This window comes from Heloderma suspectum, chromosome 4 (assembly GCF_057233095.1).
Source record: "Heloderma suspectum isolate Gila_16-S chromosome 4, 16-S_ref, whole genome shotgun sequence".
Classification (NCBI taxonomy): Eukaryota; Metazoa; Chordata; class Lepidosauria; order Squamata; family Helodermatidae; genus Heloderma; species Heloderma suspectum.
The window spans coordinates 181,526,439-181,814,796 of NC_139461.1; the positions used below are offsets into that span (position 1 = coordinate 181,526,439).

The 288,358-nt window shown below is 42.8% G+C and overlaps 4 protein-coding genes across 11 annotated transcripts; 2 read left to right on the forward strand and 2 right to left on the reverse strand.

Annotated features, from left to right (window-relative positions):
- The first annotated feature begins 1,530 nt into the window (after positions 1 to 1,530).
- Positions 1,531 to 22,322, forward strand: RO60 (Ro60, Y RNA binding protein). Of its 5 annotated transcripts, XM_084851424.1 has the most exons (12): positions 1,531 to 1,697; positions 4,850 to 4,979; positions 5,346 to 5,949; positions 11,812 to 12,032; positions 12,292 to 12,438; positions 13,393 to 13,530; positions 14,084 to 14,200; positions 15,158 to 15,271; positions 16,942 to 17,088; positions 18,076 to 18,232; positions 20,729 to 20,770; positions 21,660 to 21,748. In XM_084851424.1, exons 3-10 carry the CDS (start codon positions 5,370 to 5,372, stop codon positions 18,226 to 18,228), a joined length of 1,617 nt encoding a protein of 538 aa, XP_084707550.1. In that variant the 5' UTR covers positions 1,531 to 1,697; positions 4,850 to 4,979; positions 5,346 to 5,369; the 3' UTR covers positions 18,229 to 18,232; positions 20,729 to 20,770; positions 21,660 to 21,748. The 5 variants fall into 5 exon arrangements, with proteins under 5 accessions (XP_084707550.1, XP_084707548.1, XP_084707551.1 ...); XM_084851422.1 differs by having other exon boundaries at positions 18,076 to 22,322; XM_084851425.1 differs by lacking the exon at positions 14,084 to 14,200 and having other exon boundaries at positions 18,076 to 22,310.
- Positions 19,417 to 47,956, reverse strand: GLRX2 (glutaredoxin 2). 3 transcript variants are annotated; one of them, XM_084851432.1, is made up of 6 exons: positions 47,907 to 47,956; positions 41,724 to 41,787; positions 39,944 to 40,120; positions 39,195 to 39,327; positions 22,005 to 22,110; positions 19,417 to 20,123 (listed from the first exon to the last, which is right to left on the reverse strand). In XM_084851432.1, exons 1-5 carry the CDS (start codon positions 47,954 to 47,956, stop codon positions 22,034 to 22,036), a joined length of 501 nt encoding a protein of 166 aa, XP_084707558.1. In that variant the 3' UTR covers positions 19,417 to 20,123; positions 22,005 to 22,033. The 3 variants fall into 3 exon arrangements, with proteins under 3 accessions (XP_084707558.1, XP_084707559.1, XP_084707560.1); XM_084851433.1 differs by lacking the exons at positions 19,417 to 20,123; positions 22,005 to 22,110 and adding an exon at positions 32,618 to 33,384; XM_084851434.1 differs by lacking the exons at positions 19,417 to 20,123; positions 22,005 to 22,110 and adding an exon at positions 32,618 to 33,384 and having other exon boundaries at positions 47,857 to 47,956.
- Positions 47,957 to 48,312: 356 nt separating this feature from the next.
- Positions 48,313 to 235,375, forward strand: CDC73 (cell division cycle 73). Its single transcript, XM_084851436.1, has 17 exons — positions 48,313 to 48,673; positions 65,480 to 65,585; positions 69,052 to 69,121; positions 69,672 to 69,734; positions 69,825 to 69,877; positions 70,661 to 70,749; positions 75,114 to 75,330; positions 105,703 to 105,801; positions 106,425 to 106,503; positions 127,947 to 128,011; positions 207,329 to 207,386; positions 212,051 to 212,086; positions 212,276 to 212,363; positions 223,919 to 224,080; positions 225,163 to 225,263; positions 230,886 to 231,027; positions 233,904 to 235,375. The coding sequence occupies exons 1-17, from the start codon at positions 48,543 to 48,545 to the stop codon at positions 233,938 to 233,940; spliced, it is 1,596 nt and encodes a 531-aa protein (XP_084707562.1). The 5' UTR covers positions 48,313 to 48,542; the 3' UTR covers positions 233,941 to 235,375.
- B3GALT2 (beta-1,3-galactosyltransferase 2) lies at positions 158,881 to 167,151 on the reverse strand. Of its 2 annotated transcripts, XM_084851438.1 has the most exons (2): positions 166,258 to 167,151; positions 158,881 to 161,580 (listed from the first exon to the last, which is right to left on the reverse strand). In XM_084851438.1, exon 2 carries the CDS (start codon positions 161,457 to 161,459, stop codon positions 160,191 to 160,193), a length of 1,269 nt encoding a protein of 422 aa, XP_084707564.1. In that variant the 5' UTR covers positions 161,460 to 161,580; positions 166,258 to 167,151; the 3' UTR covers positions 158,881 to 160,190. The 2 variants fall into 2 exon arrangements, with proteins under 2 accessions (XP_084707564.1, XP_084707563.1); XM_084851437.1 differs by lacking the exon at positions 166,258 to 167,151 and having other exon boundaries at positions 158,881 to 163,831.
- Positions 235,376 to 288,358: the final 52,983 nt, after the last annotated feature.

Sequence of the window (288,358 nt, forward strand, 5' to 3'; positions counted from 1 at the left end):
TAGGATTGTGCTGTAAATTGTCCGCGCAAAGTACAGGTACACAACTGTCCGTGTAAAGTACAGGTCCATATATTATATACCGATATATAAAGCGATGTCTCCTCTTTTCACCCCTAGAGAATCATGGTCGATAGCAAATCCTCATAGACTACTAACCCTATGCCCTACTATTCTTGCTAGTCAAACCATCTCTTCAGGAATTTTTCAGCTGGGATTTGTTGTTCAGTTGTATCCGACTCTTCGTGACCCCATGGACCATAGCATGCCAGGCCTTCCTGTCCTCCACTCTCTCCCGGAGTGTGCTCAAGTTCTTATTCATTGCATCGGTGATGCTATCTAGCCATCTCACCCTCTGCCGTCCCCTTCTCCTTTTGCCTTCAATCTTTCCCAGCATCAGGGTCTTTTCCAGGGAGTTTTCTCTTTGCATTAGGTGGCCAAAATATTTGAGCTTCAGCTTCAGTATCTGTCCTTCCAATGAGCACTCAGGGTTGATTTCCTTTAGGATGGGCTGATTTGACCTCCTTGCAGTCCAGGGGACTCGTAAGAGTCTTCTCCAGCACCACAGTTCGAAAGCATCAGTTCTTCGGCGCTCAGCCTTCCTTATAGTCCAGCTCTCACAGCCATACGTTACTGCTGGGAAAACTGTACCTTTGATTATGCGGACCTTTGTTGGCAAGGTGATGTCTCTGCTTCTTACTATGCTGTCTCGGTTTGCCATAGCTTTCCGCCCAGGGAGCAAGCGTCTTTTAATTTCATGGCTACAGTCACCGTCTGCGGTGCTCTTGGAGCCCAAGAAAGTAAAATCTGTCACTGCTTCCATTTCTTCCCCTTCCATATGCCAGGAAGTGATGGGGCCAGATGCCATGATCTTAGTTTTGTTAATGTTGAATTTCAAACCAGCTTTTGCACTCTCCTCTTTCACCCTCAACAAGAGGCTCTTTCAATCCTCTTCACTTTCTGCCATTAGGGCGGTATCGTCTGCATATCTGAGGTTGTTGATAATTCTCCCGGCAATCTTAATTCCGACCCGTGATTCATAGCCATGTACTAACGCCGCTATTGTAACAAAAACAACAGTCTTGTGATACTTTAAAGACAAACACATTTAGGCAAACATTCAAGGACCGTTCCATCCGGGCACTTGCCTTCCTCAACCTGGGGTTCCCCAAAAGTTTTCGACTTCACCTCCCAACAGCTCTTGCCAGCATGGCCAATGGGCAGGCGTTCTGGGAGTTGTGGTACAAAAAACAAAACAAAAAAATCTGGAGGGCACCAGTTTGGGGAAGGCTGCTCTGTGTTATTGAGATACGTGTATTCGGTGTGTGTGTGTGTGTGTGTTTGGGGGGGGTTGTTGGTTTCATCCGGGTTCTTTACTGCCCGAATGTTGTGTGCGTGAGAGAGAGAGAGGGAGAGAGAGATGAATGAATATGAATGGGAAAAGGGCTACGTGCGGAGGTGGGCATTACATCCGGGTCTCCGGGTCCATCAGCCGGAGAGGAGGCGACAACGCCGAGCCGCTCCATCCGGGCCCCTCCCTCTGCGTGAGGGAAGTCGTCCGGCAATGTCGGCAAGGCGGGGAGGAGCGAGCCGTGAGGCATCTTGAGGAGAAACGAAACCCCCTGGCCAGCCGGTCGTTCGCTCGCCGGCCCCTCCGCTGCGCTCCGAAAGCCGCTCAGGCAACTGCTCTTGCCGCGCAGGTACGGCTTGTTTCTCAGGGGACGCCGCGGAACCCACTTGGGCCGCCTCCCGCCGTAAGGAACGAGAATGCCCGGCCCGGGTGTGTCGGGAGAGGGGATCTGCTGGCTCTCCTGCTCTTCATGAGGGGCTGAGTTTGGGCCTGCCAAGCGCTCTCTCCCTCTGTCTCTCTCTCTCTCACTCACTCACTCACACTCGCACGCACTCACTCTCTCGCACATGCACACGCGCACACTCCCTCGCGCGCACGCACACGTCCCCCACCCCAGGCCATTCTGCGAGCTGAGTGGAGAGGGCTACGCCAGCCGTGTGAACAAGAGCCGCAGAGCGGGGGGAAGCCGTTGCCCCTGCGTCCCCATGCACCCCTGCTGGGGGGCAATGTGGGTTGACTGGAGAACGCGCGCATTGGCAGCGGCCGCCGCGCATGCCGACGTCATGGGGAATATGCGCACTATTAGCGGTGTGAGCAGGGAATTGTGTACCTTGTCTGGTCGGTACGTAGAACCTCCACGAGATTCTGGAGGATGCGAGTGACTCCTAGGCTGACAGATGAATGTGCATAGCGTCCAGTGAGGAACATGCACAGCGACAGGGCAGCACATAAAATAGCCAGGTGATGCTTTCAAGTTGTGCATGCTTCCCAATACAATCTAGAGATGATGCACTTAATGAGCAATAGGTAAAATCCTCTGATGTGCTGCACGTTCTTCCTTCAGCTTGCATTAGCCACAATGTATCAACAAGCCAAAAGGGGCGGGGAGGGGATGTCTCCAGTGCGTTTATGGAAGCTTCCTTGCCTGGTTGCCTGGTTGTGATTCTTATTTGTCACAGGCTGCTGGGTGAGGAGCTATTTACAAGCTTTCTGTATCCTAATCAAACCAGTGGGTGAGTTGCACTTATCTGGTGTCACTGGTAAGGAAAGTGCTCTGCATATGCATAGAGGCATTGCACTGCTTCACAGATTCCAGTGCTGAGTCCTGCCACTAACAAAAAGGTTCTTGAACTCCTCCATAGCCAGCGGGGAGAGTATTAAGTGTGGACCAGAGCTTAGCTATGAAACTTATGACACTATTAGACTATCTCTGCCTAATCTATTGCTCAGGGTTATTGTGCAGATAAAACTGGATAAGCTCATGTACCCTACCCTGAGTAAACTGGAAGAATGTGATACAAATGAAATACACAGTAATAAATTGAGTTGTATACCCATTTCTATTTTTTCATTGTATAAATAGGTTGTTGGTGTATACTGAATTCGTATTTAATCTGTCAACTCACCTGCCATTAGTACCTTTTTGATGGGCAAAATAGGATCTCTCTGACTTGAAAATGGGTTTAGACAACTTTACTATTCAGAATATTATAGTGTTTTGGGAGTAAAGTGGTTTCAATTTCTGTTAAGAAAACATTGAAAATTTTATTGGGTAATTTCTTTGGAAACTGTCCACCTCTAAGAATTATACTTAAAATTCATGGGATAGAGACTTAAACTGTAATATTAAAATATGAAGAGGTAGTTTCTATCATAGTAATTTTCTGGCAGCACATAGTACTAGATCCCATGGAAGAGCTAGTACATTAAGGATGCAATGCTATTCATGTTTAGACAGAAAAATGCCCTACATGCTGCCTGGGGAATGCTGGAGTTGTAGGATGTTTTCCTACCTAAACATGCAAAGGATTGTCCCCTTGGCTTCTTTTACTATCACAGTATGAACCCTAACTTAATGTAAAAGAAATATGCCTGTATCGGAATACTGGAGCATATGACAAAGAAGGTAAAACTGGTGATGTGCTCTGTAACCATTGGACATATATCCACCAATAACTGGTAGAATCATAGAATAGTAGGGTTGGAAGGGGCCTACAAGACCATTGAGTCCAACCCCCTGCTCAGTGCAGGAATCCAAGTCAGAGCCTCGTCTTGAATGCCTCCAGTGTGGGAGAGCCCACTACCTCCCTAGGTCATTGGTTCCATTGTCATATTGCTCTAACAGTCAGGAGGTTTTTCCTGATGTTCAGCCAGAATCTGGCTTCCTGTAACTTGAGCCCATTATTCCGTGTCCTGCACTCTGGGATGATCGAGAAGAGATCCTGGCCTTCCTCTCTGTGACAACCTTTCACGTACTTGAAGAACGCTATCATATCTCCCCTCAGTCTTCTCTTCACAAGGCTAAACATGCCCAGTTCTTTCAGTCTCTCTTCATAGGGCTTTGTTTCCAGTCCCCTGATCATCTTTGTTGCCCTCCTCTGAACCGTCTCCAGTTTGTCTGCATCCTTCTTAAAGTGTGGTGCCCAGAACTAGACACAGTACTCCAGGTGAGGCCTAGCCAGTGCTGAGTAGAGGGGAACTAGTACTTCCCAGATTTGGGAGCTATGCTTCTATTAATGCAGTCCAAAATAGCATTTGCCTTTTTTGCAACCACATCACATTGTTGGCTCATATTCAGCTTGTGATAAATAGGTTCTGAAATTAAAAAGAACTGAAGGATTATTGCTGCAATAGAAAAGAGCAAGTCAAATGAGTTTCATGAATGTCACCTGGGGTTCCAAATCTCCAGTAGTCATACGCAGTGCATTGGAGAGGTAAAGTTCCATGCAATTGAAAAACATGGTTTGTGGGAACGTATACAATAATTATGCTTTTAATCAGCAAAACCCATCTTAATGCAGCCTTCTCCATCTCAGTGCCCTCCATATGTCTTGGGGTAACTCCCATCAACTCCAGCCAGCATGTCTGATAGTCAGGAATGTTCGGTGTTGTAATCAAAACATCTGGGGGCACCAGGATGGGGAAGGCTGTAATGCTTTAGTTTAATTTACTCTGTGCTATTCTATTTTCACAATCCCTTATGTATTAAATATTCAAAATGTGCCTTTTATATTTGTGCTTGCCCAATTCATTTGATTGGGTTACTGCAAAAAAAGATTCCATCAGGACTGAAGAAATATTTCAGGTATTCAGGTGCCAGCATCAAATTTTCCATGTCAAGATAATTATATTCCTTCTTAGTCAGGCTCCCTGGGGATTGTGCCATAGACAGTAATCCACGAACTGTTACAATTCTAATACTTAAACTGTTTTATGCATGCATTAATACATATATGCTGGTTTAAGTATGTTCTGGATTTCACTGCTGCTCATTTTCAATAGGTTGGATCCAGATTTAGGCGTGTGCAACTGAGCTGGCAGAAGCAGACTTCCCCACTCTGTCCTCCACATGGCAGTCTCTCCAACCCTCAGAAAATACTACACAGAGGATAGGGGGACCCTGCTGAATGGGGTGAGCTGTGATACTGGGGGAGAGGGAATTCCTGAAAATTGGGTGGAGACACTTTCCATTAGTAGAGCCCTTCCATCCATGGAAGGCAGATCCTAAACCCAATCCAGGGTTTCTTTTCTTTCTGTTTCACAGATATGAGGGTTGTATATTTTAGATTTAACTTCTGGATAGTAGCTAGCTGAATATCTCAGATTTATGACATAGCCATAAAAGTTATCAAAGTTTGAAGAACATTTTTGTGCTTCATAACTGTGTCCGTACAGATCTCACTGTAGAAAAGAGAAGGACAGAAAAAAGGCATTTTTAAAAAAAGGTTTTATCGTGCATGTTTTCTTTTATGTGCTTAATGAATGTGTTTTATTTCAGGAGGGCTCCTAAGTTTGTCAAGCAATGGAAGAAGCAGCAGGTCAAATGCAGCCCTGCAATGAGAAGCAGGTACCAAACTCTGAAGGTGGATATGTTTGGCAGGTTACGGACAAAAATCGATTGCGCCGTTTCTTATGTTTTGGTTCTGAAGGAGGTACTTACTACATCAAGGAACAAAAATTGGGCTTTGAAAATGCTGATGCTCTGCTGAGGCTTATTGAAGATGGCCAAGGTTGTGAAGTGGTACAGGAAATAAAGACGTTCAGCCAAGAAGGCAGGGCAGCAAAACAGAAGCCTGTATTGTTTGCACTTGCCATTTGCTCACAGTGTTCTGATGCAAAAACAAAACAAGCGGCTTATAAGGCTGTCCCTGAGGTTTGTCGCATACCAACCCATCTCTTCACTTTCATCCAGTTTAAAAAGGATCTGAAGGAGGGCATGAAATGTGGCATGTGGGGTCGTGCTCTCAGAAAAGCTGTTGCGGATTGGTACAATGGCAAGAATGGCATGGCTATTGCCTTAGCAGTGACAAAATATAAGAAAAGAAATGGATGGTGTCATAAAGATCTCCTCAGGTTGTCACATTTAAAGCCTGCAAATGAAGGTAACAACAACTGTGAATATTATGATATACCTATATTGTCTGCAATAAACACTTTTTTCCCTACAAGTGTGTTTAAACAAGAGAGGGATGGAGAGAGGAAGCCTGCATAAAGCTGGGGAGTTATTGTTGCCTGAGGTAATTTTGATATTATAGAAATGGACATCCTTTTGGATGGTACACTGGCATGTAAATATATGCATAAATGTAATGTTTAGACCACACACTATACATATTTCAAATTCAGATACAAAGAAGTGTGGCCCTGTGATTTTATTTATAACAAGGAAAGCATCCCTTGACATATTAGTATAATTAATTTTGAACTGAATGCAGAAAGTCTCACTTTTTTAAAAAAAAAAACACTGCTTGTTTACATTTGTGTTTTGTGTACGGTCTTTATTCCATTCTGTCAGATGAAGGAGAAATTTTCTCAAACAGCTCTGAATGATTTTTCCATTTCTAGTTCTTATTTCACTTGGTTCATTGATCATAGTCTTGACATTTTTCTGCAAGCAGTAAATGTGCAAGAATTAAACTGCACATTTAAACTGAAGAAATTTTGCATATTCTGATGTGGATAATAACTGGGCTACTGATTTATGTTTCCTAGTGAGATGGGTGTAAATCAGTTTAGTCAGATCGGTAGCAAACTGAAAGTATAAGTATAAGACTCAAAATGGATTAAGTAACTAGTGCCAGCTTGTATTTCTCTCTTTTTTTTCTTGTGGCTTCTTTTGTGTGTTATTTAAACGGCAGTCCTAAGCATTGTTACATAGAAGTAGGTTACACTCCATCAAGTGGGATTTACTCCCAAGTATGTATTCATAGGTTTGCAGCTTTATACATGTGTAATCCTTGAGTCAGCACCCAGGGCCAGGTTCAGTTATTCTCTTTTTATATTCTGGCTTGAGCCTCCATCCGGGTCCCCAGTTTGGATGTCTCACAGTCTCTCTCTCTCTCTCTCTCCCTCCCCCCCCCCCCCAAGATATGGGCAAGCAACTGTACATATTCAGGTTAACTAACAATAGTGCATCAACAAAAGACTAATAACATAGACAAAACTACAAAAATACTTCTAAGTCCAAAACTTCCAATCTCCTCCCGAGATACAGATGTACCAATGGAAGTCTATGTCCTTTGGCCTTACAGTTAATTCAAGGATACAGCCAATGGGTAGGGGTCATTTACTGGTAGGTGGCTTTTACTAACCATCTAAAAGTTTCAATGGAGTGGGCCTGGTGCATCTCTATTTAGTGGACCTCCTTGTCAGGCCTAGCTCAAGAACTGCTTTCGAGCCAGAGTCTGATTCAGAGTTAGAGCAGGATGATTTAGGCCCTGAGCATCCCATGATCCAGTCATAGGATGCTCAGGGCCTGGGAGCTTAGCTCTGCCTAGCTTCCCACCTGATTGCAGGTCAAAGGAGTATGATACTCCCTATCAGCCACAGCTGCAATATGTTGCCTTGAGGGAGGCCTCTGATTTACAGCCTTGGATTGTGAGACTAGCTGGAGGAAGATTCTGCAGGGGACGGGGACTTCGGGGATGTCACCCAAGTTTAGGTGCCAGTTCATGAGGGCAGAACAGAGATGCCCTCTTAGACATACTGGTCACTTATGAGCCATATTCCCTTGTCAAGATAGATGGTCAGAAGGGCAGCTTTAGCAGCCCCTCCCCTGTATTCAAGCTGGTGCAGAGGCAAATAGCCTTTGCTGGGAACAAATGTCTTAATGCTCGAAATACTTTCTTGCCTTGACTTGTCGTGAATCCTGCACTCTTGTCTGCCCTGAATCCTGTACCACTGAGATCCTGGCTTGAAATCTATTGTTGGACTTTAATTCTGACTGGGACTCTGTGGACTGTAGCCTTGGAACTTTCTTTTGAATAAAGCAATGTGCCGATAGCCTTTGCTTAGGCTATTTGATTTATTGGGGTCTATAAACTCTGTAAGCTGCTGTGGGTTCTGGAAAGCTGGTCCGAGTAACATGATCTGTTGCAATAAAGAATTTAACTGAATTTTGTGTTATGTGTTGGGTTGCCAACGTATGTCAGAAAGTCAGGCCTGGTATTCCTTAACAGTAGTGCCATGTTAGCATACTGGTAACAAATGAACAAACTCTGTAGCCAGCCCCAGAAAGGAATTGAGTTGTCAGATGCTAGAACACCTGAAATTTCCAGACTGTTTTCACATGTTCAGTAGTCAAGCTGAGAGGTTGCCAGAGTATGCAAGTCAGTTAATGGATCCCTTTTCACCAGAAAGGGTCACAGCTGGCGAACCATCCAAAGCTCAAAGAACATACTACTGGGCATGGCTGTTACCTGAATATCCAGAAGCAAAGCCGGGTCCAGGCCTACCCCTAAACTGCAAACTTGCTGTTTAACGGGCAATCTAGAACAGTCATATTTCCCACATCCAAGTCAACAGGCTCCCACCACCAGCATTTCCATTTTGTCCAGATTGAGCTTTGGTTTATTCCCTGCCATTCAATCTGTTACTGATTCTTGGGGGAGACTGTAATGCCTGACACAGAAGGAGAGAAGTGGAGCTGAGTGACATTAGCATACTGATACTACCAGTCTTCAGATACCCAGATGAGCCTACCCAGTGGCTTCATGTGGGTGTTGAAAAGTATGAGAGGCAAGATAGGACCATGTGGAACCTCCCAAAATAAATTCCTTTGGAGAGAAGCAATAATCTTCTGACAGCACCTTTTGGAATCTTTCTGCAAAGTAGGAGTGGAATCACTACCTGTGTCTTCTGCTCTCAAGCACATAGGTCAGGAATTTGATGGCAGTGAGGTGTCAGTGTAAAAGTCTTGGGAAGCTGCAAGTTGTGCGCCTCTGATACAGGTGATCTAGAAAGATGCTATTCAGAGATTTAGGAGAAATAGTTGAGTCTCCCCTCCCCACCATAGGTCATCTGTGGGTGACCAAGGCAGTATCTATCCCAAACTTTAATAAGAAGCTAGAAAGATTTAGATCTGCCTTCCCCATCCTGGTACCCTTCAGATGTGTAGACTACAACCCCTATCATTCCCAGCCAGCAAGGCATTTGCCTTCCCCAGATATATTAGGCACATGTGTACTCCAACACATCTGGAGGGTACCAGGATGGGCAAGGCAGGTCTAAATAATCTGTTTCATCTGCAAGTGCCTTGGGCTAATAAAGAGTATTAATAGTCTGCTTCAGCACCATGACCACAAATGACAGATTTGAAACTGGTCTGTAATTCCCTACATTAGGGTGAGAGAGAGCTTCTTTAGCACAGTTTATACCTACTTCCTTAAGAGCAGATGATATCACTCCTTGGAAAGATACAGTATGCCTTCCATTAAACTTTTAACCACAGGTGGACATCACTGTAGAATATTCTAAAGTTGTGTCTGCGTTAGACCGCTGAGTTCAATATTATAGACTTATTCTGGCTGATAAGTGGCAGACAACAAGATCTATGTACCTAAAGATGAGCTAGCAGAGTATACTGGTCACTGGATGTCTACCACTTCAGATGCTTTTAAAATGTTATACCAATGCATTGATAAATACAGTCAGGGCCAGAAATATTGGAACAAGGATAACTGTTTTGGCAGTTGGCCTCTGTATACCACCACATTGAAGTTGAAAAGAAACACACCCAGATGGGAGCGAAGTCAGGACTTTCAGCTGTAATTCAAGGGGTTTGACAAAAGTGGGGCGCTAACCATTCAGGAAGGACAGCCAGTGGCATACACACACCCCCATTGTTGGTGGCTCATAAATAATGGAACGAATGGCTGACAAGCAGCTGCATGGCCAGGTGTAGCCTGTTTCCTGGGTACCCCATGACCAATCAAGCAGGTAAAAGGCCTGGAGGTGGTTCTGAGTGTTACATTTGCATTTGGTAGCTGTTCACTGGAACTCCCAACATGAGGTCCAAACAGGTGTCCATGCGAGTGAAGGAGGCCATTAGGCTGAGGAAACAACATAAACCCATCAGAGAGATAGCAAAAACAGTGCGAGTGTCCAACACAACAGCATCCTGAAAAAGAAGGAATTAACTGGCAAGCTCAGCAACAGCAAAAGGCCTGGAAGACCACGGAAGACAACTACAGTGGATGACTGCAGAATTCTGCTCATGGTGAAGAGAAACCCTTTCACAACATCTAACCAGGTCAAGAACGCTCTTGTGGAGGTAGGCATGTCATTGTCAACATCTACGGTCAAGAGACAGCTTTATGAATGTAAATGCAGAGGCTTCACAACAAGGTGCAAACCACAGGTAACGCTCAAGAACCGAAAGGCCAGGTTAGCCTTTGCCAGCAAATACCTAAAAAAGCCTGCCCAGTTCTGGAATAAGATTCTTTGGACTGATGAAACCAAGATTAACTTGTACCAGAATGATGGGAAGAGAAAAGTATGGAGAAGGAAAGGAACAGCTCATGATCCAAAGCATACCACATCATCTGTCAAACATGGTGGAGGCAGTGTTATGGCATGGGCATGTATGGCTGCCAATGGAACCGGGTCACTGGTGTTTATTGATGACCTGACTGCTGAGAAAAGCAGCAGGATGAATTCTGAAGCATATAGAGCTATACTTTCTGCTCAGGTTCAGCCGAATTCTGCCAAACTGATAGGACGCTGCTTCATATTGCAGATGGATAATGACCCAAAACATACAGCAAAAGCTATCCAAGAGTTTCTGAAGGCAAAGAAGTGGGATGTTCTTCAATGGCCAAGTCAGTCACCTGATCTCGACCCAATACAGCATGCTTTTCACTTACTGAAGACAAGACTGAAGGCAGAAAGACCCACAAACAAGCAGCAGCTGAAGGCAGCTGCAGTAAAGGCCTGGCAAAGCATCTTGAGGGAGGAAACTTAGCATTTGGTCATGTCCATGGGTTCCAGACTTCAGGCAGTCATTGACTGCAAAGGATTTTCATCCAGGTATTAAAGGCGATCCTTAAGTTTGAAATGATGTTAATTTGTTCCATTACTTCTGAGCCACCAACGATGGGTGTCTGTGTATGCCACTGGCTGTCCTTCCTGAATAGTTAGTGCCCCACTTTTGTCAAACCCCTTGAATTACAGCTGAAAGCCCTGACTTTGCTCCCATCTGGGTATGTTTCCTTTCAACTTCAGTGTGGTGGTGTACAGAGGCCAACTGCCAAAACAGTTATCCTTGTTCCAATATTTCTGGCCCTGACTGTATATTTAACTTATTTAATACCTTTGATGTTTCTAGAATGGGATTTAGTTACTTTTTTTCTTTGTATCTTGAAAATGTGAACAATGTAAAAACCAAATTTGTTTCTTTTGTTTGAAAAGTAAATATAAACTGGATTCACATACCTTATTTCCTATGGTAAGGAGCAACTCTGGAGTTGTTGGATGGCCCCAAGGTCCTTTCCAACTTGTCACATGCCACTATTTTCAGTTAAGATATATTGTATACCTACGATATATCTTAAATGAACACAGCGCCATGTTTGTTTTATCCTGGCCTTTTTACTGTTGCAAAGAATAAAAACTATGGAGAGCTATACCAGGCCAGAAAGGATTCCCATGCTTTCTCTGCAATCCTAGAGATTTAGGGCAAAGGAATCTTTCATTTATGGGGGGGTGGGAACCCTTTGTGTATGTATGTATTTAATTGCATAGTAAAACTATTGCTCTTCTGAGTTTTCACTATGTCCCACTATGAAATCAAGGGAAAACGGACAGAGAAATTGCCAGTTTTTCTAAGCTTCCAAATAGAATTTATTTCAAAATAAATATATTTTGCAAGCTAATTGACAATTTTACGGAGCATGCCTCTCATTGAAAACATCCTGTTCAGAAGCTGTTATGCAGTATACTGAACATAACTTTTTCTCTTTCAACAGGCCTTGCTGTAGTCACTAAGTATGTAATGAAAGGGTGGAAGGAAGTCCAGGAGGCCTATAAAGAAAACAAGCTTTCTCCTGAGACTGAAAAACTGTTAAAATATTTGGAGGCAGTAGAAAGGGTGAAGCATACAGAGGATGAATTGGAAGTGATTCATTTGATAGAAGAGTTTAATTTAGTTAGAGAACATCTCCTGACAAGTCATTTGCAATCTAAAGAGGTGAGTAAATTATATAAGCATTAATACTCTGCAATATGCTTACACCATATCCATTTTGTGTATGTACTCTGCTAAAGTCCTTTGTTTCTATAACACTTTTAGAATGCATTATGTGTAGTTAACTTGACAAAGCATGATTGCTTTTAGTTGATTCTTAAATGATTACATGTAGTAGATCCTCATGTTTAAACACTATGACATCTCCCCCCCATCCCCTCCCCATCCCACCCCTGGCTGCTTTAATCCCATTCTTTATAAGGTGTGGAAAGCATTGCTTCAAGAAATGCCCTTAGCAGCAATGCTGAGGAATCTAGGAAAGATGACAGCAAATTCTGTACTTGAACCGCAAAGTCCAGAAGTAACAGTAGTTTGTGAAAGACTAAGAAATGAAAAATTTCTTAAAAAGGTAAGAATTTATTTGTATATTATTCTAAACCCAAATGGTAACTCTTTTTGTGTTCGTCTACTAACATAAAATCCATAGGTGTTTACACCTAACACTTGATTATTTCATATTTCTGAATAGAAAATTTTGATTAACGGGTAGTATGTTGGATTGCAAAGGGCATAGACATTGAAGAGAGAAGGTTGCTATTCTTACTTCAAGAACCCACCTTTGGGGTCTTTGGAATTATGGAACATTTAGAGAAGATTAGGAAAATGCATCCTGTGTAGTCTTGCCCGTTCATATTGCCACAATATTATAAAGAAATTGTTTGATTCAGTGAACCGTTGGGAGTCATCATCTTAGAAAGGGATGAAGTGTTGAGGTACTGACAAACTAAAAAAGCATTATTACTTTCTCCACTACTTGGGTAGCATTTTAAGGCAATGGAAACTTCTTTTTAGACAGATGGGGAAGCAATCTCCTTTTGTGGAAAGGGGTTTCATCCTTCTATGAAGCTTCTGAAGTCTGTGAGGTTTCTGGAAGGTTATGATAAGGGTAGGAGGCAAAGGGTATTGAGCCTGTAACATAGCTTGGATCATGCAGGCAAAATCTATGCAGGCATTTTAGAAGTTTAAAAAGCCCCAAACAAATGAACAAACATTCCATGTACACATTGAAAGAGGCTTTTAATCCTGTTTGGTGTGAAGTGAAGAAGATAATTGTCACAGCCCATCTTAGAATTATTATTTTCAGTTACGATGATTAGGAGCCAGCTTAGGAATGTTATGCTTCTTTTTTCTACCTAGAAATATCTAAAGGAATAGGAATTTCTATCACATAAATACAGGTCTTCTGTTCAGTCAATGGAAATTACAGGTGTAAAGAGAAATGAGTTTTATTTGCTTATTTTTGAACTTTTTTTGTCCATTAGGTATCTTTGCAAATGTACCTTTATTTATTTATTTTGTCTAGGCTCGAATACATCCATTCCATATTTTGGTTGCACTAGAAACCTACAAAGGAGAACGTGGCTATCGGGGAAAACTTCACTGGCAACCTGACAAGGATATTTTGGAAGCTCTTGATGCTTCATTTTACAAGGCCTTCAAGGTAAATGTTGTGAACTTGTAGGCGCAAGAACTTACACTAGTTTTAACAGCATGTTGATTTTAAACTTATGTCTTAAATATTTCTAGTGTAGGTCTCCAGATGGGCAATCTCCATTTAGGGAAATACTGAATTTTGGTAATAAATGTTTAAGGAAAGGATGGTAAAAGTTCCTAAGAATTTTGAAAACAAAAATCTCCTTATGATCCGGAGCCACAAGAGCATCACCACCTCCTTAATCCAGGCTGCTGCTGCTTCCTTTCTTGACCAGTTGAAGACCCATTGGAGAGTCACTCTTCAGATTATACTTGGCCACTTCCTCCTGCTGAATTTCCAGAGGTCTAATATTTGGTTGAGAGGGGTGGCTTGCAAAGAAGAATACCTAGTGCACCCTTGGCATGTCTGAACTGTATTGGGTACTTAGTTCTGTTAGCAGTTTCCTTGACTGATATTGCTGATTCGAAATACATCTGTATACTATAAAAGCAGCAATAAAAAACAAAACACAAACACTAGCTTTTCTTACTTTTTCCCCCCTCCCCCCTCATTCCTTTAGACAGTAGAGCCAACGGAAAAGCGTTTCTTACTTGCAGTTGATGTCAGCGACTCTATGTTCCAAAAGGTTTTGGGCAGTGTGTTGAATGCTAGCACAGTTGCTGCAGCAATGTGTATGGTAAGAGATGTCACAGTCTTGCCAGATTCTTTGGACCCAATTTGAATTTGGAGTGGCTTTGTGCTCTTTTAGGCCCAAACATGCACTGTGGACCTAATTAAGTCACACCTGGAAATTAGGATGATGGTGGAATAAGGGAGGAGCTTGCGTGACCTTAAGGACTCCTGCCTCATGGTTTCAAAGGTAAAAGGAGATACGCAAATACAAAGTTTAAAGGAAAAGCTACAATCAAATTCTTTAGTGAAACCCTCAAACACAACCCTACCCAACTTTATTTTATCATATCAAAATAGAACCTTCTGAAAGTGTGTAGGTAATCCTGCATGTTTTTGGGAGGTCTCTGCTATCGTTTTTCAAAACGTAGTGTGGATACAAGGGAGAGTTCCCTTGTAGCCCAAATGCCTGAGGTAACACATCTGTTCCAGGCTTGGGCTGTTGGGACTTGAGTGTCTTGATGTTTGGGAATATTTGGAGGGGTGCTGGTGGCTGTCATCCATCTTTGCTTCCTGACCTGCCGACAACTCTAGCCATGCCACCACTCATCCCCACCCCCAACACACACAGTGGCACCTTTTCTGTTGCCCAAGCTACAGCAAGGAACAAAGTTCCTTTACAATAGCTTCTCCTTCCCTAGCTAGAGCAGATGCTTTGAGCAAGGTGGTGCAAGCCTTGAGTACCTGTTCTAGCAAGGCAAGAAGGAGCTGTCTTGAAGGCACTTCCTCTCAGAGTTGCAGCAGCAGCACAAAAGAGGAAGAGAAAGGTAGAGGGATCTGTAAGAGAGGATGGGGCTGGAAGAATGAAGGGTGGGTTGGGGGAAGAGATTCTACAGCACTGGGGACTTACGGAAAGCCTGAGGCAGGGGATACCTTTTGGTCACCCACCAAACACAAAACAAAAAAGGGAAAATGGAAATAACATCATGATTTTACTTTCTGCGTTATTTGACTCTTTCACCAGGTTGTTGCACGCACCGAAAAAGATTCCCATATTGTTGCCTTTTCCCATGAAATGGTCCCTTGTCCAGTTACGGAGGACATGACTTTACCTCAAGTATTACAGAAAATGTCTGAGGTATCTAAAGTTTGTATTTTTGTGTGTGTCTGTATACGTGAAAACTGAACTAAATGTACTGAATTGTGAAAAGGAAGTAGTGTTTAATAACTTGCTCAGTTTGGAGAAATCTTTTCTAAACAAGCAATCCTTTCATGTATGCATTTCACTTTCAGATGCTTATTTTCATCTTTTTAAATTAATGCTGTTAAAATTACTAGCGTACATTCAAGTTATTTTTTAAAACAATTCCATACAAAATTTAATTGTAAATTCCTGTTACAGTTTACTTGGAAGTAAGTCTCACTGCATTCACTGGGGCTTTCTCTCTAATAAGTGTATTTAGAATTGCAGCCTTGTTTATATTTTTACATTTATAGAATGCTTCATTTGGTAGGATAGGATGTAGACTTATACCAAACACCCATAGAACAAAACTAAACCATGGAACTGAAATTCATTATTGTTACTGTTAAGCTCTGTCAGATGTACATGACACAGAGTTGCAAAACAAAATTGAAGGAAAAGACCCTGGCCTAAGGAGTCCAACAGTTTAAATTTCAACAGAAAGGGACACAAAGGGAGGAAGAGAGAGGCAAGGGAAAAAAGGGAAGAGCAACTACAACTACATGTACCTAAGCTTTGTTGCAGCTGAGAATGAGCATTAAGCGAAAGGCTTCACAAAAACGTGGGCTTGAGGTGTAATTTGGATGGGGAGAGAGAGGGGTGGCATTATGTAGCTGTTTTGGGAGGCAGTTCCAGGAATAAGGGACAGAAAGGGAAAGTGGATAGAAGTGTTTTAGAGATCAGGAGTAACTGATATGGAGGAAAGGGCTAACCCTTCCCTGTGTGCACCGACATCATGTCTCCCCCCCCCCACCCCCGCGCTGCCTCCTGCAGTTGGGCTTGGAAAAAGCCTTTCAAGCTTAATTGCTGTGGGAGTAAGGTGAGGAGGGTGATTGTGCTTGAGAGGGGGAGAGCTAAGTTCCCCAAATGGCCCTGCTGTGCTGCAATTAGGCTCGTGGGGGTGGGAGCCTTCCATTGGCTTCAGTGGAAGGTTTTTTCCAAGCCTAATTACAGTTTGGGGGGGGGGTGCGTGCCTATGCGTGTACGTGTATATATATTTTGAGTGGTGTGTGGGTGGGTGTATGCATGAATGATGTGTGCTTATGTGTGAGAGTGTGGAGCGGCCCCACTCACTGCTGGCATGTGGCCCCCAACAGGTTGCCAGTGAGTCAATGCAGCCCTTGGGCTGAAAGAAGTTTCTCACCCTTGTTCTAGGGGCAGGGTATTCTACATTTCTTTGGTTGCCTCTAAAACTACCTCACTATGCACTCTTTACTAGTTAATCTTTGGCATCTCCAGTTAAAAGGCTCAGGGAGAAGGCCTCCGCCTAAGACAGTGGAGAGATGCTGCCATTCAGAGTAGCCAATACTGGACTGGAGGTACAAATAGTTTGCTCTGGAATTAGGCACCTTCCCAGGGAAACAATTATTTACTAGGGATAATGTGATGCGACCAAGGAAGATTGTTGTCTTGTATGTAGACTTCCATTCACCTTCCCCATGGCAGCCTTTTGCATCAGAACTATGTTCATGTTGGGACCATGATGGCATTACTAATAGCTTTTTCAGCCATGGAACAGCTATTGACTTGCTCTGTTCTTGATTATAGTTCCTTATTTATCTTAGATTCCAATGGGTGCTACTGATTGTTCTCTTCCAATGCTTTGGGCTCAAAAGACAGGTGTAGCTGTCGATGTCTTTATTGTGTTCACGGATAATGAGACATTCTCTGGAGATATTCATCCTGCCACAGCCTTGAAGGAGTATAGGGAGGTAAATGCTCTTTGTATAATGATACAAAGTCATTACTGTATAAAATACTTGATTTTTAAATGCTGAATTGCAGAAAGGGGGGATCTTTAGAAACAATTATGTGTGGCAATAGAAAAAGTGTAAAGATTGGGGCTTATCACACTATTAAAAGGTTTAGGGCTCTATTAATAATGGTCTAAACACTGAGGGTTGGGTCCAGGGCCTGCTTTCTGCGAGAGGAAGGGATCTTCTGCAAGAGGTAGGGTTCTGCTTGCAGAAGGTCCCTCTGCCTGATTTGGGGGATCCCCTAGTTCCCCCCTCCATACCACAACTCACCTCATTTGGCAGGGTCTCCTGTCACTCAGTGTAGCATTTTCAGGGGGCTAGAGGGGCTGCCACAGGAAGGAGGGGGCAGGGAAATCCACTTCCATCAGTGCAGTTGATCCATTGGAAAGCTGGATCTAACCCAAAGTAATTTCTTAAAACATTTTGCTCAGTACGTAGTAGTCTTGTCTTTTGTCTGTATCAGTGTTGGGCGGTGTGGCTCTCTGGTGGCTCCATATGACAATCAAGCTTTCTAGAAGTATACCTGACCTGTGTAAGTAACCCATGAATGCTATGATGCATGTCATTGGGGACTATGAAAGCTCTGCCAGGGCCAAGCAGAAGGGAGGAGCAAGAAAAGGAAAAGGACCACCACAGGCTGGGACAGAGGCAATGATAATATGAAAGCCAGTCCTTTTCCTCCATGTACCAAGGGGACATAATCTCAGTTGGGATCAGAGACCCTGGGAAATTGCCAGAGGAGGCAAGTCATTACATTGCCCTGAAGCAAAGACAGTGAGCCAGTAGAGTTTACTCTGAGGTTTGGGATTGGGAGCCAGGCCAGGGTCCCTGTACCTGCTGTAATAATGTCTATGAGATTTGGCTTTTATACATTGTTCATAACTTGTTGTTCCAGTGCATACTGGGAGAGAAAAAATATTTGTTTTTCTTTTTTTCCTTTAGAGAATGGGTATTCCATCCAAACTGATAGTTTGTGGAATGACATCCAATGGCTTCACCATTGCAGACCCGGATGACAGAGGCATGTTGGATATATGTGGCTTTGACACAGGAGCACCAGATGTCATTCGAAACTTCACTCTGGATTTGATTTAAAACTGTGAGCACTTGCTTTACTGAAGCTGTTACTGGCTGAAGACATTGACCAGGGACCTAGCAGTACTATCTCATGGCTGAGTCTGATGCATCATTTGGAATGTTATAACATTTTTAAAGAGGATGTAAAGAGAGGCAGAGGCAATGCCCACTTTCTGGGGAGATTGTTTACATCTGTTTAACATAGATTAAAAATAGAAATGGGAAGCCTTCTAGAAATAGCTATGTAACACAGTGTATGCTTTTAATTTTTTTTTTATAATAGTTGACCTACTACAAGGTATTCCATCACTGTAAACTTTATTTTCCAACAATAGTTTTTCTTTATTACTACCAAGGTAAGGTGAGAAGTGATGTCAATGTTTTACCACTGTGTTGGGTTAATAACTGTTTGCTCGAGTAGTTTTCATTCATTGTATTAACAAGGAAAAGTGAGGCCAGGTCTGCACTACAAGTTAGCTCACTTCTATCAATGTGTATTGGTTTGCATTGCTCACAGGACATTTCTGACTGGCAACTTGCTGCTTTCAATGCACTTTGTATTAGTTGGTGATTCTGTATCTACAAGTGTTGAGGTATTTGGGACAACTGGATTGTCCCAAGGGATATGTGGCTTCAGCCTCCTCCTAAAATCTTCCTTGTTTCAAAACAAGTCTTGCAAGAATTGCTCAATTTTGTAGTTGTGCATTACGATCACACCAGTTTGTGAATAAGCATCTTTTACATTTTGTATGTTGTTTCCTGGCGTGGAGACTAGGAGGGCTCATCAAGCAGGTTTGTGTGTTTGCACATGTTAGAAAAGGAGAATAAGGCTGATGATTCACTTCTTTGAAGCCAGGGACAATGAAGGGTTGAGGAAAGAATTCACTAACAGACAAAAGTTGTGATGATTAATTTCCCAGGGTTTCTGTCCACATACATTTTATAGTGCAGCAAATAGAAGTAGGGAACTCATGTAAGGCAGTCTTGTGAAGCAGGAGTGGGGCCATGCTTCTGGCTCCACCCTAGTGTCATATGCCCGGGTTAGCCCTGCCCTCTATCTGCATGTTGAGCGTGGATAGTTGCAAAGGAGCCTGTTCCACATGATCGGGACACCTGGTTGAGCGCTATCCCGGTAGTGTGGAGTCCCTATGCCTGAACAGCTGCTCTCCCACAGAGGTTCCTTCGCAGTCCTTTTTGCTCAGTGCATGGATGTCAGGCAGTGGGACTACCCTGAGGATATGACGTTAGGAGCAGAAGGGTGGTCCTGCTTCTGTTTCACGACAGGACTGCCCTACACATAAATAACATGTGGATAGGGCTTATGATAGTGGCTTAAGTGTGATAACACTGAACCTATACAGATTCCAGGTGTATTGAATGCAGTTGACGCCAGTGAGAATCACATTATAGGTACCTCCTGTCAGCAGTGATTTTTGATAAAATAGTGGTGCAGACTGAGCCTAAGAACCACCCCTGGAGTTTTCAGCTGTGTGTTGTACTATAGAGAAATTCTTCCTGGAATGCACTAGACCATGTAACTGTGAGAGTGATACAAAAGCTACATACCCTATTTTAAACTGAAGGAAAAAAGTTACAGTAAAATTGTAATGGATGGGTTGTATCCAGTAGTAGCACATGTGGAAGACAGATTGTGCAACTGATCTTTCTCTTTCTCTCCTCCTCCCTGGACTCCCCAAAATGGCTCTTCAGAGGGGCTGTCGTACGGTGGTGCAGTGTGAGGGGGGAGAATTGACTGAAAGTAGGTGGAGGGATCTTGCTCCATTGGGAGTGCCACTGGTGCAAAATTCTTCTGCCTGATATAGAGTGGTTCCTCCCTCATACTGCATGTCTTGTCCAACGCAGACTCTGTTGTTCAGAAGGGCCCCTGACTCTCTGGAGACAGTTCTTGGAGTCTGCAGTGGGGAGGAAGTGAAGAGAAGAAGAGAAATACCAGTTGCGCAAGCTACCTTGTGCAACCAATAGATAAAAGCCAGCATAGTTTGGCTTTTCTGGAGTTTGATATGTGTACATATATCAAGATCCTCTCCTGCACAATCCCCTCTGAAGGGTATGAGAGGTACACAAGGGCTGCCGTGTTTTTGTGCAATTCCCATTTCCTTCAGTGAGATTGTGCAGAAGGTTGCCAACAGATTACCTTTGCCTTTATAGAACACCTGTGTTAATCAGTTCAACTGGTAGAGCAAAATCAATACTAGTGCATGTATATTGGACTCCCTAACTATGCCATATAATTCAAAGAAAGTTTCTAATGGATTAGCCATAATTTTGATTTAGCTTGACAAATTTCTTTCACATATATTTTGGAAAATGCTTCTCAGTGCAAGCAGTGATCCTTTTTTGAAAACCAAGGATAATTGTAACAAAGAAATTATACAGCACATTCTGCTAGTACCATACTTTCTGTAGCCAACTGCTTGTACGGGACTCATCCTGCTAACCATGGGCTTTAGACAGGAATAACCAAGACTGCAATATAACTGTTTGTTTCTTGTCCCAGTCAAAAGGTTTTGCACTGTATTCTGAATGAGAGGCATTTACGGTAGGTACTTGCATTTTTTCACAACTCCAGAACATTGCTTGCAGTGTGTGTGTGTGTGTGTGTGTGTTTAATGCTTAAAATTGCTAGAAAAATTTATCCAACCTCTTTTGATAATAGTAGCTAAAGAATAACACAAATCGTTCAGAATCTGCAGTTGTTCCAGGGTGTACATCTGAATCTGAGAGTATGTAAATAGTGAAATGTGCTTAGTATAGGGATGCAATGTTTGGTTAGAGGACTATTTAATTAAACTTTGATCAAAAAGATGTTTGATTAATTGAGCAACACCTTTAAAAATAATAACATTGGTGAAATCCAACAAGTATCCCACTGCCAATGGAAGGCTTCTAGCAATGGAACAAGGAGGAGGCAATTCTTGGAGGGCACGGGGGTGGACAAGGGTGCAGGGGGAATGAGAGGAAGGAAACGTTCTATTGCAAGAGCAGAAGTACAACGTTGGATGCATCCAAATATAAGCACTTAAACTGCAAAAGACAGTCACCATTGTAGAAAAGCCCTAACTTAATATCTTCAGAATAATGATTAGAATTTGGTACAGTTCAAATAGGTGTGGGTTGTTTCTGTTAGCGCTGCAATGTGTAGTTATTTTTCTGCCCTCTACAGAAGCAGCAAGTGATCAAAAGCAGCTATATTGAAATCATGCCATTTGAACAACTTGTGGCTGCATGAAACTCTGTCTGTAAATGATCTTTATTAAAGAATATTTAAGTGTCTGAAAAAGTTTCCACAGTGCCAGGCTGATTTTCCAGTATCTTGGATTATATTTGTTCTAAGTTAGCTTTCTTGTATATTTTCTGAGAGGACTCCTAAGGCATTTCTTAATTATAAAAAATAAATATTCTGGTTATTCTTATGCCTCTTCCTGTAGAGAAATGCTCAACATGGAGTATATGCATGGCAAATCTACAGATAATTGACATTTACTTACAAAATGAACAGAACTGCTCTCCTCTCCAGGTATGAGAATCTCAAAAGCACAGAAAATGGTAAAGGATAGAATAACAACTGCTGTTAAGCCTGAAAATAGTTGCTGTGCATAAACGTTCATATCTTTGATTTTAAATATGTGCTTTATATGGCATTTGTAAAGGTTTGGTTGAAGACCAGGTGGTTCAAAGAATAAGCTAATTGTAAGTAGAAACTAAATGAAGTGACCTTATATAGCTTTGGCACAGATTTAGTTTATTGAAAACTACAAGGAATACAGCAATACCTGTAGCACGTTTCTATTTTCTTTAGAAATTAAGAATCCCGACTGTTTTGCAAGTAGAGCTTTTGGGCCAATTTTGATGTCACATTTTTCCTGTATAGAGGAATGCCTGTGGGAAAATACAGACCAAAAATGTTAAGTCAGAATGAAATATCAGTATGCATTTTCAGGAAAGATCCAGACATGATCCTAATTTCTTGCTATTAGGCTTTACTTTAGGTCCGGGGTGGGCAACTATGGGAGGTCCTGGGGCCATTTTCACTGCCTAGACTCCCTGCCGTGGGCCACAACCTCCCCCCTTGCAGATACAATAAATACATTAAATAAAAATTTAAAATAGCACTCTAGCTGGTACAGACACCATTTTTTCTGAATTCTTCCTCCCTCCCCTGGTTTCGGAGGCGGTGGGGGCCATATGTAGGCCATGGATCACGTGTTGCCTTCCCCTGCTTTTGGTGCACCCAAAGATGTAGTTATCTTCTATGGAATTTTTGCCTCCTAACTCTTTCAATAAATAGCAGGGGCTTCCTGCCATATCTCAAACTACTTTTGAAATTTTCTTCAGCTTCAAAGAATGTTTGCTACATGACCTGGGAGAATGGTGTGGCTGTTCAGAAAACACAAGCCAAAATCCTCCTATGGCATATGGAACTAATCTTGCAGTTCTTTGAAGTAGTGTCCCTTTCAGCAAAAATATGTCCTGTGTTTGGTTTTTTTTATCTTGGCACAAGTTTCCCATGAAATGAAAAAAATATTACATGCGCATTAGCTGATAGACACTGTGATTCTGGTTCTAGGGCTGTTATTTTGGTTAGCCTAGCTCATTTTATTCTCCAAAACACCTAGGTTCACTTTACTGACAAATGCTGATTGTATGTCATACTCTAGCCATTCAAAATAACATTGAAAAAACCCAGATAACGTTTGTGACCTCACTGCCAAACTCCATTCAGAATTACATTTATTCAAAGAAATATTTTGAATTATGTTTTCACTAAATATCTGTGATGCTTTCAGATTACTTAGGAGGGTATTGGGTTCTGCCAATATTTTATTAAAAAATAAAAATTTTAAGTCAGTTTTGCAAAGATTTATATAAAAAGGTTATGCAAACTATTCCTCAGGGATATAGCTAGCTACTCTGCTTTTGTTATCAAAATGCTATGGAATGATTCAAGTTCTACATTTTTCTGCCTTTATTGCAGAAGCAGCAGTGTAGCAGGTAAGGAGGAAGGAAGGGAGCAAGAGAACAGAAGGTGATGTGTCACATATCCAAGATGGTCCTGTATCCAAGATGACTAGCACTGTTTCTCATTTTTCTGTTGTTATGGTTTGGGTCCAGAGATCTGCCTATGGACAGAGGTAGGTGGATGCTGCCTTTTCCACCCCTCCTTTCCCTACCTCCTGAAAATACTCTCCTGTGGGTTGGAAATTCCTACTGCATGAAGTGAGCTCAGTCCAAGGGGCTGAGGCTGAAGGTGGAGCTAACAGAAAGCAGGCAGAAGCTCCTGTGAGTTTTCCATGAACTCCCCCTTCCTACTCAGCAGGGTCCCCTGACTTTCAGCGGAGCATTTTGGGGGAGCTCTGGGGCTGGCGGAGAAAGGAGGGGTTGAGAAAGTCAGTTTCTACCTATTTCCATCCATGGGCAGATCTCTGGATCCAATCCACTCTTTAAAAACATATCTACTGTGTCCCCTACTCTGGGTATCCCTCTATTGCAGTCAAAAAGTATATATTAAAATGGTGCAGAATAAAATAAATGATATGCATGTGAGTGGAAGAGACAGTAGTATCAAGTGTAGAGGCTACTATGAATGCAGTCGGGTGCCTGAAGGATTTTAATGGCTGGTTCTACAAGGTAAAACAGATTCTCAAAAAAGCATCTTCTGAGAAAAGAGGGGGGGCTCTGCAGTGGGGAGGAAAGCAATGTCATGAGAGCCGCCTTCCACTTGCATCACTTTGCATACAAGCCATGGTAATGCCTGAACTGATTAGTGCTGATAAGTAGCCATTTCATAATGCTAAATAATGAGTGTGATCCTAGGCCGTACAAGCATTGGGGCTTTGTGTTTCCTTGAGCGGAAGTAGCCCATGTGCCAGCGAAGATTCCCTGCTGTGTGTATCCGGGTAGAGCGCTCCCCAGCTCAACTTAAGAAAGAGAACATGGAAACCCTTGGGTGTGTAGAGTGCTACGTGTATGTCCTGTCTTCTGGCTCATGATTAATCAGCAAGTTGTGGTCTTTTATGGTCTAGAATACAAAAAATACTTCCTTTGTTTTACCTGTGCTAATTTTGAAGATACTTTTCTTCAGTGTATACGGAATTGTCATGTTGAGGTTCTCTTACTCTAGAAATACTGCTATCTCACTTGTGACACTTGGGAAACACCACTGCTGTTTATCTTCTGTCAGTTTCCTTTGTGCAAGCTTTACAGAAGTACATGGAAGCGCTGAATGAATTGCGCCCTGAACTGGCAGCTTTCCCCTTAACAGTGGTTCAGAGGTCAAATTCATGCCTCTGTTCTTTCCTTTGTCCCCTTCTCTCTCAGGCTTTCCACTTCTGCATATAATTTTTGCTGCTAGTCTCTTCGTTTTCCGTTATAAATACTCCTTTCCTCTGGCTGTAGACCCTGTCTTTGCATTCCTTTCTGTCAAGTCATAGACCGACGCAGACATAAGTCTCGTTAAAATGGCTGAGGCAGTGGGCCATGGGATTTTCTCCCATCCCTCAGAATTGCCTCCGCCCTCCCCTGCATAGCTAAGGGTTCCACGGGCACCAACATTAACCGTGATGAATGTTGACCAGGAGTAATCAGGATTTTTAATCGGCATGTGACATCAAATTCTGGTTACAGGCAATCCCTTGTTAGTGGTAATCACAAACATGATTAGTGTTTGTGTCAGCACAATTCTTAAATATGGATGGGAGTAACAGGATGTCTTTGAGCTCACCAAAGTTCTCTGAACTTCACTTCGAAGCCCAGTTTAGCTCACTCCAGTTTTTGTTAGCAACATGTTTTTCGATTCATTTGAAAGGGAAAAGTGTGCATTTCTGTGCACATTTTCAAATGTGTCCACTTGTTCCTCAGTGACTAAACAGTGGAAATCCATATTGTTTGAAAAATGCACATCTCAAAGTGTGCATTTTTCAAAGAATACATATTTTCATTCAAACACAACTGCAAGTTCGGCAGTGTGCAAACACTTTTAAAAAATGCTTTTGGGGTTGTGGACTTGGCAAGCTTGGCTGATTTGCAAACTCAAACAAAACTCTCTTACATCCCTATCCTTAACAATTATTGAAACAAGTTTGCGGAATGTCTACCAGAGGGCTGAGAGTGTCCAAACGTATGGCTGGCTCCCAATTCCTTAGCCCTGGTTAGGGGAGCCAGAAGTATTACATCTGTGCAGACCCTTGGTCCAGTGACTTGTTTATGGGCATAGACATTCTGATGTTCATGCAGAGCTGCTTCGTGTATGCTACGTGATCACTGGAGTAGGATTAGGGAGTTTGTGTCTGGCTATGTTAAATACGGCACCGAAGACTTCTGGTCAAGATAGTTTCACTAGAGGATTGATAACAAGAATGAGAAACTGAGTATCCAGTTGAGCAGGAAGTTACAGAATATACAAGTTGAATAAATAATGATCGTAGTAGTTGGTGTGTACAGTACAAATAAGAATGTAAGCCTACATCAACGAAGGTTCTATTCTTAAAATTAAATTACAAGGTGGGGTCAATCGTGGTCTTTTTCTGGGGGTGAGAGTATTTTCAAAGTCTCTTTGTAGAACTTGAACAAAACCAAAAATATTTCTATGGCTGAGCTAAAATATAGCAAATATATATTTTACCTACAACAGGACTCATCAGTTTGAAGGGAAGGTTCCAGCTGTCACCAGTTACTTAGCGTAGAAGCAGAAATTGGAGATTTAATGCTTTACAAAGCATACATTCAGTTTCCAAGACAACTTGAGAATAAATTGTCCTAAAATCAGAACAACTTGGAATGGCCAGATTAATTTTTATGATGCCAGGCATTGTGCATTGGAAATGTGCTTCTTGTGACTCACATAGAGGTTGAGAGCTCAATGAATATTGTGAGATCTGAATGTCTTTGTATGTGGCTATGGTTTTAATGCTGCAGAGTGTTTTGTTCTTTTGTTTTGTTCAGATACTTATTTATTTAGTAGATTTATTAGCTGCCCATCTGGCTGGCTACCCAGCCACTCTAGGTTAGGGGTGTACGAAACCCCACTTACCTCTGTCCCCTGAGGTCCGCGGGAGGGGGGAGGCAATCAGGTCCGGTGCGCTGGGGTCCGCGGGGGGGGGAGGCGATCCATCCCTCCCCCCCGGAATCCTCCCCGGCTGGCTCCGCTCTGCGGCAAGGCCGCAGAGCTGCTGGCTGGGGCCAGCTGCAGCTGGGCTTCTGGCCGCAGCCAGGCTGCGGCAGCAAATTGTCACTGCTACGCCAGCCGCCATTTGCGTTCCTGCCAAGCCGTGATAGGCTACATAAGTATCTACGTAGCCTATCATGGCAAAAGACAGGGACGCAAATGACGTAGTGGGCGCCATTTGCGTCCCTGTTTTTTGCCGTGATAGGCTACGTAGATACTTATTTAGCCTATCACAGCTTGACAGGGACGCAAATGGCGGCTGCTACGACGGCCGCCATTTGCGGCCGCAGAAGCCCAGCAGCGGCAGGAAGACAACTCAGAGACTCCGACGCCGGAGTCGCCAGGTAATTCCGTTCTGGGGGGGATTTTGGGGGGTGGTAGGGGGGGTAGTCTGTTCTGCCACGGACTCCGGGGGGCCGGATTCTTTAGAATTCCGTGGCGGAATTTTCCAACATCCCTACTCTAGGTGGTGTACAATACTAATAACACGAAATACAACGAATTTACATATTCAACTGAACAAAACAAAACAACACTGCTCTAAAAAAACCCTAACCCACCCCAAATGCCCACCTGAACAGCCAGGTTTTTAAAGTCCAGCGGAAGCTCATCAAAGAGTGGGCATGGCCGAGGTCACTAGGGAGGGAATTCCACAGAGTGGGGGCCACCACAAAAAAGGCCCTCTCCCTAGTCCTCACCAGCCTAGTTGTCCTGGCTGATGGGACACACAGAAGGCCTTACCGAGGCTGATTGTAAATTGTTTGGCGTATAGAAATAGCATTTAAGATGAATGCACTATAGCACAATAGATAACAAAAACCCTTCTCTACGCCTTATTTTCACTGTGGTAACAAATTTGGGTTTGGGCTGTGCTACGTCAGACTGCATCAGGGCTCATATGACTGAATGCAAAATCAAGAAAACCACAAATTGCTTCACATGGAAATCTAGCCTAGGAAGAGAGCTAGACTAAATTCCTTCCTTTTAACATCTAGTTTTTCTTCATGGAAGAAATAGTTTGTATAAAGGAGCATTCAGCCATATCAGCCTTCAAGCTACAGTTTGAAGTGGTGCAGCCAAAGCACAGGTTTTATCACCCTGGAAGAATTGGCTTTGTATTCATATTTTAAGTTGAGCAGCAGTTCTAATAAATTGGTAACAAAACAAAATTTAAGGTCAACTGTATGAAAGAATAGTTAGCTAAAATGACACTTGTTTAGAACAGCATAGATTCTGCTATGAACAAATGTGGCTGCCTAATATGGGTCTTACACTGGGGTTTAGTAGGGCACCCATTTGCATTTGTAGTTTTACATTATGTGCAATCACAAATACAGTTCAGTGATTTAAAAAGAACATCTGCCAGTTTAAAACCAGAATTAAGGCTATTTCATGGCTCAAGCTCCACAGACATGCCCTGTGATGTTGTGCAATGTCACAATGTGCTTGCTTACAACTTACCCTCCATGCACCCACATTAGGTCTTTTAGGCTCAAATGGGGAGGATGGAGTGCCTGGGACCAGCAAAGATGTCCCACATTGTCCTTGTCTTCTATTGCTTTACGAAGCATCTGAATCTTACCATATTGCTAGAAGAATCCTTCTGTAAATTGACCCATGCCTGTTTGTTTCTTGTAAGCAAGCACAATTTGTGACATTGCACAACATCATCACTGATCATGGGACACATCAGTTAAGATATCAGCCTTAGCTTCCAATTTCTTGGCTTTGCAGAGCTTCAGCCAACATGATATAGCCTTAACTCTATATCATTAACTCTGGTTTTAAACTGTCAGTTTTTTTGATAATTGAATTGCCCTGGTTTTTAAAAAGGAAAGTTATTAGTGTTCTGAAAAAAGCAGAACATGAACAAGTCATTAACCGGGTAGATGTGTATAAATGAATAATGTCCTCGTATATTCAGTATAGCTTACTTCTGGGTAAGCTTATATATACTGAATATACCTCGTATATTCAGTATAGCTTACTTCTGGGTAAGCTTGCAAAGCTTACCCAGCATAGCTTTTTCTTTTTCCAGCCTCTCTCTGTCAGTGATCTGTCAATGTGTGAGAATAATTCCCTCAGCCTTCAAAATTACCTGACTTTTATCTCAGTTAACAGTGTTTCCTGATATCCCTCCCACACTGTCAGAAAGCTGACAGGAACACTGGAAGGCCTCTTAAAACACTGGAATACTGGCAGTGTTTTAGCTTCAAAGTATGTCCAACTGAACACATCCAACTGACATAACTTTGCCAGCAGTTGCTGCCATAGGATCTCATGGGACAGAAAAACCTTGTTAACTTTTAATCCACTGGTCAGAATTTCAGCAAACCAATGAAAGATACACTTCCTTGACAAGCCTGAATAAAGTACATCAGTAGTTTCCCCTAGAATTTGAAAAAAAAATGATATGCTGAGCCACAGGTTGGAGTAACAAGTACAAATGTGTCAATTTTCAGCACTTTTTAACTTGCTGTATGTATGGCAATTTGTATCATATTGGTTTGAAATTTTGCACAATGGTAGAACTCATCAGGTAGATTATGGATGCTAGGTTTCAAGTTATTAGCTCAACAGGTGTCAGTTTTATAAGCAGTAGAATTTTGAGGGCTATAATGGCGGAACCTTTTTTTGTGACTCACTAAAGGGGGGTATTCCTGTTCCCCTTTAATATGTACTACTATTAAGCAGCAATGCTACTTAGTTTTTAGATCCAACTGGTAATGTTAACATGGGATGTGGACGGTATTGTTTTACTAGATTGGTAAATGGGCTTTTAATGTTTCTTTTCTACAGAATGAAACTCATGGGGAAATCGTCTTAATTTTAGTAAATACTGTAATTTTTAATGTTTAGAATGCCTTAAGACACATGGTATAATAAACCATGAGCACTCATTTGAATCTGTAGATGGGTAACCTTTACATAACAGTTATTTTAAGAACATAGGAAACTGCCTCACACTGAGTAAGACCTTAAGTCCATCTAGCCGAGTATTGTACACCCTCACTCGTGGCGGCTCTCCAGGGTTTCAGGCAGATGTTCTTCCAGTCCTACCTGGAGATGCCAGGGATTGAACCTGAGGCCTTCTGCATGCAAAGCAGGTGCTCTGCCACTGACTTCTGCCTTAAGCCACACTATTCTGAGATTTGAGAGTGTAAAGTTTAACAGGTGTGTGTACGGTGTAGTTGTGGGAGCATCAAGGGTCAAGAATATGTCTTGGAAATAGTCATTTTACATGTTACTGTAGCTTTATCAAGGTAACTTAAACATGCCAACGTTTTTGCATCTTTTCTTTTTTGCATTTATATGAACTGTATTGTACTGTTGGAAAATACTGTATAAAAAAAACAAACTTTATCACCAAGTGGTAATCCATAGATTGGATTAATTTATTTTATTAATATTGTGAGAAGATAAACTTTCAGCTGAGGACTCAATGTCAGTTCTTTAAGAAAGCGTGAGGTAGAAATATTTACCAGCATTTGTGAAAAATGTGTATTTTTTAAATTTGGCATGTTTAGTGTGAAATGTGTATATTTTTACATCTAATTTGGTAGATAAGAATTACCTAACATGGTCACAAATAATTTTGAGAACGCTAAAAACTCTTGTAGCAGCAGGAAAAAATGATCCAGTCTCTGTATGTGACTTTTGCTTTATATACGTTAAAGGTACACTACACCTTTCAAAATAAGGAAGAAGACAGCCAACAAGCAAATAAACTTTAAACTTATACGATGGAAGTAAATTAATACATTTCAGTGATTGGCTAGTATTTTCAATTACAAGTTGCTGCTCATCTCTTTAAAAACTTGCCTTCTATTGGAGCAAAGTACATGCTACACGCAAATCATCTAATGAAGCCTTGATAATCACTTCCTTTAAAAATAAGTAGCTTAGGGCGTAATCGTATGACTGCTAGACAGCGGCTGGATGGCCATATGATTATTCAGTTTTCGGGAACCGACCTCGGAGCCCCTCTGAAGTGCTGTGGCTAGATAGCTGAAATCGACCTTCTAGCCACAAATGGAGGGTGGCTGGAGCATGGAGGCAAATATCCCCCCCATGTTCCACCCGCCCTGCATTAGATAGGTGGTCACCTCCAAGTTCGGAGGCGGCCACCTATCCCCATAGGATTGTGCCCTTAAGGAGAGGGCCGTTTTGAGTGGATGTATAGTATTTTGCTCTGCCAGTTGATATTTTTTCTGGTCCAAATAACAACCCCTACAGCTGCTTTTACCTGTGAGGTTACAGACCTTTTGTTTTATGAAGATAAACATGCATGTGACTTAGGGCACAATTCTGTGCATGTTTAGATAGAAAAAGGCCTACACCTCCTGGCATGCTGGAAATTGTAGGCTTTTCCCATCTAAACATTTATAGTATTGTGCCCAATGGGTAGTTAGACCATAAGATCTTGGTGCTGATGTTTGCTACTTTTAAAACCGCTAAAATAGTAAGCTTTAATATATATTTTTAAAATCCAGTAGTGCATCTTTAACAGGAACATGATCACCTTCTTGATAAGAAAAGTGATCACTGTTTTGTCAGAGGCAGGGTTTTTTGAACATTATCGCCTTCACCTTTGAATAACTAAGGACACAATCCTATGGCTGCTAGTCAGCGGCTAGATGGCTGTAGGATAGGTCAGTTTCTGGGAACTGACCTTGGAGCCCGCACTTTGAGGTTGGTTCCCTGAGAACCGACCTCCACCCCCTCCTGCGCCACCTTGAAGGTAATGTGGAACGGCCCTGCGCGTGGAAGAGGAGTGCAGAGCGGCAAAAACGGGGCATTCCTGGGGGTGTGCCAGGGCGGGGAAGTCAGAAATGCCGGTACGACACAGCCTACATGTCGTTCAGCTGCCGCTTCCTGTGCTCCGAGGTCCCACGGCTAGACAGCTTAAAGCCGGGCAGGGGGAGTGAGGAGATCTGCTCCTCACCACTCCTCCCGCCCTGCACCGTCAACCCAGATAGGATTGTTCCCTAAATGACATTTTTTAGACATTTACTAGAAATGAAATGTTCCTAATCTGCATTATGATTTGTAGAACATTGCAAGTATGAAATAAATTCTATGCATATCATTCTCTTAACTTCCCTTAATGATGGCACAATCATTAACTTAATAGCATAATGCACTCTAAATGGTGGAAATGTGTATGGAAATGCCATAACGATCAACTGGAAGTGTGACTGAGTGCAGGATGCTATTTACCTCTTATACTGACAATTCATGATTCATTATTTCTAGGCCTCTTAAGCATGGTGGGCTTTCTCTTGCTAACTAGGCAGGTAGAGATTTATCAGCTTAAGATGGGATTGGTGCAATAGCTGTTGGTCTCTCATAGCTCCCCCAAGCCACCAGATGTTTCCTTTTGAATTCCCACAATACACTATATTCTCCTCCTTGTGAGCTTTCTGATAGAACCTGTTCGATCTATACTGACAAAGTGGTTTAGGAGAACAAGGAAAAGCTCTTGCAGAGATGTGATATATTATAAAATCATCAAGTTCACCTTTTAGATTGAGAAAAAAATATCTGTTTCGTGGTTGGCTTTAGCTTTTTGAAAGGCTCTACAAAGTGGCTGTTTTTGGTGCAGAAATGAATTGAAGGTATGTTGCCTTGGCTTTTCCCAACCATTAATGGCTATACTACTCACAAATAAGAGAGGAAACAGAAAGCATGGAGAGTCTGATGCTACAGCAAGACCAAAGATCCCAGCCAAATTCACTTCATTGGTTCACCATTTCTGTGCAGGAAGAAGGTAACAAGGTTAGAACTGGGTTGAGGGGAGGCTATTTGGAGTTCAGTTTTCCTTGAGCATAAATGAGTAAATGGAGGTTCTGAATTGTAGCAAGTTCTTAAGGCAGCAATCCTATACTTATTTAACCTGGGAGTAAGTCCTATTGAACTTAGTTGGCTTACATCCTATACAGGATTGCACAATAAGTCTCCTTTCCTCTAGGAACTATTGCAGAGAATAAAAATTCCACTGGCAAGTAATCCATTCCTGACATATCACATTAACTTCATGTGTCACTAATTAGAAATGTTTTATTTTGGGCACTATAAGATGAAGATCAAATAGTTAATCATGTAGCTGAAAAAATTCAGCTGCGCTGCACTAAAGAAGCATGGTACTCCGATGCAATCATGTTAAAATATTTGCTTGATATACTACATTCCAGTTTTAAATATTGCCCATGGGTTAGACTCCTAAGATCATATTAGGAGAGTTCTACTGACTGAACACTTAGAGCATCCACCAACAAAAGGGAGGGGGGGGGAAGAAATCCAAGGAGTTGGGGGGCCCTCAGGAAAAGCATTGAGGACTACAGAAGAGGGGAATTGGTGAAAATTGCTTTTCCACCCCCTCAGTACGAGATGCTGCTAGATCAATGACCATTCCATTTGTAGATATTGCTATACATGCCAATTTTTTTATATGCACACTCAAATATTAATATATCACAGACTGTCCTGAGTGATTTGTTGATGTTCAGATGACACTCTCAAAGGTTCCCAGCTAAGGCTCTGTAGAATTTAAAATGCTTAATTTTGTAAATAATTGGAAGGAGGAATTTGCAAGTGAGTATAAAACTATAGGTGCATCATAACAGAATGAGGTATGTTGTGGGAAGGGCAAGTTATGGTAGTAGCAGAAATCCTATTTTACCCCCCTCAAAATCTTGAACTCTGTCCTTCTGGATTTTATTTACACGCATGAGGGCTAGAAATATTTAATATGAGAAAAATGAGAGTTGCCAGTTGGTGTTCATGTTAAGTTGTCCATTCTGCTGCTAGTATTTAGATTTCAATTACAGTTTAATTCAGCCCTGTGCAGTTTCTTCCTTTCAGAACACAGAAGTGATGTATGATATTCCCACATGGAGCAGATGGGATGGATCTTTCATTTGAATCTGGAGCAGTTTCTAAGCTTGGAAGGCTGAAGGTGTGCATTCATGCATCAGGTTGTCTAAAGACTGAAAACAGACCAATTCTAAATTACAAATATACATCTCAAAAAATGAATCATCAAAACACTAATTTTACCAACACATGAAAGCTGTGGCACATTTAAAGGGTTTTTTATAAAATGCAGTAACAGCATTCAAGACAGTACCCAAACTGTAAAGTCACTGACCAAGTTAGGTATCCCATGGTTTGGTGGAACTTCTATATATATCCAATATATTCATGACAAAGCTTCATGAAATATTCCCAAAACATCCTTTAACCTGTGGCTGTGAACAAAGGTGTTAACTAGAATGGCTTTTCTATAACATTTCCCCACCCTAGAAATACTTTTATGGACCCACCCATTAGAAAACTGCTACACAAAACTGTTGTCAGATGTAGCACTGTTTTGAGTTTTGTAGCTAAGATATACCGTATAATATTGGCTTGTTTACATGGAAACTCATGTAATGCTAATGCCAAATTGGTTTTTAGTCATCTAAACAAATTGGTTTTTCACATTTGAATATGTGATTGTAATCAGGCTTGGGTTTTTTTTTTTTTTTAAAAATACATCTTTTGCAACTTCATAAGAGATGTGCTATTAACTTTTTAATATAGCATCCTTGTATTTGATCATGTCCACCATAGTGTTTCCAGTAAGTTCTCACACCTTTCCTACTTTTAAAGTTTTTAAGATGGAGTTTATGAGAAGCACCCCCCCTTTGTGAAGTTTAAGGCTTTGAAAACCTGCTTTACAAACTTTCAGTGACTAGAACTACTTCCCTATATTTAGTTCCATGAGACCATATAAGCTGACGCTCTTAAAAAAGTAACTTATTGTAAATCAGGGGGAGCAGAAGGTACAGTGGGATCTACTGGTAGATCTGAGTGATTTGCAGTAGATCAGCAAGGGATTCCATTTCCCAGTGAATAAACAGAGATAATAGCCACTTTCCCGCCTAGTTCAGGCTGCTGAAATCAAGGAAGCTCAGAGCAAAACACGTGTGTGTACGTGTGTGTGTGTGTGTGTGTGTGTAAGTTCCAGTACTGAAATACCTGGGCTGAGCATGTGCTCAGAGGCACATTGTTCCACGATTTTATGTCCCTCTTTCTGACTCTATTTTGAACTTGTCTCCGGCTGGTGGACCTCATGGTTCTAATGAAAACCGAAGTAGATCCCGCAAGCATAAAGTCTGCTTGCTCTGGTTGCAAACTTTCCAAGCACGACCATCAAGAGAAGACCAGCTTGGCCCAACTGGATGTAAATTTCTGTTTGGAATTCACCACTTTGTTCTGTCATTTGAACACCCTCCTCTACCTTTTACCTCCCCTTCCCTTGCATGTCTTGTATTTTTAGTTTGTAACCCTGGGGGTCATTTTTTTCATTGATGAAATCTACCTTAGGGAGACAATATTTGTCCAAAAAGCAGAATAAAAATATAAACACACATTAGATCTGTGCAAGTGTACGACATGAGCATCATTCAGTGATATACATCAACAGCAAGCCCTAATGTTGAGGTCTTTGTTTAATGCAAGTGCATTAACCAAGCAGGGGGAAAAAAACATTCAGCAGTTCAGACAACACTGTGCAACCTCACTCCATCATTTACATCTATGAATTACAATGAGCTAAGCACTGCAATAGCCAGAAAAACAAGTTTTCTAGAGTTGGTTAAAAAAAAACAACCCCAACTGCATTAGCTTCACAAGAATGAAGTGGTACAATCGACTATTTCAGCCAGTGTAACACATTTTTACCCCTCCTGCCCCCGCCCCCCAGTTAAAATTCTACAAATCCCTGCCTCTATAAAGCTAGAACAGCAGAAAGAAGCAGCGTGAAAAGCAATTCCTATGATTTGCCAGGTTGTCGTTTCTGCACTAGTTTTTGTGTAAGAGAATATTTTCCCACCAGCAACTTTTAAGTGATACAGTCTACCACCTCTTTCTGGTGCATCTGTAAAGCAGACAAGATCCTGGCCATGATCCAAAGAACCAAGTATCCAATTCCACCTGCTCACAAAAGCTTTGGATGTACGTTTCTTAAAGGGCTCCTATACTGTTGGAAAAATCAATTGGATCTTTACAGAAAGCTAAGGCTATAGCAGTCATTATAAATGTCGTTTGGGATGTAATAAAGTGGATGTTCAGTATGTTCGAGAGGCATAGAATAGGGAATTGGAATGCTCTATACAGCCTAATCAATAGAAAGTTGACTTAGCTTCCATATGTACTATTTCTGTGGATTTAAAATTGAGGCTGATTCAACAAAAGGATATTTTGCGTATATTGGACACCACAGAGGCTGGTTAAGAAAGAGGTGCCTAGCTCAGTTAGATGCTGGCAACGTAATGCAGATCATGTGTCGCTGAGGCATATGATGTAGGCATACCCTGCGGTGTCTTTTCAGTTGAAAGTTACTGCCCGCATACATTTTGTTCTCAAAAAATCTGTGGCAATTGTGGATGCTTGTGCAGTTTTAAATTATATCCCTGTGGTGTGGGGATTAACAGATGGACAGCAAAAGAGAATACTGAGAGCCCTTACAGTTGCAAAGAGACTTATACTTCAGCCTTGGAGGGACAAACACCCACCACCCATTATTCAATGGACAAAAGATCTTTCTGTGTTTGCTGCATTTGAACATATATCTTACAGTTCTCAAATTCCTCTGGCTGCTTATTTAGATATATGGTTCACTTATATGTATATATTCACTTAATGTATGTATTTTAAACAGAAGTGTCAAATCCCCTTTTTACTTTTGAACCAATGGTGTTGTAAATACTGTAAGTGGATTTTTTTCTTGTTATGTTCCTGCTACTGGTGGTGTCTGTAGTCCTCCACACCACTTTTTAAAAAAGTTTTGTTATAATTGCAATTTTTTTAAAGTTTCTTAAATGTTATTTTTGAAACTCAAAGTAGTTTTAAAAGTAGTTTGTGATGCTGCATAGAAGAGAATGCAATTCAAAGTGGAGGTGGGGAGAAAAGTAAAGAACCTCACAGGATGTCTAAATAAATATCTGGATCTTAGCCTTCACTGGGAAATTAGTTCAATGTCTCTGAGAATGCTAATAAGATCAGGTATTTGGCATGTGAAGGTGAAGGATGCAGTCTTTTGACTTCTAAGCAAATGTAAAAAAGTATCTTAACTCTCTTGCCTCTACCTTTAAGGATTGGTTTTAAAAGAGCATACGCAATTTCTAGTTGTAAAAACAAGGATGTTTAATTTGCCACTCTCCATGTTTAGAGTGAAGCTAACTCAGGGAGGAACTAGATATTAAGAGCTGGGAGTGTTCAGTTGCAGAGAATTAGTAGGCAAAAAGAAGATGCTTAATCCTAGCCCATCTGTCGATTCTCTCCTGCAAAATACTCCTTTTCAGCCATTTTGTTTTTATCTCCCAACCAGGCTCCAAAAGCCGAAAGAAGCCTACCTGAGCAGAATTGGCCAAGGTGGGCTAGAATTGGCAGATTGCAACATTTTCCTGTTTGCTTCCTCATGAAAGAAACGATCTGAATTAGAATCAGGCTGGAATTTAAGGAGACTTGGGTATGGGTGCAAACAGAGGTGTTTTGTAGCTCTTTGCTCCAGGGAGGCTTTAAGTTATCTCGTACTAAATCAGGCCATTGGTCCATCTAGCTTGGTATACACTACACTGACTTGCAGTAGCCCTCTAGGCTTTCAGGCAGGAGTCTTTCCCAGCTATGTCGGGAGATGCCGGGGATTGAACCTGGGACCTTGTGCACGCAGAAAATGTGCTCCACCACTGAGCTACAGCCCTTCCCTCTGATATTCAAGAGTGGCTTCTTGGAGGTGTATCTGGCTGCAGTAAGGAAATGCACTGAAGTCTAGAGCACAGAGAAAACAAACTTTCCCACAACTACAGAAAAGGATATTTTGTAAATAGGACTGATTACAGATAAAGCTTTCTTGCAGCCTTTTTTTGTGTTGACCACCACAACCCAACTATCCTGGTTGGGATTTGGAAGTAAGATTTTTGAGTGAGCTAGCATTCTACATAAACATTTATGCTTACACATCATGGTAGTGCCTCTGACAGTGCTTCATCTGAATGATCTTTTGGTAGGCACGCAAAAAGTATTTGTGCAGACAGTTTTATTCCTTGTTACAACAACTGGAAGTGGAGTGAGGGGACTACTGCATTTCCCTTCAACTGCAACCTACCTCTAAGGGGCTGGACTGAGTCCACAACCTTTTTGGGATGATGGGCACATCTGAAATATTGAAAAAGTGTTGTGGGCACTGTCACAAAATGGTTGCCATGGACGGAAGGGACCAGTCATAAAACAGCCATTCCACAGAAGGCAAACAGGCTCAGAGACAAGAAACTTCAAGAAGCTGCAGGGATGCAATCCGATACGTTCTTGCTCCTGTTGAATTCAGTAGGACTTACTTCTGAGTAGACTTGCATAGGACTGTTCTGCATATACTATCCACCTTTTCCTTTCTCTCGAGGGTGACCAGATGCAAAACATGACAAGGTGTGTTCTGTCTGTCTGTCTGTCTCTCTGATGCTGACACCTCCCCCCCCCCCACCTCGCTCCTACCCTCACTGTAGCTGATGGGGTGGGGAAAATCTGTGGCTTTAAGGAAAAAAAGTAGGAAAGGAGAAAGATCAGCAGCAAGTGGGAAGGAAAGGTGGGGAGGGCTAAAAAAAAAAAAGGCGTAAGGAGAAGGAGGGGAAAGTAAACAGGAAGGAAACAAGGGAAAATAAATAGCAGAAAGGGGAAAAGGATAAGTGGGAGGAACTGCTGCTTTTCACATCCCCCGATGACACCTGCTTCTCCTTTCTCAACACACACACCTGCCCCCAGCTGCTGTTCTTCCTTCTGCCCAGGCCTACCTTTCCTCCTACCACACACCAACGCACTAGCTTGGCACAACTCAACATGCTCCATCTCCTCTTCCTGCCAATACCTGCGCCAGCTGAAGCCTATGCAATTGGAAGGGAAAGTGCGAGGGGGGGGTCAGACATTCAAGGCCAAGCAAAGAGGAATGGGGCCCTGTGCAAGCACTGGAGCCCATTTGATGAGCAATCCTGTGTGAAGGAGGACAGACTGCCTGGTGGGCACCATGGCATGCCTCTGTGGGTGCCATGGTGCCTCCAGGCACCATGTTGGGGAGCCCAGAATACTACTGTAATTTTGAGTGAAGAAAGCATCTATCCTAAAATAATTTATAGTTTACTATAAGCTAGATGATCCTGCAACAGAATTAATTTATTCTTAATGCTTGTGCATTGGTCTGCTTAGTGTTTGGTTACCACGCACAGCTCTATTTAGAACTATTATCTCTTATAAGCACTTCAACAATTCCGTGGTACAAGAAATGCCAGAACAATGAGCTGGATCCAGACCAAGTTAGCTGCGCTTAGTTCCCAGTAAAATAAATGGGACTTAAATCATGGTTAACTGTTCACATTAATTTTATTTAGGGCAACTAATTTAGTCTGGATCCACCCACTGTGAATCTTTAATGTTCAGTATCATACCTAAATAGAACTTGTGGTTTCAGGACAGTTTGAAAGATGTGCATTCCTGTACATTTTTATTCGAAAGCAAGTCTCATTGTTTTCAATGGGACACGCTCCCTAGTAATTGTATATAGGATTGGCACCTGAATGCAAGATGCATACTAGACCTTAATAAATTATCTGGCTTTTCAAAGTTGTTAAAGCATTTTTGTACATATTATGAACATGTAAATGGTACTGAAACCAAAGTATCTGGGTTTAAGAATTTGGGATTAAATGTATGGAGTCTTAAGTCTCAGCAATGGCATTCTACAAAGAACAAGGTTAAGAAAAACTACATGGCTGTCCTGAGATTCCTCCTCTTAGGATCTGACACTGGTGAACTAACGGAAGCAGCTTGCCCTCCCGGTGAAGTCTCTGCATGTCAGTAGCACCTCCAACGAAGTTTCCATTAATAAATATTCTGGGAACCTGTTGAGTATAAAGAAATCAATGTTATTTCATCAGCAAGGCTCAAATGTGCATGATGCATATGCTATAGTACCAAGGAAGGCTACCTTCATGGGCCCCTCCCCAAGCCTGGTAGCTGCTGGAGGCTTGGGAAGGAGGCAGGGGAGAGGAAATCCCATTTTACCTCTGCTCACAGACTGGAAATAACATGGGGAGTTTGCTGGGAGATGTGCTGTGCCAGACTCGTCTGGTGCTTTTGGGAGCTAGTCCAGCAAGCACTGAATGAGTCCCTTCCTACACTGCATGCACCCCACTTGGGACGTGAGTGGTGCGGGAAGGAGGCACCAGACTTGGACGACACTTGCAGGAATCCTTTTCTTCATGGAGAGGCAGGGAGCTCTGTGCCTCTCTGTGTGAGAAGGAAAAGTGAGTGGGGTAAGGCCAGATGATGTTATGGGAAGGCCCCCACCCCCTTTTAAAGCCATCTAAGCTACTGGCCATCAGCACGTATTGTGGAAGTAGGCTTCACAGATTAATTTTGTGCTGTGTAAAGAAATACTTTTAATTGAGGATTGGATTGATCAAGTCTCTTGTAATTTCTGCTATAAGTGACATGATTTCAGAAGGAAATACTCACCGTCCTGCCACCAGTCATTTGATGAAGAATGTCTTGAAACTGACTTCCGTTTTCATACATGTCCAGTTCTATGGCTGTATAATTCACGTTCATATCTTGAAATAACTTCTTTGCCATGTTGCAGTAGGAACAGGTTGTTTTTGAGAAAATTACTACACAGTGGTCTGAGATAGTTTCCTGTGTGTTTAAATACAGAACTTGATCACGGAAGCTTTTAAGAGAACCTTTATGTGGTTTTATATATTTGCTACTAGAGCCAAAACTCAGTTTTGACCAATGGCATTTTGTTGCACCCTCCCCTCATACTTCCAAGCGTAAATGCTGAACTTCATTCAGATACACAAACTTATGCCAAACAGTGCCACCCTATGTATGTCTACTCAGAAGTACGCCCCACTGAGTTCAATGGGACTTATTCCCACTTAAGTGTATATAGAATTGTAACCTAAATATCACGTATCAATTCATTTAAAAATGAACAGCTCAACATCTGAAACACGCCCCCGCCCCACTGAATAAATAATTTTTACCCATGTCTTATTTTGGCCCTCAAGAACCCTAGATAAATACTGAAAAAAAGTTTAACTTCCAAGATAATATCCCATTATCTAAAATGCAAAAATAAACCTTCAGGCCCATGTTTCTTGTCTCAAATTTTCCCTATTCCTCTTACAGTGTAATCCTATACATGACTACTCAGAAGTAACCCCCTTCAAAAACAATATCCAGATAAGCATGTATAGGATTGCATCCTCAAGAGATGGGGGCAGGGAGAAGGCAGTTTTCACACAAAGAAACACAAATATATATATCCACATACCTGCATGTTAAAGCGAAACACATGGCTGTGGTCTTCCACACTATGGTGAGTAATCAAAAGGCAAAACGGAGCTCTAATTGAGCCCATATTAATAATGCAACAACATTTTTTTTAGTTGCATTTGGGGAACAAGAAGAAATAAAAATAGCCATTCAAAACCCAAGGAGGTCTGGATGACTATATAGCAGTGAGACCCAATCCATAATCATGGTGATTGAATAGCAATGAAAAACATTCACTTAAAGCTACCTAATGTTTTATTAAAATTGCCTATTTAAAATATTTTAAAGAATGCAAGATGAGAAGTTCTGCCACATCCAGAAGAGAAGCAGCAATGGCTTTACATTACAAACTGACCAAGTGCAATTATATGCACCTCTACTCAAAAGTAAACCTTCAATGGAACTTACTCCCAGGTGAGCAAATATAGGGTTGTGGCTTTACTGACAGCTTTGGCTATTGGGTGGTAGAAATGTAATAAAATATAATTAATAATTAGTTATAATTATACATTTACTTATAATAAATAAATACATTAGAAATGTAATAAATAAATATATAAAATTATTGATGCTAAATATTAGAGAATAGTTCCAAACTGTAAAAGCAACAGTTGCAAAGATAAGGTTGAGAGAGAGAGAGAGAGAGAGAGAGAGAAAGAGAGAGAGAGACTGACTTGTGGAATCATTCCAACTTCTGCTCTCATAAAACCGTAGCATAGGTTTAGGATCTGTGTCAAACAAGGCCCACTTTTGCCAACCTTCCTCAGAGTGAAAAATCTAAAACTAACTTTATTTTAAATAATGTGTTTTGTAACTATTGGCTATGTTTGATATTTTTTAATTTTAAAAAAATTAAAGCTTATGAAAGTCTTAAAATGAAGTTAAAAAACAAATTTCATGTGAAATGGTGAGAGTAGAGTAGTAATATTTAAGTATGGTAACAGCCATCTTCACTCACCTTTATCTGGTTAGCAGTGGCAGTATTACATAAGTCTGTGCTAGTAGATGTACTGTTCCCCATCCTAAAATAAAGGCATTAAAATAAACATTACAACCCTACTTTGCAGAACTTTGACTGGATTAAGACTGCAATCCTCTAACCCTTTAGCTGTGAATGAGCCCCACTGAACTCAACGGGACTTCTAAGAAAACTTGTATAGGAGCGCATTGTAAATTTCAGCAACAACAAAAAAGTATAAGCAACTATTTTAACATCACCATAGAAGCATAGGCCACAGGACTCGGAGTGCAATCCTATGTCTACTCAGACATGGTTTACTGAGTTCAATAGGGCTTACTCCTAGATAAGTGCTAAAGGACTGAAGTTTAAGTGTATGAAGTGATCAACATTAGTTACATGAAATGATCATACCTTAGAGGCCATCTACACAGCACTGCTTTCAACCTTCACTCCATTGTAACTGCGCAGCATTGCAACTGCAAATTAGCTTCTGCTGTGATACTTGCGCAGTTTACTGTGAACTTCTCCAATGGAAAATCCGCTCTGCCCTGACACATAGCCATTGCAACGAAGTAAACTGTGGTGGTCATGCTGCTTTTTTAAAAAAACTGTTATATTTAAAAGCGTAGCTGCGCAGGCATGCGAGAGTGGGGGTGTGACATTTTGAGTTTTAGTGGTTTTGTATTTTAGGGGTTCTTTTGTGTCTGTCCATTCCTCATTAAGTAAAATGTGGGTGGTCTGCTTCATCGTTACCATGCCAACTGTTTGGCTTTTCTCCAGGCTGCGACACTCGCGATGGTTCGCACACGCCAAGGCGTGTGCCCATGAGAGGTACATGCCTACCCATCACTCCAAAGTGCTGGCTGAAGCAAAGTTGGTCCTGGACCTTCTCCTCCCCTGACACCCCCCACCCCCGGCCACTGACACCAAAGCAGCCATTGTGAAGATACGAAGCTGTGAAGGTGTGCGAAGGTGTGGTTGAAGAAATGAGCATGCTTCTCCGTGCCTCTGTAACTGCGGAACCGCGAAGGAACGGGGACGAGTGAAGGGGCATCACAGAGTGACATAAGCACTAGGCACGCCTACCACACACCCAGCACAAAATGCAAAGTCCATCTGGGAAAGGGATAGACAGCTCGCAACCATGGGAAACCCACAGCAAACCAAAAACACTGCTGCAAAATGCCTATTTGGAAATCTGCATTTTCCGGGTGAAAACCATGGTTTGGCTGCAAAGAGGCTACTACATTCTATGTCCCAAAGCATCACGAATTGCAGCAGCCCTGGAGTAAATGGCTCGTATAGATGGGGCCTTAATTACATCCCGTTTGGACTACCGTAATGCGCCCTATGTGGGGCTGCCTTTGAAAACTGTTCAGAAACTTCAGCTGGTCCAGAAAGCTGCGGCCAGACTAGTGACCAGGGCCAGTTACAGGGAGCATGCGATTCCCTTGTTACAGCACTTGCACTGGCTACCGGTCTGTTTCTGGACAGAATTCAAAGTGCTGGTTATGACCAATAAAGCTCTATATGGCTCAGGACCAGGCTCCAGAACCGGCACAGGAGCCTTACTTGCTTCCTCCTCGGTTCGATTAAAGAAGATAGTTCTCTGCATCCAAGGAAAACATGCACATGTCTGCTCGATTGCCACATCACTACCCAGCTGACTAACCCAGGAGGGTACCTTTGAATTGGCCAGTCAAAAGCTCTGGTGGAAAAAAATGGTCCAGTCCTGAAGTATCCCCACCTTTTGGCCAGGTATCTTTAATGATGCCATTTTGTTTCAAATATTGCACAATGCTACACTCTAGAGCAAGCTAGATGAAAAAAATCAAGAGGCAAGGAACCTCCTTGCACTTTCCATTCAGTGGGCAGAACCAAATTGTTTCCTTTGTTTTAACCCATCCTTGGTCCTGCCTCAGAGCCATCAAGCTCCTTATCCTGATAACTGCCTTGGAGTTTGGGCAGCTGATGCTCATTCTTTCTGTTTGGGCATCTCTTACATTGGTGTTTCTCAGATCTGAGAATAACCTAGGGTCCAATTGGCTATTAATACCTTGTAACTCTTTCCTACTGTGATTCTCCACTCTACTCTAGAGAACACCCCATATTTCAGGGCCTATCTCCCCACCCCCGTTTCTTGCCTTGTTTGCCTCAGATAGATGTTTGCCTTTTATACTCAGAGACAGAGAGAGGGAGACCTCTGCCCCCTGCTAAAGTGCCCCACTGAGTCCAAAGCTGGGTTCCACATATGAAGCAAAACAATCTGCTAGTGTCCTGTGTGTAAGTTGTCAGTTCCGAGTTCAAAGGGTGGAGCTAGTCCCACCGTGAGCACAGAGCATTGAGAAGCAACCACAGTTCAGCTGAATGTCAAATTTCTGAATATAATTGGAAAGTCTAAGAAGCCCAAGTGCTCAGGCTCTGCATCTAAATGTTTTTATCCAAAATTGTGTTGGCTCTGGGGTGTCTAATAATGGGTTAGCCTCTGCTCACTCTCCCCATCCTCAGTCATCAGACATCCTTCTTTTGGATATCTGTGGACAATGCGGTACAGCCTGCTGTCAACAAGTCCAGGGCAACAAGAGCCAATTGGCCTATTTGGTAATTTGGAACAAAACCTGAGAAACCCCAAGGGTAGTTTGTGCCGACAACATATTTCTGCTTTTTGGCAACCAAATAGGAAGTGAAGTCCTTTGGGTTCCCCTCCCTCTGAAGTCAGGTAATTATAGCCATTCCTGTTCTTTCCCCTGCTTTTCTCTTGGATCTATCAATTTCTGCCCCTGTGGCCCACCATTTTTACTAGCACTCAAGCTTCCTTGGTCATATAGCCTTCCAATCCCCTGTGCTGCCATTTCCACAGCACCAGTTAATCCTCCTTATTTAAAGGAGTGGGTATACTAATCAAGCCAATGTTCTCCTCTGCAATGAATGTGCATGCATGTTTTTGAGAACAAAAATCTAAAAGGTCATGTTTTTGGATTCTGAGTGAGTGTTGAGGCAATTTTAGAAGTAGCTATCACCATTTTAGCAAGATCATAATGCATAAGTCTGCAGCGTGGGCACCACATCTTTGGTTTAAGGTCGCCTTAGACCTTTGTTGCTCATTACACATGTATGCTTGGAAGTTGTTTGTCTGTGTGAACTAAGATGCACAACAACGGCACCCCACACAGTGAACCTGATCCTTTAGGAGGAGCGCAACCTCATCTAGAACAGGCTGAGCACCAATCACAAACCATTGACCAGCTGTACCTCCAGCTTGTCTCCAGTTTGTCTGGACTGAGTCTGTTTATTTGTCCTCATCCAGTCCATTACTACACCCAAGCCCTGGTTAAGGACAGCCACACCCTTGCCTACATCTGATGAAAGAGGGAGATAAAGCCGAGTGTCATTTGCATACTGGTGACACCTCAGACCTAGATGATCTCTTCCAGGAGATTCATGTAAACATTAAGCAGTGTGGGGAAAAGAATAGAGCCCTGTGGAGCCCAAAAGCATGACTGCCAAGGGGTTGAGCAATTATTTCCAGCTTACCCAGGATGCAATGGCTGACAGTATTGAATATAGCCAAAAGAATCAACAGGGTCACACTCCCCCTGCCTTTCTCTTGATAAAGGTCATCCCATAGGGTGACCAAGGCTGTTTCTTTCCCAAAACCAGGCCTGAACCGGGTTTAGACCAACCTTCCCCAACCTGGTGTTGTCCAGATGTTTAGGACTACAAATCTCAGCATCCCTGACAACTGGCTATGCTGGCTGGGGCTAATGGTAGCTGTAGTCTAAAACATATGGAAAGTGCCAGGTAGGGGAAGGCTGATCTAGACTATCAGTTTCATCCAAGAGTGACAAAACTGGCCAGCCACCACCCTCTGGAGAAGCACTTTTCCAGCTATTGGAGCCTGAGGATGTGGACGTCATCCAACAGAAGTGGACTAGATGGGGCTCTGGGCAACTCCACTGATGCTACTACATTGATTGTGGGGGACACGTCATGATGGGTATGGGTGACTTTACCCTCAAAGTGTCTTGCAAACATGTCACTGTGTGCCACCAAGGGTTTCACCACATCTCCTGATGGGCCAGACTTCAAAAGGCTCCGCACCACTCAGAAAAGCTCGATTGGATGACACCGAGAGAATGCAATCATGGTGGTGGTGGTGAACCATTTCTTGCCTCCTTCACTGTCACAGAGGAGGCCCACTAATGGGCTCTCACTTTCATTACTCATGAGTTTTCTCCAGCTGCATTCCAGCCATCTTCCCACTTGCTTCATTGCTCTCACCGCAGGTGTATATCAAGGAGCTACACAGGCTCTGCTTAGTGAAAGAGAGTGCTTGGGAGCAACTGTCTGCTGCTCCATTCACTCCTCCATTCTGAAGGGCAACTAGGGCTTCAAAAGGAGTGCCAACCATACTAGCTGGAGTATACTTCTCCTAAAGGACCCTCAGGAGTCCATCAGAATCCATTAGCCTCTGAGGAGGGCTAATGCTTTTCTGACACACAAAGCCCTTCCGTGCACATCGTTATGGAAGACAATAGTCTGCATGTGATTTTATTAACATTTATACAAGTTATTTCTTATATGAGAAGAACCTTGGAATTGTTGTAGATCACAGGCTAAAGATGAGCCAACAATGTGATGTGGCTGCAAAAAAGGCCAATGCTATTTTGGGCTGCATTCATAGAAACATAGCTTCAAAATCCCGGGAGGTACTAGTTCCCCTCTACTCAGCACTGGTTAGGCCTCATCCGGAGTACTGTGTCCAGTTCTGGGCACCACACTTTAAGAAGGACGCAGACAAGCTGGAAAGGGTTCAGAGGAGGGCAACAAAGATGATCAGGGGACTGGAAACAAAGCCCTATGAAGAGAGACTGAAAGAACTGGGCATGTTTAGCCTTGAGAAGAGAAGACTGAGGGGTGATATGATAGCGCTCTTGGTTGTCACGGAGAGGAAGGCCAGGATCTCTTCTCAATCATCCCAGAGTGCAGGACACAGAATAATGGGCTCAGGTTACAGGAAGCCAGATTCCGGCTGAACATCAGGAGAAAATTCCTCACTGTTAGAGCAATACGACAATGGAACCGATTCCCTAGGGAGGCAGTGGGCTCTCCCACCCTGGAGGCATTCAAGATGAGGCTGGACAGCCATCTGTCAGGGATGCTCTGACTTGGATTCCTGCATTGAGCAGGGGGTTGGACTCAATGGTCTTGTAGGCCCCTTCCAACTCAACTGTTCTATGATTCTATGATGAACTGATTTTCCAGGTAGGGCAAGCACATTTTGCATCCTCCCCCTGCCCCATCTTCCCAGAGCAGTAGCATGTATAGGTTCAGTTTCCCTTGTGCGAAAAGAGTCTGGGAGGCTCATATCATTATAGTAATATTTGTTTCAAAGCAGGACCAACTCCCAAGATTCCTAAAAAGATAGGCGTTTTGCAACCTTTCCCAACTACCTCCAGAGTTCAAGGCATCATTTATTTCTCTGGCCAAACACAAACTGCACAAAAGGTTCCTTATGTGCTTAACTTCCACTGGCTTACACCCCCCTCACTAGCAAGCTCTGCAGAATTCAAAGGACTACTTCAATGGCTCCACAGACCAGGCTGACCCACAACAACCTGCTCTTTCTTGTAAAACAAGGACTGCATACAGGAAGAAGCAGCCCTGAGATGTCAGGGCTCAGAGCTTCCTGGAAGTCCTCAGCCCTACCTATCTGTGTGAGGTAGAAGCTGCCTTAGATTGCTCACCAGTGATGCCAAGGTGCTCTTCACACATGCCCAGAGATGCTCTATTCAGTTCACGCATGCTTAGCCCTACAAGGAGGTTCCAGGACAGCCTGGCTCAGTGGCTATTCCTTCTTGTCGGTATATTGCAAGAGCAATTAACAATCCTAGGCACACGCAACTGGGAATAAACACCCCTGAACAAAGTAGGGTTTCCTTCCAAGTAAACACCCTTCAGGCGACTCTGTAAAGTACATGCCCCGCAGAAAAAGAAGAGCCTCCGTGGATGCTCCCACCGGGCGCTGCAACAGTATTCATCGCCTCCCTGCTCTCATCATTTACGGAGCAGAACAACCCGCAGCTCATTACCGTAATACCCAGGATATGGGAGCCCGAGCAATCCTCACCGGGAGTTACCGTCACACTTCAACCGCGCACCCTTCCAACATCCACCAACCTCAGCCAAGCTCTGATCACCCTCGCTCTCAGCAGCACCCTCTCTGCCATGGACAGAGGGAGGAGCTCCGCGCAAGCCCCGCCCCCTGGGAGACCTCTCCGCGGTCCGCTCCAGTCCCAAGGACCCCAGTCGCTGCGGCTGGCTGCGAGATTGCCTGCTCATTTTTATCCCTCCCTTTAAACGCGCGTACTGTCCCCTCGTGTGCCGCGAGGGGCTTCTCCTGCCGCCAATCACGCCCGGGGCCCGCCTTCCGACGGCGAACGGGGACGGACGGGCAGGGAAGGGGTGGGGCCAAGCCAAGACCCAGGCAGCTCATTCGGCTTCCGCGCATGCGCCGAAGCGGGAAGAGTCGCGAGCAGGCGCGCGCGGGGGGTGCTTCCTGCTACGCGCAGGCGCAGACTAGGGCAGGCTAGCGGGGTCCTCCTCGCCTCTTTCCGTCTTGCGCGCGCGCGAGGCCTCGGCGGCTGGGCTCGTCGGTCGGTCGGTCGGTCTGTTTGCCTGCCTGCCTGCCTGCCGGCCGGCCGGCGAGGTGGGCGTCGAGTCGAAGCAGACGGGGAGGGCGAGGGCAGGCAGGCAGGCGCGCGAGCGAGGCGAGCGCCGAGGCCGGCGGGCGGGCGGGCGAGGCAGGCTGAGGCGATGGCGGACGTCCTGAGCGTGCTGCGCCAGTACAACACGCAGAAGAAGGAAATCGTGGTGAAAGGCGACGAGGTGATCTTCGGCGAGTTCTCCTGGCCCAAGAACGTCAAGACCAACTATGTTATCTGGGGGTGAGTCTGTGGGAGGGGCGCGGAGGAGGAGGCAGCGCTCAGCCAGGTGTCTGGCTGGACACGGGGACGGCCCCCGCCTGCGGGGAGGGGACGGCGCAGAACATGGCAACATAGAGGAACAGCCCTGCTGCATCAAGCCAAGGGGCCGCTTCGTCCAGCCTCTAGTTTGCCGTAATGGTCAGCCTGCGGGAAACTCGCGAGCAGGGCATGAAAGGGGCACCTGTTATTTGCCCCGCAGCGGGTAGGGCGCACCGCCTCTGAACGTGGAGGTCCCTGTGGCCAATAGCGGTTGACACGCTGCTTCTCTGTGTGTTTGTCCAAGCTCCCGCCCCCCCCCCCCGGCTGTCTAAGCTGTGGCTACATCATATGGGAAGTAGTTTTGTAAACTCTGGGTGTGGGTGTGCTCAAGGCACGCACACCGTATGCACGCTTGTAAGCATGTCCTGTGGAACTCCCATCAGGTGTGGAAGGAAGGGAGGAAGGGAATTCCTCAACCAAGTGTCATAAATAGGACGCTAGGGTGGAGAAGTATGCTAACTGGTCTCTTATGGGTCCCTGTGGAGAGTTGGGCGATTAAGGCTGCAGTCCCGTGCATGCCTTCGTGGAAGCAAGATTCATCAGACTTTAAGATGTTTTCCTGAGTACAGATGCATAGTATTGGTAGTAAGGCTGAAGTTGTATGCATGTTTATTTGGGAGCTTTGTGGCTATAGCAGAAGCCAAATATGCAAGAGTTAAAGTGGGTGAAGCTTTTTCTGTCATTTTAATCTCCATGTCAGGAGAAGATTTATTTGCTTAATTTCTGTTAAGAGGTAGCGTAGGTGGGTTGCTTTAAAAGAAGAATTACCAACTACCGTGGGGATAGAATGAACACACTTGAGGGTAAGTCCCATTGAGCTCTGAAGCATACTTATCTGGGAATGCCTATAAGTACTGATATCATTTGGGCTTACTTCTGAGTCAGTATAGCAAGGACCAGGCTGTAAGAATCTCCTCCATGTCCTTCATTGACATATTCCACATAAGTAACTCACTTTGCCTGACTTCTGTGTTCTGTCACTTTTGTGGAGTACAGAATTTTCATTCTTAAGAATACATTGAAAGGATGAAAATTAAGTACCTGTTTATGGAAACAAAAACTTGTAAGGAGGGATAATTAAATTGTGTTTTATTATCCTAAAGTTGCTCTGCTTGTGGAAGGTTAACTTGGAAGATAACTTGATTGGTCAGGTTTAAATGGAACTGTGTGTGTTGCTGGAGTGTAGGCAGCGGAAGGAAGATAAATAACTTGGTCTCTTACTGAGGAAATAAAGAAGGATAAGTGAAATCTGTGTGCTTTCTTCCCTTTGTTGGGTAGTGTATTTGTGTTGTGAAGCAGTCACTTCTCCTTTTCCTGCCCCCCATGGGAAAAGAAAGGGTGTGGACAGCAGACAGATGATTCTGATGTCTCTTCCTCCTTGTATTTTTTCCCCCTATTGTCTTTTGTGAAATCCTGGTTAGATCAGGGTTGGATACAGAAAGCCAACTTGGCACAAGTTTCTAAATATTAATTGGCTGAAGAGATTGGGATGCCCTGATTTGGATGCTGTATATTAGAGAGTTTCCTATTGGAGTGTGCTTTCCTGTCTTTGAGTTGTAGATCCAAAGATGGCGTGTTTGTTTTCTGCTTGAAGTTTAACTGAGAAGGTGTTGACTGGTTGTCGTGGTGTTAGTTTCTCTAAGTCCTACTAACTGGTTATTTGCTGATGAAGCTTTGTTTTCAAATGTTCTTTATCTGATCAGGACTTATCACCTGACTTCTGCTGAAGTGGCAGGTTCTACCAAGAACTGTATATTGCTGTGCAGCTTAAGAAGGAAATGCTTAGTTGCTCTAATATAACTTTTTTGGCTGCTACAGTAAAGAAATACTTCTGGCAGTGCACCTGTCAGTGGATGTAGCACTGATATTAAAAATTTCTTCCATAATTTGGACTTTTTGTAGCATGTTGTATCTTGTATTGTTAACAGTTAAAAGACTGATTTGAATGTTTTTTTTCCTTTATTACCTCTTCAGAAACTATTACTCAGGTTACTAATGGTGTAATCCTGGGGGTTGCGCCCTGGGTACTCGTAAGCCCCTGAACTTGGAGGCTTATGAGTATCCTATGCAGAGAGGGAGGCGCCTTGTGTCTCCCTCCCTGCATTTTAGCTAGATGTCTAGCGGAGGCTTCAGGGAAGGGGAGGGAAGGAGGCTGGGGCGGCAGTAGGCTGGAGCCGCGGTAGGAAAAGGTATGCCTCAGCCTTTTCCAGCTGCTTCAACTTCCTCCCCTCCTCTCCCCCAGGAATGCCCCTTTCCCCTGTCTCCGCACTCCATTTACCAAGTGCGGAGAGGCAACCAGAGCGGTTATCTCTGTGCTGGCTGGGAGGGGGCAGGGAGTGTTGCTTCTTGGCTCTGAGCTCTGTCTTTGAGCTTGGAGCCAGGAAACTGAAAAATCCTATGTCCTCCAGATGCTCCCTAAGGGTGCAATCCTATGCATGTTTAGATGGAGAAAAGGCTTACAACTCCCAGCATGCTGGGAGTTGTAGGCCTTTTCTCTGTCTAGGCATGCATAGGATTGTGCCCTAAGTCACTGAACTGGTGGAAATCGGCATTAAAACCTTGATTCTTCTATGAACTCACTAGAACCTAGTGACTAGATGGTGTTAGACAAGTCACTCAACCTCAGTTCACTTTATCTATAATATTGGTATAATAACATTGATCTATCTTACAGGGTGATAGTAAGGATGACCAAAACATGAATGCTTTGCACTGTATAAATATGAAGTATAATTTGTATCCTGTCTTTCCTCCAAGAAGTAGAGTGTTTGGGCTAATCCCTTTAATCCTTGCAACAATCTAGTGGACAGTTAGGTGGAGAGATGGTGTCTGCCCCAATGCTTCCTAGTCTGTGCAGGGTTTTGAACTGAGGTTTGCACAGGTCAGGTTAAACATTCTATCTGTTTACCATGTTGCTTGTTTGTTACCAGTAACATGTTTCAGTAAGCTTTATTTACATGTCTGTTCCTAGGGAATGGCAAGGTAGTGGATATGGGGAGGTAGGCATGTTCTATCCTATCACTAAATACTTCTTTCTCTTAAGGGCATTGATCTTGTGTTCAGTTTATATCTTACGTGGTTACCCATTGCACATCCCTAAGACGTGCATACAAATTCCTCTCCACGAGCCCGAGCTTAGTTGGGAACTATGTAGACTTGTGCTAAGAAAGGGAGAGGATACTTGTTCTTGTTAATTTGGGCCTGTTTAACTTCAGAACCTATACCAATAGGGTTCTTGTTTTCAATACTTGACTATTATGGTCTGGGAAATATTGGTTGGTCTAGATTAAGAAGGTGAGATGAAACAGTTTTAAGGTTCTGCATTCTTTTCCAAATAGTACTTGATTAAAAAAAACAAAAACACCTTTGATCTAGTGGCACTTTTGAGTTTATCTTGTAAGACTTACATTAAAATGGTTCTTGTTCCTGTCCCTCTGTCAGGCAAATTACATCCATATGTCTGGAAAGGTAAAATGTTGGACTTGTCTATGTCAGATTTTGTTTGGCTCCATACCTGCCCTGGAAGATTTGTTTTTTCCACTGCCAAGGTATTAGGCGAGATTTTGCTTGGCCCCACACCTGCCCTAAAAATAGTTGTTGATTTTACTTTGCCCTCCTTCAGAATCCCATGATACTCTCAGAAGCTAAGCAAAGTATGAGGGGGTGACAAAGGCTGAGAGAAAGCCCTGGTCAGTGGAAGGAATAAATCACTAAACACAGCTCTATGGGTAGGCTCCTCCTAAAGTGTTTTGAGAGTATATCATTTTTCATCTACATATCCTTTCCTATATAAGTGGACCTACAAAATACATATGTTTATGATGATATACTTGTATTTGCCCCCTTCATGGATCACTGCCTTGTTGTGGCGAAGGGGCTTGCGTAACTCAGTGAAGCCATAAGCTATGCCGTGCAGGGCCACCCAAGACGGACATGTCATGGCAGAGAGTTCTGACAAAATGTGGTCCACTGGAGAAGGAAATGGCAACCCACTCCAGTATTCTTGCCAAGAAAACCCCATGGAACGTATCACAAGGCTAAAAGTTATGACGCCGGAAGATGAGCCCCTCAGGTCGGAAGGTGTCCAATATGCTACTGGGGAAGAGCAGAGGGTATTTCCAAGTAGCGCCAGAAAGAGTGAAGCGGCTGGGCCAAACCCGAAAGGACACTCAGCTGTGGATGTGTCTGGTGGTGAAAAGAAAATCCGATGCTGTAAAGAACAATATTGTTTAGGAACCTGGAATGTCGGATCAATGAATCAAGGTAAGCTGGAGGTGGTCAAACATGAGATGGCAAGATTGAACATCGACATCTTGGGAATCAGCGAACTAAAATGGACAGGCATGGGCGAATTTAATTCAGGTGACCATCATATCTACTATTGTGGGCAAGAATCCCTTAGAAGAAATGGAGTAGCACTCATAGTCAACAAAAGGGTGGGAAAAGCAGTACTGGGGTACAATCTTAAAAATGATAGAATGATCTCAGTATGAATCCAAGGCAAACCATTCAACATCACAGTAATTCAAGTCTATGCCCCAACCACTGAGGCCGAAGAAGCTGAGGTTGATCAGTTCTATGAAGACCTACAACACCTTCTAGAACTAACACCAAAAAAAGACGTCCTCTTCATCATAGGGGATTGGAATGCTAAAGTAGGAAGTCAAGAAATCACTGGGATAACAGGCAAGCATGGCCTTGGTGTACAAAATGAAGCAGGACAAAAGCTAATAGAGTTTTGCCAAGAGAACATGCTGATCATAGCAAACACTCTTTTCCAACAGCACAAGAGGTGACTCTACACATGGACATCACCAGATGGTCAATATCGAAATCAGATTGATTATGTCCTTTGCAGCCAAAGATGGAGAAGCTCCATACAGTCAGTAAAAACAAGACCTGGAGCTGACTGTGGCTCAGATCATGAGCTGCTTCTTGCAAAATTTCGGCTTAAATTGAAGAACGTCGGGAAAACCACTAAACCGTTCAGGTATGACCTAAATCATATCCCTGATGAATATACAGTGGAGGTGAGGAATAGATTTCAGGGATTAGACCTGATAGACAGAGTGCCTGAGGAACTATGGACGGAGGTCCGTAACATTGTTCAGGAGGCAGCAACTCAATCCATCCCAAAGAAAAAGAAATGCAAGAAAGCAAAGGGGCTGTCTGATGAGGCTTTACAAGTAGCTGAGGAAAGAAGGGAAGCGAAAAGCAAGGGAGAAAGGGGAAGATATACCCAACTGAATGCAGAGTTCCAGAGAATAGCAAGGAGAGACAAGAAGGCCTTCTTAAGTGAACAATGCAAAGAAATCGAGGAAAACAACAGAATGGGAAAGACTAGAGATCTCTTCAAGAAAATCGGAGATCTCAACAGAACGTTTTGTGCAAAGACGGGCATGATAAAAGACAAAGAAGGCAGGGACCTAACAGAAGCAGATGAGATTAAGAAGAGGTGGCAAGAATACACAGAAGAACTATACAGGAAAGATCTGAATGTCCCTGATAGCCATGATAGTGCGGTCACTGAACTTGAGCCGGACATCCTAGAGAGTGAAGTCAAGTGGGCCTTAGGAAGCATTAGTAACAATAAAGCTAGCGGAGATGACAGTATTCCAGCCGAGCTATTTAAAATCCTAAAAGATGATGCTGTTAAAGTGCTGCATTCAATATGCCAACAAATCTGGAACACTCAACAGTGGCCACAAGACTGGAAAAGGTCAGTTTACATTCCAATTCCAAAGAAGGGCAACGCCAAAGAGTGTTCAAACTACCGCACCATTGCACTCATTTCACATGCCAGCAAGGTGATGCTCAAAATCCTACAAGCTAGGCTTCAGCAGTATGCGAACCGAGAACTACCGGAAGTACAAGCTGGGTTTAGAAGAGGCAGAGGAACTAGAGATCAAATCGCCAACATTCGCTGCATCATGGAGAAAGCAAGAGAATTCCAGAAAAACGTCTATTTCTGCTTCATTGACTACGCTAAAGCCTTTGATTGTGTGGATCACAACCAACTGTGGCAAATTCTTAAAGTGATGGGAGTACCAGACCACCTTACCTGTCTCCTGAGAAACCTGTACGAGGGTCAAGAAGCAACAGTAAGAACCAGACATGGAACAACCGAGTGGTTCAAAATTGGGAAAGGAGTACGACAAGGCTGCATATTGTCACCCTGCTTATTTAACTTATATGCAGAGTACATCATGAGAAATGCCGGGTTGGATGAATCAGAGGTAGGAATTAATATTGCCGGGAGAATTATCAACAACCTCCGATATGCAGATGATACCACCCTAATGGCAGAAAGCGAAGGGGATCTAAAGAGCCTCTTGTTGAGGGTGAAAGAGGAGAGTGCAAAAGCTGGTTTGAAACTCAACATTAAAAAAACGAAGATCATGGCATCTGGCCCCATCACTTCCTGGCATATAGAAGGGGAAGAAATGGAAGCAGTGACAGATTTTACTTTCTTGGGCTCCAAGATCACCACAGACGGTGACTGTAGCCATGAAATTAAAAGACGCTTGCTCCTTGGGAGGAAAGCTATGGCCAACCTAGACAGCATAGTAAGAAGCAGAGACATCACCTTGCCGACAAAGGTCCGTCTAATCAAAGCTATGGTTTTCCCAGTAGTAATGTATGGATGTGAGAGCTGGACTATAAGGAAGGCTGAGCGCCGAAGAATTGATGCTTTCGAGCTGTGGTGCTGGAGAAGACTCCTACGAGTCCCCTGGACTGCAAGGAGGTCAAATCAGTCCATCCTAAAGGAAATCAACCCTGAGTGCTCATTGGAAGGACAGATAATGAAGGTGAAGCTCCAATATTTTGGCCACCTAATGCGAAGAGAAAACTCCCTGGAAAAGACCCTGATGCTGGGAAAGACTGAAGGCAAAAGGAGAAGGGGACGGCAGAGGATGAGATAGCTAGATAGCATCACGGATGCAATGAATATGAACTTGAGCACGCTCCGGGAGAGAGCGCAGGACAGGAAGGCCTGGCGTGCTATGGTCCATGGGGTCATGAAGAGTCGGACACGACTGAACGACTGAACAACAACAACTTGTATTTGCATATATTTTACAGCTTTTTCTAAAAATCAGTATAATGTGAGAGGGAACAGGAAAGATAGTCAGGGTCTTTAACAGGTTCACATTTAGATGTAACAAGAGAAACTGGGTATGGAAGTGCCTTTGAAAACAAAACAAAAAAAATGCCAAATGCCTGCTTGTATAATAATAAGCACTTTGTGTTTTTGATGACTAAAATAGTTTGTCATTGTTCATTATGAATTGAAGGGTAGCAGTGATGAGGCAGGTTGAACTGGCAGAATTAATGAGTTTGCCAACATCAAAAACATGGTCCTATATTCCTTATGCTGTTTGTTTGGGTATGTATAGTCTTTGCCTGAAGCAATGAAAATGACTCATAAAAAATATGAAAATAAAAAAGTAAAGGGTATATAAAAGTTAGTGTCTTCCCTAAAGCAAAAATTGGGGCACATTCTCGGGGCCATCTCATGAAGACAGAAATCCAGATTAGACTGAGTGCACTGAATCTAGAATAAGGATGCTATCCTATTTAGAGCTCCCTGGGAATAATTCCTATTGAACTCAGTGGAATTACTTTTCTGAGTAGCCATGCATTGGATTGCATTGTAATTTAGTTGGACTTGGTTCCCTTTGAAATTAATAGGATTTAAGTCATGGCTAACTTGTCCCATTGATTTCTATTGGACCGAAATTCAACTAACTTAATCTGGAGCTGAGCCAACCCAATAGATGTTTCACAGGGAGATGCAATCAGTCATGGCTCTCTTGAAAAGTGTATCTGTATGATGCATGTTAGTCATATCCAGTCTCTCTTCCCCCTACCTACAAATGCAGTGCTTGAGGTAGCACAGTACAGGACATACTGGGAGCATAAGATAGTGGGAGCCAGAAAATAACTTTGGGTAGAAGCAGTGGCTCAGTGTAATTTAATTTTTAGATTTGTGACTAATCTTACTCATAGCTCACAGGATCAGTAACAGTATTATTAAAGGCATGTGTGTACTTTGGAAGGCAGATATGAAGAAAAAATGAAGGATGAACAGTATTTTGGAGTACAGTATTGTAGCAATGGGATGAAGCAGTCAAAACAGCTATTCTAAAACTATGCGTTAAGGGAACCTTGTGCTTAAGTTGCCAGGCTGCTGCTAATGGACTTCCTAGAGGACTGTTGTAGACTTCATGGTGGAAGAGATGCTGTGAGTAAGATTGTTGGGCGTGGGTGGGAATGTAAGACTGAAGTATTCTTCACAGGCACAGTAGCTTCATATTTGCAAATATATGTATTAGAGTAGATTGTTTTAAATCAAGGTAATTGTGCAAAGCTGATTTCTTAGCCATCCATGTTAATTTACAAATAAATACACTATTATTCAACTTGAGCACACTCTGGGAGAGAGCGGCAGACAGGAAGGCCTGGCGTGCTGTGGTCCATGGGGTCACAAAGAGTCAGACATGACTTAACGACTGAACAACAACAACAACAACACTATTATTCACATGGTAGTTTCATTCCTACAATTACACCTTGCATCACTTTGTCAAATTTAGAGATGTGAAGGCCCAGAAAAAAAAGGAAAAATGGGGGGGGGGAGTTCTTTTCCGAGTACTGTTTTTGCTTTTTCTGAAAAATTGAACAGCTTTGGATTATGAAACATTTTCTTTTAGAATTTAAGACAGACTACTTATATATTGCTACCTAGCCTTTACTGCCCCCCCGGCCAAATGATTCTAAAAACTACAGACTACAGTGCCCAGCATTCCTGACCATTGGCCATGCTGTCTGAGGCTGATAGGAGCTGAGGTCCAAAATATTTGGAGGGAACCAGGTTGGGGAAGGCTGTCTTAAAGCAACAAAGTGACTTTAAATCTGTAAAGAGCATTAAAAAAAAGTATTGCTTATTTTTCAATGTTTCCAAAATCTCTAGTTTTTCTGGAAAAAAAATGTTTTTTGCCACGGCCACAACATTTCCAGAAATTTTACATCTCAAGTCACATTAAATCTATCTTCCACATTTTCCTTTTTCACATATAGAGGTAATGTTTAAGAAATATTCCTATTTAGGATCTTTCTTATGATCAACAGCCATGACAGTTTGTGAGTTTTAAGTATGGGCATGCAGGAATCAGTCCACTGGACAACTTCATCTTTCCTTCTTTTCAGTGTTGCTCCTTTCTGCTTTCTCTGCTTTGGCCCCAGCCCCACCCTTATAAAAATAAAATAGCAAACTAAAATGAAGTGACCATGATTGAGATGTTGAGTAAGGTCTGATAGTTGCTGGACAAACTAGAGCACTTTACTTTCATGGGGTGAAAATAAGATGCCTACTTTGTAGGGAGTGTGTTGCTGATAAACTCAGCTACAATGGCTTGTACACATGCAGTTTGAATTTTTGTCAGCGTCACAGTAGCATCTAGTCAGAGTGCAATATGTGTTTTGCTCTTGGGAAGGCTTTCTGAACAAGGGACCCATGGCAGTTACGAGCAAAAAGATCCTGATGCTGGCTACCTGCCTATATTGAAATTGAAGTTCATGACTCTCTGTTCTCTACTCTAATGGAGTTAAGAGGAGCGCCGATTCTGCAGTATGCAAAATATGGAACCTCCAGATAAATGCAAATGCATTCCTGATCTCCAGGTTACCACCTTAGTGAAGTGAGCTACAAGGGTAACTTACAGGGTGGGTTCACACGTAGATAGATCCCTTTATTTGCATCAGCCATAGGCCTGTGCATTTAAAATATAATGTACAAGAGATAAAAGCAAGATTACAATTGACTGAAGTTACCCACGTTGAATTCTAAAAATTTACATGAAACAAAAATACACGACCCTTTTCACATAAAATAAGCCACCAGTTTGAATATTCGGGCCATGGTACGGGTGCCCCGTAATTTGTCATTACATGCGAAACTGGCGAGGGAAGGTTGTTGGGGTGGATGACAAGCCAGCCAGAACTCATGGCCTGTTTTAGGGCTGTGGGTGGTTTGTTAATCATCCCAACAACCAACCCTTGCTGGGTTTGCATGTAAAGACAAGTTACAGCGTGCCTCCTCTGCAACTTGAATATTAAAATGGTGGCTGCCACTGCAACAAGAAGCCCTGCAGGGAAATTCAGTGAAGGTGACTTCTTGTTACATGCAAACCAGGTCAAATTGGCCATCTAAAATCTTTGTGGGAAATACGGTCCAATCTGAAGCATCCTTACCTCAAGATAAATCAGCAAGTTAAAATACTATATGGGTACCTCCCATGGTTCCTTTTGTTTTTAGAACCTCTACTTTATTGTCTTTCAACTAGGGATGTACGAAAGTGACTTACCTTTCACAGATTATGTTGATGGTGGAGGGGAGGCATTCCGTCCCTCTCCTCGGAATCCTGGACGGGGGGGAGGCGATCCATTCCTCCCCCCTGGAATCCTCGATGGCTGGCTGTGCTCCGCAGCAGCTCCGCGGAGCAGCTGGCCAGGCCCAGCCCAGCCCAGAGCTGTCCGCAGCTGGATTTCCGGCCATGGAGGGCTCGGGGGGGGGGGAACGCGTGCGCAAATGGCGGCAGCTATGGCCGTCGCCATTTGCGTTCCTTATTTTTGGCCATCTGAATCTACATAAATATTTACGTAGACTATGGCGGCGAAAATAAAGGGGAACGCAAATAGCGTAGCGGGCGCTATTTGCGTCCCTTTTTGATTCACCGTTTTAGCCTACATAAATCTTTGCGTAGGCTAAAACGGCGAATCAAAAAGGGACGGAAATAGCGCCCGCTACGCTATTTGCGTTCCCCCTTATTTTCGCCGTCGTAGTCTATGTAAATATTTACGTAGACTAAGACGGCCAAAAATAAGGAACGCAAATGGCGGTGGCTGTATCCGCTGCCATTTGCGTAAGCGTGTTTGGTTTTTTTTTTAAACCCACCGAGCCATGATAGGCTACGTAAATCTTTACGTAGCCTATCACGTCTTTTTTTTTTTTTAACAAGATTGGAAATGGTGGCAGTGGCAGCCGGTCGGAAGACCAGCTGCAGCCACTGCCGCCCGGAAGATCCGCCCCAGGTAAGTCTCGTCCTGGGGGGGATCCGTGGGGGGGTAGCAGGCTGTTCCGCCACGGAGTTCGGGGGGCTGAATGCACTGGCATTCGGCCTCACCGAGATCCATGGCGGAATTCTCTGACATCCCTACTTTCAACTTTAATTCAAACAAGAAGCCAGGAATCTATGGAAGGCTCCTATTTATTTCCCAGAGTCAAGCTATTGATTCCTTTGCTCAATTCTGCCCAAAATCCACCTTTTGTGCTCTTTACATGAACTCTGACTGCCCTTGAGACCAACTGCTCAGTGTTTGATTGTGGGACTCAGCATGGGCAGACCTTCTGCTGTATGGCTCCAAGTTTTGCCTGGGGTTCATCTGCCTTGCTCCCCATTCCTTTGATCCTTCTTCCTAACTTCCTCTACCCCAGAAGGTTGAACCCTCAGGCTCAGAATTTCTCCTTTTTCTTGTACCACTGTGCTGCATGGTATGCCCAGATAGATTTATTGCATTGTATCTCACAGGTAGAGTTTCACATCCTGTGACGCATCCGCTGTTGCACTGTGACTGCATTCATTTCAGTGGAGTTGCCTACCCACACTGGGAACTTGGTTGTGTGTCATAAAAGGTACAGGAAGGGACCTTCACTTTATGTATTTAGCCTCATTTGTGGATCTTGATGGCTTGACCTGTGGGACAGCTGTATTTTACAGTGGGATATCAGAGCTGTTAAGGTTGCAGACTTCGTGCTCAGTGGCTTGCATTTTGATGGATAGGCTGGGAGCCTAGGGTGTTGTGCTGAGGTTTTCCAAGGTCTCAAGCGAAGAACAACCCCAAACCTAGCTGGCTTCTCTCCCCTCCCTCCACTTCCCAGTTCCCTTGTTTCTTTCTAAGTTTATTTTCCTTCAAGCTAGTCAGGGACCCAGAAGTGGCTTTGCTTTACAGCCCTCCATTCTAAATTCTGTTTTCTACTTGCAATATGCAACATGCAGGGCTCAGCAGTTCCTAATAATGGCTCAGCTGGCTTTCAGTTGTCTCATCATCACCTATATCAAACTTGGTCTCCATGGGACTGAAAAGTACAGTGTGTTGTGGCTGGAGGTGATCAGGCTAAGGGCCAAAGCTGTGTGATCCAGAGGCAGGTGGAAGGCAAGGTAGCCTGTATCTTCTGTGCATTTTCAAGTAACTGTGACCAATCAGGCAGTGAAGCCCTTTGCTTTCCCCTTCCTTGAAAACCTGTAACACCTGCTCTGATTTAATGTCCTCCTCTTTTTCCTGAAATTGCTCTAAATCTTATATGTTCTACCCCTTGTGTAACCCACCCTCTGCTATTGGAACTTGAATTATTCCTGTTGCACTTAGACCCCCGAAGATTGTCTTGCTATTTTCCTAGTGCCATCCCCTTTCCTTATTTGGCAAACCATAACTCTCCAGCTCCATCTTCTCTTGCTCTTTTATCAATATTAAGAACAGTCTGCTGGTCCAGTGTTAGGGGTTGGGGTATTCAACAGTGCTTTTCCTTTCTGTAAATATTTGTGGTAAAATAAACATGATCACTATTAATTTTTTGACAGTGAACTAGCTTCCCCATTTCAGTCTAGCACAGTACATAATCTACTGTGTATGCACCATACCTCTGCAAAAGTTCTTAGTAGTTTGATCTTGGTAGTAGTAGTAGTTCATACATGTATAAAGATGTGAGCTCACAGACACTTGTGAGCAAAGACATGGGAACAGTAGTAACTAGTGTAAATATTCATATTTGAGCAATGATCATATTGGTTCTTCAGTTTCATATGAAAGCCTCCTTTAATATATCTGATATAAGCCATTGATTCAGTTTACAGATGAACTGTAGGGGTAACATGCTTGTATTCAGATAATTTAATACTAACCATGTTATTCTTTAAGAGAAATCTAGTATGTACAATAAAAAAAATTTAAATTTTTTTTTAAAAACCAGATCTTTATCCAGCCTGTCATGTATCCTACGGGCACATAAATTAGGGAGCCTCATCTCCTTATTGAATGTACATTCTGTGGTAAACCCAGATTTCCTGATTACTTTTTATGGGCCCTTTAGTTAGTTTGTCTCTGCAGTTTTAGGTGGTCCCAGAGATCTCATTCAAAATAACAGAAAAGTCAGAGGTTACATTGAAGTCTCTGCTGCATGCTCAGAGGGCAACCAACTTAGGTTGATAATTAAAATTTAATCCATTCACTGGAATGTTAAAAATCGGAGAAAGTGTATTCGTGGTTTCCCCTTGCGGTAGAAGCAAGTTTTGGATTACAACTATAGTGAACAAATCTGACAGTTGAGTTTCAGTTAAGAAAATATGGTAGGCCAGAAAGAACAAACAACGAAAGATAATTGCCCTCAGTACAACAAAGTAAGACCCGCTACAATATTACATTTTTAATGGACCAATTTAAAACATTACATTATTTTCAGTGAGCTCTTTTTAAAGTGTGAACAACTTAAGGCCTATGATGGAGAAATACTTGACAAGGTGGTGACTCAGTTGGACCACATATAATACAGTGATATGTAGAACTGGTTCACATGTAACAGCTAACTATGGGTTGTTGATTGAAAGCAGAAAGAATGAGCACACAGGAGGCAGTGTGTTTGTCACTGCTGCACAGCCACAACTAACAGTGAATTCACCCAGGGATTGTTCTTTTGTGCAAACTGGGTTGTAGCCTTAATCTGACAGATACTTCTCTGGGGCAAAACAGTAGGGTAACCTACAAGAGAGGAGTGAGGCGCTTAACCACTCTGCTACCTACTGTCTTCCCCTTGAACTAATTTATATCCCACACGCGCACACACTTTCTTTGTTCTCAGCAGTTTTACCTTTCCTGGAATTCTAGACCTGTGTTTACCATGTAAACATGAAACTGTATGGAGAGAAATTTCAGTGGGAAATAGCAGGGAGAAAAGTTAACTGAACCCTCTCTCTCTCTCACTCCACTTCCACACTGTAAATCACCCACTTCTAAGGATGCCTTTGCACTGTGGAAGCAGTCACTGGGCTAGCATTACTTGTGGTTGCTTTATGTATTTTAGATGAAGTTAATTAACACTGAGTACAAAGCAGAGGTGGCTTCTTCCCCTGCTGTGATTGTCCAAGCACAGCCACTGACTGGGTATGCATGACATGTTAACCCATCATGGGTGCCTACGATGGGTTAGTGTGTCATGCGAACCTGGATTGTTCTTATCAGGGTGGGTTGTTTTTCTCAAACAACCCACCCTGAGAACCAATGATCTGCAGTAGGGGTTGTTTTACCCATGATGGGTTGATGTGTCATGCAAACCCAGACATGCCAACCCATCATGGATAAAGGGCATTGTGCGGTGAGGCACTCTCTGCAAGAGCGGCAGACATCACCATTCGCAATCACAGCCAAGCTGCTGGCTGTGCCCTCTTCCCTTGCCCGTGACAGCCCCTCAAATGGTTCCCAAAGAGCACCATGGAGGGCTGTCATGGACACCCCCTTTGTCCCCGCCGATCCCTCCTTCCCAGCTCCAATTACGATGTTGATCATGGTTGGAGGCCTTTTTAAAGAAAAAATTCCCAGCCCCATTTTGTGCACAAATGGAGCTGTAGAAATTTTAAAAAGTGCCCTTTCCCCAAAAATTCGATGGGGGATCCAGTCCCCCACCATGGGCCCTTGTGGCAACACAACCTATGGTGAGGGTTTGGATCCCCCCCATCTGATTTTTTTGGACGGGGTGCTTTAAATCCCAATGCAAGCCTATGCAGTGGGATGTAAAATTTTGTCCCCAGCTTGGGGGAAAGATCTTCCCCAAAACTGCTTGTTTTTTTGTGGGGGGCCATGTGGGGAATGCCTGAAGGTGTCCCCCCCCTAGTGTGGCATGGCCAGGAGACCCACACGTAAGTGGGTGACTTTAACCATTTTTCCACCACCCCTCAGGGTGGGAGAAAGAAGGGTTAAAATCACCCACTTATCTGTGGGTTTCCCATTCATACCTTGGTGGGGGAGCCCCTTCAGGGGTTCCCCACTTGGCTCTCCCTCCCATAAAAAAGACAGGTTTGTCCGCAGGTTGAGGAAAGATCTTTCTCGTAGCTTGACTTTTGACAGCCAAGCTGCAAGAAAGATCTTTTCCCCAACCTGGGAAGGGGACTCGGTACAAGCTTACCCCTCCTGCACCCATGTATGTTTGCCTAGTGCAACATACAGGGGTGCAGGAGGGGCAAGCCAGTAACCTTAGCTTTCCTGTTGTGCACCTGTGCATCTGTGGAAAACAGAAGATTTTTTTAAAAAAAAATATTCCCACACATTCCCAGGGCACAGGGAAGTGCAAAACTTTTCCCCTGTCCCAGTTTTGCACAAAAATGGCACTGGGAAAATAAAAAAAAAAGGGCTCCAACCGTGACCAAGATTGCGATTGCAGCCAGGAAGGGGGACTTGGCGGCAGACAAGACAGGTCTACTGCCAGCTGTCCTGGGATGTTGGGTGGAGGACTACGGGGGAAGGAGCGGGGGCAAGGGGGCAAAGAAGCCATGCATATTGGCTTGTTTGCCTGATTTCCTGGGGGGGGGGGTGAGCTAACCATGCAGGATGGATTGTTTGCAAAACAACTCACCCTGCGTGGCTAGTCACCCATACTGTGCTAGCATGATGTGTGAAAGCACCCTTTTTTCTCCTCGCTCCTCTGCCAGCCCTCTCATTCTCACATCTCCTTTTCTTTCTCACTCTGGATCACCACCCATAGACATGCTGTCCTCCCTCCCTCCCTCTTTCCCTCCCTCCCTCCCAGGCGCGCGCGCACACACACACACACGCATACCTCCAGCCAGCTATCTGTTCACATACACAAGCACTATATATATCCTGCATGCATACACTCATGCCCCTCTGTTCTTCTGGGTCTTGGTTCCCAGTGTGAATGGCAACAAAGGCTTTGTAAATTTTCTTCACTTATTCTGTAGTTCAGCTCCACAGTCCCCCCCCCCCCCCCGCCACACCTCCGAGACAAGGGAAAGGCTCATGCAGGAGTGGGTTAGCGGTGAAGCCATTGTTGCTGGCCGTTCAGCCCTTTTCAATCAAAATATGGCACTTCTTAAAATATTGGTTTCCAACTAAGAGCTGATTTGTAGGATATTTTTCCTTCAAATTACCATAGTGACTCATGTTTGAATTGGTAGCTCTTGCTTGCTCTTGTAGAGTGTGCCATCTTGAACTTTAACAGCCAATTTCAAGAGAATAAATACTTGCCTGTTTGAGAGGATTGCGCTTAATGGAAGCAACCTAACCTGTAAGTACTGGAAAAATCTACATCCTATGTACATTGGAGAGAGATAAATTAAAGGAAATACTATAGTGTTTCCCCTTTGAGTTAGTTTTCAAGGTTATCCCACTTGGCTTGTGGGCTGTGGAAAAACTACTGCGGTGATCGTAAGATTGGGGAAGGCAAAAGAGGCAAGCGGCTTTGATGGTGGGTGATGTAGAGAAGCAGCAAGCTGACGGGCAGCCTTTGCAAAACTATTTGCAAGGCAGTTTTGTTGTACATATTCATTGCTTTAGTCATCAGTGTAGCTCATGTATCTAGCTTTTTATGAACAGAACCATAGGTGGTGTATATTCTCTCCAAATACTATCTAAATTATCTTTGCTTTCCATTCTTTACAGGACAGGAAAAGAAGGCCAGCCAAGAGAATACTACACTTTGGATTCAATTTTGTTCCTGTTGAATAATGTGCATCTTTCACATCCTGTTTATGTCCGTCGTGCTGCAGTAAGTTGTTATCCCAGAAGAGCAATCTGACGTTGGTTGAGGAAGTTTCTAAACTGTCCAGTTGTCAACTGAACATTTGACTAATTTATAGCATGAACCTCTGTGCTAAGAAATTCCAGATTCAGCAATTTGAAATCATGATTTTGCAAACTTTATTTAAATTTGGCACATCAGCATCAGTGTGAAATTTCATGTTAATCTGTTGGAGTGACTAACAAAAATTGGGACTGAATGAAATAAAACTTTAAAGACCAGGGGGCAGTACTGGTAACCGTGGTGAGTGTAATTTATTCTCCTAACCAGAGAGTCTGTAACACTTTAATTGCTTGACATACTTAGCCATTTAAAACAGCACAAAAATGTACTGTATTTTCTCATTGTATATTCCAATATCTTGCTGTGGGCAAGCGTGGACCTATATTTGACTCTCTGCTAACCACCTTTAGCGAATTGGGGGACAGCTTTGGAAATGCACACTCCACCCCACAGCACCATCCTGTCCTGGAGTAAATTCTCCCTTCTGAGACAATTTGTCAGAACTACGTTAACTGGTTAAGACTACATCAGAACCTTAAACATGGGCTGGAACTGAGATTTAAATCCTGTGTTAAGGGGAATCTTGGTTAGCCTTAATTGTGGTTCATGTTGGTTGCTGATGATCTGTTACCTGCAGTCGAGGCTGGGGTGCAGGCGGTTAGCATTTGCTGTAACGAAGGAGGAGCCTTTTCCTAAGGCTTTCTCATAATTTGCTAATGGTGATTAGCAGGAAGCCAGCATTATATCTGCATCAGGTCTATAAACTAGTACCCATTCTGCACTTGAATGCACAGCCTGTTCAAATGTATTCTTTGTGTCCTCTCCTTTCAAGCATAGCACACATCTTATTAAGCTGACTTCATTAGTGTCTCCTTTTTTTTTTAAAGAGTGCCCCATGGTTTTGACTCAAAGCTTTGATCCAGAACTGAACAGGCAAATGCCCTAATTCCCGGACCTTGGAACTGCCCACCCACAGAGTCTCTGTCTTACAGGATTTGGCTTCAGTTTATTAGCCCTCATCTAACCTGTAACTACATCCAGGCACCAATTCAGAATGTGCACTGCCTCTTCTGTTCCAGATGTCACTGAGAAATAGAGCTGGATGTCATCAGCATACTGGTGACACCTTGCCACAAATCTCCTAATGACTGCTCCCAGTGGTTGCATATAGATATATTAAATAACATGGGGGGGGGGGAATTGTGCCCAAAATCATGTTGAAAAATACATTTAAGCATAAAGCAAGAGCTACAGAACAAGTGTATACAAAGCCCCTAAACAACCCATCGGTCCAAGTTCACACGTCACACTGACAACCTCTAATTTGGCTGATCAGAGGTTTAGAATAAATGGAAGCAGCTCGCAGACAGTGCATGTCCATGCAAATTGTTGGTTAAATAATGCACCACTTGCCACCATGATGTGCAAATCAGGTCAGTCTTTCAGCATCACTGAAACAATGAGGAAAAGCCCACACAGCTTTTGTGACTTCACATGTACCTTGGTGTTTAGGGCCAAATGAGTAGAATATTATCTCCTTATTTCAAAAGCATTGCTAAGGTTCTTATAGATTATTTATATTTCAGTCTTGTATACCTGGAGGAAAATTCCATTGAGCTAGGAAGATAGTTGGAATTGAATGTATTTAGATTTGCAGCTTTCATAGAAGAAATCATAACCTTCCTGTTTGGCTTAATTTGAATTCTGATATTGTATTTAGGTGTATAAAGGGTATTTTAATTATTGGTATTTAAATAATTTTGCATATAACATTGTTATCTGTCCCAAGGCTTTGAAAAGGTGCAGGCTAGCAATCCAAATGAATACTAATCTGAATTTGAAGAATGAAGGATTTTGATTGGTCATAATGTTCATTTTGTTATGCGGTAGGTTCACATTTTACAGATAAGGAGTTGGTTGGTGAGTGACAGAGTTCTTCTGGGCCATGCTATGAGTAGGTGGTTGAGCAAGGATTTGAAACTTGCTTTCCCAATTCTCTAGCCACTGGCTCATATTAAATAATTAACCATAATTTCCCAGTCACCCCTTCAGACTTGTAATTCATGCAAGCCCCTTTCTCCCAGCCATGCATCATAAAGAGCTCTGTCTGTTCTTGTATCTATTGCTGTGCTCCACTCTTGAAGAAAAAGTATACATATTGATAGAATCAGTAGTCAGATTGTTTCTTGTCTGCTTTCGATTAAATGAAAAGGCATTTAATTGGAGCCAGTTAAAATAGTTTGTGGAGAAAAACACCTGAAGTCCTCTTCCCCTTATGAAGTGCTAAAGTGTTGCTATATCTAACAATACCAAAGTGGTAGCAGATTCCAAGCAAGTGTCGTAATAGTTTCAGTTTTCGCTTTAAGCTGGGGTCAAACTATGTGTTGCATGCAAATGTGTGTAATAACTCCAGCAGTGGCTGCTTCTGGAGGGGGACAATTTAAAGTGAAGCAGGGCTTATCACTTCCCTTCCTGCCGCTTTCTCCCTCCAGTTCTCACCCAGCAGTTCTCCCTGCCATGGATTTCTAGACCCATGTTTGCAAGTGAAGGGTTAAGCCCCCCCCCCCCCCCCACACACACACGCTTATGCTTCAAGTCACCCTTTCCCAAAATTGCTCTCCCTAGAAGAAGCAAATGTCAGGACTTTATTAACATACATTTGCATGTAATATAAGTTTATCATTCAGTTATTAATGAAGTACAGCCCCAGACCACAACTTTGTGCCATGTGCCACTGTTGGTGCTGTGTTGGTAGCTCTAGCAGACTCTAGATATCACTGGGACCTGGAGAGGATTACACCGTTGAACTGCAGTGCAAGAATTGGTGATGCTGCTGCAACTGGTGGGAATACTTACCTTCCTGCAAGGAGCTATAGCTGTGTAGGGCCCTATTCCCTTGCTGGGAGCTGTTGACACTTTCGATCTGTCACAGTTTTGGTCTTGGCACAGCATCTGGGGCAAGTGGCCTTGTCACTCCAGGCATAGCTAGGATTTACTTGGGTTCGGTTCCAGACTTCAGGGAAGAGAAAGAGATGGTTATGCCGGGGCAGCAGGGGAGCATTGTGGATTTCACCCTTAATTTTTAGAAATATATTTATACATCTTTTGCAATGCATTTATAGTAATAAGCTATGACAAAATATTCTCAATGTCTGTCTGCAAAATCAGCAGAGAATCAAACTGCATTAAATGTGTCCTACTTGACAAAATATGTTCATCATGTGTGTGATAATATGGTTACTAGTACGTTGTTCAAATTTTGAAGGACATATTGGTGGGTGACATTTTATTGATAAAACTTTTGAAATTTCAGTTTACATTTAAGATATAGGAAACAGCTTTACAGTAACCTTCACATACACTATTACTTAGGATTTGTTTTGAAACAAATTCTAGATTTCTGTGTTTCTAAGATTTTCATTCTTTTTAGACTGAAAACATTCCTGTGGTAAGAAGACCTGACAGAAAAGATCTTCTTGCATACCTAAATGGGGAAACATGTGAGTTGAGACCATTTAACTATTTCTTGTTTTTGCTAGTTACATTATTTTTCCTCTACCTAAAAATATAACAGGTAAATCAAAGGGTAATGATGTTAGATTTCCTCAGACATTTGGAGGCCAAGTAATATTAGCCCTGTTTTGCAAAATGAATGTTAATCTTAAACTTAAAATGTAACTGGTTAAACCAGATTAATTGAATCTGGAGTTTAAAATTAAGTTTAGGTCATGTTCTGAATAGGTTTTTTTAAGAGAATGCTTGGTTGTCTCTGAGGCCCTGATAAAACTGGAAACAGCAAAGAACAGCACAATAAAATGACTGTCAACCAAAGTCGCCAATCAAGATGTCAGCATAATTACTCTTGAGGGATACTATTTAGGTTAGTTTATTACTGTGGCATAGGATGGTCAGTTGCAGGGCAGGGGATATAAGTCTGTCCAATTTTAGACTTCACTATACTTCTATGGCTCTTCTGTTCAGTTGAGTGCTTGATGTTTGTACATTTTAAAAATACTTATATTTCTTTTTTCCGTGTTTGTACCTTTTTAGCAACATCATCAAGTATAGACAGAAGTGCACCACTTGAAATAGGTCTTCAGCGATCCACTCAAGGTATAGATTAGTTATTAAATAGTCTAATGGTACACTTTGTAAAAGCCTGCCCTATTAATACATGATACTTTCCTACTTTTTTCTTTGTAGTTAAAAGGGCAGCTGATGAAATATTTGCAGAAGCAAAGAAACCAAGAATAGAGGTAAGTTTTAGTAATGTTTTGTGTAAGTTTTTGTGGGTTGAAGTGGTTTTATTTTATTTGCTTTTAAAACCAGATATATTTCCCCCCTCTACGTTCTCAAAACGCTTCCCATCACTGTTTATGGCAGTTATATATCCAAACGAAGGGAAGTGGGCCCTTTTGGCCTCTGAATTAAATGCTGTAAATGACAATATTCAGGACTGAAATAATTGTTCAGGTTCATGCAAGGGATTTGCATTAGTCAGGTGGAATTTTGTTTTTTGGATGGCTTACCCTGTGCCATATCACAAACAAACTGCTTTTGCATCTCTTATCAGTTTTGAAAGTAGTTTGCTATACAACACTGGGCAGGGGACTGGGGGTGATTAAGGAAAAAAATTTAAAGCCTTCTTGATCTTATGGAACTAGTTTCACAGTAGTCTGGATTCTGCTCAGTACCTGGGAGAGCCTCATGGAGGACTTCTTCCAGGATATTGTGAAAGGTCAGGAATGAATTATACATCATGTGACAGGTAATTAATAAAAAAGGGCATTTGAAACTGTTGTTTTGGTAGGGTTAGAGCTTGGGAGTAAAGCTGATATTTAAATTATTGAATGGTTAATGTAAAAATGGTTGATAAATTTCAGCTATTAAATACTAATGAGGAGGAATAGTGGAGGGACAGCTAATGTGAGTGTATGGACCTTTTATCTAAACATCTTAGTTTCACTGGTGTGTAGACTTCAATTGTTTATCCTTGTAGGGAGCAGAGATGGCTCTATAAGCATTACTCTTCTTACTAGGATGAAGAGTGTGTGCGGCTTGACAAAGAGCGGCTTGCAGCTCGGCTGGAGGGGCACAAGGAAGGCATTGTGCAGACAGAGCAGATCAGGCAAGTCTTGCTTTGTTTATGATACTGCTAATTTGAGAATTGTGAAAATGCTTTTGACATGTAGGACTTTCTGAAATGTGTCCTGGCAAAAATGGCTAATTGTTGAAAACGTCATTGTAGCCTGAAATGGAAGTGCAGGGACAGTATGAAATCTGTTATCAACTTCTTCAAAAAATATTGTGGTAGAAAAATAGCAGTGGTATTTAATGGTGTTTTACTGAAAAGGTACATGGACATCAGATGTGATGCATCTTCCATATAAACAAATAGCCTTGACATGCTCAACATTCTGGATGTGAGGCCTGATCCTATCATGTTTAGTCCTAGGTAAATCCCACTGAATGCAGTGTGGCTTGTTCTCAAGTAAGTAGCATAAGATCACAGCATGATGCCTGGAAAACACAAGAATTGCTGATTGGCAGGGAATGCCTTGTGGCCCCGGACAAATAACTTTTTTGGCTTCCGTTCCATACCTATAAAACAGAAATAGGAGGTGAAGTTGAAGATGTTAAACTTGTGGGTCATTCAACATACCATGTAAATAGATTCTGTTAATTAAGCTGGATGTCTTGAGGATAGAAATAAATAGGTGAAGAATCCTGGTTGAGGCATAGAACTTTGAGCTTGAACACAGCACAAAGTACTTAGGTGATCATGTAATCATACCTCAGCTTTTCTGAGAGTCCACATATTTCACCCAGGGAAATAACCCCAGGCAGAGTAGTGTCAATGGAACAAAAGTCCCCTAGTACTAACATCGTGCCTTCAAGTCCCGTCCCATCCCAGTCCAGAAGGATGCCATGGTCAATGGTATTGAAGGCTGCTGAGATGTCCAGGAGAACCAATAAGGTCACATTCCCCTACATCAATTCCCTGGCATAAGTCATCCACCAGGGTGACCAAAGCAGTTTCAGTCCCAAACCCAGGCCACAAGCCAGACTGGAATTGATCCAAATAATCAGTGTCATCCGAAGCTTCCTGGGGTTTAAACACAATGGGACTTCACTTCTGAATAGACATGCATAGGATTGTACTGTAAGGCTGCAATCCTAAACATACCAGGGAGTAAGCCCTATTGAATATAATGGGATATACTTTTGAGTTGATATTCATAGGATTGTACCAGAAGTAAGCAATATTTAACTATATGGCCAATTTCCAGTAAGCGGGATGTGTGTGTGTGTGTGCACGCGCATGTGGGTGGGGCAGGAGTAGCAGGAAAAGAGAAACCATATTGGTAGAAAGGAAATTATTTTATTTTCATTTAGGCAAGGAGGAGCCTCTAATTAGAAGCCTGTTCACTGTCCAGGTCTTGGAGAGGGAGCATTATTGCTACACTCAGGCTGCTCCCTTTATACTCTCAGGCAGGCTGCTGCCTGTAGCAAGGGCAATGGCTAGCTGCTGCCTTGGCAACAAGCATAAGCTGCCTCTTGCAGATGGGCATGCTCCTCTTGGAGAGCTTAGCTGCCCAACAAATGCACAAAGCTTCTGTCCTCCTTAGCTTTACCCATGACACTGCAGGTGATGTACCCCACCAGCTCAGAAAGCACAAACAGCTGCGAGCACGCACACAACGCAGAAAAGCTGGAGATGGCACAATAGGAGAGTTGGGGTTCCAGGTAGTCCACATAGCATTAAATAAAGAGTGGGGAGGATTTTCAGGTAGTGGGACGTGCCAGACTCTGCACTGGGCTTTCCTGAAGCCCCAGGGCCTTGTCAGATGCCTCACAATGTTGCTCTATAATGTCAGGTGTGAGCCGAATGGAGGTGCTTTGTAGCAGAGACCTTTTAATGGTCAAGGAAAAAGTTTTGTGAAGCAAACCCAGAGCTTTGCTATACAGTACAGGATTTGGTTGGCGGCAGGAATCAATAGTGGGATTTTCATGCCTTTCAGACCTTGGATACATTAGGAGTCTGAATTCAGTGCTAGGTGAGAAATACCATTGGTGACATTAGTGGGAATAAATTTAGGCAGCCCCAGTAGTGGCAAACAGTAACAGTCAAACAGTGGCAAATAGTAACTTTGCCTGCCTCTAGAGTTATAGGAACATAGGAAGCTGCTTTAGATTGAGTCAGATGGAATCACATTGGTACGTCTAGCCAAGTATTGTTGACACTAACTGGTGGCTTGTCTCTAGGAATCAAACCTGGGACGTTCTGCGTTCAAAGCATGTGTTTTACTATTGAGCTGTAGTCTCCCCACCCCACCCCAGTCCAGTATGTTGCTGATGATGTTAGCCAATGCTACCTTTTGTAGCTAGGTATTGGGTACGTGCCTTCTGTGGTCAGACTGGAAAATGACCACAGAACTTGAGAAAATTATAGGACTTGCACATCCTTGATACCTCTGGGAACAATAGATACAGAAGGGAAGAACAAGTAGCAGGAAGTCATTTGTTGTTCATTCTCTGATCACTGTGTAGAGCAGGGGTGCCTCCTCCCAGCATGGAGAAAGGGATCTTGTCTGATCTCGGAAGCTAAGCAGGATCAGCCCTGGTTAGTACTTGGATGGGAGACCGCCTGGGAATCAGGCTTCCTGCATTGAGCAGGGGGTTGGACTTGATGGTCTTGTAGGCCCCTTCCAACCCTATGATTCTATGACCCAGGCCATCCCGCACCCCTACTGCTATCCCTGATTTGAGATAACAGCGCGGATGAAGGGCAGCAGGCATTGGGACTTGCCCATGCAAGGGAGAGAAGCCAAGCTTCCCTGTATGGGTGAGCCCCAAAGCTCAGGTAGCCAGGCTATTTCTGATCTGAGAGGATTCCTCCAGGGGCAGGGCTTGGACTCGCTAAGCCCCGCTCCCTGGAGGAGCCCCAAGAGGCTGTGGGGGGTGGATTGGGGTGCCTTGTGGGCCAGATGTTCTGCACCCCTGGACTAGAGAATGTGTAGAGCATTGGTGGACAGAAGCTGGATCTCGAGATGTTTGGGACTTCCAGAAGCCTCTGCCAGCATGGCCAGTGGTCAAGAATGCTGGGGTTTAGAAGTCCAAAACATCTGGAGATCTACTTTCTGCCCATCCCTTGTGTGGAGGAAGTTTCTCCCTCATTTCTTTGGGTTTGATTCTGCTGAATTCAGACATAACCCAAAACCATGGTTTCTTCTAGTTAAGAACCTGCGCTGTAGTTTGAGTTTCCCAGTGTCCAAGAGACAAACATGGTTTTGAGCAGAGTGTCTGCTTTGGTTTCCTGTAAATTTGTTCTAGTCTCTATATAGTTAAGCAGCTTCTTGAAGCAGACCAATCATGCTAACTGTGGTTTGTCCGTGAATTCAGACATAACAGCAAAGTACAAACTCCACAAATTATACTTCAAACATTGGTTTCAGATCCTTTTTTTCAGTCCCCAAACAGACTGTGATTTGTAGGTGGCAGGCCCAGGTTCAGATATTGGCAGTGTTGGGATGTAACACTAAGACATAATCATGGTTTAACAACTCAGTATCCAGCTCACAGACATTCAAAGAAACTTCAGTTTGTTTTGCCTGATATTGGCTTGTTGTTCCCCTGCCTCCTCTGTGAATGCCCAGCTGCTACACATAACTGTCAGGGTTTTATAGCATTGCCAGTTGTCTTACCACTGGCCAGCTGCAGAAATGGATTGGGGAACATGAACGCTGTTTTCCTTGGAGATAATCTTGGCATGAACCTGAGCAAAACATAGTCTGAAAGAGTCCCTCCCTTCCCTTGCTTTCATGAAAGCTTATTAACCTACTTCAACCTTCTCTTCCCCAACAAATAGTGGTGGTGGTGGGGGGAACAGTTTAGGAAAGTAAGCCAACTTCAAACTGTGATTTATGATCCTGGCCTGTTTCCCTAAACCATATTTAGGGTTAAGATCCATAGTTTCAGATTTGGATGTAGTGATTAAATGTGGTTAATTGAAAATGGAAGCAAAAGCTTCCCATCTCTTCCTCGTGGCCACACCAGAAGATGAGCGCATGAGTTCAACTCTCATGTGTGTAATGTTAAACCAGGGGTAGGCAACCTGGTGCATTCCAGTAGTTCTGGACTACAGCTCTTATGCCCCAGTCAACATGGTGGTGGTTGGGGATTATGGGAGTTGTAGTCCAAAGTATCTGGAGCGTAACGGGTTGCCTACCCCTGCACTTAACCATAGTTCAGCATTATGTATGTGACAGCGTCTGCAGAAAATGCTGAACCTGGTCCTTGGTTGTAAATTAGCTTTATCTTTGGTTCTAAATCTAGATGATATGAGATTTTATTACAAAACGAAGGACAATTATTTTTCAGGCTGTTAGTTAAGCTGTGGTTTATCACAGGAGCATTCATCATATACTATTGTTATATAGCCAAATGTTGGTTTGTAACTGTGGTTAATCTTCAGACATAATCTTTTTCTAGATCCTTGTCTGAAGCCATGTCTGTGGAAAAGATTGCTGCCATCAAAGCCAAAATCATGGCCAAGAAAAGGTCCACAATTAAGGCTGATTTGGATGATGACATAAATGCTCTTAAACAGCGAAGTTTTGTTGATGCAGAGGTTGATGTAACTAGAGACATCGTCAGCAGGGAAAGGGTGTGGCGGACCAGAACTACTGTTTTACAAAGCACAGGGAAGGTAAGACCTTGTTTTACCAGATTTTTGTCCAGTCAGCAAGTAGATGCTATGTATAGCTTAATTATTCAATTAGAGTAAAGTACCTTGTAGAGTCTGAGTGGAACAGTGCAATGACACGTACATGTTGTTGATGTTAAGTCGTGTCTGACTCTTCATGACCCCGTGGACCATAGCACGCCAGGCCTTCCTGTCCTCCGCTCTCTCCCGGAGCGTGCTCAAGTTCATATTCATTGCATCAGTGATGCTATCTAGCCATCTCATCCTCTACTGTCCCCTTCTCCTTTTGCCTTCAATCTTTCCCAGCATCAGGGTCTTTCTAGGGAGTTTTCTCTTCGCATTAGGTGGCCAAAATATTTGAGCTTCAGCTTCAGTATCTGTCCTTCCAATGAGCACTCAGGGTTGATTTCCTTTAGGATGGACTGATTTGACCTCCTTGCAGTCCAGGGGACTCGTAAGAGTCTTCTCCGGCACCACAGTTCGAAAGCATCAATTCTTCGGCGCTCAGCCTTCCTTATAGTCCAGCTCTCACAGCCATACGGTGTTGTTCAGTCGTTCAGTCGTGTCCGACTCTTTGTGACCCCATGGACCATAGCATGCCAGGCCTTCCTGTCCTGCGCGCTCTCCCGGAGTGTGCTCAAGTTCATATTCATTGCATCGGTGATGCTATCTAGCCATCTCATCCTCTGCCGTCCCCTTCTCCTTTTGCCTTCAGTCTTTCCCAGCATCAGGGTCTTTTCCAGAGAGTTTTCTCTTCGCATTAGGTGGCCAAAATATTTGAGCTTCAGCTTCAGTATCTGTCCTTCCAATGAGCACTCAGGATTGATTTCCTTTAGGATGGACTGATTTGACCTCCTTGCAGTCCAGGGGACTCGTAAGAGTCTTCTCCAGCACCACAGCTCGAAAGCATCAATTCTTCGGCGCTCAGCCTTCCTTATAGTCCAGCTCCCACAGCCATGCATTACTACTGGGAAAACCATAGCTTTGATTAGATGGACCTTTGTCGGCAAGGTGATATCTCTGCTTCTTACTATGATGTCTAGGTTTGCCATAGCTTTCCTCCCAAGGAGCAAGCGTCTTTTAATTTCATGGCTACATTCACTGTCTGCGGTGATCTTGGAGCCCAAGAAAGTAAAATCTGTCACTGCTTCCATTTCTTCCCTTCTATATGCCAGGAAGTGATGGGGCCAGATGCCATGATCTTCGTTTTTTTAATGTTGAGTTTCAAACCAGCTTTTGCACTCTCCTCTTTCACCCTCAACAAGAGGCTCTTTAGATCCTCTTCGCTTTCTGCCATTAGGGTGCTATTGTCTGCATATCGGAGGTTGTTCATAATTCTCCCAGCAATCTTAATTCCGACCTGTGATTCCTCCAACCCGGCGTTTCTCATGATGTACTCTGCATATAAGTTAAATAAGCAGGGTGACAATATGCAGCCTTGTCGTACTCCTTTCCCAATTTTGAACCGCTCGGTTGTTCCATGTCTGGTTCTTACTGTTGCTTCTTGATCCTTGTACAGGTTTCTCAGGAGACAGGTAAGGTGGTCTGGTACTCCCATCACTTTAAGAATTTGCCAGAGTTTGTTGTGATCCACACAATCAAAGGCTTTAGCGTAGTCAATGAAGCAGAAATAGACGTTTTTCTGGAATTCTCTTGCTTTCTCCATGATGCAGCGAATGTTGGCGATTTGATCTCTAGTTCCTCTGCCTCTTCTAAACCCAGCTTGTACTTCCGGTAGTTCTCGGTTCGCATACTGCTGAAGCCTAGCTTGTAGGATTTTGAGCATCACCTTGCTGGCATGTGAAATGAGCGCAATTGTGCGGTAGTTTGAACACTCTTTGGCGTTGCCCTTCTTTGGAATTGGAATGTAAACTGACCTTTTCCAGTCTTGTGGCCACTGTTGAGTGTTCCAAATTTGTTGGCATATTGAGTGCAGCACTTTAACAGCATCATCTTTTAGGATTGTAAATAGCTCAGCTGGAATACTGTCATCTCCACTAGCTTTGTTGTTAGTAATGCTTCCTAAGGCCCACTTGACTTCACTCTCTAGGATGTCCGGCTCAAGTTCAGTGACCGCATTATCATGGCTATCAGGAACATTCAGATCTTTCCTGTGTAGTTCTTCTGTGTATTCTTTCCACCTCTTCTTCTTCTCATCTGCTTCTGTTAGGTCCCTGCCTTCTTTGTCCTTTATCATGCCTGTCTTTGCACAAAACGTTCCCTTGATATCTCCGATTTTCTTGAAGAGATCTCTAGTCTTTCCCATTCTGTTGTTTTCCTCCATTTCTTTGCATTGTTCATTTAAGAAGGCCTTCTTGTCTCTCCTTGCTATTCTCTGGAACTCTGCATTCAGTTGGATATATCTTCCCCTTTCTCCTTTGCTTTTCGCTTCCCTTCTTTCTTCAGCTACTTGTAAAGCCTCATCAGACAGCCCCTTTGCTTTCTTGCATGTCTTTTTCTTTGGGATGGATTCAGTTGCTGCCTCCTGAACAATGTTATGGACCTCCGTCCATAGTTCCTCAGGCACTCTGTCTATCAGGTTTAATCCCTGAAATCTATTTCTCACCTCCACTGTATATTCATAAGGGATATGATTTAGGTCATACCTGAATGGTTTAGTGGTTTTCCCTACGTTCTTCAATTTCAGCCGAAATTTTGCAAGAAGCAGCTCATGATCTGAGCCACAGTCAGCTCCAGGTCTTGTTTTTACTGACTGTATAGAGCTTCTCCATCTTTGGCTGCAAAGTACATAATCAGTCTGGTTTCGATACTGACCATCTGGTGATGTCCATGTGTAGAGTCGCCTCTTGTGCTGCTGGAAAAGAGTGTTTGCTATGATCGGTGTGTTCTCTTGGCAAAACTCTATTAGCCTTTGTCCTGCTTCATTTTGTACACCAAGGCCAGGCTTGCCTGTTATCCCAGTGATTTCTTGACTTCCTACTTTAGCATTCCAATCCCCTATGATGAAGAGGACATCTTTTTTTGGTGTTAGTTCTAGAAGATGTTGTAGGTCTTCATAGAACCCATCAACCTCAGCTTCTTCGGCCTCAGTGGTTGGGGCATAGACTTGGATTACTGTGATGCTGAATGGTTTGCCTTGGATTTGTACTGAGATCATTCTATCGTTTTTGAGATTGTACCCCAGTACTGCTTTTCCCACCCTTTTGTTGACTATGAGTGCTACTCCATTTCTTCTACGGGATTCTTGCCCACAGTAGTAGATATGATGGTCACCTGAATTAAGTTTGCCCGCGCCTGTCCATTTTAGTTCACTGATTCCCAAGATGTCGATGTTCAATCTTGCCATCTCATGTTTGACCACCTCCAGCTTGCCTTGATTCATTGATCTGACATTCCAGGTTCCTAAACAATATTGTTCTTTACAGCATCGGACTTTCTTTTCACCACCAGGCACATCCACAGCTGTGTGTCCTTTCGGCTTTGGCCCAGCCGCTTCAGCCTTTCTGGCACTACTTGGAAATTCCCTCTGCTGTTCCCCAGTAGTATATTGGACACCTTCCGACCTGAGGGGCTCATCTTCCGGCATCATCTCTTTTAGCCTTGTGATATGTTCCATGGGGTTTTCTTGGCAGGAATACTGGAGTGGGTTGCCATTTCCTTCTCCAGTGGACCACATTTTGTCAGAACTCTCCGCCATGACCTGTCCGTCTTGGGTGGCCCTGCATGGCATAGCTTATGGCTTCACTGAGTTACGCAAGCCCCTTCGCCACAACAAGGCAGTGGTTAGTCAGATTCCTAAGCCAGAGTACAATTATATTTTGACAACACAAATACAATTAAAACAAAAGTCACACAAGCATGCAGAGGGAGGGGGGAGCTGGAATCAGCCCTCACCCATTTCTTTCTGGAGCTGACTTTCAGATCAGACAGGCTGCGATCCCATGTACACCTATCTGAAATAAGCCCCACTGAACAGAGTGAGACTTATTTCTGAGGAAAAATTCATAGGATTGGACTGTTATCTGTGCTCATGTATGACATGTACATACATGAGCACAGATAACAGTCCAATCCTATGAATTTTTCCTCAGAAATAAGTCTCACTCTGTTCAGTGGGGCTTATTTCAGATAGGTGTATATAGGATCACAGCCTAAGAACTTTCAGTATTTATCTTTGCAACTTACCTCACTTGTGTCTTGATTGCATTGTTTAACTATGATTTATGTATTTATTTATACCCTGATTTTCTGTTTCAAATAACACTCAAGGTGATTTTTGGTCTCACTTAAACTTGTGAATATGGCATACCTAGGTCTACAGTGGAAAAATCCTAAATGTTTTATTCTGACCTGTTCCTAAAGCTGAATTCTCTTCCAATTCAGGATGTGCTACAGAGTAAAGTGATTGGGTAAAAATGGTAATTAAATAGGAAAGTAGATGCAAAACACTTCAACACCCCGAAGTATTGGAAACTCGTTGCCTATTTATACATCTTTAGAAGGCTTCATCTGTGAATACCAGTCTTGGTTCCAACGAGTTCTACTCTGTTCACTTTCATGCTCATTTTATTTAGGTTAGTCAGATTCCCAAGGCAGGGTACAATTATATTTTGACAACACAAATACAATTAAAACAAAAGTCACACAAGCATGCAGAGGGAGGGGGAGCTGGAATCAGCCCTCACCCATTTCTCTCTGGAGCTGACTTTCAGATCAGACAGCCCACCTGGTCAAGGGTGGAGCCAGTGGACTGGCTTGCATGATGAAAACAGCCCACCATGGGTTGTTTAAGCCATGGTGGGCTGTGGTACATGCTGGGCACAATTTGCATATTCAACACCTGGATGCAGGCATGAATATGCAATCCATGGTCCCCAGTTTCGCACGACATGACAAGCTGGGCATTGAATATTCAAAACAGCCACGTGCGTACACTGCAGCCCACCGTGGCTTAAATAAGCCACGGTGGGCTGTTTAATTATGCAAACAAGGTCATTGTCTGGGCCAAGCAGATTTTTAAAGTCCAAGACAGGCAGTAGCAGAACAACAATGGAGGAAGATGACACACATGATGATGGGACAGCCGGAACCCTCATCCCGTTCCCTTCAGCTATTCCCTGATTTAGGGAATACTGAATTGGAATCTAACATGAATGCCATAAACATGTTCTTAAAAATATTGAAGTCGGTGTGCTGTTAAAAAAACAATTCACTGTCTTAGAAGATGTGCCAGCCCTGGTCTATTAGGTTTCTGGTTTGTTTAGCCTTCAAACTGAGAATCAAGATAGATGTTGACAACTACCATCTATAGCTCTACATCTGTAGAGCCAGCTCTCAACATTCTGTCACAATCTAGGTCTAGTAGGACCACGAAACAACCTAAGATGGAGTGATAGAGATAGCAGCAGCCTATTTTAATGGCTGAGTCTACCAGGAGCCGGGAAGAAGCTCAAGAAACACCCAGTTGCTTTTTCCTTTATAAGTAAATGGCTGCCATCCCTTTCTATGAGGAAGAGTCTGTCCATCACCCCTCACACTTAGTGGCACAGCCATGAGCAGCAAAGCCATAGCGAGGGAAACACTTGTCCCTCTTCACCCATTTGAAGCAACTCCAGAGTTGTGGGATGCAGACAGTGGTTTCCAAACCTTCCATCACCCCAAGGTTCCTGTTTAATCTGGACCTTCTGTTTGAAGTACTTTGAGAACCTGTGTTAAGGGAAACCCTATTTAGACTTAACTCTGAATCAATGTCTGTGCTGACAAACCTCTCAACCATGGTTGGTGTATGTTGGGGAAATTTTCTTCAAGGAGGAGAGGGGCTCTGTTTTTTTTTTTGCTTCTGTTTCATGGCTTGATGTGCCTTGAGTCGTATTAACAAAGTATTCAGGTAATGAAGAACCTATCAGAGCCACAGACAACAGGTAGATCTTTATATGATGTTTCTCACACCACATGATAGCAAAAAGGTTTAAATTGATAAAGGATGCCATGAAATAGAAGAGACTATTGCATTTCAACCCAGTGCTACCAAAGCCAAGCATCCACAAATCCACTTGCCAGCTCTGGCCTTCAGGCAAGAAAGGTATGTTACTACACACATCCCTTCCTGCAAGCTCTCACTTGTGCTATTTTTTGGAGAAGGTGTGAAAGAGCAAAAGACTCTCACTGGGTTTCTTATCCAAACCTGTGCGTGCTAGAAGACTTGGGGGAGAAAAGGAGGGAGGAGAGCAAAAATCAAGGGTGTGTAATAAGTGAATATCTGTGGATGTCTGGCCTACTAGTGTAAGATGCTACTACTGATCCCCATAGAAAAATATGATACATTTTAACAAACCACATTATATGCTCTGAATGGAAGGCTGACAAAAGAAACAACTGTTACAACACTTTCTTGGTGCTCTGAACTGACAATGCTCATCCCAAACTCGGATTTATTGGAGGTGTGGCTGATACAAGATTGGATTAGCACTCTGTTGAAAAGTTTGGGGAGAGAGACTGTAAGCTCTGGTTTGCGTGTTAACTATATGAGACATTCCCAGGCACACACATTTTTGTTGCTTATTAGCAAGCTAGATTTGTAAATGTTAAACCTTTTAGACATTGTAAGCTTGGAAAGAATGAAGTAGGATATAGGCCTGATTTGGATGTAGCACTGGAACCAAGATTTAGGGATTGGGGTCATCAGAGTACTTATGTGTCCTCCCCTGCCCCCTCCCATCTTACACTTGAATTTTCTTGTGGCTCCCTTGTCATGGTGGTATGTGACTGATTTAAAATGAATCTAGTTGACTGGGTTCTCAAAGGTAGTGTTTTGAATATTCCTGGTTCATTTTAACCAGGATTGGCAATAGTCACATGCAACACTGTACCCAGATAGAAAGGGCAGGTGAAATTTGTGTAAGGGGAAGAGGATACATGTTACCTTGCTCCGTAAACCCTTGTTCCAATCAGACTTATCCACAGAATAACTGAATTCAATTTATGAGATTTGTTGTCCTTACGAGCATGAAGGCTTGGAGCAGGAAAGGCATGTGAAAATATATGCACAATAGCAACTGCAGTAGATAAAACCAAACCAATGTTAAGATTTCCCTTCCTATACTGATGTGACTTTTGGTTCCAAAACTGAATGCCAATAGAAAGGCTTTCATTTCTGAAAAAAAATGTTCAGAATATGGTTTGACAAGTCTCCAAGGGATGGGACTAGTAGAAATTATATGCTGTCTCTGCGGCATTTGATGTATGTGCTTAGATCCTCCGGCAGGTGGTTTATTAAGTGGACACAGAAGTAAATTGCAGTCCATGTGGTGCACCTGAGAGAGATGGCTTTGGATTTAAATGATGAACCTTTTAGGATTAGAATTCAAAACGAAATGTGTGTGTTGTGTGCATGCTGTTTAAAGACAGGTCTCTCTGTCTTTGTAAGTGAATACCAATAATGGTCTAAATTGGTTTGTTTATGTAGCAGTATATTTGCTTCCATGCCAGTAAGTATTTTCTGGTATACTGGAAGTTTTTTCTAGAACATGGGGTTAGTACATCTGGAGTTTCAGTTTTTCCAGATGTCATTGAGATCTTGCCACTGTAATCATTTTATTGACAACTAAATGTATCCTTGAAGAGAAGGCAGTGCTGCTCTTGTCAGATGTTATGATTTCCAGTCCACAGGAGTTTGAAATATTGACTGATAAGTTCAGATATGCCAGCAGTGATGCCTACTTTTTAAAGACCACATTCCATAAGTATGTTATAATGTCTCTGATATAATATTCAGAATTCTGTATCTAAATATTCCTGTTGTAGCAGATGTAAAATCAAACGAGTAGATCACATAAAGTTGAGGTCTGCTCACTTAAACTATTGTTTATGATATTGGCAGGCAGGGTTTCTAAAGTCAGCCAAACTTGCTTTGAACAAAATTTACAATGCATAGCGGTCTGCTTGTAATGTGTCTGTCATTTGGTAATTTTCTAGTGAAATGCTCACCAAATTATGGGAAGTTAAGCATGGCAGGCATGAAAATAGGTCTGAGATTATGGTGGGGATTGTGATAATGCCTGCTGAAGTTACAAAGGCACTGTGATGGCTTCTTATGGCAGGGATGTTCTCCTATGTAGTTCCTGGGAAGGGACATTAGGTGGGAGGTCTCCCCTGTATAAGAGGTGCTCGCAGCCAACAATGTGATGAATGGCATCATGACATCGGCACAGAAAACATAATTTAGAATTTGGGGCCTGTAAAGGATGAGACTATATTGTATGAAATCCACCTGCAGTCAGAAATTATTCTTATTTCTCTCTGTGTGCTCCTCTTTCATTCCTTATTGCTTGTTCTTGTTTCCTTTTCTCTTGCTAGCTTCTATTCATAACTCGTTTACTGAATATTGTCTCTGGGGAACTGGGATTAAGCTTGTTTATTCTCTTCAATAATCTACCTGTTCTGATGTCTTTCAGAATGGGTGGTTACCCCTTAGACCTAGTTTTCCACATTAGATATCTATTCTTGCTTGCTTTCATTTGCTCAGAATGAGGTGACCTCTTCATGTCCTACTCCTGATGGTGCATTTCCCATCTATAGTTATTAGTGGAGGAGTGAAGGATGTTAAGATTACCCCGTGCGATTCATGGCTCTTTGTGGAGATCTCTTTTAAAATTTGGCTACTGTGGCTTTATCTGAATTCTTATCCTTGAGTACTAATCTTCACTCTTCAATTTGTGGACTGGAATACTTCAAGAGACCTTTAAAGCATCTCCAATATTTTTTAGTGTCTGTTAGTTTAACCTTGTTTCCTTGCAGTGCCTAGCAGTGAGGTAGTTTGTTCAAAGAGAACTTCATTCTCAAAGCAGTCTCTATAGTAGCTAATAATGCAAGAAATCTGAACTCTCAAAAGGCCACCTTTACAGTAAAGGTGTTAGGTTGCCTTTTAAGATGTTGAGCTATTTTAAGTCTGCTTTGTAGGTCTGCAGCTCAAAGCTCTAAGGGGAATATAAAAAGCGAATCCCATTTCTTCTCGTGACTATTTTCTGTCTGAGCACTAGGTGGTGGTCTTGTTCCATCTCTGTGAAATTTTTAGGCTGAAAAATGAGTCTTTGAGAACCAACAGAGTCAATGTGGACTTAAGAGCACTAAGGCCATCTCTGTTAGCAGCACATTCTGACTACAAATGTTAGTAATTTTTTTAAAAAGTGTTCAATGTTATGAATTAGGAGTCTTATGAACGTTGAAATCAAGATGATTTAAAACATCAAGAGAAAATACCAATTTAAATAATTGATTTAAATTAAGTTTCCCATTCTGTGATTTGTATGTTCCCTGATCAAGAGTGCCTATGAATTGGTCCCTGAAACAATGAAAACATACTGGTTTTGCAACCAAATGTTCCTCTACCTTAGCACATAAGTGGGGGTCGACAAATTCCTGCTGGCTTTTGTAACTAACCATTTCCCCCCATAGTCTACTCAAGTTACTAGGATCCCCCGACTCTGTGTAATAATTGCAGGAGCTAGAAGGGGTGGGAAAACCTGTTCTAACCAGTCCTATTGCACAAGCCTGAATCTGGATCCAACCCATTGATTAAAGGCATACTAATTCCTAACTACTTTATACCAATTCCTAACTACTTTATAAACTAAGAAACAATCATAGGCACACGTACAGTGAAGCAAACTCCAGTGAACTCAGTGGGACCTCCATATTTTGAGCATCAGAGAGCTTGGAAAGTGTGGGGTGTGGAGAAGGATAATACACAGAAGAAATGCAGTAATACAAAGACATCAGTCCTCCCACACCCCTGCAAAATCACTTGTCTAGTCAATAATATCCTCATTTACCGTCAAGAAACAACTTCATGCAATTATATGAGCATGCTTGTTCAGGCATTACCAAACGCCTTGTACATAATTGAATTTGCTCACCCCTGCCTTTTTTGCTCTTTGAAATATACTGACATGCTCTTACTGAGAGGTAAGTATTAACAACTCAGCCATGTGGGGATTTGTTAGAGGTTCCAGTGCTTTTTCCCCCCAGCTCTCCAATGGCAGCAGTGACAAGGGGCTAGGACTTTCAGTAAGGATCACAGCAGTGGACTGAAGCTTCTAGGGCAGCGGTTCTCAACCTGTGGGTCACAACCCCTTTGGGGGTCGAACGACCCTTTCACAGGGGTCGCCTAAGACCATCGGAAAATGGTCCTTAGGACCTAAGGCATGCTGCTGGCGGCCGCGGCCCTGGAGGTGGCCGCCGCCGAGGCTTTCTTTCTCCCCCTCAGCCCGAGCGCGAAGAGGGGCAAAGCCTGTCGCCGTCTGCCCCTGCTCATCTCGCCCTCGCTCGTCTCCCTCCTCTCTGGCTGTTGCCTGAGCCGAAGGGGAGGAGTTTGCGCCGCCACTCTCCGGCTCCGCTTTGCATGTACGTCACTTCCAGTCACGCAGTGGAGGGGGTCGGGTTGGGGCAGCGCGCATGCGAGCACCCTCCCGCCGGAGCCCCGAGGCGGGCGGGGCAGCGGCGGAAGAGAAGGGGGCCGGGTGGAAGGGCTGCGGCGCGCGGTTAGCCCTCTCTTGCAGGCGAGGGCTGGGTGAGCCCAGGCTCCTGGCCGAGCCCAGGCGCCTGGCCCTGACTTTTTTGGAATCAGTTTGCTGCTTTAGAGGGACGCTGCTGCTGTTGCAGTGGCTAATAACCTTCAGATAGAGCGGGCACCTCCTATGTTAGGAGCACGCAGCATCCCACAGGACATAAGGGGCCTCCCTTATCCCTGCATGGCTGAGGGCGCGTCCCGTGGCGCACGTGGTTAGGCGGTGCGGCAGCTTTGTAGCCCATTGTTCCCAGGCCGGTTGAGCGGCCACCTTTAGACGCGGTGCGCTTATTTTCCAGACCAGTGCACGAGCTGCTTGGGCACTGGCTGGCTGGGGGATCCTGGGAGTTGTAGGACTTTTTTCCTGTCTAAATAGCCCTAGGATTGCGCCTTGAGTCACACAGTTGATGTGCCGTAAATGTTTATGCTGGCGAGAAGGGAAAATCCAAATAGCTTAGGCTCTGCGCTCCTCACAGCCAGCCTTCGGGTTTAGAGCGACTGGATCCAAAAGAATTAATAGTTGGCTGCTACCACCATGCCCTCTATGGATGCAGAGGATAAAAACAAGACACAATAACCACAATACCAGAAGGCTCACGAAAGAACATTATGCATGAGAATATCATGTTAACCATTTTGCAAATGTCTTTATTTGAATTCTCTATTTCTGAAGGATTGTGTCAAGATAAGAGTTCATGCAGCACTTCCATTATGGACTTTCAAATGTCATGCAAATTATGATAATGATAGGTCATTGAGGGAGCAATCCTATGGCCGCTAGACAGCGTGGCTAGATGGCCATAGGATATGTTGCTTCCTGGGAACCGACCCGTTGGTTCCCGTAGAACCAAGCTCTCTCCGCTTCCACGCAGCCCCATCCTCTGCACTCGCAAGAGGAGGACGGAGCGGCCAAAAAGGGGCATGGCTGGGGGTGTTCCATGGAGGGCGGAACTCTGTCGTACAGCGGCCTTCTTCCCCGCTCCGTGCTCCCACAGCTAGACAGCCTCAATCAGCTGTCTAGCCAAAAAAGGGCAGGAGAAGCACAGAGGGAACAGTCCCTCTGTGCTTCTCCTGCCCTGCTTTGGATAGGTGGTCTCCCCTAAGTTCAGAGGTGGCGGCCTATCTGGATAGGATTGCTCCATGAACCACAGAGATTTGCCTTGGTCCTAACTAATGGCCCTTAGCAGGGATTACATTGACTTTGATTTTCACCTCTATTCTGGGATAATTACTGGGAATATTCCCAGCATATTTACTGGGAAATTAAGGCACCATTGAGTTGAAGAATCTGTACTTTCTTGCAAGTGTGATCGCTTGTTTGCATTTATAACTAGCCCTTCCTTCGAGAAAGTTGAAGCAGTGTTTCAGCTTCATGATAATAATGGATAGTAGATTAAGCTGAGAGACAGAGATCCAGCAGCAAATCATTGGTTAATTAATCCAAGATTTGCCGGGGTCACATGCCGCCACCATTTTGAATACGCAACCTCCAATTGGAGGTTGCTCCATGCATAACTTGGGGAACCATCCTCCTCCATTCAAAGACCCTCCAGCCCACAAAATATGGCTTTACTGGACTCGGAGGATACTACCCCCCCATGCAGTCCTCACTGCCCTCATGTTGTAAGAGCCAGTGGCTGCAGAATCAGGCAATGGCTTTTTAAGCAAGCTGCTGAGACACTGAGTCAGTTTGCACGTCACAGCCGCTATGGATTAATTCACCAGGCTTTTTACGCATACTGTCGCAAAATGTAGCAATGTAGTTTACTGTTGTTATATTAAGACTGTTACCCATGCTACACCATGCTTCAAGAGAAAATTTCATTTATTTGTAATTAGAAATAAATATTTCACAATATATAATTACATATTTTTGTGATTAATCACTATGCTTTGTTGTTGTTGTTCAGTCGTTCAGTCGTGTCCGACTCTTCGTGACCCCATGGACCATAGCACGCCAGGCCTTCCTGTCCTGCGCGCTCTCCCGGAGCGTGCTCAAGTTCATATTCATTGCATCGGTGATGCTATCTAGCCATCTCATCCTCTGCCGTCCCCTTCTCCTTTTGCCTTCGGTCTTTCCCAGCATCAGGGTCTTTGCCAGAGAGTTTTCTCTTCGCATTAGGTGGCCAAAATATTTGAGCTTCAGCTTCAGTATCTGTCCTTCCAATGAGCACTCAGGGTTGATTTCCTTTAGGATGGACTGATTTGACCTCCTTGCAGTCCAGGGGACTCGTAAGAGTCTTTTCCAGCACCACCGTTCGAAAGCATCAATTCTTCGGCGCTCAGCCTTCCTTATAGTCCAGCTCTCACAGCCATACATTACTACTGAGAAAACCATAGCTTTGATTAGACGGACCTTTGTCGGCAAGGTGATGTCTCTGCTTCTTACTATGCTGTCTAGGTTGGCCATAGCTTTCCTCCCAAGGAGCAAGCGTCTTTTAATTTCATGGCTACAGTCACCGTCTGCGGTGATCTTGGAGCCCAAGAAAGTAAAATCTGTCACTGCTTCCATTTCTTCCCCTTCTATATGCCAGGAAGTGATGGGGCCAGATGCCATGATCTTCGTTTTTTTAATGTTGAGTTTCAACCCAGCTTTTGCACTCTCCTCTTTCACCCTCAACAAGAGGCTCTTGAGATCCTCTTTGCTTTCTGCCATTAGGGTGGTATCGTCTGCATATCGGAGGTTGTTGATAATTCTCCCAGCAATCTTAATTCCGACCTGTGATTCCTCCAACCCGGCGTTTCTCATGATGTACTCTGCATATAAGTTAAATAAGCAGGGTGACAATATGCAGCCTTGTCGTACTCCTTTCCCAATTTTGAACCGCTCGGTTGTTCCATGTCTGGTTCTTACTGTTGCTTCTTGATCCTTGTACAGGTTTCTCAGGAGACAGGTAAGGTGGTTTGGTATTCCCATCACTTTAAGAATTTGCCAGAGTTTGTTGTGATCCACACAATCAAAGACTTTAGCGTAGTCAATGAAGCAGAAATAGACATTTTTCTGGAATTCTCTTGCTTTCTCCCTGATCCAGCGAATGTTGGCGATTTGATCTCTAGTTCCTCTGCCTCTTCGAAACCGAGCTTGTACTTCCGGTGTTCTCGGTTCACATACTGCTGAAACCTAGCTTGTAGGATTTTGAGCATCACCTTGCTGGCATGTGAAATGAGCGCAATTGTGCGGTAGTTTGAACACTCTTTGGCATTGCCCTTCTTTGGAATTGGAATGTAAACTGACCTTTTCCAGTCTTGCGGCCATTGTTGAGTGTTCCAAATTTGTTGGCATATTGAATGCAGCACTTTAACAGCATCATCTTTTAGGATTTTAAATAGCTCAGCTGGAATACTGTCATCTCCACTAGCTTTGTTGTTACTAATGCTTCCTAAGGCCTACTTGACTTCACTCTCTAGGATGTCCGGCTCAAGTTCAGTGACAGCACTGTCGTGGCTATCAGGGACATTCAGATCTTTCCTGTATAGTTCTTCTGTGTATTCTTGCCACCTCTTCTTCATCTCATCTGCTTCTGTTAGGTCCCTGCCTTCTTTGTCCTTTCTCATGCCCATCTTTGCACAAAACGTTCCCTTGAGATCTCCGATTTTCTTGAAGAGATCTCTAGTCTTTCCCATTCTATTGTTTTCCTAGATTTCTTTGCATTGTTCATTTAAGAAGGCCTTCTTGTCTCTCCTTGCTATTCTCTGGAACTCTGCATTCAGTTGGATATATCTTCCCCTTTCTCCCTTGCTTTTCACTTCCCTTCTTTCGTCAGCTACTTGTAAAGCCTCATCAGACAGCCCCTTTGCTTTCTTGCATGTCTTTTTCTTTGGGATGGATTGAGTTGCTGCCTCCTGAACAATGTTACGGACCTCCGTCCATAGTTCCTCAGGCACTCTGTCTATCAGGTCTAATCCCTTAAATCTATTCCTCACCTCCACTGTATATTTAATTATGTTCAATTTGTAACAATGAAAATACATCCTGCATATCAGATATTTACATTACGACTCATAACAGTAGCAAAATTACAGTTATGAAGTAGCAACGAAAATAACTTTATGGTTGGGGGTCACCACAACAAGAGGAACTGTATTAAAGGGTCGCGGCATTAGGAAGGTTAAGAACCACTGTTCTAGGGTCTGGGATTGAGAGAGCCTTCTTCAACCTGGTGCCCTTCAGTTGTGTCATCCCCAGCCAGCATGGCAGGCTGGAATACAACTAATAGAAGTGTGACGCTGCTTATAGGAGGCAAGGAGTCTTCTCATATGACTGTCTCTGCCAATTTCCCTTGCTCTAACCCCTTCTTCGCTCAAGTCTGATAAAGTGACAGCAGTGAGAAGAACAAAACAATTGGTTGGTGGAATGACTATGATATCTAAACTTCTTCCCCTGAGAAAGGGATAGCATCGCAGCAGAAGACACAAAACCATTGGTTAATGCTGTGACTCTTAGCACAAGATTCTTTAACTGCATTTATTCTTTTTCTGTATTCAAGCTGTGGCAGGCAGTCACCCTGGCTTATTGTGTTGTTGGAATCTGGTGAGGGTGGCTTATGTGAGGGTTAAACAGCCCATGAGATTGAATATTCAAAATGGCTGCCAGCATGCGCTGCAACCCACCATGGCTTAAATAAGCCACAGTGGCTATGGCAGTCGTGCGAACCAGCCCAGTGGGTCTCACGTTTGAGTAAACAAACTTAGAACTGTGTTGTTATGGTAAGCAGGTTTTAACATTAAAATATAATAATTGTGTGCGGGGGGGGGAGGAAGAAGAGGAAGTAAGCGCATTAACATCTTTTATACAATGTTGTTTTCCTGACTTTCTTGGGTACATTGAAGTGCTTATGTTCATTTAAAACATAAACTGAATTAATTGCCCCTCTGTTTCACGTTGAGGACTTCAAATGGTTTGTGTATTCTTTTAATATAAAAATACTAGTAGAGTAAAATGTGATAATGTAGGGCAATTGAGGCATGAAATTTGTTCTACAAGACATAAGCTGCACATTTTTAGTGCCAGGTCCTGTATTTGTGTAGTAGGCTACAGTCATAGTACTGCAGAAATCTGTTAGGAAGAGGCTACATGAAGAAAGGCTGAATTAGAGATTCTGTTGATGAAAAGGAGCATTTAATTTTGTAAAACTTTTCTCACACATGAAGACTAAATCAAGTCTAAAAGTAAGAAATGGCACCCCTCTTTTGTGTTCTTGATAAGCTTGTTGGAATCCCCATTTCATCTAAGCAAGTAAAGTTCTTAAAGCAAATGTCTAGATCTCATGTTTGTGGGAAATAGAGATGGTTACGGATGGAATCTACAAGGCAAATAAAGCCTAAATTAATTAACTGTTCAGATTCTTGTTATTTAAGACTGCTAAATGTTTTTTTGCATGTTTGATTTTAGGATGTGTGAACATTTATGGATAACGACTGTGGAATTAAGTTACAACATTCACCTGTTGCAACTTTGCCCCCACAATCAGCACATGGTTTGAGACCAATTACAAGTTACAGTCCAGCTCCTGTCCTTAGACTCATGAGAGATTTTCACGATGGCTGGTGCTGCGGAACAAGTTGTTAACCCCTCTTCTGAATACATATTTATTCAAAAATTCATGCATTTCATACTGTAATACTATATAATAAATACCATGTACATGAACCCAATTACAGGTTTGCTAAGAGAGTGACAAGGTGTCACTAAATTATGGATAAAAGAATCCAAATAATTGGAACTACTTAGTTTTGAAGCTACTGGAATGGATTAGCTTTGCTGAATGACAGACACTTGCTGAGAGAGTAGATTATGGATAGAATCCAAATGAGGCCTTCTGCTGGCTGAACTGTTTCCATCAGCGGACGGGGAAGGGGCTATTCCCCCTCCTCCCTGCATGCCCCCAAAATTTGCTCCAGAAGGCAAGCAGAAGAAAGGGCTGTCATGCAGGTGGGCCTTTGCTCATGTGATGTTGGATTCCACTAGGAGTGCACGAAAGCCACTTACCTGGTCTCGCAGCTTTTCGCGGTGGGGGGGAGCTTCGCTGCTCTCCCCCCGAAGTTCAGGCCGGGGTGGGGAGGCTTCCCGCCTCGCCCGGCCGAAATTCAGGCCGGGGGGAGGCTTCCCGCCTCACCCGGCCGAAATTCAGGCCGGGGAGGAGGCGCCTCGCCTCGCCCGGCCGCGAAATAAAAAGTTAAAAAAAAAACAAACGCCCCCGTGATAGGCTATGTGACGATTAACATAGCCTATCACAGCTAGATCTGCAAAGTCAGCCATGATAGGCTACGTAAATCGTCACGTAGCCTATCACGGGTGACTTAAAAAAAAAAAAAAAGCGCATATGCAAATGGCGGCCCCCATAGGGAGCCGCCGTTTGCGTTCCTTATTTGGTCGCTGTAGTCTACGTAAATCTTTACGTAGACTACGGCGAAAATAAGGAACGTGAATGGCGGCTCCCTATGCGGGCCGCCATTATCCGTACGCGCTTTTTTTTTTTTTAAGTCACCCGTGATAGGCTACGTGACGATTTACGTAGCCTATCACGGCTGACTTTGCAAATCTAGCCGTGATAGGCTACGTAAATCGTCACGTAGCCTATCACGGGGGCGTTTTGTTTTTAACTTTTATTGGAATGGCGGCGGCGGCAGCCGGTCGAAAGATCGGCTGCCGCCCCCGCCCCTGACGAAGACCTGACGAACCGCCGCCGGGAGGGACATTCGGGAAAGGTAAGTCCCGTCCCGGGGGGGGGGTGCGGAGAATTTCTCCCCGAAACTTCTTCGGGGGGCCGAACACGTTGGCGCTCGGCCCCCCGAAGTTTTGGGGAGAAATTCTCCGCCAACCCTAGATTCCACTCTATGCTTCTTTAATTTTAAAAATGGATAAAATAAGTTAAGGAATAACAATGGATAAAATAAGTTAAGGAATAACTCATTTGCATACCACAGAATTAATTATCAGTCTTTCAATTTGATCATAAAATTTGATCTTAGAATTATTTAATGTACCTGCCTTCTGAACTTAAAAATCCATGCCTTAAAATCTATTAATCTTACATACTAGTACAAAACTAACCACAGTTCTAAAGTCCTTGCAACATAATCAAGATTGTGTGTGTGCTTTTAATTCAGCACAAGAACACAGTGTGCCCCAAACCGTATTCTGTGCTTTTCCTGTTTTTGTAAGGGAGGATAACTGACCTATGTCCATTTCTAGAGATGCGGAGGTGGGACTTCAGTATAGCACCTTGCAATTCTGAATGGAAGAAAAATTACTGAATAAAGTATGCAAAATAACAAATGGTGCATATTTGTATAATGCTGGTTGCAGATTTCAGCTTTTTCTGTGCAAAATTCTGCACTCCACCATACACAGAATTGAATGTGGAATAGAGTGACATAGTTTCTGAAATCCCCAGATATGACTTTGAGATCATGTTATGGTAGGACACGATTTTCAAGATTGCCTCTCAAGATTGTATTCCATCCACCATTTTGCCCAGCCTGTCAAGGCTCTGGAATGGAATTGTGCTTCTGGGATTCTTCCACAACTGTCAGCTGTAGTAGACTCTGCATCAAGGAATCCTGACATATTTCTCTCCTGCTGCCCTCCATTGGGATGATGTCACTGTCCACATACAGCAGAGGGAGGTGGGTTCAGTGTTGCACAGGTTGTCCAAGGGGCATAGAGAGATGGAAGCATCCAGCACAGTGGCTTAGTTTAATACAGTGCATTGGAAAACAGTTTCATGTAAGTTGATAGGCTTGGGTCTTCTGTAGCCATGTATGTGTATTCTCACTGATCATTACCTCATGCTAGATGTAATTGTCTGAAGCAGATGCTTATTTCTTATATGTAAAAGTGCCTAGGCATTAACAGATGGATATTTATACTGCATGTGTGATGCTACTATAATGTAGTCAGCTGAACAAATGCAAGTAGCAGCTTTTCAGCCTACGGGCAGTGAAGTACATGTTGGCCTGCCAAGAACTTCTCAAACTGCACAGAGTTTGAGACTCCTTATTTTCAGCCATTCAGTTACACTATGGCCTAGTTTGGATTATTGAATCCTGGCTGAATGAACCAACATATGCACAAGCTTGGTGTACCCTTTGCTTCTCATGAGCAGGCCAACAAACCTTTTCATGCAATCTTAAATGGGTACCCCAAATAAACATATATTTTGATCTAAGAGGTCCACTAAAAGTCAGCTCTCCATAGTTAGTAACAGTGCTTGGGGTGGGGAGAGTAAAAAGGTTTTCTGGTTTCATTATTGATTACTAGTGGACAATTAGCAAATTAATCCAGAAGTCTGTCACTGAGTTTCTGCTCAGTTGTAGGTTCGATTGGTTATGGATTTGTTAATGTTGGCTTTGATCGAAAGGGCTGCCGACAGCAACATGCAACATCCCCGAAAGCTACTCCTGAATGCTGGGGGACCCTTCTAATGGAGCAGCATTCCATGAGACATAAGGGGTTGCTATCGGAAGGCAGCATTGGCAGAAGTGCTTTACGTTGGAACATGGGCATCTCTAGATCTCAGTCCTTGTTTCTCAGAACCTCAAGTCATGCTGGGATTCCAGGAACAGTCCAAAAAGTCATTCTTGCACCTGCTTTCTAGATGCAACTCTTTCTGAATGACAGCACACACAACTAGTTTTTATAATAAGCCCTTAAGAGAGTTAATAAAGGAAAGTTTCCCGGTCTCCCCTCCCCCTTCAACCACCTGTGACCCCTGGAAAGCTTGCCTGGAGATTTGGGGGATATCCAGGACAATGTGACATGGAGGAGGGGCTACTAGGGGAAGGAGGGAACAGGAAACGTTCCTCCTGTGAACTTACTAAAGTGATTACCTTAGGATCCATGCCCAATTTTGGCTAATTTTCCTCCTCCCCCAGCGGTGCCCTGAATCCTATCCCATATAATGGAAGAGGGCAATGGTTTGGCATTACATATAAACCAGTTCAAAGAGGCTGTAGTATAAGCTATGAGCGGAAGTCACTGCTTTAAACCTTCGCTAAGCTTTGGGTAGATTTATGCATGCTAATTTCTTTCTTTCTGCATCAGCTCCTCATCACGGGGATAACACTGGTTGACCATTACTTAGAATGTGTATGGATGACTTTGAGCACAAGGAAGAAAATGTGATAGAAGTACCAGGGGTCTACCAGTTTTTGCTAGCCAAGACAAAAAAATGTGGTTACCAAAATCCTCCTCTTCCCCTTCCAGCTTGATGAAGGCAAATGGCTGTATCCAGCAGCAAAGGAAAATGTTGTAAATTGTCTTACATAGGTATTAGAAACCATTTTGAGGGAGTGAACTGCAATTAAAGTAATATTTTAGAACCCTGCCCTAAAAAGCATTTCACTCATTTTTCCAAAAGACAAAATAGTGCCTAAGAGATCCCACGTCTTTTTTCTCCCAGTCTTTTCTTTCTTTTATCCCCAGGGACGTCTGTGGACAAATTAGAAAAAGTAGCCTGGACACTTCTGAGACCAGAGCTGCTTGTTTAGATTTTAGGGTGCAATCCTATCAAGATAGGTGGCTGCCTCTGAACTCGGAGGCGACCGCCTATCCAAAGCAAGGCAGGAGAGGCACGAAGGTGTGTGTGGAATCTTTCCCTCTGCACCTCTCCTGCCCTGCTATTTTTGCTAGACAGCCGTTCTCGGCCTTCTAGCCGGGGGGGGGGGGGGGGGCGGGGGGGACCGGGAGAGGAAGCTGCCATACAACACGTTGGATGTGTCGTACGCGCAGCTCCACACTCCCCGCCCCAGAACACACCTTTTCAGTTGCTCCACACTCCTCTTCTGAATGCGGAGAGGCAGCGTGGACGAAGGGGGAGGTCGGTTTTCTGGGAACCGACCTCGGAGCACAGGCTCCGAATGAATGCGTATGGATGACTTTGAGCACAAGGGAGAAAATGTGATAGAAGTACCAGGGGTCTACCAGTTTTTGCTAGCCAAGACAAAAAAATGTGGTTACCAAAATCCTCCTCTTCCCCTTCCAGCTTGATGAAGGCAAATGGCTGTATCCAGCAGCAAAGGAAAATGTTGTAAATTGTCTTACATAGGTATTAGAAACCATTTTCTAATGGCTCCGAGGTCAGTTCCTGGAAATGAGCATATCCTATGGCCTTCTAGACAGTGTCTAGTGGCCATAGGATTGCTCCCTCAGTGTATTTTTTAAAATACCACCACCACAACATGGTTGCTGTCAGCCTTAGGATTTGGATCTAGTTCTTTTTTTATTGGTCTGTCTAGTACACTACAGGTGCAGCCAAACTTAACAGATGTGCTGCTGAGCATTTACTGCAATTTGTTAAAGTAGTAAGATCTTCAGTTATGATTGTTTCCTGCTGGATTGTGTTCTTCCAAAAGAACCGTGGTCAGCTTAGTGTTATCTTGGGGAACTGGTGCTCATGCTATTGTAGGACTGTGCTTAGTAATGTTTTTGAAGGACAGAATGTTAAAAGTGTGCTTCAGTTGAGCAGGTTAGCAAATGATCGTGTTCAGGAAAAGAAAAGAATGAAAAGGTCCAGACAAGTAAAAACCAAATTAGTATAACAGAGAGGTTGCTGATGCTCGCCTGGTATTAATATGCTAATTGGGGACTTTACGTGTAGTAAAATTAATTGAATGTGTGAACAATTTAAAGGGGGTAACAGCTAGGGGTGGACGAAAGTCACTTACCTGTCCTCGAAGATTTCCCGCGGTGGGGGGGAGGCGCTTCGTTTCTCCCCCCGCGAAGTTCAGGCTGGGGGGGGAGGCTTCCCGCCTTGCCCGGCCGAAATTCAGGCCGGGGAGGAGGCGCCTCGCCTCACCCGGCCGCGAACTAAACAGTTAAAAAAAACAAAAAACGCCCCCATGATAGGCTACGTGACAATTAACGTAGCCTATCACGGCTGACTTTGCAAATCTAGCCGTGATAGGCTATGTTAATCATCACGTAGCCTATCACGGGGGCGTTTTTGTTTTGTTTTTTCTTTTATTGCAATGGCGGCGGCGGCAGCCGGTCGAAAGATCGGCTGCCGCCCCCGCCCCTGCCCCTGACGAAGACCCGACGAACCACCGGCCGGACCCGCCGCCGGGAGGGACATTCGGCAAAGGTAAGTCCCGTCCCGGGGGGATGCGGGGGGGTGCGGAGAATTTCTCCCCGAAACTTGTTCGGGGGGCCGAACACGTTGGCGCTCGGCCCCCCGAAGTTTCGGGGAGAAATTCTCCACCATCCCTAGAACAGCTTGGATAAGGATTTACTAGTTAATCGAAGTTGAAGTGCCCACAGATTAAATGTGAAGCACAATGCAACTAGCCATATCGCCTCTAGTATACAGTGAAACATTGTATACTAGAACATTTGCAGTTTATATATGAAAATGAACTAGATTCAGAGGATGATAGGGACCAGGAATGGGAGAGCAAAAGGGAGAACTGTTCTGCCTTTAAGTGTGTATTTGTACACATTTCAATTTTGGGGATGGTGTTGGGTGGGTGGTGGTGGGGATAAGCCTTTCATGAAAGTTAGATTGTGCCTTGAAAAGGCAATTAAACAATAAGAAAGTGTTTGTCCTTTTGTCTTACTTTCCTATGTCTTTTTATCTTTGGTTGTCCCTTGTTAATACATTCTTCAGTTCTTAAGGGTTACAAATGTTTCCCAGTTCTGTGTGGTATGCATTTGCAGGGCAGGGGGAACTGTTTCAAAACAGCTCATATGGGACCAATGCAGATAGAACGCTCATTCCCTACTTATCATAGTTACCAAATCAGAAGCCAGTGTCTGTGTGATGTCCCTTGGGTCCTTTGTAGAGTTTTTATCCATGTACTCCAGCAAACCGAATTTGAAGATGGTTGGTTGTTCCAGCTCTATTATAGGGAGAAGATCCACCCTAAAACACTAAATAAACCTGGCTGTGGAGCTAACTCTGCTAGCTTTCAATCTTTAATCACTTAACTTCCCTAGAGGATTAGTATACACTTTTGCAATAAATTATCTGAGGGGACAACTCCCTTCCATCTCTCTAATTACTGGTAAGCATTTAGTCAGTACCTACCATGTTCATGGCTAGTGGATTGATTTATTATTTATTAATACGTTTACATAGTTCCAATGTAAAAAATCCAAGAATATAAAATAACGTTTAAAAACAACCATAAGAGGGAAAGGAAAATATTCAGATAATGGGCAACAGCAATTAAATCAGGGCCAACATGCATTTAAGGAGTCTGGGTTTTTCTGCTTCCAAAAGGGAAGCAATGAAGTAACTAAAGGCACAATCCTATGCATGTTTAGACAGAAAAAAATCCTACAACTCCCAGCTTTCCCCAGCCAGCCTGGTCTCTTGGGAGAGTATTCCACAGTCTAGATGCTGCCATTGAAAAAACTTTGTCTCATGTCCCTATCTGCCAAACTTCAGATATAAGGAGGACAGTCAGTAGAGGTTCAGTTATTGAGAGAGTACCTGGACAGGCCCATACAGAAGGAGGCGGTCACTAGCCATTTAGGGCCTTAATGGCTAACACTCGCTGGTTCATCACCTTGTTGTGGTAAGTGGGCTTGTGTGTTCCAATGAACCCTGTGAGTGAAGCCGTCGGGAGTTATGTACTCCCAGCAGGGACACCCATGGTGGTAAGGTCAAGGGGGAGACAAAGAACGATCCAAGAAATCCTCAACGGCAGAATAGGCGGAAGATAACAGGATGTATGTTACAACGGCTATGAAGGCGGATGAAGGCTGCAACAGATAAAGGACTACCAATCGTCGTGTTATTCATGCCATTGGATTAGAGCCTTTTTCTATGAAGACTGTGTGTTGATCATTGTGCACTGATCTCCACACATAAAACAAATTCACGCACAGGCGTCTCCCAATCCACCTAACCAATCAAAAGTCCCATGGCAATCGGCGAATGGCAACAGGGGCAGGACTGTGAAATCCGGAAGCCCCTAGTCATAGACCGGCACATGGGCGGTAGATACAGATTCAGTCGCCCTGACTCAAGGACCGAGGCAGTTGAGTAGTTCGGTAGCTGTATCCATTACTGAGCAGTCCTATTTAGGATCCACTCTGCTCACCCTGTATGGGGAGGGGGCTAGAAAAGGTGCCCTAAACATAGGCTGCCTCACTCCTCCCTGACTGGATTACTGCGTCCAGTGGGGTCACCACTTAGCGGTCGCAAAAGACAAATGAACTTTGGAATATGCTGACACTGCTGGACAATGCAGATAGTGAATGCCCTGAATGCAGGACTGCCATCATTGCAAGGGAGCTGAGACGTTTTAACATTGATATAGCAGCACTCCAGGAAACCTGAAGAGCAGGAGAGGGACAACTGAAGGAAGAAAAAGGAGGTTATACCTTCTTCTGGAAAGGACTGCCTGAACAAGAACGACGAATACATGGAGTAGGCTTTGCTATTAAAAATTATCTTATGAAGCTCTTGTCAGAAGTTCCTACTGGCATTAATGAACGACCCTCAACCCTTCAAATAAAACTCGCCAAAAACCAGCAGGCAACTATTTTAAGTTCCTATGCACTGATGCTGATGAAGACATCAAATAAAATTTTTACTCCCAGCTGGACACCATCTTATCAGAGATACCTAAGGAGGATAAAATTATCCTCCTGGGCAATTTCAATGCAAGAGTTGGTCGTGATTTTGACTTGTGGCCAGGGATCATTGGGAAAGAAGGAGTTGGCAACAGTAACCAGAATGGAATTCTATTTCTGACTGAATGTGCAGAGCATAATCTTGTTATTACCAACACACACTTTCGCCAGAAAAATAAATTTAAAACATCATAGAAGCATCCTCGGTCAAAGCACAGGCATCTCTTAGACTATGTAATTGTCTGTGCCAGAGATCATTGTGATGTCCTCCTCACTAGAGCCATGACAAGTGCTGACGACTGCTGGACAGACCACCGATTAATTCGTTCTACGATGGCCATTAAGATTGTTCCTCAATGTAGGCTCCAAGGAAGAAAACTAAGATGTAAAATCAACACCCAAGCCCTTCAAGATCCTATTAAGCGAGCCTGCTTTCAAACAACTCTCAAGGAACATCTATCTATGGAAACCCCTGAAAATGTCGGGGAACATGGGAATAAACTGAAGACCTCCATTATCGCAGCCTGTGACCAAACTAAGAAACATCAGGATTGGTTTGATGAGAATGATAGGGAGATTGAACATATTATTGATAAGAAAAGGAAAGCCTTCCGAATATGGCAAAAAGACATCAACTGCGCCGCTAAGAAAAAAATCCATGCCAGTGCAAAGGCTGAGGTCCAAAGAAGAACTAGACAACTTAAGAACACCTGGTGGATAAAGAAAGCTCAAGAAATCCAGCATCTTGCAGATGTCTATGATGCACGGGGCTTTTTTAATGCCACAAAGGCCATCTACAGACCAACAAATCATGGTACAAACCTGTTACACTCAATAGATGGTGCCAAACTTCTAAAGGACAAAGAGTCTATTGCACTGTGTTGGAAAGAACATTATCACAACCTCCTTAACTGTAACTCTATTGTGGCTGATGAGCTCTTCTCGCAAATTCCACAAAAACAAACCAGAGATGAGCTTGCAGTATCCTCTAGTTTGGAGGAAGTCAGTAAAGCCATCAACCAAATGAAAAATAACAAAGCTAGTGGACCCGATGGGATCCCTGCTGAAGTTTTTAAAGAAGGTGGGCCTGAAGCTACACAACAGCTTCACATTTCAATTTCACATTGAAATTCAGCATCACCTGAGCTCTGCGAGTGTAGCATTCTGCCGAATGAAGCGTAGAGTGTTCGAGGATTGGGACATTCGCAGGGAGATTAAAATGCTTGTTTACAGAGCCATTGTATGCCTGTGAAACATAGACCATCTATAAATGCCACTTCCAACTTCTCGAAAGATTCCATCAACACTGCCTCCGAAAAATACTGCAAATTACTTGGGAAGACAAGATGGACTAATGTCAGTGTACTGGAAGAAGCAAAGATCACCAGTGTTGAAACAATGATTCTCCAACATCAACTTTGCTGGACCGGCCATGTTGTTCGAATGCCTTATCATCGTCTCCCAAAGCAGCTACTTTATTCCCAACTTATGAATGGAAAATGGAATATTGGTGGACAGCGAAAGAGATTTAAAGATGTTCTCAAAGCTAATCTAAAAAAATGTAACATAAGCATTGAGAACTGGGAAGCTCTAACCCATGAGCGTTCCAACTGGAGGTCAGCCTATATTAAAGGCGCTATGGACTTTGAAGAAGCACGAGTACAGGGCGAAAGGGAGAAACGAGCTCAGCGGAAGGCATGTTAAGCAAACCCTCACCGTGATCGCCTTCCACCTGGAAACCTATGTCCTCACTGTGGGAGGCTGTGTGGATCCAGAATTGGCCTTCAGAGCTGCCTGCAGACCCACTGCTAAGACTCTACTCTTGGAAGACAATCTTACTTGGTCATAGGGATGTACGAAAGTCTCACCTGGCTCTGCGCCGGGCAATCCACTGTGGGGGGGCGGCGCTCCATCTCTCCCCCCAGAATCCTCCCCTGTCAGCTCCTCTCCGCGGCGGCTCCGCCCGCAGCCGGAGTTCTGGCCATGGCCAGGCTGCTGCAGCCGCAAATGGTGGCTGTCGTAGCGGCCGCCATTTGCGTCCTTGCATTCATCTGTGATAGGCTATGTAAGTATTTACGTAGCCTATCACGGCAAAGAGCAGGGACGCAAATGGCGGCCGCTACGCCATTTGCACCCCTGCTCTTTGCCATGATAGGCTATGTAAGTATTTACGTAACCTATCACAGCTGACTGCAAGGACACAAATGGCGGCCGCAGCAGCCCAGCAGCAGCTGGCCGGGAGACCAGCTGGAGCCGCCACATCCGCCACCAGGTAAGCTCCGTCCCCGGGCGTTCCGCAGGGTGGCAGGGGTGGGGAAGCCGTTCAGCCATGGATTCTGGGGGGGGGGGTGGATTCTAAAGAATCGGGCCTCACTGGAGTCCGTGGCGGAATTCTCTGACATCCCTACTCGGTCATGAGTGATCGCCATGAAGATAATGGCTAACAGTTTGAATTGAGCCTGAAAGCAAACTGGCAACCAGCATAGCTGAAATTAAACTGGAGTGATGCAGTTTATTCATTTATTCAAAGTATTTTTATCCTGCTCCTCAGCCAGAAAGGCACCTGGAGTGGCTTACAAACAGTGGACTGCTTGTATGACATGGGTGTGGTTAATAAACCATGGTGGCTTATTAACCACCCCATGCATGCCGGCTGATTTCCCTTGCCTGGCGTGGATTGTTGTGATATCCAAACCTGGTGAGGGTGGGTGGCTGGGATGGTTAACAAACTCCCTCAGTATCACCTGCTGGAATGGCTGCTGGTGGTTATGGGATGCACAATCCCAGTGCTTCACTCTGGATAGCATTCTAGCAGCTACATTTTGAACCAATTGAAATTTCTGAACAGTTTTCAAAGGCTGCCCCATGTAGAGTACATTAATACAATATAATCCAACCTGGATAAAACAATGGGTATGAATAACCAGGGTTCCCTTTTAACCTAGCTGATTTTTGAAAGTCGGTTAAAGGAATTTGTGCAAAATTCAACCATGTTTAAAGTGGAAGAGGAAGCCTGCTCCAGGGAGGGGAAGGAGCAAACACTCCTGAGGCATGCTCCAGGTTTGTTAACTGCAATTGGCAGGGAGATAGCATTATATCTGCGCTGACCCAGAGAAGCTTGAAGGTGGAGAGCCATCCATAAAAATATAGTATCTTGTTCATTTGGAGTGTATTTAATGAAGCACAGGTTTTGCATTAGAGTTGTCCTTTCATTCCTTTTCCATTAATACCAGCTGCTTCTGAAGCTGACTGTATGGAGCTGACTGGAATGAGATGCACAATTTTTAATGGAATTACCCACAGCAATGATCCTGGGTTACTCTTGTGTAGTTCTAAAAAACAATTTTTCTGGCTCAGTGAACAAAACAAAATGTGGCATGTAAGGTACATTAACTAAGTACACAGCAAAGTAGAGAGGCCCTATGTGTGCATATATCCTTACAGTATGAATCTGTTTTTAATGCTTTAACGTTTCATAATGAATAGGAGAGATACATTTTGCATTACAAATGTTTTGTAGGGGGCTTTGCTACTGAATATATTCATTATTACTTAGAATTATCAGTAATGGAGGACATCTGTTGTGTACATATGCCATTCAACATGAAGTGCATCTTGAGGGTTGATGCAAATTGGTTAAATATGTGCTTTAAAGAAAAAGAAAAAAGAGAGACTGATATTAGCATTTTATATACTTCTTTCAAAGAACCTAATATAGTTTAGTTATGCTACCTCACTTTGAACACCTCAGATAGAGTTAAAGAGTATGCTTTTCCCCCAGTTTGAATGTTATTTATATATGCTTACCTTCTCACCTGGCATGTTTCTCCTTGCTTCCTATGCATCCTGTCACATCCTGACTTGTATGCTTTATTAGGTTATACATTTAACTACAAATTTTAACAATTGATTTTATTATATATAACTCCATCTTAGTCCCCTCCTCTTTGTTCCACTCAGTCTCTTGATTTTACTTTTACCTAATACCCTCTGTAAGATTCTAGGAAATGCTTCCTGATCAAACTGAATTTGTCTAGGATACCTTGCAGTTTGTTATATATAGGATTTTTTCCATGGTATTGCTGATCCTCAACTCTGTAATCCATTGGTTTACGTGCAGTCCTGCGTTGCTTTTCCAGTGTACCGGCACCTGTCTTTTGGGCATAAGTGTTGCTCTATGTTGTCTTGGCTCTAATGAGCCAAGACCTCAGATGGCCAGCATGTAGTCTAATTGTCTAACTTTAAGTTTAAAATCTCTGTAAGTATATATTAATTTTCTTCTTAAGAGTGGACAAAGATTTTCATGATTGTACCTGTTGCCCTGCTTCCTTCAGTGTGGCAATTATGTGTGTGTCTTCATTAAACCAAAACAAAAATAAAGCAGACTGTCATGAAGGCCTTACACAAGCAAACGGGAGAAGCAAATTAGATCAGCAACATTAGTAAACAGTCTTTTGGTATGGGTTTATCTCCTTCAAATGTGTGTGTGTGTGTGTGTGTGTGTGTGTGTGTGTAGTCTAATTTGATAGCATTTTAGGGGCTAGATGGTCACATATAAAAGTTATACAACCCCTGTTAACCAACTCTGCAAGTTTGGCCTGTGGTAGACTGCAGGTTCAGATGTTCGGTGTATGTGCTTGGCTAACAATGGAACAGAGCTACACTCTGGGATTGATTGACTGCCTCTGTCGAAGCCTCCCCTCTCATCACACCCCACAGTGTAGCAATAGTTACTGTAGTAGTAATCTTCTTCAGTATCAGAAGAAGTAGATAAGAGGTTTAGACGTTTTGGTATATATCTCAACCTCCACTCTAGACATGCCCTGAGTTTAAACTTGGTTGGGATATGGTTTTAAATTCTCATGTCCAATTTTGGGCGCTTACCACTCAGTTTACATTTTTGTGTGTACAAATATTATCTGAATCCCCATCTTCACATATCTGAAAGGCCTACAAGTTAAATCCAACTGTGTCTGTCTGGTAGTGGAACAGATTCCCCTCCCCACGCAGCCCCCATGTCCCCCCCCCTCCAATGCCTCAGAGGGACAGGGAATATTTGAGTAGATTTGGGGGGACTTCAGGTGAAGGTGGAAAGGGAAAGTGTGAGTGCAAGTCCACTTGTGTGATGTTGGATGTCACCCTAAATTTTTGAATTCGGATTAAGGTCTAGATGCTGCCTCCACATACTTCTGATTGCTAAGGGTTTTGTTGTTGCTGCTCTTCAGGAATCTTCAGCAGTCTTTTAGGTGATGGCAGTGTGTTCTGAGAATATACATTCACTGAGGAAGAAACATAATTCATAAAACATAAATTTGTGGAAATTTCTATCATGCAAATTTTAAGTAAACATGTCTCAATTTTGTTTTTTCCATGGTGGTTGTCAAATACAAGTGCTTTACAGCTAGTATAAGGAGACAGTGTTAGGGCATTGGCTGGAGTTCATACAGGAAGAGAAATATTGTTTTAATGGATTAGAACATGTGTGTATGTATGTACATGTGCATACATAGATCACTAATTGAACTTTGCACCTGTCTTTTATCCACATGTATAACCTGACAAAAGGAAGAGGCCATCAAAAATTCAAAAGAGGCGGTTTTTCACTGACTACTTTGAATGTTTAAGCTTTGAATTTTCTCTTCCATTAGTAGCTTTGTAAATAAAGACAGAAATTAAAAAAGCATTATAGCCCATGTGGGGTACACATGCATACACACCTGTTACTTAGATCTTATTTCATAAGAGATGAGAACCTCAATCTGGTTGGCCCGCCTATACTTAAGAGCTCCCTGTGGAACTGCTGTTTATACAAGGACAAATTCCATTATGAGCATGAAATTGCTTCAAACAGTACAATGAATGGGGAAGATTGCACATGAAGGAGCTCTGTATGTGCATGGAAGGCAGTAACGTGAGTTAAGATGTGTGTGGTATTCGAAGCAGAGCACGCAAGTGATCAGAAATGTATTGAAGGTTGTTTCACATGCTACTTATTACCTCTTGCTCTCTGAAAATGTACTAGAAAATGACTGAATATATGAGTTCTAATGCGCAAATGGTAGGAGGCAGAGGATTGGCAGAGTAATTTCAGGAGCTTTATCAGAGGCATGTCTGATAAGTCACAGTCCCAAAACTGTATCTTCTAACTCTACTCTGGAGTTCAGGAAATATGTATTCTTACATTTACACACCACAGATCAGTTAACTGGTGTTATGAAGCAATATATAACATAAAATAGTATTACAATGAATTTCTTTTGTGTTCTAGAATTTTGCCAAAAACATCTTTGCAATTCTTCAGTCAGTCAAAGCTAGAGAAGAAGGCCGTGCACCTGAACAAAGACCAGCACCAAATACTGCACCAGTGGTAAGACTAATTCTGCAGTAGGGGATAAACCTTTATTGATTTTTTAAAAAGAAGATGAAAGAAAATAATGGGATTTCTTTCTTTGCATTTTGGTTTTAATTAAAATGAAAAGGGCTTCCAATATTGAGTGTTTCTTTTAATTGTGAACCGGGTATCATTAACGTTCTTTTCCAAGTATTTTGGCATGGTGATGTAGTTTGAATGTACAATGGAAAGACTGGGTGGGGGCCTTTCTTGCTCTGGAGCAGCACACAGATGCCAAAAAATCCCCAGCCTTCTTCCCAAGCTTGGAGGTGGGGAGGAAGTTATGATGGCCATGCCGCTGCCCAGGGGATCGCCTACCACTTCTCCAGCTTCAAAGTGGGATGAAGCCTGGCCACTTATCATGCCCGCCAGTGGGGTAGTGCCACACTTGCTATGGCAAGTAGATTTATTGAAGCCTGGGTATCATGGTAGGTACACAGGATAAAATTGTATAGCAAATCAGGTTTAAAATGAAGTACATTTGTATACAAATATTAAATAACTTTTCTTCCCTTACACTGCTATCCAAGATCTTGGGTGTACATTTTTTATTGACAAATGTAAGCATGTCACGAATGGCTTTTCCCTTTTGTTTTCAGGATCCCACTTTACGGAACAAGCAGCCTATTCCAGCTGCCTACAACAGATACGATCAGGAGAGGTTTAAAGGAAGGGAAGGTAAGTTTCCTTTAACCATTATCTTAATGGTTTAACCTGGTCTCTTCTCGTTTAGACTACTGTAATGCGCTCTACATGGGGTTACCCTTGAAGATGGTTCGGAAGCTGCAGCTGGTACAGAACGCGGCGGCTCGCCTGATTAAAGGCAGCCGCCAGCGAGATCACATCACTCCAGTACTGAAGGAGTTGCACTGGTTACCAGTTGTTTTCCGGGCCAAATTCAAGGTGTTGGTTTTGACCTTTAAAACCCTATATGGTTCCGGCCCAGCCTATCTTAAGGAGCGCCTCCAGCAGCACCAGACAGGCCGCTTAACAAGATCAGCCTCGGATGGCCTTCTCTCTGTCCCATCAGCCAGGACAGCTAGACTGGTGGGGACGAGGGAGAGGGCCTTTTCTGTGGTGGCCCCCACTCTGTGGAACTCCCTCCCTAGGGAACTCCGTCATGCCCCCTCTTTAATGAGCTTCCGTCGTGCATTAAAAACGCTGTTGTTCAAGCAGGCATTTGGGGTGGGTTAGGGTATTTTAGAAAATGTTTTTATTGTAGACTTTTATTGTTTTAAACTGTTTTTATTGTATGTTGTACATCGCCCAGAGTGGCTGGGTGACCAGCCAGATGTGCGATTAATAAATTTAATAATAAAAATAAAATAAAATAAAATCTTAACTTTAGCCATTCCGTTTAGAAAAGTTAAGGCCATACATGGTGATTAAAGAAACACATCACTTGTGAATCTCTGGAGTTGGCAGTGATGACCAGGAACTTATCTGTATGAAACAGTAATACATTCATTAAAAATAAAAATATGGGAATAAGAAATAGTGAGCCATTAAGAAGCTAACGGTATCTTAGCATTTTTGCTTCTATTACATATTTCCATTTCATCTGTCTTTTGTTAAAATTATATTTAATCCTCAATACTTAAGGGTATCTGAGCTCCTTTATTCATGTTTGTTTGTCAATATTGAACCAAGTGCTTTCTGTAGTAACTGCTTAAATTCTGTCTTTTGGACAGTGTGGTTCCTGTTGCATCATCTTCACACTTGGTCTTTGCTGATAGCACTTCGCTGATAGAACTAGTAGACTCTGACAGTTGATACTTAAGGCAACCAGTTTTTCTTTAAATCTGAACAGAAAAGCTGCAGTAATTATTTTAGTCCTACTTTCCTGTTAACCAAAAACCTAGTTTACTGATAAATGATAGTGTCTTTATTAATTCATCTGTTATTGAGAAGAGTCTTCTCTCTCTCTTTCTCTCTCTCTCAGAAGGCACAACTCAGGCACATTCTGTCATGTTTCCGTGTGTGTTGGTGTGTGTATGCATGCATGTGTGCACGTGTGTGTACACCAGGTACCACCTCAGTTTGCTATGCTGTCTTAAACCTCTCCTTGGGAATGTCTGCCCTTGATAGAACAAGTGAAAAGGAGGTGATTTTGGAATAGTCTCCCTAGAAGTCATGGAGAGAAAAGCCAGCTGGTTTCAAAACTGAGATATATATGTTTATGACATACTTTTTTTTTTTAACTTGGTGCTTCCTGCTATCTGTTACTCTTCTCCCCTGCTGTGCCAACATATTTTAAAGTCTCTGTGCACAGGTGTGTGCATACATGCATGCACACACATACACACACGCACACGCACACACCCTTTGATCATCATGACCACAGTGACTATTTCAGTCACAACTATCGAAGGACCTATCCATTTTTCCAAAGGGACTTGCTTACCTCACTATGTATAGTTGGAAAACCTTGCTAACCATGACTTAGGAGGACTGGAGGATTATGCACTCCCTCCCATCTGGCCTTAACTGTGAATTCTGCCTTCTTCTCCCCTCCCCGCTTAAGGTGTATATTTGCAGCAACAGTGCTAAACAGAGTTCAGTCTTAATCAGGATTTTTAAGCAGCTTCAAACTGTGGCTTCAAAACGTGGTGAAGAGTAAACTCTATTTGGTATCCTCATTTGTAAATATGTTTAAGATTGGTGGAAGGAATTCATGCTTGAGAGGAGGGTCTGGTGGAGGAGTGCACAGTCCCATGGCTCATTCTAGATCCCTTAGCCATGACTGCATTATGTCTGCACCAGCCCGAGTTGGCTGCATATTTTCTGATCTCGCTAAATATGACTGCTGGCTGTTTTGTTTTTCATCTAGTGTTCTATGGAGAGGTGATGCTTTAAATTGCAAGGCAGCACATAAATTTAATAAGCGTACTGAAAGGAACCATAGTCTAACTGAGCTTGTGTAAACACGGAATTGCACTCTTAGTATTTCTTTCCAAACAATTGGCATGCCTCACAGGTGGTTTAATTTTTGCTGATGTGAACAATTAATACAGGTTTTGTTAAATAGTTACTTTTCTTATGAACACTTCATCTCAAATTGATATCTGCAGTGTTAGAAAATTAGAGCACTACATTGTTTAGATGTTTCATATGCAACTTTTTATTCAATTTTCCTGAATTTTGTGTGCATTTTGTGGCTGGTATGTTCAGGTTTGATTTTACTGCACATTTCATTTTTAAACAAAATCAATATATCCGGCCGACACCTATATATTTTTTTAATCCCTCTCACTGAGTTTTTATTTACTGTTTCCATCAAGCGTGCTAGGAGAAGTCTGTATTCTGTATTCATTCACTTGTTTAAGGGGACTGGTAAATTCAATTCAGGAGGATTTCATATATGATAAAGCCTATGGGGACAGTACCATGATCAATTGCTTTTCATATTCTTTGCATGGACCATTCCTAAAACATGTGTGAGTGCTTTTTCTTTGAGATTTATACCAGCCTGGGGAAACATTACATGTGTCTCATCTTTTAAATAGTTTACAATAAAGAGATATGTGTGTTAATATAGAAGGTAGCACCTGTCAGATATGGATTGTCCTTGCCCTTTCACAATCAACACCATAGGGAGACAAGCTTTAAGCTGTCACTAATTTATTTTGTTAGGAACTGGCCTCTTTACAAATGCAGATTCCTGGGACACTCTCAGACTGCCTCAGGCCCTTAAACCACTAATCTGCAATCCCTAATAGAGGTGCCAACAGTTTGGGAGTGAACCTCTCACGGCTAGACTTGCATCACAGTGATGCTCCTCCATTAGGGTCGCTCCCTCCCACGATGGCTTCCAAGAGTGGCTATCTTGGCTGAGTGTTTGGGCCTTGCCCCTAACTTTTCCTGCTTGGCTTCACGACGTGCCCTAGCATCTCTCAAGTCACACCCCTCTTTCTCCTCCTTGGGAACTTGAGTTCGAACGGTGGAGGGAGGGGGCAGCAACTCAGCCTGGCCCATCTGCTTGTCTTCAGAGAAATCTCTCCCAGCGTCTTGGCTCACTAGGGAGGTTCCCTCCCCTGGCCTCTGATCTAACTGTTCGAACTCTGATTCAGGGTTGGAGCTGTCAGAAATCTCAAGGCGCTTGGACTCATCCCTGACAGCACCTTAAGTTGTATCATTTTAATGGTACTCATTTTACAGGCTCTGGGCAATGCTACCACTGCTTAAATGCAGAAAGATAAAAAATTATGTTTAAATGAACAATGAATTATTATATGGACCCCACCACTATATCATACCTGTCCATTTAAACAATTTACATGTAGATACCTCCATGGGCTAACACTGAAGAGAGCCTGTTGAACTACCACAGACTTCAGGTGTTCAGGCAGATAAAGGAACATGGATATACAGCATCAGCACTATGATTATCAGGCAGTATGAAACCTCTGGCTTGACGAGACCTGGTTATAAATAATAGAATCATGGCCAACTGCCTTGACTTGTCAGCATCAGAATAGCTTCTGCCTATTGCACTTTAGCCTTCATGCTCAGCCCCTAGTATCTGACTGTAGGGACCCGGTCCTAGGGAACATATGCCTCAGGTCTGTATTTGGCTATGGTTGCACAAAACCCTGGCATGACCCTACCTCTTCTTTGCCATAAGCTTGCAAGCAATGAGGTCAAATGAACCAGTATAGACAGCAAATATCTAGGCAGAAGAAGTTAGTTGGGCCTTGTCACTTATGTGACAATGATCTGCTTATAAAGCCTCCTACAGGAAATGGGGTAGAGTATGGCATCTGGTTGCAGAAACAAAGAAGATAATGTCTTCAGTGACTGGTTACCAGAGGAGGAGATGCTGGTCCCATTATATGCAGAATTTATTCAGCCTTGTATGTAAGCAGTAGTGGCAAGTGCATGAATTCCATGCAGGTGAGTGAGCAAGCTTGCAGGATGGATGAAACACTGTGTCCCTCCAATGTTCCCAGCATCAAAATTCTGCTGTACATTCTTTCTCTGGCATCCCCCAGCAAGCTAGTAAAAAAATGTTTTTTCAGGCTAGCAGCTATGGGGGGGGGGGCATTATTTACAAGGTTGGATTAGTGCCTAAGCTCTGGAATACTTGCCCAATTGCATTACATTCATCATAGCATAAAGAGGTTCCCATCCTTCATATGTTTCTGTGAGGACTTCAGTCCTCATGGCCACAGGCTTATTAGGGAGTAGGCACACACTGCATTTCATCCTGAGACAAGATTAACTGTGCTGTAGATCATAGATCTGGAAGTGACCCAGATGGTCCTCATCAACTCCCTGCCCTGAGACATAGTTGTCCAGACAAATCCTCATCCAGGCAAAATCGTGCTCTTCTACTCAGCCTGATTGTAACATGCCACAACCAGACAATATGAGCAAACAAGGCGCCCCTTGCTGTAGGTAGTTGTACAAGCCAAATCATAGTTTTAGTGAAGTGGTTCACAGTGAGCAAAACTATGCTACAGGGGAGCCAAAACAGGAATGGGGGGGTGGGGAAGACTGGGCTTCATGCTAGCTTACTATAAAAACCTTGAAGCTAAGTCATTTTCCTCCAAACTGCCATGGTTTTAAAGAGAGCCATGCAATTCTCAGCAGTTTTATAATCCTAAATGTAACTACACAGTTTCTCATGAACATGCGAAGAATGGATGTGCAACCTCTTGATGTATGTAAAGTAATCCTGCCCATTTTGCATACAAGTTGACATTGTTAATGTAAAAATGCACAGAACAATGAGCCAGAAGTACTCATTGATGCAGAATACTGGTCAAAGCTAAATGTGGTGCCTATAAGGTGCACGCATATATGTATGTATGTATGCATGCATGCATGCATGCATGCATGTGTGAAACTCTTGCTCAGCAAGCCACAGGTCACCTTATATGTGTCTGTCTCTATGATCACCACCTTCATCCTCATCTCCTTCTGTAAAGGTAATCTTGTTAATGTCATGTCCTTTACTGTTGCATGCCTTTAAGGCTGAAAAGTATGTGTTTTTTGTTAAGGTTGTGGCATTTGTTTTCTCTGCAGTTGGAAGAAAACAATAGAGATTGGGTTGCATAGTGTATTTTCCCCACAGCTGGTAATAGCTTTGTTAAAAGGAAATATTCACATCCTTTCTAAAGTGATTTTGTGTCCTCAAAGATTATGAGAACAGAGTCACAGCTTCATATCTTGTGAATAAAAAGCCCTGTGGGTTTAACAGAGCATGGTAATAAACACTGGCAAACCTTTAAGCAGAATACATCAGCCTTTGACAAAGTGCAAGTAATTTTTTGGAAATGGTTACTGTCTGATAAAAATAACACTCACTATATGATACACCAAACATTCAAGTGGAAAATGGGATTAAACTGCAAAAACAGTAAAAACTTATAACGATCATCACTAGATATCTTTTTTTTTTTGCACTTCAAAAATATTCTCAATATTATCAGGTCTTGTAGCTTTGCTGCATTTTTAATGTTTTTTTTAGCTATGATTCTCTCATTTCATACAAATTAATTCTGATAGGGTTTTTTTTAAAGCTGCTTCAAAATTTGTTTTTATGTTCAAAGCTGATTTGAGTCCTCATCTGTATTTTTATTGAATTATTCATTTCATGGCTTAAGTTGTGTGGTGAAGCTCAAGTACTAAATATTTTAATGAATGCAAAAAGTGAATGGCAAAAGAGAAAAATCTGATACAGAAAGAAGAAATTCAGTATTGCTCTCAGTCAGCAGTTGGATATCAACTTGATGTCACCTGGATGCATGTCTGCATGTATTAATTGTGGAATCTGGGCACTATATTTAACAATTGGCAGTATAAAACTATGAACTAGCATTATGATGGGTTGCTATGTGGGGAGGACAGGCTAGTGTATTGCAAGAACCCATGTGTGTGCACTTGAACACTATGTGTATAGTGTGATCATGGCCTCCCTGTCCATTCAGCATAACACATCCTTCACCTCCCTGTGGGATCATTGTCAGCAAGGCCAGACCCCTCAGTGTCAGTAGTTGAAGGTGGGTTTTTGTCTTCAGTGCAACAGGGTTCACCAATGCAGAGCTTTAGCTTTCTCTATATGAGTGAATAGCAACCATTCACCTACCGGGGAGAAAGGAAATGAATTGGATCAGTCACATCAGGATGTGGTTAAGCTTACTTCCCCACCCCTAGTCACTTTGGTTATCAAGGATCAGTCCTGCTGCTCTTTTCATTGTCTCATTCTGAACTGTGTATCTTGGTGATGCTTGAGTCTAATGGAATGTTGTGAACTGGCTTGTAGACACAGATAATTTATATAGTACTGTAATGTATAAGGTGCCTTTACTATGTTTTTCTTCACAAGAGCGCTGTCAGGCAGACAATTCACATTTTTGTGTCAGAGAAATGAAGTTTAAAGTGCCCTGGCTGAAAGCCATTTGCCAATGCATTTGTGAAACCTACATTTGTCCAGATGGACATTATGAACAGCATATTTAAAATCTCAGGAATTCTAAATATGCAAGGTCCAATAATCATGATAATTATATCTGTTACATAGTACATTTCTGGTGTTCAGAACATTTATTATACATTAAGGGAGTAATTCTTACAATAGCCTTGTAAGGTAGGACAGTATTATTACTCGCAGATTGTATATATTGGGATGAATAAATTCTGTGGTCAATCAGAGTTTGGAGAAAGGCAGTACTGTCTTCGATCCAGGAGAAGAAATGGCACAGGCTGGACTTGTATACAGGTTTATATTGAGAGGTCACAGTCGTTCCAGTGCTCCAACACAAGCCCAGGGCACAAAGAGTCAAAGTTTCTAGGTCCACCGTTAGCAAATGGGTTATTGGATACATTTCCCTAGCACACTGGTCAGGGAGAAAAATACCCTGGAGAGCACGATTGCCTGCTCATTTGAAGGGCATCAACTTCTGTGACACTAAACCCTAGTGCGTCACTCAAGGGCATTTATCATGCTGCCATGAGGGCCATACAAAGTACTTTCATAAGGTACTACAGGATTGATTCATTTGCATCTACAGAGGCCTCCTTTGGTAAGTTGCTCCTTCCATAAGGCCTGTGATGGGAACTGTCATGGCGTTAGGGTGGACACTGAGCCCACAGAATCCCAGAGTAGTTCTGATTCTGAGGAAGAGCGGCCGCTCCTGGGAGAGGAGCGCGCTCATCCTTCCCAGGGCCAACAGCTGGCAGAGATTCCTCCCACTGGCATTCCTGGCATAGATAGCAGTCCTGGGAGTGAGAGAGCATGGGAAGAAGACTTGCTGGACGCGCGACGCCAACGCAGGGAGCAGCGCCAAATGGAGAGTGCAGAAAGGAGGCGTAGTGCCCGGTTGGCGCGCAAACAATGGTTGCGCCCAGAGGATCCAAGGGAAAAGGGGAGGGACTCTCCCTAGCCCATAAGTTCAGGGTCTGCCAGTGATTCTCCTTCAAATGGGGACCAACTGTTCCAACTTAGGGCATAGGTACTCTGCTGCTCATATCTAGTAGCTAACAGTAGAGTTGTTAAGTTGTAAAAGAGGAATAAAACTTTGAAAAGAATCCCTTTGTCTGTGTCTGGACTTGGCTACTGGATTAGACTGAGAGAGGCTGCCAAGGAGCCCTTGACACATGGCTTGGGGGATGGGGGGCTACCCTAGAATGTGATCACAACTTTTGGACATACCTTTGCTGCATGCTGTCCTCTACAAGCTGAATGACTATGGAAAATTGGATTTACAGTGAAATTTCTTTCATGAAGGAAAGCACTCAGAACCACCCAGTTATCAATTCTGGGGGAAGGACTACAATTCTGCATTTGTATTGGCCTCCCTTGGTAGGATGGGCATTCCTGGAAAAGCTTTCTTCCCTTCCGTGCATCTGTTGATCGAGACTGTTGCAGGTTTCTTCCTTGGCAATGAATTTTCCTTCCAGGGACTCATTCTATGTGAAGTGTGTATATTTTATGCTGCTCAGGTCTATTCTTGAAACTGGAAAGGGCCTCCTCTGTGAATGAGACAGCAAATCCCCTTTTTAGTGCCCCTACCCTTCTGACCAAAGAGGAGTTAACATTTGCTATCCTCTCTCCTACCTGCTGAACAAAAAGGTACTTTACAGTAAGTCCAACTTTCCTATTTGCAGAGATGGACTTGAGCAAGCCTCCCTAGATAAGGAATTCCCACACCTTCAAGGAAATGATGAGACTTTGGGTAGGGTGTCTCTAGTATATTTTAAAAAGCAGCAGGAGGAGGGGTGTACGCTTATGTATGCAGTACCAAGGTTGTGTAGGGTTTCCTAGTATCTTGAATTGTGCCTGGAAACTCAGTGTGTAGGGACAATTGCACTGGCTACCAGTTGAATATGTTCCTATCCCATCTCACCTAAGGTGACTCTAGCTCAAGGATCGCCAACCTTTTTTGGGCTGGTGGGAACATTTGGACTTTTGAGAAAGTGTCATTGGCATCATTTCAAAATGGATGCAGTCGGGGTTCCTGTACACAAAACGTGGTGGGCAGAGCTAATCACAAAACTTCTATTTTACAGAAAGGCAAACTGGTGAGGCTAAATAACAAGTAACTTGCCCAAGAACCAGAATACAAGTGGGGTCTGACTTTCAAAACAAACCCACTCCTCTGAATCCACAGTTTGTTGGTTTTCTGTCTGTCTGTCTCTGGATAAACCCCACCCCATTCTCTCACACACATGCCCCCTTCACCACAGAGTAAATACAAGATCCACTCTATCTTTTTCAGAATTATCCCTTCTCAGCCATATATACTCTCCCTAAACTCTCTTTTATACACATGCACCTCACTCAACTCATCTATTCACAGACACACAACCCCATTCATCCTTCACACAAGTGCACGCCCACACACATCCCTCCTTTCCCTGCCACTCCCAGCCTTCTCCAGTCCACCCTCCAGCTCTCTCCACAGTCTTCTCTAATGTTCCCCAACCCACCCTGTGTTGCCAGGTCACCCCAGAGCCCTCTCCAACCCTCCCTAGGTCACCCTGCAGTGCTTCCCACAGCCCTCCTCACCAGCCCCACAGCCACCCTCACCCCCCGTTTACTAGGCAGGCTGCAGCAGGGGCCCTTTTCTTTTTCCTTTTTTTTTGGGGGGGGGGTTTAGCAGGCGGCCTGGCCAGTATGCTGCACTGAAGCACCTGGCTTGCAGTCACCCACCATCTTCCTTCCTTCTTCATTCCCTAAGAATGGCTCTTGGGCCCAGTGGCATTCTGGGGAAAGGAAAATGGTGACCAGGAGCAAGCTAGTTACTTTGCCTGTACAAGGTAAAAAGAGTTAATTTCATTTTTTTAAAAAATGGGGGGACCAGGGACCTTGCTGGGCATCAAGGGAGGTATCCGTGGGCATTTTGGCCCCCATCCATAGAGGATGGATAATGAAGTAGGGAAAAATAACCTCAGAAAAAGAGGTTATTTCTTATAAAGAACAGGCTCTACTAATTTTGTTCAGTTGTCACTTCTGTACAAAACCAGAGGGGGAAAATAATTAGAAAAATCGGTTTGAGATAGAAAAATTGTGTGGCTCTGATTCTTGTTTACCAGCATAGCTCAAAACCAGTCTGCCTCATTGCTTAATTTGTATGCATAGAGACACCCTGAAAGTACAGCTAAAAGAAAAAGAAAATTGCAGATATATGCAACACATTGATTATATATGCACACAGTAATCTCATTACTGTAAAAACAAATAGACTGAACTCTAATGGAATTGATAAAAGCTCTTTTTAAATATAGTACAATATGAAGCAGTACTCCCTTGAATCATTTTTTGAACAAAATCCAAAATCCACAATTGGGCAATACCTTTATTAGAACCAATTAACATGAGATAAAATAATTGCGCAAGCTTTCAAGTTCTTCAGGACTCTTCATCAGGCTAGATGGTACAAAAAGCGCAGGGGCAGGGGACACACACACAAGAAAGTATGAAGATTAGGCCAGATGTTGTGTCCATGAAGCCGGCAGCGTAGATCCTGTCTCAAGACAAGAGATTGCAGACTGCATGAATTTGTCCTTCGTATGTGCTGTGAGTATCAGATTTATGTCTAGCATTCTATGACAAAGATGCAATGGCTGACACCCATTTCTGAAAAGGCAAAGGCCTGTTTATGTTTTCAGAAACAGTGGTCAGACATGGCTTCCTTGTCCCAGAATGCTAGACATAATCTGACACCTGCAGCATGTATGAAGGACGAATTCATGCAGTCTGCAATCTCCATCTTAAAAAAGGATCTAAGCTGCAGACCTCATAGCTACAACATCTGGCCTAATCTTTGTACTTTTTTGTACGCTATACCCACTGCATTTTCTACCATCTAGCCTGGTGAAGGATCCTGAAGAACTCAAAAGCCTGCAACACCCTTTTGTTGCATTTTGGCTGGACCTGATGTATTTCCCCATTTTGGATTTTTTTTCTCATGGATCAGCACAGCTATCTTTTTTTAAAAAATGAAAATAAATCTCTAGGCAAAGAGAATGCCTTGTATAGCTGAAAGGGCAAAATCTATTGGTACTTTGTACAAAACTATGCTCTTGTGTCATTCCCATTTCCCCTGAAAAGCTTTGTTCAAATTCTTCAAATTGATTGGGTGTTCTTCAACTGGCTAGGTTGCCAGATAGAACAGTATGAACTGGGAGATGTTGTTTAGTTAGTCTCTAGAGATAAATGTTTTACAGTGCCACCAGTTAACAAAGAAGTGGCTAGAAGATCATAGGGATCTTGGGTGGGAGGGAGTGGCTGTTTTTTAAAACCTTCTGTTCTGTAGCAGTGTCCAGTGTGTAAAGCATTCTTAGTTGCCATCGTAACATTTCTGAGAAGTCAAAGAACTGAAGATGTATTGTTGGCCAAGACTGTGTTGTTAATTTTATCTAGATCGTAACAGTTCCTCGCCCAACATCCTTGAGGACAGTGATAGGACCATGACATCAGTATTTCATCTTTAACCATGAGAACTTGATGAAAACATTTGTTTTCAGCCATTAGAATTCAATATTGCATTAGCAGTTTTATGTTCCATGATTGCCTCTAACTGCTTGACTATAGGGCTTAGGACTTTAAGAAGAGTCGGTATCAGAAGAATTGTAAGTAAAACCATAGGGTCAAAAGGACATTGTTTCTTCATGTAGTTTGGGTACATCGGAAATGTAACCCACTGTTGACCTGGTGCTGAATGGGGTACGGCTACCCTTGAAAGACCAGGTCCACAGCCTGGGGGTCATTTTGGACTCCCAGCTGTCCATGGAGGCTCAGGTGTCAGCTGTGAGCCGGACAGCGCTGTATCAACTCCATCTGATACGGCGGCTGCACCCCTTCCTTCCCGACCATCTGCTCCCATCGGTAGTACATGCCCTGGTCTCCTCTCGTTTAGACTACTGTAATGCGCTCTACGTGGGGTTACCCCTGAAGACGGTTCGGAAGCTGCAGCTGGTACAGAACGCGGCGGCTCGCCAGATTAAAGGCAGCCGCTGGTGAGATCACATCACTCCAGTGCTGAAGGAGTTGCACTGGTTACCAGTTGTTTTCCGGGCCAAATTCAAGGTGTTGGTTTTGACCTTTAAAACCCTATATGGTCCCAGCCCAGCCTATCTCAAGGAGCACCTCCAGCAGCACCAGACAGGCCGCTTAACAAGATCAGCCTCGGATGGCCTTCTCTTTGTCCCATCAGCCAGGACAGCTAGACTGGTGGGGACAAGGGAGAGGGCCTTTTCTGTGGTGGCCCCCACTCTGTGGAACTCCCTCCCTAGGGAACTCCGTCATGCCCCCTCTTTAATGAGCTTCCGTCGTGCATTAAAAACGTGGTTGTTCAGGCAGGCATTTGGGGTGGGTTAGGGTATTTTAGAAAATGTTTTTTATTGTAGAATTTTATTGTTTTAAACTGTTTTTATTGTATGTTGTACATTGCCCAGAGTGGCTGGGTGACCAGCCAGATGTGCGATTAATAAATTTAATAATAAATAAATAAATAAAAATCCATGTTAGTAATGCCAAAGCAGACAGCAGAAGTTGGCAGGCATTCTGAAGCTGCAATAAAAATAGCCCACGAAAGTCAGCATGCAATGTTTTGTACAGCTCAGAAACAAGTACAACCATCTATTAGTTTGCTCTTTTGGATGTTTCCCTCAAAATGGATTTTCTAGACGTAGTATTTCCTGAATATCTGTATTAGTATGGATACTGTTGAGGACAGCTTTTGTCTTCCATGTGCACTTCTGGCTTACTCCACTCTGAAGTATGCTATCATTTTTATGGCATTCCGAAAGGTGCATTGTTTAACAAGGGTTATTATGCCTTCCATTATTTCATTTCATTATGTTGCTAAGTACTAAGCAGTAAATAACACTTCTTAAACTGTATGAAAAAGTTAAGTGTACATTTTGAAGAAAAATCATAAAATATGAATGGCTAGAATCTTCCCTTCATGTCAGGGAATATGCCTTTGTTCCTTCTCAAGTTCCTTCTCAAGTGGTGTAACTCTGGTTTTATCGAAGTGTCAGGGCATATTGTGACAGCAGATTGGGGTCATTGGAGCATGCATGCTTCTTTCATAGCGCTGCATACTTGCCTCAACCTGTAATGGCAGGACAAGTAGAGACAATGAGGTAGAAAGCAGAGATACCAGATTAAAACTGGCTATGTGGTGTAGTTGTGGGAGTTTTCTTAATAGCAGGTACAGGGAGTAGAGGGGAGTGCAAGTGGTATTGCCAGTGGGGTCAGGAGAAACTGGAAAAAAGTTTGGGACTTGTCATTGTATGACAATCCACTCATCAGTCCTTTGGCTTCCTTGTTAAAAACTGTAATTAAAATATATCCAAACATCCAGATGGTATTAGTACCCACAAGTGAATTAATGGTGGAGGAAATGAATCTCTGTAGTTCACTGGCCTTTATTCTTTCTCTTATAATTACATAATTGGCTGGACATATGAGGCAAAGGGCTGGATGTGCCTGATCTCATCTGATCTCAGAAGCTAAGCAGGATCAGCCCTGATTAGTACTTGTATAGGAGACTGCCTGGGAATCAGGCTTCCTGCATTGAGCAGGGGGTTGGACTCGATGGTCTTGTAGGCCCCTTCCAACCCTATGATTCTATGAATCAATGAGGCTTCTGTGAATCTATGAATACATAACCATTTTCATTCAATTCCCCCCCCCCCAATATTCACCTTCTTTTGGGAGCCATGTTGTGAACTGATGGTTCATTTAGGTAGCATAGTAAACAACTGCTTCAGCAGCAAAGGTTGGCACTGTATCTGCCTTGCTTTCTTTGGCAAAGTGGCACCCTTCTTTCTCAAGGTTTAACCTTCCTATTTGGAACATGCTATGTATTTAGGACAGTATCCTGCTGCACCGCTGAGCATGTGTTGGCTGTTTTTTGCAGGATTAGAGTTTGCAGGGACCACAGGAGTCAAATCCAACCCCCTGCCAGAAGCAGGAATATTTCAGAATTGTACAGAACTGTACTAAGATGGTATGCACCCTTACATATATTTTAAAAGGTCATACAGCCAGTCCTCCTACTCCCATGAGGATTGAGTCCTTCTAAATTCATTTGTCTAACCTGTTCTTAAAGGCCTCCAGTGCTGAAAATTTCCATTTCTTCCTCTACCTTCTAGTTTATAATTTTGTTACACCGGAAAACTTTGAATTGTTAAGGCTTCCTTTTTATTATGAATTTTATGTATGAATGGGTGTTACTAGACAGTTAATAATTTGCTATTAGTGACTGACTTTTCTTGCAAATCCATACATACGGTAATTAAGGTTACTGCATGCACACTTTCCTCTTATCAATAGGTACTAGGTACATGCTATTGTTCCAAAGACGCTTCATTTGGAACTATCAATTTAAGGTACATGTTTCAAATAGCCAGGCTGTTGTGTCAAAAGACAGATAGACAAGAGTCTCTGGGCTGGTTTCCACAATCACCGCAGCCCGCTGTTGCTTATTTAAGCCATGGTGGGTTGCAGTGCATGCTGGTGGCCATTTTGAATATTCAACACCTGACAGGGGGTGATGGTTTGTCGTGTTGTCCAAACCCGGGCATCAGGCGTTGTTTGAGGGGAAACAATCCTCAAATAACCATACAACAGGCCATTGTATTTTCCTCCTCAAATAAACCACGCTACCCAGGTTTGGATGACATGACAAACAATGGCAACTCCCCGCTGGGGGCTGAATATTCAAAACAGCCACTGGCATGCTCCGCAGCCCACCATGGCTTAAATAAGACATTTTATTCTCTCAACAACCCTGTGAAGTAGATTAGGATTAGAGGCAATGGCAGCCCCTGTTTATCCAGTGAACAGCGTGACTCAGTGGGGATTGAAGCCTGGGTCTCCCAAGTCCTAAACCAGGAGTGGGCAACATGCAGCCTGCAGGGTGCATGCAGCATCTGCTGCCCTCATACTCTGAAAAAAAATTTTTTTTAGCAGTACGGAATCTGCAGCACTACAGATTGCCCAAAAGGACACATTTAGCTTGTTTTAGGGCTGTATAGCTGTATTATCTAGATTTACCTTTTTGGTGGTCCATAGTGCTATGGATACCATTTTTTCCTTAATTTTTGTAAGAAATCATTTTTGGGTTGCCCAGCAGCCTGCCAGGGTTGGGGAGGATGGCTCTAGGACCTCCAGATGTTGCCAGACCCTGTCCTAGACTGGCACTAGAACCATTAGAAGAGGGGTGGGGAATCTTTTTCAGCCTGAGAGCCAAATTACAGTCTGGAAAAGATTTTGCGGGACCACTTTCCATTTGTGGGCTTGGCAAAACACAGAGTGGGTGGGGCAAAATTGTTATTACTGATTTTAAGCTTAGTCAGAAATAAGTAGGGCAAGACTTCTGCATGTCTACTCAGAAGTAAGCATGGCAAGCTTCTGCATGTCTACCTAGAAGTAAGCAGGACAAGCCTCTGAGGTAAAAAGGAGTGAATTATTCAGCAGCTTCCTCCTCAGGCCCCACCCCCTCTCCCCTGCAGGGAAAAATGGTTATCTTAGATCAGCTGCTGATTGAAGATAAGAGCTTTTGCCTGCCATGAGAGGGGGCAGGGTCTGGGAAAGATGGTAGGCCAGATGTGGAAACCTATGGGCCATAAGATGTGGAAACCTATGGGCCATAAGGTTCTACTTATGCTGCCCACCTACACAGTTAACTAGTTCTTTACCAGACAAAAGTACTCTGTACTCAAGAACTTACTGAAGAACTTATAAAAGTTAGCAGAACTTAGAAATTATTCCCAAGGACTCTGTTGCCTTATTCAGACATAATGGCCAAACCATAGTTTGACTCATGGGCTCTCATGCTCCCTTCTTTCCCTATACATTCTGCTTCCTTTGTTGACTTTCAGGTTCTTGTTAAACCATAGTTTGCCCTGACATATGAATAGACATTTAAAATTTCTGGAAATTTTGAGGCCATGGGGAAAAAAGCGGTTTTTGCAACTTTTGGAAAAATTGAAAAATAAGCAATACTTTTTTTTTTTTTCCGCGCTCTTTACATATTTCAAGTCACTTTGTTGCTTTAAGACAGCCTTCCCCAATCGGATGCCCTCCAGATATTTTGGACTTCAGCTCCCATCAGGCAGCATGGCCAATTGCCAGGAATGCTGGGCACTGTCATCCAAAACATCTGGAGGGCACCAGGTTGGGGTGGGCTGCTTTAGGAACATAAGACAGCCTTTCTAGTCCTAAAGTTATTTATGTATGACTTAATTTTCTCATGAAATTATCATATTTTAAAACTTTAAAAAGTAAACTCAGTAAGTAAATTTGTCATTATTGTCTGAATAGAATAGATTAGAACTACATTAAATGACTGCTACAGCATCAGAAACACAAGACTCTAGAGAACAAAAATAATCAAGTTATGATTTGCGGAAGCCATAACTTGCCTATAAACCAGAAGAAGCCATATTCAATTGGTATTTTCCAATTCTGGCTTATCAGCCAAGAATGCCTTGTTCAGATGTAATGGTAGACCATGGTTTACCATGATCATTCAGTCAAAGACCAGCAGGAGATCATCCATGAATCTGAGCCTCAGAGCTGATAGGGAAACGATGGTTTGTGAGCTAACATTCAACCTCAATCGGTATCTTTTACCATGTCTGGACAGAGAATAACCAATCATCTGTTACATAGCAGTTATTTACTTCAGTTAGTCAGTGCCACAAATTCTTCAGTGTTTGTTTCAGTTGTGCATGAGTTGGCTTTTGAGCAGGGTTTTCTTATATGCTTAGCAGTACCTTTGTTTATTTCTACCCACTTTCATATTTGCCCAAGTGTGCAACTCTGACTAAATTCAGAATCAGATGTCACAATGAGTTTCTTGTGACGAGATGCTTGATATCTTATTACCAACTACAAACTGTAGTTTGTACAGACCACTGTTTCCTACATTTGAATGACAGTGTGGTTTGTTACAAACAACAATCAAAAGCTTTAACTTGTCTCTTCTTGTGTGAAGGGGAGGGGGAGCGTACAAGCCCAAGGCTTGCTGCAGCACATTCACATCACAGCAAACCATGGCTGCTTCTGAATGACTGTGGTCTCTGTCAGCAGCTATCCTAGTCTACTTTCAGCCATGGTCTAATTTTGCTGCTGGTAAAGCATGGAAAAGAAGGAAACACAAGGAGCAATAAAGTGTTATCTCAACCACTAACTGTCTTCAGAGTGAGCTTTTAGTCAGTTGCCAGAGGCTACATCGAGAATTCAGCCAGAGAGAACACAAATTTTATATCCTGTAAAACTTCATGGCCTGTGTTCTACAATATTGCAAGTGTTATAGCTGTTATGGTAGCCTACCTGTACAAGTGTCTGTTTCCTGTGTGTGGGGATAGGTAGGAGAGAATTATATACGAAGTGGGGCTGTCCATGGATAGTCTAACTAATGGGATATGAAGTTGATGCAAAAGCACACCTGTTGTAGGCTTACCTGGCCTGTGTCCAGTTATCCCCTTTCCCTATTCGTCCTCATTCTTGAAGTCATGAGTAGAATATCTGGAGGCTTCTGTAAAACCAACAAGTGGAGCTGTTAGTTAATGGAGCTAATACTATGGATCTGGAATGGGTCAAAGAAGCACACACTCCCTTCCCACAGCTCCTCTTTCTTTTCTGAAGCAAATTATCCCATTCACAGCTTCACCATGAGTAAAGAATACTTCACGGCTGATGGTTATCCTTGGTTAAGGCTAACCAGGTTCCCTCATAACCAGGGCTTTCTAGCCAGATGCAAACTCTATTTAAATGAGATCCCCTGGCTAACCTTAACTGAAGTTAATGTTAGTGCCGAATCATCCTCTAACTGTAGATAGACGGGAGGGGAACATTTTACTTTGAGGAGGAAAGCATGTTATCCTGATGTTCAGCCCCATTATATATGCATTCGTCCACAGAAGCTTTTTGAATATTTATATATTGACTCATTCAAGTCTCCAGGAAGAACACCCACTGCACTTGAAGTGAGTTTTCATCTCGTTAATATAGGTCTAATCCTTTCAAAGGCAACCGTGCACTATGACTGCTTCAGGGTAAAGTTGGGAAAGAAGATGAGTAGTCTTCATTATAAAACCTTCCCGACACAATGGATTACCTCAAATGGCTTCTAGACAACAATTATTGAGGGGTGTCTGTTTCAGCATAGCAGAAAATCGTATTCTAGCTATAGAGGTTAATTGTATGAATAATGCCAGAGAATCAGTTTTAACCTTCTCCCTCATAGATGCAAACCCACTCTTGATTTTAACTGATAATCAGTTCCTGCCCTTATTCATCACAATTGATTTTTCCATTTATATTTTAATGCTTGCTAATGTGACTGCACTTACAGTTTTATTCATTGTAGCATCTATGCTTTATTTAAGGCATGCCTGTGTTTATGGCGTTCTTAATAATGCATTTTTGTATCTAACGGTTGTATCCAACAGTGGCTGTCTGTCAGTGGAGTGGAAACTGCTGGCGAAACAGTTTCCCCCTCCAACCTGCATCCCCCCTCCACACACACACACACACACACACACATGCGCGCGCCTTGAATCTGCTCCAGAGAGTTGGGGGATCCACCAGAGCAGATTTGGGGTACACAAGACGGGCTGCAAGGGGAGGAGAACAAGGGGGAAGCCCTGTTGCGTTAGCGGAAGTCCACTTGCACAGCATTTGATTTTAACCCAAAAGATTACTGATTTTGTCTGTCTTAAGGTGTTCTGAATGAAGCTGTATATTAGCAGCACTGTATAACATTTAGGAGGTAGTGAGTTGTAGACATATATCCAGAGGGGAATACGCATATATGAAGCATCCTTACATTGAGCTATGCCAGTGGTTCATCTTTCCCTGTCTACTCTAACAGTGGTTAGAGCCCTGCTACTTGAGATCTTTTAACCGAAGATGTCAGGGACTGAGCCAGGGGTCTTCTGCATATGCTGTACTACTGAGCTATGGTGCCTTCACAATATGTACATTCTCTAATAAAACACCCCAAAATAAAATAAAACCCTGCATTGAGATTCTGTGCTAAGTAAAGCAAAAGTTTAATTATGCAGATCTTATAAATTATGCTCTTGGAGCAATTTTCTTGTTTACTTTCCTTGCATAGTTCTACTATTGGTTATGGGGAGGGCAAGGAGCTCTTCAAGGCAATGGGGATCCTGCTGATTTCCCCTTCTCCCATTTCCAATTTAGACATAACACCAGTTCCTTGCAAACCATGATATGGACTTTAAGAGCCTAAAGTTGTGCCCTGCAATCATAAAATACTTGCACCAAAGCACTACTATCGTGTTGTTAGTCTGTTAAAGTCAAGATGCCTTCCTAACAATTGGTAACCATCTAAAACCTGTGTATTCCAGAAACCTAGATAAAAACTTAACTTGAACCTTATTCAGTTGTAGATGTAGACATGCACATTAAGCTAATGTATCTTGTTGGGATCAGTGGCAGAAAATTTCTGTCATCTTACCTGGGTTTGCAGAACCAAACAAGGTCATCCAAGAAATATGTGGTTAGGAACAGCATCAGTGATGCACAGATTTAAGAAATACTAATACATTTTAAAACTGCTGTCCATACAGCCATCCAGTGTAATGTGGAAACATGTCTCAGTCTAAACAAATAGCATTCTGCTGAGTCATTGCTTCATATGGCTGTAGGCTACATGTTGCTCCTGAACTCACTGGAATTCTAGTCTTCATTGTTACTGAGATGCTGTCTGGAACAACGATGGGAAAAATGGTGATTGAATGGAAAACACCCATAGGCATAGGAAGAGTACTCAAGGCTGTGAGGACACCTTTGAAAATACTGTAAAACTAGGCTAGCCAACTGGTGGCCATGCTCCAACTTTTTCTGGCTCTTGTCACCCTTTCTGAATCAGATTGTGGGGTGTGTTGCTTATTTCTACCTAGTAGGTGCATGTTCATAAGGGCTCAGAAAATTATATGCATTTAATGATCTGATGTGGGGGGAGTGGCAGTTTCCCTTGTGAACCAGCAACCCTAGGGGACCAATTGCAAAAAGGGTACTGACGTAGGGAATGAGGAAACAAGGATTTCTGCTGCAGAGGCTCCTGGGATATGTACCAGGAGTGGGCAGAAGGACTGAGGGGGAAATAACCCATGGCAAGCTGCAGTGCAGCTGATCAGCTGTCACTAGTAACATGGGTTATCGAGCGATCAACCAACCCACGGTGGCTTATTTTCAGGATGGCTTAGCATGACGTGAGAACTCGCCCCATGTCGCACAGTTGGAGTCTAGCATGAGAAGGGATGGCACGGTCTGAGAGGGTTGTGCAGGGAATCTTCATATTTATTTACACTGCATAATTCTACCATTGGTTATGGGAAGGATAAGGAGCTATTCCACTGTTGCTGCTTTTAGGTGTCTCTCCCATTGGGAAATGAGAGGTCACTGCAGAGACATCTTAGCCTTCAGAACAACCTCTCACTTCCAACAGTGCAAGAGAGGTGCATGCTACTTTCAACCTGGCAGGTACCCCTCTCTTTGGAAAATGGGAGGTTGCCGTCATACGTGGAAGCCACTGGGGTGACTTCATTTTTCTGATGGGGAGGTTGCCTATAGGGTAAGAAGCAGGTATTATTTTATCTTGGTTTCCTTTTCAGGTTGTTGCAGGACCATGAGAGGGCATAACCTTTCCTTCTGGTGGACCTCTTCTTTACAGGGGTCCCCCCCCCCATATTAATAGGTTGCCACCAGTCAGGATTAATCTCTTGACACACTGTAGTCTGGTCAGCTTCTTGGGGAGTTTGAGCCCTATTGCCGAGGACCCCTCTCTCCAGCCCAGCCCTAGGAAAACATCAATAGAAAAGTGCTTTGGTTTTTCTTTCCCAAAGCCCAGAAACACAGTACTTAACACAACTTTTTTTTAATCCTAAAAACGCATATGGTCATTTTGTAACTCTGCGGTCTTTTGCACGGGAAGAGAGTGAGCGAGATTCCTCCCATTTGTCTGCCACTTCTGCTTTTACTCAACAACCTACAATCATCTCATTCATAGGTTGTTGACTGCGAGCTAATCGTAGGTTGTTGATTAAAAGCAGAAGTGGCTGACATGTTGCAGGCAATGTACTTGCTTGTCCCTGTCAGCCCATGGGTTATTTAACCTGTGAGCTGTTACTTGCAAACTGCTCTGTAGTGACAACCCATGGTTTAAACAAGCCAGAGTTCACAGCTGAACAAAAAATATACGTTCTCTTTCTGGGTTGTTCATGGTTTATAAATTGTGTTTTGTTATCGCGGCTGGGTTTGCACAACACGACAACCCAGAATTTAACAACCCCTATCATGTGCGAATCAGGCCACTGAGTCTTGAAGACAGGACAGAATATGAATACAAACAAATTATTATGAATACCCAATAGTGGTGATTATTCCAATTGCTTCCAAGCTACTTTGAGTAAAGAAATCTGAGATACTGCACCTTCTGAAAGATTACTCTGCTTCACATGAAATTTTACTGTTGTCTGAATTTTATTTATTTATATAACTAGTTTTTCTTACCTTAACAGTGTTTCACAATGGATAGCACTTCTTTAACATTTTTTGTTTGTTACCTGACTGGCTGCCCTAAAATTTGCATACGAGTTTACTTAAAATAAGTTTTTTTATTCCATAGACACGGAAGGTTTCAAGATTGACACCATGGGCACCTACCACGGAATGACTTTGAAGTCTGTAACGGTAAGTTGGAAAAATATTTGTTGTAATACTGCACGTAGAAGCTTTTGAAAAGTTTTATATGGACTTCTCCTTTTGCTTCCCACACTGAGAGGAGTCTGATTCCTAGCCAGTGCTAGAGATGTGTGTTGACTTCCTCCTGTTTTGACGTTGTTGAACTCTCTACCTGTTTTCGATACCATTCTTTCTAGAATGGCAGATTTTATACCAGTGTGATTTTTATATATACATGCTCCTGTCATAAGGGTTCAAATTGAATAACAGAAGTTGTGTATCAAAAAATGGAGGAACATCCCTTCCAAATGTCTTGATGGTTCATTTTCATGCAGATAGCTTCCCCAACAGCTGAAAGGAGAGCATCTCTAAAACAGAATTTCAGCCTGTGCTTGTCTTAAATTGTATGTTTTTATGGAAGTGGTTTGAGCATTCGCAAACAAATGCTGTTTTGATCTGCCTGCAAGTAGGACAGATGCTACAGAACTAGTATAGAAGCATCATTAAAGGCTTTTGCCATCTGCATGTCTATATAAATCTGATGAATAGATGGCACTAAACAGTCTCCAAAATCTGTGCACCTACTTCTAGTTTGCTCTCCTAATTTGAACATAAAATAATGCCTGGAATGTAAACGTCTCAAAGCCAATTAAAGCCCACTTGTTTAAACTTTCCCCCTATCTAATAAAATTGGTCCTTAAGTTTTTACTATCATTTTCCAGTCTTTAAATGTTGGCCTGTAGTTCAATTTGTAGACTTACTTTAAAGTGACTAATTGGTTTGGGGCTAAATGTGCCTATTGCAAAGAATACCACTCAGAGCATTCATAGGTGTCACTAATAAGAAAAAGTCATTAAGTTCTTGAGGCTGTTGGCTGTTAGGTGAGTGCAATAACATCAACATTGTACTGTGAAGTTTGGCATAATACATTCATACGATTGCTGAGGAAGGGTGTTGCTTATATTTTTTCAATACAAAATAGAACACTCAGCTTTAAAAAAGTATACCTTACTTTGCTTTCAGATAAATTCAAAGATGTTGATGATTATTATTATTATTTTGAAAAGCTGTTCATGGACAAAGTTGTATTAATATATATGGGAGGTAGCTAAAGAACTTCTCACTTGATAATTAACCATGAGCTTGTCTGGGGTGAGTTTATAGGTTTACTTCAAAGCCCTTTCTTAACTAATGCTGCCTGCTGTTTATATGCAGTAGGTATATGTACACAAAGCATCCACTTGATATTTTCAATTTTCTAACCTTGCAAATAAGTCTCCAGAAGTTGCTGTTCTTCAAATATTTTAATTAGTCTACCCACGCACACATAAGTGTGTTATACTTAGTCAAATATGGCCATAAAGAAACAACTTAATAAAGCTTCTCCATTTATCTGACTAAAGGGAATTCCTTCTTGAGCAAGGGACTATTTACAAACTATTCTAAGTGATTCTGAATATTGTGTTTGCAGCCAAAGCCATTTGTGGTACTCTGGGTTACATGAGAGGCCATACTCCTCTTGTGTTCTAAGTGCTGCCCTCTCCAATCTTGAATGCCACTAAGTCGCTTGAGGATTGTGTAGGTCAGGGATGTCGAACTTCTTCCAGTATGAGGGCTGAATTCAATTTCGGAGGAGCTCTCAGGGCCACATTCCAGTGGTTGCTGGGGCTGGAGGCAAAGGGGGCAGAGCTAAAATACCAAAAATAACAACATGTTTTAGCTTAAAGCTCTTAGCTGCCAGTAACTGAGCCTTAGGAGAGCCTTACTTCAATCTCTTACAATGAGGGGAAAAAGCTGGAAAACCACCAAATGACAGGTGAAAGGGGGTGGGTCAGGGGGAAAGGGCGTGGCCAGCTCAGGAATCTTGGAGGGCTGGATTTGGCACCCCAGCTGGGCTGGTTTTCTCTCACAGGGCTGAGGTTCAACACCCCTGCTGAGGATTCTCTTTAACAGAGCTTAAGGGCAAAGTAAATGCATGATTTTTGGGCAGGAGAGGCAGGAAGGATGGCTACAGGTAGGGACCACTGCAGCTGTCTTGTAGTATTCCTCTACTACCACAGGCATGAGATGAAGGAAGTTGTCTCAGCTAGGTGGAAAGGTTGGGATGATCTCTGGTCATACTTGGAGAGCGGCCAGGCACAGAAATGAACCTCTGAAGGAATGCTTGTCAATTTAATATCCTTGGACCTGTTCATCCTGCTTTGCCCTGTTATTCCACCCCTTTACTCATAATTTTATAACTAGTTTGTGTGAAATTTAGAATGCTATTGGTTTGGGTAATTGGAAGCTGGAAAAAATATGGCTCATCATTAACTCAGATTTCAAAAGCATTATGGTACAGAATTTTTTGGCTCGTTCATGAAAGTAAGTGCCTGCATTTTATCTACCTCCTTATTATCAATGGTGAGCTTGTGTAAAACTCCTTACAACTTGGACAGAACAGATGGTGAAGAGTGTTTGTCTTTTAAAGTAATGTCATTGAAGATTTGCTTGTTTGTCCTGGCATAGTTCTTATTTAATTGGCATGCCTAGTTACTGTACAGTGAATGGACATTTCAATGAATTATAGTGTTCTGGTAGCTGATTTATGCATGTACTTTTGTTAAGGAGCCCTCTTTCTTTCCTCTGTTTCCTGTGGAATGTCAGTTGTTTTCTGCTCCACCATCACAGTATTTTTAAGTACTTGCTAACCCTGTACATATTACACAATCTTTATTGTGTCATACAATCTAAAGTCTTCCTCCTCATATCTCATCCTTCTATAATTTTTATTTGTATGGATTAAAAAATAGAATAACTGTTCTTCTTTTGTCTTGGTGTGTTTTATTTTTTCAAAAAAAGTTCACAAACTAACAGTGTTCAGAACATGGAAGATGTTTTTAAGATAGCTTTCCTCAATGATATATGTGAAAACTTTATTTTTTCTATTTATTTCTATTTCATAAACTTTTTAGCTTGTTCGATCCTAAGACTCAGTGCAGTACATAAATAATTAATTCTTCAGTTGGTTCATTAATATTCGCCTTTTTACAGGTAACGTAAGGGAATGAGCAATCCCAGATTGCTCATCTATTAAATTTGTTACTAATTCTAGGGCCATGCATCTGGGTCTTGCAAGAGCCATTCTGGTACTGCCCACTGGCATATGAGAGACTGGGAATACATTTCATAGAATCAGAGGTTGAAAGGACCTCAGAGGCCATGTGGTCCAACCCCATACCAGTGCAGGAAATCCACTGCTACGGTATCCCTGATAGGTGGCCACCGAGCCTCTGCTTTAAAACCATTAAGGAAGGAGAGTCCACCACAGCACATACCATTCTTAAATGATCTAAACAGACCTGATAAAAATCTACTTGGATAGGTGCCGTTACCATGCCTTGAAGATAGAAGTTCCAAGATCAGGAATCCAGTTACATGTAGTGATAGCTTAATAAGAGCTTCTTGACCTTTTGCTTTGTAATGTTGACCACAGGTTAATGAAATGGATATCTGGGTGAAGAATATTGGGTAACCAACGAACACAAATTACAGTCTGATGTAGTTCTAAAAAGGTCAACTGAAACAAGCCGTCAGCCAGCTTGTCTTGTAAAGTTGAAAAAATGAGGTGGTTACTTGTACATATATGTAAAAAAAAGTGTGTTTTGAGAATTTTACATTGGCAGTGATGTGGTTTCTGGAAATGTTGGAATCAGAAAATTTTCATTGTCCTAAATTGATCTGATCTAGCTTATTTGTTTGACATATTTAGTAAACTAATTTGTGTGCTGTATAAATACCTTAATGTTTCCCCAGTAGCCAAAAGCAGCTGAATTTAAATATTTGATAGGGAAAAATATTCAATAAAGCACATCTAATATAGTTTAACCCCTTCATGGATCAGAGTACATCATGAGAAATGCCGGGTTGGATGAATCAGAGGTCGGAATTAAGATTGCTGGGAGAATTATCAACAACCTCCGATATGCAGACGATACCACCCTAATGGCAGAAAGCGAAGAGGATCTCAAGAGCCTCTTGTTGAGGGTGAAAGAGGAGAGTGCAAAAGCTGGTTTGAAACTCAACATTAAAAAAACGAAGATCATGGCATCTGGCCCTATCACTTCCTGGCATATTGAAGGGGAAGAAATGGAAGCAGTGACAGATTTTACTTTCTTGGGCTCCAAGATCACCGCAGACGGTGACTGTAGCCATGAAATTAAAAGACGCTTGCTCCTTGGGAGGAAAGCTATGGCAAACCTAGACAGCATAGTAAGAAGCAGAGACATCACCTTGCCGACAAAGGTCCGTGTAATCAAAGCTATGGTTTTCCCAGTAGTAATGTATGGCTGTGAGAGCTGGACTATCAGGAAGGCTGAGCGCCGAAGGATTGATGCTTTCGAACTGTGGTGCTGGAGAAGACTCTTACGAGTCCCCTGGACTGCAAGGAGGTCAAATCAGTCCATCCTAAAGGAAATCAACCCTGAGTGCTCATTGGAAGGACAGATACTGAAGCTGAAGCTCCAATATTTTGGCCACCTAATGCGAAGAGAAAACTCCCTGGAAAAGACCCTGATGCTGGGAAAGACTGAAGGCAAAAGGAAAAGGGGACGGCAGAGGATGAGATGGCTAGATAGCATCACGGATGCAATGAATATGAACTTGAGCACGCTCCGGGAGAGAGCGCAGGACAGGAAGGCCTGGCGTGCTATGGTCCATGGGGTCACGAAGAGTCGGACACGACTGAACGACTGAACAACAACAACAATATAGTTTAAATCTAATATTCAAACAGATCCAAAGCTTTACTTGAAAATATTTGAAGTGGAAACCTTGTAAATTTTTAAAACATAATACCTCAGTAGCAAACAATTTCCTTACATTATTTAGATGTTAAGGGGTGAAATGAAGGTGCTGAAAACAGGGCCAGTCCAAGACCTCTTGCTGCCTGAGATGGAGAGAAAATGGTGCCTTCCTCTCTCACCCCAGTCATGGTGCATAGTACCCAAGGCTGGCCAAGTTTATTTTGGGGCCCCCAAAATGTCACATGTGCCTCTCTGCCCCCTGGCAGTAAATTCAACAATATTAAACTAAATAACTAACAACTTGCTTCCCTTTCATGCCCCCCCCCCCATTAGTCATCTGAGGCTGCCGTCTCACTCTGCTTAATGGAAAGGCCAGCCCTGACTGAAATCTGTTAACATACTAATTTGAGCATGTCTGAAAAGCTAGGCACATACATTTATGTGCATCCTAGGGACAGTCAAGTGGAAAAAAGTTAATTATAATTTTCAGATTTTTGAATTGATTGGTACTGTGCCCATTCCGGTTGTGCAATTTGACTTGTAGTATATCATTCATTATGTTGCTACTTCATTTTATGGAACAATGCCTTTCCAAAAAGTGTAAATTTTTCTGCAGAAAATATAGTTAAAGGCATGAATGGACTTTTTCAAGGGTCAGTTCTGTAACACCGCTGACTCCTTTCTCTCAGACTGTAGGGAAAATCCAAGCCTGGGCATTTGCCAGAAATGCGGTAAAGTTGTTCGTTGTGCTTTTTAACATCCAGAGCAGGGGCGTTGCTAGGGTCTTAAAAGATTTGGGGCAGAGGCCCATAACACAAATTTGCATACACACACACACACGCGCACACACACCAGTCTGTCTAAGTGCACATCTGATATGTGTGTGTGTGTGTGGTGCGTGCATGCAGTGTGCTTGCGTGTGTGTATAGATTACATGCATGCATACATACATAAGAAGTGTGCACTGACACCCCCCCCCCCCAGTACCACTTCAACTCAGACCCCGATTCAGCGTTTTGGAAAACATCCCACTTCTGCTCAGGCCAATTTGTAGTCAGACCACTTCAGCTCAGCACCAAACCTGAGTCAATCTTTGGAAAAATGAGTCTTTATTCTTCCTGTTGACTACCATGGGAAATTATAAAAAAACAACCTGTAACTTTTTTCTCTTGGTCAGAACTGGATAATTTCAGGCATAGTAGCCCTCTAGAAGGGGATTACATCTGCCCAATGTCAGAAAAATAGCTGCAGGGTTTATATTCTGATTTTCTTTTAAAGGGAACTGTCAATAACGTTTCAATTCCTTGGAAGAATTGAATAAACATTTCAGGATTCATTGCCCCATCAGAGGAGTTCATGTCTGCCAAATTTCACAATGCTAGCCCCAAAGGTTTTTGTGCAAGGGTGGCCTTGACATTTTGAGGTCTCCAAAAGAGGACATACTTATCTTCCTATGTTCCTTCTGGACCATTGTTCTGAAAGTTACAGACAACCTACAGTTGTCCCTAAGTAAGAAACCGGCTAAGTTTCAGAAGGATAGGTGCAGCGGTTCATGTGGAAGGGGAGTGGAGGGATTTGCTTTCCCTTCCATTCACCCCTTCCCCAATAGTTTTTGAGTAAATTTGTATGAAAATGCACAGGTCATTAGAGGTGTCCCCCAGGCAAGAAACATGCAAAGTTTCTGAAGGATATACATGCATTCTAATTTAGAATTACTAGAATTTATTTACACTTCATTAATGTTAGCAGCAGGGGAACATGGGTGGGAAGGTGCTATTGTACTCATGTCCTGCTTGTGGATTTCCCGTGGGCATGTGGTTAGCCACTGTGTGAACAGAATGCTGGACTAGATGGAGCTTGGTCTGATGCAGCACGGCTCTTCTTATGTTCCTAAATAGAGATTGCCTCTGAGCATGTGCAGAATGTTCTTCTTTCACCACTGAGCACTTGCATTCTCCCCCTACCAATTCTGTTCCCCTCCATGCAACCATCCCTCCTCATCCTACCATCCTCCAGCAACTTTTCATAAAAACAGATGTCTTGTTTTGTGCAACTCCTCTCTATGCACAAGCTCTCATTGCATCTTCCTCCCCATAACTTAATTTGTGCCAAGACTTCACCAGGATTCAGCCAGTGAGTCTGTTTTCAAAACTAGGGCTCAGTTATAGAGAAACTCTGAGCATACACTAAGTGCCCTTCCCTCACCACTGAAGCTAGAGTTCATCCAAACTCCCCCCCCCCCCGCAAACCCACAAATGACAAAACATGCATAGGACTGAGCTGAAAGGGTAGTCAATTCATTAGACAGGATTGGGTAGGCACTGTATTAAGCCTGCAGTAGCATGCTCACAACTCAGGACTTATTTCTGTAAACATGCAGAACATCAAGGTGCAAACCTCCCTGCAAAAGTAACTTGTGCTGGAATCCTATGCACACTTTCCTGAGGGCAAGCCTCATTAAAATGATGGGACTTCTCAGTAGGCATACATAAGATTGCATCAATTAGCAATATTTATCTCCCCTCCACTTCAAAAACAAACCAAAAACTCCTATTTTTATTAAAGCTTTCTGTTCAGAGGAACACAGGAAGCTGCCTTGTACTGAGTCACACCCTGGGCCCATCTAGCACAGTATTGTTGACACTGACTGGCAGCAGCGGCTCTCCAGGGTTTCAGGCAGGATTCTTTCCTAGCGCTACCTGGAGATGCTGGGAATTGAACCTGGGACCTTCTGCATGCCAAGCATGTGCTCTGCCACTGAGCTACAGCCCTTCCTATTGCTGGATAATGGCAACTGACAAACAGAACAGCCCCAGTTTTGTTTCTCTGCAACCATGCGAACCCATTTTTCTCAAAGGCTTGAGTGAGAAGGAGAGAAACCAACCCTCTTGTCTGTTTGTATAAAGTCAAATACAGTTCAGAACCTCTCTTGCCCACCGAAGAGAATTCTCTTTAAGAATTCCACAAGATATGCTTTGGAATAAAGAAGAGGATAAAGAAGAGAAAGAAAGAACAGGATAGGGGAGGGAAGAAGAAAAGAAGAAAGTTGATTGGAAATGCGCGGGGGTGGGGGGGTAGAGAGAATTCCCTAAGCTGAGTGGCTCCTTTCAGAGAGGTAGTACTTCAGAGGAATTTAGGAGGCTGTGGAGGGTTTGTAAGGATTGTACGTACTTGAATGAACTTTATGAGGTGAGGTGACTGAAGGCTTTTTCTAGCTTATTTAAAACTATAGAACCTATTTAAAAGCCTCAGCAGTTTCTCAATCATGACGCCACATAGGCTTAACCCTCCCTTTGGGATTATTTGAGTCCTACAGCTATTTCGGAGAAATTAAAGTGGAGGGGGAGAAAAGTTTGTGGAGGCTGACTGGATCCTTTGCTGTACTGAAGCTACTAAACTTCTGCAGAAGTCAAAGGTTCCAGTTCGGGGCAGTAAAATCTGATGCTGTGTGAAATACCAGTATTTCACATGGGGCTCTTTCTTCCCTTCCTTCTCCCTCCTCAAAATTTCATTGCAGGCAAGCTTACAACAGTGGACATGTAAGAGCAGAAAAGAAAAGTGGGCGGGGGGAGGAGAAGTTTTTTGCACCTCAAAAAACCCTACACCACAGATTAGGGATAGTGACCTCCTAATGGTAACCTTAAACACCTTCTGATTAGGATCTCTAATCCCCTGGGTGACTTGACAGTTTGAACTTTTTGTTTTAGACTTTGATAAAAGGAAACTTTACGCATGGCTAGTGCAAAAGCCACTGGACCTAACTGTCTGAAATTTGGCAGGCTCAGTCATCTCTATATGGGCTTCCAGGTCCCCAAATTCCATGCACATATGTGGAAGCACACAAAAAATATAGCTCTTTGCTTTGGCACATTTTCTTGAAAATAGCAAATTTTACCTGTGACTAGCACAAAAGTCACTGGACACAACTGCCTGAAATTCAGCAGGTTCCATCAGCTCCACAGAGGATGCCAACTTTCCAAATTCCATACGCTTATGTGGAAGAACAAAGAAATTATAGCTCTTTGCTTTGACACATTTTCTTGGAAAAAGAAAATTTTACCTGTGGCTAGCACAAAAGCCACTAGGCCTAACTGTCTGAAATTTGGCAGGCTCAGTCATCCCTATGGGGGTTGGCAGGTCCCCAAATTCCATGCATGTATGTGGAAGCACAAAAAAATATATAGCTCTTTGATTTGACAGATTTTCTTGGAAAAAGCAAATTTTACCTGTGACTAGCACAAAACCCACTGGACCTAACTGCCTGAAATTTGGCAGATTCAATCAGTTCCATGGGGGCTACCAAGCATCCAAATGTCATGTATTTATCATACAAACTAAAAAAGATATGGCCGTTTTTGTTTTCCAATGCAAGTCAATGGGAAAATGTAAAAAAAATGGCAATTAGGACAGCTCAAAAGATCCGGGGCGCAGTTCAGGCGTGCCCTTTCTAACGACGCCCTTGATCCAGAGTTAAGCACTACAAGGTATTGCATGTTTATGTAATGCTTTAATATGTTAAGTTGTCTTGCTGCCTGTGCTCTTAAATGGTTACTGTCTATCCCAGGAAAACAAATATATACAAGGAATGCTTACACTCAAGATAATTGACCCATACACAGGTTGCCAAAGATACAAATACCAGCTAATGCATCTAAGGTTTATCAAGTTAGATCTTCTCTGAGTACAATATAGTAGTGACAGAGGGAAGGAAAATAAGATGATAGAATACTGTCTTGAATCTGTTCCAAGTTCTTAAGGAAAATAAAAGTTTGATTCATATGACCACTTCCTACACTGAGGTGATTTTCCAGAAGGGTATGTAGTCATTTTCCAGAAGAGACCACCCAGTATAAGGTGAGCAGTAATGCGTTCAAGCCAAAGGGGGAAATTGAGACATCCCCTCCCCCTGGTAATGCATCCCTAAATGGTCACTGGAAATCTGGATCAGATAGCCACAAATATTTATGGATCATATATTTTGGTGTGTTCAAGGGTGACACAATCCAGGCAGTCTAACAATAGAGTATAAGTTGTAGCTGGAAAAACGTTATTTAGCTTGTCTTGACAAACTTGGGGGGGAAAAATGGAGTGTGCTTCATGTTCAATTAAAAAAAACAATTTGACTGTTTTATTGGCATAAATAAACTGGCATAAATTTCTTTGAAGAAGGCATTAAATAAAGCTTTCTGACAACTTCACTCCAAAACAAAGCATGACTTGACAGATTTGATGCATAACAGTACTTCATTCATCTCTTAGTTTGCATGTTACATTGATCCAGCCCTGCTTCCATTTTCACCCAGTTCTTGTGGGTAGAATTCTGTGAATTGCAAAATGTGCATCATTTTAGTTTTACAGCATGTTCTGTCTTGGGTAGTTATACTTTCTTGTTGAGCTATATAAAATTCTTTTAAATAAACTACCCTCTCTAATAGCGAGCTCAGGTGGTGTGTGCTGTCAGGATTATAGCCAAAACAGGTTCACTGTGAAAGAAGAGGGAAGATTAGCATGCTTGGGGGAACACTGAGGCTTGCAGTATACAACTTTAAAAAAACCTAAGGAGACAACCCAGTGAAAACAGCCCAGTGAGAACTGGGGATGCTCAGTAGGCAGAATATTGAGTGTTAGGTGGAAAAGGAAAAAACTGAGGAATTGGGCATAGTTGGCTAGCTGGAATACTGAACTGGAGCACTCCAGATGACAGTTTTGTTGCAGGTCCCACTTGTACATATCTAAAAGTGGCACAAATAATTTGAATTGAGTTGATGGCTGTAGTGGTTTGAATGTTGGACTGGGACCTGGGAAATCCGGGTTCTGATTCCCACTTAGCCATGGGTGACTTTGAGCCAGTCACTGACTCTCAGCCTAACTTACCTCACAGGGTTGTTGTGAGGATAACATGGAGAGGAGGAGAACTGTCTGAGCTGCCTTGGATTCCTTGCAAGAGGAAAAAAGGCAAGATATAAATGTAATAATAAATGAATATAAATAAATTAAGAGGATGGCCTGGAAAAGTGCAGGACTGCAGTTGTAACTCAGAATATAAGCTTCACATATAACTTACATAATCAGTCAAAATGCCTTTTTATGTATGTATCTATGTGTTTGTTTGTTTGTTTAACTTGAGTAATTAAGTGTTAGAGAATGCAAAAGTACACCTTTCAGATTGCTTCCACTTCCATTCCTAAAATAGTTTCTTAGACCACCAAGCTATATGCTGAGCAATTGCTGTTATAATTCAGTCTTAACGCTGAAGAGTTCATTGCAATGCATACTTAAGGCTCTCTGTTGTGGTGTTTCAAACTGCATGATAATGTATAAGGTGCCTGATTGCTTTTCTTTATTTTGATGCTGTTGAGCTCTTTGCTGACAGCACTACCTTGGTTTGATTTCCTTTGGATGGGAGCACTGGAGATTTATGATGTATTTATAATATTTTCTTTGTTGCAAATGTAAATAAAGGTAAGTACAAGTAAATACAAGCACCCCTACAAGGCTGCAGAGATCCCCAGGAGAGACCATGCATCCATAAAGTACATTCAGCAAACTTGTAGCTCTCTGCCTCTCTCTTCCAAACACCTATGTTCTCTCCGACTTGCTTATTCATGTGCACATTCCTTCCCTGTCCCCCCTAGTTCCTATCAGCTGACCATTCTTGGATATTAACCAGAAAGCTGCCAGCAGCCATCACATATTATTTGGCATTTTGTCTGAGCTGAAAATGAAGCTACCAGTATCTTAATGGCATTATACAAGTCTGTGGGGTGGGCACATTTGGAATATTGTGTATGGTTCTGATTTTTATTATTAAAAATAATAGTCACAGAATGAGAAAGGTTCAGAAAAAGGCAATAAAGGCTGCAATCCTATACACACTTACTTGGGGGTAAGTCACATTGAACCCAGTAGGACTTACTTTTGAGTAGACATGTGTAGGATTGTATTGTTAAATTATCAAGCGGTTGAAGCACTTTTTCTGTAAGGAGAAACTAATGTGTTTGAGCCTTCTTAGTTTGGGGGCGGGAACTAAGGACGGATGTGGAAGGAACTTCTAAAATGATGTCTGGAGTATAGTGAGTGAAATACCGAGATTTTAATACTAATTTGTAGGAAAAACTGATGGGAATCAGTCAGAGCCAGGCACATAATAGTGGCTCAGGCAAATGCAAGTAGACATACACTAAGAATTAAGGAACAGGGTACGTTTACTATGTTCAGCCTTTTTCACAAAAATCCACTCCTGGTTTTACCCCAAGTATTCTCTTTCAGCATCCTAATTTAGAGGGGGAGGAAAGCTTTTTAGTTGCTGCCGCTCTTGATCAGCAAGGGTCTCTCACCGTTGGGGGTGAGAGACCCTTGCTGATCTACTTCAGCCAGTGAACTCACGATAATGGGGACATGGCTGCAGCAGACCCCCTGCATCACCACATACACAACACACAAGATGCAAGACTAAAATTCTTGACAGTAGAAAAGACTCTTTTGGCAAGCAGATGAAGAGAGAGGCCAGGACAAACAAGGGCAGGCACAAACTGGCAGCAGCAGCCTCCAATAACTCATTGCATATGGCAGGTGGCTCAGAAGTTGAAGATGGGCATTTGAGCTCCACCAAGGAGAAAGGATTAAATGTCCCTGCTCACTATTAGCATACCTCCCCCCCCATCAAGTCAGGGGCCAAAGAGAAGGGAGTTTCGGGGACTTGAACCCACACTGCAAAGGCCGCATTCCAGTATCCTAACCACTCATACACAATAGGGGACACAAATTAGCAAATCTACCCCTTGTGTTCTTAGGATTGTTCTGCTAGAGCAATACAGTTCAGGCAACACACTGTTCTCACATGGCAGTGGTGGGGTGATTGACATAGGAGGCAGTTGTAGCAATAACGAATTAAAATGTATGTTCCTGTAATACAGCATTTGGTTATATTAATCAGAATTAGTAAGGTTGTTTCAGTTATACCCTACCTAAACAATCAGTATCTCAGTTAAATGTCTACCTGACAAGAGCCAAAAATATTAAACACAGCTTTATTTTTAGAGTACATTTCTACCATATATTTATTTTTTCCATTGAAAAGTTGCATCAGGAAACAGGCTTGGATCAAGATTTTGTTTCCTTCCATCCGTAGAAAGCTTTTGATCCAACAGTGAAATCCTGTGGGTGGAACAAGGGAGAAGGCGATTTTCATAAATCCCCCCCCCCGCCCCTGCAGCCCTCTGTGCCCCCTTCAAAATCTGCTCCTGAGGTTGGTGGCCCCTCCAGAACAGCATGGGAGAGTATCACTGGGGGCTACAGGGAGAAGGGGAAATAATCAGTGAAAATCTCCTCCCCCCTTCTGCTGATATAAATGTATTTAAACTCAAATGCATGTTTTAGATACCCATATCCATTCATGCAAATGGTTTGCCCTTTCATTCAGATCTCTTCCACAACCCAGAGCATTTAAAGGGCATTTCTGAGTTGATATGGTTAAGAGTGGAGAAGGGCTTGCCAATTTCAGTAGATGGCAGTATTGGAAAGGAATGGCCAGAGGGAGAACTACTATTAATTTAACTTTTCTAATATGATGTGATTGGCATCATTTTATACATTGTTTGAATATGCTAGATTGTTTGGTCCGCCAATGTTGCAGCTTTGACACAGAGGCATAACAACCAAGGTTTTATCAAAACTCTCATGAGAATTCTGTTGCTAGTTCCATTTTCTCAGCACACAAAAGCAAATTTCCACCAGATGTTTTGGGTCAGTAATGACATTTTTTGGGTACTGTATAAGTTTCCTGGTAAGCTGCATGTAGATGCTAGAAATTGTTGTGTGTTCATACGGCCACTGCAGTTTAAGGTTTGTAGTCCTTAATCTGTGTAAATAAAAAATATTTTGGTGTAAGTGTCTTTAGAAGAAACTTATAGGGCATTGCAAGGAAGACAGTTTGGTAGGAAATAGTTTTATGGCAAATATTGTGTGAATAATAGAATTAGCATTGCATTGGGGCAGAAAAAAATACATGAGCGTTTCAGGGACGAATGTGCCCAAGAGAGTTGATGAAAACTTTAGATTTCAAGTAAGGGGGTCAGGGTTTTCTGAATAATACCTAGGATTGGTGGAGCCTCTGTATTTGATTTGGAATTCCAAATTTCAGAGGCGGTGCTAATCATAACACAGAATGGATAAGAACTACAGATAAGAGCCTCAGTCATCTGCAACTATAGCCAGGATCTGGAAAGATCCCTGAGTGCTTGCAGAATGTTTCTGCATGTGTGCAGGGAAGCAGCTGATTTTCTCTTCCATCTCCAGCCCATTGTGCCATGCTGAGCTATGCTCCTGCTTGGTCCTCTTACCTTAAGGAGCAGCATTTTGGGGATCTTAATGGGCTGCAGTAGGAAGGAAGCACCTGAAAAGTTCTGGTGTGTATGTAGAACATGGCACATATTTCTTTAGATTCCTAAGTACTCCTTGCACAACCTCACAAAGTCCTGAGCTACCAGCCTTTAAACAAATTAAATGTCCTGTTAACAGGTAGTTTTCATACAATAATTGTCTCCAGGAGGTGCCCTTGAGTTACTACTTCAGAACAATTTTTTATGCTGTCCTTTTGGAGTTTGTTCCATGACCCCTGCTGATGTGAGCATGGCTTGGATATAGATTTCATATTGAGTATAGAGTGTGAGCACAACTTTGATTAAAATGCTAGGAAGGAAAGCAATAAAGAAACAAAACTATTTTAGTGCTAAAATTGTAACAATGTGTTTCCAGATTTTGAAATTTAGGTGCAAATACATCCATTGCCAGTCTGTCACAAGACAGGCTTTCTGGGTAGTGTGTGCCCTGTATGCTAGAGGTTGGCTTTGGATGCTTGCTAGGAAGCTGTGAATTCATGTATTGCATCTGTAAAGACCAATACGCATAAACAGCGTTTTAACTTCAGGGGTGGGGTTCTCCCCCCCCCCCATTTCTGCTACAGCAATACAGAATTGAGAAAATAAACCACTGCATTCATTTAGTTGTGAGTGACAGAACAGACTTTAAGAAACAAGAATGGAAAAATGTGATGGTCCCATGTGTTCCTACTGAATGCAAAAGCACTTCCTGTAATCAAATTTAAAAGCTGCTTGTTATAGTTAAGGTTTCCCTTACCTTGATTTTGGCTCCTGACTTTCATGGAATTCAGACACAACAGTTTTGTTTGCAGCAACAGCCCTCGTAATTTAATCTTGATTGGAAAGGAGGTTAGTTCTCCTTGAATGTTTGAAAGCAAATATCTGTGAAAAGTGGTTCACCATTTACTAAGGCATCTGAATTCTAGGAAGAGTATTTAAAATTACTACTACTACTACTTCTACTACTACACCAAAACAAATAGAGGGTTTCCTGTCCTGTATGTTTGGATTGTGTTGTTAGGTTAAGAATAAATTTTGTTAAGTTTCTGCCCTAGATACAGTGGCTTTATCTCAGGATATTGCAGGTATTCATTCTTTCACCCAAGGTTTAACTATTTGTGCAGTGCTGCTGCTAAGTAATTATACACTCTGGATTTCATGGTCTTATGGGCCTCCCTTTAGATAGCCATATATATTACATCAGTTGTGAAGCCCACAACTAACATTTCTCTCCTCCCCTCCCTGTCATTCCCTAATTCACAGCTACTTCTACATTCCTGATACTTTAGAGCAAAGGAACAAAACAAAACTGTTTGCTAACCCTGATTTTTTAAAAAAAGAAATACTCTGAGCATGTGCATTTTTGCATTTTAAACTCAATTCATAGCTATTGAGTCTGATTTATTCAGTCTGAATAAATATTCAGTCTGAATACTGATTTATTTAGTCATAACCATCATGACTAAATAAATCAGGAATAAAATGGAGTTTGTTTCTGCTAAACACATTTACTTGGGAATTAGCATTGTTTTGTTGTAGAAAAGGATAACATATTTTCAAGTAAAAATAATAAAATGAGCATCTGTGATCATGTATATCCTCAATCAGCTGTCCCCTAACTCTTAATACAGTTTTTAAAATAAGAAGAAAGAATGCTGTGGTAAGCAATGTCAGTCCTGGTGGGCCCCTTCATGCCCATGCTGGCTGAAGTGCAGACACAGGCTCTGTTCACTACTGTGACCCTCTGGTTGGCCATTTGGGGTCAGGGAGTGTGGGCTGGACTGGCCCCAGGTCCAGCCCTAGCTGCACCACTGCATTTGTGTTGGCCTACCTGTCTGCAGTAGTGGCAGTCAGTGGCATAACAGAGTTTATGACTGCACAAGTGCAGGCCTTGCATGCTAAGCTGGTGCAGTACAAGCTGGTGCAGTAAGTCTTCATAGAGTGTTAAGGGATTTCCAGCATTTACCCTTAGTGATATGGGACCCCCTGTGATCTGGCTCCTTCCTGTGCTGCTTGGTAGTATATGAAGTCAGCCAGTTAAATGATTTGTAAGCCACCTTTAGTCACTCTCCCCCTCGCATAAGAAACCTGCCAGCCCCAGCCCCACACACTGGGGCTGAAGATCTGAAGTGGGAAGACTGCTGTACACACATGGGCTCCTCATGTGATTTATAGCCCTGCTTGTGCACGTTTTGCTAGAAGGGAGGCCAGAAACTGTTTGTAGTTTCGGGGCTCCGCATAAGAACAAATGAAGTCGATGTCCTCTGAGCATTACCAAGTATGCTTTTTATTCTAAGGCTGTTTTATTTTAAGGCAGCTGCAGGTTCCGCAGCACTTCACACTTTTTTCTTTTGACATCAGAGTGGTTGCTAGGCAAGCCTCCATGGGGAGAGTCCTCCAGATCAAGAACACAACCTTGAAAAAGCTCTCTCCCCAGTAATCATCTACTGCATCTCAGATGGTGGGGGAACCCAGAGACATGCAAGTCGGTACATGTGGAGACTGTGAACTTTCAGGTATCCTGGCCACAATCCATGAAAGGCTTTAAAGGTGAAGACTGGCACTTTGAATTGGCCCTGGAAATAAAAGGCCAAAGCTTTCTGGGCCTTTCATAGGGTTGGGAGCCACATTGGGCACTGGATAACCTATTGGGGTTGCATGAGAAAAGGGTCATGGCTGGGGCAAAAGGGGTGTAGCCAGAGCATTGAAACATAATTATTCCGTGTTAATAATATATTATTAGAGCATAATTACTCCTCTTTAATAAGTAATGCCAACATAAATTGGTCTTAAGTTTTCAGAAGTAAAATGTATCCATACATCATCCACTCTTTTTATTTCCCACATAACCCCTCAATATTTCTGAACTAATTCCCCACATTCTGCCTCCCCACCTCACCCCAGTATTAATAATGAAATTGTATCACATTTTCATTTCATTTCCTCCCACCACTACCCCGCTCCATCACTATGCTTTCATCTTGCTCTTTCTTGTCAATTAAGTTGTTTAAAAAGCTCCCCTCTGCGGAGCAGCAACACTCAGGGCTGTCAGGCAGGGAGCTGCCAAAGACCTGTAGAGTCCCCTAACTGGTTTGCAAATCATTCCCTAGGAGACGATCCAGGAGCCAGTCTCTGTGGGGTTTATTTCTTTTCATTCAATTTATTACATTTCTGTACTACCCAGTAGCCGAAGCTTTCTGGGCGTTGTTGTTGTTCAGTCGTTCAGTTGTGTCCGACTCTTCGTGACCCCATGGACCATAGCACGCCAGGCCTTCCTGTCCTGCGCTCTCTCCCGGAGTGTGCTCAAGTCCATATTCATTGCATCAGTGATGCTATCTAGCCATCTCATCCTCTGCTGTCCCCTTCTCCTTTTGCCTTCAGTCTTTCCCAGCATCAGGGTCTTTTCCAGAGAGTTTTCTCTTCGCATTAGGTGGCCAAAATATTTGAGCTTCAGCTTCAGTATCTGTCCTTCCAATGAGCAGTCAGGGTTGATTTCCTTTAGGATGGACTGATTTGACTTCCTTGCAGTCCAGGGGACTCTTAAGTGTCATCTCCAGCACCACAGCTCGAAAGCATCAATTCTTCTGCGCTCAGCCTTCCTTATAGTCCAGCTCTCACAGCCATACGTTACTACTGGGAAAACCATAGCTTTGATTAGACGGACCTTTGTCGGCAAGGTGATATCTCTGCTTCTTACTATGATGTCTAGGTTTGCCATAGCTTTCCTCCCAAGGAGCAAGCGTCTTTTAATTTCATGGCTACAGTCACCGTCTGCGGTGATCTTGGAGCCCAAGAAAATAAAATCTGTCACTGCTTCCATTTCTTCCCCTTCCATATGCCAGGAAGTGATGGGGCCAGATGCCATGATCTTAGTTTTTTTAATGTTGAGTTTCAAACCAGCTTTTGCACTCTCCACTTTCACCCTCAACAAGAGGCTCTTTAGATCCTCTCCGATTTCTGCCATTAGGGTGTATCATCTGCGTATTTGAGGTTGTTGATAATTCTCCCAGCAATCTTAATTCTGACCTGTGATTCATCCAGCCCGGCGTTTCTCATGATGTACTCTGCATATAAGTTAAATAAGCAGGGCGACAATAGGCAGCCTTGTCGTACTCCTTTCCCGATTTTGAACTAATCGGTTGTTCCATGTCTGGTTCTTACTGTTGCTTCTTGACCCTCGTACAGGTTTCTCAGGAGACAGGTAATGTGGTCTGGTACTCCCATCTCTTTCAGAATTTGCCACAGTTTGTTGTGATCCACACAATCAAAGGCTTTAGCGTAGTCAATGAAGCAGAAATAGATGTTTTTCTGGAATTCTCTTGCTTTCTCCATGATCCAGCGAAAGTTGGCGATTTGATCTCTAGTTCCTCTGCCTCTTCGAAACCCAGCTTGTACTTCTGGTAGTTCTCGGTTCGCATACTGCTGAAGCCTCACTTGTAGGATTTTGAGCATAACCTTGCTGGCATGTGAAATGAGCGCAATTGTACGGTAGTTTGAACACTCTTTGGCGTTGCCCTTCTTTGGAATTGGAATGTAAACTGACCTTTTCCAGTCTTGTGGCCACTGCAGAGTGTTCCACATTTGTTGGCATATTGAGTGCAGCACTTTAACAGCATCATCTTTTAGGATTTTAAATAGCTCAGCTGGAATACTCATCTCCGCTAGCTTTGTTGTTACTAATGCTTCCTAAGGCCCACTTGACTACACTCTCAAGGATGTCCGGCTCAAGTTCCGTGACCGCACTATCATGGCTATCAGGGACATTCAGATCTTTCCTGTGTACTTCTTCTGTGTATTCTTTCCACCTCTTCTTCATCTCATCTGCTTCTGTTAGGTCCCTGCCTTCTTTGTCCTTGATCATGCCCGTCTTTGCACAAAACGTTCCCTTGACATCTCCGATTTTCTTGAAGAGATCTCTAGTCTTTCCCATTTTGTTGTTTTCTTCGATTTCTTTGCATTGTTCATTTAAGAAGGCCTTCTTGTCTCTCCTTGCTATTCTCTGGAACTCTGCATTCAGTTGGGTATATCTTCCCCTTTCTCCCTTGCTTTTTGCTTCCCTTCTTTCCTCAGCTACTTGTAAATCCTCATCAGACAGCCCCTTTGCTTTCTTGCATTTCTTTTTCTTTGGGATGGATTGAGTTGCTGCCTCCTGAACAATGTTACGGACCTCCGTCCATAGTTCCTCAGGCACTCTGTCTATCAGGTCTAATCCCTTAAATCTATTCCTCACCTCCACTGTATATTCATAAGGGATATGATTTAAGTCATACCTAAATGGTTTAGTGGTTTTCCCTATGTTCTTCAATTTAAGCCGAAATTTTGCAAGAAGCAGCTCATGATCTGAGCCACAGTCAGCTCCAGGTCTTGTTTTCACTGACAGTATAGAGCTTCTCCATCTTTGGCTGCAAAGTACATAATCAATCTGATTTCGATATTGACCATCTGGTGATGTCCATGTGTAAGAGTCGCCTCTTGTGCTGTTGGAAAAGAGTGTTTGCTATGATCAGCATGTTGTCTTCACAAAACTCTATTAGCCTTTGTCCTGCTTCATTTTGTACACCAAGGCCATGCTTGCCTGTTATCCCGGTGATTTCTTGACTTCCTACTTTAGCATTCGTATCCCCTATGATGAAGAGGACATCTTTTTTTGGTGTTAGTTCTAGAAGGTGTTGTAGGTCTTCATAGAACCGATCAACCTCAGCTTCTTCGGCCTCAGTGGTTGGGTCATAGACTTGAATTACTGTGATGTTGAATGGTTTGCCTTGGATTCATACTGAGATCATTCTATCATTTTTAAGATTGTACCCCAGTACTGTTTTTCCCACCCTTTCGTTGACTATGAGTGCTACTCCATTTCTTCTAAGGGATTCTTGCCCACGGTAGTAAATATGATGGTCACCTGAATTAAATTCGCCCATGCCTGTCCATTTTAGTTCGCTGATTCCCAAGATGTCGATGCTCAATCTTGCCATCTCATGTTTGACCACCTCCAGCTTACCTTGATTCATTGATCTGACATTCCAGGTTCCTAAACAATATTGTTCTTTACAGCATCGGATTTTCTTTTCACCACCAGACACATCCACAGCTGAGTGTCCTTTCGGTTTTGGCCCAGCCACTACACTCTTTCTGGCGCTACTTGGAAATACCCTCTGCTCTTCCCCAGTAGTATATTGGACACCTTCCGACCTGAGGAGCTCATCTTCCGGCGTCATATCTTTTAGCCTTGTGATACGTTCCATGGGGTTTTCTTGGCAAGAATACTGGAGTGGGTTGCCATTTCCTTCTCCAGTGGACCACATTTTGTCAGAACTCTCCACCATGACCTGTCCGTCTTGGGTGGCCCTGCACGGCATAGCTTATGGCTTTACTGAGTTACGCAAGCCCCTTCGCCACAACAAGGCAGTGACCCATGAAGGGGAAAATACATTATACAAAGTGTAAAAAAATTTACAGACATATACAGACAGCACACACAGACAACATATAACTAAAACAATTTCAAACAATCAACAATAAGACTAATATAGGACTTGATTAACCTCATCATATGCTACCAGATGCCTGAGAGAAAAGTCTTAACCTGGTGTTGGAAAGATAACAACATTGGCATCAGGCAAGCCTCATCAGGGACATCGTTCCATTATTGGGGGGCCAATGCCAAGGAAGCTCTCTCCGTTGTTGCTGTCCTCTGCGGTTCCCTTGGAGGAGGTACCTGGATCCAGCCTTAGATGCTGAATGTAGTGTATGGGTAGGTTCATGTCGGAGAGGTGCTCCATCAGGTATTGCAGTCCTGAGCTGTATAAATTTTTATAAGTTAAAACCAGCACCTAGTATCAGGCTCAGAAGCATGCAGGCAGTGAGTGTAAGCAGGCCAGAATCGATCTTATTTGCTCTGACTTTCTTGTCCGTCTTATCAATCGTGCATTTTGCACAAACTGCAGTTTCTGAACCATCTTCAGAGGCATCCCACATAGAGTGCATTGTAGTAATCAAACTTGGAGGTTACCAGAGCATAGACAACTGAAGCTAGGTTATCCTTGTCCAAATAGGGGGGTAGCTAGGCCACCAGCCAAAGTTGGTAAAGGCACTCAGTGCCACTGAGGCTGCCTAACCCTCAAGTGACAAAGATGGCTTCAGGAGAACCCCCAAGCTACGAACCTGCTCCTTTAGGGGGAGTGCAACCCCATCCAAGTTGAACACCCTCCATCCGGTCAGAAGAACCACTCTCTAACAGCATCTCAGTCTCGTCTGGATTGAATTTCATTTTATTAGCCTTCATCCAGTCCATTGTTGCAGCCAGCACTGATCTAGCACATCCGCAGCTTCACCTTATGAAGATGAAAAGCAGAAGTAGAGTTTTTGCACTCCAAAACTTTGGATGACTGCACTCAGTGGTTTGATGTAGATATTGAATACCATGGTCAATGGTAGATCAAAGAGAATCAACAGGGTCACACTCCTCCTGTCCCTCTCCTGACAACAGAGCAACCAAGGCTGTTTCTGTGCCAAAACCTGGCCTAAACCCTGACTGAAATAAATCCAAGCAATTGGTCTCATCGAAGAGTATCTGGACCTGATATGCAGCCACCCGCTCAAGGACCTTGCCTAGGAATGGAACATTTGCCACTGGCCTAAAATCATTAAGATTTTCTGAGTCTAGGGAGGATTTCTTCAGGAGTGGTCTCACCACCACCTCTTTCAGGCTGCCCAGGACCACTCCCTCTCACAAAGCGACATTAATCACCTCCCTGGCCCAGCCAGCAGTTCCCTCCTTGCTAGGTGTTATAAGACAAGGGGGGCAAGGATCCAATACGGAAGTGGTTGCACGAACCTGCCCAAGCACTTTGTCAATGTCCTCGAGCTGTACCAACTGAAAGTCATCCAAGAAAACTGAACAAGGCTGTGCTCTGGATACCTCACCTGATTCACCTGCAATAACCCTGGAGTCTAAGTGGATGCAAGAGATTTTATCCTGGAGGTGCCTAGTAATTGTATTACAGCAGGCCTTAGGCAGATCTACAGTGTCCTCAGGGCCAGCATGTAATATCCCCTATATGACCCTAAAAAGCTCTGCTGAGCGGCAGATAGATGATTTAATAGAGGCAGCAGAATGTTGTTTCTTTGCCGCCCTCACTGACCCTGAATATACATAACCGTAGGCATACAGCAGTGTTCAGTTGCATCCACTAGGAGTTTTTCTCCATCTGCACTCAAGCCATCTCCTATTTTGCTTCATTGCTTTCAGCTCTGGACTATACCACAGAGCAGTACAAGCTCTACTCTGGAGAGAGCCCTCAGGACCACTCATGTTAACTGCCTGGGTCATTTCTGCATTCCACATCTCAATCAGGGTTTCGACAGGAGAGCAAACCATATCAGCTGGAAACCTCCCCAGAGCCTTCTGGAAACCATCTGGATCCATTAGCCTCCATCTTAATAGGTCCCTCACCCTTGCAGAGGGGAAAAGCTGCTGTAAGTCTAAACCTCAGCCGGCAATGATCTGACCACGACACAGGGACTGATTCAAAGTCTGCCAACTTCAGGCCACCATCTCCGTGTCCAGTTGAGAAAACAACGTCTAGCGTATGCCCTGCTACATGTGTTGGGCTGATGATATGTTGGGACAGTCCCATGGGTGTCATGGAAACCATGAAATTCTGAGCAGCCCCAGACAAGGTGCCCTCGGCATGAATGTTGACATCCCGCAGAACCAAAAGTCTGGGGGATCTCAACAATACACCTGAGACCATCTCCGTCAGCTCAGATAGGGAGTCTCTTGAGCAGCGGTGTGGGTGGTCCTGACAGAATCCCTAATCTGTCCCACTGGCCTAACACAAGGTGCAAACACTTGAGACCAGTAGTCAGATGGACCAGGAGCCAACAGAGGGAAATGGAATTTCTATAGACCACAGCAACCCCTGCCCCACCTCCCTGGCCCTCAAGTCTATTCTGATGCTGAACCAAGTACCCTAGTCGGCACAGCTGGGAGAGACTAACTCCTCCCTGTTCACCCAGCCAGGTCTCAGTTATGCATGCCAGATTGGCTACCTCATCCACTATTAAGTCATGAATGAGGGAGGTCTTATTTTGAACCGTTCCGGCCATGGAGTTCGAGTCCTAGAGCAACCTCCCAGAAGCAGGGAGATGCTGTAAGTTTCAGAGACTAGTGGGGGTCCAGGGGGTGAATTCCGCAGTGGAAAGCAGCAGCAACAACACTGGCTGACATCTTTCTGGTGACTTTTCCAGGGTTGTTTTGGGCATGATAGGGTGGTTTGCGGTGGCAATTCCACCGTGGTATTTGCAGCAGCAGCAGCTTAGGGGGCTGCCACGCAAGGCTTGAGCAGCCATCTGCCGCTCATACGTCACAGTTGTGAACCCCTGCTGTAAGCCCTTACTGTCAACCTGTCAATTTTTTCACTCCTCATTTCAGCCAAGGCATTAGCCTTTATCAATAAACCCTCGAGAGATCTGAGGACATGTTGCTCTTTAATTTCCTTTATTTCAGATACTTTGAATAGAAAGGCTTTAGATTCCAACTGATGCTATTGGCTGTGTTTCTTTTTCTTAAAAAAAATTAACCTGTTTCTATTTTAAAGGCATTCATGGTTGCTTTGTTGATAAGACCTAACTCCCACTGTTGCCTGAGGGGAATGGTTAATATGCAGCAATTTTGAGTTACAGATCAGTTAGCTCCTAAAGTCAACTATGGCCCTACCATCATTCAGATAGTGTTATCGTGAAGCTGTCAGATTTTAAATACTTAGGAGAGAGCTCTTAAAACGGTTGCCATGGCGATAGTATGAAGGCAACATGGTGGTTTGGCTAGATCCTTTTATAGTCTGTGAAAGGATGGTACCATTCTACAGTCGGGTTACATCTCCTTGAACTGCACCACAATAAACTGGGGCAGCAATTAACATTGCCCCCTCTAAATGAAAATGTACTTCAGCATTGTGTATAGCATGTGTAGTGTGTTCTTGCCTCTTTTAGTTTAATATTCATTGACTGATTTCTGTGTAGATTAGCTTTGGTATTATCAACCTACTATTATGTTTTCAGGTCCTTTCCTCCTCTAGTATTACCTCTGCTCAGGGTATAGTTAAGAATGCCTGCAATCAGAGTAATTGCAAAACTATTTGAGATTTTGACATGTAAATGGACTTTCACCTCTCTCTCTTGTACTTTCTTATGCCTTTCACCTGATTGGGCAACTGCATAGACATTTTGAAAAAAAAATTAATCCTGTTAAGAAAGTATGATATTTTATCTTATTTAAGTTGTCATAGACTGTAGTTAATCTCATTAGACAGCAATGTGTTTTGCAGGCTTTATTTTTACACTGATTACTTTTGCAAATGTCCTCATTCACATGGACAGGCAACTTGCCTGTATACATGTGTAACTATCCACACAGGTTTTAGGAAGTGTTTAACCTGTGGTGTGTGCACAGCAGATGTATGGACTATGTTCCTACTAAATGGGGAAATTAGCTCAAACACTTATTCAGAGTCCAAAAACATGAACTTTATTTTCGCTGGTTATTTGTTGTTGTCAGAAACACACTGTAAGGCTGCAAACGTTATTAATTTGGGCTAAGACTGTGATGAGCATCCCAGACTCCTCCTGAGATCAGATGGTTTGCTGTTCGTGATTGCTTCCATCTTCTCAGGATTCAGCTTCAGTGAGCTCAACAACCTCTAGAATCCCACTATGGCTGTTTACTTGGTAATAGCTTGGATGAAAAAGAGAATAGTTGTGTCATCAGCCTACTGGTGTCACTTAATGCTGTATATCTATATGATACTTTGTAGCCTAAAAGACTTTGCCTCTGTGTAGAGGGTAACACTTGGGATTGCCCTTATGAAATAAAAAATAATTAGGGTTAATAATAGCTTCCTTCTTCAGCCACATAATCTAATACATGGGTGGTCAGAAGGTAGGTCAGGATCTGGAGGTAGTTCTTGGGGTTATTTGCATTAGATCGGCAAGGGCTTCTGACTCCCAACTGTCTAGCCATAACAACATTTATAAAGCTCCCCCCTCCCCCAAAAAAGGTTGCTAAAGAGAAAACTCGGGAGGAAACCAGGAATAGATTTTCATCTGGAAGGATTTATGAGCTGAATTATGGTACTTCCCACAAGTTCCTGGGCTGAGCATGTGATCAGAGGCCCCTGTTCGTTCGTTCGTTCATAGTGTATGTCTGCCTGCTTGGGCCACAATTTTGCACCTGACTTTGGTATTATAAAATATAATGTAGAATCTACATTGTAGATCTTGTAAGCCTCAGGTCTGCTCACCCTGACTCTAATACACAGAAATGCTCTCCTAGAGAGAATAACCAGTTGCCAAATGCTGTGGATTTCAGTGTCTTAATAAGGGCAAACTGAAATACCTTGAAGTGTTAGCAAAGCCAAGTGGTAGCAAAGCCAAATGGAAGGTTAACTTGTTCTGCTGAAAATACAGACACCATAAATAAAATACATTCTAAATGCAATGACCGTGTTCAGCCATAACAGCAGCAAATTGTGGGTTAATAAATTAATTAACCCATGACTTGGCTGCAGTGTGTGCCAGGCACATTCTGCTACCATTTTGCATATGCAACCTCCAGTCAAGCCGATCAGAGGTTGCTATGTGCTGTCCAAACCCAGACGCTATAGTTTAATAATGGGTTAAACAACCCACAGCTCACCTACAATGAGTTGTTAGGTTAACAACTCGCAATAATTAATTATCAGCCTACTGGTGTCACTTAATGTTATATATCTATATGATACTTCTTAGCCTAAAACACTTTGCCTCTGTGTAGAGGGTAAGACTCAGGATACTAGAATTGAAGTAAGCAATCTTGGGTTAATTAACCCACATTTTCCACCATTATGTGCAAATGGGCCCAGTGCTTTGGAAGAGCCCATGCTTAGATTAGTATGGCAGATTAATGAAAACTTTCTTCTAAGATACTTAATTTGACAGAGTCACACAACTGTGGGTTTTTTTATTGTTTTTGAAACATATTTTTCCTCCTTCAATTTACAAACAAGTTGAATATACAGTAATAAAACTTAGGGAACAAATGAATGGGGAGGGAAAGGCCAAGAAAAACATGGGGCAAGGGGAATACTAAAGGTATTACAAAACAGTACAAGAATAGCATATCAATTTACTTGAGCACATATTTCAAGGAACGCTGACCAGATGTCCTCATATTTGTCTTTGTGATGATCTTGACTATTGGCTATCAGTTCATAATGAGATAAGAAATGTTCCTCTTCAATCCAGTAATCATGTATTCAGTAAAGATGGTCCTTTTCAGTTTGGTAGTATTATCCATTTTGCTGCTACCAATGCATGGAGAACCATAGTTCTTGGCTCACAAAATTTCCACACAGATTGTATATACCCTGGGTTGGATCCATATTTAGGTGTGTGCAGCTGGGCTGGCAGCAGCAGACTTCCCTGCACCCTCCTCCCCACAACAGCCCCTCCACCTCCTGAAAAGGCTACACAGAAGATTGGTGGGCACTGCTAAATTAGATGAGCTGTGGGGTAGGTGGGGAGGATTCCTGAAAGTCAGGCAAAGACACCTTCTCTGAGCAGAAACCGTTGTCCATGGAAGGCAGACCCCAGATCCATGGACATGTCCTTGAAACATAGGGAAGTCTATGTTTATTGCTTGATGGTTGCAACTTTCTCACAATGCATATGTGAAATGGCAATAGCCAGTGTTGTACCAGGACGTGAGCTTTCTTATTTTCTTACAAATGGAGGCATTTAAAAAAGTGATCATAGTCTTATTCAGGTGTTAGGCTGTCTAACCTTTGTCAAGCCTGGTGTGGTGACAAACTTACCCCAAATGCACTTTACATTGAAGAATTTACACAGAGATAGACCTACAACATAGTCCTCCCATGATATTGTTGTACTCTGTCACCTGCATAATATTCTCCAATTTCAGCCTCTTACCACTTACTGTTTTCTTTCTGGAAACAAAAACACTCCTGGGGCATAAAATATCGCACGAATCTATTGATTTTGCCATTGGGGTGGCTTTATGCCCCAAACACAAGCAATGTACTGGGGTGTAAAATGTCCCATGGGTTTTTTCAAAGTACTCTGGGTGTCAGTAGGTAGGCACAAGCCATAAGATTTCATTGGGGGAACATCTACCTCACCAGAGACAGATTTCTTAAGGGATTAGAAAAACATCCCCACAACCAAAAAAAATGTTAGTTTTTATTAATAATAAAGTTTTGCCTAAAGTTCTACCATGACATTGTATGATACATTTCAAATATTTCTAATATTTTGAGTTTAAAACAAACTTCTTACAATACCACAGACACATTTGAGATTGTGGGCAATTTAGCACTCCAGGATACCATGGAAAATGGCTTGGGGCAGTAAAATGACTCCAAAACATATTTGTGTATATTTTTTTGGCTTGTAGGATGAGGGTTAAATGAACACAGAAGCTGTGCCGAGTAGCTCTACCTCCAACATCACAGAACCCCTCCCCTTACAGCCACACATACACTGTAAACATCTGTAGAGAGAGGCCTCCCCATGCACACCTATACATGTGGAGGCCCACTCTCTGCAGGGATTTGTATTGTACAGTGGATGTCAGTGGCTCAGGCTAAGTGATGTGCCCAGTGTCAGAGTGGAGCTACAGCTGGGGACGGACCAAAGCTGAGTGGTAGAGCACCTGCCTTGCATGCAGAGGGTCCCCAACATCTTGCATGCAGAAGGTTCAATCCCCGACATCTCCAGAAACTCTGAAGAGCTTCTGTCTGTCAGTGTTGACAGTACTAGGCTACATGGACCAATGGTCTTACTCAGTATAAGGCAGCTTTCTGTGTTCCTGTTTGGTGCAGCCCAGCTCACGTATTCACTTAACCAGTGCATATAAATGTCTGAATAGTGCTTATATGAAATGACCTTTTGTATTTATGGTAAACAGAGCCAAGTAATGGCTAGCTGCTTTGACACCCCCCCCCCCCGTTTTAATTTTTTTGTTTTCTTGCAGGAGTGCAGATGTCCCCCCCCCCTTTTAAAATCTTTACAACAATCTTGTGAGGTAGGTTAGACTGTGATACTTAATCAGTGCCCTTCATGGCTAAGGAGGTATTTGAACCTGGGTTTCTGCAGTCTAAGTCCAGTCCTTTAACAACTACAAAACACTGTTTTTCAGTCTCTCATATAGCAATAGCAGAACATTGGCAGGGACACTAATTAAGTTTATTTCATGGATGCAGTTGCACTGCAAATCTAAGATCATTTTTTAAAAAATAAAATAAAGCACACTTCTAGTCCTTACATTGATGGCAGGAGAAGTCAATATCTGCTGAAGAAATTCGACTGGTTCCAGACTAAGTTAGTTGACCTTGGTTCCCATTCAAATAAGTGGGACTTTGGTGACTAACTTGTTCCATTAACTTCAGTGGGCACTAAATCCAGCTAGCTTAGTCTGGATCCAACCCATTGAGAACAGGTAGGGCGTGGGGCGACGATAAGGAGAACAGCAACTTCTGTACTTCTCTTTGCTTGTACATCTCCAGTCATTTTCTCTTCTTAAATTTGCTGTTGCATTATTTTACATTTAGGATAGTTTATTAAGGTTAGGATTGACAACACTCTAACTGAACTGTTACTATTTGTTGCTAAAAGAAGGCTAAATCAGTTTTGATTACTATTAATATATTAATTTGGTTTTCACTTATATTTTATTAAGTAAAATATTTCATTACCATTTGTTTTGCTTTCAGTAATCCTGCAATATGTGGTTTTGCTAGCTGTAGAAATGTGATGATCAGATTGCAATGAAGCAGTGTCTTTGATCATAAGCAGACAGCGGCAGACTACCTGTTATTTTTACCGGAAACTGTTCATATGCTGCTTTTTTCTTCAGTCTGCTAATGTATGACCTCTCTTATCTGTGAGAAGTTCTTTTGTCACACATGCACATGAAGAAATACTCTAAATAATTTGGCTTGTAAAGGGAAAGGAACTGGTTGTTGCATGGGGGTGGGGGGAGAATGCTATTGCCAGTGCACTGTTCAGTTGTAATACCAAGCCGTGCTTCCAAAGAAATCCTCATCTGCATGAGTGTATTGACTTTCAGTGCCTCCACTTTCAGATATATACCCACCCTCTCTAGCTGCCTTTTCTTTTAATGAGCTCATCATTCAGCCATCACAAATGCTCACTGAAAACCAGTGAAGCAATTTCCTCCTAAGCTGGGCACAAAATTCTGGTTTTTAATTTGGATGCACCCAGGTAATAAGAATACTACAGACATATGTATCTAGATTGATCTTGGGCAACAACACACTAATGGACCATAGCAGGATCTCCTGAGAAAGATGATGGACATATTTCAATTAATCTGAAAGCCTTCTGGATATGATAAATATAACTTTTTCAATATTTCTGCCCTTTGATACATCTTTTAATGAGATCCTATTGGTAAGGATAATATTCCAGTGCTCCAGGCTGAGAAGCAGAATTTGGAAAATGCATATTGCTTGATCCACTGATAGTCCTACTGTTACCAGAGGCTTTGCATAGCCCCTTTGGAGTCTGTTATGTGGTACAAAATTAAGGGTAATATCCAATGGTGTCATTCCACAAACTCAAATAGCACTAACGGAGCTCTGCGAAACCTTTGCATCTCACAAGCCGTTGCACATTATGATTGCGTAAGCATGATGTGCAATCGCTTGTGCATTATGGTTGTACAAGCATGATGCATAACTGGTTGTATAACCCATTGTGCAAGCATAATGTGCAACTGGTTATGAAAGCATAATGTGCAACTACTTGCACAACTGCATTTGTGCAAATGTAGCTTTAGTTGATACTCCTGCTGTGCATAGTTCAGAACCAAGTTTCCACGAGCACAGCATCGTTTGCGTTAGTGGAATAACGCAGTTGGATATTGCCCAAAGACAGATCCAGATATCTCCCTTCTACAAGTGTAGTATATTGCTAGCTTGTGATATGAAAAAAAAACCTCATGCAGACATTGCAGCATATCCACTGGGCTGTATATACATATGCATGGCTGTGCGTGTGTCAGTGTGACCATTGCAGCCCAACCCACCTGATGAAAAGGCTATCCTTTTCTACCGATATTCTAACAAGGATTTTTGTTTACATCTGATGATTGACACTATGTGCAGTTATTCCACTGGTAGCATTAATTGTGTTCACGCTATCTTGTACAAGCATGTCTTAGAGCTAAGAATTTTAGATAATGCTGGATAACACCTTGTATTCAAAACTCATCTTGGGATGGAGTTTTGGGGTTTTTTTATTTTGATGATTTTTCATGAATTGGTTTTCACCTTTTTGAGAAAGATTATACTGTAATTAAATTGATTAAAACTTGGTTGATACTTTGGCCTCAATCCATGGCATGGATATTGCAGTGTAATGGAAAGAGTTTTGAGAATGTTTACAATGAGACTAACTAAAGAATGTAATGTGAATGGCACTTCGTTGTTTTGCCTTCAGACTTGCTAAGTAGAATCCCTTAAACTCTCACAGTTGGCTAGGCAAAGGAAGTTTTAAAAAAATAATCAATAGTTAAAAATAATCACAGGGTCTAAAAAATTGTATTGTCTATAAGACTGAAGTGTGGTTAAGAGAAATGGAGCAGTGACTACAGTCATTCAGGGTTAACGTTGACAGAGCTTTTTGCTGACATGAATCTGAGGATCCACCTTAGTTGCTGCAAAACGATGTTATGCAACCCTCCTACATATGCCAGTGATGAACGTTTAAAAATCTTCTTTTTAATGGAAAAGGGAGGTTCAGGGCTATGCTGACATGCTCATGAATCACTCCAGTGCACTCCAGATACTACATAAACAATCATGCAGGGGATGTCCCTCAAGTACAGTGGCTTGTGCCCTTATGTCCTTTGTCTGGGGAAGAAAGCATAGACGCACTGGTGGCTGTGTCCATGCTGTGGTGCCCAGTTGAAATGTCAACACGGAGACTCTTTTTGGCTCATTCTACTATGAGAATAGATGGCTGAGTATAAGATCGGGTTCTTTTACACCATTTTAGCTTTCTGGAGTAATCATTGGTGAGTGGGTCCTGTTTTCACCTTGTAAATTGCATATATGAATGACATCACAGAAAATGTGTTCATGCCTAACGTGTTTTTAACATTATGTAGGTTGTTACATATTTAACAAATGAAATATGTGGATGCAGCCCTCAAGCTCAGGGTATATTCCCACTGTGGTCTGTACAAGTAGTCCCTTTCTATTTTGACAGCTCGGTATAACATTAAGTAGGAACTTCCAAGATGGAATGGCATGTTACATGACAATGTATCAGTATTTTCAGTAATGACAGGTTTTGTTCCAAAATGTAACTTTTCACTAAGAATATTTTAGCCAAGTTACGATCAGCATGAAATTTGTATTGAGGTTGCCAGTTTTCTTATAGGAAGTCTCTAAATTTCTGTTGAAACAAGGGGAGTCTTTAACATTTATGTTAGCATTGATGATCCCATAAAATAATAGGCTCTAGAGTCAATGGGAAGAATCTAATTTGTTTACAAGATTACTTCGATATTGTAATGTATGTTTTTTCCACTACATTTCTGAATACTAAAATGAAAAACCTTTGGAAGTTCCTTTTAAAAAAGAAAATTAATATGGAATATTTGCGCAGTTAATTTTATTGGCACATAAAATAGCAATTGTACCACCAAACTGTGCATGCTTATTATTGCACATTAACACAAATATCTTGATACCATTTTTCTCTTTCTTCCCAAATTTTGAAAACCTTTTGGTTAATACTTCCATCATAATACTGTTTTCAAGAATTGGAATATTTTTTGTTTTAAATTAAAAAAATAATTTTCAAACATCATTAAGTGCTTGGTCTTAAATATTGTCCCTCTTAAGCACAACATTTTTTTCACTGTACATGCTTTCAGCCATTTTGTTTACTTTTTTTTTACAAATTCCACATGGAATACTTTTAGGAGGAAGGTCCCTTCTAGTGCAGTTTACGATGACGATACTTGCCCGCTTTTTCTTTTGCTGTGTTGGCACAGGCATTGTGCTTATTCTGTTGTAAATGGTTCCAGTATTTGATCAGTTCACTAGGCTGGAACTGATGGGAGGTAATTAGGTGACTGTATTTACAGCTGGAATAAGACACCCGCCAGTGATTGAAGACAAACTCATTGGGCGGGGGCATTGGGTCAATTCGCAACTTGGCAAGACAGATGCCCACGTATACATCCTCTAAGTGCAAACGTCTGATACTCAATGAGACCTTAAATATTTTTTCTGCTAAATCTCCAGAAAACACATAGCCAGTCCCAGAGCAGAATACAGGGTAGCGTTCACTAGGATAAAGATCAGGTGGCATATACCACTTACTATCTTTGTTGCGATTGGGTGCATAACCCCTCATTAGATAGCCTGTAAAGTATTTGTGCCGGAGAGGCAATTCTGGCTTCAGAAGCTTATGTATTAAATACTCTGTATTGACAAACATGTCGCTGTCAGTTTTCATAACATATGGAGCATTTGGGCAATAGGTGGCAACCCAGTTCATCCCCATAAGTGTTTTAATTGTTAAGTTGTAATATGTGTCTAAGTACTCTTGTTGGATAATATCATGGTATTGCCTACTTTCCTCCAGGATGGCTCGCTGAAGGTATCCATTTAACTTAACGCTTAAACCCAGCAAAAAAATCCGAACAATTTGAATCCCAGGTGCTAGGCTCTCATTCCCCCAGGTTTGTCTAATAGCTTGTCGCGCTTCCACTTGGCCTGGTTCTGCAGCTATGAGTAGTATAAGAAATGGGCTTTTCTCATGGCATTTTTCAGGTTCATTGATGATATACTTAAAGTGATATGAAGTTGGATGTCCAGTGCCTCTTGCGTTGTAAATACTCCCATTGGCACTGAGTGTATTCTCTAAACCAGTAACTCCTTGAGGTGACAGCTCTGTATTGTTGGAGTTAGTAATAGTCTGTGGCCTGAGGGTCTGAGGAACTGCATCCTTCCAAATGGTCCTCAAAGAGCTGTGGTTTGTTTCACTTCTTGTCGACCTAAATCCCCGTGTAGTGTAAGCCACAGGGTTTTCTTTGAATCCAGCTCGGCTGGGCAGCCAGTCATGGTGATTAAAAAACAGAAATATAGCAAAAAGGAACACGAGAGAGAGTAGACCAATGAAGTGGGTGCGAAACAGGGACCGCTTGGTATTCCAGGTCATCTTGGCAAAGCAGCAGTGCCTCCTCCTCCACTGAAGCATGTTGTAGGTATCCAATTATGGGATGTGAGAATGATTGAAGCAAATGTTTTCTTCTTGGATCCACTGCTATTTCTTGGAATTCATCTTTGGCCGTAGGCAGATGGTTAGCGAATGACCAGCTCTGCAAAAGTCAAAGAAGGTTTAGTGAACAAGCTTTCAGAGTTTGCCCTCCCCCTTATTGTATGCAGCTTAGAAAAACTACATAAAGAAGAGGTAGGTCTTAGTATTAGTCATCTCTTTTAATATTTCAAGCACTTCACAATCCATATTTTTTCACATAGAGATCAAGTGTTCATGGTTATTTAATTTCATTTAACAGTTAGGAAAGTGAGTCTGAGACAGGCACTTGCCCAAAGCCACTTGATGAGTTCCTAGCTGAGAAGGGTTTGAATTCATGTTCTTCAAATCCACATCCCAACGTCTTATCCACTTTGCCATTCTGGAACTTATGTTTGTCTACTCAAGGGGGTCATAAGTTATAAGGATAAGGAGCACACCTTCAGTGTAAAATGGAATTATTTGTCTGTGGTTTTCAATCTTCCTACCTTCAGGTAACTCCTCTGTGTCTATCACTGAACCACTGAGTGTGGATATAATGTTTTCTAAAGTATTTTGTAATGGCAGGGGCTTTACCATTCCAGCATGTTGAAAAATTTCCATACATTTTCTTACTGGGCTGTTTAAAAGGGAAAAAAGCTTGCTCAGGTCAAGAAAATGCAAAAGTAACTTGAATCAGACCAAAGTACAGCAAATGCTGGACTGTTATAAGGTTCTTGGGAAAGACCAAGTATAAAGGTCTTGATACCAGATGGAAGGTTTATTGGCATTAATTAAAACTGATTTGATATGCAGTAGATAGTGTGGCTCGCAGTTGGAGGCCCTTTTTGCAAAATGATCATGTATTGGTAGCGGGACAGACGGTGCAAGGTTGATTGTAGCAGAGTTCTGTTAGTCACAGTACACTGCTTGGCTTGTTTCCATTGGTTCCTGCTGTGTTCAGAAAGTCAGTGAGAAAATGCACCTGTCAAAATTAATTTTCAGGTTCCAGTTACCTCACCACAGCATCCTTCAACATTAACATATACTGAACGCTTTGATTAATTCTTATTCCTCTTTAAACTTTCTCTCTAGAACAGGATACTATTTTCTTTACCTGATTTTGTTGTGGCCAAGTAGTTGTATTTTTGAAGAGAAGCTTTAGTTACCAGTAGCTGTTGCAGATTATTAGAGATTTTAAGTCTGTGCATACAAATATGAACCAACCTTCCTGCTTCCCTCCCCCAAATAATATTTACTTGGAATGAAATCATTGAACTTTGGGTAGGCAATTTCTTTTTCCTTCATGATCCTGAAACTCTGAAATGATGCTTACTTTAGAAAACGTAGTTGGCATACTTTCTGCATGCTGCAAACTATTATCCAAACTTTATAATATCTTTCCTCCTGTTATTCCCTTTTGGTATTCAAGAGCAGAGTCAACATGGCAGTTTTGTGATACTGCATATTAAAACCCAATCACATCATCTTTCAAATGAGCCTCTCATTGCATGTTATGAATTCATTTGTGATTTTTTCCCCAATTCATTCTAATTTATTTCAAAACCCTAGAGTTTTGAATAGGAATAACAGTCTCATAGGAAGAAAAAAAGAATCTCTTCTATGTAAATGTGTAATTTATTTAATTACATTGCTCTCTCTCGAAGCCAATATTTGAATTAATTCTTTATTTTAAAAAGTTAGTGATGTGTTGCATAAGTAATGACATCTTTAGTATAAATCAGTTTGAAAAAAAATCCTGGCACTGAAAGGGATAATGACATTAAATTATAAAGATGGATGCTGGCTCAAACTTGTACTTAAATACACAAGTACGTTAAGTGAAACCTGAGTAATATACAAATAGCAAAAAAATGCATAATTTTAAATAATTAGGGGAAGTTAAGAACTTTATCATTTCAAATGGACCAAATTAAGGAGTTTTCAGTACAGTGTAGTCCACATTCAAATATTCGCAATGTCTTGATGGAAGTATTATATTTCATTCAGAACAAAAGCTCTATTTCATCTTACTAACCACCACTAGGAGGAGCTGGTGGTGGATTTAGCCTTGAATTGTAGCATGCAGTACATCCTGAAACTTACACAAATTCTGAGCTTTGCATTAAGCTCTTCAGTGCTGTTCTCCCTGGAAATATGCTATGAATGACTATTAAAGAGCGTTTCCTGGGCTGATAAAGTCAAATTGTACCTTTTAATACTGAGCTGAATCCCTGGGTAAAATTAAATAAAATAATATTCTAACAATTTCTGGTTCTAATTATGTATTAATAGTTACATATTAATACATAATATTTTGTGTGGCATATATCTTGTATCTCAAAAAAAAAAAACCCAGTTAGTTTTTTTTAACATTGATAAACCTGATCATGTTGAATGAATCTTCTTACATGATTCCTTGTTTAGATGCAAAAATGGATTAGCCACTGTAAGCACAATTGTTAACTGGTGCAAATGGATGGAGCAATAAGAGACTGGAAATCTGTTGGAGGGAGTTGTCTAATCTAAATGCATTGTGTCTACAGTAAGGATTTTATTAGGTGAAGCTGTTACATATTTAGGATGTGTTTCATTGTTTGAACAGCCACAGCTTAATTATTATTATCAGTATATTTAAGGGGTGCACAAGAAAGGTTAATATTTTATTCTTGGCAGTCACCATTCTCTTAATGATGCTACCCAGTTATATTCTAATGACTTGATTTAATATTTAATCAATTCTGGGAGCATATTTTAAAAGACAAATTACATAAAGTATTGAAGATTATCTTGGTGGAACTTTGTTTCTGTTAGAAAAAGAGCAAGTGCTCTAATGTTAATAATTCAGTATTTTGATTGTGTTACACTACTAGTTGGTAACTGGTGAGTGGAGCTTAATTTGATGTATCCACCATGCTGTTGAATGTTGTGCTGAGACGTACAGGTCAATATATGTAATTTTAAAGTTACATAAATAAAGTTAGGTGGTTTCTCAGCAGAATACAAAATTATTGTGGCTTCGGAGCGAAAGGACATGTGGCATCCCATGCATGCGCTGGGGCTTTTCTAGTTCCTGGTGCCCCCTAAAAGCCACACCTGAGGGTCAGGAGACCTTATAGAGCTACATGAGGTAAAGGGAGATGAAGCCAAGGGAGCCCCATCTCAGTCAGTGTATCTGTCTCTCTCCCAGGCACACAGATATGCATGCTTTCCACTCATGGATGGGCCTCTTTGGATCCTGGCCTATGTTAAGAAGGGTAAACTTGTTGTATACTGGATGACAATGCTGACAGTGGCTACCGATATTGGCATTGCCTGGTTTTGGTTATTGGCATGTACATTTTAGATGCCCATATTTTCTGTTCTGTTTCACTGGAAGTAAACATTAAGAGAAGCTTGTGATCTGGTGTAGTGAGCAGAACAAGTGAGTACAACTGTATTATGCAGCGTCTGATATTAGTCTTGACATATCTGCATTAATACTTTACGACAAAGGGGGAAATGTTCATTTTAAAATCCTAGGAGCTGTACAACACATGTTTTTGAGTGAGCTTTCTTTAGAATTATACATGTTTGTTTTCTGTAATGTTTCAGCATGCATATTCACATGCTGTTTTTCATATTGTTCATATTCATCTCTGTGTCATATTTTCTCTTCAAAGCACAGACTTTTTAAATCAGGCATCTCTACAATTATACTAGTTCTATTGCATGTTAGTTTTGCCTGGGGCAAAGAAAGCATATTCATGTTTAACATTCTTCAATGATTTAGTATTGTTTGTTGGGTAGATTTTTGAAGAGAAGTACTTGGGCACTAAAGGTTGCTATAGATTTGAGTCTTAAATTTTTTACTGCAGATAAGTAATCTGAGTTTCCTGTCAATTCTTCATAAGTATTCCATACCTACCAAGCTTAAAATGTTGGAAATAACGGCACTTTAATTGTGCTAGCTGCTTTTTAACAGTTAACCCAGATAGGCAGAACTTGGTGTGGCATACACACCATTTCAAAGGAAATAGCCTACTGAGGCTTCCTTCTGAGATTTTGACCATTATTGATACTACTTAATGGTATCCAGATGATTGTGATACTGGTGTTCACAACTCAAATCACTGTCATTTTTTTTCTATTTGGAGCCCTTTTTGGAGGGGCATCTGTGTGTGTGTGTGTGTGTGTGTGTGCGCGTGCGCGTGTGTGTGTTGAACCAGGTGTGGCTGATAATATTAATCAGATGACACTTCATGTGTTAGGGACTGAGATAGTAAAGCAAATGCTGAAAGGTGGTATTGAACTGACGATTGGACTGCCAAATCTGTTTTGATGGTTCTAAGTGTGTGTCACACCACAGCTTTGTTACTGGTGTTTTAAGATAACAGTAGATAAGGATTAAAACTGACCTAGTTTGATTAATTGTTTTTTGAAAACAACAACAGGGTGTAAAGGTAAATTTCTCAAACTATACAATTGCTATGGATAGCTACGTTATCCCTCCTAATCGCTCTCCTTCTCCCCCTCCCTCCCTTCCCAATCCTCAGCCTTCACAATTGACTATAAGTGACAGATTTATTAGTACAAATGTAATGGCATCCTATTCTTTTCAGCTGAGCTTTAAAATAAAGCCCTTCCTACATTTCTATAATATTTTTTGTTCGCCATTCATGGAAGCATTAGCTCTGGCTTCTGTAGGTGTGGGTGACAATGCTCTGTATACTGCTAACAGCACATGCAGTGGAATGAAATATTATACAATGATCTGACATACCTTCCTTGGTCAGGCCATTTGTGGTGAGAGGATTATGCCCGCTGAAAGTAGTTTTGGCACGCCATCCCTTCAGCCAAAAAGATGCTATTGGCCATGCGCACATCTCCCCCCTACCAGCCTGCTGCCTGCGACTGCTTTTCAAGGTATCCAGTGTGTCCATCTGTATGCTTCCTGCTCTGCTACCTTGCCTGCTCACCAGCTTGCTCGTCTTGATTTTTCTCTGGTCATTTTTCAAGAGACAGAAGCAGCACTTCTTGCTTCCATTCTGACTGGCATTGTTTGCTACTGACAGTGGAAGCATTGACGCTTTTACCGTTGGTGTTTCCCTTGTTGGACAATGCAGTGCTGTGTTCTCTCTTCAGTATCCATATTTCTTGTGGCAAAGGCAGGCAAAGCAGTAAGAGCTAGAATCCAGAGTAGTTCGCTTGCATTTGATAATGGGATTTACCCCTCTTCCTTCATCGTTGCTAGGCAGTAACCAAAAGGGATGACTTGAAGGGGCGAAAAAGGTTTTAGCTGAAGGTTTTGTTCTGCAAAATCCAATCCATAGTTCCTCAGCTGCTGCACAGGCAGGGAGCAGTTTAAATGTGGGCTTTGACAGATGCTGTCTTCTGACAGAGCAGAATTTCACGTCATTGCTTGGCTGAGTCCCACGTGATAGTTTGCATTCATTTGGACTAAATCCGAAGGCAGCCAGAGAGCTTAGTGCTTTCGCTTCTGCTCGACAGAGGATACACATCCACTGCTAGTGCAGCACTAGATGAATAAAATGTGAGGGTGTTCATGGAGGTGATCAAATTGACTGTATTTTTCCCATTGTCTTCCTTTATCTTTAGTAAAGGAAACCTTAGCACTCCCTAAATGTTTCTTAACATGAGATATTAGCTTATCTATGTGTAGGAACGCCCTAGTTGTAGAATTCCCTCCCCTGGGAGGTTAGGCTAGCCTCCTCTTTAGTATCTTTTAGACAGCTGTTGAAAACAAGGTTGCTCTGATGAGTTTTCAACAGTTAATGACACTCTGTTTTTATCATTAATTCCCAGTTTTAAAATGTTTTTGTATTTTAATGTATTTTCATCGGTGCATTTTTATTATACATCATGTGGATCACTCATTGAGTGGAGGGGTTGATCCCAAAATATTCTTACTAAAATAAATCCAAGATCATATCTGCATTGCATAAGTACCGCAAGCTGTTTAATATATTGGCTTGTAGCATTCTTCAGAAGTGATTGTTTTTAGTAAGTACCTTGTGTGACTAAAAATAAAAACCTCTGTTTCCTGCATTTCCTCCACCCTGGACTACCGATGTGGGACTTTGCAAACTGGTTAGATTAGTCAAAACAGCCTCTACTGACTTGATACTCCACCACATTTTAATGTTATATATAGATATCAGAAAGTTTGGCACTGTAAAATCAGGGTAGGTGAATTTTCTGATTTCCAGTTTCCTCTATTAATAAACATACCATTTTATTTGGATGGTATTTATGCAGACCACCTTGCCTTGATCCTCTTCTGCCAAAGCTTTAAAAATCATGTTGAAGATATAATACATAGTGTACTATGTAATATATGGGGTTTATAAGCTGAAGACAGAAAGCATAGTCCCTAGAGATAAGAGTAGGATTGTATGCTACAAATGTGCTTCACAATTTGCTTAATATACGCTTTGCACAGTTTATCTAAGAAATTGTGGCGGAACTTGGAATTTTGTGTTACCTGACTTTTAAAAAAGAAGTTACTGGTTGAGAGAATCCCTAGAGATAAGAGTAGGATTGTATGCTACAAATGTGCTTCACAATTTGCTTAATATACGCTTTGCACAGTTTATCTAAGAAATTGTGGCGGAACGTGGAATTTTGTGTTACCTGACTTTTAAAAAAGAAGTTACTGGTTGAGAGAATGACTGTTGATAATGGAGAAAGCACCATAGGTGTAGAATAGATCTATAAAGGCAGAGTGAGTAGGACTGAGTTCTGCAAGATGGGAATGTAGAGCTTTTACTCTCTCTACAGGAATAACAAACCAAACTTACCCATTCCTTAATAGCTCACACTTTTAAAACTCAAGTAGCAAAAGTACCGGAGCCTTACTTTACAATATATATGTGTGGCATCATTGATTACAAATAGTGCCCTTTGCCAAAATGGCCTTGTTTCCCTGTACCAAACACAAAAGTGGGGGCCCTGAAATATTTGTAGGCAAATGCAGCCATTTGAATCTATCTACACTGACCACAATTGCCAGTACTCTCTGTATGTGTATTTTGCCATTTAAACATGGTTCATTTTTTTCACCAAAGCTTAAGTAAAGTGTGAATTGTCACTTAGCCAAATGAGCGTTACAGAAATTTATGTGGCATAGAGGTTAAGCTGATGATTTACACCACGTGCATGACTTGACTTTTCCTATGTACACGTTATGGGCAAGTATGAGTGCTAGGAGTTGTTTGATAGTTCTGTGGTGAAGAGAGATGGATTACTGTCTGGGAAGTGAAAATTAGAAGAGAAGGAGAGAACTTGAGCTGGGTTTGGTGCAGGGCAGGGGCAAACAGAAGCTAATCCCATCTCACCCCAAGGGCAAGGAAAGCTGACAAGTCCCGAGAGTAGTCTCTAAGGACAGGTTCCCAGTCATATGTTCAGCATCTGAACCTTGGCAGAGAAAGTGGCAAATCTAGCCTATAGAGAGACATCTCCATTCCCACATTTGCCAGTTACCTCAAACAAGGAGTGGGCAACACGTAGCCCATAGGCCACATGCAGCTGCCCATTGGGAATTTTGTGGCCTTCACTGGATCCCCTGCCTCTGTGGTGTGGCTCCCACCACTGCTGTGCTACTGAATTCCTAGTGATTCTGTTGGGAAACAAGATGCATGGGGAGCGCACACCTTTTTTCCCACCATAATCTCACTCCCAGACCTCCATATAGCAGAAACATCATTTGTGCAGAGGGCCTAAATTCATGTTGTCCTTGCAGAGTTGGTCCCCAAACTCTGTTTTGATTTCTCTCTCTATTTAACTGAGAGAGATAAACGATAAAAAAACCCTGCCTTTTAAAGACTATCTTATGTTGGCTCAAGCTTCACAAAGCCAGGAAATGGGGAGGATGGGAGTGTCTGGGACCAACTAAAATATCCCATGTTGTCCTGGTCTTGTATTGCCCTATGAAACATCTGGGCCTTACTTTATTACTAGAGGAATCTTCCTGTGAATTGACCCATGACAGTTAGTTGCTTACACCAGTCATTGGCAAGATGGGTTAGACAGTGAGAGGGAGCCCTCTTCTTGCGACCGTCACCAACCTTGTGCTGTTTTGTGTTTGCATGTGGCACTACAATAAGACTGAATTGCATGAGAGTTCAAGTTCCTTATTCCGGATTTGGAACTGCACCATAATTAATGAGTAAAAACCTAATTTACCACCACATTGAGATTTCCACCAGTAGTCATGCTATATTGCATGATATTTGGTGTTGCTTTGAATCCAAGATGCTTGGTTGGAATAGAATGAGCTGGGGGTAAATACTCATTCTCTACCACATTGAGCTTTCTACCAGTACACGTGCTGCAGGTCTTATCTGTGGTTGCTTTGGAACTCCTGGTGGAGATAAAACAGTTTGGGTGGTATGATTAAAGGCAGCCACTGGCATGATCACATCACTCCAGTGCTGAAAGAGTTGCACTGGCTACCAGTTATTTTCCTGGCCAAATTCAAGGTGTTGGCTTTGACCTTTAAAACCCTATATGGTTCCGGCCTAGCCTATCTCAAGGAGTGCCTCCAGCAACACCAGACAGGCTGCTCAGCAAGAGCTGCCTTGGATAGCCTTCTCTCTGTCCCATCAGCCAGGACAGCTAGACTGGTGAGGACAAGGGAGAGGGCCTTCTCTGTGGTGGCCCCCACTTTGTGGAACTCGCCCCCCCTAGAGAACTCCACCATGCCCCCTCTTTAATGAGCGTCCGCCACACATTGAAAACTTGGTTGTTCAGGCAGGCATTTGGGGTGTGTTATAGTATTTTTAGAACATTATGTTTTAATGCTTAATTTTACTGTTTTTGATTGTTGTATTGTTGTACATCACCCGGAGTGGCCGGGTGACCAGCCAGAAGGGCGATTAAGAAAATAAATGCATGCGTGCATGCTGTTATAAATGGAAGAGTTAAGCATCCTCTTCCAGCACATTACTATCCTCCCAACATCACTTCACAATAGAAAAGTTGTGCGGGCTCAGGTCTGTGAGTCAATTGTCTAACTTCATATTCTCATGTAAGTCCCTATAAGCACCTTTTAGAGGGGAAAAGTCACTGGCCTACAAATGCACTGTAATATAAATAATTAAGCAAACAATTCCTGCTCAAAATCAATATGTTCCCCACCACACTGCCAAGATGCCTCTTTTAAGAACATAAGAGGAGACCTGCTGGATCTGACCAAGGGTCCACCTAGTTCAGCATTCTGTTCACACAGTGGCCAACCAGCTGTCAACCAAGAACCCACAAGCAGGGCATGAGCGCAACAGTACCCTCCCACCCATGTTCCCCAGCAACTGGTGTACATAGGCCCACTGCACCTGGTACTGGAGGTAGCACATAGCCATCAAGACTAGTAGACATTGATAGCCTTTTCTCCAGGAATTTGTCTTGATGCATCTTAAAAATCTATGAAATGGTTGTATTATTGTCAAACCTGCTTTGACATTTCTCATTACTGGCAAAATCATTAGTCACAATGGTGATGGGAATTACAGCTACAAGCACCACACTTCCAAGTCATTATAAGGCACTACCACTGACAGCACTGTTGCATCAGAGGAGACCTCCATCTCCCACTTTTTAACCCATACTTCCAGCTACTTACGTAAGCAAAAAACAGGCATGCGTCTGTTCACAGAAGGATTCCTCCAGCAATACAGTAAGGCCCAGATGTTTCGTAAGGCAATACAGGACCAGGATAATGTGGGGCATCTTTGCTGGTACCAAGCACTCACCCTCCCCATCTGGATTTGGGCCTGCAAGACCAAGGAAAAGTATAGGTGCATGGAGGGTAACTTGTGAGCAACCACAACTTGTGACATTGCACAGCTTCATCACTAATCATGGGGCATGTCAGTTAAGGTATCGGCCTTACCTTCCAATTTCCTGATCTTCGGAGGTATGAACTAACATGAGATAGCCTTAGATCTGGACTTAAACAACCAGGTTTTATGATAATTGAATTGCCTAGTTTTTGAAAAGGAAATTTCTCCCCAAGGTATTTGAATCTGCTTTCTTGCAAGTCAACCTATATGATACATGGGATTATAAATACTTAACTAATGTGTCTGTCAGGCACAAAGTCATACCCTCTCTGGCTATGCAACATCTTCTGATGTTCTGTCTCACAAAGTAGGTTTTTGATTATGCCAGTGTCCTATAAACTTTGTTGCACAAAGTGGGGTGGCATGTACCAGCATATAACAAGGCAGGAGCTCAGCAAACAGTTTCATCTCTGCTACTCCTTCCCTGAGAAGCATAGATAATGTGGAATGGGACTCAGGCTGAAACAAATCAAGGTGATTCCTCCATCTTTACACATCTCTGTAGTGTCAGTATTAGTGCTCAGGATCCTGATGAAATAGAGACTCAGAAGCATTCTCTGGCTTCTACTCAAAACAGGCACTGTTTCAAATGAATTAACTGAAATTATTTGAGTATAACACAGTGGAGACCTAGAATTTCTTGACTACAATTAGCCATCTTAACAGTAACAGCCAACAAGATCAAGGGATTCTTCTACCCACACTGCTTTGAATAGGCAGATGTTTCCTCTGAATATTAACTTCTTTCACCAGAGTATGTTTCATGCACTTTTCCACAGATCCTTAGAAGTATCAGCATTGTGGCAGTGCTAATATGACAGCCCTGCAGTATTTCCAACTTATGAAATGATTCTGAAACACACACATGCACACAATATCATTAGCGGGGTGGTTGTTGTTGTTCAGTCGTTAAGTCATGTCCTACTCTTCGTGACCCCATGGACCATAGCACGCCAGGCCTTCCTGTCCTCTGCTGTCTCCCAGGGTGTGCTCAAGTTCATATTCATTGCATCAGTGATGCTATCTAGCCATCTCATCCTCTGCCGTCCCCTTCTCCTTTTGCCTTCAATCTTTCCCAGCATCAGGGTCTTCTCCAGTGACTTTTCTCTTTGCATTTGGTGGCCAAAATATTTGAGCTTCAGCTTCAGTATCTGTCCTTCCAATGAGCAGTCAGGGTTGCTTTCCTTTAGGATGGACTGATTTGACCTCCTTGCAGTCCAGGGGACTCGTAAGAGTCTTCTCCAGCACCACAGTTCGAAAGCATCGATTCTTCGGCGCTCAGCCTTCCTTATAGTCCAGCTCTCACAGCCATACGTTACTACTGGGAAAACCATAGCTTTGATTATGCGGACCTTTGTCGGCAAGGTGATGTCTCTGCTTCTTACTATGCTGTCTAGGTTGGCCATAGCTTTCCTCCCAAGGAGCAAGCGTCTTTTAATTTCATGGCTACAGTCACCGTCTGCGGTGATCTTGGAGCCCAAGAAAATAAAATCTGTCACTGCTTCCATTTCTTCCCCTCCTATATGCCAGGAAGTGATGGGGCCAGATGCCATGATCTTAGTTTTCTTAATTTTGAGTTTCAAACCAGCTTTTGCACTCTCCACTTTCACCCTCAACAAGAGGCTCTTTAGATCTTCTTCGCTTTCTGCCACTAGGGTGGTATCGTCTGCGTATCTGAGGTTGTTGATAATTCTCCCAGCAATCTTAATTCCCACCTGTGATTCATCTACCCTGGCGTGTCTCATGATGTACTCTGCATACAAGTTAAATAAGCAGGGAGACAATATACAGCCTTGTCGTACTCCTTTCCCAATTTTGAACCAATCGGTTGTTCCATGTCTGATTCTTACTGTTGCTTCTTGACCATCGTACAGGTTTCTCAGGAGACAGGTAATGTGGTCTGGTACTCCCATCTCTTTAAGAAATTGCCACAGTTTGTTGTAATCCACACAATCAAAGGCTTTAGCGTAGTCAATGAAGCAGAAATAGACATTTTTCTGGAATTCTCTTGCTTTCTCCATGATCCAGTGAATGTTGGCGATTTGATCTCTAGTTCCTCTGCCTCTTCGAAACCCCGCTTGTACTTCCGGTAGTTCTCGGTTCACATACTGCTGAAGCCTAGCTTGTAGGATTTTGAGCATAAACTTGCTGGCATGTGAAATGAGTGCAATTGTATGGTAGTTTGAACACTCTTTGACATTGCCCTTCTTTGGAACTGGAATGTAAACTGACCCTTTCCAGTCTTGTGGCCACTGTTGAGTGTTCCAAATGTGTTGGCATATTGAGTGCAGCACTTTAACAGCATCATCTTTTTGGATTTTAAATAGCTCATATGGAAGACTGTCATCTCCGCTAGCTTTGTTGTTAGTAATGCTTCCTAAGGCCCACTTGACTTCACTCTCTAGGATGTCCGGCTCAAGTTCAAGTGACCGCGCTATCATGGCTATCAGGGACATTCAGAACTTTCCTGTGTAGTTTTTCTGTGTTTTCTTTCCACCTCTTCTTAATCTCATCAGCTTCTGTTAGGTCCCTGCCTTCTTTGTCCTTTATCATGCCCGTCTTTGCACAAAACGTTCCCTTGATATCTCCGATTTTCTTGAAAAGATCTCTAGTCTTTCCCATTCTATTGTTTTCCTCAATTTCTTTGCATTGTTTATTTAAGAAGGCCTTCTTTTCTCTCCTTGCTATTCTCTGGAACTCTGCATTCAGTTGGATATATCTTCCCCTTTCTCCCTTGCTTTTCGCTTCCCTTCTTTCCTCAGCTACTTGTAAAGCCTCATCAGACAGCCCCTTTGCTTTCTTGCATTTCTTTTTTCTTTGGGATGGATTGAGTTGCTGCCTCCTGAACAATGTTACGGACCTCCATCCATAGTTCCTCATCTATTCCTCACCTCCACCGTATATTCATAAGGGATATGATTTAGGTCATACCTGAATGGTTTAGTGGTTTTCCCTATGTTCTTCAATTTAAGCCGCAATTTTGCAACCAGAACCTCATGATCTGAGCCATAGTCAGCTCCAGGTCGTATTTTTACTGACTGTATAGAGCTTCTCCATCTTTGGCTGCAAAGGACATAATCAATCTGATTTCCATATTGACCCATCTGGTGATGTCCATGTGTAGAGTTGCCTCTTGTGCTGTTGGAAAAGAGTGTTTGCTGTGATCAGCGTGTTCTCTTGGCAAAACTCTATTAGCCTTTGTCCTGCTTCATTTTGTACACCAAGGCCATGCTTGCCTGTTATCCCGGTGATTTCTTGACTTCCTACATTAGCATTCCAATCCCCTATGATGAAGAGGACATCTTTTTTTGGTGTTAGTTCTAGAAGGTGTTTAGGTCTTCATAGAACCGATCAACCTCAGCTTCTTTGGCCTCAGTGGTTGGGGCATAGACTTGAATTACTGTGATGTTGAACGGTTTGCCTTGGATTCGTACTGAGATCATTCTATCATTTTTGAGATTGTACCCCAGTACTGTTTTTCCCACCTTTTGTTGACTATGAGTGCTACTCCATTTCTTCTAAGGGATTCTTGCCCACAGTAGTAGATATGATGGTCACCTGAATTGAATTCGCCCATGCTTGTCCATTTAGTTCGCTGATTCCCAAGATGTCAATGTTCAATCTTGCCATCTCATGTTTGACCACCTGCAGCTTACCTTGATTCATTGATCTTTCATTCCAGGTTCCTAAACAATATTGTTCTTTATAGCATCGGACTTCCTTTTCACTGCCAGACACATCCACAGCTGACTGTCCTTTTGGCTTTGGCCCAGTCACTTCACTCTTTCTGGCGCTACTTGGAAATTCCCTCTGCTCTTCCCCAGTAGTATATTGGACACCTTCCGACCTGAGGGGCTCATCTTCCGGCGTCATCTCTTTTAGCCTTGTGATACGTTCCATGAGGTTTTCTTGGCAAGAATACTGGAGTGGGTTGCCATTTCCTTCTCCAGTGGACCACATTTTGTCAGAACTCTCCACCATGACCTGTCCGTCTTGGGTGGCCCTGCACGGCATAGCTTATGGCTTTACTGAGTTACGCAAGCCCCTTCGCCACAACAAGGCAGTGATCCATGAAGGAGCATTAGCGGAGTACATGTGTGTAAATGAATAGGTATGTCCTTCTGTGTGCACAGGATTCCAGCATATCCTTTTTCTTACACTCACTATTCACTCTCCATTGGTGATCTATCTAGTAGTGAGAGAGAGACCCCCAGTCTTCAAAATTACCTCACTCTTTTCACACTACCCCTCTCCTACCATCAGAATTCTGACAAGAACACTAGAATTTCTCTCACAACACTGGAGGACTGACAGCATCCTAGCCAGTTCCGGTTCAAGCTCTCTGATTGCTGTGTCTATTGCCCGCCCACCCAACACATCCGTCTCCCCCCCCCACCATCTGCCCGTCCACCACATCTGTCTTCGTTCCAGACCAGCCCACTCATCCCTCTGGTGCCACATCTCATGCCATGTCTCCCACCCCATTGCTGCTCTCAGAAGAAGTGCAATGTTGGCTCTGAGAGATCCTTCCTTAGAGCCAGGCATTGTGGAAGAGTACCGCTTGTACCGCTTGTTCTGCCGTTATAGCCGCCAAATTCTACCTCTTATAGAAGTGACACCTCTTTAGCTAATAATGTGACACATGATATCCTTGATCTACCCAATGAGGTCCACAGTTGTGCAGAACCTCAAAGCATTATGCTAAAAATTGCCACAGGTTCAGCAAGTTAAAAAGTGCTGAAAGGCTCGGAGTATCATATATTAACTAAAGGGACACTCCTGTGACCCTTTAATAACAACTAAGTGGTTAGCACTCATCTTTTGCATCAACGTAAATAAGCTATTGTGTTACTAATTCAAAGTTTTCATCTTATGGAGGTAATTTAGACCCAAATGCTTGGGTGCATGGTGTTTCATTTTCCTTCCATTCAGTTTAATTGGGCTCCAACTGACCTCAATATTCTTTAAGTACAGAAGAATACTGAGGACTATGAAGTAGCTGAGACTGGGGATTTAGTGTTTTATAGTTTTAAATAATCTTTTATGTAAGTTATGGTTCCAAATGTATGTGTGGGGTGGTGGGGTGGGGAGAGTTAAATTTGGCATTTTTTGGTATTGTTTTTAACTTGCACACCACCTTGAAAGTGTTTTTTTCCATAAAGGCAACCTAAAAGCAATTTTAAATAAATAAAATTTGCAATAAACATGTTCCTTTTAAAGGGGATTGCTTTTAAGACTGAGTGCAGGTTATCTGGCACAATTTGTATTAATGTATATGGTTCAAAAATTCAATCGTTCATCCTAAAAAATTGAGCTCATTGAGGTAAGTGTTGATGGCATAGGATTGCACCCTTAACCTATAGGCAATATTTAATCAATGTTTAAAGAAGCAGTGTATTTTGATTATACCCTACTAGTATTCACAGTCTTAATACTGAGAAATGCATGGCTCCCTTCCTCCCAAGCTTACCAACAGATTATATTAAAAGCATGACAAATGGGTAGATTAGCTTGCTTTACTTTTTGAAATCACAGGCTGCTAGTATTGCTTTTCTTTAGCTTGCATGAATTTAGACACTCTCTTGAAAATCTAGGATTTTCTTGAATGTTCAAGAGTGACTTCTAGAATGCATGTTTAGACAAAATGGAGGCTTTGCAGTTGAGCTGTTCTTAGAGGTTATACCCTAGACTTAGTTTAGGACATGGTCAGACAATTATTATTGCTAGTAACCACTGCAGAATGTGACTATTCTATTTTAGGGACATTTGGATGCCCTTAGTAATAGTCAAAGTCTTATTGCCTCAAATCCTACAGTAGCTGTGAGGCTTCTTGAAGTAGTTTTCTGTGTAGAACATATTTTTATTACAAGTTGAATGGTACTAGAGTAGTGCATTGGAAAAGATACACTCCAGGATCCATTTATTTGAAACTTAAATAGGCAAAATATTCACTTATGACAGTTATTCTTAAATATAGTGTCACCAGCATGCTAAAGTCTAGAGGGAAAAATTCTGAAAAGTGACTACAATGTGGGAAGTTTGATGCCCACGTGTCAGGTGCCCAGCCCCTAGTTTTCTTTGTAGTCAAGCTGACAAGCTGTATTTCCAGTCAATTACCTTTATTATGCAAACTACAAACAAGCAAGCATTGCCTCAGGCTACAGACAGTATCCTTATGCAGCAATCAGCGACAAATTTTCCAAGTAGGCTTTGCATTATAAAGTAGACTTCAGGTAGCTCCCTGGGTTAAAGCACCATGAATTAGTGTTGCTGCTAAACTTCTGCTGGCTACTGCATGTCAGGGTGGACACTGAGCCCATAGAATCCCAGAGTAGTTCTGATTCTGAGGAAGAGGAGTCGCTCCTGGGAGAGGAGCGTGCTCCTCTTTCCCAGGGCCAACAGCTGACGGAGTCTCCTCCCACCGGCATTCCTAGCTTAGATAGCAGTCCTGGGAGTGACAGAGCGCGGGAAGCAGACTTGATGGACGCGCGACGCTGATGCAGAGAGCGGCGCCAAATAGTGGGTGCGGAAAGGAGGCGTAGTGCCCGGTTGGCGCGCAAACAATGGCTGCGCCCAGAGGATCCAAGGGAAAAGGGGAGGGACTTAAGTTTAGTGGTTTGCCAGTGATTCCCTTTCAAACAGGGACCAACTGTTCCATCTGAGGGCATAGGTACTCTGCTGCTCATATCTAGTTGCTAACAGTAGAGTTGTTAAGTTGTAAAAGAGGAATAAAGCTTTAAAAAGAATCCCTTTGTCTGTGTCTGGACTTGGCTACTGGATTAGACTGAGAGAGGCCTCCAAGGAGCCCTTGACACTACGGACCCCCCTGCTCAAACTGAGTGGGCTATATGGTCCTACCCTCAAGGTGGGTCTTTCCTGGGCTTCATCTTCTCTGTCACTGTTATTATCACTGGCCCCATGCTCCTGCAACCTTGATGCCTCAATAACACCCTCCCCATCCCCATCTGACTCAGACTCAGTTCCTAGGTGGTCTTGGGCACATCTGCAGAGGTGCTGAGCCCAATACCTATACCAGGTCAATGAACAGATGGACCCACAGCAAACTGTTGGACCCCTTATCTTTTAAAGCAGAGGTGGGCATAAGGTAGATCTCCAGATGTTTTGGATGTCAACTCCCAGAAGCCCCTGCCAGCATGGCCAATAGTCAAGAATGCTGGGAGTTGAAGTCTATAAGATCTGAACATCTACTTTCTGCCCACCCATGTTTTAAAGAATGGTTGTACCTTGAATGGCTTAGGATTTCCTTCTGTAAGTGTTGACCATTACAAGGGCATAGCTGTTGTGTATTATGTGGACCATGATTATTACCATATTTATTACTTTCCAAGGTTGGTATAACTGAAAGCTATAGGCTGCAGTAAATTGGACCCCAGTGAACAACTCAAGAAGAAGGAACAACTGTTTGGCAGGACCAGCCCTCTCAACCTGGACTGGTGTGAGACTAAACATTACATATAATGTGTTATATTTTATTTTATGTGTTTTCATGTATGTGTCAGCATTTATGTATCTATAGTTTATATTAGATTTTAGGTGAATGTATTCCTATAGTATGAATGATGGTGGGTTCCAGAAAGGCCATGAGCTAGGGAGTACCAATGGTCTCAGAAATCAGTGCATAAGCACTTCTGAAAACAGGGTGAAAAGGCCGTTACAGTCTGAGGTCAGCTATTGCTGTGTCAGCAGTTAGAGCATCCTGTAGAACAACAGCTCGAAATAGCCATTGTAATGTCCTGTGGAATAAGAAGTAGGTTTGTGGTCAGCTCATCCTGGAGTATTGCACCCTCAGGAAAAAGACAGTCTTGTGAATTGAAGGCTAAATGTCTGTGAAGTAATGCCGTGACTGTGGATTAATAAGAACATAAAAACCATGCTCAGACCAAGGGTCCATCTAGTCCAGCAATCTGTTCACACAGTGGCCAACCAGCCGTCGACCAGGAACCCACAAACAGGACACAAGCGCTACAGCACTCTCCCACCCATGTTCCCCAGCAACTGGTGTACCTAGGCTCATTGCCTCTGGTCCTGGAGGTAGCACATAGCGCCTTTTCCTCCAGGAATTTGTCCAACCCCCTTTTAAAGCCATCCAGATTGTTGGCCATCACCACAACCTGTGGTAGCGAATTCCATAGTTTATGCGCTGGGTGAAGAAGTCCTTCCTTTTATCTGTCCTGAATCTCCCACCAATCAGCTTCATAGGATGACCCCAGGTTCTAGTATTTTGAGAGAGGGAGAAAAGTGTCTCCCTATCCACATTCTCCACACCATTCATAATTTTGTACACCTCTATCATGTCTCCCCTTATCCTCCTTTTTTCCAATCTAAATAGTCCCAGCTGTTGTAACCTTCTCTGATAGGGGAGGTGCTCCAGCCCCTTGATAATTTTAGTTGCCCTGTTCTGCACTTTTTCCAGCTCTACAATATCTTTTTTAGGTGTGGTGACCAGAACTGTACACAGTATTCCAAGTGTGGTTATACCATTGATTTGTATAAGAGCAGTATGATATTGGCAGTTTTATTCTCAATTCCTTTTCTAATGGATATGGGTAAGCCGCCAAACTGTCTGTGAAGTAATGCTGTGATGGTGGACTAATGGATATAAAAGTGGCCCTAGGTATAGACCAAAATTGAAGTTCTTATAACATCAGGAAGGTGCATACCTTGAGACCCCATAATGTCCAGAGCAAAGTCTCACTGAGTAAGGTTGGCCTCCCATTGTAGTGAGTGGTTATATGACTGGATAGGAATTCCATTTATATATGATATGCGATATCTGTGATTTGCAATGCAAATTCTACATATACTGTTGGTGTAATCAATAAAGCAATGTAAGGCTCCTTTAAGTTACCTCATTACTTGCGCTCTTTTTCAATCCCAGGTCTGATTGGAACTGATCACCCTATATCAGACAGATTTGGTCACATGGGATATTGTTACCTCCTCTGCTCCCAGATATATCTTGGGGTTATGTTCTGCCAGGGAAGGATTGCTCTTTACATTGAACAGAGTAATAGTAACAAACCAAGAGAGATTGTAATTTGGATAGTAAGTTCGTTGGGGCAGGGACCAATTGTTTTCGGTTGTTATTGCATAAAGCATTGTGTGTAGTGGTTGCATTTTATAACACTATTAACAGTTTGTTTTTTGAACTAAGATAAAATATTCCATTAGTATGTAACTTGTGAGCTTTTTGCCGAGGTGAGCATATCTGTTTGGTAGAGGGTACAATATGGAATCCCCAGTTGTTTCAAACCAGGAAGAGTTTAGTTTCTAAACAGTCTCCTTGGAAGCCATTCCAGCTGGTCATTAGAGGAGTTGTTATTGTCTTTGAGCAGCTCACTGGTACCAATAGGAACCACTAAAGTAACCGGGAAGCAAAACCTCAGCATTATGACTGAACTGGGTCTCCTGGTTTGTCACTCTCCTAACAAGCCAGAATCTGATGCCAGGGTTTGTAACTGGCTTCTAATTCCAGGCTGGTTTGGGAGTCACAAGCCAGGAATCCCTGTTCAGATCCAACACCAAGCTTTTGCCTTCTGGTAACTTTAAATCAGAGGGCAACTGTGGCCCTTTAGATGTTTTGGCCTACAGCTTCCATGATCTCTCACAATTGGCTATGCTGGCTAGGGATGATGAGAGTTGCAGGCCAAAACATCTGGAGGGCCACAAGTTGCCCACCCCTGCTTTAAATTAATCTTCTGGCAGGAAAAGCCAAGCGGGGACATTTGGGCATTGTGCACAAACATGCTACTCATGAACAATCAGCCAGGGTTCTCTGGAATTATGGTGTATTGTTAAGCGTGAACACAGTCACTGGGCCAGTTCGCACAATCGGAACAAGCCACGATGGTTTGTTGTGAGTCATGGCGCATTCCAGTTGTGAGTTGCATAAACACCACCAGGTCGCAGTTTATTGTGCTGTCAGAACTAGTGCTGTGCCAAATCTACCCTCCCATTTTGGAGCAACTTTTCGCCACCTGCAAAAGAGGCAACTCTCTTTCTCCTTCTTTTAGGGCAGTGGCGCAGATTTCCGACAAATTTCATAGTTGGGGGGCAGGGGAATTATGCTTACTAGTGGCAATGCAACATATTGAGTGCTGTGGGTGTTCTTTTTAAATGAAAATTCTTGTCTGCTGTTCTCCAAAGTCTCCCATGTAGTGCACATCCTAGAACTGGAGTGTCCCATCTTTGGGGAGTCAAGGGTGAGGGGAAGAACCCTTTGAAAGCAAGGGTGCTTGCCTTCAAGGTTTCTTCCTGATTTGGAAGAGCTGGAGAGCCCCTCAAGCTTTAGTGCCTGATCTAAAACAACTCCTTAAAAAAAAAAAAAAAACCTTTTAAAAATGAAGATGCCACTCGTCAGAGTCCTGCCTGATGTATTTATTCTCCTTGCTCAGCAAGGAGGGGGAAAACCCCAATTTGAAAGCAGGTTAATGGCCAGTGAATTCTAGCTTTCAAGGCTTCTTCCTGCCCAGCTGAGTACGGAGATTCCCCCCACCCATTCAGGGAGGAAAGAAAGCCCATGGAAAGCAATGATGGCACTGGTGATAGCCAGCAGGATCCCAGCTTTTTTTTTGCTGCTTAGAGGGAAGGCTTTTTGGAGCCATCGCCTTTTAAGACCTGCAAACAGAGAACACGGGTGTTTTCAATGCATCCTGGGAGAATCCTGCTAGTATGCAGGGCACTGGAGCCCCTTAATGGCAGCAGCCTTAAAGTACCAGGCAAGCCTACTTTCTGGCCTGACAAGCCCTTGGCTAGAGTTCTCTGCTTCTCTCCCTGGTCTACAGAGCCAGCAAACTTACTGCCTCTTCTTGGGTAAACTAACCCTTGCAGAATGCCTTTTCCCTTGGCAAATACTGTTAGAAAACGGAGGACAAGCCTTGGGGATGTTTAACTAATTTACAACAGAGGTCTGTGCATGTCTACTCAGAAGTAAATCCTACAGAGTTCAATGGACTTATTCTCAGGTAAGTATGGATAGGATTGTAGTCTCAGCCACACACATTCACATAATCACGTCATGATCTATTGGTTTCCAGAACAATCCTACACATGTCAGCACCCCACATTGCCCCCAGCTCAGCTTTGTATTTCCATATCCAGCTCATTTCCAAATGCCCTCTTAGGTGCCTTCAGAAGAGCCTTGGGTGAGGGAGCTTCCAAAGAAACAGCTGGAATGGGGGAGAAGCTATCCCCGCTCATTACCCCAACAGTTCTTGCTGAGGGTGGCCTGGCCCCACATACACACATATAATAGAAGAAAAAAGCTGGGATCCTGCTGGCTATAAGTGCAGGAAGAAGCCTTGAAAGCTAGGATTCACTGGCTATTAAATTGCTTTAAACCCGTTTTTCCCTCTCTCTGCTGAGCAGGGAGAATAAATATATCATGCAAGGCTCTGAGGAGTGGCACCATCACTTTTAAAAGGTTTTTTTGTTGCTTTAAACAAATTGTTATCTCTCAGGCACACTTCAGACAGTTTCCCAATACCGTACCTTCTCTTACAAAGCCCCAATGAGGAAGTTCATTACCCAACAGCACTATCCGGTGCCCTGGAGGCTTGAAATTACTGGTTAAGTGTGTGTGTGCACGCGCGCGCACACACACACACACACACACACACACACTTTGCCTATCACTCAACAGCTCCTTATAAGATAAGCACCAGATCATCCTATTGCGGGTAATTTCTCTGAAATTCTCCACCATTCGCTGAAAAATTTCAGAAGAAATTATTTTTGTTCCTCCCTCCCATTGATAGTGAAAATTTCAGCACAGCATAGTTAGAACTTGGGTGGCATGGCCTGTCGGGGAGTTAACCCTTCCTCCAACAAGCCATGCCACCTCGGCTTGGATGACCCAATAAGCTGTGGCTGGGCGGTGATTATGCAACTTGCGACTAGCACATGCTGCAGCTCACAACAAGCCACCTTGCCTTGTTTTAATCATGCAAACCAGGTCTCAGTCTCATTAAGTAAACTGATATCTTGGCTACATACAGACTGATCTGCCTACTACTAGTTTTAGTATTCATAGTTCAGCATTGCCCTTAAGTAAAATACTATAACAAAAACAATTCCCCCCCCCCCAAGTTAGAGTAAATTCACTCTTTCTACACTCAGGTGCACACTATTTACATTTAAATAGCAAAATAAACCCCCAGCAAATGCACATGCTCACAGTAAGGGGCCAGCTTTGTCCCAGTAAGCATGAAATCAGGAATTGGGAAAGGTTTGGATCCTTGCCCCTGAGTCTATTTGCAATGAGACCCAGGCCAGATCTAGATTTCATGTCATATCGATAGGTTCCCATCATGGTGACACTATATCCCTCTTGCGCATTGATACCTCGTAGCACACACAGTGACATCTGTTGCGCTATTTTGGATAATATGGAATAAAAAGCAAGAAATAACACTAGAAAAGTGGTATATGGAATGTGTAATGTGCCCCAACAGTTATTAGTGTGCTTCAATATCAATAAAAACCACTGGGGTAGATGTAGCCCCAGTCATGTAAAAGCATGTGAGCCGTTCACAAGCAGTCGTGCCACCTGTGTATCATTTATACTCTGGTGCTTTTTGAATGAGAATTTAAAAAGTAAAGCAATAATCAGCATTTAGAACTACTTAATCGCTTATTCACTTGGGTATCTTTATTTCCATCACTATGCCAGGATGTTAGAGGTGTAGGTGTGCCAAATGTGGATGGTATTTAATGATTGCGAGAGTTGCATTTATTTCCTTATCATAAGGATTTTCTGAACTGGATCTAAAACAGAAAAACACCCACGCACATTGACAATTTAGGGAAGGCCACAAGTGTCGCTGTTGCCTTCCTTAATTTCCTTCCCAACAAGTTGAATCACTTTAATGTATTTGTTCATTTCCCCATTTGTTGATAAATGGCAGACAAATACAGCAGTGTTTATTATGAGGATTCATGCTGTGCTGTTGAGCAATAATAGTTCAAAGATCAACTGAGCCTTTTGTTTTGAGATCTTTAAGTATTTCCCTGCCCCTTAATTGAAATTGACCTACTTCTGTTATTACTGGTGCAGTAAATAAAAACAAGAGAAGTTTTTGTAATGGGGAGGGAGAAATGAATACTTGCTTTTTAAAAAAATAATCACAGAATATACCATTCCTTTCAGAATTTTTGTGTGTGGTACTATTGTATCCTGTTGTTGTTGTTCAGTCGTTAAGTCATGTCTCTTCGTGACCCCATGGACCATAGCACGCCAGGCCTTCCTGTCCTGCGCTCTCTCCCGGAGTGTGCTCAAGTCCATATTCATTGCATCAGTGATGCTATCTAGCCATCTCATCCTCTGCCATCCCCTTCTCCTTTTGCTTTCAATCTTTCCCAGCATCAGGGTCTTTTCCAGTGACTTTTCTCTTCGCATTAGGTGGCCAAAATATTTGAGCTTCAGCTTCAGTATCTGTCCTTCCAATGAGCACTCAGGGTTGCTTTCCTTTAGGATGGGCTGATTTGACCTCCTTGCAGTCCAGGGGACTCGTAAGAGTTCGAAAGCATCAATTCTTCTGCGCTCAGCCTTCCTTATAGTCCAGCCCTCACAGCCATACGTTACTACTGGGAAAACCATAGCTTTGATTATATGGACCTTTGTCGGCAAGGTGATGTCTCTGCTTCTTAACAACTGAGACATTTCAGCATCATGAAATAAAGTTGATTTGTGGTGCCTTCCAGCCCTTGAAAGCAAGAGAAGTATCCTGCTGCTCTTCCTCATCTAGCACCTTAGGCTTGTAAATTCTGGCCAGTGGCAACCAGGAATCACCTCCAGGAAATTGGTTCTCTCCTCCCCCTTTATTTAGCCCTTTAATAGGACTGCTTATTAACATATTTATGGACTAGTGACTTTTATGTATTTATGGATAAAGTTCTGGCTACCTTTCCTTACTTAAAATTCAAGAACGGGTGGTGGTAGTGGTTAATCTTCCTTCACTTTTGGAATTACCCTAAAGATGTATTTAAAAAACACAAACAAACAATATAATTCCCTCCCCACTCCTCTTGCCACTTCATGCTCCAGGTATTTTTCTGTAATAAAGGGCTCAGTTGTTCAGTGGTGGTTCACCCCCCACCATACACCCTTTTTTCCTGCACTGAGTTTTGGTGGCATTATCCTCTCTTGTGGCAGCTTGCTCATTAATCATCTGATGACTTCATCAGTTTTGAAGTCTGAACCTCCTACCTCCAAAATCCACAGTAGGATTGTTTGTATGAATCTTCTTTTACTCTAACTAGAATGAAGTGCATTGTGTTATGCACTGGGCAATTAATTGCCCCAGTCAGGAATGGGAGGAATTGTGCAACTTTGTGCTTTGCACGCTCCTTCTGCATCAAACTGATACCACCAGTCATAGTAGTAGTGCTTCATGCTTGTCACAAATGCTTCTCTCACATTCTAAAAGGAAGTGTGATTTTATGAAGCTTTGATTCAGCACAGCAGGGGAGAGGAGGCTAACCTGCAGCAGAACTGAACATTTCAAAGTGAGAGAAAATTAAACTCTTATTCTGCAGTGTAGTGGTTTATATACTACCCTTGTGTGCATTGCTGAATAATATAAGGGGATGAAGAAATGATTAAATATATAAATAAATGGACTGCTGACCAGAAACTTCAGAGTGGACTTTGATCAGTGAAGATATTAATCATGGTGACAGCGTCATGTATCTGCCATACTGCATAAACACTTCTAAAAGTAGTGCAATATTTTCCTTATATACATTGCACTGTTTTTCATTGCTTGTTATGATTCCTTGTGCTATTCCTCCCCCTCCTCCTCTTCCTTCTGTGCTTTTTGTCTATGTTCCCCTAGAATCTAGGGCCTACATTTAAACAACAACAACTTTCCCACACTATATTCTACATCTTTTCTGGACTGACTGGCTGACTTTTCCTGCTCTTTCTCATACTCATATTGAATTTGTGGAATCTGTATTGGTACAGAACAATGTCATTCAAATGGCAATTTCCGGAGGGTAGGCATGTTAATCTGTTGCAGCCAAAACAACTAAGAGTCTTGTGGCACCTTAAAGACTAACACGTTTATTCTGGCATAAACTTCCGTAAATTATATAGCCCATTTCATCAGATGTGTGTATTATGGAGAGCTTTCGGTTTAGATGCAGTACATATGGTGGCTGTTTCCTTTGTGCACTGTCCATAGTGAAGTTCAGTTGATTAAACTTTTTCTCTTCTGAGTCTTTCATACATGCTTTAGAGCAGCCTGTGAATGAATTCTTTGTTTCTATCAAAATGTCATTAGTCCTAATTATAGTAGTTGATTTCCTTGACTTGGCATGCATCCCTTTATGTATGGTCAACTTTAGAAAGTCTGCAGCACCACAAAAGGAAAGCCAGAATACTGCTTTTGGGACTGAAATGACAGGTTTTCATAACTCCATAGAGAATCCCTCAGGTGTGGTGCAGACAAAGTATTTTCTGATCTTTTTAACCATAGGTAAGAGAACAGGAGGTGGTCTTAGGCTTATGCACTCCCTCCACCCTGACATGCAAATTCGCCCCTCTTCAGATAACCGTAATGCCATGTTAACCCTAACCATGTTTAGCTTTAATGCTTTTGCAAAATTACTTCAAACTCTGCTTTGAATCTAACCATGTTTAGTGTTGACATTGGCACAGATGCAGTACTACATGATTGGTAGCTCTGAAAGGGGAAGAGTTGAGCTCATGTATGTGGGGAGGGGAGGGGAGGAGGGCACACATAAACACATGGCTTGCTTCCAGTCTCTTAACCATGTTATCTTCAGGAATGTTTTAGGCCGTAGTCAAAGATCTCAAATGACTAATTCCTCCCAAAGCAACCTACACAGTGACCTGGTTTGCATGATCACTGTAGCCCACTATGGTTTATTTAAGCCACTGCGGGATTGATTGATTGATTGATTGCATTTAAATCCCACCTTTTTCCTCTTGCAAGGAATCCAAGGCGGCTTACATTATCCTCCTCCTCCTCTCCATTTTATCCTCACAACAACAACCCTGTGTGGTAGGTTGGGCTGAGAGTCTGTGACTGGCCCAACGTCACCCAGTGAGCTTCCATGGCTGAGTGGGGACTAGAACCCAGATCTCCCAGCCCGACACTCTCACCACTACATGACACTGGCTCCCACACTGGCTCACACTGTTGCAGACCCTCTGGGCACCAGGTTGCTGATTTATACCCTGTCACAGTTTCTTGTGTCTGTCAGGGTTGGATCTGAGCCCACAGCGTCCCAAAGCAGCTCTAATTCTGAGGAAGAGACACAATCCGTGGGAGAGGAACCCGCTCATTTTTCAGAGGCACAGCTGGAGGGAGAGTCCCCCCTTGCTCACATTCCTGGGAGCGACAGTGACCCTGGCATGGAGAGGGAGGGACATCTTGAGCTTCTAGACAGGAGGCGCAGGCACAGAGACAAGCGAGAGGTTGCGGGTGCTGAGAGGAGGCGCTCAGCCCGCTTAGTGCGACGACAACAGCTGTGCCCTGATGCCCCACGTGGAAGGGGCGGAGTCTCCCCTCCTACTCCTTAAGTTCAGAGAGTTGCTGCACTTTTCTCCAAAGGGAGACCAACTGATCTTCCTAACGCTTAGAATCCCTGGTAGGCTGCTCCTTTCAGTTTTCCACTTAGTCTCAGGCAATTAGCATCTGTAAGCATCATTAGGTTAAATGGAAATAAAGCCTTGGAAAAGAGCCCTTTTGTCTGCATGTTGATTCTGGCTACTTGAGGATTTCAGAAGGCAGCAGGGGCACTCCTGACAGTGTCATCTAAACTTAGTGAGGGTGGCTTGTTGGGGTGGCTAACCTTACAACAGGTCATGAGTTCTGAGAGGTTTGTTAACTACCCCAGCAAGCTACCCTCACCAGTTCAGACGTCACAAAAACCCACTCCTGGTGTGGGTAATTGGGGAAATGAGCAGGCAGACAACTGGCATGCATAGGGCTGGTTAACAAGACACCATGGCTTATTACCACTCTCATGTCGTGCGAACCAGGCAATTCTAAATCACAGTCAGTCATAAGCAAAGAGCTGGTACACTGTATAAAGAACTTATGGACAAGCAACCACATGCTACAGGGACACTTCCAATCTGACCAGGGGAGGAATTCCTTCCCAAACCCATATATGGTGATCCATCGTGTGTGAACAATCCACATCAACTGGGACACATCCCTAGATGAAATGTTACATCATTGCCACCCAATATCATGGGGGAAACATGGGGGAAGAGTCTCTATTTGAGCAGGCCCAAATTGAGGATTTGGAAGTCAATATATCTCGAATTTATCCAACTCTCTTGAATCCAGTGAGGCCCAGAATTGTTTATCTTTAGCAATAAAAAAAACCTGCTTTTGATTTCCAATCTGAATTTGGTAGGCCCGTTTGGCTATAGAATCTTCAGCTGCCTTTAAACAAATCTAGCTGATACCTTCAGTATTGCACTTTGTAATGCACATATTTTAGGCCTGTTCAGTCATCTGTTTTATACCCAGGATGAAATTGAGAGTGTGTTTTGTAATAATGTAATTACAGTCCCTTAATGTAATGAGTGAATCGGGAGATCTCCAGTTCGCCTGCCCACTAGTGGTAAGGAGAGCAGTGGGAGACCTTGTAAGCTCAAACTCAATCCTGAACTCCCCCCAGGTACAATGGCAGACACAAAGGAGAGAGAGAGAGAGAGAATAATATTTATACATGTATATATTTGGTGTGCTGTTTGTTTGGTTTTGCTTCTCATCTGTTTTGAGAAGCCTGCTTCTTCTCATGCAGAGTAGATGCAAGCTCTGCCTAGTTTGCATACTTTTTCACTTGTTAGGCAAACAGTGTTTCTCATTAGAGAGTAGCTTTTATAACTGTGAAATACTCATACCCACCTTCCCGACGGTGCTTTTCACCCAACCTAAATCCTGGTGAGAGAAATTAGTAAGTTTATTCATGTCCGTTTTTTAACTCTCTTTTTAGACTTATAGATTGTCAATCTCTTGAATACTATCATATACCAATATAGTTGTATTTTGTCTCTTTGGAATGGAATAGAATGGAATTGTGTATCAAGGAGAAAATTAAGGTTATTTGATCATGTTCTGTGAAAACCGGGAAAAGTGTGAAGTAGCAAAGGTGCACTGTGAATCCCCTAAAGCTCCCTACATATTTATGCAAGAAGACTCAGTTCTTGCCATTAAAAATACTGGGTAATGTGAAGGAGAGAGTTTCTTAAAACAACAAAAAACCCTTCCCTGGTAAGCACTAAAATTAAAAATCCTTCCATGCCTTTACCACTTTGTCCCACAAGTCTTTGAACAAAAAAATAATATGCTCTAGAATGTTTACCACCCCTCTGGGATTTGAATCTTGTCTGTCTTTTCAAAGCACACAAGTCTTTCCTTGCACCTGCATTCGAACAAGAAATAAACAGACCCTTAGGCAGAGCAACAAGTAATGCATAAATAGGGATGTACAGATTCCCCACCGTCCATTCCGGTGGGAAATCCGTGTGGTGGGGAGGCGATCTGTTCCTCCTCCCTGGAATTCTGCAGAGCCGAGGGCCGCCACTTACCTGTAACCAGAGCCCTTCACCTCCACGCCATTCTCCATTAAAAAAAAAAAAAAGACGATCAGCAGGATGACCCCATAGACTTATACTCAAAATAGAGCCGTGAATCTTGCGTATAAGTCTATGGACACATAGACTTATACGCAAGATTCACGGCTCTATTTTGTGTATAAGTCTATAGGGATATCCTGCCGATCGCCTTTTTTTTTTTTTTTTAATGGCGATCGGCGCGGAGGCGGCTATGCTGTCCCACGTGGACGCCTCCAGGAGAGAAGGTAAGTGGGGCCAATCCGCCGTGCATTCCTGAGGCCGGATTCCAAAGAATCCAGCTTCATTTGAATCCACAGAAGGTTTCTCTAACATCCCTATGCATAAAGTACTAACTTTCTGATCAGCATGTGTAAAGATCAATGATTCCATTATACAAGTGAGGCCCTGCAACAAAATGTTGCAGTGTGGAGTGTTTCTATTTAGGATTCATAGAATCATAGAATAGTAGGGTTGGAAGGGGCCTATAAGACCATCAAGTCCAACCCCTGCTCAATGCAGGAATCCAAGTCAAAGCATCTCTGACAGATGGCTGTCCAGCCTCATCTTGAAGGCCTCCAGCGTGGGAGAGCCCACTACCACCCTAGGTCATTGGTTCCATTGTCATATTGCTGTAACAGTCAGGATGTTTTTCCTGATGTTCAGCCGGAATCTGGCTTCCTGTAACTTGAGCCCATTATTCCGTGTCCTGCACTCTGGGATGATTGAGAAGAGATCCTGGCCTTCCTCTCTGTGACAACCTTTCAAGTACTTGAAGAGCACTGTCATATCTCCCCTAAGTCTTCTCTTCTGAGAAACATGCCCAGTTGTTTCAAGCTCTCCTCATAGGGCTTTGTTTCCAGTCCCCTCATCATCTTCGTTGCCCGCCAACAATTCCAGCCACTCCATTCCATTCTCCCTCCTCCCTGGCCTCCCTGGTTTTGCCTCCCATCCCTGCCCCTCAGTTAATTCCATGTCCACTGAACATCCACAGCCTTCATTGGCTTGTTTGGGTTTTTTTCCCTTCCCTTTTGGGGTATTTTCTCCATTTGGGGAGAAAGTACACACACCTAATCCTAGCTGCACTAGAATTTTTTTTCATTGATATCTCTGGGTAGACCTATCCAGATAACAAATTGGTTCTCTCTGTTCCCTTTTTATATCTGTATGCATCTTCCTCCCTCTCCAGCCACTCCATTCCATTCCCCCTTCCTACTCAGTTGTCAGGTGTGTAGTTTTCCAGACAGTCAATATTCTGTGCCATTGAGCCCTTACAGGGCTGTTTGGGGGTTCCCCTCGTAGGCTTTTAAAAAGATTTTGGGGACATCTGCAAACTTTGAGGTTACCAAGGGTCTGCTGAGGCCTCCTTCTTTTGTGTGGGTGTTGTGTTTGCTACAGTTTCACAAGCATGGAAACATTCAAACTGGAAATAGAGGTAAGGATGGTGTAAACATTAGTAGGGGGGAAGGGCGATATTGAGAGGGTACACAGCTGCCTAATTTTTTACCTTGGAAGTGATGATAATGCAATTTTTTAAAATATCAGTTATGATTTGTATTAAAGCTTGAGTTACACACAGGGTAGACCAGTAGTGGCTGGTGAACAACTGATGTGTGCAGAAGTAATTCTGCTCTCCACCTATCTCTTGCCTTGCATTTCTGCATTTAATCCCCACCCCTCTGCCTTCATGACTCACTTTCTTTCTTGCTGCTGGCATAAGCTTCTGTCTAGCTTAGAAGCACTCAATTGTCACCTCATTCAGCTCATGCTGTACTGGCCGAGAGAACAGCCTCAGGCTCCATTCTCTGTCCTTCCCTTCGCCCTCCCTCCCCATAGCTCTGCTAGTGCCAGGGAAGGACAAGGAAGATCAGCTAGACTGCTGTGAGCATTGTCAGGAACTGACATTGAATGTCTAATGACAGCAGAAAACAGCATGGTTGCAGTTTTTGGAGCTCATTCTGCATCTGAACCCTGTGTGCACAGGAAATGAGACTGAAGTTCGAAGGTATTTCATGAATTGTACTGTGAAGTCTTTTCTTTTAAACTGTTCCACTTCTTACATGACACTTTGTAAGCTCAGGTGATTTTTATGTATCTTAGGCAAAAGCTGGGAGGTTTTTAATGTCTCTGTCCATCAAAGATGCAAGTATGCAAAGAATCTGAGAATATCAAGTCAGTATCTGTGACTGTCTTGAATGATCAGCTGTTGACTCTAGAAATTTCCTTGACTGCAGTTGCATGATGGCATGTGGAATAATTCATTTGGCAGCCAAGCAGAAGCCTAATCTATTTCTTCTAGTTATTTTAAGCAAATTGGTAGTCCATGTGGCTGAAGAGAAAAATCTGGAAATGTGTTGGCACTTTTGTCTGGAAATACAGAAGACAGTAAAGGTTGAAGTAAGACCACCACAATATGACAGTTGTACCCCTTTCCATAGTTCCCATTCAGTATTTTTCTTCCCCAGATTCCCTTCTCCGTCACCTTTTAATTTATTCATATAACTACCAAGTCCATGTTGGCTGCTTGAATTCATTGTGCCTGCCAATCATGTGCAGCTGTTCTCATTTGCAGGCCAGCACTGACATCTTAGTTTGTAGTAGCTCATTATCATAAAGAATGTTCCTGTTTGTAGATGTAGCTGCTTAGAGGTTTATAGTAGAAATATGTAGCAGTTTGAAGTGGCCACTACATGCGGGAGCAGCCTTGAGTAAAAGTTGTGTTTTTCCAGTTGCTTGAAAAAAAATTATTATGCACAATTTACCTATTATGCACAAACACACATCCCCACAAAATCGGGTCACTATGCACACTGTGCAATGCAGGGTTCCAGTTCCAGGATATGGTACTTCTGACATCTGGGAGAGAATGATATTGTTGTCATGCACAAGTGGGAGGAAGCTTCTGCTTTTACTGAACAACCCACAATCAGCTCAAGTTGTTGAGTGTTATGTCCAAACCCACCCATAATTTGTTGTTGGGTGAACTACTGGGTTGTTTAGCCCCTACGCAACCCATCAGTCTAGGTTCGCATGTCATGCTCAACAAACCTATAAAGGAGCCAACTGTAGGTTGTTGATTAAAAGTCGTTGTGGCTGGCACACTGCAGGCAGCGACCCAACTCTCTCCTACTTCTCTCTTAACAGCCCATGGTTTGATTTACTCATGGACTGTCGTTACATGTGGACTGGCCCAGTGAGAAAGCACAAGTTTGCTTTAATCCCTCTCATGTACAAAGCAGAGAGGATGTTCTGATGGTATGAGAGGAGCCGTTTTTACAAGCTCGGGGTGGATCCAAGCTTCTTCCCTTTTTCTTCTTTTTTCCCCTTAAAAAAAAAATAAATCTGGTATTTGCCTTGATTGGGTTTTTTTTGTCCCAGTAGCCTTTGTGCAACCTGAAACATGTTAGCACCTGATGGAGGCTAGTGCCATGATGTTTGCAACTCTCCCCCAGGACTCCACCTTGGACTGTTACAACTACAGATCGTGTGGCGTTAACATCATACCTGATCCCACTGGTTTGTTTGGAAATACAGAAGACAGTAAAGGTTTAACATCATACCTGGTGCTGTGTTTTTAGTGATTGTTCCTAATATTTGGAGTGCCAGAAATTGGTATGGAACAAAATAAATGCAATGAACTAGTAATTTCAATGTTTGGATAGGTGCATACATCTGATAGATATTCAAGTCTGCATGGTGTTTCAGTACTTACGTACTGCTGTAAGTAAAACATGGATGCCAAAAGTAAAACATTTCCTTTTCCTACTAGACATATTTATTCTACATTCCTAGCAGGTTTTTGGAGGGTACTTCCAATTAAAATGAAGTATAAAAACCCTGTACAGTTCTATCCCTGGCTAATCCTTTCAGTATTCAGTTCTTTAGCTTTCTCCTTGCTCGTTCTTCAGTCAGAAAGCAGTTTTCAACCATTTTTGACTGAAAGGCTGGACCTAAGTACCAGATGGAGGAGCTACAAAAAGGCTTTGCGAGGCATATCTCATATTTGCATTTGACAATTTCAGAGCTACAGATGTGTATGTCTTGTATTGACATACTTCATAAAAGCCTAAATTCATAAACGAGCAAAGGAGCATTTTTAAAGTACCAGTAGTTTGCAGCCTGAAACCAATTTTAAGCTGTATCCACCTGCTTACTAAAAACAGAAGGGCTTAAGTGGACCTCATTTGGGAGGATGCTCCAGAGGATTGGTCCTATGACAGAATTCTTCACCAGTTTAATACCAAGGACTGCTGGGACTCGGGGCCAGGCTTCCCGTGTAGATCTTAGGTTGGGCTTGTGTTCTGGATATTTTATACTGTTTTGAATATTATTACTTTAGGCAAATTATGTGAACTGTGGAGGGATTTTATTATATTTAGCGGTATCTAAGTGTCACAAATTAAATAAGGGCGCAATCTTGTGGCCACTAGACAGCAGCTAGATGGCCATAGGATTGGTCGGTTTCCAGGAACCGACCTTGGAGCCCACGCTCTGAGGTTGGTTCCCAGAGAACCACCTCCCTGCCCCCTCCCCTGCTACCTCGTAGGTGGAGCGGATAGTCCCCGGGATTGTAAGAGCAGCGCGGAGCTGGGCAAAACGGGGTGTTCCTAGGGGTGGGGAGTGAAGAAGTGCCGGTATGACGCTTCCTATGCATCATCCAGCCTCCCCACCCTACATTCCAGTGTCCGCAACTAGACAACCGAAATCAGCCATCTAGCCGCAAATGCGGGGCGGCTGGAGCGCAGAGGAGAAGATCCCCTCCGTGCTCCTCCTGCCATGCACTGGATAGGCAGTCGCCTCCGAGTTCAGAGGCGGCCACCTATCCCGATATGATTGCACCCGAAATAAATGCATTCCACACATTAAGACATTTCTCAGCAGTGATCGGGAGGCTGAAAGAGAAAGAGGGTGGGGGATATCAAGAAATCTGATGTTTCATATCTCCAACCATCTCGGAAGTCATACAAAGTATATTGCTTCTTGACAAACAAAAGTTACTGTGCATGGGTGAACACACAGGGAATCTGTTTTAAGGATGCTGTTGAACAGCTGTACATAATGAATTTTCATTTGTATAATTTGAAGGTTTCCGAGCTTTTTTGATATGGTATTTTTTTTGTCTTAATAATGAATACTATCTCTCATTAAGATCATGAACTGTGATTATTCTCATTCAACTGAGTTTACAACTTAAATTTATTTAATATGAACGTCTTCCTACAAAACAAAACAAATTTATATTCTTCTTATGCTGTGGTCTGTAGGAATTCCATGCCCCTCTCCAGGCTTCCTGTCCTGTCCACCTGGAGTGTTTTATATCTTGTGTTGTTTTCTTGGAATAGATTGGGAATTCTGCTTGAGCTGGCAGAGGTGGTCTCAGATCTGCTGTTGAGGACTATCAGGATGTTGGTGGGGGACTTCAGTATCAATGCTGGTGCTGCTTTGTCTGGAGTAACTCAGGGCTTCATGGCCAGCAACATGTGATCACCCCAACATATGTATGTTGTGAGCCCACCTCACTTCAGTTATTTTTTTTTCTTTCTAGCTGGATAGAATGAAAAGCACAGTTATGCTTTGTCAGCTGCACTGGTTCCCACTATATTTCCAGGTCCAATTTAAAGTGCTGGTTTTAACCTTAAAACTCTAAACAACTTGTAACCCGTTTACCAGAAAGCCCAGAGACTAATGGATGCCACAGCACACCAGTGTGGTGTAGTGGTTAGAGTGTTGGACTGGGTTTAGGAGCTCTGGATTCTAATCCCCATTTAGCCAGGAAGCTCATTGGCCAGGAAGCTCACTAGTTGTGTAACCCACAATTAACCTATAGTGACCGGGTTTGGATGTCATGTAGCACCCTCCAGTTGGTCTGATCAGAGGTTTGTTGTTGTTGTTGTTTATTCGGTCAGTTGCTTCTGACTCTTCGTGACTTCATGGACGAGCCCACGCCAGAGCGTCCTGTTGGCCATCGCCACCCCCAGCTCCCCCAAGGTCGAGTCTGTCACCTCCAGAATATCATCCATCCATCTTGCCCTTGGTTGGCCCCTCTTCCTTTTGCCTTCCACTTTCCCTAGCATCAGCATCTTCTCCAGGATGGCCTGTCTTCCCATGATGTGGCCAAAGTACTTCAATTTTGCCTTCAATATCATTCCCTCAAGTGAGCAGTCTGGCTTTATTTCCTGGAGTATGGACTGGTTTGATCTTCTTGCAGTCCAAGGCACTCTCAGAATTTTCCTCCAGCACCACAATTCAAAAGCATCTATCTTCCTTCACTCAGCCTTCCTTATGGTCCAGCTCTCGCAGCCATAGGTTACTATGCGGAATGCCATTACTTTAACTATGCGGACCTTTGTTGTCAGTGTGATGTCTCTGCTCTTAACTATTTTATCAAGATTTGTCATTGCTCTCCTCCCAAGAAGTAGACGTCTTCTGATTTCCTGGCTGCAGTCAGCGTCTGCAGTAATCTTTGCACCTAGAAAGTCAAAGTCTGTCACTGCTTCCACGTTTTCTCCCTCTATTTGCCAGTTATCAATCAAGCTGGTTGCCATAATCGGGGGGGGGGGGGTAGGTTTAACTGCAACCCAGCTTTTGCATTTTCTTCTTTCACCTTCGTCATGAGGTTCCTCAGCTCCTCCCCGGCTTTCAGCCATCAAAGTGGTATCATCTGCATATCTGAGATTGTTAATGTTTCTTCCAGTGATTTTAACTCCAGCCTTGGCTTCATCAAGCCCAGCACGTCACATGATGTGTTCTGCGTACAGGTTGAATAGGTAGGGTGAGAGTATACAACCCTGCCATACTCCTTTCCCAATCTTAAACCAGTCCGTTGTTCCGTGGTCTGTTCTTACCATTGCTACTTGGTTGTTATACAGATTCCTCAGGAGGCAGGCCAGATGACTTGGTATCCCCATCCTCTGCCTTTTCTAAACCCAGCTTGTACATCTGGCAATTCTGGAGTCTACCTTACAAGATCTTGAGCATTACCTTACTGGCATGTGAAAGAAGTGCCACTGTTGGATAGCTGGAACATTCTTTGGTGCTTCCCTTTTTTGGTATGGGGATATAAGTTGATTTTTTCCAATCTGTTGGCCATTCTTGTGTTTTCCAAATTTGCTGGCATATGGCATGCGTCACCTTGACAGCATCATCTTGCAAGATTTTAAACAGTTCAGCTGGGATACTGTCATCTCCTGCTGCCTTGTTATTAGCAATGCTTCTTAAGGCCCATTCAACCTCACTCTTCAGGACGTCTGGCTCTAGCTCACTGACCACACTGTCAAATCTATCCCCGATATTATTATCCTTCCTATACAGATCTTCTGTATATTCTTGCCACCTTTTCTTGATCTCTCCTGCTTCTGTTAGGTCTTCGCAATTTTTATATTTGATCATACCAATTTTTGCCTGGAATTTACCTCTGATGTTTCTAATTTTCTGGAAGAGGTCTCTTGTCCTTCCTATTCTGTTATCTTCTTCCACTTCCGCGCATTGCTTGTTTAAAAATAATTCCTTCTCTCTTCTGGCTAACCTCTGGAATTTTGCATTTAATTGGGCATATCTCCCCCTATCACTGTTGCCGTTTGCTTTCCTTCTTTCTTGGGCTGCTTCCAGTGTCTCAGCAGACAGCCATCTTGCCTTCTTGATTTTCTTTTTCTTTGGGACTTTTTTTGTTGCCGCCTCCTGAACAATGTTGCGAACTTCTGTCCATAGTTCTTCCAGGACCCTCTCTACTAAATCTAGTCCCTTAAATCTATTCTTCACCTCCAGTGCATATTCATTAGGAATATTAGTGAGCTCATATCTAACTGATCTGTGGGTCTTCCCTATTCTCTTTAGTCTGATTCTAAATTGTGCAATAAGAAGTTCGTGATCTGAACTACAATCAGCTCCAGGTCTTGATCAGAGGTTACATATACAAAATGGTAGCAGAACACACCCGGCACACACCAAGGCAAATCGTGGATTAATTAACCTGTGATTTGCCACCATTACATCCGAACAGGGCCACTTACTCTCAGCCTAACCTAAGTCATAGGGTTGTTGGGAGGAAAAAATGGAGAAGAGGAAGACCATCTATAAGCCACCTTGGGTTCTTTGCAAGAGGAACAATGGTGGGATAGAAATGTAATAATAAATAAATAATTCCCCAGGGCACTTTCCCAGCAGTTACGCAGGGCACTCTCTTGACATGGGTTGTTGACGTGATCTCATCCAAGCATCCTCTCCCACTGAGCACGACCCATGCAGCTCCTTGGTATTCACCTGAGCTGAGGGCAATGAAGCAAATAGTCTGGGATGCAGGTGGAGGAAAACCTGTAATAAGTCTGATCAAACACAAGTTAGTGCTTGTTATTGACCCTACTCAGCGGCTTGATATTTCTCCACCATCGTTGCATCCTTTCAGTGTCATCCAGCAGAGCTTTTCTGAGTGTTTTGAGGCAGTCTAACCCAGGGGGAAGTTATAGCAGGAAGAATCCTCAGTAGCATTCTGTGACATGTGCACAAGACACTGAAGATAAAGTCACTTGTATTCACCAAGATTTGGAGGAAATCATTAATGCAGTGTCATTAATGGAGGTGTCCAGAGGACCACATCCAATTTTATTAGGTGATGTCAGTTATTGAGGATTGAGAGTGTGTGGATAAGATGTTTGGCCAAGTGCAGCTGACCACATTCTCAACTCTTGCCCCTCATGGCTTATTACATCTAGCAAGGAGGGGATGTCTGTCTGGGTCCAGGAGGTAGTAAATGCCTTCTTGAGAGAGGGGACTGGTTCTAGCTACTTCAAAGGAGGCAGTATTCAGACCGCTCCTAAAGAACCCTGAAAACAACTATAGGCCAGTGGCAAATATTCCCCTATTTTAATTTGAAAATGTTTTTATTGTTTTTACTGTTTTAAGGTTTTGTTGTTTTAGGTTGCTGTACACCACTTTGGTGGTTTTTTAGCAGATAAGGCAATGTATCTTCCTGGACAAGGTGTTTGAAATAGTGGATGCTGGTCCATTTCAGGTTCTCTTACATTAAAGTCATTTTCTAGATCCATTTCACTTAGGCTTTAGGCCTGGTTTGGAACAGCATCTGCCTTGTGTTTACATTTGAAGGGGATGCCCACAGTTCCACAAATGATGACTATAAAAATAATGCCATTGGTAACAGGATCTGTCTAGTCTGTTCAGCAATGATTTTTTGGGAAGATATATTTGATAAATACAATATGCTTGATGGGTCTTTTTCTTTAAAGCTCTAACCCTGCAAATTTATTCACAAGCAGTTCCATTGACCTCTGGGTCTTGAGTATTTCATCTGGGCAGTGTGAGAGAACATCACCTGGGTGATTTGTAAACATCCATGTGTATACAATATATATCTTCAGTGCATAGCTGGTAGCTGGAAATGCAAAATTTTTCATCTAAGGGCAACTTAGAACATACTACTGTCCAAGAACTGAAGAGTGAAAAGTTGTTTGCCACACACACACACACACACTGTGCCGGTTTGCATGATTGTCAGCTGCATTGGCTTGTTAACCACGCTGTGTGTGCCAGTCACATGTTGGCCCAATTTGCTTAATTACCCTTGCTGGCATAGCTTACTGTGTTGTTCAAACCCAGCAATGGTGGATTGCTGCCATGGTTAACAAACTACCCAGAACCCCAAAACAGCCGATGGGTGCTGGGTGGTTTGTTAACCGCGGCAGCAACTCACCCTTGCCAGATTTGGATGACACGGTAAGCCGTGCCAGTGAGGGTAATTAAGCAGTTATTCTTAGCTGGTGATTGTGTGAACCGGGTCACTCCTTTTATCTTGTTCGAAGTAAGTTGGTAATATGATATGTCTGATCAGCTATAGTGACAGTACCCTTTTATTATGCAGATTGATGGGACAAGAAGCTTCAGGTTTTTTAATTAGGTTACATATGGGTAACTGTTCTGTGTGCACAGGGAGGAGATCTGTTTAGTGGTTTTGCTCTACTTCAGCAGAGATGTAAGTTCATTTCCGGGCCCATTTTAAAGTGCTGATTTTAACCTTTAAAGCTCTAAACAGCTTGTAACCAGCTTACCTGAAAGATCACCTTCTCCTATGTGTACGTACATAGCTCCTATGTGTCCCCGCAGGCCCTGCTCCAAATGCCGCCGCTGAATGATGTGAACCAGATAACTATCAAGGAGAGGGCCTTCTCAGTAATGGCATCTCAGTTATGGAACAGCTTTCCCACAGAGGTTTGCCTGGCACCATCCCTGTCAAGTTTCCTGATCTTTTAAGCACACACACATTGGCAAACTGTCAGCCAAATCAGTGAGACTTCTTTACTGCAGGAAATCCCATGACAAAATCTTAATGGTTTCACTCTTTGGGAATCATATAGCTGATGGTCAGTAGCTATAGGCTGTGTGTAATTCCAGAACAGTCCAAAGCTAAAACTACAATCATGACAGAGATCCACACAACAGGTTTCCCCACTGAAATCTCTGAGGCTCAGAACATGGGGGAAAGGGCTCAGGATTCCTGGGGTCATCCTTCCCAGGCAATCGAGGACAAGAGTCAGTAACCACAATGATTCCTGGGGTCAACCTTCCCAGGCAATCAAAAGCAAGAGTTCAAGAAAAGACCCAGACAAATCCACACACAAAGAGACTTCATCCAACCTTGAACCTTCATTGGGATCTCTGTGCTATACGGGCAAGGCCTATTAAATCAAAGAGTAAGTCCACACAAGCAGAGAGTTTCATGCCACAGCCTTGGTAACTCCACACTGCATGAGTCCAGACAGAGAAATGTCCAAGAGTCAGGATTAAACCCAGCCTGCTGGCACACCGGGCTGACAGCAAGAAAGGCACACAATCCACAGCAAAACGAGAGTTCAAAGTCTATGAAAAGTATCACAGTACTCCTCATGGCAAGTCCTTAGCAATCCAAAGTTCCAATTAGAAGGAGAGTCCAGGTGCAGAGCGTGTCCAGAAGCCCAGACGATGATGGATCCAAACTGAGAAGGCTTCAGACGATGAAGACGAGATGTTCCTAGCAAAGGCTCTTTGCCTTTGCATCAGCTTAAAAGGGGAAGTTGTGACTGTAAGACATCCCCTCCGGACCACTTGACAGCCAGTGTGGTGTAGTGGCAAGAGTGTTGGACTAGGAGCTGGGAGATCCGGGTTCTAGGCCCCACTCGGCCATGGAAGCTCACTGGGTGACTTTGGGCCAGTCACACACTCTCAGCCCAACCCACCTCACAGGGTTGTTGTTGTGAGGATAAAATGGAGAGGAGGAGGATAATGTAAGCCGCCTTGGGTTCCTTGCAAGAGGAAAAAAGGCAGGGTATAAATGCAAGCAAGCAAGACAAGGGCTCTTGGCCTTTCAGTGAGGCCTCTTTCCAAACAGTGTTGATGTTTCAACCTGGGTGACCCTTCTGCAAACCCCACTCCACTTCTGTCAGGTTCTTATGGACAGCTCCCAGCCTTCCTGCCTGCCAAGGCCAGACCAGCAGGTGGATGGGGAGTAGCAGTGAATCCCACTGGCTCTGCTCTGAGAACACTGACAGAGATAAGCTCACAGAGATTCTGACATTCCAGAGGCTGAATAGGCCCAAGCCCTTCCAGACTACTTCTAATCAAATCCTGGCTATAACCTACAAGGCCCACTGTGGTGCTGAAGCCGGGCCCTACAATCCCTGTGGTCTTTTCTGCACCAGGTGAAGACCTTTCTATTCCCTCAGGCCTTTTAAATCAGCCATGTGGTCTGGGCCTCTCTGTTTTAAAATCTGTGTGTTTAATTTTGTTTCATTGTATTTTATGTTTCTTATGATTTTGTGGTTTTATTTTCTATTTTGAATATAAATAGTTTTTATGTTTGTTTATTGTAAGCCATCCAGAGAACTTTGTATGCTGCCCCATAAAATAAATGTCATGAATGAATGAAAGAAAATGCAGCCCTGTACAAAAGGACCCAAACCATGCTCACAGGTTAGCAATCTAAAAGTATGTAGGAATTTTGTCAAATTGGGAAGCTAAGTTTTGACAGTCTCTGTCAAGGAGTTTATTGCAGAAAAGAATACTTTAAAAAGCAAATATAAAGTATTCTATGGAATATAAAGCAGCATAATGAATACTAAAACCTCTAACCTGCTGTGGCCTTGTCCATGACCGCCCAAACTCCAGTCTAACCCTTCCACAATCTGTTGGTGTTAATTTGATAGAAATACACAATATTTATGCTGTGTTGCCTTATCTTGTGTCAGTGGAGATGACTTAATATCAACAAATTATGTAGCTTAGCAAAATCATTTTTACCTGCAATTTAAGTGTTTCTCACTGATCAAGCTTGTTAAATATTCTGACTTTAGGGAAAGGTCTGCCATATATTTGCCGAATCTTGACAATACTTATATGCAACTCTGCAGTTGAAGTTTGAGGGAGCGGTTGTCCATTGCTCTGTTGGACAACTCCACACTGCCCTGTGTGATCTTTTTCCATGTGGAATGGGAGATACAACAGCGATACTGTTCTGCTATATTTTCCTCAGCCATATAGAGAGTGACTATTGGTCGTGTCCCCCCGCCCCCTGGGGTGGGATTTCATCCATGGAATATGTGGTCTTTGGAAACTGTCTACTATGTATGTGTTTTATTTGTCTTTAGTTCTCAGTGGATTTGATTCTGACGTGCATGCCTTGTAGAGTATTGTTTCCCATGAAGGGCTATGCTTTGGTAGCTCTTTCTGTATCTCAGCTGTCCAGTTCTTGTCTCCTGTGAGGCTGAGTGTCCTGTATTTTACTCAGTCACGTATATTATTGGGAAAAGCGAATTGAAAGGTAGCAACGTATAGTATCTACTTTTCCTTGAAATAGTAGATATTTTACAAAAGGACCCTCTGTAACAGGTGTATGTTGCCTGAGGCAGCAGATGCTAGGGGTCGAGGAGCAGCAACAAGGGATTCATGGACAGGGCTTTCTCTGTGTCCCGTGTGGCCTGCTCTGCACCCCCTAAAGTAGCATGCTTCCCTCAAGTATGGTGGAGGAAGTTGTCCCATGGCCAGACATGAAATAAGATTCAACCTCCACTCTGGTTGGCTTGTGGAATGGAGGGTGGGGGGAGCTCATTGTTGCTTCACCTCAAGGAGCAAAAATCCTTTGATCAGCCCTGAGGATTTTATATGTCTAAATTACCCTTACACATAGAAGCTAATACAGAGCCAGTACAGATAGCTGACACTTTTGGCATCCCCCCCCCCCCGCCCCGCATTACAAAAGCTTTCTCAAACAGTAGAGCAGTTCCATATTCATACTTTACAATACTAGTCTAGCCAGGAGGCTATGTTGCCATTCACTCTAAAAAAATTGTCAACTCACTTCAGATTTGTATTTATTAGATAACTTCCATATTCCAACTCTGCTTATACTCACAAACTCATTCGCTTCCAAAGTCACACTTTGGTATTGTACTTGGAGAAAGATGGTTTTGATAGCAAGGTGATCTTAATTGTATTTCATTGTGGCCTATTCATTTCCCCTTGCGGATGAAAATCAAGACATATTACATGCTGCCCTGTTTGGCCATTGATCTAGATGAACAGTGGTAGAATATCTTTTTGGTAGAGGAGGGATGGGGAAGTTCCAGCCTGCAGCCTGATAAGGCTCGCTTCTTCCCCTGGCCTTGCCCTCTTTGCTGCAGAAGGAAAAGCTCTTACCTCTGATCAGCAGCTGATCAGAGATGCGGGCTTTCTGCTGTGGCACTGAAAAGGGCTCACTTTCTCAGTGCTCAGGTGCTGGTCAGAAATAAGAGCTTTTCCCTGCGGAACAAAGGAGGTAGGTCAGGGAGAGGAAGCTACTGAGAAATTTAGTCCTGTTTCCTTCTGAGCCTTGTCCTGCAAGGGCTTGTCCTGCTTACTTTTTAGTAGACATGCTGCTTATGCTCGCCTCTGAGTAGTGATGTAATGGTTTGGTGTTTGGGATGCTGTTTGAAAGAGCTGCTCCTACTTCAGCCCTACTTATTTATGAGTAGACATGCTGATCTTGCTTACTTCTGTATAGACATGCTTTCTATTTGGTAACAATAGAATTGCAGGGGGTGGATTTTTCAGTCTTCCCCATTTTAACCTATGGCCCTGCACATTTTTACCTATGGCCCTGCCCACTTTTGCCTTTGGTCCTTGAATACAACCCCCTACAGCTTCTCCTAAATGGAACCCTCTACTCCACCTCTGCTGTAGAGCTTAGCTAGACAATGTGCAGTTGAAGTGCAATGATATATCACTGTAGCATTGCAGCTTTCTATGCAAAATGTTATTTTATGACTGGCAGATTACAGATAGTTGGGAATACCTTTGTTTTTTTGCTTTGAAGGGGCTTAAATCCTTCATGTTACCACTGTGAAGGGAAAGGAGAGTGGATGTGTTCTGCCTGTTGGAGAAGCTGATGGTTGTATGCCAAGTAATGATTGCTCACCACATGTAATTAATTAGGCCTGTTGTATTGAAGTTTTGTAGGGCGATATTTGACTATATTCTAGCCTTTATAAGCCGGACAATGAGAGATTGCCTACTGTGTATCTTTATCTTATAATTGTCATATAGCAGTACCTGTTGTAAAAAAGAAAGAAAGATTCTGATTCAATCAAGCATGCAAATCTCCTAGGCATTGCTACTGTTCAAGTTGTATTCAGTTTAGCAGGACTTGCCCTCTGTCCCTACTTCCATGCAGGCTGTATTAAAATGAGCTGATATTGTGCAGCAGCAGACTATGTGGCATTATCATTGGTGAGTTAATCTGCTTACCAATATGAAGTTAGATAAGCAATTAGCTCATCCCTCTATGAGTTGTTGGCATTGAGTCCAAAGGGGGTGATCAAAAAGTGTGCATAAGGCTAGGAAGCAGCTACCTAATACTCTTGAGTATTTTCAGACTTCTTAAAGTCAATTGGAGCGTTCAGGAAAGGCCCCATATATTTAGGCTCAATAAAACTTGTGGGGAAGGGTGTTATAGAATCATAGAATAGTAGGGTTGGAAGGGGCCTACAAGGCCATCGAGTCCAATCCCCTGCTCAATGCAGGAATCCAAGTCAGAGCATCCCTGACAAATGGCTGTCCAGCCTCGTCTTGAAGGCCTCCAGTGTGGGAGAGCCCACCACCTCCCTAGGTAGTTGGTTCCATTGTCGTATTGCTCTTACAGTCAGGAAGTTTTTCCTGATGTTCAGCCGGAATCTGGCTTCCTGTAATTTCAGCCCATTATTCCGTGTCCTGCACTCTGGGATGATCAAGAAGAGATCCTGGTCTTCTTCTCTGTGACAATCTTTCAAGTACTTGAAGAGTGCTATCATCTCTCCCCTCAGTCTTCTCTTCTCAAGGCTAAACATGCCCAGTTCTTTCAGTCTCTCTTCATAGGGCTTTGTTTCCAGTCTCCTGATCATCTTTGTTGCCCTCCTCTGAACCCTCTCCAGTTTGTCTGCATCCTTCTTAAAGTGTGGTGCCCAGAACTGGACACAGTACTCCAGATGAGGCCTAACCAGTGCTGAGTAGAGGTGAACTAGTACTTCCCGGGATTTGGAAGCTATGCTTCTTTTAATGCAGCCCAAAATAAAATTTGCATTTTTAATTGGTGTTAAAATCTGAGGTCTTCTGAGTCAGGATGTAAGGGAAATTCTGATAGCAACTAAAATAGTAAATATAGTAGAAATACAAAACCAGTATGAATGAAAGAGAAAAAACAGAAATCACGAATAAGGACAACGTTTCCTTAAAGGACATTGAATTGGCAGTGTCTAGAGATTAAAAAGGGGCTGCAGCAGAAGAGAACTGTGTGGTTTGCACATAACGATAACCCAGAGTATGGGCTGAGTATGGGTTGTCATTGAAATATGAGTTGTTGTTGAATCATGGGTTGTCATGTGCGAACCCTGCACATGTGGGTTCACACGTTATGACTATCTGCAGTTCAGCTATGGGTTGTTAACTGCAAACAACCAAGGAAGAGAACTCATGGTTTGTTGTGAACTCTGGGTTGTTTGTGGTTAACAACCCAGAGTTAAACCATAGTGCAGTGTTAATGCATAACAAAAACCTACACTTCAATAACATACAATTCAATGACAACCCATACTCAGTCTGTACGCTGGGTTGTGCGAACCAGGTCATTCTTCTGAATGTGGCTACACAAATTGAGTTAAAGAAAAAAAAAAAAACCAAGAAAATATTTTGAATCAAAACCATTTACCAATAATAGGAAGGTAGGAGATCTGGTGATGTTGGAGGATTTGGGTAGAAAAAACTCATGTATCTGGGTGTGTTTGGAGGGGACCTTTCCCAATTGCAGCCAAGTCTTCACTATGCTTTTCCAGGTTTTGAAATCCCAAGAAACTGAGAGGCTCAGGTGCCTCCCAGTTGAAGCTGTTTAAAGCTTCGATTTGAATGTTTGTGTGGCACATGGAGAATGTAAGACAGTCATGTCATAACTAAGAAAAAAATAACGGGTACTAAATTGCAAAACTAAGAAAGAGGAAGTGCTCAGCTGGAAACAGTTGATGACTGTTGTGTGCAACTTCCCCCTGGGTAGTCAATATGAGAGAACCAAAAGGACCCTTTAAGTGTGGTTTGTTTTCTTTGTTTGATATAACTGTGCTCCTCCCCTGTGCTACCCACCATTCCACCCCATTTTAGCCATTCCACTACCATATCCTCACTGGCAGAGTGTTCCACCAGCATATTGGGGATGTTCTGCTGGCTTACCTGTCGTGGCAGCAGCATATCTGGCATTCTGCCAGCAAAGTAGGGCTTCTATACAATACTGTAGTCCCTCAGCCAGCAGTTCTTCAGTATACAATTGCACCCTAAAATTGTTGTTTTCTTCATTTAGTCCACAAATATCCAGCATAGGTATGTGTGTGCAGGTAGACTAATAAACAGTTTCCAGGCTAGTAACTTCTGTTGACTTTTTGCAAAGTTGTACTCATTTATTCAGTTTTAGAATAATTTCTTTGTAAAATATTTTTTAACCAGCCTATTGCAGTTGAAACTCAGATCCATGGATGGATAGATTTATGTGATGAAGACACTGCACATCTTCAGTTAAAAAGAGCCCAAATTTACTATTGTTCCATTTCAACTTTTAAACTATTTTTGAATTTCTTTAGATAAGCCTTTCCATTCAACAAAGAAACATCTTACTTTCAGGTTTTCTAAAAATGTGTAACGAATTGGTTACTGTAAAAAAAATTAAATAAAATTGGAAAACAGAATTGTTCCTCTGGTTGTTTTAAAGATTTGGTTTAATTGTTGTCATGTTCTTGCCATGTAGTATGTGCTTGCGTGTTTATATATATATATATATATATATATATATATATATATGAATAAGAGTGTGTTATATTAAAGGCTATCTCCTCTTTCTGAAGGAAGGAGCTTCAGCACGGAAGACTCAGACCCCAGCAGCACAGCCTGTGACAAGGCCAGGTATAAGCAATGTTTTAATAATTATTTTACATGCATCGTAGTATGGACTACAGACTTAACTTTTTTGTAAGCATTATGTTGAAAATGCACAGCTAGGGTTCAAATTTGCACCAACTTTAACATGAATCAGTTGTGGAAACTACTTTGGCCCTAGCCATTAAATTATTAGTCATTCTTATCTAAAATCAAATGAGTGCAGCTAAACTGATGATTGAATCATGATATGTTGATACAGTGATTGTTGGGGTGCATATATTCTCTAAGCTTTAGATACTTTAATAGTCATTGCTTCTGCACAGTGACTCTTGGGAACTGTAGTTCTCGAAATGGAGCTAGGGATCTCTTAACAGATCTCAGTACCCTTGTCAAACTAGTAAGACCCAGAATTTTTGTGAGGACTATAATAGTTCAAGTTGATAGTGTTGACATGCCCTGAGCTAGTCTTGGTCACTCTCCCATTCTGGAAAGCTTTGCATGGCCTAGCAGAACTTACAGGACATCCATTATTAGTATTATCAGTTCAGCTAGCCTTTGTTAAAGCCCTAGTTCTCAAGAAATATTGAACATGTGCTGATTTTTAACAGTGATGATCTCCTGAACGGATAATACTAAGAACAGATGTCCTACATGTACTGTTGAGCCATGCAAAGAAGATTTCCAGTGCTGACTGGTGAGCAAATTTAACTCAGGGCACGTCAACAAGTTGAGGAAAACAATAATGCTATTAAATAGGTACTAAATAACATAGTGAAGTTTGGAAAAAGTAAAATATGGGGATTCTCTGGGCAATATCTTATATAGCACTAGCACTGATGTAACAGCAATAGCGTTTGCTGGCACAACGTGTTTCCCCCGGAAAACTCAGTGCACCAGCAAATGCTATTGGTGTTGTGCTAGAGGTAGTTTAAGCTAGTGCAATGTAGTTTATGTTATGTTAGCACTTGTGCTGCATAGGGTACTGCCCTAGAGGAGTTAGATCAGTTTGAATAACATCTTGATCACATGAGCACCTGGTGCCTTCCCAATGGAAAATACACCCTTTAATTAACCATTGCGAAATTTATTCCATATATTTTTATCAAGTGTAAAAGAGTTGCTTTTTTGCTATAAAATAAGATTTCTTTAAAAGAGATCTCTTGGTGGAATGTCAATGTATTTAGAGTGACATGGTATTGGGATTCTTTACTGGTTCTGTTATCTTTGCAGTTGTGTGCCTTTGCTTAGAAAGGTCATACTGCCTGTCATATTTATCTCACTAGGGCTGTTGAGAATAAGAATGTATTTGGAACTGACAGGCAATGATATGAAAAGGGTAGAAATAGCAAGAGCAGAAATACATCTGGATAAAGCGTTGCACATAGGGTCACACTGCCAGATGCGATTTCACACACATTAACTGAAAGACCTGTACAGGCCTTCATCGGTACAAAGGCTGGCCTATATCATGTTGACCTTCCATATTGCAAGGTACAAAGAAATAAGCAAAGTGTCATAAAGCATCTGGAGAGAGCATTCCCTCAGGATTTCACTAGAAAAATGGTTTAATTTCTTTAGTAGTATTATTAATTTGTACAGCACCATTAGTGATCATATGTTCTTAACAGAGTTTCATAGGCAAGGGACTATTTGAAGTCAGTGTGGATGCAATCTTGAAACTACTCAGTAAAAGAAGTACTTACAGACATTCTCTTAAAACATGATGGATTTGGTCAACAGTTTATTACATTTGTTATGTAATAAGAACATTTGTTATTGGGTGGATTAAAAAACATAGCAATAAATGAAAATGGTTTCCCTGTACCTTGCAGCACCAGAGGTTGCTGCTCTCATGCTCCTGAAGTCACAAACCTCAGGCATACCCTGGGCTGGGCAATTGCCTGTCCCAACTGCTCACCTCCTTCCGATGACGGAACTGTGATTGGAAGAAGATTTCAACAGCCCTCAGTCAAGAACAGTTATACTGGTGGCCTTAACAGTGTAGCACCCTGCAGTGCTGGGAAGTTGTACACTGAACTCTATATTTGTAAAAGCAAAAAAGTTACTTGCAGGATGTTTAACTATTGAACTTTCATTTGTTCCTTGAAGTATGATGTTGCATAACATTTGAGTAGAAATATGTGACATTATTTTCCTGAGCTATGATTGCACTGCTTGCCAATTTTGTGTAGGGTTAAATACACATTGAAAGTACCAAATCAAAACAAAATAATCTACAGTACATAATTACAACTTCTCTCTATGCTGAAGGAAACTGCCCATGATCAGCATGGGAAGATGTTCTTAAAACCCAGGTAGACTCTCTAGTTAAAATGATGTCATTTCTGTCTTTTATTATTGGCAGCCGCTTGGATCCAGTGACACACCAGCAAAAGGGGATTGGAGGAAGGAGACTTCCCCCAATCCCCTGAAAAGTATCTTCTGAGTATTGGAGGACCCTCCTGAATATGGTGGGCAGTGGCACAGAGGGCGGGGTGGGGAGATCCCCCCAAATTGGCTGGAGACACCTTTCATGATGGGGATCTCTGGAGGTGGAAGGAGTGGAAAAGTCTGTCTCTGGATCCAAGCCCAGATCAAGTAACGATAAGTAACAACATAGCTCCTGTACCTTACAGAAGCAAAATCTATTATGCATAAAAGCCTTGTTGAGGTGTTCAAGCTGAACATGTATGGGCACAACGTTTGTAGAGGGCCAGGGTGCAGGTGCTGGTCCTGCCCCAACATCCCACAAGTGTTAGCCACATACGCTCCATTCCCAAATTGTACGAGTTGAGTGTGTGAAAGGGGGATTGTTAGCCAGTTTAGTTGAATGTGTTCAGTGTCTCCCCTCAGACCTTTGTCAGCAATGGAAGGGGAGGAGCCAGTGCTTGTGGAATGTTGGGAGCAGGGCTGATGCGTGTGCTGCTGTGCCCCTGCACTTTGTGTCCTCATGCATTGAGGCTGAATGCCTGAATAGGGCTATCCTTAACAGTTTTGCCCTAAATATGTTGTCTAATGAGAGAAATCCATAAAGGAAATTAGTTGTGCATAGTATTCCTTTGTGCTCTTCAAGCCCATCCAAATTCCTTTTTATATTGAGTTAAAGTTTTTCTTCCCACAATATGGTTCGTATGGTGTCTTTGATAAGAGAAAGCTAAGCTGAACAACAATTAGTGCTGGTTAGAGCTGTAAAGGCCTGAACACCCCCCCCCAAAAAAAAAAGTAGGGGAAAAAACTTTTTTTCTGAGGACTGTTTTTGGCGGAGTGGGGTGGGGTGGAAAAATTGAACAGCTTTGGATTATGAGATATTTTCTTTTACAATTTAAGAAGTATTTATATATTGTTACCCAGCCTTTATTCCCCCCAAAATGATTTATACAAACTATATAATAAGAACACTTTTATAGAAAGACTAGAGATGTTGCATGTCTCGTAATAATGAAGTCCTGGGGAAAAAATATTTTTTAATCCTCTCTGTAAGATTCCCAGCATAGTTAGTTCTTCCATTCCTTATTAAAATGTTGTATAAAGTCCCATGTTTCTGATGCTGCAGCAGTCATTCATTGTAGTTCTAATCTATTCAGACAATAATTACGGATTTACTGAGTTTACTTTTAGAAGTTTTAAAATACAATGATAATTTTATGAGCAAACTAAGTCATACATAAAATAACTTTAGGAACAGAAAGGCTGCTTTATGCTCCTAAAGCAGCCCTCCACAACCTGGTGCCCTCTGGATGTTTTAGACTACAGTGCCCAGCATTCCTGACAATTGGCTATGCTGCCAGAAGCTGATGGGAGCTGAAGTTCAAAATATCTGGAGGGCATTAGATTGGGGAAGGCTGTCTTAAAGCAACAAAGTGACTTGAGATATGGAAAGAGCACTAAATAAGTATTGCCTCTGTTTAGACATATATAACATAATAGGCAGCGTTGTACCTCTGCTTTTGGGTCATATTGATCTCTAGGCAAGCAGCATGGATGGCTGCTGGTGCTGGCCTCTTCTTGCAGGGAGAGACTAAGAGGGGGGTAAGTACCTGCAGTCAAATTCCAACTGAGCATTGCAGAAAAAGGGGTAGTTTGCGTTGAGTTGCCTTTGGTGAGAGAAGAGGTCTTTCTTACACACCCCTGTGAGCACCAGCTTTTCAGACAAGAATGTGGAGGTAAGGGCTTTGGCTAATCCGTAATAATAGATACGTTGCTATTTGCACGCTCTTACCCAAGGGTGAATAAGAAACCAATCCACAGTCTTTTCTACCCATGCTCTTTTCTACCTCGGAGTAATGCATTGGCCATATAACAACGTTGCAATAATAATAATATATAGCATTTTCAAATATGCAAAGTGCTCCACATCCATAATATTCTTGTAGTCCTTACAGCAACCCTGTATAGTAAATCTATATTATCTTCATTTTGTAGTTTCGGGGCTAAGGCTGAGAAAGAATGCCTTGCCTAAGGCCATCTAGTAATTTTTTGACAGAAGCAAAATTCAAACCAGGGACTCCATGTTTTGTGGCTTTGCTTCTTAGCTACTGTACTACACCAGTTGGAAGTGAATTGGAGTTTGTTTGTTTTTAATTCCAGATAAGTTTATCATGTAAACAGATCCTAGTTAAATGTGCTTAATCTAGAATCAAAATTTGTTTGATTAAGCAGTCATTTTCTGGTGTCTTTTCCCCTCACAGTTTCCCAAGCAAGGCCACCTCCAAACCAGAAAAAAGGTGAGTTGCTCCTAACCCTTTTATAACCACAAACTTCATATTTTACACGCTGAATCCTCAGTGAGGATTTACAATTAGTTCTGCATTCGTTCATATTTTTAAGCTATGGTGCAAGGGATAATGATGATAATAATTGCATTTTGTTAAAATAGTATCTGCTACTTGTTAAAAAAAAATATCTCTTTACAGGATCTCGAACACCCATAATCATTATTCCAGCAGCTACCACCTCTTTAATAACTATGCTTAATGCAAAAGATCTTCTGCAAGATCTGAAGTAAGTAGCTGACTAAAATATATTTCAGAAAAGACTGTCTTCAGATGTAAAAAAAGAAGTAGCTGAAGTGGTAATTTATTCTAGAAACAGTGCATTCTATTTTGTGACAACTGCATTTTGATTTTTTAGATGAATGCTGGTAATGGAAATGTAGGTTACTTAGCAAATGAAATACCATTATGATTGTATTTTATAAGAACCTCTTACCTCTCAACCAAGCAAGTATGTGGACATGAGAGATGCACTTAATTCTGAACCAAATTATGGATTTACTTTTCTAAAACATTTATTTTAGTTTTCTTCAGTTTTAAGGCCTTGCCCTTTTCTTGAAGGTTCAGTGTGGATAATATTTTCCTACCCAGTTTTCCTGGAAGATTTCTACCATGCAGCTAATTTAGGCTGATAGAGTCTTAAGAAAAAACAAAACACTTTTTATTCTATTTTTTATCTTTATAAATGAAATAAACAGTACCAACAACCTAATCAGTATCTATGGTTTCCCAACACTGCAGTATTCTTAGGAGGACACAGCAATAACGAAAAAAAGAAAAAAGCAAACAGAAGGAGGAGGAAGAAGAAAGCAAGAAAAAAAAATGAAGAAATATAAAAAAGTTACTTAAAAGGATTAAATTTAAACTCCATTACATACAAACTTCAAATACCATTCTACTTTAAAGTTATACCTATAACATTGGCAATATTACAATTCAGTACAACATAGATAATCAACCTCATATTTCAGTATCATATTATATCATATATCATCAGTCTTATAGCAAGGAAGCAGGCCTACAATTCATTTCCAATAACCATATATTACCCTTCAATTAACATATACTAATAGAGCTTAGCAATTTAACCAGCCAAAAATATTACTAACCAGTCTCATTATAATGATAGTAATAATAATAAAAAGGAAGGAAATTAAAAAGGATAAATAATAATAATAACAAATCACTAATAAATTTTATACTGTTATGTAATAATAAAACTTAAGATCAACCTTACAGCAATCACTAATGTATTTTGTACTAGGTATATAAATGAGTGTGCACATTTCTATACACCCTCAGACAGTAGATTTAAATACAGTATATCATATCCATTTTAAAGAGAAAGGATTTAAAAGAAAAGAAAAAAAAATGAGAGAAAAAAAAGGATATATATGAGCAATTATCTCTGGCCTAGCCTGGATCTTACAGATTAAACATAGCCAGTTGACAAAACATGTTTATAAATTCCAGTTCATGGGGCTGAAACAGAAGTCTCACACATTTTTCCCATTAGCCATGCCTCTGCTATTTCGTAATTTAGAAACTTCATCCTCTGACCTTCAGAAAAAATGCAAAATGTAGCAGGATATTTTAAATGACACTGTAAGTTCATTAGTTTTGCCAGGTTTTTCGCCTTGGTAAATTGCCTTCTTTTATCAGCAACTTCTTTGGTGTAATCCAGAAATAACATGACTTTATCTTGTTTTGATCCCCAAAAAAGACTTCCGCCCCCTTTTGCCAAATGCAGGATATAATTTTTTGTGGAGATTCTTGCAAATTGGACTATAATCATATAACCAGTCCCTTTGGCATTTGGCACACGGAATGCCTGCTCAATATCAAGTAAATAATCAGATGACAGAGGGAGTATCTCATGCAGAAGCTTATCTACAAAAGTAGACAAATTTACATCAGTAGGTAGATCTTTGATACCAATAGTATGTACATTTGCCCTGTGCGTGAGAGCCTCAAGTTGGGAGATTCTGACAGAAAAATTGTTGTAAAAAGCTTGTGATGCAGTCTCATTCGCTGCCACCCTATCTTGCAGCTCGTTAACCTTCCCCTCCATTTTTTGCCAAGAAGCGTAAATTAAGTCCACAGCCCCTTGCAGGGCAGCGATGGAATTTTGAATTGTATCCAGCCTTTTAGCCTGTTCAGCAAATTGTGAAGACAAAGTTTTTATCAGAGCAAGCAACTCCCCTGCATTTTCGCTTCTTGGAGCCTTTGCCACGGGACGTATAGGAGGGTTAGGCAGAGATCCTCCTCCTTTTTTCCTCCTTGATGTAGCCATCCTTCTCTTCAAACAGATCTTGAAGGTCCTCAAATATTGTTGGTATTTTTTAATCCATAAACTACATTGGAACACATCAGCCCTGAATTCTCCTAATTAGATAGGCGTTTCAAAACAACTTTGAGCGATGATTAAGCTCTGGCAGGCTAGCCTTGGAGCCCAGCCCCTTTGCTGCTTCGCAAAGAGGGCTATTCTTCCAAGACTTCATCCAGATGCTGCTCTTGCCTCCCCGTTTCATTCCAGGGGAAGATGAGAAGGTTTTTCAACCTTTTAAAAGCTGTTTGAGATAGCGTCCCGCGGAGACTCTGCAGAATGCCACCAGAGTGACATTGGCTCCGACCAGAAGTCAGCCTGAGAGAGTCTTGCCAAAGTGTAACCAAGGTTATATTCTGATTTTGATCTAGATCCAAAATTAGTGCTCTAGCGAGGAGGAGGAGGAGGATGTAAGCTGCCTTGTGTTCCTTACAAGAGGAAAAACGGTGGGATATAACTGCAAAAATAAATAAATAAATAAATAAATAAATAAATATTGCGATAGGAATAAAATTTTCTCTAGCTTCTCTAAACCATTCATCAGTATTTAGTTTTATCCATATCCCCTTCCCTCACCTCAGTCTTTTTTCCCCTTAACTAATAAGCCCTAAATGCTTTAGCTTTCCTTGAAGGGAAGGGGCTCTCCTTCACTTGATAACTGCCATTTCCTGCACCTTTTCCATCTGTTATTCTTTCTGAGATGGAGCAGTAGAACGTGTAATCTGCCATTATAAATTTTTCTGGGGAAAGATTGTACCTTAAAATGAAAGCATATGTAAGTGGTATAGACAAGAGGCTCAGTTAGGTCAGGTTGATGTTGGTCACCATAAATCCATATCTGCTTTGAGTAGATATCTGTGGACTTGTTTCCCACATTACTACTTTAGATTCTGATAAACTTGCAAGTGTATTCATTGACATGAAATGAACTTTACAAGTATCTTTGAAGGTTGTCTCCTAGCTGGTATTCCAGACTGATATTTCTGTCACAAACATGGGTCTGGAACTCCAGCTGCAGAAAAGTATGAAGGCTGAGATGCAAAGGGAAAGCAGCAGGCTTTAAGGACTCCTCCTTCTCACTCTTTCTCTGGTGCAAATCACTCCCTCCCAATACTACTTTATAGCAATAAAGCAGCAGCTGGGCAATTGCATACATTAATTGGTAGGTAATGTGCAGTTCTGTCCTTAGAAGCAGAAATTGAATAAATTATATTTTGCTTTTGAAGCATATTTTTAAGTGTGTGGTGTTGGAGTAAGAAAAAAAATGTTCTAGACTTAGTAAGAGGAAAGGGAACAAATCAAACATTAGCAGGTTTTGTATTTGAAGTTCTGACCTTCTTCACACACCCCTTTTATTGTCCTCAGAAGGCTGTACTGATTCTTTTCTTCTATTAGTACTTTCCCTTTGTCGTCCCACAAGTACAGCGTTTTGGCACTACAGATTGGTGACCTTGAGGAACATTTCTTTGTAGTAGGCAAATTGGCACTATCATGACTGGCACTTCGTGGATGTAATTTTCATTATTTTGCCTAAACGTTTTACACCTCAAAAATTATAGAAGGGAAATTTCACTTTCTATTTGTGGATCCAACAACACTGCCCATTTCTTGTTGCTATTCTCCATTTTTATTTCTACTTTTATTTTATTTATTTTTTGTAGAGTTCCCTGTTTCAGGTATTTCACAAATCAGTGGACCAAGAATGAATTAAAAGAAAGAGAAGGAAGAGGCAAATGATTCTCTAAAAGCAGCGCATGTTCTGTTGGGTGACTTAAGTCAGTTGCAGTAGCTGTTCTTACCTATTTTTTCATATGTAAGAAGCTTTTGCATGGATCACAATTACTTTTATTGCAGTAAGAGAGGTGATAGAATAATATCCATGTTCCAAAGTGTCTGTTTGTCATAGTCTCAGAAATCACATGTTTATGTTTTTTTTTCTTTTTTGTAAGAGCATCTGTGAAGGAAATAGTTAATGAAGACCTACATGATGCATGTGTTAAAAAGAAAATTTCTATAAGCACATGTTTGTTTTTTATGATGTTGCTACAGAAATCTGGGAAGTCATCAATATCTCCATGTATTTCTGTACCCTGCTGTTCTAAGATTTGTAATTATACTTTGACCCAGTGCAGATGTAATAGTCATCATCTCCTAACTGTGTTTAAGCAATCAGAAGTGCGTTGTGGACTCATCTACTCTGTCCCTTTCCCATGGTTAGCTTTAGCCAGGGTCTGCAAACTAGCTTCTAACCCTAGGCTTGGATCTAACCTGCTGTGAGAATGGAAGGCATTTCTACTTACAAAGAGTCACCATCTTCCCCCCTCCTGGAGCCTCCCATATTGAAAACTGTCTGCAAAGTCCTGAAGGGACACTCCAGAGCAGCTTTTAAGGGAGCATAGGAATTCTAGAAAAGGGGAAGATCTTCCCATAGCAGGATCTCAGATCCAAGCCAATATTCAAACACTTATTTTTTTTAAACCCTCAATATACAGTCATGTGAAAAAGAAAGTTCTTTGATTTCTATGGTTTTACGTATCAGGACATAATAAAAAATCATCTGGTCCTTAGCAGGTTTTAAAATTAGGTAAATACAACCTCAGATGAACTACAACACATGACATATTACACCGTGTCATTATTTATTTTACAGAAATAAAGCCAAAATGGAGAAGCCATGTGTGAAAAACTAAGTACACCCTTACTGCTTCACAGGTATGAAGAGGCTAAGTAGCAGCCAGGTGCTGCTAATCAAATGCACTTGATTAATTGATCATCAGCAAGTGTGACCACCTCTATAAAAGCCGAAGTCTCGGCAGTTTGCTGGTCTTGAGCATTCTGGTGTGTGTTAACACAATGCCAAAGAGTAAAGACATCAGCAATGATCTTAGAGAAGCAATTGTTGCTGCCCATCAATCTGGGAAGGGTTATAAGGCCATTTCCAAACAATTTAGAGTCCATCATTCTACAGTGAGAAAGTTTATTCACAAGTGGAAAACCTTCAAGGCAGTTGCCAATCTTCCTAGGAGTGGACGTCCCAGCAAATTCACCCCAAGGGCAGACTGTGCAATGCTCAGAGAAATTGCAAAACATCCACGAGTTTCATCTCAGACTCTACAGGCCTCAGTTAGCATGTTAAATGTTAAAGTTCATGACAGTACAGTTAGAAAAAGACTGAACAAGTATGGTTTGTTTGGAAAGGTTGCCAGGAGAAAGCCTCTTCTCTCTAAAAAAATCATGGCAGCACAGCTTAGGTTTGCAAAGTTGCATCTGAACAAATCACAAGACTTCTGGAACAATGTCCTTTGGACAGACGAGACCAAAGTGGAGATGTTTGGCCATAATGCACAGCGCCACATTTGGTGAAAACCAAACACAACATATCAGCACAAACATCTCATACCAACTGTCAAGCACGGTGGTGGAGGGGTGATGATTTGGGCTTGTTTTGCAGCCACAGGACCTGGGCACCTTGCAGTCACTGAGTCGACCATGACCTCCTATGTATACCATAGTATTCTAGAGTCAAATGTGAGGCCATCTGTCTGACAGCTAAAGCTTGTCCGAAATTGGTCATGCAACAGGACAATGATCCCAAGGACACCAGCAAATCCACAACAGAATGGCTGAAAAAGAAAAGAATCAATGTGTTGCAATGGCCCAGTCAAAGTCCAGACCTCAACCCAATTGAAATGCTGTGGTGGGACCTTAAGAGAGCTGTGCATAAACAAATGCCCACAAACCTCAATGAACTGAAACAACGTTGTAAAGAAGAGTGGGCCAAAATTCTTCCACAACGATGTGAGAGACTGATAAAGTCATACAGAAAATGATCACTTCAAGCTACTGCTGCTACAGGTGGTTATACAAGCTATTGAATCATAAGGTGTACTTAGTTTTTCACACATGGCTTCTCCATTTTGGCTTTATTTCTGTAAAATAAATAATGTCACGGTGTAATATGTCATGTGTTGTAGTTCATCTGATGTTGTATTTACCTAATTTTAAGACCTGCTAAGGACCAGATGGTTTTTATTATGTCCTGATACGTAAAACCATAGAACTCAAAGAGGGTGTACTTTCTTTTTCACATGACTGTAATTAGTGTAGTTGCAGACATAACACTGCACAATTGTTAATGCTCATAAGGGAAGGGGGGGAAATTTGCATGGGATGGGCTATAGGGACGGGGAAGATATGCAAGATCATGGCATAATTGCCTGGTTAGGACATGGGTAGCATCACGTTTGCCCTGCGGGTTTGACATTCTCCTGTGAGTGTGTTTTCAACCATTCATCTTTTGTTCTTGTTCTCAGCTTTGTCTACAGTATATTTCATTTCAAGGTAATATGAGTTACAGAATCAGCAATGCTGTGTATCTCCTTTAGCCAAAATGAGCAATGGATAAAAGAGACAAGATGGAATGTTTCAACAACAACAGCAGTAATACTGTCTTAAGCCTAGATGTGTTACAAGTTGCAGAATTAATAAAGAAATGTCAAATGCTGCTAAAATTCCTTAAAACTGATCCTCATAAAAGGAAGTCTTCGTAAACACATAAGGGACACAGGCCAGCTAATGTTTTGATATCATATTTCCAGCACTAATAATTTTCGTAGTTATATACAAAACGTATTGAAATGGTGTTTCAACATCTTCTTCATTTCCATTTTAGAAACCTAGCATTATGTCTGTCCTCTTCTACAGAAATATAATTCCAATGTTAGACCTTAATAGTAATAAAATTACTAGGATTTATAGACACAGAGCCTATTTGATTAGGGTTGGAAAGTACTATTTAATGAATTGAGGATACAAAGGTAATAGGCATAACTGTCACTTTTAATAGGCAAAAATGTAATTTGCGCATTTATTTCCTTGAGCCACGAGTTGTAAATTGTTTCATCTTGATTGCTTCATATTGAAAACGTACTAATATGGCAGATATGGAGTTCATAATTTCCTAACTTTAACATTGTCCAGATTTCTCAACAAATAGTCAGGTTTATGACATCACTGGTGTTAACCTCCCATAGTAACTCGGGACCTTTAGTCAAACCGACTTTAATATATTCTTCATGTAAACGAGATCAGAGTGTTAATATTAACAGTGCATTCCACTTTGTACATTCAGTTTATAAGTGGGTGGTGGAAGGAATCTTGCTCACTAGCAGAGAAATGAAGTAATCGGCTGGTAATTGTACTGCTATTGACCATTCCTATTTATTGTTTCCAAAAGCAAGGAAATTCAATAAATGCATTGTTTAAATATGTTGTTTGTATTCAGTCACTGACATTGTTAGGATGTGAAATATATGGTTTGGGATTTGGCAATGGCTGGTCTAACCATTTCTGTTTCAGCACACTTGTATGATCCTAATGACTTACTGTCATGGATGTACCTCTTAAGTCAATAAAACCTCGCTCTTTGGATTTCTCTAATCCAGATTCTTTCTTACTCCGGACTTCTGTCTTCCTTGCCATTGTAAATAACTGTAACCTATGTTCTCCCTAGTCTGAATTTAAAACTCTAAACAAATTTCACATGCCACACAATGTCAAGTGTTGTTGTTAAGTCGTGTCCAACTCTTTGTGACCCAATGGACCATAGTACGCCAGGCCTTCCTGCCCTGCGCTCTCTCCCAGAGTGTGCTCAAGTTCATATTTATTGCATCGGTGATGCTATCTAGCCATCTCATTCTCTGCCGTCCCCTTCACCTGTTGCTTTCAATCTTTCCCAGCATCAGGGTCTTTTCCAGTGACTTTTCTCTTCGCATTAGGTGGCCAAAATATTTGAGCTTCAGTATCTGTCCTTCCAATGAGCACTCAGGGTTGATTTCCTTTAAGATGGACTGATTTGACCTCCTTGCAGTCCAGGGGACTCGTAAGAGTCTTCTCCAGCACCACAGTTCAAAAGCATCAATTCTTCGGCACTCAGCCTTCCTTATAGTCCAGCTCTCACAGCCATACGTTACTCCTGGGAAAACCATAGCTTTGATTATACGAACCTTTGTCGGCAAAGTGATGTCTCTGCTTCTTACTATGCTGTCTAGGTTTGCCATAGCTTTCCTCCCCAGGAGCAAGCATCTTTTAATTTCATGGCTACAGTCACCGTCTGCGGTGATCTTGGAGCCCAAGAAAATAAAATCTGTCACTGCTTCCATTTCTTCCCCTCCTATATGCCAGGAAGTGATGGGGCCAGATGCCATGATCTTAATGTTGAGTTTCAAACCAGCTTTTGCACTCTCCACTTTCACCCTCAACAAGAGGCTCTTTAGATCTTCTTCGCTTTCTGCCACTAGGGTGGTATCGTCTGCGTATCTGAGGTTGTTGATAATTCTCCCGGCAATATTAATTCCGACCTGTGATTCATCCAACCCGGCATTTCTCATGATGTACTCTGCATATAAGTTAAATAAGCAGGGCGACAATATGCAGCCTTGTCGTACTCCTTTCCCAATTTTGAACCAATTGGTTGTTCCATGTCCGGTTCTTACTGTTGCTTCTTGGCCCTCGTACAGCTTTCTCAGGAGACAGGTAATGTGGTCTGGTACTCCCATCTCTTTCAGAATTTGCCACAGTTTGTTGTGATCCACACAATCAAAGGCTTTAGCGTAGTCAATGAAGCAGAAATAGACGTTTTTCTGGAATTCTCTTGCTTTCTCCATGATGCAGCGAATGTTGGCGATTTGATCTCTAGTTCCTCTGCCTCTGTGGAACCCCGCTTGTACTTCTGGTAGTTCTCGGTTCACATACTGCTGAAGCCTAGCTTGTAGGATTTTGAGCATAAACTTGCTGGCATGTGAAATGAGCGCAATTGTACGGTAGTTTGAACACTCTTTGGCGTTGCCCTTCTTTGGAATTGGAATGTAAACTGACCTTTTCCAGTCTTGTGGCCACTGTTGAGTGTTCCAAATTTGTTGGCATATTGGGTGCAGCACTTTAACAGCATCATCCTTTAGGATTTTAAATAGCTCAGCTGGAATACTGTCATCTCCGCTAGTTTTGTTTTTAGTAATGCTTCCTAAGGCCCACTTGACTTCACTCTCTAGAATGTCCGGCTCAAGTTCAGTGAGCGCACTATCATGGCTATCAGGGACATTTAGATCTTTCCTGTATAGTTCTTCTGTGTATTCTTTCCATCTCTTCTTAATCTCATCAGCTTCCATTAGGTCCCTGCATTTTTTGTCCTTTATCATGCCCAACTTTGCACAAAACGTTCCCTTAAGATCTCCGATTTTCTTGAAGAGATCTCTAGTCTTTCCCATTCTGTTGTTTTCCTCGATTTCTTTGCATTGTTCATTTAAGAAGGCCTTCTTGTCTCTCCTTGCTATTCTCTGGAAATCTGCATTCAGTTGAATATATCTTTCCCTTTCTCCCTTGCTTTTCGCTTCCCTTCTTTCCTCAGCTACTTGTAAAGCCTCATCAGACAGCCCCTTTGCTTTCTTGCATTTCTTTTTTCTTTGGGATGGATTTCGTTGCTGCCTCCTGAACAATGTTACGGACCTCCGTCCATAGTTCCTCAGGCACTCTGTCTATCAGGTCTAATCCCTGAAATCTATTCCTCACCTCCACTGTATATTCATAAGGGATATGATTTAGGCCATACCTGAATGGTTTAGTGGTTTTCCCTATGTTCTTCAATTTAAGCCGCAATTTTGCAACAAGAAGCTCATGATCTGAGCCACAGTCAGCTCCAGGTCTTGTTTTTACTGACTGTATAGAGCTTCTGCATCTTTGGCTGCAAAGGACATAATCAATCTGATTTCCATATTGACCATCTGGTGATGTCCATGTGTAGAGTCGCCTCTTGTGCTGTTGGAAAAGAGTGTTTGCTATGATCAGCGTGTTCTCTTGGCAAAACTCTATTAGCCTTTGTCCTGCTTCATTTTGTACACCAAGGCCATGCTTGCCTGTTATCCTGGTGAATTCTTGACTTCCTACTTTAGCATTCCAATCCCCTATGATGAAAAGGACATCTTTTGTTGGTGTTAGTTCTAGAAGGTGTTGTAGGTCTTCATAGAACCGATCAGCCTCAGCATCTTCGGCCTCAGTGGTTGGGGCATAGACTTGAATTACTGTGATGTTGAACGGTTTGCCTTGGATTCGTACTGAGATCATTCTTTCGTTTTGGAGATTGTACCCCAGTACTGCTTTTCCCACCCTTTTATTGACTATGAGTGCTACTGCATTTCTTCTAAGGGATTCTTGCCCACAGTAGTAGATATAATGGTCAGCTGAATTAAATTCGCCCATGCCTGTCCATTTTAGTTCGCTGAGTCCCAAGATGTCGATGTTCAATCTTGCCATCTCATGTTTGACCACCTCCAGCTTACCTTGATTCATTGATCCATTCCAGGTTCCTAAACAATATTGTTCTTTACAGCATCGGACTTTCTTTTCACCACCAGACACATCCACAGCTGAGTGTCCTTTTGGCTTTGGCCCAGCCGCTTCACTCTTTCTGGCGCTACTTGGAAATTCCCTCTGCTCTTCCCCAGTAGTATATTGGACACCTTCCGACCTGAGGGGCTCATCTTCCGGCGTCATATCTTTTAGCCTTGTGATATGTTCCATGGGGTTTTCTTGGCAAGAATACTGGAGTGGGTTGCCATTTCCTTCTCCAGTGGACCACATTTTGTCAGAACTCTCTGCCATGACCTGTCCGCCTTGGGTGGCCCTGCATGGTATAGCTTATGGCTTCACTGAGTTACGCAAGCCCCTTCACCACAACAAGGCAGTGATCCATGAAGGGGCAATGTCATGTAGGGGGAGACAATTATCACTTGGCCCTTTGTTACTGTTTTGGCAGCTATGGGCAATATTAAATTTGAATTAATCTAAATTTGCTAATGCATTAGCCGGGACTGATTTCTTCCCTTCTGGGAGACATACAGCAGTTGAATTAACTCATCCTGAGAATTTACTGCCAAAATGAATCCTCAGATTAAGCTTCTACCTCTGCAAATTTTACAGGACTATGAAGTCTTCCTTATCTCTTATAAAAGTAGAATTTTGTGACACTTTAAAGACTGAAAGAGTTATTGTGGCATAAGCTTTTGTGGACTTGAGCCCACTAGATCTACCATGAAACCTTATGCCATGATAAATTTGTTGGTCTTTTAAGTTGCCACAGGACTCTTCATTGCTTGTGCTGCAACAGACTAACACAACAGGCTACCCATCTGAAATATATTTCCAGTAACACCATATCTGGTGTAAATATCTATTTTGATGAAATAGTTGCCTTATTTTGTAGCGGTCTAGGGATTTTCAGAAATTTTGTGATCAGTTCAGAAGCAGCATTTACTTTTATTGTCCAGTGGTTCACTGTAATTCTGTCCAATTTCTTATTAAACTCTAGACTACGTAATGCTTGTTTTTTGTTGCTGTTGTGTTTGCTTGACTGTACAGAATCAGTTAGTAACAGTCTGTTAATTATCGTCATCTATATCTTTAAGGTTTGTGCCATCAGATGAGAAGAAAAAGCAAGGCTGTCAGCGCGAAAATGAAACTTTAATACAGAGAAGGAAAGACCAGATGCAGCCTGGTGGAACTACAGTCAGTGTTACAGTACCGTATCGTGTGGTTGATCAGCCTCTAAAACTTATGCCTCAAGATTGGTAAGGGAGGGTGTTTTGTTGCTTTTATGTTGCCCTTCCTCAACCAGGAAGTGAAATCAACATAGCTACATAAAACACATTCAGATATAATTCTGAAACTCTTGAATACAGTAATATCCTAATGGCTTTGAACTGATTTAAGCATAAATCAAATTCAACCTAATATCTCCATGACCAACAGTAGTTTTCTGGCATTCGTGTGGCTTATGTATAAAACTGCTTACTATCAGGGCTAATGCCAGCAGGCATCAACTTAAATATCCCCACTGCTGACAACAGTACTAGAATGGAGCCAAGCACTGTCTCTTACTTTCATAAGTGGAAATCTCACTCTAGCATTATACCTCTTCACTGGGTATTTGGATAATTTCATCATGCTTATATCAAATGGGCTCTGATGATTTGATGTTATTTAAGGACTCCTTTATTATGTACAGCCAGGACTCTTGAACAACACTGAGTTATAGTGTTCTGGGACTAGAAAAACTAATGACCGGACATTTATACAGAAGGAGGTGGACCACTTCTCACCTAATTAGCAGGAAGGAAGTTGGTTTTCTTTCCCCAAACTGCAAAACAGATTTAGCAACACTTATGGGGAAAGGTAGATTCCCATTACCATATTTTTCCACCCCAAAATTACTTTTCTCCCACTTAGCTCATGATTATTTATTTCTTTATAATATTTTTATATCACCATTTGAGATGTAACCTTCTCTAGGTGATTTACCCAGTAAACCATTCACTGACCTTATGAATGGTTCAGCATGGATTATGATTACAGGTACACTCCACGTTCTTGATTATTTTGGTTGTTGTAGAAGATTTCTAGACAGTGGTCCACTATCTAAACATGTTAGGTCTGTAACAAAACAGGGATAGACATGGATATTCACAGGCAATTAAATATGTCCCTATGCTGTGGAGAAAACTGTTGAATTATGAACAAATCCATAGTGTCTGAAATGGTGCAGGATCTAAGATATGAATATTTTTTAGGGTAAGAGCTTACCTCTTGCTCTGATTACAGTATACTAAAGTATGAGAGATTCAGTGCTTCTCTCCCTTATTTTTTTTTTTAGGGACCGTGTTGTGGCTGTATTTGTGCAGGGTCCTGCTTGGCAGTTCAAGGGCTGGCCATGGTTGCTACCTGATGGATCACCTGTTGATATTTTTGCAAAAAGTGAGCTTTTTACTTTGCGCGACTTCTTTAGCATGTGTTTAATGATAAATTAGCTATATTGTATTGTGTTGTGTTTATGGTGGTGAAGCTTCTGACACTAATTGGCAAAACTGGTGTGGTAGCATATAATGTTCAGTTGCTTAGGAACTAAAGAATTTGCAGTCCAGTTTCTCTGAGGGAATACTGAATTGTCAGTTTTACTGCAATTGAAATCTCACACAGGGTCAGGCTGAGGACTGGAAAGAGGACCAGGACACAGAGAAGCCAGGGGTCAGAGAATCCAGAGGCAGGACTGAAGTAAGGATATAGGCAATGGACTGAGAAAGAGGAAGGTGTATGACGAGCTTAAGGAACAATGCAGGAAATTGAGGCAAGAAGGGGTGTTATATTTATACCCAGCTTTTTGGCTAAAATTGACACCTAATGAGGGATGGGACTTTGAAGAAACTTTGCAGCACTTAAGGTCAGGAGAGGCTGTATGTTAGGGACAGGAGGGAGGTTAAGAGACAGAGTAGCTAAATGAAGTGATTACTAAGTCTAAAGGCTAGATCCAGATAGAGGAATTCTCCCAGTTGTGGCTTCTAGTGTCACTGTGGCATTTTGACCTTGCAACCCTAAGGGGGTAAAGCCAAAAAGCAGTTTGTGGAGACTGAATTTCACATACTGATTTGAATTAACCAGCCAATTTTGGGGCTGCAGACTTTTAATATTCTTGTATTGTTTTGCTTGGAAGTACTGCAGTACAGTAGGAGTAGCACCTCTGTGTCTTGTTAGCAGGTGTTACTTCTTCTGCAAGCTCCACCAGAAACCTGCTCCCTAACTCTTCATGTGCCTGGACGGCTTCCTTTCCCATTTGTGATTCCTTACAAAACAATGCTTCTCCCAGAGAACACATTAGACCATTCATTTGCCAAACACACTTAATCTGAAGAACTATGCAGATTTATCCTATAACTGTGCACATGGACAACTGAAACATCAGGATCCTACCAATGAGTATCTAAGACTCCATTTTCATCTGTATTAAGTTGGGGAAAGGGGATTAGTTGTAGCTGGAAAGAAATGCTTCAACCATAGCATACTGGCTGTGTTGGCATGTAACACTGAGCCAAACATCCTGGCTTAAATATGCCTGAATGTGCATGAGCAGTATGTGGATGCTGCCATCACTTTATAGGAATTCAGCAGCAACTCATTTTTAACACATAGGTTCTAACAGTTTTAACAGTTTAGGCACAGTTCAGGTTTAATACTAGCCCTATTCAGGCATTCCTCTGGGAATACTAAACCCATGAGGGGAGGGGGCCTGCTGGCCCCACACCCCTCCTTGTGCATTTCTGTTGCCCTCTACTTGTGAAGGGTGCCTTTCTGAAGAGGAGAGCCTCGCATATCCATGGGTGCTCTCCATGTGATTTTCAACACCGATTTTCCAGCATTCTGGATTGCATAGAAAACCTTCACAGATATAGGAGGCTCTCTTTTTCAGAAATTTGCCCTCTACAAGTAGAGGGTGATGGAAACACATGGAAAAGGGGGTAGGGCTAGAGTGCTTCCTCTCCTTGTGTGTTTAGTGTTCTCAGATGAAGAATGCCTGAATAGGGCTTCTAAAACCTGGGTTTAGGAATCAGATGCAAGCTACAGCATCACATGCATCCTTCCATCCACATTGCATGTGAATTCCTCCTGTCTCTCTTCCCAGCTTCAGCATTCTGTTTCACTGTCGTTAACCTGGATTAAAATGCAATCTGGTATATTCCTAGTTAATTGTCATTTGTGATGCCAAATGGAATAGTGGGGCAGAGAGAACTCGTATGCAACTGGTGAAGTACAGGGGAGGTTTCCTAAACTCTTGTTCAATATTCAATGTGAACTGGGCCTAAAATTCTAATAGTTGCTAAGTAGGAGCCAAATTATTTTGCTGTATTTTTAGGATTGTAGAATAAACAGTCCTGTTTATATTAGGAGGGCCCTGACTAAAATCTTGAGCCACAGGACTGGCAGGAGGGCCCTTATAGGATCTCTATTAAGGAAATAACAGTGACTTCTGTCACAGGATGGCTTGAACACTTCTAGTATACGTGGTACTGTAGAAAGTTAATACTTGAGGGGAACAAAATGGGCCACATTTCTCTCTCAGCATCATTTCCTCTTCTGCAGTAGGAGAATACTACTACTGACCTGTCTTACAGGATGGTTACAGAGTTACAACAAGATAATGCATGTGAAGTACTTTGAACATTTAAAAGTACTATATAAATTCTAGGCATTAAGTATTAACTATCTCAAAATATGAAGAAGGGAGTTCAACACGGTAGGAAAGTAAAATAATATAGTAAATTGTTAAAAAGTTGTACAGATACCATCGGTACTCTTCCATTGTTTGTCAAATATCAAGTAAAGTTCCAGAAGAAAAATGTGTAAGCAAAAGTGATGTTTGAAGGATGATGATATAGATACTGCCCTTAACAAACCCTTATGTTAGATGCTGAAGGAAGTATGTGTCTCCTGACCTTCGGACATTCACAGAAGCCAAAAGTTAGCACAGGCAAACCGGTTTTCTTCCATGATAAAGAGTAACAAAGATTTAAATCTGGTTATTGTAGGTAAACATTTTAAAAAAGAAAGCTGATTGCAGTAAAATCCAAGAAAAAGTCTAAACGTATCTTGCAAATCCTGGATTAGACTCCATCTAGAGCACATCAGTCTATCTTCCAGTATCTCACAATATCACTTTATCCTGGCTAAAATCCTATAAAATGTCATTTCAATAAAGCTTAAAATAGTACTCTCTTTATCCTGTGTTTTCCAATCTATGGCTCTTGATCTCTTGTAAAATAATTTGTTTATTTGTGGACCATATAACAATTGTTTCTGTAGAAAATAATTTATTTTATCCCTTCATTTCGGAGATGTCTGTAAGGAAGTAGACATTTTGAATGGAAAGTTTTGTTTTTTGGCATTTTAACCAACATGAATATTTTATCTGAATGCCATTTTAAAGGTCTACTTGCAATCACATGTTAATGCAAGTCTATTGAACTCGGAAGGTCACTTTTAGTGGATTGATTCTTGTTCAATACTTTTTGCTCCTAACTCAAAGGATCTGTTTGACATTCATAGATTTCTTTGTAAATGCATATATCCTTTATAGATATACTTTTGCTTTCTTTAAAAGGAAGACTTGGTATAACATAGTATGAGATTAGTATTTTTATTGTAAATGTTAGAGATGTCCTTGATACACAAAATTGATGTACTTAACAGAGAATTCTTGTTGATACCCAAAAAAAGTTTTGAATGGAAGAAATTCCAACTTTAGGCAACTTACTGTGCCAGCTGCCAGTCTTATGTTTTTAAATTTTTATTGGCACTGTGTGTAAACTATAGAACGTATCTTTTTTTATTGGATGTGTTTTTATTGGAGTTTTAATGTCTTAATTATATGCCAGACCTTGAATGCTATTTTGCATGGGAAGACAGGATATAAATTTAATAAATAAAGAAATAAAAACAGAAATAATTTGATAAAGTTTCCCATGGTGATCTTAAGATCCCATTCATAGGTAACTAGCTGTGGTGGGGTTACCACTTAACAGTCTCTCCCATGTGCTTCAGGACTCACATCACAGAGGTAAGGCATGCAAGTGCTCCTCAGATGGGGTTCTTGACTAGTGTTGCTGAATCCTAGACCAGCGCTGCTTCACCATTGGAGGCATGGAAGCATGAGAAATAGCCTCATGAATCTGGAGATACCACCGGGCAGCATTGGCAAACGTTACTGCTGCAATGTGGATCCCAACCACAGGAGAGAAGGTTTATGGCAGCAGCCACACATTGGCAGGAAATGTGTGAATTGGGCTTGTGTCTTTCTATCTAAGGTTAGGAAATGGTCTAAGACTTTCTTGAGATCACATCTTCACAGGACATACTTTAACGCAAGACTTTCATTTTTAAAAGTGGAGCTGGATGAGCTGAAACAGCCTCTTTGGGAGCACAACATGACAACACTGCCCTCTGATTCAGGATAATTGTACCATTCACCTTGCTGTAAATCTGTCTAAGAGGCCACTGAGCACAGCAATGCTGCATTTTTAATTTCCATAACTTACTTGACCTCCATAGCACTCATAAAGCTAATGCCTTTAGCCTGAGCAAAAATTGTACTTCTTTACAGCAAGGTTAGGTAAAACATAATCACACAGAAGGTAAAATAAACCTTGCTTTAGTATTTCCTAATTGGTGGTGTTCAGGGCTGTTGCTGGAGTGCACACATTCTGAGTACTCTGAAACATTCAAATGTTATCTGTTCTCGCAAAAGTTATAATTGGCTGGCAACAGGTGTGAGGAATGTATGCTGCTCTGAACTCCTTGGAAGAAGGTGAGATAAAAATTAGGGCTGTGATGTTCAATTAATCTAACCAGTGAATCAATTAATTAAAAACCTAATTGACTAAAAATGTCCTCCCAGTTAATCGGCTAGCAGCTTTTAAGTAATTTCTCATACAAATACTTTAAAAACTGCAGATAGCAATCGCCTTCATAAAGGAGACATTTCCCCTTTTCTCCTTCAGAGATGGGTGTGCCTCTTCTAAGAGGATACCCACTATGACATATACATCTAAAAACAAAGGAAGTATGCTTCTTGCTTCAGAATTCTGTTTATACCCATATGCAAATGTATGGATATTTACTTAATATATTTATAAATTTAAAGTCATATGCTTAACCAATTAAAATGTATTTAATCAGCTTGCAGCCCGAATAGAAATATAACAGATGTATGCTTGTTATAACAGCAGTCCTTTAGACGAAGGGCAGACACCAGAATATTCTTCTCAAAACCCCAGACATAAGGATTGGACCAAGGGCTAGTTCACAATGGGCTGGAAACCACACAATTCCCTTGTATTTTATTAGGGTTTTTTAAATCTCTCCTAGGAGCTCAGGATGGCATACATGGTATCCTGCTTTTTATCTTCTCAACAATCCTGTGAGGCTGATTAGTGACCTGTCCAAGAGATTACCCAGTGAACTGAATAGATGAGTGGGGATTTGAACGTGAGCCTCCCCAGTCGACATCTAACACGTTATCCACTAAATCAGAGGTGGGCAACGTGTGGCCCTCCAGATATGGCCTAGAACTCTCCATCTTCCCTCACCATTGGCTATGTTGGCTTGCAGTGCTGATGGGAATTGTACGGCCAAACTTCGGGAGGACCACCAGTTGCCCACTCCTGCACTAAAATATGCTGGCTGTGGAGCTTTGGGAGTGTGTGGGACCACCAGCAGGCTCATAGTTTGTTTTATTTGAATAATTAGTACCTCCACATTGGTGGTGTTTAGGAGGCTGTCTTCATTTCCACATCGATGAAAATGGGAGTGCCTCCACTATCACAAGTATTGGGATGGCCAGAGATTCACCACATTTCAAATGGAGCCTTCATGCAAGCCTGGCTGCATGCCCAGTGATATCCCTTCACACTGCTGAGGCAGTTGCTTGAGATTCACTATGTGTAAACTGGCCCTTTGCCTTAACTTTTAATTCCGAACCACAATTGTCCAAAATGTGTTTGGATTTTAGGAGTGATTAATTGTTGTGTCATCTCTCCCCATCTTATATAGTTAAAGCTTTCCATCTTAAATACGATGAAGTTCGTCTAGATCCAAATGTTCAGAAATGGGATGTAACCGTGTTAGAACTCAGTTATCATAAACGGCACTTGGACAGACCAGTGTTCCTGCGTTTCTGGGAGACACTGGACAGGTAAATATCGATCTGGACAATTGATATTTTTATATGAAGGTCTAGAGCCACCTGTCAAATCTTGCAAGCAAACTGTTCAGCTTAAAGATTCAGAAAATGCTTTGTAGTTGAAATATGACTGGCTATTTAGTTTTTTTTTAGTGTTCAGCCACATTATCCAGCCTATTTCATTGCTGCAAACTACGTCTTCATAAGTGATGTACAAGAGCATCCATTACCAATTTGGGGATCCTGCTCTTCTCTCCCCTCTGTTAATGCTGACGTAAGGGCTGCAGATAGCAAGACAAATGTAATCTTGTACTGGGTGCATTATATTGTGAAAGCCTATATTATGTGGTTTAAAGGTAGACACAGTTACTACAGCTGCATGCTGCAACAAATGCCTTGCCCTGCACCATATTGATCCATTTTAGAAGACCGCAGATCTGGCACAGTATGTTCCTTCTCTCTCCCTCCAGCCCTCATATGCCAGATCCAAACAGAAAGGTCTAGGGCAGGGCCTCCCAACCTTTTTGGACCTGTGGGCACATTTAGGAATTTGAGAAACTACTGTGGGCACCAGCACAAAATGGCTCTCACAGAGGATATGGATTGTCACATAATGGCTGCTGTAGGCACCTGGCTAGTCAAAAGACAAGTAATTCACCCAAGAAACTGAGTACAAGCAGAGGAAGTGTCTGAACTCCAGTCCATACATTTGACCCAAGGAAGCAAAACAGAATACCCATTTAGGGTTACAATCCTATGCATGCTTACATGGAACTTAGTGGGAATTACTTCTGACTAGGCCTATATAGAATTACTTTACTCATCACACACACACCCCTTTCCCAGGAAAGGAAAATGCCCCCAGCCCCAAAAGGAAAGAAAAATATCCCTACCTTGAAGCTCAGCCACTCCGCTCCCTACTTAGCGCTTCTACTTTCATCAGAGTCCCTGCCTGGAAAGGTGCTCTGTTTGTGTGTGTGTAAAAAGTGAGAGAAAGGGCTGGGAAGGGAGAGAAAAAGAGCAAGGCTAGGAGCTGGGAAGAGGAAGAAATAGCAAGATAAAGGAGAGGGAGAGAAAGCAAGGCTAGGGACTAGGAGGGAGAGAGAAACAATGAGAGAAAGAACAAGTCTAGAGTCTGGGAGTGGAGAGAAACAGTGAGATAAAGGGTTGAGTGGGAGAAAAAGAGTAAGGCTACAGGCTAGGAAGGGGCTAGAGTGAGGCTAGAGGCTGCGGGTGGAGAGAGAAGAGAGAGCAAAGGAAGTGGGCGGAAGAAGACTGGGCAGGGCCAGGAACCAACTCTCTCTTTCTCTTACTGCCCAACTGAACAGGTGATCAGTGGCAGGTTCAGGAACAAGAAGGAGAGCCTGGCGCCCTAACATTTTTCAAGGTTTTTATTAAAAAGAAATGTTTGAAGGCGGCAGAGAGTGGAGAGCGTGGGTGCTGCGTTGGGGACCCCTGGTATAGGGAAATCTATACAAAGATTTCCAGAGTTGCTTTTCAGAGTTTTACCTTGGGCAGGGGTTTCTAATGTCTGTTGATTGGGGAAGTGGATGAAACCCCACCAAGCTTTCCACTAGCCAAATAATTTGTGGCTGTGCCCCTGATACCAGGGGGCATGACCATGCCCTCTAAGGTTACTTGGTCCTTGGGCCCAAGTGCCGGCTGGAGCTCCTCCAATTGGCCCTTCAGCTGAGGACCCAGCTTTTAACACATGCGGATTTTCCCTGGCCGGGGAAGGACCACATGCAGCGAAGCTACCCCAGCCAAGGTGACAGGTAGAGAATCCACCCACCACCTTGACTGGGGTGGCTTCACCTGCCCTGTGCTTTCCCCCATCGGGGGGATGTGGCACAGGCAAAGCCCAGCTGACTCCAGAGGAGGAAGGGAACTGAGGCAGCTCAGCTCTGCTCTGTCCCAGCTAGGGAAAAGCCCAGGTGGAACTAAGCAGTCCCCTTTGCGCCCAGCTTTTTGTGCTTTGCCTGACCAGGGAAAGCCTGCGCACACTGAAGCTTCCCCAGCCAAAGCCCCGCACTGAGGAGGGCACAGGGCAGGCTGCTCCATGCAGTTGCTGAGTCAGGTGTCTCTTTTGCACGCCAACCCTACAAGGACAGTGCACAGCATGTGAAGGGTTAGTTGACCTGCACACAGATTCCTCTTCCATGGAGGGTGCAGGGTGTGGTAGAGAACTTCCATAGCCCTGCCCCCTCCATGGATTAGGACCCCCCAACATCTGAAGTAAGATGAGTGCTGGTGACCGGAGAATGCCTTTTCCGTTGTAGGATTCTGTCTATGGAATTCCCTTCCTAAAAAGGTTTGTCTGACACCATCTGTTTTTTCAGTGGAAGGTGCTACCTTTTTTTATTTGCCCAGGCTTTTTAGTTTTATGTTCATTTTATGCTGGACTGTTAACTGCCTGCCAAATTTCCTTGTTTGTTTTCCTTGTATTTTGTTTAAATTTATAAGCCAGCTGAAGAGCTGCTAATAAATTTTAAATAAATAAATAAATACCCCTTTGAAAATACTACTTCAGATTATGTTATCTGCCCTCTTCCGAGTTAAACTTGATCTCCATGTTTCAGACTGAGACTCGGCATAGTGAAAGCTTTACAATTAAAAGCTCTTGATGGAGAATTCATTGCTCAGTCTTCTGTTCTGGCAAGGTTTAATTGACGCACCACTAATAAGCAATGTGGTAAGGAGGGTAAGAAACAGCTGGAATGGAAAGTATCTGGCTGCAAATGCAAAAATCGGTTTCTTGATTTTACCACTTTGTTTAGTTGAATTCTTGTATCTTGGATTGTTAATGTTACTTTTGCCCATGTGAGGATGCATACCTGAATTATCACATTTATGCAGCTACCACAGTATGTTCTTTCTTCATGCTGCAGGTACATGGTGAAGCACAAATCCCACTTGAGATTCTGAATTCTTCACTGCCATTTTGTTTTCTCAAACTTTGGATTAAGGACTTTGGAATCAACTCCGGTCTAGAGAGGAGAGTTCTCCCTGTCCATGTTGGTCAAGAACATTCTATAGATAAAGAATGGAGTCATGGTTCAATCTTTTATAAGACCTTGTTGGATCACCATGTTGGAATGTCAGGCCCAACAACCAGTTGTCATTACAAGCAAAGGATTTTGCTCAAAACTATTTTTTAATAACATAAGCCTTCTAGCCTGCAATTCAAATTGTATATTTTGATAGCAGCCATTTCTTCCCCATTTTGTTAAATTAGCAACATTTTTACAATACCTTTTTTTCCTCAATAGAGTATAGGTTGATTTTCATGGAAGGTTACGAACATGTGTGTGTATGTATATATAGATATAGAGATAGTTGTTCTAAGCCACTTCGCTTCTGAGCATAGTTCTTGGTTCTCTGCTTTATTGTTTCACTTGTGGAAGACATTTTGTTTTGATTGGTATTATCTTCTAGTCTAAAGAACTCTAGGAACTGAGCAAAGTGAAGACAGCTTTAGATTAATCAAATTGTCAACCTGTATATGTACTGTATATTCTTTCAGTCTTTGGAAATGGGATGAGAAAAATCCAAAATTGCTTCTTTTGTTATGATAGTTTACCAAAACTGTAAAAAGAATAATTATGAATACATTTGAATTATAACATTCTCCATGCAAATTCTTTAATTTAAAATTGCGTGTGCATTTGACCCCATACTGAAATGTATATGAAGCTCTGTATACACAAGAATATCAGAGTTTGGGGGCATCTAGGATTTTTTTAAAATCAGAATTGGCAGAATAGAATCATAGAATCAGTTCTTCTAATCCCAATGGATGTAAATCATGTTTTCCTTACTGCATTCTTACATTACCTTGGTGGTATGGAAACTAGAGCCAACCACATGGGAGGCCCATTCTACAGTGTCTCCCCTGCCCCCTGGTCATCATTAACCCACTTTTCCATGTTTAACACTGGAATAGGGTTCTCATTACCCTGGTGATGTGGGAAGGAGTAGCATCCCACACTGCCAAGGTAACACAGGAAGCCAGTCTCAGTGACATAGGAAAACGAAACTCACTCAAGTTCCAATTATGACAGGTTAGGTCAGTTTTTCAGCATTCCCACGAGATACACACTTTTCAGTAACCAAAGAACATGTTTGCTTGATCAGGAATGAGCAAAAGAGAGGCAGGAAAATGCTGGTATTTCTGTGACTTTGTATTTTATAATATAGTTGTTGAATGCTGCATACCAGTGGGTAAACAAAATGATCCTAAACATCACTTTCATATGGATTTTTTGAGATGGTGAAACTAGTATTTCTGTTTTTCAAATCCAGAACCATGTTTTTATGCTGAGCATCGGAGGTCTTACAGAAGTAAAATATTCTACATATTCTTCCTTAGTTTTGCTTTTATTCATTTTCTAACTGGTTCATCGTGTAACAGTTCCTATTGAAATGTGAAGGCTTTTCATACTATCACCCACTTAAGATGCAATTGAAGTCTAAATGACTTTCAGGATACTCCAAATACTTTTCATATTTATTTCTAATATACAGAAACTGTGATTTCTGCTTTGTTGTAGTTACAGCAAGAATCAATTTTTCAGACTTTACGTGCTTTTTTTTTAGTGATGCTAAGAATTCACAGTGGTGGTATTTTTGAAAGAATATTACAATAGAACTAGATAAATGAACTAAATCAGAAATGGAATGTGTTTTTTAAAGTAAAAAGGGGTTTCAGAAATCTCTCTTAACATTGACTCTTCCAGCACTTTCGTTTAGCACTGTGAAGAACCAGAGCTCCTCTTATTCCTAAATGGTGAAATAAAGTTAAAACAGTTGTTCATACACAATGAATGTTATGGTCATGGAAAATGAGCCCTACACATTGAAGGTTTTAAAATTTTGTAGTACTGTAATGGATAGCACTGTCACATTCCCATAACACGAATTACTCTGAATAGAAATGTACAATTTTGAGGATTATAGCTCTTTCTCAGAGCTTTCTGGGAACTCCAGCGCATGAACAAGTTGTACACAAATGGGCTTCCCAGTTTACTTCAGCTCCATATAAGAATCACTTTACAGTTCTGTATCCTTTGATGGAAATGAATGAGGAAGGTCTTCCAACACAGGAGCCCTGTGTACTGGCTCCGTTTGAGGAAAAAGCTGCTGGTTAGACTCCTGTGGCTCTCTGTTCCAAACCTTATATATGCAGTCTAACACAATTCATTGCTGCAAGATATAGTGATGGCTGTTAGCTTAGATGGCTTCTTAAAAGGATTAGATAAATTCATGGAAGAGAGGTCTGTCAAAAGCTGTTAAAGCTAAATGGAGCCTCCATGCTTCAAATTTGGTATGTCTCCAGATACCAGATGCTATTGCATTTCTATGAGATTCTCAGAGGCATCTGGATGACCACTGTTAGAAACAGAATACTGAAGTAGATGAGCCCATGGTCTGATCCAGCAGCATATTATGTTCATATGGCAAATGGAGCTGTGCAAATACGCAGTGGATGCATTTTCTCCTGTCATAGCCCACAATTGGAAAAGCCCGCTTGCAAAGTGATTTGTTAATCAGCCTTCAGTTAGAAATCACAAGGATTTGTTTTTGCAATGTCATTTCAGTGGGCGACAGGAGGATCATGGTTTCCCTTGTAGCATGTGCTACATCTTGTCAGTCTAATTTCTTTGAGATTATGCAGATCAGAGTGCTGCAGAATCGATAAACATGCTTTGGAAAGTATAAGTGGCTTCCATTACTGGTCCCCATTACTTTAGTTTTCACCTGCAGTTTATGCTTTTCTGAAAATGTGTAGAGGCTTTCACCACTTCCTGCAGATAATCTTGAGCCCAGCTTTATGTAGGCAGCCACCCATGTAGATGATGACTTGTAATATAACTGTGTTGTCACAACCATTATAAGCCATTTCAAGTGGCCACCAGATTCGAGCAGATCTTAACGATGCTAGTGCAACCCTTTATTTGCTGGGTTTTGTATATACAACATTAAAATTACCTAAGCAGGTGATGTATCTAAGGGAAGGCAGCAACTTGCTCTAAATTTTGCAGTCCTTCAAAAACTGTCAACCCAATGAAGGTTTGAATTATTTATTTTGTTATTAGTTTTAAGCCTGCCTTTCCTCAATAGTATGGTATACATGGTTCCCCCCACTCCCATTTTATCCTCACAACAACCCTGTGAGGTAGATTAGGCTGAGTAGGGATTTGTTCAGGTCACTTAGTGAGCTTCATAGCTAAGCAGCGTTTTGAACCTGGCTCTCTCCAGTCCCAGTGTAACACTCTAGCTCCTGCACCGTGGGTAGGCAGCCCTCTTAGCACCACAGGCACATTTCACCGGTTGAAAAAGTGTTCACAGGCACAGGCTGCCATCACACTCACCTCCGCTCTGCTGCCACCACACTCGCATCCCCCCTCCAACTTTAAATTTTCTCCTCCCTGCCCCCCCACCCCGGCCACTGCACTCATCTAAGCAGCCCTAATGAGGAAGCAGTGGGGAGGGAAAGAAAACCTTGGATGGGAAGAGGAGGAGGTGAGCACAGCGAGGAGAGGAGGGGGAAGAGGAAATCCCAAAAGGATCCTGGCAGGCACTGCATTGCTGAACTCTGCACTACACTATACAGGCTGAACACTGGGTAAGAAGGTAGAAAACTCAATGAGTCTATATTTAGTCTCCATCTTCAGGTCCTTCTAATGCTTTGAATGTGTGGTCAGTTTTGCACTAGAATTTTCAGGATCTGGTTTTATTAAACTTTTCCGTAATACTTCTGGTAGAGGAGAATGTGTTCTTACTCAGCACTGTGTGTGTTATGATTGCAGAAGTTCAGAAAAGCCAGAGGATGTGATATGGGCTGTAGGCTTCAGCTTCCTCAAAGTCTCAGTTTCTTCTTTTAAAAAAGAGCAAGTTTCTAGTACTTAAGGCTACAAAAATGTACTTGAAAGTTTGTGACCAATGCCTACTTTGATCTCTGAAGTCAGAGGAGTTGCTGGATACAGTGATGACTACGCCATCAGAGCATTATATAGTTCCTTGTCCCTGCCCATGAGTAGTAAGAGCAGAAGAAATCATACAAAACAGTAAAAATGTGGAATAAATTATGCAAACTAATGTAAAGATATGCCAGTTTGTTCAATTGGCATAGCATACAGGTCACATCATTCAGTTTTTCTCACAGCAGAATACTGTGGGGTTTAGCACAGAATAGACACAACCTGGTTCTTTCCCTCTCCTTGTGATGCACATGGTTTCCAAAATATAAAACATGATACATCAGTAAAAACATAGCAAAATACCATAAAACACCATAAACCAGAATGGGGAACCTGTAACCCTCCAGATGTTGCTGGACTACCACTCCTATCTTCACCAATGACCATGCTGGCTGAGGCTCATGGGAGTTGTAGTCCAATAACTTAGGAGGGCCAAAGGCTTCCCACCCATGCCATAAACCATTGAATCTGACAGCAATAAAATTATCAATAACAGCGATCGGCATAGAATCATCTTACAATAGTTAAAATCTTTCTAGCATATATAAGACCAATTTAAAACAGCAGCATGCCCAAGATCTGTCTTATAGAACACTGCTTTAAAACAAGGCAAGCTAATTTGGATTTCTGTGTATGTTCTTCAAACAAAAGACTGAAGTATGTTCTCAGCTGCAGCGTGCAAAATTGGGGACATATAGGCCCATCCTATGCTTATAGCAATTTAAAGAATCTCTGCAGTTACAAAGCCATATCTAGAATTAGATGAGTGGGTGCTTCCATGACGGCTGCCCTGCAACATCTCTCGGGCTCTGGTTGAGCTGTGGGAGGGTCATGTTCCCACACCATCTTAGGGCGCAGAAAAATGTTCTACCCCAACATAGTTGGCTGGGGAATGCTGGGAGTTATAGGACTTTTTTCCTGTCTAAACAGGCATAGGATTGCTCCCTTAGAGAAGTTCACCTTCATTCTTCTTTAACTATGATTCTAAATCTTTTAGAAATGTTTGAGTATAGAAGATCTTGCTTTGATCTGGATTACTGAATTTTAAATCATTTTCTTGGTCTATTCCACTGCTGTATTTCAGAGGTTTTGTAAAATGAAGCTAGCATTACAGATCTCAAAACTGTTAAGAGTTAATTTATGACAGTACACCTTTTTATTTCTGCTAAGGGATGTAGGGCTGTATGTGATGAGCGTGCTGTAAGTCCATAAGGAGCCCTTAACGTATGCTCCACGATGATCCAACTGATACCAGATAGATGGTTTATGTGAATGTCAGCTTTGTTTGTGACATTTGTTTTCAGTTCAATCGATGCATAAAACACGCCACCTCTTCTCTGTGGAGGCTGCGAAGCCATTTTATTGGTACAGCTTCTCAATCTCTTGCCCGGTGAAATATGCCTTCACTTGGTAGTGCTTGCTAACACTCTCTCTATACAAAACAGAAGCTGGGCAAAATTAATGGCTTAGATGGTGATTTTAAAATTTAATGTTGCAGGGCTGTGCTCATTTTAATTCAGGAGCTATAACTAATGCCAAGCACTTTATTAAAGCAATGTGTTCATGAAAAATTTAACACCTCCGCCTGGAGGAATTGTTGGCCTAGCAGGTTAAAGTTCACACAGCATGCCGGCAGCAATTGTCAGTGGTGCAATATACCATGTAAATCGGATTCTGTGGACGTCACATTCTGGCTGTTCAAATAGCCATATAATGAACACGGCACGTTTCATTAAAGAATGCAGGCATCCTCAATCCTTAGAATTTTGCCTTGGTCATTTAGTTCTGCTAAAGTCTTCCTCTTGCCCAAAGACCTTGTCAATGTTTTACATCACACAAGGAATTGGGAAGAGATGTGGAAACATGGGACTGAATCCACCTTACGTTTCAGCGATACGATCCTGGTAATTTCACATGGCATCTGTCGTCTGCGTAATGTAGGCCTCCCATGTAGCTTGCTCCTCTCTGCAATGAGCAATATAAATGGAGGAAATGGGATGCGCTTAGTAGAGCAGAACCCACGCTGGTAAAAAGCAGCTGTTGGCAAGCAGTATTTCCAAGTTAACTTGGATTGATCCTTCATGAAGCATAAGCCATTATAATAATACTTACAAATGAGCAGAGAGCCAAATAATAATCTTAATTACTGGAAGGTATTTTGATCCATGAATGAATGATAGAGCAATATATAATGGCTCCATGTAAGATACTGCTGTTCCCAGATTTAATTTGCATCTCTTAATTTTCTCCCAACTTGCTTCTTTCAAGGCCAGAGAATTGGATGAAAATATGGAGCTGCTTTTTTCAGGAACAAATACTGGTCCGTCTGGCCAAGTACAGATGCCTTTGGTAGCAGCTCTCCACAGTCTCAGAGTGATCTCCTTTTAAATGGAGATTCTGGAGACTGAGCTTAAGACCTTCTGTAACCAAAGCATTGTTGTCATTCAGTCATGTCCGACTCTTTGTGACCCCATGGACCATAGCACGCCAGGCCTTCCTGTCCTGCACTCTCTCCCGGAGCGTGCTCAAGTCCATATTCTTTGCATCAGTGATGCTATCTAGCCATCTCATCCTCTGCCGTCCCCTTCTCCTTTTGCCTTCAGTCTTTCCCAGCATCAGGGTCTTTTCCAGAGAGTTTTCTCTTCGCATTAGGTGGCCAAAATATTTGAGCTTCAGCTTCAGTATCTGTCCTTCCAATGAGCACTCAGGGTTGATTTCCTTTAGGATGGACTGATGTGACCTCCTTGCAGTCCAGGGGACTCGTAAGAGTCTTCTCCAGCACCGCAGTTCGAAAGCATCAATTCTTCGGCGCTCAGCCTTCCTTATAGTCCAGCTCTCACAGCCATACGTTACTCCTGGGAAAACCATAGCTTTGATTAGATGGACCTTTGTCGGCAAGGTGATGTCTCTGCTTCTTACTATGCCGTCTAGGTTTGCCATAGCTTTCCTCCCAAGGAGCAAGCGTCTTTTAATTTCATGGCTACAGTCACCGTCTGCGGTGATCTTGGAGCCCAAGAAAATAAATCTGTCACTGCTTCCATTTCTTCCCCTTCCATATGCCAGGAAGTGATGCGGCCAGATGCCATGATCTTCGTTTTTTTAATGTTGAGTTTCAAACCAGCTTTTGCACTCTCCTCTTTCACCCTCAACAAGAGGCTCTTTAGGCTCTGCCATTTAATAGTTGCCCCTTTCCCACATACAATTGATCCATCTTGGACCAGTTGTCCAAGATAAAGTTAACCCTTTTGACAGAGGGGGGCACAATTTGTGTCCCTCCAAATATTTTGGCCTACAACTCCCATTAGCCCTGGCTGGTAAAGCCAAGGATGATGGGAGTTGTATGCCAAAACATCTGGAGGGCCACGAGTTGCCATCCCTTGCTTTAGATAATGCATTGATTGTCCAGATGAAGTACTTATGCATTTAGCACATTTATATTCTGCCCTTCTTCCATCATGGAATTCACATTATGGTTTCTGAGGTTTGGATCAACTCGAGTTGCCATGGCATATAAGAATTAAGGCTTTAATTGGCTTAGGATACATTTTATGATCACTAGCGTGTCTTAGTGAGTGAAATTGAATTTAATAAAAAGCTGGTTGACCCAAGAAAGAATAGAGAAATAGTCTGGACAACCAATGATCTAGAATGATCACTATCATATGCCTTCTGAATTAAGTGTGTATGCATTTGCTTGCAGAGAGCTGTTACTTTGAACAGTAAGCAATGGATTTCTAAAATATGAGTTAGCTTTCTACTCGCCAAATGTTTCTGATTGGTTCATGTTTTCACATGGGACGAGGCCTGCTGTCATTTAGACAATCCTCAAACTGACCTCTTTGAACAGCAGCTACAACAGTGTCGCAGAGTCCACAGGAAGGACATAAAACTCGAAGAAGAGGAGGTAGAAGACATGGAAGCAAAGTGAAATAGCAGAGTGGGAACAGCAAGAAGCCAGGTTGAATAAGCATAACGTAATTGATAAGTGCAGGTGTAATCAAAGAAGATCGATTTATTCTGTTACTTTTTATATTTGTGCATGAAAACCATGTATAAAGTAAGTTGGTGTGATTTTTGGCATCATGGTCAAATCTCAGCATGGCCATGCTGGCATGATGACCAAAATAGATTTATTTCAGTTTACATTTTGCCTCTTTGATCCTGCACTCGGGGCTCCTAACAATACAATAAAAAATAGTAAGTACATACAAATATAAGCCCCAAAGACCAAATAAAAACCAATCAAAAGGGCAGAGAATTCTTAAAGCCTAAAACAGCAGAGAATGAAAATACAAATTTTTATATGCTTTTTTGGAAAGAGATATAACATGTCAGAGGCCCCAATCCAACTAAAGTTAGTCATGGCAAAATTTGATCGCAATCATGATTATTTTTTTCCATTTACTTTCAGTGGGACTTGGTCCCAAATGACCTTAAGGGGGCTGTGTGTGTGTGGAGGAGGGGTGTAAAATACAAATCAGCTCACAGAACGTTGCCATTTCAGAGTTGCACTTTAGCTGTTAGAGCTGGACTATGAGGAAGGCTGAGCGCCGAAGAATTGATGCTTTTGAACTGTGGTGCTGGAGAAGACTCTTACGAGTCCCCTGGACTGCAAGGAGGCCGAAGAATTGATGCTTTTGAACTGTGGTGCTGGAGAAGACTCTTACGAGTCCCCTGGACTGCAAGGAGGCCGAAGAATTGATGCTTTTGAACTGTGGTGCTGGAGAAGGCTCTTACGAGTCCCCTGGACTGCAAGGAGGTCAAATCAGTCCATCCTAAAGGAAATCAACCCTGAGTGCTCATTGGAAGGACAGATACTGAAGCTGGAGCTCAAATATTTTGGCCACCAAATGCAAAGAGAAAAGTCACTGGAGAAGACCCTGATGCTGGGAAAGATTGAAGGCAAAAGGAGAAGGGGCGGCAGAGGATGAGATGGCTAGATAGCATCACCGATGCAATGAATATGAACTTGAGCACATTCCGGGAGAGAGCGGAGGACAGGAAGGCCTGGCGTGCTATGGTCCATGGGATCATGAAGAGTTGGACACAACGACTGAACAACAGCAAAGAAAATATCCTCTAAAGAATTAGGGAGTGCAATCCGCACATAGTTGAAGTCCTGCTGATTTCAATGGGAGAACAATACACTTGTTCTGACCTCTGCCACTGAAAGAAATGGGGCTGACATGCTTAATTTAGACTGGATTGTACCTGGACACAATGGCTGGTCATTCAGTGACGGGCGTTCTTTAGTCATAACTTCGAAGTTTTGAAATTTTGAGCACAATTAGCAACCTGAGACTAGCTTATCCTGAAACCCTGAAGACTCCTTTAAAATCTGCAACAACACAAAGCAGCAAGAACCTGAGATGAAATTCCCACTAAGTTATAAAAAGAAAAATGGAACAAGGGGATGTTGGGAGCATCAAAGAAGCCATGTATGTTCACAGTAGCTTGAGGCAACTGTGCTTTATTTTAGCTTACACTGTAGTTCCTTTAAAGCTCATTGGGGTCTGAAGGTTATGGAATGTGTATTTCCCATTATCTGAAATGCCAGGAGAGACTTCTTCCAGCCTCAGAGTTCCCTACTTTCTTCTTGTGCTATTTTACTGGATGTTATACACATGTAGTTCATAGAAAACAATTAAAGCAACCCTTTCCAATTTGGTTCATTTCTAGCATCGCTAAATCTGTTGCAGCTAATGGGTTGTATCCAGCGTTGTCATTCTGTTGATGGAAACAGTTCTGTCAGCAGAACTGCGGGGTGGGGGTGATTCCCCACTCCTACCCCACATACCCTGAAAACCTTCTGCGGAGGGCTGGAAAATTCTCCGGAGCAGATTTTCAAGCAGTGCAGAGGGCTGCAGGAAGGCAAAGAGAGGGAGAAAGTCCCATCACGCTACCAGATGTCCACTAGCATGATGTTGGATTTAACCCAATGTGTATTTATATGTGTAGCTTTATTATTTGTAAAAACAACTGGACCTGCAACAAAATGTAGTGTGGGATGCTGTTGTTCAGAATTCCAGCCACCCATTCCATCTGCACTCCCCTGGTTTTGCGATTTTCAACATTCCATGGCCACTGAGCATGCTCAGTCCTCACTGGACTGTTTGGAGTTTTTTCTCCCATTAGGTCCCCCCCCCCCGCAAGTTCTTTGTACTTCTGCAAGCTGTAGGATTTCCCCAAGCCAGCTGATGTGTTGCTCTTGTGCATGGCTGGTACCATTTTGGCTACATGAGCAATTGTACTCACAGCATGAACGTTGTAATAGAGGGAATTATCTTCCCGTCAATGAATGCGACTTCTTCCTAAGCACAGGAATCATTACCAGCTGTTTACCTACATGAATGACAGCACTGGCAGGGCAAAGCTTAGATAATTTTTAGATGCTTAAGGCACAATCTTATGTAGACTGCAGTCAGCCTCCGAACTCAAGAGGTTGCCAAGTATCCAGTGCAGGGTGGGAGGGCAGTGAAGACGATCTTTGCCTCTGCACTCGAGCCACCCTGCATTTCTGCTAGACAGGTGTTTTTGCCCATCTAGTGATAGTGCTTTGGAGGCGAGGGGAGGAGGCTGGGGGGACCATAGGATATCCATAGGATATGTCATATTGCAGTGGCCCAGATCTCCTCCCCACCCACTTTTCCATTTTCTGAGCACAGGGAAATAAATGGCGCGGTTCTCTCCATGCCGGCTACAAGGGGGAGAGGTGGGGAGCAGTGTTTCCTGGCTTGGAGCGAAGACACTGAACTATCCTATGCTGGGACTACCCTATACAAGGGGAACGGGAGTGCAGTTTCCAGGACCTTGGAGACAAGAAACCAGACTATCCTATTCCCCCACCAGACACTGCCTGGGGGGGCACTGGATTGCTCCCTTAACATTAGATACAATATTTACCGCAAACATTAATGTGTTTTAGTGTGGGTTCAATGAAAGGGCAGACTCCTGTGATCACACTGCCATGCACTCAGCTGCCAAATGTAACCCAGCTCAACTTGCACACTTCTGCTATGCCACACCGAGATGCCCAAAGAGGGTTAGCTGATTGAGTGGTAATTGGTTATGTTGTGGGTTGGTCACGTGCTAAAATCTACAATGGTCTAGTCGAGCATCACTTTCAATGTGCTGACTAGGTAGTGTGAATTGGCTCTTAGGAATGGTTCACATGATCCTGAAAGGGGAGTGAAAGATGTATGGAGCATACAGTATGTGAGCTGTGTCTGGCCACATAATATTGCAACTGAAGCTCAGGTGAGATTCTGGTACTGTAGTGCTAATACGTGCATCTGCACAATTGGTGAAGTTTGGTTCTAGGGCAGGTTGGATCTCCATGGTGGAATAGGGACCCTGCCACTGGATCCTACAGTTAGGGCCAGAAATATTGGAACAAGAATAACTGTTTTGGCAGTTGGCCTCTGTACACCACCACACTGAAGTTGAAAGGAAACACACCCAGATGGGAGCGAAGTCAGGAGTTTCAGCTGTAATTCAAGGGGTTTGACAAAAGTGGGGCACTAACCATTCAGGAAGGACAGCCAGTGGCATACACACACACCCATCATTGGTGGCTCATAAGTAATGGAACAAACCAACATCATTTCAAACTTAAGGATTGCCTTTAATACCTGGATGAAAATCCTTTGCAATCAATGACTGCCTGAAGTCTGGAACCCATGGACATGACCAAATGCTGAGTTTCCTCCCTCAAGAAGCTTTGCCAGGCCTTCACTGCAGCTGCCTTCAGCTGCTGCTTGTTTGTGGGTCTTTCTGCCTTCAGTCTTGTCTTCAGTAAGTGAAAAGCATGCTCTATTGGGTGGAGATCAGGTGACTGACTTGGCCATTGAAGAACATCCCACTTCTTTGCCTTCAGAAACTCTTGGGTAGCTTTTGCTGTATGTTTGGGGTCATTATCCATCTGCAATATGAAGTGGCATCCTATCAGTTTGGCAGCATTTGGTTGAATCTGAGCAGAAAGTATAGCCCTATACACTTCTGAATTCATCCTGCTACTTTTATCAGCAGTCAGGTCATCAATAAACACCAGTGACCCGGTTCCATTGGCAGCCATACATGCCCATACCATAACACTGCCTCCATCATGTTTGAGAGATGATGTGGTATGCTTTGGATCATGAGCTGTTCCTTTCCTTCTCCATACTTTTCCCATCATTCTGGTACAAGTTAATCTTGGTTTCATCAGTCCAAAAAATCTTATTCCAGAACTGGGCAGGCTTTCTTAGGTGTTTGCTGGCAAAGGCGAATCTGGCCTTTCTGTTCTTGAGCGTTACCAGTGGTTTGCACCTTGTTGTGAAGCTTCTGTATTTACATTCACAAAACCATCTCTTGACTGTAGATGTTGACAATGACATGCCTACCTCCACAAGAGCATTCTTGACCTGGCTAGATGTTGTGAAAGGGTTCCTCTTCACCATGAGCAGAATTCTGCAATCTTCCACTTTAGTTGTCTTCTGTGGTCTGCCAGGCCTTTTGCTGTTGCTGAGCTTGCCAGGTAATTCCTTCTTTTTCAGAATGTTCCAAACTGTTGTATTGGCCACTCGCACTGTTTTTGCTATCTCTCTGATGGGTTTATGTTGTTTCCTCAGCCTAATGATGGCCTCCTTCACTCGCATGGACACCTGTTTGGACCTCATGTTGGGAGTTCCAGTGAACAGCTACCAAATGCAAATGTAACACTCAGAACCACCTCCAGGCCTTTTATCTGCTTGATTGGTTTTGGGGTACCCAGGAAACAGGCCACACCTGGCCATGCAGCTGCTTGCCAGCCATTTGTTCCATTACTTATGAGCCACCAACGACGGGTGTGTGTGTATGCCACTGGCTGTCCTTCCTGAATGGTTAGTGCCCCGCTTTTGTCAAAGCCCTGGAATTACAGCTGAAAGTCCTGACTTCGCTCCCATCTGGGTATGTTTCCTTTCAACTTCAATGTGGTGGTGGTGTACAGAGGCCAACTGCCAAAACAGTTATCCTTGCTCCAATATTTCTGGCCCTGAATGTATACGCAACTGTCTCAGTATAAGCAGGTAATACCATCAACCCATCAGTACAGGGGAAGGGAGCCTGTGGTCCTCCAGATGTTGTTGGACTACAACTCCCACCATTCCTGACCACTGATGCGGCTGGTTGGGGCTCATAGGAGCTGATGTCTAACATCATCTGAAAGGGCCACAGATTTCCCACTCTTGTTTTAGTATTATCAGTGCTTACCTATCACGTCATATCCTGTCTCTTCTCACTATTCCACGTCCTCACAATAGCCCTTCAATACCAGTGAGGCTCAAAAATACTTCATGCCCACTCAGGGATTTGAACCCAGATATCTCCATTCCAGATCCAGCACTTGCTCTTATGGAAGCATCAACCATTACATTGTGATTTACATCTCAAGCTAGTGCACAGTGATAAAGTTTATGATGAATCCCTGATTTACACACTATAATAAATGCCACTGTTGTTGTGGAGCTAAAGCAAAAGGTAATCCTTATTCTCCTAGACCTCAGTTATGCTCTAATCGTGCGGTGTAAAGTTTTATTGTGATGTTTTGTTTTTTAGCTGTCTCAACCCCTGTGATTAACAGGTGGGGATATAAATATTTTAAATAAATACATTTAATAACATAAGTAATGCAATAAAGGGGAAACTTTGTTTAAAACAACAACATACATTTCAAACTGCACTTTACTCACGAATATACTGGACACAACCTGCAACAGCGAGAGTCCAGTTTACTAGCACTACCATAAGCCCTACATTAGTAACCTTAGCAAACTCTGGGGGAAAATTGCAATTTCCACAAGACACAATGAAATTATATTGGATTAGTTTAGGCCTAAAATCCCACATGGGATTTGAAGGGGGACAATTGCTCCCCTCCCTTTTCACTGCTGTTATTCTAAAACAATAAGTGGCTTTTCAAGTGGACAATTAACCTGAATTACTGGAGCTCCGAGCTAAAATGCAAATCCTGCCGTCACTCCACATGCCCCGAAGATCTAAGCTGATTTGACTATAATTCTCCACAGATGTCTCCTGAATTGACTGTCATGTTTACAAGGCGACCCTCCACTTATGGCAGTCAACTTGGATAGGATAAAAAGCAAGGCAGGTAGGGAGCCTTTATCCAAAAAGCAAAGATCAGATACTAGTTCAGAAAGTTTCTAGAGGAACCACAAAGAATGTGTATGTTGTCCAAGTGTTCGTTAATGAATCAAGATGTTTTCAGCCATGCTGATTTGACAGAATTAGAAGCAGCAGATGAACAACGCAGCAGCATTCAGTCCATGAAGCTTTTGTCAAGGTAGCTCTCTTTCAAAATAGATATTGTAGAGCTGGACAAGCTACAGAAAAAGGCCAACCAACCTGATTAGAGCACTGGAGCACTTTACCCTCAAGGGATGGCTAATTTGTTTGAGGCTAAAGCAACAAAAAGTCTTGTGGCACCTTAAAGACTAGCAAGTTTATTCTGGCATAAGCTTTTGTGGACTATAGCCCACTTCATCAGATGTGTAGAGTATAATGGGGATTGCCAGGTTTATATACAGTACATATGCACCTGAAGACAAAAGTAATATCCAAGTTCAAGGTAGAGGTGGGATCTGAACTCCAAAACAGAAAATCACTCTTTGTAGATAGCTATAGTTTTCTACTCTGTTTCACAGACAGCTCACTGATGAGGCCAAGAAATAGTACATGGCAGAGGTGCGGTCTGAGCACCAGATACCAAATCACATATCTGCTCCAATAAAATACAATAAAACACCAGTTTCACAGAGGGAAAACATGATGTTCAGAGAAAACATATACACTTTTATTGTCTTAAGAATGCCTCTGGGGCCCAGAGCTAAGGGAGGTGTCTGAGAGTTCAGTGGGGACCCCAGCATTACAAGAAACGGTATATTTCTTTTTCCTAGGCTGCCTTTCAAAAATTGGCATGATTTCCCGGGGACGTTCAAATGCTTTGTCTCAATTTCTATGATATTTATTTTATTTATGTGTTTGTTTCCCTTCTTCTGATTTTTTCAGCATTAGTCATTTGGCAATGAAAAGGATGGTTTGTTGGTAGGATTTCAAAAGCTGAAACTCTTTTGAGGATAAATATTTGTCACACTCCAATGGAAGCCAGAACAAAATTTGCTTGAATGGCATTTCTACATGTGTCGTCCCCCGCCCCGCCCCTCGCCCCTCAGGTCATATGTAGCCTTCTGTGTGGAAAATGTATCTTGAGTTAAAGAGGCTTCTTTCTGAAACTGCCCTCTTCCCCATGTTAGAGTGGCTACAGTGCTAAACCCCTTTCATTGGGGAGGGCCCATAGCTCACTGCTAAGGTGGCCAAGTGTCCTATTTTACAGAGGACAGTCCTCCATTTGAAGGTGTCCTTTCTCCAAAGGGCTGTCCAAGGCCAAGGGTGCTTCCAGATAAGGCTTTTACTCCACCATCCCTCTGCCTCATTCACAGAATTTTATGAAGGGTCCAGACAACAAAGTCTTCCACTCATAATTCTCTTGCATTTTCCCACAGTTTCTTCCATCTTCTTCTTTACTGCAAAAAAAAATCAATTAAGGAGAAAAATATGGAATAGCTGCACAAGACCTTCTGACTGGGAGGACTAGGACTGTTCCCACTGGAAGCACCCCAGGTTTGGTTTAAAGAGAGCCCCAAGAATAAAGCTCAAGAGCCTTGAAATAGCCCATCAGGAATTAGCACCTGGGCAGTTGACTAAGCAGACACACAAGTCGCCTGGTCACCATCTTTTGTCCTGGCCTGGGTGTCAGTGTCACCCCAAAGAGGGCTCTGAGCCCAGGGAAACACTGGTCACCCCACTCCAGGAAGGGCCCTCAGGACTCCCTGACACATTCCCAGTCCCAAGGACTCTGTCCCCCCATCAACATTAACCTCCAAGAATGGCTCTCCCAAAGCCCCTCAGGTCCCTCAGCCACATACGAGTTTAAGGCTGCAGAAGTGAGCGTGGGCCTTTAAGTTGGCAGTCAGTCCACAGGGGTGGGGCGGGGAGCTTCTGAGAAACCTGACCTGACCAGCCTCCTGAAGCTCTTCCTGGAGTGAGAGCCCCAGCCTGGCAGCCGCTGCAAAGTGCTTTCCAAGATATTCATAGTCTAACTGCTTTGCAGTGTTTACTAGGCATAACTGCTGACTGACCCCTTGCCATCACTTCCTTTAGGCATTCCGATTCCATGTACAATAAACATGTGAGGAGAGGAAAGTACAAGCCCGGTCCACCTCTGTTGTTATGTTCATCCCCCCAAACTTGTGGAGGGCAATGTTCTGAAGAAGAGAGCCTCCTTTATTTGTGGAGGCTCTCCACATGATTGAGAACACTGGTTTTCCGCTTTCTGAATCGTGTGGAGAGCTTCCATGGATGCAGGAGGCTCTCCCCTTCAGAAAGTCACCTTCATAGATCATAGAATCATAGGGTGGGAAGGGGCCTACAAGACCATCGAGTCCACCCTGCTCAGTAACAGACAGTTGTTGGTCCTTCATTTTTTAAAATATAAAATCCAGCTGTTAACACAGTCCAATCTATCTACAGCCTCAGTGAACCAGACAGGTTCCTTGGTTGGAGGAAAACAGAACTAGAACCCGGGAAGTACTAGTTCCCCTCTACTCAGCACTGGTTAGGCCTCATCTGGAGTACTGTGTCCAGTTCTGGGCACCACACTTTAAGAAGGATGCAGACAAACTGGAGAGGGTTCAAAGGAGGGCAACAAAGATGATCAGGGGACTGGAAACAAAGCCCTATGAAGAGAGACTGAAAGAACTGGGCATGTTTAGCCTTGAGAAGAGAAGACTGAGGGGAGATATGATAGCACTCTTCAAGTACTTGAAAGGTTGTCACAGAGAAGAAGGCCAGGATCTCTTCTTGATCATCCCAGAGTGCAGGACACGGAATAATGGGCTCAAGTTACAGGAAGCCAGATTCCGGCTGAACATCAGGAAAAACTTCCTGAGTGTCAGAGCAATACGACAATGGAACCAATTACCTGGGGAGGTGGTGGGCTCCTCCACACTGGAGGCCTTCAAGGCGAGGTTGGACAGCCATCTGTCAGGGATGCTCTGAGTTGGATTCCTGCATTGAGCAGGGGGTTGGACTCGATGGCCTTGTAGGCCCCTTCCAACCCTACTATTCTATGATTCTATGATTCTATGAACTAGAAGTCAGCTGGGCAGTGTTTATATTAACAAAGCTGGAGTCAAATGTAGATGCTGTGCTAGCTTAAAAAAAAAGTCAATAGAAGCCAAACTGGGTAATTTTACATAGTAGTTGGAGGGGATGAACCCTCAGAGAATAAAATCCCAGCTTCAGGTGGTATAAAACGCTCTTTCTCCAGTGCAGGGTCCCTCTGTTGAATGGCTAAATTTGGTATTCTCCATGTCATACATAGCATAAGATAGTATAAGACAGTACAGATAGTTTCACATGGGCAAACAATACAAAACTTGAGAACAGAGATGAGAATGGGATTTCATTTCATTTCATTTCATTTCATTTCATTTCATTGAATTCATTGTATTTCTATACTGCCCCCTAGCTGAAGCTCTCTGGGCAGTTCACAGAAATTAAAAACCATTAAAATACATTATATAAAATATAAAAACCATTCACATAATAACATAAAACAAATAACACACACACACACACAACAACAACAACATATATCTAAAACAATGTAAAACTATCAGCCAGAGACTATCAGGGACTCATTAAATGCTGCCAAATGCCTGTGAGAAGAGGGCAGTTTTAACCTGGTGCCAAAAAGATGAAATGTTGGCGTCAGGTGGGCCTTGTCAGGGAGATTATTCCATAAATGGGGAGCCACCACCGAAAAGGCCATCTCCCTTGTTGCTCCTCTCTGAGCCTCCCTCAGAGGAGGCTCCTGGAGGAGGGCTTTGGATGCAGAGCATAGTATACTGGTTTATGCCAGGAGAGGCGTTCTGTCAGGTACTGTGGTCCCAAGCTGTGTAGGGCTTTATAGGTCAAAACCAGCACTTTGCATTGGGCTCTGAAGCCTATACGCAGCCAGTGCAAGCAGGCCAGAATTGGGATGAGCTACATCACAGGCAATGACAATACTATCATGTGAAGTTGAAGTTACATCCGGCGAGGGTATTCACTATTGCTCGATGTAAAAGCTCTTTGTTTGTTAGCTTTCATTCAGCTTCCTTTGCAAGTTCTCAACTTATGTAGCATTCAGTATTTAGGCCTGTTCCCACACTTGGGCAACGTTTTATTTAATGGCATAATTCTAGTTATGGGCAAACTGATCTTCTTCTCCAGGAATCGGCAATCATGTTTATTAGCTTACTGTTTCCCACTAATTGCCATTTAGCAAAGTCCTACAGATCTATGATTAAAGAGCAAAAACAATCTTGAAAGATTTGTTTTATACTAGGTCCCCCCCAGTGAGCTGAATTATTTTTTGTAATTAATTTTAAATGCAAGATTTGTCCCACAGAAAAGCACTTTCAAGGGAAAAGTGGATTAATGCTGCATTTCTTGGAGAGCATTCGTTGTAATTGCCTTTCTTGTGCAATCGTGGAAGTCATAAAGTGCTTAATTGATATTGCTGTGTTATTTGGAATATCAGTCTCTTTCTAGTCATTGCCTTCTGCTAGGTTTGGTTTCTTGTTAATTCTTCTGTTGAGCCAATTAATGCAAGCTATCATTGTACATCTGGTGATAATAATCCTACTTCTGTTGGGATCATAATTCCCCCCTCCCTTTTTTTTCCTCCCAGATATAGAAGTATATTAAGCCCAAATCCACAAACTCTTCTTTACTCAGGGGCAATCTAATTGAAATCTCATTTTGGTCTAGGGGACTCTTCCATCGTTACTTGTAGTAAATTATTTGTAGATTACAAGGGGGACCTGAAATAAAACTTATGTTCAGGATTCTCTCTCTCCCCCACCCAAGCTTTCTGTTTTCTTCCCCAGTGTCATGCTCCCATTGGAGGAATCCTCCCCAGAGAAGGAGGTAGAACTCCCAGAGATGAAGAACACCATAGAACAGCCCATGTCTATGACCAGGAGGAGCCTGGGCCCTCAGGGAAGATGGCCACAAGTCCATCCCCATGAGAGACAAGGGACTCCACCTCTGAGGCAAAGGCTGAGCAACGCCCTAGCCCCTGAAAGCATGGTCTTCTCAAGAGTTGGGCCAGAGGAAGCCCTGTGAGGAGGAATGCCTGTTTATGAAGGAGGACTCCTCATAAGCAAGGCCCTCCTCATGAGTAGGGCTTTTGCTAGATGGCCTGAGATGAACAGCAGCTCTGCTCTGGATGGGGCTCTGGGAGCTCAGGCTACATAAGCCTTTGCACTTGGTGTACTTGACTGTAGACCCAAGTAAACGTTGTTTTATATATTCTGGTGCCACTGAAAATGGCACCTATACATTTAGTTTGTCTTCCTCTGCAACCCGCATACCTAGTAGAATGACTGGTTTATTCATGCAAATAATTCTGGGTGACAGAATATGCTGTACCTCCTCAGAGCACAGGTGTGGTGCTCACATTTTTAATGCTCCCCTCTGTTAAAAAAACAAAACCCAACATAACTCTCTATAAGTAGGAAATGAACAAAGCAAGGGTTGGACCAGAATGGTTCTCTCTGGTGTTCAGATAGGCAAATATGTCTATTTAGGCAAATAACATTTTATCGAATGTTGTCTTTTGTCACAGGGCCTGTAATGTACTGCAGCTGAGCCTTGTCTATTGGCTCAGGAAGCTCTGGTAATATAAGGCTGCATAATCAGTATAGCCTTTCCTGGAAACAATGCTGTTTCTGCAGCTCCAGTATCATGTACCCTGACTTGTGTTTAGATCTCTGTGTTATTGACCTTTGGACTTCTGCCTGATGCTGCCTTCTGGACTTTGATTCTACTTGACGGATATCCCATGCATTTGCCCTTGACTATTCTTCTGACTTCTCTCTGGAAAATCTGCATTTGCCCAGTAAAACTGTGCTTGACTTTTGCTTGCTTGACTTCTCTGTTGTAATCAACTTTGTGTTTGCACAGCAAAGAACTGAAACTACTTAAAGCAGAAGAGACAGCCCCTTTCCCCTGACTGCCACGTCTTTAGTGATTTTTGAGCTTTTGCATATTCCACCACAGTAGTGTAGTGGCAAATTCAGAAGTGCAGGGTCCCTTCATGACAGTCACAGCGGCGCCCCCTCACAGCCGCGCCCCCTTCTAAGATTGTACAGCCTTGTGAGATACACAAGAACAGTGCAGCTGAGAGTAAGGCAGGGGTATTTCCATTGGATGTCTGAAGGAAAAAGGCCGGGGTGTTCATTTTTTTCACGCACTCACTCACTCACTCACTCACTCACAAACATTTTAGGTTTTCAAAATATGATACTCTACGGAAGCTTCACCCTCTCAACTCAGCCCTCATGGACAGGTCCCTTCTCATTTAAACAGCCCCCTTGCACACTCCCTTAGTGCCCCAACGTTACCCGCTAGCCTTTCCTAAGCTCCTTCATTCTCTCTCCCCCATTCTGCAACAGAAACATCCACACACCCAGCTGGATTGAAACATACAGACACACACACACACACACACACACACACACACCTTCTTTCTCTTCTCCCCCCCCCCCACTTGATTTTTTTCTGTTTCCCTTCCCTCCACCAGGGTTTGTTTGCCCAGATACACACCAACCTTGTACCAAAAAGTTTAGCTGACAGAGCAGGTCACATCTGGCAAGTCCGCTTAGTGTAGAAACTAATGTTCAAGAATTAACAGTGCAATCCAATAGGTGTTTATTTCGAATTAAATTTACAGAGATCTTGGGAAGGCAGCTAAGGCTGCAGTCCTGCGCGCACTTCCCTGGGAGAAAGCCCAATTGGCAAATGAACATAGTGGGACTGATTTCTGAGTAAACATGCATGGGATTGTGTGATAAATCCTACAAACTGGCACAAACCAGCCACCTGCCCTGCCCCATAAGTAAATAATGGTGGCAGTGCCCCCCCTGCCCCTGCTGCTGCCGTGACCAGCAGCAGCAGCCCTGAACGGGTGGCTGGTGTTGCAGGAGACGAGGGCAGTGCCGGGTGCGCAGGCACGGAGCAGGGATGGGCAGAGAAGCCAAGAGCTGAGGAGGAGAAGGGGGGGCGAGAGGAGGCTGCAGAGCTCCCACAGGCGGCTCCCTCTCTCGCTCGCTCCCTTTGTCTGGCCTGCTAGAGGCACCCAAGAGGCAGCCACCCATGCTCCCTCTGCTCCCTCCTCCTTCCCTAGCAGACTGCGACCTGGCTGGGGGCTGGCTTCAAAAAAAGTGCTGGAGCAAAGCCCCGGCACGACCCACCACCACTACACCGCTGTTCCCCCCCTTCTAAAAGATGGGCACTATCTCTCCTAAGGCTTAGTTCAGGCAGTACAAGCTTTAAGCTAAAATATGCTGGTATTTTTGTCCCATGCTTTTGCACTGCCCCTGCTTGATCCCCCCCCCCCATTAGAATACGACCCACAAGAGCTTCTCCAAAACTGAATTCAGCCCTCAGGTGGAAAGAAGTTTACCACCCTGGCCTAAATAGATGAGCATCTTATTCCTACAGTGGCCAACCAGATGCCTCAGAAAAACCCACAAGCAGGATATGAGGGCAATAGCCCTCTCCTACTGTTGTTCCCCAGCAAGTAGCATGCTGCTGCTGATCCTGGAGGTAGCCTCTAGCCATCATGATTAGTAGCCCTTGGTAGCCGTCCTCCATGGATTTGTCTAATCTCCTTTTTAAAGCCATCTGAATTGGAGGTCATCTCGTGGTAGTGAATTCTATCATTTAACTATGCGCTGTGGGCAGAAGCAATGCTCAAGAGCCACCTCTGCTGTGAACTCACTGGGAGGCCTTTTGCGAGCCTCTGTGTCTCAACCTCCGTGCCCCTCTGAGCTGTGGGGATGCTTCACACCTAAGTGGCTGAGCACATCCTTTCCATGTAGAAGGTCCCAGGCTGAGTCCCAGCATCTCCAACAAAGAAGTTTCTGAGAAAGACTTGACTGAGATGTTGGAGAACTGCTGCTGGTCGGAGGATGCAGTGCTGGGGTAGTTAGACCAGTGGGTTGGCTCTGTATAAGGCAGTGTTGTATGTTTGTCTGCAGTATGGCGATAATAAGAGTGAGCTACCTTGCAAGGTGTCATGATGATTACTGTTGGATCCAACAGCCACGTGAGTGGAGGTCTGCTTGTGCAATGTAGAGTCCACTGGTGCGATGGGAGTTCCTCATCCTCTCCTCGCCCTGTGTGCCCCATATCTGCTCTGGAGGGTCCCCAAATCCCCCAGAATAGATTTGGGGGGTGCAGGGGGGTTTGCAGGGGGGAAGGGGAAATGTGTTCCACTAGCGGTTTCCATTCCACTAGCAAATGACCAGCATTGGATTACTACGATGCTCAGATGATAGAACAAACCTGCACTGTATGAACAGCTGTGAGGCTGTGATCTAGAATCTCTGGAGAGAGATTACTGCTTGCATAAGTCCTAAGAACAAAAGCAAAATTCATTTATTCCTTACCTCCTGTCCGAAATGACTGAGAGGAGGAGGAGATTTTCGGACTAACCCAGCTGTTCGCCTCCTTTGAGAATTGCCACTCCTTTTGGTTTTGAAAAGCGGAACCAAGCTTTTTTGTGATTCTTGAACCACTGAAAGTTGTAAATATAGCTGTCCAGCTGTTGGGTTCCAAGTTCAAAATAACAGTATGCTGTTCTTTATATGTGTTAAATTAGAAAACTGCTTTTTGAGCAGCAAAGTAGGTATGAGGCAAACATAAAAGATTCCTTTAAAAATTACCAATAAATGACTTGTGTTGAGTGAGCATTTCAAGGAAACTAGTTGCAAGGCAATGTGCTGGTTGTTGGATCTAGAAGCTGGAAAGCAGCATTCGAATCCCTGCTCAATCCAATCTCTCAGCCTCTATTATCTAGCTACATGACTAAAAATAAGAGCAATTTGCCACATGCCCAAGTATTTGTAAGGGTGAATGAGAGGTTTTAAGTCATGTCGCCCATCAGTTAATGATATATTGTTAAACAATCAACCTTTCTCCTTCTGGCTGAGGTAAATCATGCTGATCAGCAAGTGATGGGGAGAGAGGCACACACAAGTAACATTGAGAACAGGCAAAACATCATAAAACCGCTTCATTGTTTCCATCCTGTGGGTAAGGTATAGTTACCTAGCAACTACTGAAAACTGGTGGTGATTCACTGTCCTGCCGTCTTCTCTCTCTTTTGCTCCATGTGTGTATTTGAGAAGGGCTGAGTGTTCCACAAAAACGGATGTGTTCCCAGTTCAGAGTGTTCACTGGCAACGGTTTGTGGCATAGATGCCTTGCCAAGTTAGAAAACATATTTGCTGTCATGGTTAGACAATAACAGACCTTTCTATATTTTATCATTACCAAGTTAGTCACCTCTGTGGGACTGGATTAACCATTACGCTAAGTAAAGCATAGAGAACAGGGGTGGGCGACATCACCCGTTGGCCACATGCACCCCTCCTGGCCTTTTTGTGCCCCCCCAATAGTCTGCTCCCCCTCCCCCCACCACATTTTGGCACCAAACACCACTTTTGCCTTTTAAATAGAAGCTTTTCCCCCTTGCTGCTGGCGTACCACCACATTTCAGGACCAGGGGCCTGTGCCCCTGGTAGGGGTTGGGAGGCATGGTGTCCCCTTGGGTCCTGGAAGTTGCCCACTCCTGATATTGAACCAAGTCCCAGTCCAATTGGGGCACATGCTGTCTGGTCATGTCTTGAAGTGTGGATGCATCATTCACACTACACTATAATCTATATCAACCTCCCCCAACCTGGTGCCTTCCAGATGTTTTCGACTTCAGTTCTCAGCAGCCTCAACCAACACGGCCAATGGTCAGGAATGCTGGGAGTTGTCGTTCCAAACATCTGGAAGGCTCCACATTTCCTGCAAGCTTTGGAAACTGTACTCAGGAACATAAGAAACTGACTTATTCCAAATCAGAGTGTTGCTCCATCCAACTCGGTATTGTCTAATTTGACTGGCAGTGGCTTTCACGTTCCCTTGCCCCCCCCCCATGCGCACACACACAAGAAAAGAGGCTTCAGTCTCACGCCTTTAATTGCCTATCAACAGGTTCATCACGGATGCAAATCCTTGAAGACTTTCAGGCTACAAAGGAATAGCAACAGGGGATCCAAATAGGAGCCATGATGTTGCCAGCACTTTGAAACATGACTTGCTGGCTAGAATAACTTAGGGAGGGATGCCCCTCCCTTCCAGTGATACTCCCCTACGTCAACCCTCACACATCGCCAACTGGGTCGACCATCTAAGCTCCGCCTCTAACTTTAACCTCTTAGCTCTGCGCTGCAGTCTAGCATTCCTCAGGTCACACCCCACACTTTCCTCTTCCTCCTCCTCCTGGGCTCTTACAGAGGAGGGAAAGGGAGGGGGGCTTCAGGCCCAGCCATCTGGGTGTTAGCATCCTGAGAAGCATGCCTATCCATATCTGAACTCGCTCGGGAAGATGCCTCCCCCGGTTCTGGCTGTTCCCATTCTGAATCTGAGCTGCTAACTATCTCCATATGCTCAGAATCAGTCCTGACATTGGAAATCCAGATTTGCAGACAGGGGTCCTTGCCAGCCCTGCCTGGGGGATGCTGGGGATTCAACCTGGGGCCTTTGGCATGCAAAGCACATGCTCTACTGCTGAGCTACAGCCCCTCCCCTACTTGCTCAAAACTGGGGTGCAGAGACCGTAATCCTAAAGGTCCCTTGGCCAGGATAACAAAAAGGTGGTTGGCTCTTCCATATGTCAAAGAGAGTAGAGGATTCAACAGGACTGATGGAAGTGAGCGAGGCTTTCATAGATGTTCCATAACCCTTTGGCAAGCTGTTTTGAGAGCCTCTTGGGACTATAAAGTCGGGTATTTTTATTTATTTATTACATTTCTATACCACCCAATAGCCAAAGCTCTGGGTGAATCACAGCAATTAAGCGTCTTTTAATTTCATGGCTACAGTCACCATCTGCGGTGATCTTGGAGCCCAAGAAAATAAAATCTGTCACTGCTTCCATTTCTTCCCCTTCTATATGCCAGGAAGTGATGGGGCCAGATGCCATGATCTTAGTTTTCTTAATGTTGAGTTTCAAACCAGCTTTTGCACTCTCCACTTTCACCCTCAACAAGAGGCTCTTTAGAGCCTCTTCACTTTCTGCCATTAGGGTGGTATCGTCTGCGTATTTGAGGTTGTTGATAATTCTCCCGGCAATCTTAATTCCGACCTGTGATTCATCCAACCCGGCGTTTCTCATGACGTACTCTGCATATAAATTAAATAAGCAGGGCGACAATATGCAGCCTTGTCGTACTCCTTTCCCAATTTTGAACCAATCGGTTGTTCTATGTCCGGTTCTTACTGTTGCTTCTTGACCCTCGTACAGGTTTCTCAGGAGACAGGTAAGGTGGTCTGGTACTCCCATCTCTTTCAGAATTTGCCACAGTTTGTTGTGACCCCCATGGGGTTTTCTTGGCAAGAATACTGGAGTGGGTTGCCATTTCCTTCTCCAGTGGACCACATTTTGTCAGAACTCTCTGCCATGACCTGTCCGCCTTGGGTGGCCCTGCACGGCATAGCTTATGGCTTCACTGAGTTATGCAAGCCCCTTCGCCACAAGGCAGTGATCCATGAAGGGGTTTTCTAAACTACAATGCCGCAAATGCTATAACCTCTCCTTTGTTGCTTCAGCCCCCTGATCACTTTGGTTGCCTTTTTCCTGCACTTTATGTACCATGCAATTGATCAGGTGTCAAACGCCATACCTGTGAGTCACAGGCATGGCATGTAACCATGGAGTCCTTTTTAACCACATGGTGGGAACACGCAGCCATAAAATTCACGAACTGAATTTCAATAACTGAATTAAATTAGGTGTGCACCTCTCTCTCCCTCTCTCTCTCTCTCTCTCTCTCTCTCCCCCCGTCCCCCTCCATACATACACATACACACACACACACACACAGAAACAAAGAGAGGGAGCCAGCCAGCACTAAATTATGTGAAACATAATTTGTAATAATTAGTGCTCATGATTGCTTGGGAGGATCAAGAGCACATTTCAAATGCTCCAGAGCTGAGGAATGACATGGGAGCTGTTTTGTCTTACAGCTATCCCCAACCATTAAACAGGGTGTGTGTGTATATATATGTGTTTTGGCTCAGTTTTCAGTGGGAGATGGCCTTGTAGTAAGTGCTCTGCTGGCAGTTCATGTTTTGCATGGAGGTTGGCTTTATAGATAATTACTTGGGTCAAGGGAGTATTGTATTAGGCACATCGACGCAATTTTCTGTTAACAAACAGAAGGCCAGAGATAGCTTGCAAATAATGAACGTGTGGGATTCCTCTCATACAGCACTTACACTGAGGTGATTATGTACCTTTTCAGTATAAATCATTAAAGGGTGACTTCCACTGCATTTTAGAGTAAGAAGGTGACATAGGGCATCTCTACACCAGCCTAAAATCCTGCATTTAAAACGGGGCTTTCTGCTTCCATTTTAAATGCAGGATCACAACGACTTTTCACGTGCTTCCATTTCCCCCACCCCCTTCCCCCTCCTTCTCCCCGTAGCTGAGTCTTCCATTATCTTTCATTGATCTCCCTCCTCTTCTTGCCACTTTTATGCTTTTCACAGAGGAAACTGAAGCAGAACACAACGGGGCAATTTGATAGCTCATTATCTGCAATCTATTTAAAAACGGAACAAATGGCATTTAGGGGAGGAGACTCCTTGGATGTTCACGGTAACATGTAAAGAGCCCACGAACTTCCATGAAGGAGCAATCTCAATCACAGGATAAAAGCTCCATGTGAAGAAAGCCTAAGTCATTGGAAAAGGGCACATTTCAGTCAACGTTTGTTACTGAGAGCACTCACAACCTTTAACAGTATGATACAAGCCCTATTCAGGCATTCTACCCTCCCCGCCCAAAGCCTTTTGTCCCAGCCCTGTTCCACACATCTACAGTCACCATTCCTGCACTCTTCCAGTTCTTAGGGGCTGGACCTCTGCTGTAGGGAGCCTTTTCGAGCAGGCTCCCTGCACAATGAAAAACCCTGATCTTTAACACCCACTGTCTGCATCCACAACACCCTTGTTGAAATTGATGGCGAGAGAGTAACCATCCCAGTCAATGGGCTAGAGCTGAAACCAAAATACGAAAGATATAAATGCAATTATTTTTCAGATTTGATGTCAACAAAAGTTTACACCTGAATTTCAGAACTGAAATCTGACCTAAAATCTTGAAGTTTACCGGTTTGTATTTCAACTGATTCAAGGTGATGGCTGAGGCTGCGATCCTGTACACACTTACCTGCTGAGATTGGTAAATATACTTGGGGAAAAGTTGAATGGAACAATACGCTAACTGTTACGTACTAAGGTAAATTATGTAAATTGTTGCGAACCCTCTTACAGAATTATTTGCGTATTTTCCCACATGATGGAAAAAAATCGGATCCACCTGTGAACAGACGATGGAACAAAAGGCGCTTGATAATCCGCGAAACACAGACAGAGCAGATTTTACACAATCCATACATCCCTGCTCAATGGGACCTCCGTCTGAGTACTAGGAGTGCACTGTAAAAGAATTACTGAAGTTAGTACAAAATTGACTTAGGGAGCAATCCTATGCATGTTTAGACAGAAGAGGTCTTACAGCTCCCAGCAAGCCAGTTATGCTTGCTGGGGCATGCTGGGAGCTGTAGGACTTTTTAATGTCAAAACATGCATAGGATTGCCCCATAAATGTTATTATTAGATCCTATCTAGTAATAGCAAACTCATTCTCTGAGTGTATCAGCTCAGAGAAACACTTAAGATCTGCAGACATACAAACAAACCTTTAGGAGAAAAAATAAGGGAGAAAAACAAAAAACGACCCACTGAGCATGCACAATGGCCATGGAATATGGGATGAGCTCCCCAATGAGGCCACCTGGTACCACCATTGTTATCTTTTGGGCACCAGGTCAAGACCTTTCTCTTCTCCCAGGCATTTGGCAGCATGTGATGAGCTTCAATCGATCCTGGATTTGTCTTATGGTTAGGGTTGATTGCTTCAAGTTGTTTTAGATATATGTTGTCTTTGTGTATATTGTCTGTTTGTGCTTTTTTTTTTTATGGAAATGACCTTTCCGTATACTGTGTTTTTAATGTTTTTAATCTTCGTAAACCGCCCAGAGAGCTTTGGCTATGGGGTGTTATAGAAATGTTAACAACAACAACAACAATGAAATAATACTGCCTGAGTGATGAGGGGCAGGGACGGAGAACTGGGTGGAGGGGAAATGGAATGGAGCATCCTAGAAAAGGGCATGGTTGCCTGCCTGGAACACTGAATAGCAGTACTTCACACTGCAACATTTTGTTGCATGTCCCACTTGTACTATGTAATATTGACTGCTGCTGCATGTCAGCTGTCAGATACTGTCATTAGTTTGTTGAACTAGTCATTTGCTTTCTTCTTACTACTTCCTGGCATAAGTGTTGAGACTTCAAAACAGGAAGAAAAAGAACATAAGGCTTTCTTCTGATCTTCTCCCTAGCTGAGGATTAATAGAACAAAGTACATGGTTATATAAGGACTGTAGCCAATGAGTTTCCTTTTCCTCTTAATTAGTGGACTTGTTGCATTGTTATGTGGCATCATTCCTTTCTGTTGCCTGTGTTTTTGTAACTACATTTCAAAATAAAATTCAGCTGTGAAAAAAATGAGTACATGTGGCAGGGGCATTGCTAGGTTCTTAAAAGATCCAGGGCACAGGCCCATAACAAAAATTTGCATCTATCTATCTATCTATCTATCTATCTATCTATCTATCTATCTATCTATCCCAGTCTAAGCGCACGTCTAATATATATGTATGTGTGTAGTGTGCATGCGGTGTGCGTATAGATTAAATATATACATACATAAGAAGTGTGCACTGACCCCCCACCCCACTTCAACTCAGACCCTGATTCAGCATTTTGGAAAACATCCCGCTTCTGCTCAGGCCAATTTGTAATCGGACCACTTCAGCTCAGCACCAAACCTGAGTCAAGGTTTGGAAAAATGAGTCTTTATGCTTCCTCTTGATTACCATGGGAATTTAGAAAAAAAATCTGTGACTCTTTTCTCTTGGTCAGAACTGGGTGATCATTTCAGGCATAGTAGCCCCCTAGAAAGGGATTACACCTCCCAAATATCAGAAAAATATAGGTGAAGGTTTATATTTTGATTTTCTTTTAAAGGGAACTGCCAATAACATTTTAACTCCTTGGAAGAATTGGATAAACATTTCAGGGTTCATTGCCCCATCAGAGGAGATCATATCTGCCAGATTTCAGAATACTAGCCACAAGGGTTTTTGTGCAAGGGTGGCCTTGACATTTTGAGGTCTCCAAAAGAGGACATACTTATCTCCCTATGTTCCTTATGGACCATTGTTCTGAAAATTACAGACAGCTTAGAGTTGTCCCTAAGTAAGAAACCAGGAAAGTTTCAGAAGGATAGGTGCAGCAGTTCATGTGTAAGGGGAGTTCTCCAATTTGGGGGAGGAAGTGATTTGCTTTCTCTTCCATTCACCCCTTCCCCAATAGTTTTTGATAAATTTGTATGCAAATACACAGGTCATTAGAAGTGTCCCCCAGGCAAGAAACCTGCAAAGTTTCTGAAGGATATACATGCATTAGGGATGTACGAATCCCTCACCTGGCTCCATTCGGGGGTGTCCGCGGTGGGGGGGGCGATCCATCCCTCCCCCCGGAATCCTCCCTGGCCAGCTCTGTTCCGTGGTGAGTCCACGGAGCCGCCAGCCAGGGGTGCCCACAGCTGGACTTCCATCTGCTGCCGGGCTGTGGCCGCAAATGGCAGCTGCTATAGCAGCTGGCATTTGCATCCCTGCGTTGCCGTGATAGGTTACGTATATATTTACATAGCCTATCACAGCAAAGAGCAGGGATGCAAATGGCGGCCGCTACGTCATTTGCATCCCTGCTCTTTTCGTGATAGGCTATGTAAATATATACGTAACCTATCACGGCTAACGCAGGGACACAAATGGTGTAGCGGACGCTAGTTACGTCCCTGCTCTTTGCTGTGATAGGCTATGTAAATACTTACGTAGCCTATCCCGACTAAAGTAGCGAGGGAAATGGCAGCTGCAGACTGGGGCAGCCATTCGCAGCCGCAGACGAGGGCAGCGGATGGCCAACAAAAGGTAGGGTCTGTCCCGGGGAGGTTTCGCGGGGTGGCGGGGGGGATTGCTCCGTTCCTCCACGGATTCCGGGGGGTTGGATTCTAAAGAATCTGGCCTCACTGGAGTCCGTGGCGGAATTCTCTAACGTCCCTAACATGCATGCAAATTTAGAATTACTAGAATTTATTTACATTTCACCAATGTTAGCAGGCAGTGGGAAGGTGCTATTGCACTCATGTCCTGCTTGTGAGTTTCCTATGGGCATCTGGTTGGCCGCTGCGTGAACAGAAAGCTGGACTAGATGGACCTTGGTCTGATGCAGCTTGGCTGTTCTTATGTTTTTAAATATAGAGTGCCTCTGAGCATGTGCAGAATGCTTTTCTTTCACCACTGAGTACTTACATTCTACCAATTCTATTCTCCTCCATGCAACCATCCCTTCTCATCCTACTATCCTCCAGCAACTCTTCATCAAAACAGATGTCTTGTTTTGTGCAACTCCTCTCTACCTCCTCCTTGTTATGCACAAACTCTCATTGTATCTTCCTCCCCATAACTTCATTTGTGCCAAGACTTCATCAGGATTCAGCCAATGAGTCTGTTTTCAAAACTAGGGCTACATTATGGAGAAACTCTGAGCATATACTAAGTGCCTTTCTCTCACCACTGAAGCTAGAGTTCATCCAAAAAAACCCCAAACCCACAAATGACAAAACATGCATAGGACTGAGCTGAAAGGGTAGTCAATTCATTAGAAGGAATTGGGTAGGCACTGTATTAAGCCTGCAGTACCATGCTCACAACTCAGGACTTATTTCTGAGTAAACATGCAGAACATCAAGGTGCAAACCTCCCTGCAAAAGTAACTTGGTGCTGGAATCCTATGCACACTTTCCTGAGGGCAAGCCTCATTAAACATGATGGGACTTCTCAGTAGGCATACATAGGATTGCATAAATTAGCAATATTTATCTCCTCTCCACTTAAAAAACAAACCAAAAACTCATATTTTTAAAATTAAAGCTTTCTATTCATAGGAACACAGGAAGCTGCCTTGTACTGAGTCAGACCCTGGATCCATCTAGCACAGAATTGTTGACACTGACTGGCAGCAGCAGCTCTCCAGGGTTTCAGGCAGGATTCTTTTCTAGTGCTACCTGGAGATGCCGGGGATTGAACCCGGGACCTTCTGCATGCTGAACATGTGCTCTGCCACTGAGCTACAGCCCTTCCTATTGCTGGATAATGGCAACTGACAAACAAAACAGCCTCAGATTTGTTTCTCTGCGACCACGTGAACCCACCCTTCTCAAAGACTTGAGAGAGGAGAAGGAGAGAAACCAACCCTCTTGTCTGTTTGTACAGTTCAGAACTTCTCTTGCCCACTGAAGAGAATTCTCTTTAAGAATTCCCCAAGATATGCTCTGGGTGGAATAAAGAAGAGGAAGGAAGGAAGGAAGAACAGGATAGGGGAGGGAAGAAGAAGAATGGTGATTGAAAATGTGTGTGGGGGTGAGAGGTAGAGAGTTCCCTAAGCCAAGTGGCTCCTTTCAGAGAGGTAGTACTTCAGAGGAATTTAGGAGGCTGTGGAGGGTTTGTAAAGACTGCAATACTCAAATTAACTTTATGAGGTGAGGTTTTTGAGGGCTTTTTCTAGCTTTTTTAAAACTGTAGAACCTATTTAAAAGCCCCAGCAGTTTCTCGATTATGATGCCACATAGGCTTAACCCTCCCTTTGGGATTATTTGAGTCCTACAGCTATTTCGGAGAAGTTAAAGCGGAGGGGGAGAAAGAAGTTTGTGGAGGCTGACTGGATCCTTTGCTGTACTAAAGCTACTAAACTTCTGCAGAAGCCAAAGGTTCCAGTTCGGGGCAGTAAAATCAGATGCTGTGTGAAATACCAGATTTCTTCCCTTCCTTCTTCCTCTTCAAAATTTCATTGCAGGGAAGCTCCCAGCAGTGGGCATGTAAGAGCAGAAAAGTAGGAGGAGAGAGGTTTTTGCACCTCAAAAAACAAAACAAAACAAAAAAACCCTACACCACAGATTAGGGATAGTGACCTCCTAATTGTCACCTTAAACACCTTCTGATTAGGATCTCTAATCTCCTGGGTGGCTTTACAGTTTTTACTTTTTGTTTTAGACTTTGAGAAAAGGAAACTTTACGCATGGCTAGAGCAAAAGCCACTGGACCTAACTGTCTGAAATTTGGTTGGTTCAATCATCTCCATAGGGCCTGCCAGGTCCCCAAATTCCATGAATTTATGTGGAAGTGCAAAAAGATTATAGCTCTTTACTTTGACAGATTTTTTGGAAAAAGCAAATTTACCTGGGGCTAGCACAAAAGCCACTGGACCTAACTGTCTGAACTTTGGCAGGCTCAGCCATCTCTATGGGGGTTGGCAGGTCCCCAAATTCCATGAATTTATGTGGAAGCACAAAAAAATTATAGCTCTTTGCTTTGACAGATTTTCTTGAAAACAGCAGATTTTACCTGTGACTAGCACAAAAGCCACTGGACATAACTGCCTGAAATCTGGCAATTAGCTCCATGGGGCTACCAAGCCTCCAAATTTCATATATTTATCATAAGCTAAAACAGTTATGGCTGTTTTTGTTTTCCAATGCAAGTCAATGGGAAAATGTAAAAAAGAAAAGAAAAAGGCAATTAGGACAGCTCAAAAGATCCGGAGCACAGCTCAAAAAGATCTGGGGCCTGTGCCCAGGTGGGCTTCCTATAACACCCCCGGCATGTGGAATGAGTTGTGAATTGCACCTGGCAGGTGCCCACGTAGTCCCACACTCTGCTTTGGGTCCAAGCAGCTTATGACCTGCCCCTCATGCTGAATATAGGCTACCATCCATGTAAGGGGAGCTACCAGGAATTTGCCCCCCCCCCTATTTTTCCAGGCCTGAGCAGGCAGTGAAACAGGATATCATCAAAACAAAAGACATGTCAGGCCGTTTCACTAGGGCCCTGGTGAACAGTTTGACAGGGCTGGATATCCAGATATATGTCTTCATCCATCCCAGCTGCATGTGCTGTTCTTGCTTCTGCAAGTGGCTCTCCCTTAATGAGCTGGGATGAGAAATTATACCTTATAGCAGGGATGGGGAATGTATGGCTGTCAGGGTTCCCCTTATGACCTGAACCCCCTGAGCAACTCCTTAAGGATCTCTCACCTCCTTAAGAGTCCCACCTTTCCCTTTCCAATAACGTGGGGTTTAGGCTGTAGGCATGGGGTGATTGACACTCTACACACAGGGTTTAACCACAACAGTTTCCTGGTAAATTAAAGCAAGCAAATCACAACTAAAGGCATTTACACAATAGAGCCAAGTGATACAAAAGGCATTAAGAGAAAATTAAAGCTGCAAAATGCAAGTTCCTTTACTCTAGCTATACTTACTCTTCTCCAGGCTGCTGCTTCCTGCTCCCTCTTCAGGCTCTGGTCTCCCCAACTCTGACTCTTATTCGCTCTCTCGCTCTCTTTTTATACCCTTCTTCCTCAAAATCGAAAGTACTGTTTCAAACCTGAAGAAATGAAACTTAACTGGGGAAATGAAACTACTCCTCTGAGGGATATCCCCTCCCAACAAAAAAACCCCAGGCCTCTAAGCCTGACCCTTTTCCCCTTTGCCTCTGTGGGCCTCTAAACTTCACAATGGCTCTCCATATGATGTTGGACTACAACAAATTCCATGCTGGGTATAATTCCTGGACAAGAAAGCTATCAATGGCTACTAATCCTCATGGCTGTATGTTATATATACACCAGTTGCTGAGGAACATGGGCGGGAGGGTGCTGTGGTGCTCATGTCATGCTCATGGGTTTCCTGTGGGCAGTTGATTGGCTACTGTGTGAACAGAATACTGGGCTGATCCAGCAGGGCTCTTCTTATGTTCTTATGTAACTCCCTCACCATTGGCAATTTTAGCTGGGGCTGATGGGAGTTGCAGTCCAACAAGTTCTGGAGGGACACACATTTCCCACCTCTGCCTTATAAGATCATACAGCATTATTGATAGGATCAAAAATTATCTGTATTGGCTCTATTTTACACAAAGCAAAAAAGAGAAGACTACGCTGGTACCACGTAGTGGTAGAAACCTTCAAATTAGGGGTGTAGAACCTCAGGTCCAGGGCTAAGCCTGGTCTGTCAGGGGGCCAAATTCAGCTCTCTGGTATTCCCCAGATGGCCATGCCCCCTTTTCCCTAGCCCCACTCCTTCTCCGACCACCAATCATTTGGTAGTTTCCTAAACTTTGTGCAGTTTTCCCCCCCATTCTAAAAGGTTGTAACGCCTCTCCTCAGGTTTAGTTTTGTGAACCGCCCAGAGAGCTTCTGCTAATGGTTGGTATCGAAACATAATAAGTAAATAAATAATGGCAATAAGTGCTTTAAGCTTAAATATGCTGGTATTTTTTTTGGCCCCACCCATTTTGCCTTTGGTGTTGCCCACCACCAAAATACAGTCCTTGAGAAGTTCTTTGATATGGAATTTGACCCTCAGGCTGAAAGAGGTTCTTTGCCCCTGCTTTAAATGTTCTCCTTTCTGGATTGTCTATTTGAGGCACTTTTCCCCCCACGTCTGTTTTACACACACACACACGTAATACACATACACACACACACGTAATAAACACACACAGCAATTATATAGTGGGATTATATATATATATAAAGTTTTCTACTTTCACAAAACTTTTAAACTGCTATTTTGAATTTCTATGTGGAATGCTTTTCCCTGAAGACTATAATAAACCTTCTAAATTGATGTTTGACACTCAAAACATCAGCGTGGCGGCGGGTAGGAAGCTCACCACACTTACATGAAGGAGGCTCCTGTGCCTTGCAGTAGCAGCAAGGAGAATTCTGGCATGTGCAGCTTCTTCATAGAATCATAGAATACTAGGGTTGGAAGGAGCCTACAAGGCCATCGAGTCCAACCCCCTGCTCAGTGCAGGAATCCAAGTCAGAGCATCCCTGACAAATGGCTGTCCAGCCTTGTCTTGAATGCCTCCAGTGTGGGAGAGCCCACCACCTCCCTAGGTCATTGGTTCCATTGTCGTATTGCTCTAACAGTCAGGATGTTTTTCCTGATGTTCAGCCGGAATCTGGCTTCCTGTAACTTGAGCCCACTATTCTGTGTCCTGCACTCTGGGATGATCAAGAAGAGATCCTGGCCTTCTTCTCTGTGACAACCTTTCAAGTACTTGAAGAGTGCTATCATATCTCCCCTCAGTCTTCTCTTCTCAAGGCTAAACATGGCCAGTTCTTTCAGTCTCTCTTCATAGGGCTTAGTTTCCAGTCCTCTGATCATCTTTGTTGCCCTCCTCTGAACCCTCTCCAGTTTGTCTGCATCCTTCTTAAAGTGTGGTGCCCAGAACTGGACACAGTACTCCAGATGAGGCCTAACCAGTGCTGAGTACAGGGGAACTAGTACTCCCCGGGATTTGGAAGCTATGCTTCTATTAATGCAGCCCAAAATAGCATTTGCCTTTTTTGCAGCCACAACACATTGTTGGGTCATATTCAGCTTGTGATCGACAACAATTCCAAGATCTTTCTTGCTTGTAGTGTTGTTGAGCCACGTATCCCCCATCTTGTAACTGTGCATTTGGTTTCTTTTTCCTAGGTACAGAACTTGGCATTTATCCCTATTAAATGTCATTCTGTTGTTTTCTGCCCAGCGCTCCAGTCTATCCAGATCACTTTGAATTTTGTTTCTGTCTTCCAAAGTATTAGCTATCCCACCCAATTTTGTGTCATCTGCAAATCTGATCAGCATTCCCTGCCCCTCCTCATCCAAGTCATTAATAAAAATGTTGAAGAGCACTGGGCCCAGGACTGAGCCCTGTGGTACCCCACTCGTTACCTCTCCCCAGTTTGAGAAGGTCCCATTGATAAGCACCCTTTGAGTCCGATTCTGTAGCCAACTGTGGATCCACCAGATCGTTGTTTCATCTAGCCCACTTTGAGCTAGTTTGCTCATCAGGAGATCGTGGGGCCACTTTGTCGAAAGCTTTGCTGAAGTCGAGGTATATGATGTCTACAGCATTCCCACAGTCTACAAGGGAGGTTACTTGATCAAAAAATGAGATCAGATTTGTCTGGCAGGACTTGTTTTTGAGAAATCCATGTTGGCTTCGAGTAATCCCAGCATTGTTTCCAAGGTGCTTACAGATGGATTGCTTTATCATCTGCTCCAGAATTTTCCCTGGGATTGATGTCAGACTGACTGGTCTGTAGTTCCCAGGTTCCTCCTTTTTACCCTTTTTGAAGAGAGGGACAACATTAGCCCTCCTCCAGTCATCTGGCACTTCCCCCGTCCTCCATGATTTCTCAAAGAGGATAGACAGCGGTTCTGAGAGTTCTTCTGCCAGTTCCTTTATGACTCTAGGATGCAGTTCATCTGGCCCTGGAGATTTGAACTCATTCAAAGTAATGAGGTGTTTCTTGACCATATGCCTGTCGATCTCAAGCTGCAATCCTGCCCCTTCACTTCGCCTTTGCCAGGGGGGTCATAGACCCTCTTTTAGGAGAAGACTGAGCCAAAGTAGGAATTGAGCACCTCTGCCTTTTCTTTGTCATCTGTTATCGTTTTGCCATCCTTATTTAATAGCTGAACAACCATTTATTTCCTCTGCCTTTTACTATGCATGTAGCTGAAGAAAGCCTTTTTGTTGTTTTTAGCATCCCTCGCTAACCTCAGCTCGTTCTCAGCTTTAGCCTTCCTGACGCCATCCCTGCAATTCTGTGCTACCTGCCTGTACTCTTCCTTTGTTACTTGGCCTTCTTTCTACTTCCTATATGTGTCCTTTTTTGTTTTCAGATCATTCCTAAGCTTTTTGTGAAGCCACATTGGCTTCTTCTGTTGTCTTCCACCTTTTCTTCTAGTTGGAATTGTTTGTGATTGTGCCTTGAGAATTTCCTTTTTTAAAAGCTCCCACCCATCTTGGACTCCTTTTCTCGTTAGCGTTGCTTGCCATGGGACCTTACTGATCATTGTTCTGAGTTTATTAAAATCAGCTTTCCTAAAATCCAGGGTACGCGTTTGACTACACTCGGCTTTTGCTTCCCTTAGAACCAAGAACTCAAGTGCAACATGGTCGCTTTCCCCCAGAGTTCCTGTAACTGCTACTTTATCCACTAAGTTATCTCTGTTGGTTAGGATCAAGTCAAGGATAGTCGATCCTTTAGTTCCTTCCTCTACTTTCTGTAGGAGGAAGTTATCTGCTACACAAGTCAGGAATTTCCTGGAGGGGCCATGTTTTGCAGAATTTGTCTCCCAAAAAATATTGGGGAAATTGAAGTCCCCCATTACTACTACATCATGCTTCCTTAAAACATTGGCTATTTGCTTTTCAAAAGTTTCATCCTCGTCTTCTCCTTGATTGGGTGGCCGGTAGTAGACTCCAACCATCAGGTTCCTTTTATTCTTTGCTCCATTTATTTTGATCCAGATGCTCTCGATGGGGCTACCAAGCTCATCCTCCTGTATTTCTGTGCAGAGATATGTATTTTTCACATACAGTGCAACCCCACCTCCCTTTCTGTTCCTCCTGTTCTTTTTGAACAAGTTATAGCCTTCAATTGCTATATTCCAGTCATGAGAGTCATCCCACCAAGTCTCAGTTATACCTATCAAGTCATAATTTCCCTCCTGTATTAAGACTTCAAGTTCGTTCTGTTTGTTTGCCATACTCTGGGCATTAGTATATAGACATCGAAGACCATGTGCTTCATAGTCTGGCTTTCTTCCTACATGTATCTGAAGACTATTATTGGGCGCTATCAGAGCTGTTCTCTCCATTGCAGTGCATGCTCTTACATCCATTGTTACCCCCAACATTACATCTCCCTTCCCCGTAGGATTCAGTTTAAATCCCTCCTGATGAAGTTCTTCATGCTGTGGCCAAACACATTCTTCCCATCCTTTGTGAGGTGCAACCCATCCCTTGCCAAGAGCCCATCTTCCAGTAAGTATAGCCCGTGGTCCCAGAATCCAAATCTCTCTCATTGGCACCACCTTCGTAGCCAGTCATTCACCCGGAGTATTTTTCGTTCCCTTTCTATCCCTCTTCTAACTACTGAAAGGATGGATGAGAAAACTATCTGGGCTCCAAAGTTCTTATTTATTTATTTATTTATTTATTAAATTTATTAATCGCCCATCTGACTGGTCACCCAGCCACTCTGGGCGATGTACAACCCACCATAAACAATTTAAAACAATACAATTTTACCATAAATTTTTTTTAAAAAAAATACCCTAACCCACCCCAAATGCCTGCCTGAACAACCACGTTTTTAATGCACGACGGAAGCTCATTAAAGAGGGGGCATGACGGAGTTCCCTAGGGAGGGAGTTCCACAGAGTGGGGGCCACCACAGAGAAGGCCCTCTCCCTCGTCCCCACCAGTCTAGCTGTCCTGGCTGATGGGACAGAGAGAAGGCCATCCGAGGCTGATCTTGTTAAGCGGCCTGTCTGGTGTTGCTGGAGGCGCTCCTTAAGATAGGCTGGGCCGGAACCATATAGGGTTTTAAAGGTCAAAACCAACACCTTGAATTTGGCCCGGAAAACAACTGGTAACCAGTGCAACTCCTTCAGCACTGGAGTGATGTGATCTCGCCGGCGGCTGCCTTTAATCAGGCGAGCCGCCGCGTTCTGTACCAGCTGCAGTTTCCGAACCGTCTTCAAGGGTAACCCCACGTAGAGCGCATTACAGTAGTCTAAACGAGAGGAGACCAGGGCATGTACTACCGATGGGAGCAGATGGTCGGGAAGGTAGGGGCGCAGCCGCCGTATCAGATGGAGTTGATACAGCGCTGTCCGGCTCACAGCTGACACCTGAGCCTCCATGGACAGCTGGGAGTCCAAAATGACCCCCAGGCTGCAGACCTGGTCTTTCAAGGGTAGCTGTACCCCATTCAACACCAGGTCAACATCCCCCAGCTTCCTCTTGTCTCCCACCAAAAGTACCTCGGTCTTGTCAGGGTTGAACTTCAGCTTATTCCTCCCCATCCAGCCACTCACCGTCTCCAGACATTTGGATAGGGATTCTACGGCCAACCTTGGTGAAGATTTGAATGAGAGGTAGAGCTGAGTGTCATCCGCATATTGATGACACTGCACCCCAAACCTCCTGATGATAGCCCCCAGTGGCTTCACATAGATGTTAAATAGCATCGGGGAGAGGATGGAACCCTGTGGCACCCCACAAGTAAGTGGCCACGGGTCCGAAACCTCCTCTCCCAGTGCTACCCTCTGGTACCTGCCAGAGAGGAAGGACTGGAACCACCGCAATACAGTGTTTCCAATGCCCAACCCCTCCAGGCGGTCCAGGAGGATACCGTGGTCAACGGTATCAAAAGCCGCTGAGAGGTCGAGGAGAACAAGGAAGGAGCATTCACCCCTATCCAGAGCCCTCCTCATATCATCCACCAAGGCGACCAAGGCCGTTTCTGTCCCATGCCCAGGCCTGAAGCCCGACTGAAATGGGTCTAGATAATCAGTTTCTTCCAAGTGTGCCTTCAACTGCACCGCCACCACCCGCTCAATCACCTTGCCCAAAAATGGCAGATTTGAGACTGGGCGAAAGTTGTTCAGAACTTGAGGATCCAAGGAGGGCTTCTTTAAGAGCGGTCTTATCACTGCCTCCTTGAGGGCTGATGGCATCACTCCCTCCTCAAGGGAGGCGTTCACCACCGCCTTGATCCCCTCACCCAGTCTCTCTCTGCAGCTCATAATGAGCCAAGATGGGCAAGGATCAAGTAAGCAGGTGGTTGGCCTTACAGATGAAAGCACCTTGTCCACTTCATCAGGAGGAAGAAGCTGGAACCGATCCCACAAAACCGGTTTGCCACAGGCCGCCTCTTGCTCACTAACTGTATCCACAGTGTGCAGAGTAACACACCTAATCTGATCAATTTTATCTGCAAAGTGCCTTGCCAAAGCCTCACAGGAGGCCTTAGAATGCTCCAGTGGTTCCGGAGCCACTGTGGTACCCCACTCGTTACCTCTCCCCAGTTTGAGAAGGTCCCATTGATAAGCACTCTTTGAGTCCGATTCTGTAGCCAACTGTGGATCCACCAGATCGTTGTTTCATCTAGCCCACTTTGAGCTAGTTTGCTCATCAGGAGATCGTGGGGCACTTTGTCGAAAGCTTTGCTGAAGTCCACAAGGGAGGTTACCGGTTAAAAAAATCAGATCAGATTAGTCTGGCAGGATTTGTTCTTGACAAATCCATGTTGGTTTCGTGTAATCATTGCATTGTTTTCACAGTGCTTACAGATGGATTGCTTTATAACCTGCTCCAGAATTTTCCCAGGGATGGATGTCAGACTGACTGGTCTGTAGTTCCCAGGTTCCTCCTTTTTACCCTTTTTGAAGATAGGGACAACATTAGCCCGCCTCCAGTCATCTGGCACTTCCCCCGTCCTCCATGATTTCTCAAAGAGGATAGACAGCGGTTCTGAGAGTTCTTCTGCCAGTTCCTTTCTAGGATGCAGTTCATCTGGCCCTGGAGATCTGAACTCATTCAAAGTAATTAGGTGTTCCTTGACCACCTTCTTCTATCACCTCAGGACTAGAACGGGAGAAATTGCATCTGCTGACATTCTGCCACCTGTGGAACATTGAAACTCACACACTAGCCCTTACTGGGTCAACATTTGTTTGAACTTAAGGAGGTGCCATCTCTGGAATGCCAGCACATTTTCCAGGAATGGTTAAAAAAAAACCCTGCATAGTATAAGGCCCTGAAGAAGATTCTAGACAGAAGAGTGTTCCCCCTTTAGAGGCCAGAGGGAAAATGACCAGGCTATAAGGAAGGGTGGGAAGAGGAAAAAAGTCATCTGATCGAAAGTCACCTGATTCTCATAGATTTGGTAGTAGCACATTATCTCCCAGTTGATTTCTGTTCCTAGAAAATGGGAGGTGTGTTTGGACCATTTCATTATTGCTTGTAATCATGGTTAGGACGTGTAGGAAAGGAATTAACTGAGGTTACGAATGATTCGTGAGCCCTGTTCAGAAGTTCCCACCATCACTTGATTAGAATTGTGTGAGTGGGAGAGCAAGGATGGACCTGTTCTCTCTCTCCCTGCTGTCGATGTCCTTATCTGTCCTCACAGCCTTGGAGGGCTACTGGGGTGGGTGATGAGGCAGTGAGTGGAGGCAGGGCTCAACGGGTTCATCCCTGCTTTCCCCCTCACACAATTCCAAATGCATGGCGTGGGGGTACTTACGAATAGAACTTCTCTCACTTAGACATTCAGACGTGGCACTGTATTTCCATCCTCTAAAATAAAACAGAGAAGCAGAGCTTTTCTATATGAGACTGTTAAACAGCTGCTAATTTGCTGCATCTACTTTTGGTTTCATTGAAGGACTGAGATTGGAGCACTGCACAAGAAGCATTTCCTTTCCTGCTTTTCTGCTATATAACCTCAAGGTGACACTGTGGTATAGTGAAGTAGCGCAAATACCCCTGAGGAAATCACAGCTTCTGTTGCTTTCACAATTAAATGCCACATTTTCCCTGCTCTAAAACAAACAATAAAAGCCTTGTATAGAAAAGCCTGCAATTGTGGATAAATTCCTGCATGAACTACTTGCTTTGCCATCTGATTATTTACTTGATATTGATCATGCATTCTGTGTTCCAAGTCTGGTACATAGCGTTAAAGGGACTGCTGCTACTGTTATAGTTCAGTTCGCAAGAGTTTCTACAAAAAACTACATCCTGTGCTTGGCAAGAGAGGGGGAGATCTTTGGGGGCCAAAACGAGATACAGTTATGCTATTTCCGGATTACACTAAAGAAATCACTGATAAAAGAAGGCAATTCACTAAGGCGAGAAACCAGGCAAGACAAATGAATTTACAATATCACATAAAATACCCTGCCATGTTTTGCATTCTCTTTGAAGGCCAGATGAAAATGTTTTTAAATCATGAAATGGTGGAAGCTTGGCTTGTTGGTAAAGCACGGGAGACATCTTCTTCAGTCCCATGAGCTGGGAATGTATAAACAATTATCGCTTGTCGGTCTGTTTGGGTTACAAGATCCAGGCAGTATGCCAGAGATGATTGTTTACATATATCAGTTTTTTTCCCCCATTCCATTTTCTTTTAACTCCTTTTTTTAAAATAATGGACATGATATACTGTACATAAAATTCTGGTTTGTGGGTGTATAGAAATGTACACACTCATATATATATTTAGAAATGATACTATCTAAAATATAGATAGTATAAAATATACTAGTCATTGTTGTTGATTTTTTTTATTTTATCCTTAATAATTTCCTTTTTTTCTTTTAATTATTATGAGTATTATTATTATTATTATTATTATTATTATTATTATTATTTTGAGACTATGATTAGTAATATTCCTGGTTGGTTGATTTTAGCTTTACCATTATACATTAGTTGAAAAGCACTTTATGGCTAGGGGAAAAGAATTGTATGCCTGTTCCCTTGCTATAAATCTGAGGATATGTTACTGAAATAAGATGGATTACCTAGGCTGTACTGAATTGTAATACTGGCAATGGTAGAGTGATACTTGAAGTTTATGTGTAAGGGAGTTTAAACTTAACCCTTTTATGTAACTTTTTTTTTCTTTTTTTAAATACCTTTTTTGTCCCTTTGTTTTCCTGTTCTTTCACTGTTTTCCTTCTCTTTCCTTTTCCTTTTTCTTTTTTCTGGTTGTTGCTGTGTCCTCAAGAATACTGTAATGTTGGAAACTGTAGATGGTGATTATGTTGTTGGTATGCTTTATTTCATTTATAAAGCTAAAACGTAGAATAAAAATTAAGTCAAAAAAAGAGAAAAGCCTGCAATCGTATGGACACATCCATAAAATGTGGCCATGTTCCTGCCTAGGTTTGTCCTGCCATTATATCTAAGGATCGAATTGAACATTATGTTAATTGCATAGCGTGTAGCTGAGACTTATTTTTCTCTCTCTTTTCTTTAGGGTAACTGTATGCAGCCCTGATTTGGACTGGGACCAGCACACACTGGGAGGGGAGGATTAAACCTCCCCCTCACCCATTTGTTTCCCCAAATTCTACCCTGCAAGGGGATTTTTAAAAAAGGAAGGGGAATCCAATTACATGTTGTTTGACGCTAAGTGCAGAAAGCTTTAGAATGTGGTATCAGGCACAGAATTCCATCTCCTTTGCTGCTGCTATTCATGAGAAAGAGGCAGATACCTAAGCCCTGGCTATTGAGCCCCAATCCCCTTGAACATGCATGCAACACTGGGCTGCTATATCCATGTTCAGATCATTGGCAATCAGTGGTGTAGTGGTATATTTTGAAATGCTCGCCATGAGAGTCCCCATAGCTATGGCCCCAGGGAGCATCCAAAACTGCAGACAGCTGTGCTGACCTCTCTCTTCCCTATGTCTTTTGTAAAGCTAATGGGTCTTAATTACCCATTCAAGACCAAGCCAGCCAAAATACTTTAGGGTTAGCTCACAACAATATATATTGTTGCTGAGAAAATGCATTTTCTCATTAGCTACTGTGAGGATTGCATCTATACTCACAGGTAACAGAGAAGCCTGATTGAGATGGCAGATGATGTCATCATCCTGCTAATCAAAAAGTCCTGGGGCTTTGGCCCTGTGAGCCCTGGCTCCTCCACACCACTGTTTGGCAATAGGGGCAATCATTTGCTTTTGGGTGGGGTGGCAGAAAGAAGCTGGGGGACTCAGTTGAACCCCCTGCTCCTTTCTGGCCCCTGAACAGATGATCAGTGCTATTGCTGACAATCTGACTGAGACCATATAGCCACCCACTTCTAGATAGGGTTGAGATCCATGCATTCAGACCCTGTTTGTGAGCATGGTTCCTGTCTAGTTACAGTTATGGATACAGTCACATGGGGTAATCTATTTCATCAAGGCAAACCATTTTACCTGCAGGAGTGCTCTTGTTTTAAAAGGGTGACAAGGGAAGTGGCTCCAAGGCGGTGTGGAAACAAAGGTCCATAAAGAATATGGTAAGATCATCTTTGCTTCTGAGGCCCTCTGACATGTTTGCTTGAGCATCTGGTTTCCACAGGATTCATGTCTTCTGAAATAGTTGCTCTGTGCATGCTGTAATTCAGATTTAAAGATGAGCATTTCCTCATGAATGTCAATGTTGAGTATCAGGATATGATAAACAGTCCCACTCTGCCTCTGAATTAGCATATGCAAACAAGCTGGAGTACTGAAGGACAGGCACAATTTCCAAATATCTTCACCTTGAGCTATGAAGAGCTAGTAAAGTTGTGTGAGTGAGAGACAGACACACTGATCTTGAAAGAATCTGCAGTCTTATTAATAGGTAGCCCCTTTGAGGTGAAAAATAGTTTTTTATTGCATAAACCAATACAAAGAGTCTAGGTCAGAAAAATCATCCTGGAGTCTTCTGAGAGTCAAAATTACTGTGAAGAAAATAAAACGAAGCACTAGGAACATAGCAGAGAATGTGCACCAGAAGCAAAAATTATCTCAGATAATACATAATAAGGAAAATTAGAATTTAATGACTGATATTTGCTTCTAAAATACTTGTGCTCTGATATTCATGCATCACAGCTGATATTGGGCAGGGAAGCAGCAGGGCCCTTCTTCTTGTTCTAGCTTGTGAAAGTGGACCTGCAACTTCTTTAGAAGATACTGTGGTAAAGTGTTCCTGTTTGGATGTGGGAGATCTTTTGTCATCTCCTTTGTTTAGCTCCTGTATAGCTAACAGCTTCCACAGTGGCCATTATCTGGAAGATTAATGTTAATGGCCTTTGATTGCTACTAGCTACAGAACAGGACCCACGTGCTGGAGAGAAACAGTTTGGATATATTCCAGAATCCATATTAGCATAATACCTTTATTAGGCCAGCTCAAAGGTCACCAAAAATGTTCACACTTTCAAGATCTCCAGATCTCTCCATCACGGAAGTTGTTACAAAAGCAGGCCTGGGGGGTGGGCAGGGAGAACCTCCCCTGACTTGATGGTGAAGTCACAGTTGACCAGCTTGCATGATCAAACAGCCCACTGTGGCTTATTTAACCCATGGTGGGCTGCAGGGCGTACTGGTGGCCATTTTGAATATTCAATGCCCAGCCATGGCTTGTTGTGCCATGCAAACCTGGTGACCATGGGTTATGCGAGAGTTGTTTGACCCTTGCATAATCCATGGTCCACAGTTCACGCAACACAAGCTGCAGCCAGCCATTGAATATGCAACTCCCCCTCAGCATGTGCTGCAGCCCTCCAAGGCTTAAACAACCTACAGTGGGCTGTTTTGTTCATGTGAACCAGGTCAGCATCTGCATGTTCAGAGTCCCAAGATGAACTGTAGGAGGATGGGTCTACAGACATTCAAATTAGGCTCTCCAGGTCATGTGATGGTTACAAGGTTAGACCTGGAACTGGCCCTAGAGACACTGGGAACAAGAAAGGGGGGAAATGTGGGATCTCCCATTCTGGAAATATAAACTCAGGATGTCACTCAGACTGAGTTTTGTAACTGAGGAGTGGGAAAAAGGGTTCCATGGGCTTTCTGTCTGTATTTGAGGGAACTGATGCTACTTTTAAAAGATGAGAACTGTCTGTATAAAAGAAAACTCTATAGGCAGTATGCCTTGATTATCAGTTTCTTTATAAATTTATGAGTCGCCTTTCAGCCCAAATAGGCCCCCCCCAGGCGATTTATAATTATATATATATGTATTTTAAAAGCCTTAAAAATTTAAAACAATCTGAACACTTGTTTTAAGGGGGATCTTAAAAACCAGAATATGGAGCCAATACATTTAGAATACTAAAAAGCCTTATGGAACAAAGAAGGGCCAGCTTATAGATGTGAAGGCCTGGAAAAAAAACCTATGGACAAATGGGGGACATACATAAAAAACCACTTTTTCCCTTAGGGATTTTTGGAAATTTCTAAAGGGGGGGGCATTACACCCTCAAGTTTCTGTTTCCCCCCAGTTTTCCCAAGTCTTCATATCTCTAGACCAGCCTAACTTCCTTTGGGAGAGAGTTCCACAGGCGGGGTGCTGCCACAGAGACGGCCCTATGCCGTGTTCCCTCCAATCCAGCCTCTCTTGGTGGGGGGACACGCAGAAGGGCATTTGAAGAAGATCTTTAACTACAGGTAGGCTCAGATATCCTGGCCCCAAGCCCTGGGGGAACACTGCTGCCTTCAAGCTGTGGCCTTTGTACTTCTTGGAAGCATATGGCCACCAGCCACTGTAGGCATCAGGGTGCTGGATTACACAGATCTTTGGTCTGATTCAGAAGGGCTCTTCACTGGTTCTCATTGGAAGGTTCCATTACCCTCTCTTCAGATGTATATGGATATGGTAGGGTTGCTGCTGAAGCTTCTTACCAGGAAGAGCACTAAACGATATGCTATGAATGTGCACCATGAGTGGAGATCTTGTGAGAGGGGTCGGTGGTATTCCTTCGTCCATTATATCCCTGTAAAACATGACCAGTGGTGTCTGTCTGGAAAAGGGCCTGGTAGCCCTCAGCAGGAGAAACCAGAGTAGCTTCATTAACTGCCCACAGCATATGTTTAGAGACAAAGCCTTTCCCCAGACGTTGAAACGTGAGGAGGCTTGTTACCCTAAGAAACCATTGGTTGGACATGTTTGACTCCAACTGGTGTCCGTTTGGATTTTTGCCAGGCTGCTCTGTTGCTTTGGCCGGCTGCAAAAGAAATGAAAATCTGTTTCAGCGAGTCTCCTCTCTGCTGGCAAGTGACCCTGTGGTGAAAACTCAGCAGCGAAGTCCAACTGTCTGACACATCAAAACTGGAGGCATAACAAACACACATGCACACTAAGAGCAGAAAAAGCAGGGAGCTGCCAAGTGACCTGGCGAGAATGGCAGGCATTGCAAATCACCAGATTTAATTTGAGATTTCCCACCCGCCTTGGTTCAGCTGCTTCCCATCCCGCCCCATCCACCCACATGTGATAAAAGAATATCCCAAAAATATAAAGGCGCGGGTACTGAGAACAGCAGGACAACTATGGAATCTGTGACAGTTGTGGTAAAGTGGAGCTTTTATTCATAACCTTCTGGATAATCCATCCAGGCAGGACAAATTTTGATATATTTCTAAATTCTCTGATTCCTGTTGCCATGTCTTAAAAAAATATGGAACCATCTGCAGTGGCAACAACGATGACTTTTGGCAGCCAGGAATTCTTAGCGTTTTGAAGAAATATTCTGAAGGAGAATATGCGTTATCTGAGAGCACTATCATTCCTTTGAGTAGGTGGTTAAGTGTCTGGGTAGAAGAAGACACTTTTTATAAGAGTAAGCACTACAGGGTAAGGGTAAGCACTACAGTGAAGATAATGTATTAAGGATTAGCCAGGGAGACTGGGGTTTATTCTTGAAATATTATTCTTGAACTGTGCAGGATCATTACGTGATGTTCCAGAATAAGGTGTGTTCTGAAACAAGTAATTAGCAATGAAAAATATGGAATATATACAACAAATATGAGCCCACATTGTTAGGCAACTGATATGGTGTGTGTTGGGGTTCCCCTTATGACCTGGACCTCCTGAGCAACTCTTTAAGGATCTCTTGCCTCCTTAAGAATCCCACCTTCCTTCTTTTACTTTCCCCTTTCCAATAACATGTGGTTTAGGCTGTATACGTGGGCTGATTGACACTTCAGACACTTGGGTGTTAACCACAACTGTTTACTGGTAAATTAAAACAAGCAAATTACAACTAAAGGTATTTACAGAATAGAGCTGAGTGATACAAAAGGTAATAAGAGAAAATAAAGGTTGCAAAAACTCAAGTTCCTCTACCCTAGCGGCACTTAGACTTCTCCAGGCTGCTTCTTCCTGCTCTGGTCCCCATCTCTCTGGCTCTCTCTCCCATTTCTTCCTTCCCCCAAACTGAAAGTACTGTTTCAAACTTGGAGAAATGACACCTAACTCAGGAAAATGAAACTTAACTGGGAAAATGAAACTACTCCTCTCAGGGTTACCACCTCCCAACAACAAAACCCCAGGCTTTTAGGCCGGACCTTTTTGCCTTGCATCTGTAGGCCTCAAACCTTCACAGTCTGTGATTCTTAAACCACTGTGGAGGATTACATTATATTTTGAAGGCTCCTCCCCCAGATTGATTGGCCTGGTTCACATGTCATAAGAACTCAGGTGTTTTTTTTAACCCTGGATTGTTGTGAAGTGAGCAAGAATGAGCGAGTGTGCTGTTGGGGCAGAACAACCCTGGGTTTAACTCTGGGTTCCAGGTCTGGGTTGTCTCTTCACTGGCAGCCCAGAGTTCCTGGTTCACACACAATGCTGAACAAGCCGGGATGGCACATCTCCAGGTTGCCTAGCCCCTCCTGCTTGTAGCGGGAGTGATTGGATAGCAGGAGCCAGCCTGCTTGCTCATCCTCTCTCACTTTGCAACAACCCAGGGTTAAAAAAAAAACCTGTGGTGTTGTGACTTGCAAACCGGGCCTTTGTATTGGATGAAGACTGTTTTCATGCAATTATTGTTATGCTTGACCCTCATCTATGAGCGGTGAGAAATTCTAGAGGTGCAGCACTTACCCAGATTTGGTTTCATCATTAAGAAGGCCCATTGACTTTTAGGAAAATTTGTGTTTTATTTACAAATGTACAGGTTGAACATAGGTGGAGGCACAGCTTAAACACTCCCAACAGAGACCCAAAGTCCACTGCTCCCGCATCAGATCTCCAGGGAAACTGCCAGCACCCTAAGATGCTTACAGATCCCAAACACCGTTCTTCGTGTATCTTTCTCACTCACATTCGAAGTCTGTTGTTCTTTACACACACACACACACACACACACACACACACCTCCCAAGCCCCTCCCCCACGCTTGAGGGGTCAAATTTGGATTAGTCATCTTTTCTCATCGTCACTGGCCTTCTTAACTCCCATGGAGTTTCAGCACATCACTGGAACATCAGGAGCTATCAACACTCCTTTGTCAAGTTCAGGTAGACCCTTAGGGTAACCCCCTCTGATAGCCCTACTCACAGAAATGAAATCTGATAGGAAACCCATGACAATACAATACATATTTCTGTTTCCTATGAATTGGTCTGCAATGTATTGTTAGGGGGAATCACACTTTCCTCCTTAAATCTCACCATACCCATGAACACAGTCTTATAGGCAAGCCAATACCCTTACTATATGATAAGGTAGGATTGGCAGGTCATAATCCAGAGAGCACATCCATCCCTTCAGAGCCTTATGGGGCAAAGGAGGATTTGGCCACAGTTTCTCCTCCTGGCTTGCTCTTTCTTCAGTCCTGTTGCCTTCTTTCTGCCCCCAACTGCTGTGGGGCAAAAATGAGAGAGCAAAAGGAATGGACGGTGAGCAATGGGAGCAGTGGAGTACTGGAAGAACACACGGCTGTATCCAGTTCCTTCACAGCCGTGGGGTTGTTAAAAGGGATAATTTCATGACTCCAATGCGAGACGATTTAGTAGTAGCTGTTGCTATGTCAGGGAGCTACAACCATCTGGGGGAGATTAAATTGCTCTCCAGCCATACATACCTCCTAGAGCTCCGGCTACCAACTTCAGTTTTGCCTCCCGTTTTGCCCACATATACAAAAGGAGGTCAGTGTCTTTTCAACAGGCCAATGGCCTGTTCTAGAGGAGCCTTTCTACTCTGTCTCCTTTTGAGGGCTGCCGGCATTTGAAATAAAAAATTCGACTCCCTTGCCCCCTCCAGGGAATCCTATGGCACTGCTATGGGTTCCCTAGAGATCTAACGGTAGTAGGAATCCGTTGGCGTGTTCATGCTGTCTGAAAACTCCTCTTATGCTCGGCCTGAATATATGTGTAAATCAACTTTATACCATAGAAACACCAATGGTGTCCAGTGACCACATTCTAAGGAAACTGAAACCTAAGTAAGCACTGGAACCCCTAAAACATCTCACTGCTCGGACGTGGGGTGCACACGCTTAACTTAGTATTATTATCCTGCCTATTGCTTCTGGGTGGAGGTTGAGGCTGAGTGAAGGTGACTTGTCTAAGACCACCTACTGGATTTGAGGCAGAGGCAAGATCTGTGATAGGTGTGTGTCCTATTTTATAGGTTAATCTAGGCTTGTAAATAGCCATAAACAGTGAATAGGGTAGCCAACTGACCAGAGAAGATAGCCTGGTCTGTTCTTGTACCTTTAAAATGACCTTGATCTGCAGACATTAGTTGATTTCATGACATGGAAATAAGCATTGTCACCTGCTAATAATGCATATCAAGCCGTTATTGAAGACAGAGGAGCAGAACATACATGCATACATACATACATACATATTTGTTGTTCAGTCGTTCAGTTGTGTCCGACTCTTAGTGACCCCATGGACCATAGCACGCTAGGCCTTCCTGTCCTGAGCTCTCTCCCAGAGTGTGCTCAAGTCCATATTCATTACATCGGTGATGCTATCTAGCCATCTCATCCTCTGCTGTCCCCTTCTCCTTTTTGCCTTCAATCTTTCCCAGCATCAGGGTCTTTTCCAGGGAGTTTTCTCTTCGCATTAGTTGGCCAAAATATTTGAGCTTCAGCTGCAGTATCTGTCCTTCCAATGAGCACTCAGGGTTGCTTTCCTTTAGGATGGACTGATTTGACCTCCTTGCAGTCCAGGGGACTCGTAAGAGTCTTCTCCAGCACCACAGTTCGAAAGCATCGATTCTTTGGCACTCAGCCTTCCTTATAGTCCAGCTCTCACAGCCATACATTGCTACTGGGAAAACCATAGCTTTGATTATACAAACCTTTGTTGGCAAGGTGATGTCTCTGCTTCTTACTATGCTGTCTAGGTTTGCCATAGCTTTCCTCCCAAGGAGCAAGCATCTTTTAATTTCATGGCTACAGTCACTGTCTGCATCAGGTCTAATCCCTGAAATCTATTCCTCACTTCCACTGTATATTCATAAGGGATATGATTTAGGTCATACCTGAATGGTTTAGTGGTTTTCCCTACGTTCTTCAATTTCAGCCGAAATTTTGCAATGAAAAGCTCATGATCTGAGCCACAGTCAGCTCCAGGTCTTATTTTTACTGACTGTATAGAGCTTCTCCATCTTTGGCTGCAAAGTACATAATCAATCTGGTTTCGATACTGACCATCTGGTGATGTCCATGTGTAGACTCGCCTCTTGTGCTGTTGGAAAAGAGTGTTTGCTATGATCAGCGTGTTCTCTTGGCAAAACTCTATTAGCCTTTGTCCTGCTTCATTTTGTATACCAAGGCCATGCTTGCCTGTTATCCCAGTGATTTCTTGACTTCCTACTTTAGCATTCCAATCCCCTATGATGAAGAGGACATCTTTTTTTGGTGTTAGTTCTAGAAGGTGTTGTAGGTCTTCATAGAACTGATCACCCTCAGCTTCTTTGGCCTCAGTGGTTGGGGCATAGACTTGAATTACTGTGATGTTGAACGGTTTGCCTTGGATTCGTACTGAGATCATTCAATCATTTTTGAGATTGTACCGCAGTACTGCTTTTCCCACCCTTTTGTTGACTATGAGTGCTACTCCATTTCTTCTAAGGGATTCTTGCCCACAGTAGTAGATATAATGGTCACCTGAATTGAATTCGCCCATGCTTGTCCATTTTAGTTTGCTGATTCCCAAGATGTTGATGTTCAATCTTGCCATCTCATGTTTGACCACCTCCAGCTTACCTTGATTCATTGATCTGACATTCCAGGTTCCTAAATAATATTGTTCATTACAGCATTGGACTTTCTTTTCACCAGCAGACACATCCACAGCTGAGTGTCCTTTCGGCTTTGGCCCAGCCGCTTCACTCTTTCTGTCGCTACTTGGAAATTCCCTCTGCTGTTCCCCAGTAGTATATTGGACACCTTCTGACCTGAGGGACATCTTCCGGCATCATATCTTTTAGCCTTGTGATACATTCCATGGGGTTTTCTTGGCAAGAATACTGGAGTGGGTTGCCATTTCCTTCTCCAGTGCACCACATTTTGTCAGAACTCTCTGCCATGACCTGTCCATAGCTTATGCTTACGGCATAACTTATGGCTTCACTGAGTTATGCAAGCCCCTTCGACACAACAAGGCAGTGATCCATGAAGGGGAGAGAGAGAGAGAGAGAGATATACACACACACACACACGCACGCATGCACACACACACACACGCACACACACAGTACTGTGCAAAAGTCTTAGGCCACCACCAGCTTTGTTGTTTTAGCCAAGTTTTAATAACCATCCATAATTATTTTTCGGTCTCTGTATTAAAATACAAACAGAAAATACAGGAAATATGTACAAGCAAAAGTCAGTATTTAGTGTGACCTCCCTTGGCTCTAAGCACATCTTGAACTCTTTTGGGGGGACTATCCTGAAGTTTTCTGAAGTAATCTTCTGGTATATTATACTTAGGAATGTACGAAAGCCGGACATCTGGCCGCTGGCTAGCAGGGATGCAAATGGCGTTGGCCATAGCTGCCGTCATTTGCGTCCCTGCAGTCAGCTGTGATAGGCTACGTAAATGTTTACGTAGCCTATCACGTCTGACTTAAAAACAACAACGCGTGTACGCAAATGGCGGCGGCCATGCCCGCCGCCATTTGCATTCCTTATTTTGGCACGTCTTAGTCTACGTCAAGATTTACGTAGACTAAGGCGGCGAAAATAAGGGGAACACAAAAAATCTTGACGTAGACCAAGATGTGCCAAAATAAGGAACACAAATGGCGGCGGCCATGCGTACGCGCGGTTTTTTTTTTTTTTAAGTCAGATGTGATAGGCTACGTAAACATTTACGTAGCCTATCACGGTTTTTTTTTTTAAACCTAGCCGTGTTAGGCTACGTAAATCTTTACGTAGCCTATCATGTCTTTTTTTTTTTTTTAATGAAATCTGAAGATCGTTCAGATCTTCACCAAGGTTGGCCGTAGAATCCCTGTCCAAATGTCTGGAGACGGTGAGTGGCTGGATGGGGAGGAATAAGCTGAAGCTGAACCCTGACAAGACCGAGGTACTTTTGGTGGGAGACAAGAGGAGGCTGGGGGATGTTGACCTGGTGTTGAATGGGGTACGGCTACCCTTGAAAGACCAGGTCTGCAGCCTGGGGGTCATTTTGGACTCCCAGCTGTCCATGGAGGCTCAGGTGTCAGCTGTGAGCCGGACAGCGCTGTATCAACTCCATCTGATACGGCGGCTGCGCCCCTTCCTTCCCGACCATCTGCTCCCATCGGTAGTACATGCCCTGGTCTCCTCTCGTTTAGACTACTGTAATGCGCTCTACATGGGGTTACCCTTGAAGACGGTTCGGAAGCTGCAGCTGGTACAGAACGCGGCGGCTCGCCTGATTAAAGGCAGCCGCCGGCGAGATCACATCACTCCAGTGCTGAAGGAGTTGCACTGGTTACCAGTTGTTTTCCGGGCCAAATTCAAGGTGTTGGTTTTGACCTTTAAAACCCTATATGGTTCCGGCCCAGCCGATCTTAAGGAGCGCCTCCAGCAGCACCAGACAGGCCGCTTAACAAGATCAGCCTCAGATGGCCTTCTCTCTGTCCCATCAGCCAGGACAGCTAGACTGGTGGGGACGAGGGAGAGGGCCTTCTCTGTGGTGGCCCCCACTCTGTGGAACTCCCTCCCTAGGGAACTCCGTCATGCCCCCTCTTTAATGAGCTTCCGTCGTGCATTAAAAACGTGGTTGTTCAGGCAGGCATTTGGGGTGGGTTAGGGTATTTAAAAAAAAAAATTATGGTAAAATTTTATTGTTTTAAATTGTTTTATGGTGGGTTGTACATCGCCCAGAGTGGCTGGGTGACCAGTCAGATGGGCGATTAATAAATTTAATAAATAAATAAATGGCGGCGGCAGCATTAATGGAAGACCGGCCGCCGGAGCCACCGCTGCCAGGAAGATCCGCCCCAGGTAAGGGGGGGGGGGCCGGCGGGCAAACTGTTCCGCCACCGATTTCGGGGGGCTGAATGCGCTGGCATTCGGCCTCCCCGAGATCCGTGATGGAATTCTCTGACATCCCTAATTATACCAGGCTTCTTTCAGCACTTCCCAGCGTTCTTCTT

Excerpts from the sequence above, each read along its gene's own strand:
- RO60 (XM_084851422.1), top strand. The coding sequence starts at position 5,370 with ATGGAAGAAGCAGCAGGTCAAATGCAGCCCTGCAATGAGAAGCAGGTA. Across the intron at positions 12,439-13,392 it reads ATGAAAAATTTCTTAAAAAG|GCTCGAATACATCCATTCCA; the intron begins GTAAGAATTTAT and ends TATTTTGTCTAG. Across the intron at positions 14,201-15,157 it reads TTGCTGCAGCAATGTGTATG|GTTGTTGCACGCACCGAAAA; the intron begins GTAAGAGATGTC and ends CTCTTTCACCAG.
- GLRX2 (XM_084851432.1), bottom strand. The coding sequence starts at position 47,956 with ATGGCAGAGAGGGTGCTGCTGAGAGCGAGGGTGATCAGAGCTTGGCTG. Across the intron at positions 40,121-41,723 it reads CCACTGCTAACCAGATAAAG|GAAACTATCTCAGACCACTG; the intron begins GTGAGTGAAGAT and ends TTAAACACACAG. Across the intron at positions 22,111-39,194 it reads AGGAATCTCAGGACAGCCAT|GCATTCCTCTATACAGGAAA; the intron begins GTAGTTTTTCTT and ends ATTTTCCCACAG.
- CDC73 (XM_084851436.1), top strand. The coding sequence starts at position 48,543 with ATGGCGGACGTCCTGAGCGTGCTGCGCCAGTACAACACGCAGAAGAAG. Across the intron at positions 75,331-105,702 it reads TTTTACAAAGCACAGGGAAG|AATTTTGCCAAAAACATCTT; the intron begins GTAAGACCTTGT and ends TTTGTGTTCTAG. Across the intron at positions 128,012-207,328 it reads TGACTTTGAAGTCTGTAACG|GAAGGAGCTTCAGCACGGAA; the intron begins GTAAGTTGGAAA and ends CTCTTTCTGAAG.
- B3GALT2 (XM_084851438.1), bottom strand. The coding sequence starts at position 161,459 with ATGCTTCAGTGGAGGAGGAGGCACTGCTGCTTTGCCAAGATGACCTGG.